We start from the raw sequence: 252945 nt of genomic DNA, 5'->3' as shown, positions 1-252945 counted from the left end.
GGGCCATGTCAGGCAGAGTGGTCTCAAGTTCTTGATTAAAACGTTTTGTTTGATGTAGTCCTATTCATTATCTTTGATTTTGGTTGAGATGGAGATGTGAATCTAACATATCAATGATTAATTAACTGGAATTAAAGCCAAACTAAGTCAGTGGCACAAAAGATATTGCCTTCAAATGTTGATATTTTGTTACATTGCATTAACAACCAAACACAAATCGATATTGCTTTTGTAGTACAGTAAATAGCCCAAACTTAAGCCTGTAATGTATTAGTTTTTAAACCAATTTAAGATGAGGAATACACCGTTGGCCACATTTTTAGGAAACTCTAACTATAAATGTCTTCTTATGTAATCATAGAAAGGGTGCATGTTCAACAGATCATTCAAAGGTCACAGGTCTGTGGAGATCTTCACAATTGCAATAAAAATCTGCACAGAATATCGAACAGCATTGATCAGTTGCACTTTGCACTTTTAATGTAATCTCAACTGCAATCCAGGTCATTCGGTTGTGCTATTTGATGAAACACAGTGATAACACATTAAGCTGTTGTTGTATAAATACAGAATATCTGACATTGTATTCCCATTTTAACTTGGTTGTGCTTTTAAACGGTTGACAGTGGAATGGGAATTCAACAAACTTCTGGCTGTCCTTTTTGTGTAGGTAAATAGGCACAGGTTGAAATCTCAAACAAATATTACCCACATTTCCACATTGAAATGATGTGGTGTGACCAGTGTGTTGTTAATGGCGTGACATGTAAATCAGCTAGGCTGCAACTAGCATTAGCTTAAATGTAGCATCCGTGTGAAGAAAGATGGAATCAATGCACTATACTTTCCATGTTCGGCCGCTACATGACATTTTATTGTTAATCAGCAATGCTACAACTAGCATTAAATGTAGCATGTGTGCAGAGCCCGAATGCTTGGACAAAATGGTGTAAATTTCTTAAGCAAAAAAATAGGTACTTTTTAAGTCATTTTTGGGGGTATATGTACTTTACTTTACTATTTATATTTTTGACAACTTTTAATTTTACTTCACTACAGTCCCTTTAAGAAAATATTGTACTTTTAACTCCATACATTTTCCCTGACACCCAAAAGTATTTGTTACATTTTGAATGCTTAGTACAACAGGAAAATGGTCAAATTCACACACTTATCAAGAGAATATCCCTGCTCCTCCCTACTGCCTCTGATCTAGCGGACTCACTAAACACAAATGCTTTGTTTGTAAATTATGTCTGAGTGTTGGAGTGTACAACCTGGTCCGTCAAAAAAAAAAGACATTTTGCCATCTGGTTTGCTTAATATAAGGAATTTTAAATGTTTTATTCTTTTAATTTCAATACTTATGTATATTTGAGCAATTCCATTTACTTTTGAAACTTAATTATATTTAAAACCAAATATTTTTAGACTTTTACTCAAATATTTTACTGAGTGACTTTCACTTGAATCATTTTCTATTAAGGTGTCTTTACTTTTACTCAAGTATGACAATTGGGTACTTTTTCCCCCACTGCTTGGACGCTGCAGTGTGGAAGAAAGACTAGTATTTACATCGCTAGCACTTGCCAGCTCCCTTCCTGTGAGCACTGTACATCCTCCCTGGTTCAGCCTAGTGGTTAGAGTGTTGGACTAGTAATGGAAATGTTGCAAAATCAAATCCCTGAGTTGACAAAGTAAACATCTGTCATTCTGCCCCTGAACAATGTAGTTAACCCACTGTTCCTAGGCTGTCATTGAAAAAATTAATTTGTTCTTAACTGACTTGCCTAGTTCAATAAAGGTAAAACAAAAAAAGATATTGGCTGGCAAGTGTGCCTCTTTGCTCCGCTCTGAAGTGGGTTTATTTGGTTTGATACGTTGGTGCGCTGCTTGTATTTTCACAGGTTTCCGTGTTATTGAACCTCGAGCCTGGCTCCTGCTTTCCCTGGCACACACAAGGCCCACAGTTGTCCAGGACTTCCTCTGGTGAAAGGGGACTTTCTGGTCCGTCAGGAAACTTTCCCTTTAAAAATGTCATCTCCCTCTCTTCGGGCCTCCAGTCTGGTCCTCCATTATTTGAATACATTATTGCGTTTATAAATCAAGGACTGAATGTGTTTATTGTCATTGCGAGAAATATTTGATGTCGAGTTTGACTACCTCTTCCTCCGTACTTCTGTTTAGACTTAGCTTTGATTGGCATACAGTACTTTCTCAGGGTCAGGGTTCGAACGATTAAGTCCATAACTTGCCATAGAAAATTGCCTATGCTCTTATTACCTGGACATGTGAACTGGCTGTTTTTAACACTACATCAGCATTTTTGGATATCACAGTCCCATGTCCAATGTTGGCTCAGTGGCTGGATAAACTGACAGGCCTGGAGCACCAGGCCCCGAGCCAAGTCATGTCTGCTGTTCAGCCCCAGGTTGTTTGGGTTGGTGTGGGTTCGCTGAGAAGAGTCTTACTTCTGGAATGGAGCTCTGACTGAATGCAGTGGTCTTCCTATGGTGGTGAAGGAAGGTGGGAGGAAGTTGCCCCTAGCCACTGATCTAAGGACAGTTTTGCAATTTTCCATCCCTAGTGGTTTAGGTTAGGGTAAGCCGATCCTAGGTATGTGCCACATCTTCTAGCCAAAGTGGGGTTTGAGGGGGAAGTTTGTACAGTGTTCCAAGAGAGGCTATACTGAGTGGAGCGTCGGCAGTACCGTAGGAATCCTCCAAGAAGATGGAACAACTCCCCTCTTTATCTGTGTGGGTCTCTGTCAACACGGTGCCCCCGTATTTCCTCCATCTCACCTGCCTGTCGCACGGACAAAGCTCATCATCCTGATCCTCCCTTGTGATGCGTACTGTACAGGAGAGCCTGGGAATCTCAGAGCCAGAGGCTCCATATGGAAGAGTTGCTCCTGTCTGTGTGGTCATCCATGATCCAGGCCTGCTTCCAGAATCCCAGACAGACACACAACTGGTATGGTCTCAGAAGAGCATCAGATGAGATATCAGTCTGGTCTCAAGCTCAGGCCCTGAACAAGGAACCTGAAACGGCACAGGTCTTATTATATATGTTCTCTCTCTCTCTCTCTCTCTCTCTCTCTCTCTCGTCGGAGTGCATGCTGGGAGTGAGTCGCCATGCAGGAGTGATTGTGAGAGCGAATGGAATTTCTTTTCACTCTATTGGGTTTTGGTATGTATATATATTGATTAGTTTAGTTGTTTTAAGGGTATATTGTTTAACTATCACTAAGCACGTATAGGGGTGGTGGGATCTTTGAGGTTGGTTTTTCGTGAGGGCACAACCAGCGGGTGGGGCTGGTTGCAATGGCCACACGCGGAAATGTAGAGTTTGAAAAACTTAGTCGGAGGCATGGAGTAAAGATTCCTGCTGCGGCCGGGTGTTCAGTGGAAGAATGTAGCTTGGCTGTGGGTGCGATCATTGGGTATGATAGCATCAAATCAGCCTCAAGGATGAATAGCGCTGTATTGATATTCTTAGATTCAATTGAAAAGGTGAATAAGATAGTTGAGAGGGGTGTTGTGTTGAGGGAGACACAGATGCCGGTATTTCCGCTTATGAATCCGGCGAAGAAAGTTATACTTTCTAACGTGCCACCATTTGTTAGAGATGAAGTGTTGGAGCGAGAGTTATCTCGCCATGGTCAAATCGTATCTACAATAAAGAAGGTTATTTTTGGATGCAAATCTCCGTTATTGAAACATGTCGTGTCTCATAGGAGACAAGTGCATATGATTTTAAAAAAGGACGGAGATGAACTGAATTTAGCGTTCAGTTTTAAGATTGATGGATTTGATTATGTCTTCTATGCATCTACTGAATCAATTAAATGCTTTGGCTGTGGAAGAGAGGGGCATTTGGTGCGTAGTTGTCCCGAGAATGAGCGCGCTGAGCCTGGTAGTAGCTCTAGTGCTGGTGCAACTAACGCACCACCGCGAAGGGATGAACATGCTAAGGGTGCAGGGGAAGAGAGAAGGTGGGCAGATGTGGTTGGAAAAGTAGGAGAGGAAGGCATTGTGGATACGGGGGCAATTGTGGTAGATCAGAACAAAGAGGGAGGGGAAACAGTAGGTGAGATTGCGACTGCCGTCGCTGAGGTGGTGCTGGAAAATGAAATTGGAAGTCAAGAGGAGATTGAAATAACGGAAAAGGAAGCGGATGTTTTCAAAATACCGAGGAGTAAAAGGAAGAATTTAAAACCTGTTAAGCCTCCCCCCTACTTTTTCGGAAATTCTGTTAAAAATCGCGCAACATTTTGGCGTCCTGCTACTCAGGCCAGGAATATAGTATATGCATATGATTAGTATGTGTGGATAGAAAACACTCAGACGTTTCCAAAACTGTTTAAATCACGGCTGTGACTATAACAGAACGTCTGTTTCATCGAAAAGCGCAGGAAAATCTGATCACTGGAGATGGAAAAAAATATCCATGCGCCACTTCAACCAATTGTTAAAGGTGAACCGTATTAAATGAGGCCGAGCTTGCAGTACCTACAGCTTCCACAGGATGTGTAGAGTCTTCTCATTTGATTCTGATTTGATTCTTGGTAGATCCGACCAAAGGGAACCGATTCCCTCCGACCACCAACCTGAGGCATTGTCTCTGTGTTTTTCCGGACATTTTTCCACACGACCAACTATCGAATTTACATCGCCTCCTGATGATTTTTATAGCTTATTAACGTGTAGTAATACCTAAAGTTGCATTAGAAAGGTATTTCGAAGTGTTTTGTGAAAGTTTATCGTCGACTTTTTAACTTTTAAAAAATGACGTTACGTTATGAAACGCTATTTTTTTCCGTTTATCACACAGTCTTCATAGATCGATATCTAGGCTATATATGGACCGATTTAATCCCAAAAAAGACCCAGTATTGATTATGGGACATCAAGGTGTGCCAAGAAAGAAGATGGTCAAAGGTAATTAATGTTTTATATTTTATTGTGCGGTTTGTGTAGCGCCGACTATGCTAATTCTTTTGTTTACATCCCCTACGGGTCTTTTGGGGTGTTGCATGCTATCAGATAATAGCTTCTCATGCTTTCGCCGAAAAGCATTTTAAAAATCTGACTCGGTGGCTAGATTCACAACGACTGTAGCTTTATTTCAATACCAAGCATGTGTATTTTAATGAACGTTTGCGTTTTAACTAATACTATTAGCGTGTAGCGTAGCGCATTTGCATTTCCAGAGCTCTAGGTGGGACGTCTGCGTCTCAAGTAGGATCAAGAGGTTATTAAGGGGTGGTGAAGGGTCTAATTCTAAGAGAAAGGTAGAGAGTGATAAATCAGTTGAAGATGAACAAGTTGTAGAGATGGTGGAGTATTCTTCTGGGGAGGATAGCGAGAGTGAGTCATCTGACGCGTCACAACAATATAGTGAGATAAATGGGGTGGAAGGGAGGTATGGGATTGAGAAGATACGTCAATTTCTGAAGTTGACAAAAGGGAAGAAATATATGCAGGATTACAATGTAACTGATTTTTCCCTGAACGTGAATTGTTTATTGAATCAGCAAAGTTTCTGATGTCAAAAATTACAGGGGGAAGTTTGAAAAGCCCTGAAATTGCTAGACTCAAGAAAGTGGTCACGAGAGTGATAAGTGATGTAAATTCTAAAGAAAATGAAAGAGTTCAGTTGCAGTTTTAACTCTGTAAAGAGATGTGGTGGCTGTATCTTCCTCTGTATTTTTTTTTTTCATCCATGAGCAGTTAAGATTTCTTCTTTAAACGTAAATGGGGCAAGAGATGGTAAAAAAAGAGCCATGGTGTATGAGTTAATTAGGGGAAAGGGAAATGACATACATTTTCTACAAGAAACGCATAGTAATTTGGAAAATTAAGTTATGTGGCAACAGGAGTGGGGGGGACAGTGGTGTGTAGTCATAAAAACTCAAAAAGTGGGGGTGTGGTTATCTTGTTCTCAAAAGGGTTTTTGCCTTTGTCATATGAGGTTGAAGAGGTAGTTGAGGGGAGGTTATTAAAAGTTAGAGCAAGGTATGAAAACATAACTATGTGTCTGATAAATGTATATGCCCCAGTGGTGACAGTTGAGAGGGTATGTTTTTTAGAGACATTATCAAATACCATTGAGAAATGTAACAAAGAAGATTATTTATTTATTGCTGGGGAATTTAACTGCACAGTTAGCGATTTAGATAGAAATCACCAAGAACCTCATATAGCCTCAAGGACTTTTTAAAAACGCCTCATTGTAACACATGAACTGTGTGATATTTGGCGGAGTCAACATGGAGGAACAAGGCAGTACACCTGGGCGCATGTGAGAGAGAACATCATCTCTATGGCCAGGTTAGATAGGTTTTATGTTTTTGAGCATCAATCTCAGGTCTGTAAATCAAGTGTGATAACCCCAGTGGGATTTTCTGATCATTGTTTAATAACAGAGGTGGTGTTCATTAACGATGTAAAACCCAAAAGCGCATACTGGCATTTTAATATAACTTTATTCAGTGATGCTCACTTCAGGAACTGTTTCAGTTTTTTCTGGGAGAGGTGGAGGTCTCAAAAGGCCAGTTTTGTATCCCTTCAACAGTGGTGGGATATAGGGAAAATCCAGATTCAACAATTTTGTAAACAATACACGAGGAATGTCACCAAGGATATCACCAGATCAATGAAAGCCCTAGAGTTTGAAATAGTGGAACTCATGACGTTGGTTGAGACCACAGGAGATCGAGGCCATACTCAGGCCCTCAAGAGGAGAAAAGCTGCATTGGCAGACCTGCTGGGTATCAGAGCACAGGGGGCATTGGTGAGAAGTAAGTTTCAGGGAATATCTGAAATGGATGCCTCATCCAAATTTTTCTTTGGTTTAGAGAAAAATAATGGAAAAAGAAAAATGATTCATTGTCTCAAATCAGCTGTTGGACAAGAGCTCACTAGCCCTAGTGAAATTAGAAAGAGGGCAGTAGAGTTCTATGCTGAGCTCTACAAGTGTGAGTACAAAGAGGATAAAACAGTGACACAGCAGTTCTTTGATGGGCTCCCAAAGGTGGCTGCAGAAGCTCAGGTTGAGCTTGAGCAACCATTGTCTTTGCAGGATTTATACACTGCATTAAAAGGCATGGAAAATGGAAGGGCACCAGGCATTGATGGGCTTCCCGTTGACTTTTTAAAGTCTTTTTGGGCTATGTTGGGAGAGGATTGGTTAGAAGTAGTTAATGATAGTTTAACCGGAGGGTTACTACCAATAAGCTGCAGAAGGGCTGTCCTCACCCTACTGCCCAAAAAGGGTGACCCGAGGGAGGTGAAGAACTGGACGTCTCTAGGGCTATTGGGTTGGATGCTGGTCTAATTTCAATTGATCAGGAAAAGGCATTTGACCGAGTTGAACATCAATATTTATGGAACACGTTTGAGGCGTTTGGGTTCAGCTCTGGTTTTATTGCCATGATAAAGGTGATATATGGTGACATTGAAAGTGTATTGAAAGTTAACGGTGGTTTGAGTGCTCCTTTTAAAGTGTGTAGAGGTATTAGGCAGGGATGTTCTTTGTCAGGAATGTTATATGCCATTGCTATAGAGCCACTACTAAATAGCATTAGAAGTCGCATTGCAGGGGTGTACTTTTCAGAGGATATTCCTCCTATTCGTCTCTCAGCCTATGCTGATGATGTAGTTGTGTTAGTGAAAAATCAAGCGGAGGTGGATAGCTTGAGTCTAATGGTTGATCGTTTTAGGGGAATATCCTCTGCAAAGGTAAATTGGGAAAAGAGTTGTGCTTTACAGATTGGAGAATGGTCTGGAGGGATCATGGCTTTGCCAGGGGGGGCTAGAATGGTGTAAGGGAGGTTTTAAGTATCTTGGAGTGTACCTAGGAGATGACGGGACTATGGAAAAAAATTGGAGTGGGGTGGTTGAAATGGTGGAAGGGAGGATGAGGAGATGGCATTGGTTATTATCTCGTATGTCATATAGGGGCGCACTATTATAGTTAACAATGTGATTGCCTCTGCACTGTGGCATCGGTTGTCAGTTTTAGAACCACCATCTGGCCTTCTGGCTAAGATACAGGCAATTATTGTGGATTTCTTTTGGGATAAATATCACTGGGTTCCACAAAGTGTTTTGTATTTGTCAAAAGAGGAGGGGGGACAAGGTCTTGTACATCCTGCTAGTAGGGCTGCTGCTTTCCGGTTTCAGTTTATTTAAAGGTTGCTTTATGGACCGGAAAATGTGGTGTGGAGAGGGGTGGCAGGTCTTGTATTACAGCGGGTTGGAGGATTAGGTTTAAAGAAGGCTTTATTTCTGGTTGATAGTAGCCAGATTTCTAGGGAGGGAGTACCTCCGTTTCACAGAGGCCTTCTCAGAGTGTGGAGCATAATGAAGGTGTCCAGACGAACTTCAGCGGAGTCAGTGCATTGGCTGTTGGAGGAACCTCTGGTGTATGGGGCAAGACTGGATTGTACAACTGCAGCTGTTCCACATTTCTCCAAGATTCTGGTGAAGGGGAAAATCATCACCTTAAAACAGTTAATGGCCGTGGATGGGCCCGCCTTAATGGATGGAAGACGGGTGGCAGAACATTTGGGGATGAGGTCGGAAAGGATTGTCGGACAAATCCTCCGGAGCTGCAGGAAGGCTCTGTCAGCGGAAGAATGGGGTATGCTTAGTAGCCACAAGAAGAAGGTACAAGATGAAGACGTCTCATTTCCAAGACTAGGGATTACACCAAATATCCCAGAGTCAGAAAGAAAGGCGTTATTGCTGGATTTGAGAGGGTTGGAGGAGGTGGGTTTGGATGAGGTGAATGTGAAGGACTTGTATAGGGGGTGTGTCAAGGTGTTGAATAAAGATAAATTGAAAAATAGAAAAGACACTCCATGGAGGGTAAAATTGGGCATTGATGACAAGGTAAAGCCAGCATGGAGAGCACTGTACAAGCCACCGTTACAAAAGGGTACTGGTGATATGCAATGGAGGGTTTTACATGGCATCATTGCAGTTAATGCTTTTGTATCTGTTATTAACTCAGATGTTAGAGATGGATGTCCTTTTTGTAATATAAGAGAAACCATTTTTCACTGTTTTTTGGAGTGTGAGAGGATAAAACCTCTATTGGAAATGCTGGAATCTTTGTTTAAAGCTGTAGGGGAGTTTTTCAATAACACTGTTTTTATTTTGGGGTTTCAATATAGTAAACAACAGAAAAGAAAATGTCAAATGTTAAATTTTATTTTGGGACAAGATAAGATGTCAATTTTTCTGAGTAGGAAACATAAGATAGAAACGGGATATGGGCAGGATGTAAGATGTGTTTTTAAAGGATTAGTGAAAGCAAGAATAAAAGTAGATTTTTAGTTCTTTTCAGCTGTAAAAGATCTCCTATTATTTGAGGAGAAGTGGGCCTACGAAGGAGCGCTTTGTTCTGTAGAGGAGGGGAAATTATTTTTTGCTGATGAAATAAGTTGAATGTATATGTTATGTATTTATTTTTGTTTAGGAATTACATTTGTTGTTTCATTTCTGAAAAGGCAGTGTGTCATTATTTATGTTAACACTTGAGTAAAAAATAAAGGTTTTATAAAAACTCAATCTCTCTCTCTCTCTCTCTCTCTCTCTCTCTCTCTCTCTACTAGGTAATTAAGGTAGATATGTACATATAGGTAAGGCTAAAGTGACTAAAGTGACACTCTTGATCTGTATTTTTCAACCATATTTTCTTGACCTTCTTTTCTTTTCCCCTTTGCCCTTCTCCCTCTCTCACACCCCCCCACACTCTCTCTCTCACTCTCTCTCTCTCGCTCTCTTTCTTACTCTCTCCCCCTCTCTCTCTCTACAGATAAGTGAGCATCCCTCACCTTTCACATGACATCACATGGTAGCAATCAGAGGGGGCATTGGCAGACAAATTAGCCTGGTTAATATGGACCGGAGATCAGCACAGGGGTGGGAGAGCTGTCGCTAAACGCCAACAGATGGGAGCATAGCATATCAGAGCATAGAAATGGAGGCGGGGTGTTAATGTAAATAGTCCGGTGACCATTTGATTAATTGTTTAGCAGTCTTATGGCTTGGGGGTAGAAGAAATTAAGGAGCCTTTTGAACTTAGACTTGGCACTCCTGGAATTATATATCATATTTCAAATGATTTAGAGCAAGAGTGCATTTGAAAAAAAAGGAAGAAGGACTAAGAATATAAAATCAGAAGAAGAAAATACATCAGAAAACAACTTTTATCCTTATAACTCAATTGGATAGCTAACAAGCTAACAGTTGTTTACATGTTTCTAGGGATTTGCTAAGAGAGTTTCTAGCAACTGGCTACCTGCTGTTAGCTAAAAAACCTAGTTAACAAATAATTAAAAACAACAATAAAAAATTATAAAGGAGAGGGCAAAAGAGAGGAAAGCAAGTACCTAAACTTACACAAGCAAGAGGAAACAATTCAGACAGCCCCTACCAACATGTCCGAGCTAGACCCAGACACGCTCAACAGTGCCAGAACCAACCCAGCTCAGCAGTACCAGTACCAGCTCAGCCCAGTAGTGCCAGAACCAACCCAGCTCAGCCCAGCCCAGCAGTACCAGTACCAAACCAGCTCAGCCCAGTAGTGCCAGAACCAACCCAGCTCAGCCCAGTGGTGCCAGACACAGCTCAGCCCAACACATCCATTCACAGCACTGGACTGTACTCTAAGATAAGACAAATAGTGGCCAACAGGAGGGTAGCTCAACCCAGACCATAACTCAGCCTCACTACCGCCCACATATGCAGAGGCAGCCTCCGGTAAGTGACATATAGACCCTTCAGTCATCGGAAAGGTGCGTCAAATCGAATCACATTTTATTGGTCACATGCGCCTAATACAACAGGTACAGACTTTACAGTGACTCTGACGTTTCCAAAACTGCAAAGATATTGTCTGTGAGATATTGTCTGTGACAGAACTGATGTTACAGGCGAAAACCAGATAAAAATCCAATCAGGAAGTGCCGCATTTTTTGAAACCGCCTCATGCCAATGACTCCTTATATGGCTGTGAATGAGCTACGAATTAGCTTACATTTTCCACACATTCCCCAAGGTGTCTACAGCATAGTGACGTCTTTTTAGGCATTTCCATTGAAGAATGGCCGTAAGGGACCATATATAGCTTGTGGTCACATGGTGTCTCCCGCAGAAAATCTCGCGTAAAATACTGAGTTAGCCATTTTTCCAATCGCTTCTTATGAGAAACCAATTGCCTGGACGGATATATTATCGAATATATATGTTAAAAACACCTTGAGGATGGATCCTAAACAACGTTTGCCGTGTTTCTGTCGATATTATGGAGCAAATTTAGAAAAAGGTTTGGCGTTATAGTTGCAGCATTTTCCGGTCGATTTCTCAGCCAAGCATGATGAAGAAACGGAAGCTATTTCGCCTACAAAAATAATATTTTTGGAAAAAAGAAACATTTGCTGTCTAACTGGGAGTCTCCTGAGTGAAAGCATCCGAAGTTCTTCAAAGGTAAATTATTTAATTTGGTTGATTTTCTTATTTTCGTGAAAATGTTGCCTGCTGCCAGCAGAGCCTAGCATAGCATTATGCCATGATAAACTTACACAAATGCTTGTCTAGCGTTGGCTGTAACGCATATTTTGAAAATCTGAGATGACAGTGTTGTTAACAAAAGGCTAAGCTTGTGTTTGAATATATTTATTTCATTTCATTTGCGATTTTCATGAATAGGAAAAGTTTCTAGGGGTATTTATGTCCGCTGCGTTATGCTAATACATTTGAGGCTATGATTACGATACTGGATCCGGGTTTGCTCGACGCAAGAGGTTAAGGAGAAGTGTATCTAAAGTTCCATGCATAACACTTGTATTTTCATCAACATTTATTATGAGTATTTCTGTAAATTGATGTGGCTCTCTGCAAAATCACTGTTTTTGGAACTACTGAACATAACGCGCCAATGTATACTGAGACTTTTTTTTATATAAATATGAACTTTTTCGAACAAAACATACATGTATTGTGTAACATGAAGTCCTATGAGTGTCATCTGATGAAGATCATCAAAGGTTAGTGATTCATTTTCTCTCTATTTCTGATTTTTGTGACCTCTTTGGCTGGAAAAATGGCTGTGTTTTTCTGTGACTTGGCTCTGACCTAACATAATCGTTTGTGGTACTTTCGCCGTAATGCCTATTTGAAATTGGACACTGTGGTGGGATTAACAAGAAGTGTATCTTTAAAATTGTGTGAAATACTTCTATGTTTGAGGAATTTTAATTATGGGATTTCTGTTGTTTTGAATTTGGCACCCTGCACTTTCACTGTTGTCATATCGATCCCGTTAGCGGAAGACCCAGCCACGACCCATCCATCCTCACCTCAATACGGTGCAGTCGTCCTGTCCCCTTTGCAGAAAAGCATCCCCAAAGAATGATGTTTCCACCTCCATGCTTCACTGTTGGGATGGTGTTCTTGGGGTTGTACTCATCCTTCTTCCTCCAAACATGGCGAGTGGAGTTTAGACCAAAAAGCTCTATTTTTGTCTCGGTAGACCACATGACATTCTCCCATTCATCCTCTGGATCATCCAGATGGTCATTGGCAAACTTCAGACGGGCCTGGACATGCGCTGGCTTGAGCAGGGTGACCTTGCGTGCGCTGCAGGATTTTAATCGATGTAGTGTGTTACTAATGGTTTCCTTTAAGACTGTGGTCCCAGCTCTCTTCAGGTCATTGACCAGGACCTGCCGTGTAGTTCTGGGCTGATCCCTCACCTTCCTCATGATCATTGATGCCCCACGAGGTGAGATCTTGCATGGAGCCCCAGACCGAGGGTGATTGACCGTCATCTTGAACTTCTTCCATTTTCTAGTAATTGTGCCAACAGTTGTTGCCTTCTCACCAAGCTGCTTGCCTATTGTCCTGTAGCCCATCCCAGCCGTGTGCAGGTCTACAATTTTAGCCCAGATGTCCTTACAAAGCTCTCTGGTCTTGGCCATTGTGGAGAGGTTGGATTTTGTTTGATTGATTGTGTGGACAGGTGTCTTTTATACAGGTAATGAGTTCAAACAGGTGCAGGTAATACAGGTAATGAGTGGAGAACAGGAGGGCTTCTTAAAGAAAAACTAACAGGTCTGTGAGAGACGGAATTCTTACTGGTTGGTAGGTGATCAAATACTTATGTCATGCAATACAATTCAAATGAATTACTTAAAAATCATACAATGTGATTTTCTGGATTTTCGTTTTAGATTCTGTCTCTCACAGTTGATGTGTACCTATGATAAAAATTACAGACCTCTACATGCTTTGTAAGTAGGAAAACCTGCAAAATCGGCAGTGTTTCAAATACTTGTTCTCCCCACTGTATATGGATGGACACTCAATCCTCATGGTACATTTTAATGGTTTACAAACATATATTACGCGGAAGGGGTCTGAGTACTTTCCGGATGCATTTTATCTACAGTACATGTAATTTCAGAATGTGAAACTCATTTATCTTTTCGCTTATAGAATTCAGGTGCTATATACAGTTGAAGTAGGAAGTTTATATGCACCTTAGCCAAATACATTTAAACTCAGTTTTTCATGATTCCTGACATTTCATCCTAGTAGAAATTTCCTGTCTTAGGTCAGTTAGGATCACCACTTTATTTAAAGAATGTGAAACGTCAGAATAATAGTAGAGAGAATGATTTATTTATTTTTTGACATTCCCAGTGGGTCAGACGTTTCAATACACGCAATGAGAATTTGGTAGCATTGCCTTTAAATTGTTTAACTTTGGTCAAATGTTTCGGGTAGCCTTCCACAAGCTTCCCACAATAAGTTGGGAGAATTTTGGCCCATTCCTCCTGACAGAGCTGGTGTAACTGAGTCAGGTTGGTAGGCCTCCTTGCTCGCATACAGTTTTTCAGTTCCTGCCCACAAATGGTCTATTGGATCGAGGTCAGGGCTTTGCGATGGCCACTCCAATACTTTGACTTTGTTGTCCTTAAGCCATTTTGCCACAACTTTGGAAGTATGCTTGGGGTCATTGTCCATTTGGAAGTCCCATTTGCGACCAAGCTTTAACTTATGTCTTGAGATGTTGCTTCAATATATCCACATAACTTTCTATCCTCATGGTGCCATCTATTTTGTGAAGTGCACCAGTCCCTCCTGCAGCAAAGAACCCCCACAACATGATGCTGGCACACCCATGCTTCACGTTTGGGATGGTGCTCCTCGGCTTGCATGCCTCCCCGGTTTTTGGAGCAGTGGCTTCTTCCTTGCTGAGCGCCCTTTCAGGTTATGTCGATATAGGACTCGTTTTACTGTGGATATCGATACTTTTGTATCTGCTTCCTCCAGCATCTTCACAAGGTCCTTCGCTGTTGTTCTGGGATTGATTTGCACTTTTCGCACCAAAGTACGTTCATCTCCAGGAGACAGAACGTGTCTTCTACCTGAGCTGGTTGATGGCTGCGTAGTCCCATGGTGTTTATATACTTGCGTACTATTGTTTGTGCACATTAACCGTGGTACCTTCAGGCATTTCGAAATTGCTCCCAAGGATCAAGCAGACTTGTGGAGGTCTACAATTTTGTTCTCTGAGGTCTTGGCTGATTTCTTTTGATTTTCCCATGATGTCAAGCAAAGAGGCACTGAGTTTGAAGGTAGGCCTTGAAATACATCCACAGGTACACCTCCAATTGACTCAAATAATTTAAATTAGCCTATCAGAATCTTCTAAAGCCATTACATCATTTTCTGGAATTTTCCAAGCTGTTTAAATGGCACAGTCAACTTAGTGTATGTAATCTTCTGACCCACTGTGTCACGCCCTGGTCTTAGTATTTTGAGTTTTCTTTCTTTATTTGGTCAGGCCAGGGTGTGACATGGGTTTATTTTGTGGTGTGTTTGTGTATTGGGGTTTTTCGTAGGTTTTGGGATTGTGGCTTAGTGGGGTGTTCTAGCAAAGTCTATGGTTGCCTGAGGCGGTTCTCAATCAGAGGCAGGTGATTCTCGTTGTCTCTGATTGGGAACCATATTTAGGCAGCCATATTCTGAGTGTTTAACACACTGGAATTGTTATACAGTGAATTAATCTGTGAAATAAATAATCTGTCTGTAAACAATTGTTGGAAAAATTCCTTGTGTCATGCACAAGGTACATGTCCTAAACGACTTACCAAAAGTATAGTTTGTTAACAAGAAATTTGTGGAGTGGTTGAAAAACCAACCTAAGTGTATGTAAACTTCCGACTTATGCCAGATTTATATATATATATCTTAATTTATTTCCACAATTACCGAATAATATGCATAATAATGTTGTCACTTCATACGAAGGATTGTTACCTACAACCAGGAACGGCATAAAAAAAATGACATTGTGATTCATCCTGTACTGTCCCTAACATCATTACCCCATAGCAACAGATGTGGGACATATACACACACTCTCCTCACCCTTCCTCCACATACAACCAAAACTCAGATTTTCAACAGTTGTTACATCGATGATCCCAATTCAAGAGAAGACTTGATCTGCGAATACATATACAGTTGTAGCTGTTTGAGAAGGCATGAAACATTTTGCAAGAACGGGGAGATTTGGCTAACCAATGTAAAGTCCTATCTGATGGAGCCCAGATACAGTCCTTTCCCCTGAAACACACACACGCTGGTCCCCTGTTGTGACCATTTCCAAAGCATCTCTACGCCATCAGACCTTTTGATTATTTTGTACCGCCAGGGCCACAATAATTTACCCCCTCTCTGATTGTCCGCTTGTGATCCCCTCCCCATGGGTTACTGCAGCTAGTGTTGCCAGCACTGTCGCTACCTGGGTGGGGGTACTCCACCAGAATTCCCACCAGCTAGGTACAAGGTTGTCAAGGTTCTCATTAGTAGCTTTGACAAATTCCTTGTAAATTATGCTCAACCACCCGGGGGCATTGGCTTTGTTGGACCAACCCTGACAGGCACGCTCAGACTCTTGAGGGGCCGGTGCTACTTTAGTGGGTCTCTGATCTAAATCTCTCTCTGTCACAACTCCTGCTTGCAGACACACATGGGCTCTGGCATTTGCAATAATTTTCCTTTTTCCTGTAGTGGAAAATTTAACCTGTAGTGACACCCCATCCCGTGAACGGGACCGTTGTCATCATCTGACACTAATTAGCATAACACAACGGACATAAATCTTCCTAGAAAATATTCCTATTCATGAAAATCACAAGTGAAATATACTGGAACACAGCTTAGCCTTTTGTTAACAGTGAACGGGACCGTTGTCATCATCTGACACTAATTAGCATAACGCAACGGACATAAATCTTCCTAGAAAATATTCCTATTCATGAAAATCACAAGTGAAATATACCGGAACACAGTTTAGCCTTTTGTTAATCACCCTGTCATCTCAGATTTTCAAAACATGCTTTACAGCCAACGCTAGACAAGCATTTGTGTAAGTTTATCATAGCCTAGCATAGCATTATGCCTTGCTAGCAGCAGGCAACCTTGTCACGGAAATCAGAAAAGCAAATCAAATTAAATCGTTTACCTTTGATGAACTTCGGATGTTTTCACTCACGAGACTCTCAGGTAGACAGCCAAAGTTCATTTTTTCCCAAAAGATTATTTTTTGTTGGCGAAATAGCTCTGTTTGTACTTCACGTTTGGCTGAGAAATCGCCCGGGAAATTGCGGACACCACAACGCCGAAAAATATTCCAAATTAGCTCCATAATATCGACAGAAACATGGCAAACGTTGTTTAGAATCCATCCTCAAGGTGTTTTTATAATATCTATTCGATAATATATCAGTCGGGACAATTCGTTTTTCACTTGGACCGATTGGAGTAATGGCTACCTCTGTATTTTACGTGAGAATCTCTCTCGGAGCCACCATGTGACCACTTATGCAATGTGGCCGCCTACGGCTATTCTTCAACAGAAATGTTTAAAACTACGTCACAATGCTCTAGACACCTTGGGGAATACGTAGAAAGCGTATGCTCGTTGATGGTACATTCACAGCTGAATAGGGAGTCATTGGAATGCAGCGCTTTCAAAACCTGGGGCACTTCCAGATTGGATTTGTCTCAGGCTTTCGCCTGCAACATCAGTTCTGTTATACTCACAGACAATATCTTTACAGTTTTGGAAACGTTAGAGTGTTTTCTATCCAAAGCTGTCAATTATATGCATATTCTAGCATCTTTTCCTTACAAAATATCCCGTTTATAACGGGAACGTTTTTTTTCCAAAAATGAAAATACTGCCCCCTAACACCAAGAGGTTTTAACTCACCATCTTTCATCACAACCACACTCCCCCCACATATGCACCAGCACATACTCACCTACCGTGCCTTCCTTGTCCTCTGTTTGCTGTGTTTTTATCTCTACTATGTTGATTCCTACCTAATTTCGGGCTTTTGTGTTCTAGTTCCTTATATTTGAAGATTTATTATTTTAATAATTGTACTTTCTTAAAATTCTGTATTTTATCTATTTATAAATACTGTAAATAGAACGTTGAATGCTAATTATTTTACCACATTCCATATCATGAATGGTATAGTGTATTTGCAGTTCATTTCTTTATCAATTGTTTTATTTGATTGTTTTTCTGTTTTTTATTAAAATCCCCGCCATGGATAGTATTGGGAGTTCCATTGTTCGACTCCTCTATGGGAACTTCATACTGTATTATTTAGAATAGCCATGGATAGTTATTGGGAGTTCCATTATTCCACTCCTCTATGGGAACTTTATACTGTATTATTTAGAATAGCCATGGATAGTATTGGGAGTTCCATTATTCGACTCCTCTATGGGAACTTTATACTGTATTAATTAGAATAGCCATGGATAGTATTGGGAGTTCCATTATTCCACTCCTCTATGGGAACTTTATACTGTATTATTTAGAATAGTGTAACGGTTTTCTAGTGGTGATGAAGGGTCGGACCAAACTGCAGTGTGTCGATTGCGATCCATGTTTATTTAAACAAACGTAAACACGACTAAACACGAACACTACAAACAATAAACGAAACGAAAACCGAAAACAGCCTATACTTGTGTCAACTAACATCAAACAAGGACATCAAGACACTAAGGACAATCACCCACGACAAACTCAAAGAATATGGCTGCCTAAATATGGTTCCCAGTCAGAGACAACGATAAGCACCTGCCTCTGATTGAGAACCACTCCAGACAGCCATAGACCTTGCTAGACAACCCACTAAACTACAATCCCAATACCACCACCAAAACCCCAAGACAAACACACCACAATTACAAAAACCCCATGCCACACCCTGGCCTGGCCAAATACATAAAGATAAACACAAAATACTTTGACCAGGGCGTGACAGAACCCCCCCCTTAAGGTGCGGACTCCCGAACGCACCTCAAAACAATAGGGAGGGTCCGGGTTGGCGTCTGTCCATGGTGGCGGCTCCGGCGCGGGACGTGGACCCCACTCCTTTAATGTCTTAGTCCCCTCTCCCTTCGTCCCTGGATAGTCCACCCTCGCCGCCGACCATGGCCTAGTAGTCCTCACCCAGAACCCCACTGGACTGAGGAGCAGATCGGGACTGAAGGACAGCTCGGGACCGAGGCAGCTCGGGACTGAGGGGAAGCTCGGGAGTGAGAGAAAGCTCAGGAGTGAGAGGAAGCTCAGGAGTGAGAGGAAGCTCAGGAGTGAGAGGAAGCTCAGGAGTGAGAGGAAGCTCAGGAGTGAGAGGAAGCTCAGGAGTGAGAGGAAGCTCAGGCAGGTAGATAGATCTACCAGCTCCTGGCTGGCTGGTGGTTTCAGCAGATCCTGGCTGACTGGCAGATCCTGGCTGACTGGCAGATCCTGGCTGACTGGCAGATCTGGAAGAGTCTGGTTGACTGGCAGATCTGGAAGAGTCTGGAAGAGTCTGGTTGACTGGCAGATCTGGAGGAGTCTGGTTGACTGGCAGATCTGGAAGAGTCTGGTTGACTGGCAGATCTGGAAGAGTCTGGTTGACTGGCAGATCTGGAAGAGTCTGGTTGACTGGCAGATCTGGAAGAGTCTGGTTGACTGGCAGATCTGGAAGAGTCTGGCTGACTGGCAGATCTGGAAGAGTCTGGCTGACTGGCAGATCTGGAAGAGTCTGGCTGACTGGCAGATCTGGAAGAGTCTGGTTGACTGGCAGATCTGGAAGAGTCTGGTTGACTGGCAGATCTGGAAAAGTCAGGTTGACTGGCAGATCTGGAAGAGTCTGGTTGACTAGCAGATCTGGAAGAGTCTGGCTGACTGGCAGATCTGGAAGAGTCTGGCTGACTGGCAGATCTGGCGGCGCTGGGCAGACTGGCGGCGCTGGGCAGACTGGCGGCGCTGGGCAGACTGGCGATGCTGGGCAGACTGGCGGCGCTGGGCAGACTGGCGGCGCTGGGCAGACTGACGGCGCTGGGCAGACTGGCGGCGCTGGGCAGACTGGCGGCGCTGGGCAGACTGGCGGCGCTGGGCAGACTGGCGATGCTGGGCAGACTGGCGGCGCTGGGCAGACTGGCGGCACTAGCTGCTCCATATAGGCTGACAGCTCTGGCGGCTTCTTACAGACTGACCGCTCTGGCGGCTCCGTGCTGACTGGCAGCTCCTTGCAGACTGGCAGCTCCTTACAGACTGACAGCTCCGTGCAGACTGACAGCTCCGTGCAGACTGACAGCTCCTTGCAGACTGGCAGCTCCATGCAGACTGGCAGCTCCATGCAGACTGGCAGCTCCATGCAGACTGGCTGCTCTATGCAGACTGACAGCTCTGGCTGCTTCATGCAGACTGACATCTATGGCTGCTCCATGTAGACTGGCTGCTTCATGCAGACTGGCAGCTCGGGCTGCCTCATGTAGACTGACAGCTCTGGCTGCTCCATGCGGACTGACAGCTCTGGCTGCTCCATATAGACTGACTGCTTCATGCAGACTGGCAGCTCGGGCTGCTTCATGTAGACTGACAGCTCTGGCTGCTCCATGCAGACTGACAGCTCTGACTGTTCCATGCAGACTGACAGCTCTGGCTGCTCCATGCAGACTGACAGCTCTGACTGTTCCATGCAGACTGACAGCTCTGGCTGCTTCATGCAGACTGGCAGCTCTGGCTGCTCCATGTAGACTGGCTGCTTCATGCAGACTGACAGCTCGGGCTGCTTCATGTAGACTGACAGCTCTGGCTGCTCCATGGGGACTGACAGCTCTGGCTGCTCCATGTAGACTGGCTGCTTCATGCAGACTGGCAGCTCGGGCTGCTTCATGTAGACTGACAGCTCTGGCTGCTCCATGTAGACTGACAGCTCTGGCTGCTCCATGCAGACTGACAGCTCTGACTGCTCCATGCAGACTGACAGCTCTGGCTGCTTCATGCAGACTGGCAGCTCTGGCTGCGCTGAACAGGCGGGAGACTCCTGCAGCGCTGTGTCGGAGGAAGGCTCTGGCTGCGCTAAACAGGCGGGAGACTCCGGCAGCGCTGGAGATGAGGAAAGCTCTAACAGCGCTAGATAGGCGGGAGACTCCGGCAGCGCAGGAGAGGAGAAAGGCTCTGGCTGCGCTAAACAGGCGGGAGGCTCCGGCAGCGCTGTAGAGGAGAAAGGCTCTGGCTGCGCTAAACAGGCGGGAGACTCCAGCAGCGCAGGAGAGGAGAAAAGCGCTGGCTGCGCTGAACATGCGAGGCACACTGAAGGCCTGGTGCGTGGTGCTGGAACTGGTGGTACTGGATCGAGGACACGCACAGGAAGCCTGGTGCGGGGAGCTGCTACCGGAGGGCTGGGGTGTGGAGGTGGTACTGGATAGACCGGACCGTGCAGGCGCACTGGAGCTCTTGAGCACCGAGCCTGCCCAACCTTACCTGGCTCGATGCCCACTCTAGCCCGGCCGATACGAGGAGCTGGAATATACCGAACCGGGTTGTGCACCGCACTGGAGACACCGTGCGCTCCACAGCATAACACGGTGCCTGCCCGGTCTCTCCAGCCCCCGGTAAGCACAGGGAGTTTGCGCAGGTCTCCTACCTGGCATAGCCATACTCCCTGTGAGCCCCCCCCCAAGAATTTTTTGGGGCTGACTCTCGGGCTTCCATCCGCTCTGCCGTGCTAGCTCCTCATAATGCCGCCTCTCTGCTTTTGCTGCCTCCAGCTCGGCTTTGGGGCGACAATAATCTCCAGGCTCATTCCAGGGTCCTTTACCGTCCAATTCCTCCTCCCATGTCCATATCTCCAGGTGGTGCAACCTCTCCCACTGTAGCTGCTGCTGCTCCTGCTGCTGCTGCCTCTGTTGCCTCTTCTCCTGTTGCTCCTTTGGGCGGCTACACTCCCCTGGTTTAGCCCAGGGTCCTCTCCCGTCGAGGATTTCCTCCCATGTCCAGAAATCCTTATTTAACATCTCCTTTTTCGGCTTCTCCTGCCTGTTGACACGCCGCTTGGTCCGTTGGTGGTGGGTGATTCTGTAACGGTTTTCTAGTGGTGATGAAGGGTCGGACCAAACTGCAGCGTGTCGATTGCGATCCATGTTTATTTAAACAAACGTAAACACGACTAAACACGAACACTACAAACAATAAACGAAACGAAAACCGAAAACAGCCTATACTTGTGTCAACTAACATCAAACAAGGACATCAAGACACTAAGGACAATCACCCACGACAAACTCAAAGAATATGGCTGCCTAAATATGGTTCCCAATCAGAGACAACGATAAGCACCTGCCTCTGATTGAGAACCACTCCAGACAGCCATAGACCTTGCTAGACAACCCACTAAACTACAATCCCAATACCACCACCAAAACCCCAAGACAAACACACCACAATTACAAAAACCCCATGCCACACCCTGGCCTGGCCAAATACATAAAGATAAACACAAAATACTTTGACCAGGGCGTGACAAATAGCCATGGATAGTATTGGGAGTTCCATTATTCAACTCCTCTATGGGAACTTTATACTGTATTATTTAGAATAGCCATGGATAGTATTGGGAGTTCCATTATTCGACTCCTCTATGGGAACTTTATACTCTATTAATTAGAATAGCCATGGATAGTATTGGGAGTTCCATTATTCCACTCCTCTATGGGAACTTTATACTGTATTATTTAGAATAGCCATGGATAGTATTGGGAGTTCCATTATTCAACTCCTCTATGGGAACTTTATACTGTATTATTTAGAATAGCCATGGATAGTATTGGGCGTTCCATTATTCCACTCCTCTATGGGAACTTTATACTGTATTATTTAGAATAGCCATGGATAGTATTGGGAGTTCCATTATTCCACTCCTCTATGGGAACTTTATACTGTATTATTTAGAATAGCCATGGATAGTATTGGGAGTTCCATTATTCCACTCCTCTATGGGAACTTTATACTGTATTATTTAGAATAGCCATGGATAGTATTGGGAGTTCCATTATTCCACTCCTCTATGGGAACTTTATACTGTATTATTTAGAATAGCCATGGATAGTATTGGGAGTTCCATTATTCCACTCCTCTATGGGAACTTTATACTGTATTATTTAGAATAGCCATGGATAGTATTGGGAGTTCTATTATTCCACTCCTCTATGGGAACTTTATACTATACTATTTAGAATAGCCATGGAGTGATCTTGGTGTCTCGGAACAGTTGGTTATCAATCCAGATTATCTACTGCGAGAGCTACACGTTTCCCTTTTAGTCTATTCTCTTTGAATTTCCTTAGGGAACTGTTCATTCATGCCTATTTTTGTGCCAGCGAATCTTTTGCCCAGGCTTTTAACCATTATTTTATCTTTAAAGAATGCATCCATTAGTTTTGGTTTTCCTCTGTATAAAATTGTTCGAAGTGCCAAGTCACTTTTAACCCTTGACACCTGCTCTGACGTTCAGCTTTACTGCGGAAAAAGTCAGGGATCAGTTACTTCTCTTATTCTCATTCGATCTCTCTCTTCTGGTCCAAACCACCTTATGTTTAGGAGAGTGTGAGTGAGTGGAGTGTTTGGCTTCGTTTGTTCCACTCTCTATCCAGAGTGTGAGTGATTGAAGTCTGCCTGGTTTAGTTTGTGCCTCTCTTTATCCAAAGGCTGGTAAAAACAAAACCAGTTCCACTATCTGATCCGGACTCAAGTCTTTACCCAAAACAAGATGGCCGCTTAAGCGCTCTCCCAGGGACGTCACCAGGAACAGGCTTTAGGGATTTTGGGCCAGCCCCAAATCCTTTGAGCTGCTGCGATGGTGTAAAAAAAAAATGTAGTCAACTGAATGCGCCACTTTGTCCATAGAGCCGTGGTTATGTGCAACTCCCAAAGTCACCCAACTGTCATAATAAAAGTAAAACAATGGCTGTGTGTGGTCGAGTAGATGGTAATTTCAGCAGTGTTTTGACGGGGACAGTGCCATTGTGCTGCTTTGAGACAACCATTGGAGCTCGTTTTGATAAATCAACTTCTGATTTTTTTCCATTGAATCTCTGTTTGGATATTTGGTTACAATTAGGCTGGGAAATGTTAACTAAATTGACGGGAGTGCTCATGTTAGTCTAGCAAATAAAAGCAATGCAGCTCTTCTCTACACAGACAATTAGGCCTATATAGGCTAACTGATGAGCTTCCTTGACGTTTTCGTGAAATTTCCAATACATTTCTGATGCGTTTCAATCACTTAGCTTACCGATGCAGATACACACACTTTTCCCATAAGCTTTTCAATACATTTGACAGAACATAGAAACTGTTCTACAACGGTTAAAAAAGGGAATGTAGGTCTACACCGTTTCTATAACAGTATAACAGTATAGCTGAAACCACTTGGCTAAACAGCGAAAACAAGTGATTAGATAGAAACACTTGTTCATTGACTTAGTGAATTTATTCTACAGGCTACATGCTGAAAGATTATTCTAAATATTATTGTAACAATAGGCCTACCTACGCAATAACCTCCTACGGTGTTACTGAGTGTTGATTATCTGGCCTTAGGGAGAGCACAGCGCAGAGCCGCTGGAAAATGTGTGGTGAGAGCATTTGCACCAGTACTTTTCAATCTGGTGTGGCGCCGCCAGACCTCTTTCAAAGCAGGAGCACGTTTACCAGATATATCAATTAGTTCAGGTCATAGAATGTATAAAAATGTATAAAAACGTTTTGCAACGGGTAAAAAAGCAGATGTTTCTTATTGGACAAGTTGACATAGTACCTGCTTGCTGCGATAGGTGGATTCACTTATCGGTCACTATGGTGTCCTAATCACAGCCTACAGAGCCTCATCAACCAAGCCGGTCATCTACTATAGTTGGGTTGCACCAGCACCTCCTTGTTTGACTCTGCATTCGGTTTCTTTCTTTGCTGAAGCTCTTCTCCTGCCTGCCCTTTTGCCTGCTTCATGAGAGAGCCAACACATGTTCATGGAAAACAAGGTGGGTTAATAAAAGCAGTCTAGTCGTCCTCTGAAATGATATAGAATGATCCAATCTATAGCCAACAATTACTAACGTTATCTTTAGTAGCCTTGCTAGACAGCTAGCTAGCGAACATTAGCTAGCTAGGATGATGCAATCATGCAGCCAGCACATAACGTTAATAATTTAGTCTCACTGAATAAATGTTTGACACAGGATAAAGAGGATGAAATGATATGCTGCTGCAACCCAACGCCAAGGGATATTAAAGTTCCTGAAAGGGTTAGTCAGACAGTTTGTAGTCCAGTAATGTTGGCATGTTATTTTATTTCCACTGCTGGTGATTATTCACACACACACACATGCATCCACACACAGCTCACACACATAAACCACACACACACACATCTAAATGCTAAAGGCTTTAAAGAGGAAAACCCATCCCCATTTTCAACAGAACCCAATCAAACACAAAGCTGAGGACCGGACTAGGATGCAGCCAGCCACTCGTACACAATGCTCTTATCAAAGCCCTCGCAGGACCACACCAGTATTAAATAACTCACATTTCTCCTCACATTCAGTCACTCAATAAATAGCCCAATAAGATTTGTTTCTACAATTGTCACGACTTCTACCGATGGTAACTCCTCTCCCTGTTCGGGCGGCGCTTTGCAGTCGGCGTCGCCGGTTTACTAGCCGCCACCGATCCCTTTTTCTTTTTCTGTTGGTTTTGTCTGTGATTCTTTCCACACCTGGTTTCATGTGCGTTTATTTCTGTGTGTATATAGGGTACCTGTTGCCTGCCTTAGTTTGTGCGGGATTAGACTTGTGTGTATTGCGGTCGATTGTACTTGATATTTGCACGAGTTTCTGAGTATTTTCGTCTGTGCCATTTTTGTATTGGTGGACTATATGAATAAACACGCTTCTCAGACGTCCCTGCTCTCCTGCGCCTGACTCCTACACCTGTCACGTTCTGACCATAGTTCTTTGTGTTTTCCTTGTTTTAGTGTTGGTCAGGACGTGAGCTGGGTGGGCATTCTATGTTGTGTGTCTAGTTTGTCTGTTTCTATGTATGGCCTGATATGGTTTTCAACCAGAGGCAGGTGTTAATCATTGTGTCTGATTGGGAACCATATTTAGGGAGCTTGTTTTTGTGTTGGGTTTTGTGGGTGGTTGTCTTCTGTTTTTGTGTCATTGCACCAGATAGGACTGTTTCGGGTTTTGGCACGTTTGTTATTTTGTATTTGTGTAGTTGTTCACGTTATCATCTTTTATTAAACATGTTGAACATGAACTACGCTGCATTTTGGTCCTCCTCTCCTTCCACGGAAGAAAACCGTTACAACACCGAAACGCACTTTATCAGAACAATAAATGAACTCAGCAAAGGAACACAGACTCAATCTATGTACTGAGTCACCTTCATGCGACAAACATTATTCAGTTGTGTAGGATAAATGAACTTAGAGTATTGCCGTTATTAGTATGGCACGTAAGCCTGTAAGGACAGGGTTGGTTCACCTGTGAGGGATGACAGGGTTGAAGGGGTGCCTCTGAGATAAAAATGCATAGAATGTTTTTCAAGGTTTTTAAAATGGAAAGATGGAAATATTGAAGGAGGACAGATGTGTGAACAGAGGTGCGGTTATCGTCACGCATGTTGTCAGTTCAGAGAGAACCAGGGTGTCTTCAATGGACAACAGCTGTTTTTACTCAGGAAAGAAGGAAGAGATGAGAGAGAGAGAGAGACACTGAATATTTATGACTTTGGTCCATACAGGCTTCTCACCACATTTCTGTGGTTTCCAGGGGGCTAATATTAGGTGACCAGCTAAAATAATTGAAGACATACATGCATGTGCTTTCAGAAAGTATTCACACCTCTTGACTTTTTCCCCATGTTGTTGTGTTATAGCCAGAATTTAAAATGTGTCTCTGGCCTACACACAATAGCTCATAATGTCAAATTTGACAAATTCATTAAAAATCAAAAGCTTAAATGTCTTGAGTCAATAAGTATTCAACCCCTTTGTTATGACAAACCTATATAAGTTCAGTAGAAAAAATGTGCTTAACAAGTCATAATAAGTTGCATGGATTAATAGCAATAACAATATTTAACATGATTAACATGATTTTTGAATGGCTACCTTATCTATGTACCTCACACATACAATTATCTATAAGGTCGAGCAGTGAATTTAAACACCGTTTCAACCACAAAGACAGGAAAGTTTTCCAATTGCTCGAAAGAAGGGCACCTATTGGTAGATGTGTAAAAATTAAAAAGCAGACATTGAATATTCCTTTGAGCATTATGAAGTTATTAATTACACTTTGGATGGAGTATCAATACACCCAGTCACTACAAAGATACATGCGTCCTTCCTAACTCAGTGGCTGGAGAGGAAGGAAACTGTTCAGGGATTTCACCATGAGGCCAATAGTGACTTTAACGCTAGAGTCGATGGCTGTGCCCCCGTAGAAATTGAATTAGCATAATAAAAAAGGAGTGCGTTTTATTTACAAACATAGATCACAAAGCTCCTTACATTGTAAGCAACCAATTAACATGACATCATGAACGGAGAGCAAAATAAAAGAAGAAGCAAGATCCTGAAAAAAAAGATCATGTTTTTCTATCACCTCCATAACTCTCCCTGTAACCTACCCCCACGCAGGGCTGAGCCCCCCAAATCACAATGACTCCCATATTCTTACCATTACATAAAATTGAGGGGAAGACTATAGCCATATGTTCAATCATCTTGTTGGAGCGTTTGCTCCAGGTAAGCCAGGTGAAATGGTACGGCCCTGATGTCAACACATACTGTTGCTTTCGAGGGCAGCGGTTTGGACCCCGGGAGCTATTGGGGGTTTTAGCCTTCGACCAATCAGAGGCTGTGAGTATCCCAAAGGTCCGGCCTCAAGAAGCCATGCCAGAGCTGAGCGATGAGGTAAGATTGACATGGCTGGAGTCCTTAATGATATTAGTAATGCATTTAGGAGAACCCATTATTCAACGCGTGTGCACTAGTACTAAACAATTAATAAACCGTGGACTATTACCATTTCTATTAAGGGATGCTTCAGGATAATGTCTAAGTTATACTGTAAAACAGTTTCTGTTAAAAAAGGGGGAGGGGACTGTCTTTTAGCAGCCAAGTTAGTTTCTATAAATCAATGTATTTATTTTGGGTACTGTATTTTATTGTAAAAAAAAATTGGGTACTGTTTTTGATAAACACCCCAGTCCCACCTTGAGAGTGACAGCAGAGCTCCCTGGCCCTTGCCTTCAGCCCCTGTTTTCAATCAGTCTGTCTAGCCCGCCGGTAAACAGAGAGGCCAACCAGGGCCCGATGGCGCGTGTCTGAGATGTCACGTAAGGCAAGTACTTCCTGTATGGCGGGGCAAGGCTTCAGCACGTCATTTGTCACCCCTATATGGGAGGCAGCAAAGGGCTGAGCCCGAGTCCAAGTCTAGCCAAGTCTGCCAACCCCTGGGAAAGCGGCAAGAGAGGGGAGAGGGGTCCTCGTACTCTAGAAGAAGAGGTCCAGTCCAACCGTTCATTCTGCGAGTAATAGGGGCTGGAGGCTGATAGGCCAGGCCACAGGGTAAGGTGGGATTGACACGTCTGTCACAGATGGAGATGTGCTGCAGTGTACCAGACCGTCACAGCCTCTGTCAGTCTTCGTCTCAGATCTGAGACGTATTTCTGGTCGAGGGAGAGAGAGAGTGATGATAAATTACTGCTTTCTTGTAATTAACCGAAATGATGGAGGTGGCTTGTTTGGTTAGAGGGTGGAGAGAGGAGAGGAGGCTGGGGGAGGAGGGGAGAGAAGGAAGGGCGAGGATTGGGGAGTTTCCTGCCATGGCCCAGGTGAGGTGTAGCTGGGCCGGTCTGGACTGAGATGGAGGTGGGGGGTGGGGAGGGGGTGCTGCCACTGTTTATTTTCAAAGCTTCAGCTCTAGCTGTGCATTGGATGGGGAGCCACCCAGCCTCTCCCGACTACATCCCTCCCTAGTCTTGCCTTTTTCTGTAGTCCGACCCTTCTTTCTACATTTTGAGTAAAAACACCAGAGCAGGATGCAGGGGCAGACTCTCACCCTCATGGTCAGCCCCGTGCAGCACCCAAAATCAGAAAGGAATTAGTCATCAGTATAAGAGCACATGCACCACACACGGGAATGCATACACACACAGACTGTTGGGTCCCGGCCGAAATTACAGCAATTGCGTTTACCTCGGCTACACAAAGACAGACAATGTAAATATTGAATTAACTAATAATTTATTTGTCATTTACTATTTAAAGTCAGTGGTCATTGCATCAGAGGAAAATGTAAAAGGAAGACTTCATAATAACACAAGTGAAGAAAGGGGGGTGCATGGGGCGGAAGGCAACACCCCAAGGCAGATGGACAATGTCTGTGTGAGTAGTGCACCATACGTTAACTCTGTGGCCAGAACGTCATGAGGAGGAAAGGGGAGGCAGCATTTCTCTGAATGACCCTGAGCAAGATTTCACATATTTCATAAGTAGTCTTATGGTTCGAGCCCTGAATGCTGAATGGCTGACAGACCGTACCAGACCGTATACCACGGGTATGACGTAACATTTCTTTGTACTGCTGTAATTACGTTGGTAACCAGTTCATAATAGCAATAAGGCACCTTGGGAGCTTTGTGGTATATGGCCAATATACCACGGTTAAGGTCTGTATCCAGGCACTCCGCGTTGTGTCGTGCGAAGAACAGCCCTTAGCTGTGGTATATTGGCCATATACCACACCCCCTAATGCCTTATTGCTTAAATAACACCTGGTGGCTGTAGGTCTACTGTTGTGGTCACAATCATTTTGGGCTTGGATATGTACCTAAATGTTGCATGTATAATCATTTAGTTTGTCTCTCTGGCTTGGTAGGTCAGGAATTGAGCAAAGACAATGACAGAAAAAGTATGGGCAGTTCAGTACGTATTTACATATTATACTCAATGGACAAACGCTCTCCTACAACCTTTTTAACCTTAACTCACTTTTCCTCACTTTCCATGTGTGTGTATATCTCTGTTTTAAAAGGTACTAACGAAGGTATTATTAACGAACACATTCATTCACAAACACACTTTCTCTCGCTCTCCCTTCAAGCTCTCACACACACCCTCGCTCTCTTTCACTCTCACACACACCCTCGCTCTCCCTTCAAGCTCTCACACACACCCTCGCTCTCTTTCACTCTCACACACACACACACACCTACCTGTGGACATTATAAATACTGCTCAAGGAAAACAAAGACAAAACCAAAACAAACAGCTTGGTAGTGGACCCCGGTTCCACTACCAAGCTGTTGGGCTTGTTAACGTAAAACAACGGGGTGACTCACCCTATGAAGACTGCAAAATGGCTTTCACGAGGGGCACATTTCAATTTCTAAACATCGGCAGGGTTTAATGAAGATTGTTACAGTATCTCTAGTCCAATATTCAGGGTGGCACAGATCAAAGAGGAAGAAAATGGAAACTGAGTGTAGTGATGTTTGCAATGCTGGATATGATTTATAGCCTGGTCCCAGATCTGTTTGTGGGGTCTTGCCAACTCCTATGGCAACTTACCATAGGAGTTGGCAAGACAGCACAAACAGATCAGGGACCAGGCTATATGATGAAGTGTTGAAGTTCATACTTGAGCAGCTAGGCACTGTAGACAGTGCAGTATAACCCTGTGAGGAAGCAGGTTAGTTACGGGTGGAGTCTGAGAGGGGTTCTGGACATCCATCAAACCTGCCAACGCTATCCCCATATATCAGGCCAAGAAATAGTGGCTACTGTAGCAACACCTGTTAGACAGCTTGTCATGGACGGAAATACATGAATAATCAGATGATTTGGTTCTGCATTTTTGTGAAACTCCATCTCTGGGAATTCCTTTACTTCTACTTGGAAATGTCAGTGGTTCTGTCTGACCTCATTACTGTTCTAAGAAATACAGTGACATATTACACCAACATTTACGGAAAACAACCTAGTTCACTTTGGTTATGGATAGGTTTTGGATAGGTTTTCAGAGCACTGTGCTACACAAATGTTGAACTAACATCGTAGGACGCAAACATTGATACATACACTACATGACCAATAGAATGTGGACACCTGCTTGTCAAACATCTCATTACAAAATCATGGGCATTAATATGAAGTTGGTTCCCCTTTGCTGCTATAACAGCCTCCACTATTCTGGGAAGGCTTTCCACTAGATGTTGGAACATTGCTGTGGGGACTTGCTTCCATTCAGCTAAAGAGTATTAGTGAGGTCCCTGATGTTGGGCGATTATGCCTTGCTTGCAGTCAATGGTCCAATTCATCCCAAAGGTGTTTGATGGGGTTGAGGTCAGGACTCTGTGCAGGCCCGGTCAAGTTCTTCCACACCCATCTTGACAAACCATTTCTGTATGGGCATCGCTTTGTGCACGGGGCATTGTCATGCTGAAATAGGAAAAGGCCTTCCCCAAATTGTTGTCACAAAGTTAGAAGCACAGAATCGTCTAAAATGTCATTGTAGCGTTAGGATTTCCCTTCACTGGAACTAAGGGGCCTAGCCCGAACCATGAAAAACAGACCATTATTCCTACTCCACCAAACTTTATCGTTGGCACTACGCATTGGGACAGGTAGCATTCTCCTGGCATCCGCCATACCCAGATTCGTCCGTCGAACTGCCTTTTAGTGAAGTGCAATTCATCGCTCCAGAGAACGTTTTTCCACTGCTCCAGAGTCCAATGGCGGCTAGCTTTATACCACTCCAGCCGACACTTGGCATTCCGCATGGTGATCTTAGGCTTGTGTGCAGCTGCTCGGCCAGCCATGGAAACCCATTTCATGAAGCTTCCGAAGAACAGCTCTTGTGCTGACGTGGATTTGGAACTCGGTAGTGAGTGTTGCAACCCAGGACAGACAAGTTTTACGCGTTACATGCTTCCGCACTCGGCTGTCCCGTTCGGTGAGCAGGTGGGGCCTACCACTTTCGGCTGAGCCATTGTTGCTCCTAGACGTTTCCACTTCACAATAACAGCACTTACAGTTGACCGGGGCAGCTCTAGTAGGGCAGAAATTTGATTAACTGACTTGTTGGAAAGGTGGTATCCTATCATGGTGCAATGTTGACAGTCACTGAGCTCTTCATTAAGGCCCTTTTGTCTATGGAGATTGCATGGCTGTGTGCTCAATTTTATACACTTGTCAGCACTGGATGTGGCTGAAATAGCCAAATCCACTAATTTGAAGGGGTGTCCACATACCTTTGTATATATAGTGTATGAAGGAGGACCCACAACCATTACCCATAAAACTTAGTCTAGACAGACACAATTTGTGTGAACAAATTCTAAATCCATTCAGTTGTTTTGGACTGACAATATTTAGTAAACATTCTTCGCTGCAACAACATGATCTCAGAAGAAAGTACAATCATACCATGTGTCTGTATGTAGTTTTTACAGTTGGCATCGTCTCATTTATAGACACTGAGTGTACAAAACATTAGGAACATATTTTTGATATTGAGTTGCACCCCCTTTTGCTCTCAAAACAGCCTCAATTCGTCGGGGCACGGACTCTATTCGTCAAAAGCGTTCCACAAGGATGCTCGCCCATTTTGACTCCAATGCTTCCCACAGTTGTATGAAGTTGGCTGGATGTCCTTGGAGTGGTCGACCGTTCTTGACACACGTAAACAGGTGCGTCTATCACCTATTACCATAACCTGTTCAAAGGCACTGAAATATTCACTCTCAATGGCACACAATCCGTCTCAATTATCTCAGGGCCTCAAAATCCTTCTTGATCCTTTCTACACTGATTGAAGTGTATTGAACAAATGACATCAATAAGGGAGCATAGCTTTCACCTGCATGGCAAGAGCCTGCATGTTTGTACACTCAGTGTGGAAAACTCAAAATGGAAACAGGACCTACACCACTTAATAAGGACTGCAGCTGACTTCTGTCACTTATCTAAGACACAGAAACACACGTTACAGAACAGAAAGGAACAGAGGCCTGACAAGGAGAGAGGGAGAGACACTTCTGAGGGGCTTGAAAATGTGACAAACCAAACATAGCACTGCGGCCCACCAACCACTAGCATTACATTACTGCTCGCTAGAATGACCCCTTAACAATGTCTTTACGTTGTACGCTCTTTTTAAATAAATGAAGTAAGGTCAAAGACAAACATCAGCATTAAGAGCAAACAGACGTTCCTTTGTGGTTTTGTTTCTGGCCTGATTTTCTCCTTTTCTTGATTAAATGTAGGAACAGCCCGATGCATCATTGGCAACAGAAGAGAGGGGTCAGGTGTCGGCAAGATGACGAAGGGTGTTTCCTCTGGATTGTGATGTTAACATTTGTTAATTCCTTGCTCTGCTTATTGTAACTTTTTTCTTTGCATCGGACAGACCAGCAAAACCACAAACATGCAAATGTACAAAAAACATGTAGCCTAGAAGTTTCCGGACTCTTTTGTCAATAAGCTACAGTTGAAAAGGTAGAGCTAAACCTTTTTCTGTTCTTCGTGAAATGGCACTCTTTGTTTTGAGCTCTTCTCTTGGCAAGCGATCACTAGTCCGTCATTGGACACATCGTCAAAAGTGGTAGAAAAAGAGAAAGACAGAAATAATGAACATATTGGTCACACAATGACATGTGACCTTTTTATCAACAAACACAGGAAGACATTATGCATAATATCCTCCTGAAGTTTGGAGTATTGGCTGTTGTTCTGTTCTGAAGCGGGCTACTTTCCACTCTGCTGGAGTCTCTCTCTCTCCCTCTCTAAAAAAAAAAATATATATATATTTAGTCAGATAATGATGCATGGTTCAATTTCCTGCTCTTGGTGTGAGGGCTGGCAGGGGGGGGGTGCATGGGTTCTGGGACTTCACTTAGATAGTGAGACAGTGGGTCAGTAGGAGTATAGGAATCTGAGAACAGAATTACGTGAATATAGAATAAAGGAGAAACATTATTAGAGTTTAAAGTTAGTCCGTCTCTAAGCAGTGTCACTGTCTGTCTATGACTGGATCTGTAGAACCAGTGAGTGAGTGGTGGGGTCATTGTCAACAGCTGTAGCGTGTAGACTAGAGTGTAGCAGGTGCCTCTGTCTGAAGTTATGTATATACTGCAATGGCAGTGGTGGTAAAAGTGAGGTTTGGAGGTGGAGAAGGCCCCTGTGGGGACAGCCCTTGTTGTGGTGACGATCCTCTGTGGACGAGGATGCAGCCGCTGTGGGGTCTGGTCCAGAGATGCTACTGCAGAGTTGATGTGTACATATCTTAACATATGGAATAAGAGTACAAGGCAAAATGGCCTCTCTAGGCTAGTAATCTCAGTTGCGTAGAACAAGGTGGGGGTTTAGAGACAGTGAAACAGTGGTGGAGTAGGCAGACGAGCTGAGGTTGTGCTGCTTTTCTTTTCATTGGTTGCAGCCTGCATGAGGGCCTTTGCTACAACAACAAAAAATCAGTCTCTCTCTCTTCGAGAGAGAGCTTCATCCGAGCTTCATAAATACTCCTGGTACAAGAACGGAAATGTGAACTCTGATAGTTTCAAACACTAAAACATGGTGACAGGAGGGGGGACTAAAGCAGTCTGTAGGGGGGGTGGGGGGGTTGTGAGTGGGGCAAGAGTGGACATTTTTGCTGTCGTTGTCATTTCGTAACCTTTTTAATGGTCCCTTTTTAAGGCAGACCAATAGATAAGAGTCCCATGATTAAAGCACAAAATAAAAATGAAGTAGTTATATAATATACACAAAGTGGTCCTTAAACAGGCAAAATACATGCAGTCTCTGTAATGTGCAGTGTCCCCGCTTTGGGGTTCAGGGTTTTTAGGAAGTCGGGGGTGGGGTTGTGTTTGTGAACTAGCTGAGAGCTAGGACAGGGTCATGGGGGGTAGGAGTATGGGTGGGGGTGGTGTTGGATGGGATGTGCTGCTCTCTCTCCCATCATGCTTTGTTGCACTTGCCGTTCTTCTCTTTGCGCTGGAACTTACGGAGGCGCCGTGTCCAAATGTCTCTCCATTGGATGACCAGGCTGTTCTTATCAGCCAGGAGCCCTATTCGCTCTGCTCCTGCAGTGGCCCCTATGGCCCCTGGTCCAGCTCTGGGACCCCCAGACACAGAACCCCCAGGCCCGGTCTCGCTAGTGCCCATAACCAGGAAGCGCTTGCTCATCTGGATTTTTGGACACTTGCAAGCCAGGTCCTTCATGTGAATCCACAGGACGTTGTCGCCCCGTTTGAGTGGCTCGCCACGGCTCTTGTAGACAGACACCACGCTGACAGAGAACTTGGCCCAGTCGCCCACCGTCTCCATGTCCAGCACGTTGACTTGCACCGCTGACGAGACACACAGACAAACCAACCATTACAACTGATGCAGGTACAGTACTAACAAAAATGAAAAACTAATTGAAAATACTATTCAAAAGCCAGTAATAACATACAAATCATGTTTTGGAGTGCTGGGTTTATAATTCACTGTTATAAGTCACATATCCAATATGGGTACATTTTTTTTTCACCATATTCACCAATCATGTTTGATAAATAAATAGGCTGTATTCGTCTGTTCACTCACTCACCATAGTCTTTCTTGCAGTATTTCTTCATGTTGATTTTCAGATTCCCTTTCACTGGTTTGCAATATGACTCACAATCTGCTGATAAAAGAAAGAGTACCTTTTACACACACAAATAGGCAGTCTCACGTCTGGAAGTCCGGTCTCACGTCTGGACTTCCGGTCTCACGTCTGGAAGTCCGGTCTCACGTCTCGAAGTCCAGTCTCACGTCTCGAAGTCCAGTCTCACGTCTCGAAGTCCGGTCTCACGTCTCGAAGTCCGGTCTCACGTCTCGAAGTCCGGTCTCACGTCTCGAAGTCCCGAAGTCCGGTCTCACGTCTCGAAGTCCGGTCTCACGTCTCGAAGTCCGGTCTCACGTCTAGACTTCCGGTCTCACGTCTCGAAGTCCGGTCTCACGTCTAGAAGTCTGGTCTCACGTCTGGACTTCCGGTCTCACGTCTCGAAGTCCGGTCTCACGTCTAGAAGTCCGGTCTCACGTCTAGAAGTCCGATCTCACGTCTAGAAGTCCGGTCTCACGTCTAGAAGTCCGGTCTCACGTCTAGAAGTCCGGTCTCACGTCTGGAAGTCCGGTCTCACGTCTGGAAGTCCAGTCTCACGTCTGGAAGTCCAGTCTCACGTCTGGAAGTCCAGTCTCACGTCTGCAAGTCCAGTCTCACGTCTGCAAGTCCAGTCTCACGTCTGCAAGTCCAGTCTCACGTCTGCAAGTCCAGTCTCACGTCTGCAAGTCCAGTCTCACGTCTGCAAGTCCAGTCTCACGTCTGCAAGTCCTTTCTCACGTCTGCAAGTCCAGTCTCACGTCTGCAAGTCCAGTCTCACGTCTAGAATTCCAGTCTCACATCTGCAAGTCTAACTTGCTGGGGATAGTTACACACTTACACACAAAACAGGACATTGACAGATATAGGGACTATTACGCACATAACAAGACAATAGTTACACACTGGAGATGATAAAAAAGTGAAGATGGTGACATGGTTACATTTTCAGAACTATTACACACTTAAGACTGTTTCACATTAGAAGTTGGAATATACATTAGGAATCATTACACGCAGCAGGCTTTTGCACACTGAAAACACACACCAAGAGTGTTTTCAATTAAATGCACATATCACACGCACGTAGCACACACACATACACACCAAGAGACACAAACATACACACGCACCCACACACAGGCCCGCAAACACACACACACACACACGCAATCACACAAACGGCCGCATGCGCACACGCACACACACACCACATGTGCTGGGGTTCTGAGACAGGCGCCTGGATAGAGGAAATGTTAGGTTTGGTCGGGTTAGTTGGAGTAAAATACGACCTTAGACAAATCACATGTAAGCCCCTGCAATAACCGGTGGGGGAGTCGCAACCAGTGAAATATTACAGAGGGGGGGAAAGTGTTCCGTTTGACAAGTCTTCCTGCCTTTCTGGGGCCCAGAGAATAGACAGCGTGTATGGAAGTGGTCATGGTTGGATGGCTGGGAGGCCACGACCAGAAAGAGACCACAAAGCTGACCACTGTACATGTACGGAGGAAGAAGCTGCCCTGTGGTCGATGTGTTTCTCTTGACCATGTTTAGTGGGGGTTGCATCATAGGTGTGTAAACTAGAGAGGTTGAACAACTTTTGCAGTTGATCGACTCCATACATACTGCAGTACGGATTTGATTAAATTGAACCCATAGAGATCTATATAGGACATCAGAAAACACATGACTATTAAAATGGCCTATTGGCTTTGATGTTACTGCAGTGGGAGTTGTGACAAAAGGACAAAGGGTCAAGCATGTTCATTAAACCACCTCTACAGTACTAGTTTTGTCTACAGTTTGTGATTATAAAAGGATGGTGTACTTTAAAAGGTCACAGAGGGACACAGAGTTGCTGACCTGACTTCTAGTGAGCAAGCCAGGGAGCTTGGTGATCTCATTTTATTCAGGCTTTTGAAAGGGACACACGGAAAAGTCCAGAAGACACCAGGTTGCATTTACAGCTAGCGTAAAAATCGCAAAGACACTGAGCCCGGGTATCTGCGAACTCCTTGGTCTCCCTCTCTAGCTGCCTTCAAAGTGAAAACATTCAGAAGTTGTGAAGGGAAGCGGTCTCGCCCTCCAAAACCAAACTAAATAAAAGTGATTGCTTGCAGGAATGTGGCCCAAGAAACGGTTTCTGGGTAAGTCGCATACGCTCGTTTTGCTGAGGGTTTGGAGAGAGCCAGAACAGACTAGGGCAGGAGGAGGAGGGGGAGGAGGACGAGAGAGGAGGCCGAGGAGCCAGTAAAAATGTCAGGGAGGCTTGGCCCATATATATCAGAGTGATGGACCTTTTATAAGTGACAAGCAGAGAGAGAGGCCAGAGCAGCTGCCTAGTGCCTATACCTCTCACTCACAGCAGCTTTCAATAAACCACAGTTAAACAAACCTGGGTTAATGTGTGTGTGAGTACGTGAAAGAGAGAGAGGATTTGGTATGAGTGCGTGGGTGCGTGAGTTGTGGAAGGGGCGCATTGAATGAATTGATGAAGTAGGCCACACTGAATCTGTCATGGGGAGAGCTGAATAAATCTGTTGAATGTCGAACTATAGGAGTGGAGAGAAAACACACTTAGTGATGTAGGAGAGCAGTTCAACCGGCCAGTCAAGTAGAAAAGGAAGGTTCAACCTGCTCCCTGGCTTTTAACCATAGGGGCTCTAAAGTGTTGTTTGTGTACATATATGCTTGCGCGTGTGTATGTACGGTATGTATATAAGGTCTTATTTTTCTTAAAACTGCATTGTTGGTTAAGGGCTTGTATGTAAGCATTTCACTGTAAGGTACCTTTTGTATTCGGTGTATGTGACAAATAACATTTGATTTGATAGACACTATATATAGAACAAGGTATGTGGACACAACTTCAAATGAGTGGATTCCGTTATTTCAGCCATACCCGTTGCTGACAGGTGTATAAAATCGAGCACACAGCCATGCAATCTCCATAGACAAACATTGTCAGTAGAATGGCCTTACTGAAGAGCTCAGTGTCAATAACTTCTGGTCCGCTATGTCTAATAATAAAGTCTCTAGGTACTGCTCACCTGAGGTAGAATACCTCATGATAAGCTGTAGACCACACTATCTAAATCAAATCAAATCAAATCAAATTTTATTTGTCACATACACATGGTTAGCAGATGTTAATGCGAGTGTAGCGAAATGCTTGTGCTTCTAGTTCCGACATTGCAGTAATAACGAGCAAGTAATCTAACTAACAATTCCAAAAAAAACTACTGTCATACACAGTGTAAGGGGATAAAGAATATGTACATAAGGATATATGAATGAGTGATGGTACAGAGCAGCATAGGCAAGATACAGTAGATGATATCGAGTACAGTATATACATATGAGATAAGTATGTAAACCAAGTGGCATAGTTAAAGTGGCTAGTGATACATGTATTACATAAGGATGCAGTCGATGATATAGAGTACAGTATCAACGTATGCATATGAGATGAACAATGTAGGGTAAGTAACATTATATAAGGTAGCATTGTTTAAAGTGGCTAGTGATATATTTACATCATTTCCCATCGATTCCCATGATTAAAGTGGCTGGAGTAGAGTCAGTGTCATTGACAGTGTGTTGGCAGTAGCCACTCAATGTTAGTGGTGGCTGTTTAACAGTCTGATGGCCTTGAGATAGAAGCTGTTTTTCAGTCTCTCGGTCCCAGCTTTGATGCACCTGTACTGACCTCGCCTTCTGGATGGCAGCGGGGTGAACAGGCAGTGGCTCGGGTGGTTGATGTCCTTGATGATCTTTATGGCCTTCCTGTAGCATCGGGTGGTGTAGGTGTCCTGGAGGGCAGGTAGTTTGCCCCCGGTGATGCGTTGTGCAGACCTCACTACCCTCTGGAGAGCCTTACGGTTGAGGGCGGTGCAGTTGCCATACCAGGCGGTGATACAGCCCGCCAGGATGCTCTCGATTGTGCATCTGTAGAAGTTTGTGAGTGCTTTTGGTGACAAGCCGAATTTCTTCAGCCTCCTGAGGTTGAAGAGGCGCTGCTGCGCCTTCCTCACGATGCTGTCTGTGTGAGTGGACCAATTCAGTTTGTCTGTGATGTGTATGCCGAGGAACTTAAAACTTGCTACCCTCTCCACTACTGTTCCATCGATGTGGATGGGGGTGTTCCCTCTGCTGTTTCCTGAAGTCCACAATCATCTCCTTAGTTTTGTTGACGTTGAGTGTGAGGTTATTTTCCTGACACCACACTCCGAGGGCCCTCACCTCCTCCCTGTAGGCCGTCTCGTCGTTGTTGGTAATCAAGCCTACCACTGTTGTGTCGTCCGCAAACTTGATGATTGAGTTGGAGGCGTGCATGGCCACGCAGTCGTGGGTGAACAGGGAGTACAGGAGAGGGCTCAGAACGCACCCTTGTGGGGCCCCAGTGTTGAGGATCAGCGGGGAGGAGATGTTGTTGCCTACCCTCACCACCTGGGGCGGCCCGTCAGGAAGTCCAGTACCCAGTTGCACAGGGCGGGGTCGAGACCCAGGGTCTCGAGCTTGATGACGAGCTTGGAGGGTACTATGGTGTTGAATGCCGAGCTGTAGTCGATGAACAGCATTCTCACATAGGTATTCCTCTTGTCCAGATGGGTTAGGGCAGTGTGCAGTGTGGTTGAGATTGCATCGTCTGTGGACCTATTTGGGCGGTAAGCAAATTGGAGTGGGTCAAGGGTGTCAGGTAGGGTGGAGGTGATATGGTCCTTGACTAGTCTCTCAAAGCACTTCATGATGACGGATGTGAGTGCTACGGGGCGGTAGTCGTTTAGCTCAGTTTAGCTCAGCTCTACCAAGAGAGTTCACATCTATATAATTCGTAGCTGTCTATTTACCACCACAAACCGATGCTGGCACTAAGACCGCACTCAGCGAGCTGTATAAGGGCATAAACGAACAAGAAAATCCTCATCCAGAAATGAAGCTCCTAGTGGCCAGGGACTTTAATGCAGGCAAATTTAAATCCATTTGATCTAATTTAATTTATTATTATAATTATTTTTTACTTTTACCCCTTTTTCTCTCCAATTTCGTGGTATCCAATTCCAGTCTTGTCTCATCGCTGCAACTCCCGTACAGACTCAGAAGAGGCGAAGGTCGAGAGCCGTGCAAACTCCAAAACACAACCCATCCAAGCAGCACTGCTTCTTGACACAATGCCCACTTAACCCGGAAGCCAGCCGCACCAATGTGTCAGTGGAAACATCGTGCACCTGGAGACCATGTCAGTGTGCACTGCGCCCGGCCTGCCACAGGAGTCGCTAGTGCGAGATGGGATAAGGACATCCCTGCTGGCCAATCCCTCCCCTATCCCAGATGATGCTCGGCCAATTGTGCACCGCCCCATGGGTTTCCCGGTCGTGGCCGGCTGTGACAGAGCCTGGACTCAAACCCAGATTCTCGACTGGCACTGCTAGCACTGCGGTGCAGTGCCTTCGACCACTGCGCCTTAGGCCACTGTGCCACTCAGGAGCCCGGTTTTACCTCATTTCTACCAGCATGTTACATGTGCAACCAGAAGGGGAAAACTCTAGACCGCCTTTACTCCATTACAGGCAGCATCTGCACCGAACTAAAGGTTAGAGCTTCCGCTTTCAAGGAGGGGGACACTAATCCGGATGCTTATAAGAAATCCCGCTATGCCCTCAGATGAACCATCAAACAGGCAAAGCGTCCATACAGGACTCAGATTGAAGCCTACTACACCGGCTCTGAAGCTTGTCGGCCACGAGCTGCCCAGTAACGCGAGCCGACCTGACAAGCTAAATGCCTTTTATGCTTGCTTTGAGGCAAGCAACACTAAAGCATGCATGAGAGCACTAGCTGTTCGGGACGACTGTGTGATCACGTAGCCAATGTGAGCAAGACCTTTAAACAGGTCAACATTCACAAAGCTGCGAGGCCGAAGAGATGACCAGGTCGTGTACTCAAAGCATGCGTGGACCAACTGGCAAGTGTCTTCAATTACATTTTAAACCTCTCCCTGTAAGTCTGTAATATTTAAACAGACCACAAAATGTCCTGTTCCCAAGATAGCGAAGGTAACCTGCCTAAATTATTATCACCCCGTAGCACTCACGTATGTAGCCATGAAGTGCTTTCAATGGCTGGTCATGGCTCACATCAACACTATCATGCCAGAAACCCTATGGCACGTTGTCCAATGGCACATTGTGTTAGCTAATCCAAATATATAATTTTAAAAGGCTAACTGATAATTAGAAAACCCTTTTGAAAACTGTTATTCTGATAAAAGAAGCAATAAAACTGGCCTTCGTTAGAATATCTGGAGTTGAGAATCTGGAGTGTCAGCATTTGTGGGTTCGATTACAGGCTCAAAATGGCCAGAAACAAAGAACTTCTTTCTGAAACTCGTCAGTCTATTCTTGTTCTGAGAAATGAAGGCTATTCCATGCGAGAAATTGCCAATAAACTGAAGATCTCGTATAATGCAGTGTACTACTCCCTTCACAGAAAAACGCAGGAGGCCCCGGTGCACAACTGAGCAAGAAGACAAGTACATTAGAGTGTCTAGTTTGAGAAACAGACGCCTCACAAGTCCTCAACTGGCAGCTTCATTAAATAGTACCAGCAAAACACCAGTCTCAACGTCAACAGTGAAGAGGAGACTCTGGGATGCTGGCCTTCTAGGCAGAGTTGCAAAGAAAAAGCCATATCTCAGACTGACCAATAAAAATAAAAGATTAAGATGGGAAAAAGAACACAGACACTGGACAGAGGAACTCTGCCTAGAAGGCCAGCATCCCGGAGGTGCCTCTTCACTGTTGACATTGAGACTGGTGTTTATATATATCGTTGAGGTCGGAAGTTTACATACACCTTAGCCAAATACATTTAGGCAATGATACCAAATACTAATTGAGTGTATGTAAACTTATGACCCACTGGGAATGTGATGAAAGATATTAAAGCTGAAATAAATCATTCTCTCTACTATTATTCTGACATTTCACATACTTAAAATAAAGTGGTGATCCTAACTGACCTAAGACAGGGAATGTTTACTAGGATTAAATGTCAGGAATTGTGAAAAACTGAGTTTAAATGTATTTGGCTAAGGAGTATGTAAACTTCCGACTTCAACTGTATATGCACATCTGTGTGTGTGTGCCTGCATGTGTGTGCTTGGTACCCTGGTACAGTGGCCAGCTGTGCAGCCCATGATATCAGTGGTGAAACTCTGGCTCAGGGCCAGTGTGTGTTTTCCCATGAAGAGTCACTTACTGATGGGCATTCACCTGGAAACCCCCATGAATCGCCCATTGACCCAGAAGAGCCGCGGCTGAAAACACACAATCACATGCATTGGCGGCTCTGGTTACTCTTGTTCCCCTGTCCCTATTCACAGCGCGATGACAGGGACAAATTGCAACTACCACCCCCTTGAACACACACACACACTTTCAGGTTTTGGGTTTCTGAGGGCCTTATGAAGGAGGAGAGGTATGTCCGTCTATGGTGGGCTGGGCGGGAGGAGAGAGAGAGAGGGATGGATGGGACATTTGCCTGTATGTTGCCCACTTCTGCAGAGATGAATTGTTTGTCACAGTGGAAAAACACTTTCCCAGGGAAGCAGAGACACAGTGTATTGTGTGTGTGTAAGGGTTACAAGCCCAAGCAGAGATTGGGTTGGTGTAAGCAATGTGGTGAAAATTCCACCTAGCCTAGAGGGCAAGGTGGAACTGCTAAGCCTATCGGTGGGCTAGCTGTGGTCTGGCAGTTGGGCTGATGAGATGACACCACAACTGTCACGGCCGAGCTAGACATTGAAGTTATTGTAAGTTCCCTCCTATTGCAATTCCTTCAAGTTGAGACCAATTCTGTCTTTGGCTCACTGTAGTGTTTTTTTGGGGGACTAAAACACTACAGTGAATACTACAGTAAAGTGTGAAAAAACACTACAGTAATATTATAGTATTTATACCATAGTATACAATAGTATTTGTTCATGTGGGTTGTGAGAACTTCCAGGCCTTGCAGCACATATCTTCTGCCCTGGGCCTTGCAAAGTGGACCGTATCTCAACCCAACTGTGAAAGCTGAGGAGGGGTTGATGTAGTTGTGGGAGGTATATCTGTGGTCGCTGCAGCGTTGAGTTATGTCGTTAAAGCCGGTGATGAATCACAGGGATGTGATTCCACGAGGCAAAGGCGTTAAAAAACGGGAGGGGGGATAATTGACCCAAACTGTTGGTCGCCAACACTCAATCCCCCCCCCCAGGTTTTAAGACAATGGAACATCTCACTTGGATTAAGAGCAGTCATGGAACATCAACATAGAAACACAGTTAGAAAGGGATGCCAGAAATCTTAAAAAGCGTGCTTCTTTTTTCCTACACAGGTGTCAGGTGTGAAATGAGCCTGGGGGAGTAACTGACCTGCCGGTTCCTCTGTGCTGCTGCTGACCATGGCTGTAGGGTTCACCACTGGGATCTCTGAAACACATACACAGAACAACAGAGTTTTAACAAGAGCTTTATGGAAAAAAATGTATGTCCATATAGTTGATGTAGACAGACATTGCTTTGGCCATATGCCTACTGTTTGCATATGTGGTCAAGCAGATTCGGTATGCCTGAATTCAATCACAGTTATTTGACATACGAGGAAGACAGGAAGGAGGGTGTAGGTTGAAAATATCTACGTAAATACACAGGGATAAAGATAGTGATATTGGCACACGCACACACGCTTTGTGGAAATATACTTTGAATCGAATTCTCTTCCTCTGAGAACTGTAGCACCAAACAAACATATTGTGCAAGATATCAATGTATTTTAAAATGGAAATATCAGACAGATGGCAAAGGAGAGAGCCACCTATAGTAGTAACATCTTTAGACAGATGCAAACTCCCTCAATACGCCTGATTAGCTCAACCAAAACCCTTCGCCGGTCTCGACCACAGTCAAAACAATCCAATCCTTAAGGAATTCCCTCCAAAACAAGGGTCATTCTTCAATACAAATGCTAATACAACTAAAAAAAAAATGCTAATGCTAACAACAAATCCACTCTGTCAATGATATCAACAGGCTAATTGGACGCTGGCTTAGCATTGTTAGCGTGCACCCAGAGGGACTTGCCTTTCGACTGGGGAGTTAGAGGGACGATGAACCGGATTGGAGTCAAACAAACAGACAGGGGGCTTCCTTGGAAAGAGTTTTTTGAGAGGCAAGTGGCAGTTGTCTCGCTTTGAAATTATGGACACCCCCACAAAGAAAAAGAAATAGGGCATTGAGCTTTGGAGTGCAGGGAGGAGAGAAGAGCAGCTGGTCAGAGGCACGGTAAAGCTGTGGGCGTGTCCTTTGAAGGTGAAGAGTTGAGGGGTAGATATTCAGATGAAAAAGGGATATTGAGATGAGGGGCAGTGGTATCATACTAATTGGGCGTTAGCAGTCCTGGTCTCTGTGTCTTGCTGTGTTAGGAGGCAGAAGGGCTTGACCGGGGACGGATGGATAGTACTAACAAAATGGAGGGCGTTTTGGGAAGAGATGCCTTCTTACATGCACGAGCTGACAGACACACACACTGAGGCCAATAAACACACTCTCCTCATTGGGTGTCTTCAGTGGCCCTGGAAAGTGTATGGTTGGTTAGTTGGCCGTGAGCGCCATTGTTTTCTCCTTTTTGCCCTCCACCATCTGCTCTGTAACACCAATGTGAAAGCAAGAACACAGCACCATGTGGCACGGCGTGGTATAGCGTAGCAGGGTACGGCATAGCTTGGCATGGCACAGCGTGGTACGGCATGGTCTGTTGTGGCTTGTTCAGGGTTACACAAGTTTGGTGTGTGTGTGTGTGTGTCTGGGTCATTGTGCCAAACCACATGGCAGAGCACGATGGCAAGCTACCCTCTATTCCCCCAGCCCGCAGGTGGTGGACAAGTGGTCCGATTCATACATACAAACACACACTCACTCACTCACAGAGCACGTGCACGCAACACACAAACACACACGTGACTGTACTAAAGCCTGAACGGTAAACAAGTACTGGGGTTTCAGAGTAGCACTGATCTACACCAGAACAAACCAGACCACCATGATGTGTGACTGATGCCAGATTGGAACCTATCTATCCCTACCTTGCTTTCACCAGGGCAGGTTAACTGAGAACACATTCTATTTTACAACCTGGCCAAAGAGTGAGCAAATGTTTCTGGGGTTATTGACAAATTTTTTTTTTTTAAACAATTGCATGCGAAAGGCATCGAAAACTCGCACTTTCTCTTTCAAACACAGGCAATGGTGTTATCTGGCTATAGAAATGAGACCGGGAATGAAACAGGTGTACCTGCCATATTACATGTGTGGATCTAAACATGGGCATCATACATGGTTCATGGTTTCTCCAGTATCGTACATGGGTCATGGTTTCTCCAGTATCGTACATGGTTTCTCCAGTATCGTACATGGTTCAAGGTTTCTCCAGTATCTTACATGGGTCATGGTTTCTCCAGTATCGTACATGGGTCATGGTTTCTCCAGTATCGTACATGGTTCATGGTTTCTCCAGTATCGTACATTGGTCATGGTTTCTCCAGTATCGTACATGGGTCATGGTTTCTCCAGTATCGTACATGTTTTCTCCAGTATCGTACATGGTTCATGGTTTCTCCAGTATCGTACATGGTTTCTCCAGTATCGTACATGGTTCAAGGTTTCTCCAGTATCTTACATGGGTATGGTTTCTCCAGTATCGTACATGGGTCATGGTTTCTCCAGTATCGTACATGGGTCATGGTTTCTCCAGTATCGTACATGGTTCATGGTTTCTCCAGTATCGTACATGGGTCATGGTTTCTCAGGTATCGTACATGGTTCATGATTTCTCCAGTATCATACATGGTTCATGGTTTCTCCAGTATCATACATGGGTATGGTTTCTCCAGTATCGTACATGGTTTCTCCAGTATCTTACATGGGTATGGTTTCTCCAGTATCGTACATGGTTTCTCCAGTATCTTACATGGGTCATGGTTTCTCCAGTATCGTACATGGGTCATGGTTTCTCCAGTATCGTACATGGGTCATGGTTTCTCCAGTATCGTACATGGGTCATGGTTTCTCCAGTATCGTACATGGTTCATGGTTTCTCCAGTATCGTACATGGGTCATGGTTTCTCAGTTATCGTACATGGTTCATGATTTCTCCAGTATCATACATGGTTCATGGTTTCTCCAGTATCATACATGGGTATGGTTTCTCCAGTATTGTACATGGGCATGGTTTCTCCAGTATCGTACATGGGTATGGTTTCTCCAATATCGAACATGGGTATGGTTTCTCCAATATCGAACATGGGTATGGTTTCTCCAGTATCGTACATGGGTCATGGTTTCTCCAGTATCGTTCATGGGTCATGGTTTCTCCAGTATCGTACATGGGTCATGGTTTCTCCAGTATCGTACATGGGTCATGGTTTCTCCAGTATCTTACAAGGGTCATGGTTTCTCCAGTATCGTACATGGGTCATGGTTTCTCCAGTATCGTTCATGGGTCATCGTTTCTCCAGTATCGTACATGGTTCATGGTTTCTCCAGTATCGTACATGGTTCATGGTTTCTCCAGTATCGTACATGGTTCATGGTTTCTCCAGTATCGTACATGGTTCATGGTTTCTCCAGTATCGTACATGGGTATGGTTTCTCCAGTATCGTACATGGGCATGGTTTCTCCAGTATCGTACATGGGTATGGTTTCTCCAATATCGAACATGGTTCATGGTTTCTCCAGTATCGTACATGGTTCATGGTTTCTCCAGTATCGTACATGGTTTCTCCAGTATCGTACATGGGTCATGGTTTCTCCAGTATCGTACATGGATCATGGTTTCTCCAGTATCTTACATGGTTCATGGTTTCTCCAGTATTGTACATGGTTCATGGTTTCTCCAGTATCGTACATGGTTCATGGTTTCTCCAGTATCATACATGGGTATGGTTTCTCCAGTATCGTACATGGTTCATGGTTTCTCCAGTATCGTACATGGTTCATGGTTTCTCCAGTATCGTACATGGTTCATGGTTTCTCCAGTATCGTACATGGTTCATGGTTTCTCCAGTATCGTACATGGTTTCTCCAGTATCGTACATGGGTATGGTTTCTCCAGTATCGTACATGGTTTCTCCAGTATCTTACATGGTTCATGGTTTCTCCAGTATCGTACATGGTTCATGGTTTCTCCAGTTTCGTACATGGGTCATGGTTTCTCCAGTATCGTACATGGGTCATGGTTTCTCCAGTATCGTACATGGTTCATGGTTTCTCATGTATCGAACATGGGTATGGTTTCTCCAGTATCGTAAATGGTTTCTCCAGTATCGTACATGGGTATGGTTTCTCCAGTATCGTACATGGGTCATGGTTTCTCCAGTATCGTACATGGTTTCTCCAGTATCGTACATGGGTCATGGTTTCTCCAGTATCGTACATGGGTCATGGTTTCTCCAGTATCATACATGGTTCATGGTTTCTCCAGTATCGTACATGGTTCATGGTTTCTCCAGTATCGTACATGGGTCATGGTTTCTCCAGTATCGTACATGGGTCATGGTTTCTCCAGTATCTTACATGGTTCATGGTTTCTCCAGTATCGTACATGGTTCATGGTTTCTCCAGTATCGTACATGGTTCCTCCAGTATCGTACATGGGTCATGGTTTCTCCAGTATCGTACATGGGTCATGGTTTCTCCAGTATCGTACATGGTTCATGGTTTCTCCAGTATCGTACATGGGTCATGGTTTCTCCAGTATCGTTCATGGGTCATGGTTTCTCCAGTATCGTACATGGGTCATGGTTTCTCCAGTATCGTACATGGGTCATGGTTTCTCCAGTATCTTACAAGAGTCATGGTTTCTCCAGTATCGTACATGGGTCATGGTTTCTCCAGTATCGTACATGGTTCATGGTTTCTCCAGTATCATACATGGGTATGGTTTCTCCAGTATCGTACATGGGCATGGTTTCTCCAGTATCGTACCTGGGTATGGTTTCTCCAATATCGAACATGGTTCATGGTTTCTCCAGTATCGTACATTTTCATGGTTTCTCCAGTATCGTACATGGGTCATGGTTTCTCCAGTATCGTACATGGTTCATGGTTTCTCCAGTATCGTACATGGTTCATGGTTTCTCCAGTATCGTACATGGTTTCTCCAGTATCGTACATGGGTCATGGTTTCTCCAGTATCGTACATGGATCATGGTTTCTCCAGTATCTTACATGGTTCATGGTTTCTCCAGTATCGTACATGGTTCATGGTTTCTCCAGTATCGTACATGGGTCATGGTTTCTCCAGTATCGTACATGGTTCATGGTTTCTCCAGTATCGTACATGGTTTCTCCAGTATCGTACATGGGTCATGGTTTCTCCAGTATCGTACATGGTTCATGGTTTCTCCAGTATTGTACATGGGTATGGTTTCTCCAGTATCGTACATGGTTCATGGTTTCTCCAGTATCGTACATGGTTCCTCCAGTATCGTACATGGGTCATGGTTTCTCCAGTATCGTACATGGGTCATGGTTTCTCCAGTATCTTACATGGTTCATGGTTTCTCCAGTATCGTACATGGTTCATGGTTTCTCCAGTATCGTACATGGTTCCTCCAGTATCGTACATGGGTCATGGTTTCTCCAGTATCGTACATGGGTCATGGTTTCTCCAGTATCGTACATAGTTCATGGTTTCTCCAGTATCGTACATGGGTCATGGTTTCTCCAGTATCGTTCATGGGTCATGGTTTCTCCAGTATCGTACATGGGTCATGGTTTCTCCAGTATCGTACATGGGTCATGGTTTCTCCAGTATCTTACATGGGTATGGTTTCTCCAGTATCGTACATGGGTATGGTTTCTCCAGTATCGTACATGGGTCATGGTTTCTCCAGTATCGTACATGGGTCATGGTTTCTCCAGTATCGTACATGGTTCATGGTTTCTCCAGTATCGTACATGGGTCATGGTTTCTCCAGTATCGTTCATGGGTCATGGTTTCTCCAGTATCGTACATGGGTCATGGTTTCTCCAGTATCGTACATGGGTCATGGTTTCTCCAGTATCGTACATGGTTCATGGTTTCTCCAGTATCGTACATGGGTCATGGTTTCTCCAGTATCGTACATGGGTCATGGTTTCTCCAGTATCGTACATGGGTCATGGTTTCTCCAGTATCTTACATGGGTCATGGTTTCTCCAGTATCGTACATGGTTCATGGTTTCTCCAGTATCGTACATGGTTCATGGTTTTCTCCAGTATCGTACATGGTTCATGGTTTCTCCAGTATCGTACATGGGTCATGGTTTCTCCAGTATCGTACATGGGTCATGGTTTCTCCAGTATCGTACATGGGTCATGGTTTCTCCAGTATCGTACATGGGTCATGGTTTCTCCAGTATCGTACATGGTTCATGGTTTCTCCAGTATCGTACATGGTTCATGGTTTCTCCAGTATCGTACATGGTTCATGGTTTCTCCAGTATCGTACATGGTTTCTCCAGTATCGTACATGGGTCATGGTTTCTCCAGTATCGTACATGGTTCATGGTTTCTCCAGTATCGTACATGGTTCATGGTTTCTCCAGTATCATACATGGGTATGGTTTCTCCAGTATCGTACATGGGCATGTTTTCTCCAGTATCGTACATGGGTCATGGTTTCTCCAGTATCGTACATGGTTCATGGTTTCTCCAGTATCGTACATGGGTCATGGTTTCTCCAGTATCGTTCATGGGTCATGGTTTCTCCAGTATCGTACATGGGTCATGGTTTCTCCAGTATCGTACATGGGTCATGGTTTCTCCAGTATCTTACAAGGGTCATGGTTTCTCCAGTATCGTACATGGGTCATGGTTTCTCCAGTATCGTTCATGGGTCATCGTTTCTCCAGTATCGTACATGGGTCATGGTTTCTCCAGTATCGTACATGGTTCATGGTTTCTCCAGTATCGTACATGGTTCATGGTTTCTCCAGTATCGTACATGGTTCATGGTTTCTCCAGTATCGTACATGGGTATGGTTTCTCCAGTATCGTACATGGGCATGGTTTCTCCAGTATCGTACATGGGTATGGTTTCTCCAGTATCGTACATGGTTCATGGTTTCTCCAGTATCGTACATGGTTCCTCCAGTATCGTACATGGGTCATGGTTTCTCCAGTATCGTACATGGATCATGGTTTCTCCAGTATCTTACATGGTTCATGGTTTCTCCAGTATTGTACATGGTTCATGGTTTCTCCAGTATCGTACATGGTTCATGGTTTCTCCAGTATCATACATGGGTATGGTTTCTCCAGTATCGTACATGGTTCATGGTTTCTCCAGTATCGTACATGGGTCATGGTTTCTCCAGTATCGTACATGGTTCATGGTTTCTCCAGTATCGTACATGGTTCATGGTTTCTCCAGTATCGTACATGGTTCCTCCAGTATCGTACATGGGTCATGGTTTCTCCAGTATCGTACATGGGTCATGGTTTCTCCAGTATCTTACATGGGTCATGGTTTCTCCAGTATCGTACATGGGTATGGTTTCTCCAGTATCGTACATGGGTCATGGTTTCTCCAGTATCGTACATGGGTCACGGTTTCTCCAGTATCGTACATGGTTCATGGTTTCTCCAGTATCGTACATGGGTATGGTTTCTCCAGTATCGTACATGGTTTCTCCAGTATCGTACATGGGTATGGTTTCCAGTATCGTACATGGGTCATGGTTTCTCCAGTATCGTACATGGGTCATGGTTTCTCCAGTATCGTACATGGTTCATGGTTTCTCCAGTATCGTACATGGGTCATGGTTTCTCCAGTATCGTACATGGTTCATGGTTTCTCCAGTATCGTACATGGTTCCTCCAGTATCGTACATGGGTCATGGTTTCTCCAGTATCGTACATGGGTCATGGTTTCTCCAGTATCTTACATGGTTCATGGTTTCTCCAGTATCGTACATGGTTCATGGTTTCTCCAGTATCGTACATGGGTCATGGTTTCTCCAGTATCGTACATGGGTCATGGTTTCTCCAGTATCGTACATGGGTCATGGTTTCTCCAGTATCGTACATAGTTCATGGTTTCTCCAGTATCGTACATGGGTCATGGTTTCTCCAGTATCGTTCATGGGTCATGGTTTCTCCAGTATCGTACATGGGTCATGGTTTCTCCAGTATCGTACATGGGTCATGGTTTCTCCAGTATCTTACAAGGTCATGGTTTCTCCAGTATCGTACATGGGTCATGGTTTCTCCAGTATCGTACATGGTTCATGGTTTCTCCAGTATCATACATGGGTATGGTTTCTCCAGTATCGTACATGGGCATGGTTTCTCCAGTATCGTACCTGGGTATGGTTTCTCCAGTATCGAACATGGTTCATGGTTTCTCCAGTATCGTACATTTTCATGGTTTCTCCAGTATCGTACATGGGTCATGGTTTCTCCAGTATCGTACATGGTTCATGGTTTCTCCAGTATCGTACATGGTTCATGGTTTCTCCAGTACATGGTTTCTCCAGTATCGTACATGGGTCATGGTTTCTCCAGTATCGTACATGGATCATGGTTTCTCCAGTATCTTACATGGTTCATGGTTTCTCCAGTATCGTACATGGTTCATGGTTTCTCCAGTATCGTACATGGGTCATGGTTTCTCCAGTATCGTACATGGTTCATGGTTTCTCCAGTATCGTACATGGTTCCTCCAGTATCGTACATGGGTCATGGTTTCTCCAGTATCGTACATGGTTCATGGTTTCTCCAGTATCGTACATGGGTCATGGTTTCTCCAGTATCGTACATGGTTCATGGTTTCTCCAGTATCGTACATGGTTCCTCCAGTATCGTACATGGGTCATGGTTTCTCCAGTATCGTACATGGGTCATGGTTTCTCCAGTATCTTACATGGTTCATGGTTTCTCCAGTATCGTACATGGTTCATGGTTTCTCCAGTATCGTACATGGTTCCTCCAGTATCGTACATGGGTCATGGTTTCTCCAGTATCGTACATGGGTCATGGTTTCTCCAGTATCGTACATGGTTCATGGTTTCTCCAGTATCGTACATGGGTCATGGTTTCTCCAGTATCGTTCATGGGTCATGGTTTCTCCAGTATCGTACATGGGTCATGGTTTCTCCAGTATCGTACATGGGTCATGGTTTCTCCAGTATCTTACATGGGTATGGTTTCTCCAGTATCGTACATGGGTATGGTTTCTCCAGTATCGTACATGGGTCATGGTTTCTCCAGTATCGTACATGGGTCATGGTTTCTCCAGTAGTACATGGTTCATGGTTTCTCCAGTATCGTACATGGGTCATGGTTTCTCCAGTATCGTACATGGGTCATGGTTTCTCCAGTATCGTACATGGGTCATGGTTTCTCCAGTATCGTACATGGGTCATGGTTTCTCCAGTATCGTACATGGGTTCATGGTTTCTCCAGTATCGTACATGGGTCATGGTTTCTCCAGTATCGTACATGGGTCATGGTTTCTCCAGTATCGTTCATGGGTCATGGTTTCTCCAGTATCGTACATGGGTCATGGTTTCTCCAGTATCGTACATGGTTCATGGTTTCTCCAGTATCGTACATGGTTCATGGTTTCTCCAGTATCGTACATGGTTCATGGTTTCTCCAGTATCGTACATGGTTCATGGTTTCTCCAGTATCATACATGGGTATGGTTTCTCCAGTATCGTACATGGGCATGGTTTCTCCAGTATCGTACATGGGTCATGGTTTCTCCAGTATCGTACATGGTTCATGGTTTCTCCAGTATCATACATGGTTCATGGTTTCTCCAGTATCGTACATGGTTCATGGTTTCTCCAGTATCGTACATGGTTCATGGTTTCTCCAGGTACATTTCTCCAGTATCGTACATGGGTCATGGTTTCTCCAGTATCGTACATGGTTCATGGTTTCTCCAGTATCGTACATGGTTCATGGTTTCTCCAGTATCATACATGGGTATGGTTTCTCCAGTATCGTACATGGGCATGTTTTCTCCAGTATCGTACATGGGTATGGTTTCTCCAATATCGATCATGGGTATGGTTTCTCCAGTATCGTACATGGGTCATGGTTTCTCCAGTATCGTACATGGGTCATGGTTTCTCCAGTATCGTACATGGGTCATGGTTTCTCCAGTATCGTACATGGGTCATCGTTTCTCCAGTATCGTACAAGGGTCATGGTTTCTCCAGTATCTTACATGGGTCATCGTTTCTCCAGTATCGTACATGGTTCATGGTTTCTCCAGTATCGTACATGGTTCCTCCAGTATCGTACATGGGTCATGGTTTCTCCAGTATCGTACATGGATCATGGTTTCTCCAGTATCGTACATGGTCATGGTTTCTCCAGTATCGTACATGGTTCATGGTTTCTCCAGTATCGTACATGGGTCATGGTTTCTCCAGTATCGTACATGGGTCATGGTTTCTCCAGTATCGTACATGGTTCATGGTTTCTCCAGTATCGTACATGGTTTCTCCAGTATCGTACATGGGTCATGGTTTCTCCAGTATCGTACATGGGTCATGGTTTCTCCAGTATCGTACATGGGTCATGGTTTCTCCAGTATCGTACATACATGGTTCATGGTTTCTCCAGTATCGTACATGGTTCATGGTTTCTCCAGTATCGTACATGGGTCATGGTTTCTCCAGTATCGTACATGGGTTCATGGTTTCTCCAGTATCGTACATGGTTCATGGTTTCTCCAGTATCGTACATGGTTCATGGTTTCTCCAGTATCGTACATGGGTATGGTTTCTCCAGTATCGTACATGGTTCATGGTTTCTCCAGTATCGTACATGGTTCATGGTTTCTCCAGTATCGTACATGGGGTTTCTCATGGTTTCTCCAGTATCGTACATGGGTCATGGTTTCTCCAGTATCGTACATGGGTCATGGTTTCTCCAGTATGGTTTACATGGGTCATGGTTTCTCCAGTATCGTACATGGGTATGGTTTCTCCAGTATCGTACATGGGTCATGGTTTCTCCAGTATCGTACATGGGTCATGGTTTCTCCAGTATCGTACATGGGTCATGGTTTCTCCAGTATCGTACATGGGTCATGGTTTCTCCAGTATCGTACATGGGTCATGGTTTCTCCAGTATCGTACATGGTTTCTCCAGGTACATGGGTCATGGTTTCTCCAGTATCGTACATGGGTCATGGTTTCTCCAGTATGTACATGGTTCATGGTTTCTCCAGTATCGTACATGGGTCATGGTTTCTCCAGTATCGTACATGGTTCATGGTTTCTCCAGTATCGTACATGGGTATGGTTTCTCCAGTATCGTACATGGTTTCTCCAGTATCGTACATGGGTCATGGTTTCTCCAGTATCGTACATGGGTCATGGTTTCTCCAGTATCGTACATGGGTATGGTTTCTCCAGTATCGTACATGGTTTCTCCAGTATCGTACATGGGTATGTTTTCTCCAGTATCGTACATGGTTTCTCCAGTATCGTACATGGGTATGGTTTCTCCAGTATCGTACATGGGTCATGGTTTCTCCAGTATCGTACATGGTTCATGGTTTCTCCAGTATCGTACATGGGTCATGGTTTCTCCAGTATCGTACATGGTTCATGGTTTCTCCAGTATCGTACATGGTTCATGGTTTCTCCAGTATCGTACATGGGTATGGTTTCTCCAGTATCGTACATGGGCATGGTTTCTCCAGTATCGTACATGGGTATGGTTTCTCCAATATCGAACATGGGTATGGTTTCTCCAGTATCGTACATGGTTTCTCCAGTATCTTACATGGGTATGGTTTCTCCAGTATCGTACATGGGTATGGTTTCTCCAGTATCGTACATGGGTCATGGTTTCTCCAGTATCGTACATGGGTCATGGTTTCTCCAGTATCGTACATGGGTCATGGTTTCTCCAGTATCGTACATGGGTCATGGTTTCTCCAGTATCGTACATGGGTCATGGTTTCTCCAGTATCGTACATACATGGTTTCTCCAGTATCGTACATGGGTCATGGTTTCTCCAGTATCGTACATGGGTCATGGTTTCTCCAGTATCGTACATGGGTCATGGTTTCTCCAGTATCGTACATGGGTCATGGTTTCTCCAGTATCGTACATGGGTCATGGTTTCTCCAGTATCGTACATGGGTCATGGTTTCTCCAGTATCGTACATGGGTCATGGTTTCTCCAGTATCGTACATGGGTCATGGTTTCTCCAGTATCGTACATGGTTCATGGTTTCTCCAGTATCGTACATGGGTCATGGTTTCTCCAGTATCGTACATGGGTCATGGTTTCTCCAGTATCGTACATGGGTCATGGTTTCTCCAGTATCGTACATGGGTCATGGTTTCTCCAGTATCGTACATGGGTCATGGTTTCTCCAGTATCGTACATGGGTTCATGGTTTCTCCAGTATCGTACATGGGTCATGGTTTCTCCAGTATCGTACATGGGTCATGGTTTCTCCAGTATCGTACATGGTTCATGGTTTCTCCAGTATCGTACATGGGTATGGTTTCTCCAGTATCGTACATGGTTCATGGTTTCTCCAGTATCGTACATGGGTCATGGTTTCTCCAGTATCGTACATGGGTCATGGTTTCTCCAGTATCGTACATGGTTCATGGTTTCTCCAGTATCGTACATGGTCATGGTTTCTCCAGTATGGTTTCTCCAGTATCGTACATCCAGTACATGGGTCATGGTTTCTCCAGTATCGTACATATCATGGTTTCTCCAGTATCGTACATGGGTCATGGTTTCTCCAGTATCGTACATGGTTCATGGTTTCTCCAGTATCGTACATGGTTCATGGTTTCTCCAGTATCGTACATGGGTCATGGTTTCTCCAGTATCGTACATGGGTCATGGTTTCTCCAGTATCGTACATGGGTCATGGTTTCTCCAGTATCATGGGTCATGGTTTCTCCAGTATCGTACATGGGTTCATGGTTTCTCCAGTATCGTACATGGTTCATGGTTTCTCCAGTATCGTACATGGGTCATGGTTTCTCCAGTATCGTACATGGGTCATGGTTTCTCCAGTATCGTACATGGGTATGGTTTCTCCAGTATCGTACATGGGTATGGTTTCTCCAGTATCGTACATGGTTTCTCCAGTACATGGTTTCTCCAGTATCGTACATGGGTCATGGTTTCTCCAGTATCGTACATGGGTCATGGTTTCTCCAGTATCGTACATGGGTCATGGTTTCTCCAGTATCGTACATGGGTCATGGTTTCTCCAGTATCTTACATGGGTCATGGTTTCTCCAGTATCGTACATGGTTCATGGTTTCTCCAGTATCGTACATGGTTTCTCCAGTATCGTACATGGGTCATGGTTTCTCCAGTATCGTACATGGGTCATGGTTTCTCCAGTATCGTACATGGTTCATGGTTTCTCCAGTATCGTACATGGTTCATGGTTTCTCCAGTATCGTACATGGGTCATGGTTTCTCCAGTATCGTACATGGGTCATGGTTTCTCCAGTATCGTACATGGTCATGGTTTCTCCAGTATCGTACATGGGTCATGGTTTCTCCAGTATCGTACATGGGTCATGGTTTCTCCAGTATCGTACATGGGTCATGGTTTCTCCAGTATCGTACATGGTTTCTCCAGTATCGTACATGGGTCATGGGTCATTTTCTCCAGTATCGTACATGGGTCATGGTTTCTCCAGTATGGGTCATGGTTTCTCCAGTATCGTACATGGGTATGGTTTCTCCAGTATCGTACATGGGTCATGGTTTCTCCAGTATCGTACATGGGTCATGGTTTCTCCAGTATCGTACATGGGTCATGGTTTCTCCAGTATCGTACATGGGTCATGGTTTCTCCAGTATCGTACATGGGTCATGGTTTCTCCAGTATCGTACATGGGTCATGGTTTCTCCAGTATCGTACATGGGTCATGGTTTCTCCAGTATCGTACATGGGTCATGGTTTCTCCAGTATCGTACATGGGTCATGGTTTCTCCAGTATCGTACATGGGTCATGGTTTCTCCAGTATCGTACATGGGTCATGGTTTCTCCAGTATCGTACATGGGTCATGGTTTCTCCAGTATCGTACATGGGTATGGTTTCTCCAGTATCGTACATGGGTCATGGTTTCTCCAGTATCGTACATGGGTATGGTTTCTCCAGTAGTACATGGTTTCTCCAGTATCGTACACATGGTTTCTCCAGTATCGTACATGGGTCATGGTTTCTCCAGTATCGTACATGGGTCATGGTTTCTCCAGTATCGTACATGGGTCATGGTTTCTCCAGTATCGTACATGGGTCATGGTTTCTCCAGTATCGTACATGGGTCATGGTTTCTCCAGTATCGTACATGGGTCATGGTTTCTCCAGTATCGTACATGGTTTCTCCAGTATCGTACATGGGTATGGTTTCTCCAGTATCGTACATGGGTCATGGTTTCTCCAGTATCGTACATGGGTCATGGTTTCTCCAGTATCGTACATGGTTTCTCCAGTATCGTACATGGGTATGGTTTCTCCAGTATCGTACATGGGTATGGTTTCTCCAGTATCGTACATGGGTATGGTTTCTCCAGTATCGTACATGGTTCATGGTTTCTCCAGTATCGTACATGGGTCATGGTTTCTCCAGTATCGTACATGGGTCATGGTTTCTCCAGTATCGTACATGGGTCATGGTTTCTCCAGTATCGTACATGGTTCATGGTTTCTCCAGTATCGTACATGGGTATGGTTTCTCCAGTATCGTACATGGGTCATGGTTTCTCCAGTATCGTACATGGGTATGGTTTCTCCAGTATCGTACATGGGTATGGTTTCTCCAGTATACATGGGTCATGGTTTCTCCAGTATCGTACATGGGTATGGTTTCTCCAGTATCGTACATGGGTCATGGTTTCTCCAGTATCGTACATGGGTCATGGTTTCTCCAGTATCGTACATGGGTCATGGTTTCTCCAGTATCGTACATGGGTCATGGTTTCTCCAGTATCGTACATGGGTCATGGTTTCTCCAGTATCGTACATGGGTCATGGTTTCTCCAGTATCGTACATGGGTCATGGTTTCTCCAGTATCGTACATGGGTCATGGTTTCTCCAGTATCGTACATGGGTCATGGTTTCTCCAGTATCGTACATGGGTCATGGTTTCTCCAGTATCGTACATGGGTCATGGTTTCTCCAGTATCGTACATGGGTCATGGTTTCTCCAGTATCGTACATGGTTCATGGTTTCTCCAGTATCGTACATGGTTCATGGTTTCTCCAGTATCGTACATGGTTCATGGTTTCTCCAGTATCATACATGGGTCATGGTTTCTCCAGTATCGTACATGGGCATGGTTTCTCCAGTATCGTACATGGGTATGGTTTCTCCAGTATCGTACATGGTTCATGGTTTCTCCAGTATCGTACATGGGTCATGGTTTCTCCAGTATCGTTCATGGTTTCTCCAGTATCGTACATGGTTCATGGTTTCTCCAGTATCGTACATGGGTCATGGTTTCTCCAGTATCGTTCATGGTTTCTCCAGTATCGTACATGGGTATGGTTTCTCCAGTATCGTACATGGTTTCTCCAGTATCGTACATGGTTCATGGTTTCTCCAGTATCGTACATGGTTCATGGTTTCTCCAGTATCGTACATGGTTCATGGTTTCTCCAGTATCGTACATGGGTATGGTTTCTCCAGTATCGTACATGGTTCATGGTTTCTCCAGTATCGTACATGGGTCATGGTTTCTCCAGTATCGTACATGGGTCATGGTTTCTCCAGTATCGTACATGGGTCATGGTTTCTCCAGTATCGTACATGGTTTCTCCAGTATCGTACATGGGTCATGGTTTCTCCAGTTTCGTACATGGGTCATGGTTTCTCCAGTATCGTACATGGGTCATGGTTTCTCCAGTATCGTACATGGTTTCTCCAGTATCGTACATGGGTCATGGTTTCTCCAGTATCTTACATGGGTCATGGTTTCTCCAGTATCGTACATGGTTCATGGTTTCTCCAGTATCGTACATGGGTATGGTTTCTCCAGTATCGTACATGGTTTCTCCAGTATCGTACATGGGTATGGTTTCTCCAGTATCGTACATGGGTCATGGTTTCTCCAGTATCGTACATGGGTCATGGTTTCTCCAGTATCGTACATGGTTCATGGTTTCTCCAGTATCGTACATGGGTCATGGTTTCTCCAGTATCGTACATGGGTCATGGTTTCTCCAGTATCGTACATGGTTTCTCCAGTATCTACATGGGTCATGGTTTCTCCAGTATCTTACATGGGTCATGGTTTCTCCAGTATCGTACATGGTTCATGGTTTCTCATGTATCGTACATGGGTATGGTTTCTCCAGTATCGTACATGGTTTCTCCAGTATCGTACATGGGTCATGGTTTCTCCAGTATCGTACATGGGTCATGGTTTCTCCAGTTTCGTACATGGGTCATGGTTTCTCCAGTATCGTACATGGGTCATGGTTTCTCCAGTATCGTCATGGGTCATGGTTTCTCCAGTATCGTACATGGGTCATGGTTTCTCCAGTATCGTACATGGGTCATGGTTTCTCCAGTATCGTACACATGGGTCATGGTTTCTCCAGTATCGTACATGGGTCATGGTTTCTCCAGTATCGTACATGGTTCATGGTTTCTCCAGTATCGTACATGGGTATGGTTTCTCCAGTATCGTACATGGGCATGGTTTCTCCAGTATCGTACCTGGGTATGGTTTCTCCAGTATCGTACATGGTTCATGGTTTCTCCAGTATCGTACATTTTCATGGTTTCTCCAGTATCGTACATGGGTCATGGTTTCTCCAGTATCGTACATGGGTCATGGTTTCTCCAGTATCGTACATGGTTCATGGTTTCTCCAGTATCGTACATGGTTTCTCCAGTATCGTACATGGGTCATGGTTTCTCCAGTATCGTACATGGATCATGGTTTCTCCAGTATCGTACATGGTTCATGGTTTCTCCAGTATCGTACATGGGTCATGGTTTCTCCAGTATCGTACATGGGTCATGGTTTCTCCAGTATATACATGGGTATGGTTTCTCCAGTATCGTACATGGTTCATGGTTTCTCCAGTATCGTACATGGGTCATGGTTTCTCCAGTATCGTACATGGGTCATGGTTTCTCCAGTATCGTACATGGTTTCTCCAGTATCGTACATGGGTCATGGTTTCTCCAGTATCGTACATGGGTCATGGTTTCTCCAGTATCGTACATGGGTCATGGTTTCTCCAGTATCCATGGGTATGGTTTCTCCAGTATCGTACATGGTCATGGTTTCTCCAGTATCGTACATGGGTCATGGTTTCTCCAGTATCGTACATGGGTCATGGTTTCTCCAGTACATGGTTCATGGTTTCTCCATGGGTACATGGTTCATGGTTTCTCCAGTATCGTACATGGGTCATGGTTTCTCCAGTATCGTACATGGGTCATGGTTTCTCCAGTATCGTACATGGTTCATGGTTTCTCCAGTATCGTACATGGGTCATGGTTTCTCCAGTATCGTCATGGGTCATGGTTTCTCCAGTATCGTACATGGGTCATGGTTTCTCCAGTATCGTACATGGGTCATGGTTTCTCCAGTATCGTACATGGGTATGGTTTCTCCAGTATCGTACATGGGTATGGTTTCTCCAGTATCGTACATGGGTCATGGTTTCTCCAGTTTCGTACATGGGTCATGGTATCTCCAGTATCGTACATGGGTCATGGTTTCTCCAGTATCGTACATGGGTCATGGTTTCTCCAGTATCTTACATGGGTCATGGTTTCTCCAGTATCGTACATGGTTCATGGTTTCTCCAGTTTCGTACATGGGTCATGGTTTCTCCAGTATCGTACATGGGTCATGGTTTCTCCAGTATCGTACATGGGTATGGTTTCTCCAGTATCGTACATGGGCATGGTTTCTCCAGTATCGTACATGGGTCATGGTTTCTCCAGTATCGTACATGGGTTCATGGTTTCTCCAGTATCGTACATGGGTCATGGTTTCTCCAGTATCGTACATGGGTCATGGTTTCTCCAGTATCGTACATGGGTCATGGTTTCTCCAGTATCGTACATGGTTTCTCCAGTATCGTACATGGGTCGGTTTCCAGTATCGTACATGGGTCATGGTTTCTCCAGTATCGTACATGGGTCATGGTTTCTCCAGTATCGTACATGGGTATGGTTTCTCCAGTATCGTACATGGTTTCTCCAGTATCGTACATGGGTATGGTTTCTCCAGTATCGTACATGGGTATGGTTTCTCCAGTATCGTACATGGGTCATGGTTTCTCCAGTTTCGTACATGGGTCATGGTATCTCCAGTATCGTACATGGGTCATGGTTTCTCTAGTATCGTACATGGTTTCTCCAGTATCGTACATGGTTCATGGTTTCTCCAGTTTCGTACATGGGTCATGGTTTCTCCAGTATCGTACATGGGTCATGGTTTCTCCAGTATCGTACATGGTTTCTCCAGTATCTACATGGGTCATGGTTTCTCCAGTATCGTACATGGGTCATGGTTTCTCCAGTATCGTACATGGGTTCATGGTTTCTCCAGTATCGTACATGGGTTCATGGTTTCTCCAGTATCGTACATGGTCATGGTTTCTCCAGTATCGTACATGGGTATGGTTTCTCCAGTATCGTACATGGGTCATGGTTTCTCCAGTATCGTACATGGGTATGGTTTCTCCAGTATCGTACATGGGTCATGGTTTCTCCAGTATCGTACATGGGTCATGGTTTCTCCAGTATCGTACATGGGTCATGGTTTCTCCAGTATCGTACATGGTTATGGTTTCTCCAGTATCGTACATGGTTGGTTTCTCCAGTATCGTACATGGTTTCTCCAGTATCGTACATGGGTCATGGTTTCTCCAGTATCGTACATGGGTCATGGTTTCTCCAGTATCGTACATGGGTCATGGTTTCTCCAGTATCGTACATGGGTCATGGTTTCTCCAGTATCGTACATGGGTCATGGTTTCTCCAGTATCGTACATGGGTATGGTTTCTCCAGTATCGTACATGGTTTCTCCAGTATCGTACATGGGTCATGGTTTCTCCAGTATCGTACATGGTTCATGGTTTCTCCAGTATACATGGTACATGGTTTCTCCATGGTTTCTCCAGTATGGTTTCTCCAGTATCGTACATGGGTATGGTTTCTCCAGTATCGTACATGGGTCATGGTTTCTCCAGTATCGTACATGGGTCATGGTTTCTCCAGTATCGTACATGGGTCATGGTTTCTCCAGTATCGTACATGGGTCATGGTTTCTCCAGTATCGTACATGGGTCATGGTTTCTCCAGTATCGTACATGGGTATGGTTTCTCCAGTATCGTACACATGGTTTCTCCAGTATCGTACATGGGTATGGTTTCTCCAGTTTCTCCAGTATCGTACATGGTTTCTCCAGTACATGGTTTCTCCAGTATCGTACATGGGTATGGTTTCTCCAGTATCGTACATGGGTCATGGTTTCTCCAGTATCGTACATGGGTCATGGTTTCTCCAGTATCGTACATGGGTATGGTTTCTCCAGTATCGTACATGGTTTCTCCAGTATCGATGGTTTCTCCAGTATCGTACATGGGTATGGTTTCTCCAGTATCGTACATGGTTTCTCCAGTATACATGGGTATGGTTTCTCCAGTATCGTACATGGTTTCTCCAGTATCGTACATGGTTTCTCCAGGTACATGGGTATGGTTTCTCCAGTATCGTACATGGGTCATGGTTTCTCCAGTATCGTACATGGGTATGGTTTCTCCAGTATCGTACATGGGTCATGGTTTCTCCAGTATCGTACATGGGTCATGGTTTCTCCAGTATCGTACATGGTTTCTCCAGTATCGTACATGGGTATGGTTTCTCCAGTATCGTACATACATGGTTTCTCCAGTATCGTACATGGGTCATGGTTTCTCCAGTATCGTACATGGGTCATGGTTTCTCCAGTATCGTACATGGGTATGGTTTCTCCAGTATCATACATGGTTTCTCCAGTATCGTACATGGGTATGGTTTCTCCAGTATCGTACATGGTTTCTCCAGTATCGTACATGGGTATGGTTTCTCCAGTACATGGTTTCTCCAGTATCCATGGGTATGGTTTCTCCAGTATCGTACATGGGTATGGTTTCTCCAGTATCGTACATGGGTCATGGTTTCTCCAGTATCGTACATGGGTCATGGTTTCTCCAGTATCGTACATGGGTCATGGTTTCTCCAGTATCGTACATGGGTCATGGTTTCTCCAGTATCGTACATGGGTATGGTTTCTCCAGTATCGTACATGGTTTCTCCAGTATCGTACATGGGTATGGTTTCTCCAGTATCGTACATGGTTTCTCCAGTATCGTACATGGGTATGGTTTCTCCAGTATCGTACATGGGTATGGTTTCTCCAGTATCGTACATGGGTATGGTTTCTCCAGTATCGTACATGGGTCATGGTTTCTCCAGTATCGTACATGGGTCATGGTTTCTCCAGTATCGTACATGGTTTCTCCAGTATCGTACATGGGTATGGTTTCTCCAGTATCGTACATGGTTTCTCCAGTATCGTACATGGGTATGGTTTCTCCAGTATCATACATGGTTTCTCCAGTATCGTACATGGGTATGGTTTCTCCAGTATCGTACATGGGTCATGGTTTCTCCAGTATCGTACATGGTTTCTCCAGTATCGTACATGGGTATGGTTTCTCCAGTATCGTACATGGTTTCTCCAGTATCGTACATGGGTATGGTTTCTCCAGTATCGTACATGGTTTCTCCAGTATCGTACATGGGTATGGTTTCTCCAGTATCGTACATGGTTTCTCCAGTATCGTACATGGGTATGGTTTCTCCAGTATCGTACATGGTTTCTCCAGTATCGTACATGGGTATGGTTTCTCCAGTATCGTACATGGGTATGGTTTCTCCAGTATCGTACATGGGTCATGGTTTCTCCAGTATCGTACATGGGTCATGGTTTCTCCAGTATCGTACATGGTTTCTCCAGTATCGTACATGGGTATGGTTTCTCCAGTATCGTACATGGGTCATGGTTTCTCCAGTATCGTACATGGGTCATGGTTTCTCCAGTATCGTACATGGGTATGGTTTCTCCAGTATCGTACATGGTTTCTCCAGTATCGTACATGGGTCATGGTTTCTCCAGTTTCGTACATGGGTCATGGTATCTCCAGTATCGTACATGGGTCATGGTTTCTCCAGTATCGTACATGGTTTCTCCAGTATCGTACATGGGTCATGGTTTCTCCAGTATCTTACATGGGTCATGGTTTCTCCAGTATCGTACATGGTTCATGGTTTCTCCAGTATCGTACATGGGTATGGTTTCTCCAGTATCGTACATGGTTTCTCCAGTATCGTACATGGGTCATGGTTTCTCCAGTATTGTACATGGTTTCTCCAGTATCGTACATGGGTCATGGTTTCTCCAGTATCGTACATGGGTATGGTTTCTCCAGTATCGTACATGGTTTCTCCAGTATCGTACATGGGTATGTTTTCTCCAGTATCGTACATGGTTTCTCCAGTATCGTACATGGGTATGGTTTCTCCAGTATCGTACATGGTTTCTCCAGTATCGTACATGGGTATGGTTTCTCCAGTATCGTACATGGGTCATGGTTTCTCCAGTATCGTACATGGGTCATGGTTTCTCCAGTATCGTACATGGGTCATGGTTTCTCCAGTATCGTACATGGTTTCTCCAGTATCGTACATGGGTATGGTTTCTCCAGTATCGTACATGGGTCATGGTTTCTCCAGTATCGTACATGGTTTCTCCAGTATCGTACATGGGTCATGGTTTCTCCAGTATCGTACATGGGTATGGTTTCTCCAGTATCGTACATGGTTTCTCCAGTATCGTACATGGGTATGGTTTCTCCAGTATCGTTTCTACATGGTACATCATGGTTTCTCCAGTATCGTACATGGGTCATGGTTTCTCCAGTATCGTACATGGGTATGGTTTCTCCAGTATCGTACATGGTTTCTCCAGTATCGTACATGGGTATGGTTTCTCCAGTATCGTACATGGGTCATGGTTTCTCCAGTATCGTACATGGGTCATGGTTTCTCCAGTATCGTACATGGGTCATGGTTTCTCCAGTATCGTACATGGTTTCTCCAGTATCGTACATGGTTTCTCCAGTAGTATGGTTTCTCCAGTATCGTACATGGGTATGGTTTCTCCAGTATCGTACATGGGTATGGTTTCTCCAGTATCGTACATGGGTCATGGTTTCTCCAGTATCGTACATGTACATGGTTTCTCCAGGTACACATGGTTTCTCCAGTATCGTACATGGGTATGGTTTCTCCAGTATCGTACATGGTTTCTCCAGTATCGTACATGGGTATGGTTTCTCCAGTATCGTACATGGGTCATGGTTTCTCCAGTATCGTACATGGGTCATGGTTTCTCCAGTATCGTACATGGGTATGGTTTCTCCAGTATCGTACATGGTTTCTCCAGTATCGTACATGGGTATGTTTTCTCCAGTATCGTACATGGTTTCTCCAGTATCGTACATGGGTATGGTTTCTCCAGTATCGTACATGGTTTCTCCAGTATCGTACATGGTTTCTCCAGTATCGTACATGGGTATGGTTTCTCCAGTATCGTACATGGTTTCTCCAGTATCGTACATGGGTCATGTTTTCTCCAGTATCGTACATGGGTCATGGTTTCTCCAGTATCGTACATGGGTCATGGTTTCTCCAGTATCGTACATGGGTCATGGTTTCTCCAGTATCGTACATTGTTCATGGTTTCTCCAGTATCGTACATGGGTCATGGTTTCTCCAGTATCGTACATGGGTCATGGTTTCCCCAGTATCGTACATGGTTTCTCCAGTATCGTACATGGGTCATGGTTTCTCCAGTTTCGTACATGGGTCATGGTTTCTCCAGTATCGTACATGGGTCATGGTTTCTCCAGTATCGTACATGGTTTCTCCAGTATCGTACATATGGTTTCTCCAGTATCGTACATGGGTCATGGTTTCTCCAGTATCGTACATGGGTCATGGTTTCTCCAGTATCGTACACATGGTTTCTCCAGTATCGTACATGGGTATGGTTTCTCCAGTATCGTACATGGGTCATGGTTTCTCCAGTATCGTACATGGGTCATGGTTTCTCCAGTATCGTACATGGGTCATGGTTTCTCCAGTATCGTACATGGTTTCTCCAGGTACATGGTTTCTCCAGTATGGGTACATGGTTTCTCCAGTATCGTACATGGTTTCTCCAGGTACATGGTTTCTCCAGTATCGTACATGGGTCATGGTTTCTCCAGTATCGTACATGGGTATGGTTTCTCCAGTATCGTACATGGTTTCTCCAGTATCGTACATGGGTATGGTTTCTCCAGTATCATACATGGTTTCTCCAGTATCGTACATGGGTATGGTTTCTCCAGTATCGTACATGGTTTCTCCAGTATCGTACATGGGTATGGTTTCTCCAGTATCGTACATGGTTCATGGTTTCTCCAGTATCGTACATGGGTCATGGTTTCTCCAGTATCGTACATGGGTATGGTTTCTCCAGTATCGTACATGGGTCATGGTTTCTCCAGTATCGTACAAGGGTATGGTTTCTCCAGTATCGTACATGGTTTCTCCAGTATCGTACATGGGTTTGTTTTCTCCAGTATCGTACATGGTTTCTCCAGTATCGTACATGGTTTCTCCAGTATCGTACATGGGTATGGTTTCTCCAGTATCGTACATGGTTTCTCCAGTATCGTACATGGGTCATGGTTTCTCCAGTATCGTACATGGGTCATGGTTTCTCCAGTATCGTACATGGGTCATGGTTTCTCCAGTATCGTACATGGGTCATGGTTTGGGTACATGGTTTCTCCAGTATCGTACATGGGTCATGGTTTCTCCAGTATCGTACATGGGTCATGGTTTCTCCAGTATCGTACATGGGTCATGTTTCTCCAGTATCGTACATGGGTCATGGTTTCTCCAGTATCGTACATGGGTCATGGTTTCTCCAGTATCGTACATGGTTTCTCCAGTATCGTACATGGGTCATGGTTTCTCCAGTATCGTACATGGGTCATGGTTTCTCCAGTATCGTACATGGGTCATGGTTTCTCCAGTATCGTACATGGTTTCTCCAGTATCGTACATGGGTATGGTTTCTCCAGTATCGTACATGGGTCATGGTTTCTCCAGTATCGTACATGGGTCATGGTTTCTCCAGTATGGGTACATGGTTTCTCCAGTATCGTACATCATGGTTTCTCCAGTATCGTACATGGGTCATGGTTTCTCCAGTATCGTACATGGGTCATGGTTTCTCCAGTATCGTACATGGGTCATGGTTTCTCCAGTATCGTACATGGTTTCTCCAGTATCGTACATGGGTATGGTTTCTCCAGTATCGTACATGGTTTCTCCAGTATCGTACATGGGTATGGTTTCTCCAGTATCAGTACATGGTGGTTTCTCCAGTATCGTACATGGGTATGGTTTCTCCAGTATCGTACATGGGTCATGGTTTCTCCAGTATCGTACATGGGTATGGTTTCTCCAGTATCGTACATGGGTCATGGTTTCTCCAGTATCGTACATGGGTCATGGTTTCTCCAGTATCGTACATGGGTCATGGTTTCTCCAGTATCGTACATGGGTCATGGTTTCTCCAGTATCGTACATGGTTTCTCCAGTATCGTACATGGGGTTTCTCCAGTATCGTATGGTATGGTTTCTCCAGTATCGTACATGGGTATGGTTTCTCCAGTATCGTACATGGGTACATGGTTTCTCCAGTATCGTACATGGGTATGGTTTCTCCAGTATCGTACATGGTTTCTCCAGTATCGTACATGGGTCATGGTTTCTCCAGTATCGTACATGGGTCATGGTTTCTCCAGTATCGTACATGGGTCATGGTTTCTCCAGTATCGTATGGTTTCTCCAGTATCGTACATGGGTATGGTTTCTCCAGTATCGTACATGGTTTCTCCAGTATCGTACATGGGTATGGTTTCTCCAGTATCGTACATGGTTTCTCCAGTATCGTACATGGGTATGGTTTCTCAGTATCGTACATGGTTTCTCCAGTATCGTACATGGGTCATGGTTTCTCCAGTATCGTACACATGGTTTCTCCAGGTGGGTCATGGTTTCTCCAGTATCGTACATGGGTCATGGTTTCTCCAGTATCGTACATGGGTCATGGTTTCTCCAGTATCGTACACATGGTTTCTCCAGTATCGTACATGGGTATGGTTTCTCCAGTATCGTACATGGGTCATGGTTTCTCCAGTATCGTACATGGGTCATGGTTTCTCCAGTATCGTACATGGGTATGGTTTCTCCAGTATAGTACATGGTTTCTCCAGTATCGTACATGGGTATGGTTTCTCCAGTATCGTACATGGGTCATGGTTTCTCCAGTATCGTACATGGGTCATGGTTTCGTACATGGGTCATGGTTTCTCCAGTATCGTACATGGGTATGGTTTCTCCAGTATCGTACATGGTTTCTCCAGTATCGTACATGGGTATGGTTTCTCCAGTATCGTACATGGGTATGGTTTCTCCAGTATCGTACATGGGTCATGGTTTCTCCAGTATCGTACACATGGTTTCTCCAGTATCGTACATGGGTCATGGTTTCTCCAGTATCGTACATGGGTATGGTTTCTCCAGTATCGTACATGGTTTCTCCAGGTACATGGTTTCTCCAGTATCGTACATGGTTTCTCCAGTATCGTACATGGGTATGGTTTCTCCAGGTACATGGTTTCTCCAGTATCGTACATGGGTATGGTTTCTCCAGTATCGTACATGGGTCATGGTTTCTCCAGTATCGTACATGGGTCATGGTTTCTCCAGTATCGTACATGGGTCATGGTTTCTCCAGTATCGTACATGGTTTCTCCAGTATCGTACATGGGTATGGTTTCTCCAGTATCAGTATCGTACATGGTTTCTCCAGTATCGTACATGGGTATGGTTTCTCCAGTATCGTACATGGGTACATGGTTTCTCCAGTATCGTACATGGGTATGGTTTCTCCAGTATCGTACATGGGTCATGGTTTCTCCAGTATCGTACATGGGTCATGGTTTCTCCAGTATCGTACATGGGTCATGGTTTCTCCAGTATCGTACATGGGTCATGGTTTCTCCAGTATCGTACATGGGTCATGGTTTCTCCAGTATCGTACATGGGTCATGGTTTCTCCAGTATCGTACATGGGTCATGGTTTCTCCAGTATCGTACATGGTTTCTCCAGTATCGTCATGGTTTCTCCAGTATCGTACATGGTCATGGTTTCTCCAGTATCGTACATGGGTCATGGTTTCTCAGTATCGTACATGGGTCATGGTTTCTCCAGTATCGTACATGGTTTCTCCAGTATCGTACATGGGTATGGTTTCTCCAGTATCGTACATGGGTCATGGTTTCTCCAGTATCGTACATGGGTCATGGTTTCTCCAGGGTACATGGTTTCTCCAGTATCGTACATGGGTATGGTTTCTCCAGTATCGTACATGGTTCATGGTTTCTCCAGTATCGTACATGGGTCATGGTTTCTCCAGTATCGTACATGGGTCATGGTTTCTCCAGTATCGTACACATGGTTTCTCCAGTATCGTACATGGGTATGGTTTCTCCAGTATCGTACATGGTTTCTCCAGTATCGTACATGGGTATGGTTTCTCCAGTATGTACATGGGTCATGGTTTCTCCAGTATCGTACATACATGGTTTCTCCAGTATCGTATGGTTTCTCCATGGTACATGGTTTCTCCAGTATCGTACATGTTTTCTCCAGGTACATGGTTTCTCCAGTATCGTACATGGGTATGGTTTCTCCAGTATCGTACATGGTTTCTCCAGTATCGTACATGGGTATGGTTTCTCCAGTATTGTACATGGTTCATGGTTTCTCCAGTATCGTACATGGGTCATGGTTTCTCCAGTATCGTACATGGGTCATGGTTTCTCCAGTATCGTACATGGTTTCTCCAGTATCGTACATGGGAATGTTTTCTCCAGTATCGTACATGGTTTCTCCAGTATCGTACATGGGTATGGTTTCTCCAGTATTGTACAAGGTTTCTCCAGTATTGTCATGGTTTCTCCAGTATCGTACATGGGTATGGTTTCTCCAGTATCGTACATGGTTTCTCCAGTATCGTACATGGGTCATGGTTTCTCCAGTATCGTACATGGGTCATGGTTTCTCCAGTATCGTACATGGGTCATGGTTTCTCCAGTATCGTACATGGGTCATGGTTTCTCCAGTATCGTACATGGTTTCTCCAGTATCGTACATGGGTCATGGTTTCTCCAGTATCGTACATGGGTCATGGTTTCTCCAGTATCGTACATGGGTCATGGTTTCTCCAGTATCGTACATGGGTCATGGTTTCTCCAGTATCGTACATGGGTCATGGTTTCCCCAGTATCGTACATGGTTTCTCCAGTATCGTACATGGGTCATGGTTTCTCCAGTTTCGTACATGGGTCATGGTATCTCCAGTATTGTACATGGGTCATGGTTTCTCCAGTATCGTACATGGTTTCTCCAGTATCGTACATGGGTATGGTTTCTCCAGTATCGTACATGGGTCATGGTTTCTCCAGTATCGTACATGGGTCATGGTTTCTCCAGTATCGTACATGGTTTCTCCAGTATCGTACATGGGTATGGTTTCTCCAGTATCGTACATGGTCATGGTTTCTCCAGTATTCATGGTTTCTCCAGTATCGTACATGGGTCATGGTTTCTCCAGTATCGTACATGGGTCATGGTTTCTCCAGTATCGTACATGGTTTCTCCAGTATCGTACATGGGTATGGTTTCTCCAGTATCGTACATGGTTTCTCCAGTATCGTACATGGGTATGGTTTCTCCAGTATCACATGGTTTCTCCAGTATCGTACATGGGTCATGGTTTCTCCAGTATCGTACATGGGTCATGGTTTCTCCAGTATCGTACATGGGTATGGTTTCTCCAGTATCGTACATGGGTCATGGTTTCTCCAGTATCGTACATGGGTCATGGTTTCTCCAGTATCGTACATGGGTCATGGTTTCTCCAGTATCGTACATGGGTCATGGTTTCTCCAGTATCGTACATGGTTTCTCCAGTATCGTACATGGTTTCTCCAGTATTACATGGTTTCTCCAGTATCGTACATGGGTATGGTTTCTCCAGGTACATGGGTATGGTTTCTCCAGTATCGTACACATGGTTTCTCCAGTATCGTACATGGGTATGGTTTCTCCAGTATCGTACATGGGTCATGGTATCTCCAGTATTGTACATGGGTCATGGTTTCTCCAGTATCTTACATGGGTCATGGTTTCTCCAGTATCGTACATGGTTCATGGTTTCTCCAGTATCGTACATGGGTATGGTTTCTCCAGTATCGTACATGGTTTCTCCAGTATCGTACATGGGTATGGTTTCTCCAGTATCGTACATGGGTCATGGTTTCTCCAGTATCGTACATGGGTCATGGTTTCTCCAGTATCGTACATGGGTCATGGTTTCTCCAGTATCGTACATGGGTCATGGTTTCTCCAGTATCGTACATGGTTTCTCCAGTATCGTACCTGGGTATGGTTTCTCCAGTATCATACATGGTTTCTCCAGTATCGTACATGGGTATGGTTTCTCCAGTATCGTACATGGTTTCTCCAGTATCGTACATGGGTATGGTTTCTCCAGTATCGTACATGGGTCATGGTTTCTCCAGTATCGTACATGGGTCATGGTTTCTCCAGTATAGTACATGGTTTCTCCAGTATCGTACATGGGTATGGTTTCTCCAGTATCGTACATGGTTCATGGTTTCTCCAGTATCGTACATGGGTCATGGTTTCTCCAGTATCGTACATGGTTTCTCCAGTATCGTACATGGGTATGGTTTCTCCAGTATCGTACATGGTTTCTCCAGTATCGTACATGGGTATGGTTTCTCCAGTATCGTACATGGTTTCTCCAGTATCGTACATGGGTCATGGTTTCTCCAGTATCGTACATGGGTCATGGTTTCTCCAGTATCGTACATGGGTCATGGTTTCTCCAGTATCGTACATGGGTCATGGTTTCTCCAGTATCGTACATGGGTCATGGTTTCTCCAGTATCGTACATGGGTCATGGTTTCTCCAGTATCGTACATGGGTCATGGTTTCTCCAGTATCGTACATGGGTCATGGTTTCTCCAGTATCGTACATGGGTCATGGTTTCTCCAGTATCGTACATGGGTCATGGTTTCTCCAGTATCGTACATGGGTCATGGTTTCTCCAGTATCGTACATGGGTCATGGTTTCTCCAGTATCGTACATGGGTCATGGTTTCTCCAGTATCGTACATGGGTCATGGTTTCTCCAGTATCGTACATGGGTCGGTTTCTCCAGTATCCATGGTTTCTCCAGTATCGTACATGGGCATGGTTTCTCCAGTATCGTACATGGGTATGGTTTCTCCAGTATCGTACATGGGTCATGGTTTCTCCAGTATCGTACATGGGTCATGGTTTCTCCAGTATCGTACATGGGTCATGGTTTCTCCAGTATCGTACATGGGTTTCATGGTTTCTCCAGTATCGTACATGGTCATGGTTTCTCCAGGTCATGGTTTCTCCAGTATCGTACATGGGTCATGGTTTCTCCAGTATCGTACATGGGTCATGGTTTCTCCAGTATCTTACATGGTTCATGGTTTCTCCAGTATCGTACATGGGTCATGGTTTCTCCAGTATCGTACATGGTTCATGGTTTCTCCAGTATCGTACATGGGTATGGTTTCTCCAGTATCGTACATGGTTCATGGTTTCTCCAGTATCGTACATGGGTCATGGTTTCTCCAGTATCGTACATGGTTCATGGTTTCTCCAGTATCGTACATGGGTCATGGTTTCTCCAGTATCGTACATGGTTTCTCCAGTATCGTACATGGGTCATGGTTTCTCCAGTATCGTACATGGGTATGGTTTCTCCAGTATCGTACATGGTTTCTCCAGTATCGTACATGGGTATGGTTTCTCCAGTATCGTACATGGGTCATGGTTTCTCCAGTATCGTACAAGGGTCATGGTTTCTCCAGTATCGTACATGGGTATGGTTTCTCCAGTATCGTACATGGGTATTTTTTCTCCAGTATCGTACATGGTTTCTCCAGTATCGTACATGGGTATGGTTTCTCCAGTATCGTACATGGGTCATGGTTTCTCCAGTATCGTACATGGGTCATGGTTTCTCCAGTATCGTACATGGGTCATGGTTTCTCCAGTATCGTACATGGGTCATGGTTTCTCCAGTATCGTACATGGGTCATGGTTTCTCCAGTATCGTACATGGTTTCTCCAGTATCGTACATGGGTCATGGTTTCTCCAGTATCGTACATGGGTCATGGTTTCTCCAGTATCTTACATGGTTCATGGTTTCTCCAGTATCGTACATGGGTCATGGTTTCTCCAGTATCGTACATGGTTTCTCCAGTATCGTACATGGGTCATGGTTTCTCCAGTATCGTACATGGGTCATGGTTTCTCCAGTATCGTACATGGGTCATGGTTTCTCCAGTATCGTACATGGGTCATGGTTTCTCCAGTATCGTACATGGGTCATGGTTTCTCCAGTATCGTACATGGGTCATGGTTTCTCCAGTATCGTACATGGTTCATGGTTTCTCCAGTATCGTACATGGGTCATGGTTTCTCCAGTATCATACATGGTTCATGGTTTCTCCAGTATTGTACATGGTTCATGGTTTCTCCAGTATCATACATGGGTATGGTTTCTCCAGTATCGTACATGGGCATGGTTTCTCCAGTATCGTACATGGGTATGGTTTCTCCAATATCGAACATGGTTCATGGTTTCTCCAGTATCGTACATTTTCATGGTTTCTCCAGTATCGTACATGGGTATGGTTTCTCCAGTATCGTACATGGTTCATGGTTTCTCCAGTATCGTACATGGGTCATGGTTTCTCCAGTATCGTACATGGTTTCTCCAGTATCGTACATGGGTCATGGTTTCTCCAGTATCGTACATGGGTCATGGTTTCTCCAGTATCGTACATGGGTCATGGTTTCTCCAGTATCGTACATGGTTCATGGTTTCTCCAGTTCTACATGGGTCATGGTTTCTCCAGTATCGTACATGGGTATGGTTTCTCCAGTATCATACATGGTTTCTCCAGTATCGTACATGGGTATGGTTTCTCCAGTATCGTACATGGTTTCTCCAGTTTCGTACATGGGTCATGGTATCTCCAGTATTGTACATCGGTCATGGTTTCTCCAGTATCGTACATGGTTTCTCCAGTATCGTACATGGGTCATGGTTTCTCCAGTATCTTACATGGGTCATGGTTTCTCCAGTATCGTACATGGTTCATGGTTTCTCCAGTATCGTACATGGGTCATGGTTTCTCCAGTATCGTACATGGGTCATGGTTTCTCCAGTATCGTACATGGGTCATGGTTTCTCCAGTATCTACATGGGTCATGGTTTCTCCAGTATCGTACATGGGTCATGGTTTCTCCAGTATCGTACATGGGTATGGTTTCTCCAGTATCGTACATGGGTCATGGTTTCTCCAGTATCGTACATGGTTTCTCCAGTATCGTACATGGGTCATGGTTTCTCCAGTATCGTACATGGGTCATGGTTTCTCCAGTATCGTACATGGGTATGGTTTCTCCAGTATCGTACATGGTTTCTCCAGTATCGTACATGGGTATGGTTTCTCCAGTATCGTACATGGTTTCTCCAGTATCGTACATGGGTATGGTTTCTCCAGTATCGTACATGGTTTCTCCAGTATCGTACATGGGTATGGTTTCTCCAGTATCGTACATGGGTCATGGTTTCTCCAGTATCGTACATGGGTCATGGTTTCTCCAGTATCGTACATGGGTATGGTTTCTCCAGTATCGTACATGGGTATTTTTTCTCCAGTATCGTACATGGTTTCTCCAGTATCGTACATGGGTCATGGTTTCTCCAGTATCGTACATGGGTCATGGTTTCTCCAGTATCGTACATGGGTACATGGTTTCTCCAGTATCGTACATGGGTATGGTTTCTCCAGTACATGGTTTCTCCAGTATCGTACATGGGTCATGGTTTCTCCAGTATCGTACATGGGTCATGGTTTCTCCAGTATCGTACATGGGTCATGGTTTCTCCAGTATCGTACATGGGTCATGGTTTCTCCAGTATCGTACATGGGTCATGGTTTCTCCAGTATCGTACATGGGTCATGGTTTCTCCAGTATCGTACATGGGTCATGGTTTCTCCAGTATCGTACATGGGTCATGGTTTCTCCAGTATCATATGGGTCATGGTTTCTCCAGTATCGTACATGGGTCATGGTTTCTCCAGTATCGTACATGGTTTCTCCAGTATCGTACATGGGTCATGGTTTCTCCAGTATCGTACATGGGTCATGGTTTCTCCAGTATCGTACATGGGTCATGGTTTCTCCAGTATCGTACATGGTTTCTCCAGTATCGTACATGGGTATGGTTTCTCCAGTATCCATGGTTTCTCCAGTATCGTACATGGGTCATGGTTTCTCCAGTACATGGTTTCTCCAGTATCGTACATGGGTCATGGTTTCTCCAGTATCGTACATGGGTCATGGTTTCTCCAGTATCGTACATGGGTCATGGTTTCTCCAGTATCGTACATGGGTCATGGTTTTCTCCAGTTTCTCCAGTATCGTACATGGGTATGGTTTCTCCAGTATCGTACATGGTTTCTCCAGTATCGTACATGGGTATGGTTTCTCCAGTATTGTACATGGTCTCCAGTATCGTACATGGGTCATGGTTTCTCCAGTATCGTACATGGGTCATGGTTTCTCCAGTATCGTACATGGGTCATGGTTTCTCCAGTATCGTACATGGGTCATGGTTTCTCCAGTATCGTACATGGGTCATGGTTTCTCCAGTATCGTACATGGGTCATGGTTTCTCCAGTATCGTACATGGGTCATGGTTTCTCCAGTATCGTACACAAGGGTCATGGTTTCTCCAGTATCGTACATGGGTCATGGTTTCTCCAGTATCGTACATGGGTCATGGTTTCTCCAGTATCGTACATGGGTCATGGTTTCTCAGTATCGTACATGGTCATGGTTTCTCCAGTATCGTACATGGTTCATGGTTTCTCCAGTATCGTACATGGTTCATGGTTTCTCCAGTATCGTACATGGTTCATGGTTTCTCCAGTATCGTACATGGGTATGGTTTCTCCAGTATCGTACATGGGCATGGTTTCTCCAGTATCGTACATGGGTATGGTTTCTCCAGTATCGTACATGGTTCATGGTTTCTCCAGTATCGTACATGGTTCATGGTTTCTCCAGTATCGTACATGGGTCATGGTTTCTCCAGTATCGTACATGGTTCATGGTTTCTCCAGTATCGTACATGGTTCATGGTTTCTCCAGTATCATGGTTTCTCCAGTATCGTACATGGGTCATGGTTTCTCCAGTATCGTACATGGATCATGGTTTCTCCAGTATCGTACATGGTTCATGGTTTCTCCAGTATCGTACATGGGTTCATGGTTTCTCCAGTATCGTACATGGTTCATGGTTTCTCCAGTATCATACATGGGTATGGTTTCTCCAGTATCGTACATGGGTCATGGTTTCTCCAGTATCGTACATGGGTCATGGTTTCTCCAGTATCGTACATGGTTCATGGTTTCTCCAGTATCGTACATGGGTCATGGTTTCTCCAGTATCGTACATGGTTTCTCCAGTATCGTACATGGGTCATGGTTTCTCCAGTATCGTACATGGGTCATGGTTTCTCCAGTACATGGGTCATGGTTTCTCCAGTATCGTACATGGGTCATGGTTTCTCCAGTATCGTACATGGGTCATGGTTTCTCCAGTATCGTACATGGGTCATGGTTTCTCCAGTATCGTACATGGGTATGGTTTCTCCAGTATCGTACATGGGTATGGTTTCTCCAGTATCGTACATGGGTATGGTTTCTCCAGTATCGTACATGGGTCATGGTTTCTCCAGTATCGTACATGGGTCATGGTTTCTCCAGTATCGTACATGGGTCATGGTTTCTCCAGTATCGTACATGGGTCATGGTTTCTCCAGTATCGTACATGGTCATGGTTTCTCCAGTATCGTATGGTTTCTCCAGTATCGTACATGGGTCATGGTTTCTCCAGTATCGTACATGGGTCATGGTTTCTCCAGTATCTTACATGGTTCATGGTTTCTCCAGTATCGTACATGGTTCATGGTTTCTCCAGTATCGTACATGGTTCCTCCAGTATCGTACATGGGTCATGGTTTCTCCAGTATCGTACATGGGTCATGGTTTCTCCAGTATCGTACATGGTTCATGGTTTCTCCAGTATCGTACATGGGTCATGGTTTCTCCAGTATCGTACATGGGTCATGGTTTCTCCAGTATCGTACATGGGTCATGGTTTCTCCAGTATCGTACATGGGTCATGGTTTCTCCAGTATCTTACAAGGGTCATGGTTTCTCCAGTATCGTACATGGGTCATGGTTTCTCCAGTATCGTACATGGTTCATGGTTTCTCCAGTATCATACATGGGTATGGTTTCTCCAGTATCGTACATGGGCATGGTTTCTCCAGTATCGTACATGGGTATGGTTTCTCCAGTATCGTACATGGGTCATGGTTTCTCCAGTATCGTACATGGGTCATGGTTTCTCCAGTATCGTACATGGGTTCATGGTTTCTCCAGTATCGTACATGGGTCATGGTTTCTCCAGTATCGTACATGGTTTCTCCAGTATCGTACATGGGTCATGGTTTCTCCAGTATCGTACATGGATCATGGTTTCTCCAGTATCGTACATGGTTCATGGTTTCTCCAGTATCGTACATGGTTCATGGTTTCTCCAGTATCGTACATGGTTTCTCCAGTATCGTACATGGGTATGGTTTCTCCAGTATCGTACATGGGTCATGGTTTCTCCAGTATCGTACAAGGGTCATGGTTTCTCCAGTATCGTACATGGGTATGGTTTCTCCAGTATCATACATGGTTTCTCCAGTATCGTACATGGGTATGGTTTCTCCAGTATCGTACATGGTTTCTCCAGTTTCGTACATGGGTCATGGTATCTCCAGTATTGTACATCGGTCATGGTTTCTCCAGTATCGTACATGGTTTCTCCAGTATCGTACATGGGTCATGGTTTCTCCAGTATCTTACATGGGTCATGGTTTCTCCAGTATCGTACATGGTTCATGGTTTCTCCAGTATCGTACTGGGTATGGGTCATGGTTTCTCCAGTATACATGGTTTCTCCAGTATCGTACATGGGTCATGGTTTCTCCAGTATCGTACATGGGTCATGGTTTCTCCAGTATCGTACATGGGTCATGGTTTCTCCAGTATCGTACATGGGTCATGGTTTCTCCAGTATCGTACATGGGTCATGGTTTCTCCAGTATCGTACATGGGTATGGTTTCTCCAGTATCGTACATGGTTTCTCCAGTATCTACATGGGTCATGGTTTCTCCAGTATCGTACATGGGTATGGTTTCTCCAGTATCGTACATGGGTCATGGTTTCTCCAGTATCGTACATGGGTCATGGTTTCTCCAGTATCGTACATGGGTCATGGTTTCTCCAGTATCGTACATGGGTCATGGTTTCTCCAGTATCGTACATGGGTCATGGTTTCTCCAGTATCGTACATGGGTCATGGTTTCTCCAGTATCGTACATGGGTCATGGTTTCTCCAGTATCTTACATGGTCATGGTTTCTCCAGTATCGTACATGGGTCATGGTTTCTCCAGTATCGTACATGGGGTCATGGTTTCTCCAGTATCGTACATGGGTCATGGTTTCTCCAGTATCGTACATGGGTCATGGTTTCTCCAGTATCGTACATGGGTCATGGTTTCTCCAGTATCGTACATGGGCATGGTTTCTCCAGTATCGTACATGGGTCATGGTTTCTCCAGTATCGTACATGGTTCATGGTTTCTCCAGTATCGTACATGGGTCATGGTTTCTCCAGTATCGTACATGGTTCATGGTTTCTCCAGTATCGTACATGGGTTCATGGTTTCTCCAGTATCGTCATGGTTTCTCCAGTATCGTACATGGGTCATGGTTTCTCCAGTATCGTACATGGTTCATGGTTTCTCCAGTATCGTACATGGTTCATGGTTTCTCCAGTATCGTACATGGGTATGGTTTCTCCAGTATCGTACATGGGCATGGTTTCTCCAGTATCGTACATGGGTATGGTTTCTCCAGTATCGATACATGGGTATGGTTTCTCCAGTATCGTACATGGGTCATGGTTTCTCCAGTATCGTACATGGGTCATGGTTTCTCCAGTATCGTACATGGGTCATGGTTTCTCCAGTATCGTACATGGGTCATGGTTTCTCCAGTATCGTACATGGGTCATGGTTTCTCCAGTATCGTACATGGGTCATGGTTTCTCCAGTATCGTACATGGGTCATGGTTTCTCCAGTATCGTACATGGGTCATGGTTTCTCCAGTATCGTACATGGGTCATGGTTTCTCCAGTATCGTACATGGGTCATGGTTTCTCCAGTATCGTACATGGGTCATGGTTTCTCCAGTATCGTACATGGGTCATGGTTTCTCCAGTATCGTACATGGGTTCATGGTTTCTCCAGTATCGTACATGGGTCATGGTTTCTCCAGTATCGTACATGGGTATGGTTTCTCCAGTATCGTACATGGTTCATGGTTTCTCCAGTATCGTACATTTTCATGGTTTCTCCAGTATCGTACATGGGTCATGGTTTCTCCAGTATCGTACATGGTCATGGTTTCTCCAGTATCGTACATGGGTCATGGTTTCTCCAGTATCGTACATGGGTATTTTTTCTCCAGTATCGTACATGGTTTCTCCAGTATCGTACATGGGTATGGTTTCTCCTGTATCGTACATGGGTCATGGTTTCTCCAGTATCGTACATGGATCATGGTTTCTCCAGTATCGTACATGGGTCATGGTTTCTCCAGTATCGTACATGGGTCATGGTTTCTCCAGTATCGTACATGGTTCATGGTTTCTCCAGTATCGTACATGGGTATGGTTTCTCCAGTATCGTACATGGTTTCTCCAGTATCGTACATGGGTCATGGTTTCTCCAGTATCGTACATGGGTCATGGTTTCTCCAGTATCGTACATGGGTTCATGGTTTCTCCAGTATCGTACATGGGTATGGTTTCTCCAGTATCGTACATGGTCATGGTTTCTCCAGTATCGTACATGGGTCATGGTTTCTCCAGTATCGTACATGGGTCATGGTTTCTCCAGTATCGTACATGGGTCATGGTTTCTCCAGTATCGTACATGGGTCATGGTTTCTCCAGTATCGTACATGGGTCATGGTTTCTCCAGTATCGTACATGGGTCATGGTTTCTCCAGTATCGTACATGGTTTCTCCAGTATCGTACATGGGTCATGGTTTCTCCAGTAGTACATGGTTCATGGTTTCTCCAGTATCGTACATGGGTCATGGTTTCTCCAGTATCGTACATGGGTCATGGTTTCTCCAGTATCGTACATGGTCATTTTCCAGTATCGTACATGGGTCATGGTTTCTCCAGTATCGTACATGGGTCATGGTTTCTCCAGTATCGTACATGGGTCATGGTTTCTCCAGTATCGTACATGGGTCATGGTTTCTCCAGTATCGTACATGGTTGGTTTCTCCAGTATCGTACATGGGTCATGGTTTCTCCAGTATCGTACATGGGTCATGGTTTCTCCAGTATCGTACATGGGTCATGGTTTCTCCAGTATCGTACATGGGTATGGTTTCTCCAGTATCGTACATGGGTCATGGTTTCTCCAGTATCGTACATGGTCATGGTTTCTCCAGTCATGGTTTCTCCAGTATCGTACATGGGTCATGGTTTCTCCAGTATCGTACATGGGTATGGTTTCTCCAGTATCGTACATGGGTCATGGTTTCTCCAGTATCGTACATGGGTCATGGTTTCTCCAGTATCGTACATGGGTCATGGTTTCTCCAGTATCGTACATGGGTCATGGTTTCTCCAGTATCGTACATGGTTTGGTTTCTCCAGTATCGTACATGGTTCATGGTTTCTCCAGTATCGTACATGGGTATGGTTTCTCCAGTATCGTACATGGGCATGGTTTCTCCAGTATCGTACATGGGTCATGGTTTCTCCAGTATCGTACATGGGTCATGGTTTCTCCAGTATCGTACATGGGTCATGGTTTCTCCAGTATCGTACATGGGTCATGGTTTCTCCAGTATCGTACATGGGTATGGTTTCTCCAGTATCGTACATGGGTCATGGTTTCTCCAGTATCGTACATGGGTCATGGTTTCTCCAGTATCGTACATGGGTCATGGTTTCTCCAGTATCGTACATGGGTCATGGTTTCTCCAGTATCGTACATGGTCATGGTTTCTCCAGTATCGTACATGGGTCATGGTTTCTCCAGTATCGTACATGGGTCATGGTTTCTCCAGTATCGTACATGGTTTCTCCAGTATCGTACATGGGTCATGGTTTCTCCAGTATCGTACATGGGTCATGGTTTCTCCAGTATCGTACATGGTCATGGTTTCTCCAGTATCGTACATGGTTCATGGTTTCTTACATGGTTTCTCCAGTATCGTACATGGGTCATGGTTTCTCCAGTATCGTACATGGGTCATGGTTTCTCCAGTATCGTACATGGTTCATGGTTTCTCCAGTATCGTACATGGGTATGGTTTCTCCAGTATCGTACACATGGTTTCTCCAGTATCGTACATGGGTATGGTTTCTCCAGTATCGTACATGGGTATGGTTTCTCCAGTATCGTACATGGGTCATGGTTTCTCCAGTATCGTACATGGGTCATGGTTTCTCCAGTATCGTACATGGGTCATGGTTTCTCCAGTATCGTACATGGGGTTTCTCCAGTATCGTACATGGGTCATGGTTTCTCCAGTATCAGTACATGGGTCATGGTTTCTCCAGTATCGTACATGGGTCATGGTTTCTCCAGTATCGTACATGGTTTCTCCAGTATCGTACATGGGTCATGGTTTCTCCAGTATCGTACATGGGTCATGGTTTCTCCAGTATCGTACATGGGTCATGGTTTCTCCAGTATCGTACATGGGTCATGGTTTCTCCAGTATCGTACATGGGTCATGGTTTCTCCAGTATCGTACATGGGTCATGGTTTCTCCAGTATCGTACATGGGTCATGGTTTCTCCAGTATCGTACATGGGTCATGGTTTCTCCAGTATCGTACATGGTTCATGGTTTCTCATGTATCGTACATGGGTATGGTTTCTCCAGTATCGTACATGGTTTCTCCAGTATCGTACATGGGTCATGGTTTCTCCAGTTTCGTACATGGGTCATGGTTTCTCCAGTATCGTACATGGTTTCTCCAGTATCGTACATGGGTATGGTTTCTCCAGTATCGTACATGGGTCATGGTTTCTCCAGTATCGTACATGGTTTCTCCAGTATCGTACATGGGTCATGGTTTCTCCAGTATCGTACATGGGTCATGGTTTCTCATGTATCGTACATGGGTATGGTTTCTCCAGTATCGTACATGGTTTCTCCAGTATCGTACATGGGTCATGGTTTCTCCAGTTTCGTACATGGGTCATGGTTTCTCCAGTATCGTACATGGTTTCTCCAGTATCGTACATGGGTCATGGTTTCTCCAGTATCTTACATGGGTCATGGTTTCTCCAGTATCGTACATGGTTCATGGTTTCTCCAGTATCGTACATGGGTATGGTTTCTCCAGTATCGTACATGGGTCATGGTTTCTCCAGTATCGTACATGGGTCATGGTTTCTCCAGTATCGTACATGGGTCATGGTTTCTCCAGTATCGTACATGGGTATGGTTTCTCCAGTATCGTACATCGTACATGGTTTCTCCAGTATCGTACATGGGTCATGGTTTCTCCAGTATCGTAGTATGGGTCATGGTTTCTCCAGTATCGTACATGGTCATGGTTTCTCCAGTATCGTACATGGGTCATGGTTTCTCCAGTATCGTACATGGGTCATGGTTTCTCCAGTATCGTACATGGGTCATGGTTTCTCCAGTATCGTACACATGGTTTCTCCAGTATCGTACATGGGTCATGGTTTCTCCAGTATCGTACATGGTCATGGTTTCTCCAGTATCGTACATGGGTACATGGGGTACATGGTTTCTCCAGTATCGTACATGGTTTCTCCAGTATCGTACATGGGTCATGGTTTCTCCAGTATCGTACATGGGTCATGGTTTCTCCAGTATCGTACATGGGTCATGGTTTCTCCAGTATCGTACATGGGTCATGGTTTCTCCAGTATCGTACATGGGTCATGGTTTCTCCAGTATCGTACATGGGTCATGGTTTCTCCAGTATCGTACATGGGTCATGGTTTCTCCAGTATCGTACATGGTTTCTCCAGTATCGTACATGGGTCATGGTTTCTCCAGTATCGTACATGGTTTCTCCAGTATCGTACATGGGTATGGTTTCTCCAGTATCGTACATGGTTTTCATGGTTTCTCCAGTATCGTACATGGGTATGGTTTCTCCAGTATCGTACACATGGTTTCTCCAGTATCGTACATGGGTCATGGTTTCTCCAGTATCGTACATGGGTATGGTTTCTCCAGTATCGTACATGGGTCATGGTTTCTCCAGTATCGTACATGGGTATGGTTTCTCCAGTATCGTACATGGGTCATGGTTTCTCCAGTATCGTACATGGGTCATGGTTTCTCCAGTATCGTACATGGTTTCATGGGTATGGTTTCTCCAGTATCGTACATGGGTACATGGTTTCTCCAGTATCGTACATGGGTCATGGTTTCTCCAGTATCGTACATGGTTCATGGTTTCTCCAGTATCGTACATGGGTCATGGTTTCTCCAGTATCGTACATGGGTCATGGTTTCTCCAGTATCGTACATGGGTCATGGTTTCTCCAGTATCGTACATGGGTATGGTTTCTCCAGTATCGTACATGGTTTCTCCAGTATCGTACATGGGTATGGTTTCTCCAGTATCGTACATGGGTATGGTTTCTCCAGTATCGTACATGGGTATTTTTTCTCCAGTATCGTACATGGTTTCTCCAGTATCGTACATGGGTATGGTTTCTCCAGTATCGTACATGGGTCATGGTTTCTCCAGTATCGTACAAGGGTCATGGTTTCTCCAGTATCGTACACATGGTTTCTCCAGTATCGTACATGGGTCATGGTTTCTCCAGTATCGTACATGGGTCATGGTTTCCCCAGTATCGTACATGGTTTCTCCAGTATCGTACACAGGTCATGGTTTCTCCAGTTTCGTACATGGGTCATGGTATCTCCAGTATTGTACATGGGTCATGGTTTCTCCAGTATCTTACATGGGTCATGGTTTCTCCAGTATCGTACATGGTTGATGGTTTCTCCAGTATCGTACATGGGTATGGTTTCTCCAGTATCGTACATGGTTTCTCCAGTATCGTACATGGGTATGGTTTCTCCAGTATCGTACATGGGTATGGTTTCTCCAGTATCGTACATGGGTCATGGTTTCTCCAGTATCGTACATGGGTCATGGTTTCTCCAGTATCGTACATGGGTCATGGTTTCTCCAGTATCGTACATGGGTCATGGTTTCTCCAGTATCGTACATGGGTATGGTTTCTCCAGTATCGTACATGGTTTCTCCAGTATCGTACATGGGTATGGTTTCTCCAGTATCGTACATGGGTATGGTTTCTCCAGTATCGTACATGGGTCATGGTTTCTCCAGTATCGTACATGGGTCATGGTTTCTCCAGTATCGTACATGGTTTCTCCAGTATCGTACATGGGTCATGGTTTCTCCAGTATCGTACATGGGTATGGTTTCTCCAGTATCGTACATACATGGTTTCTCCAGTATCGTACATGGGTATGGTTTCTCCAGTATCGTACATGGGTCATGGTTTCTCCAGTATCGTACATGGGTCATGGTTTCTCCAGTATCGTACATGGGTCATGGTTTCTCCAGTATCGTACATGGGTCATGGTTTCTCCAGTATCGTACATGGGTATGGTTTCTCAGGTACATGGTTTCTCCAGTATCGTACATGGGTCATGGTTTCTCCAGTATCGTACATGGTTCATGGTTTCTCCAGTATCGTACATGGGTATGGGTACATGGTTTCTCCAGTATCGTACATGGTTTCTCCAGTATCGTACATGGGTATGGTTTCTCCAGTATCGTACATGGGTCATGGTTTCTCCAGTATCGTACATGGGTATGGTTTCTCCAGTATCGTACATGGGTCATGGTTTCTCCAGTATCGTACATGGGTCATGGTTTCTCCAGTATCGTACATGGGTTTATGGTTTCTCCAGTATCGTACATGGGTCATGGTTTCTCCAGTATCGTACATGGGTATGGTTTCTCCAGTATCGTACATGGTTTCTCCAGTATCGTACATGGGTCATGGTTTCTCCAGTATCGTACATGGGTCATGGTTTCTCCAGTATCGTACATGGGTATGGTTTCTCCAGTATCGTACATGGGTCATGGTTTCTCCAGTATCGTACATGGTTTCTCCAGTATGGTTTCTCAGTATCGTACATGGGTCCATGGTTTCTCCAGTATCGTACATGGTTTCTCCAGTATCGTACATGGGTCATGGTTTCTCCAGTATCGTACATGGGTATGGTTTCTCCAGTATCGTACATGGGTCAAGGTTTCTCCAGTATCGTACATGGGTCATGGTTTCTCCAGTATCGTACATGGGTCATGGTTTCTCCAGTATCGTACATGGGTCATGGTTTCTCCAGTATCGTACATGGGTCATGGTTTCTCCAGTATCGTACATGGTTTCTCCAGTATCGTACATGGGTCATGGTTTCTCCAGTATCGTACATGGGTCATGGTTTCTCCAGTATCGTACATGGGTCATGGTTTCTCCAGTATCGTACATGGGTCATGGTTTCTCCAGTATCGTACATGGGTCATGGTTTCTCCAGTATCGTACATGGGTCATGGTTTCTCCAGTATCGTACATGGGTTCATGGTTTCTCCAGTATCGTACATGGGTCATGGTTTCTCCAGTATCGTACATGGGTCATGGTTTCTCCAGTATCGTACATGGTTTCTCCAGTATCGTACATGGGTCATGGTTTCTCCAGTATCGTACATGGTTTCTCCAGTATCGTACATGGGTCATGGTTTCTCCAGTATCGTACATGGGTCATGGTTTCTCCAGTATCGTACATGGGTCATGGTTTCTCCAGTATCGTACATGGGTATGGTTTCTCCAGTATCGTACATGGGTCATGGTTTCTCCAGTATCGTACATGGGTACATGGTTTCTCCAGTTTCTCCATGGTTTCTCCAGTATCGTACATGGGTATGGTTTCTCCAGTATCGTACATGGGTATGGTTTCTCCAGTATCGTACATGGGTCATGGTTTCTCCAGTATCGTACATGGGTCATGGTTTCTCCAGTATGGGTCATGGTTTCTCCAGTATCGTACATGGGTATGGTTTCTCCAGTATCGTACATGGTTTCTCCAGTATCGTACATGGGTATGGTTTCTCCAGTATCGTACATGTTTCTCCAGGTCATGGTTTCTCCAGTATCGTACATGGTTTCTCCAGTATCGTACATGGGTATGGTTTCTCCAGTATCGTACATGGTTTCTCCAGTACATGGTTTCTCCAGTATCGTACATGGTTTCTCCAGTATCGTACATGGGTCATGGTTTCTCCAGTATCGTACATGGGTCATGGTTTCTCCAGTATCGTACATGGGTCATGGTTTCTCCAGTATCGTACATGGTCATTTTCTCCAGTATCGTACATGGGTCATGGTTTCTCCAGTATCGTACATGGGTCATGGTTTCTCCAGTATCGTACATGGGTCATGGTTTCTCCAGTATCGTACATGGGTCATGGTTTCTCCAGTATCGTACATGGTTTCTCCAGTATCGTACATGGGTCATGGTTTCTCCAGTATCGTACATGGGTCATGGTTTCTCCAGTATCGTACATGGGTATGGTTTCTCCAGTATCGTACATGGTTTCCAGTATCATGGTTTCTCCAGTATCGTACATGGGTCATGGTTTCTCCAGTATCGTACATGGTTCATGGTTTCTCATGTATCGAACATGGGTATGGTTTCTCCAGTATCGTAAATGGTTTCTCCAGTATCGTACATGGGTATGGTTTCTCCAGTATCGTACATGGGTCATGGTTTCTCCAGTATCGTACAAGGGTCATGGTTTCTCCAGTATCGTACATGGGTATGGTTTCTCCAGTATCATACATGGTTTCTCCAGTATCGTACATGGGTATGGTTTCTCCAGTATCGTACATGGTTTCTCCAGTATCGTACATGGGTATGGTTTCTCCAGTATCGTACAAGGGTCATGGTTTCTCCAGTATCGTACATGGGTATGGTTTCTCCAGTATCATACATGGTTTCTCCAGTATCGTACATGGTTTCTCCAGTATCGTACATGGGTCATGGTTTCTCCAGTATCTTACATGGGTCATGGTTTCTCCAGTATCGTACATGGTTCATGGTTTCTCCAGTATCGTACATGGTTTCTCCAGTATCGTACATGGGTCATGGTTTCTCCAGTATCGTACATGGGTCATGGTTTCTCCAGTATCGTACATGGTTTCTCCAGTATCGTACATGTACATGGTTTCTCCAGTATCGTACATGGGTCCATGGTTTCTCCAGTATCGTACATGGGTCATGGTTTCTCCAGTATCGTACATGGGTATGGTTTCTCCAGTATCGTACATGGGGGTACATGGTTTCTCCAGTATCGTACATGGGTATGGTTTCTCCAGTATCGTACATGGGTCATGGTTTCTCCAGTATCGTACATGGGTATGGTTTCTCCAGTATCGTACATGGGTATGGTTTCTCCAGTATCGTACATGGGTCATGGTTTCTCCAGTATCGTACATGGTTTCTCCAGTATCGTACATGGGTATGGTTTCTCCAGTATCGTACATGGTTTCTCCAGTATCGTACATGGGTATGGTTTCTCCAGTATCGTACATGGTTTCTCCAGTATCGTACATGGGTATGGTTTCTCCAGTATCGTACATGGTTTCTCCAGTATCGTACATGGGTATGGTTTCTCCAGTATCGTACATGGTTTCTCCAGTATCGTACATGGGTATGGTTTCTCCAGTATCGTACATGGGTCATGGTTTCTCCAGTATCGTACATGGGTCATGGTTTCTCCAGTATCGTACATGGTTTCTCCAGGTACATGGTTTCTCCAGTATCGTACATGGTTTCTCCAGTATCGTACATGGGTATGGTTTCTCCAGTATCGTACATGGTTTCTCCAGTATCGTACATGGGTATGGTTTCTCCAGTATCGTACATGGTTTCTCCAGTACATGGTTTCTCCAGTATCGTACATGGGTATGGTTTCTCCAGTATCGTACATGGGTATGGTTTCTCCAGTATCGTACATGGGTCATGGTTTCTCCAGTATCGTACATGGTTTCTCCAGTATCGTACATGGTTTCTCCAGTATCGTACATGGGTCATGGTTTCTCCAGTATCGTACATGGTTTCTCCAGTATCGTACATGGGTCATGGTTTCTCCAGTATCGTACATGGGTCATGGTTTCTCCAGTATCGTACATGGGTCATGGTTTCTCCAGTATCGTACATGGTTTCTCCAGTATCGTACATACATGGTTTCTCCAGTATCGTACATGGGTATGGTTTCTCCAGTATCGTATGGTTTCTCCAGTATCGTACATGGTTTCTCCAGTATCGTACATGGATCATGGTTTCTCCAGTATCGTACATGGGTCATGGTTTCTCCAGTATCGTACATGGGTCATGGTTTCTCCAGTATCGTACATGGGTCATGGTTTCTCCAGTATCGTACATGGTTTCTCCAGTATCGTACATGGTTTCTCCAGTATCGTACATGGGTATGGTTTCTCCAGTATCGTACATGGTTTCTCCAGTATCGTACATGGGTCATGGTTTCTCCAGTATCGTACATGGGTATGGTTTCTCCAGTATCATACATGGTTTCTCCAGTATCGTACATGGGTATGGTTTCTCCAGTATCGTACATGGTTTCTCCAGTATCGTACATGGGTATGGTTTCTCCAGTATCGTACATGGTTTCTCCAGTATCGTACATGGGTATGGTTTCTCCAGTATCGTACATGGGTATGGTTTCTCCAGTATCGTACATGGGTCATGGTTTCTCCAGTATCGTACATGGGTCATGGTTTCTCCAGTATCGTACATGGTTTCTCCAGTATCGTACATGGGTATGGTTTCTCCAGTATCGTACATGGTTTCTCCAGTATCGTACATGGGTATGGTTTCTCCAGTATCGTACATGGTTTCTCCAGTATCGTACATGGGTATGGTTTCTCCAGTATCGTACATGGGTCATGGTTTCTCCAGTATCGTACATGGGTCATGGTTTCTCCAGTATCGTACATGGTTTCTCCAGTATCGTACATGGGTATGGTTTCTCCAGTATCGTACATGGTTTCTCCAGTATCGTACATGGGTATGGTTTCTCCAGTATCGTACATGGTATGGTTTCTCCAGTTTCATGGTTTCTCCAGTATCGTACATGGGTATGGTTTCTCCAGTATCGTACATGGGTCATGGTTTCTCCAGTATCGTACATGGGTCATGGTTTCTCCAGTATCGTACATGGGTCATGGTTTCTCCAGTATGGTTTCTCGTACATGGGGGTCATGGTTTCTCCAGTATCGTACATGGGTATGGTTTCTCCAGTATCATGGTTTCTCCAGTATCGTACATGGGTCATGGTTTCTCCAGTATCCAGTATCGTACATGGGTATGGTTTCTCCAGTATCGTACATGGTTTCTCCAGTATCGTACATGGGTATGGTTTCTCCAGTATCGTACATGGGTCATGGTTTCTCCAGTATCGTACATGGGTCATGGTTTCTCCAGTATCGTACATGGGTATGGTTTCTCCAGTATCGTACATGGTTTCTCCAGTATCGTACATGGTTTCTCCAGTATCGTACATGGGTATGGTTTCTCCAGTATCGTACATGGTTTCTCCAGTATCGTACATGGGTATGGTTTCTCCAGTATCGTACATGGGTCATGGTTTCTCCAGTATCGTACATGGGTCATGGTTTCTCCAGTATGGTTTCGTACATGGGTCATGGTTTCTCCAGTATCGTACATGGGTCATGGTTTCTCCAGTATCGTACATGGGTCATGGTTTCTCCAGTATCGTACATGGGTATGGTTTCTCCAGTATCGTACATGGTTTCTCCAGTATCGTACATGGGTATGGTTTCTCCAGTATCGTACATGGGTCATGGTTTCTCCAGTATCGTACATGGGTCATGGTTTCTCCAGTATCGTACATGGTTTCTCCAGTATCGTACATGGGTATGGTTTCTCCAGTATCGTACATGGGTATGGTTTCTCCAGTATCGTACATGGGTACATGGTTTCTCCAGTATCGTACATGGTTTCTCCAGTACATGGTTTCTCCAGTATCGTACATGGGTATGGTTTCTCCAGTATCGTACATGGGTCATGGTTTCTCCAGTATCGTACATGGGTATGGTTTCTCCAGTATCGTACATGGTTTCTCCAGTATCGTACATGGGTATGGTTTCTCCAGTATCGTACATGGGTATTTTTTCTCCAGTATCGTACATGGTTTCTCCAGTATCGTACATGGGTATGGTTTCTCCAGTATCGTACATGGGTCATGGTTTCTCCAGTATCGTACATGGGTCATGGTTTCTCCAGTATCGTACATGGGTCATGGTTTCTCCAGTATCGTACATGGGTCATGGTTTCTCCAGTATCGTACATGGTTTCTCCAGTATCGTACATGGGTATGGTTTCTCCAGTATCGTACATGGGTCATTTCTCCAGTATCGTACATGGGTATGGTTTCTCCAGTATCGTACACATGGTTTCTCCAGTATCGTACATGGGTATGGTTTCTCCAGTATTTACATGGGTCATGGTTTCTCCAGTATCGTACATGGTTTCTTATCCAGTATCGTACATGGGTATGGTTTCTCCAGTATCGTACATGGTTTCTCCAGTATCGTACATGTTTTCTCCAGTATCGTACATGGGTATGGTTTCTCCAGTATCGTACATGGTTTCTCCAGTATCGTACATGGGTCATGGTTTCTCCAGTATCGTACATGGTTATGGTTTCTCCAGTATCTTACATGGGTTATGGTTTCTCCAGTATCTTACATGGGTTATGGTTTCTCCAGTATCTTACATGGGTTATGGTTTCTCCAGTATCTTACATGGGTTATGGTTTCTCCAGTATCTTACATGGGTATGGTTTCTCCAGTATCGTACATGGTTCATGGTTTCTCCAGTTTCGTACATGGTTCATGGTTTCTCCAGTATCGTACATGGGTCATGGTTTCTCCAGTATCGTACATGGGTCATGGTTTCTCCAGTATCGTACATGGGTATGGTTTCCCTAGTATCGTACATGGGTATGGTTTCCCCATTATGTTACACACACAGAGCCACTCACAACAATCATGCACACCATGATGGATGTTTTTGAAAGATCGTTCATCAATACATGACGCTTCCCTCATGAGAATGTGTTCCTGCTTTGGGGCCTCCCCTGTGTCATAAAGTCATTGACATGCACTTAACAGAAGCACATATTTATTTCAGTCATCAGTGGAAGTACTGTTTTTGCAATCAGTGGCCCTGTGTGTTTGTGGCTATGAGTATATGCAAGCAGTTTGTTTGAGCGTGACTTGTGAGTGTGACCCATAATTGTGAAACCTATGTGTCTGCTTGTGTGTGTAGGTATGTGTGAGCTACGAGAGCTATAAGTGAATATGTGACCTGCGAGTGTGCGTGAGGGTGACCTGCAAGCTATGAGTGTGTGTGTATGTGATCTACTCACTGATGCAGGGGGCCACGGGCGAGCGGCTCTGCTGGTAGCCCTTGGCACAGCGGTTGCAGGCGATGCCCGTCACGCCGTCCTTACAGGGGCACTGGCCCGTCGTCTGGTTACATGTCTTCCCTGCCGCACCCACCGGGTGGCAGTCACAGGCTGGAGAGAGGGAGGGAGAAGGCAAGGGGGGGTTAGATGTGGCATTTTGAGAAACAATCAATAGTTTGTCACACAGATGTTCAGTGTCACTTTTAAGGTTTATTTGTGACTTGACTCAAACACGATGGCATTTTGAACCCTTTCATGAATAGGCTCCGTATTACAACACATCCTAGTTAATCATCATCTGCCTTAGTATTCCACAGTTTTCCAGATGCAACGGGACTGAGGGTTCCTCTAGTCTATTGCCTCTATCCTCCAGACTGTAGGTCTGAGATTACTTCTGCTCACTTGGGCTACACTGCCACTGTCGCCTCCAGGTTTTAGGACCTGGCAATACCCTGCAAAGGTGTGTTTGTTTGTGCGTGCAAGTGCATACATGTATTTGTGTGTGTTTGCATATGTTTGTGTTGACAGGGAAGAAAAGCCTCCCTTTGTCTAGTCTCTCAAGTGCTACGCTGGTGCCTGTGTGTGTGTGACACACTAACACACACACACCCACTCTGCCGTTTCATCGCTTCCCGAAAATCCGCCCGCCGAGTGCCAACAGAAATACGCCAGCCAGAAAGAGTCCCAGTCCCTCTGTCCTTCATGGTATGCTCTGGCTGTCCAAACGTACATTGAGCAATAGAGGGCTTTTTATGTCTAAAAAGCTGCAGAATACAAGACTCTGCTTGTCGGTCAACTCTTCTCTTCCAAGAGCTCTTTACAAGGTGACAGAGAGGAGACAGAGGCGAAGAGAGATAGAGAGAAGCAGAACAGGGGAGAGGGACAAATACAGAGAAAGTGGAAAGAGTGTGTGAGAGAGAGAAAGAGAAAAATGGTGTGTTAAAATTGAGAGCAAGAGAAGAGATTGAAAGAGAGAGACACAGAGGGGAAGAACAGTGAAAGGGAGAGGGTGAGAGATAACATGGTCCAAACTTTGCCTCTGGTGTGCTCATCATCATCATCAACAATACTAAATCTCACTCACCTCACCTTGGCTCAACCCAGCTCAACAGTTTAAACAGAAATGTGAATGTGTTTAAGAAACCACACACACACGCACACATACTATCGGAAGATAAACCTCTCCATCCACACACTATCAAGTATCACCATTACACTTTAGACTGGTCCGATTCGACAGACGTGACCCATCCTGACACATAAAAACACAAACTTTAATATCCCTTTAACATTCTGCTTTAAAGGGTGTGATTAAATGATTTGGCTTGAAACTGCAGTTCCTCTATCCAGAGTCAATAAAAAACCATGCTTTCAAAAAAAAAAAAAAAAAAAAAAACTCATGATTTAATAATGAAATGGTACATTTTATCTTGTCGATCAGTTCTGGCATCGAGAATAGCTTTTGGCCAAAAAACCTTGAAAAGATAGGGGAGGACGCCTCTTTTCCCCTACTTAATTAGAAAACACATTCGCTGAGTTGCAAAATGGCCAAAGCAAACTGCCTTACTTAAAGGGATACTTTGGGATTTTGGCAATGAGGTCCTTTATCTACTTCCCCAGAGTCAGAACTAGTGGATACTATTTTTATGTCTGGGCGTGCAGTTTGAAGGAAGTTGCTAACTAGCGTTAGCTAGCATGCTACCAACTAACTTCTACCATACTGGACACAGAGACATAAAAATGGTATCCACAAGTTCATCACACTCTGGGGAGGTAGTTAACGGGCATCATTGCAACAATCCTGAAGTATCCCTGCAACTGCAATGTGATAGCTGGTAATTGTCCTCTCGCTTTCATAAAAACAACAAGAAATGGCGAAACAAGCATTTGGGGAAAACCCAGTAACCAAATAGTCTCTGATAGGGCCTGCCAAGGAATGGCAGCTGCTAACAGGAGTTTTCTTCAGGGCCTTGCTTTGTTGTTCCCCTTATTATGAACCGGTTTATTTTATTTTTTAAATGTTGTGGACTTATCAGCTGTGTTTCATTAACACGTCTAAAGGGGCACCAATCCCAGGGATGCCCAAAATTCCCAAAAAGAGATGGAGGCCCCGTCCGCGCTGCACCTAGGCACAGGAACAAGTTAGGAGCGTTTGGCAGTAGAGAAGTCAGATGGTAGACATGGAACAAAACAGGAACTAAGTCGTACCAGAAGTACCTTGAGTCCGGACCCACATTTGACTTTCAACCTCCCCGTGCGTCACCCCACTCAATACAGACTAACACTCTACTACAAACGCTGCCCAACCACAGCCAATCAAAGCCTTCCATAAGTTTGGAGCCGGGTCAGGTGGTGGGGATTTTGCACGGAATGTGAGCTGTCAGATTTACGAAGCAAACGAACAGATGCATTTTGACACCCCAGCCGGACGGAACAGCCACATGTGTGTCTGAAGAACAGAGCACTAACCCCCCACCCGACCACACCCTCCCTCATTACCAGCTCACATGGTACTGACTCCCTCAGTTCGTTTTGTTTTGTCAAACCTACCAGCATTTGTTCCCCTGATCCGGTCTGTTCTTGCACCTGTTTTTAGTCCTTCCCGGTTTTGAGGTCCTGTCTGCCCTGACCCTGACCCTGACCCTGAGCCTGCCTGCCGTTCTATACCTTTCCCCACCTCTCTGGATTACTGACCTCTGCCTGACCCTGACCCTGAGCCTGCCTGCCGTTCTATACCTTTCCCCACCTCTCTGGATTACTGACCTCTGCCTGACCCTGACCCTGACCCTGAGCCTGCCGTTCTATACCTTTCCCCACCTCACTGGATTACTGACCTCTGCCTGCCTTGACCCTGACCCTGACCCTGAGCCTGCCGTTCTATACCTTTCCCCACCTCACTGGATTACTGACCTCTGCCTGCCCTGACCCTGACCCTGAGCCTGCTGTTCTATACCTTTCCCCACCTCACTGGATTTACTGACCTCTGCCTGACTCTGACCCTGACCCTGAGCCTGCCTGCCGTTCTATACCTTTCCCCACCTCACTGGATTTACTGACCTCTGCCTGCCCTGACCCTGACCCTGAGCCTGCCTGCCATTCTATATCTTTCCCCACCTCACTGGATTACTGACCTCTGCCTGCCGTGACCCTGAGCCTGCTTGCTGTTCTATAACTTTCCCCACCTCACTGGATTACTGACCTCTGCCTGACCCTGACACTGAGCCTGCTGTTCTATACCTTTCCCCACCTCACTGGATTACTGACCTCTGCCTGACCCTGACCCTGACCCTGACCCTGAGCCTGCTGTTCTATAACTTTCCCCACCTCACTGGATTACTGACCTCTGCCTGACCCTGACCCTGACCCTGAGCCTGCCTGCCGTTCTATAACTTTCCCCACCTCTCTGGATTACTGACCTCTGCCTGCCCCGACCCTGGCCCTGACCCTGAGCCTGCTGTTCTGTACCTTTCCCCACCTCACTGGATTACTGACCTCTGCCTGCCCTGACCCTGACCCTGAGCCTGCCGTTCTATACCTTTCCCCACCTCACTGGATTACTGACCTCTGCCTGCCTTGACCCTGACCCTGACCCTGAGCCTGCCGTTCTATACCTTTCCCCACCTCACTGGATTACTGACCTCTGCCTGCCTTGACCCTGACCCTGAGCCTGCTGTTCTATACCTTTCCCCACCTCACTGGATTACTGACCTCTGCCTGCCCTGACCCTGAGCCTGCCGTTCTATACCTTTCCCCACCTCACTGGATTACTGACCTCTGCCTGACCCTGACCCTGGCCCTGACCCTGAGCCTGCCGTTCAATACCTTTCCCCACCTCACTGGATTACTGACCTCTGCCTGACCCTGACCCTGGCCCTGACCCTGAGCCTGCCGTTCTATACCTTTCCCCACCTCACTGGATTACTGACCTCTGCCTGCCCTGACCCTGAGCCTGCCTGCCGTTCTATACCTTTCCCCACCTCTCTGGATTACTGACCTCTGCCTGCCTTTGACCTGTCGTTTGCCTGCCCTTGTATTAGAAATGCACTTTTGTTTCTTTCGACACGGTCTGCATCTGGGTCATACCTGAAACCTGATAGGCATGGGCATTTTGGTATTGGAGTGACTCATCTTGGATTTCTTAATTCCCTTTCTATAAAGTTATTCTATAAAAATGATTTACCTCCACTTCAGAAGCTACTTGGAGGTGTCAATACATTCAGTATTGAGTCGATTTGTGGCATTCTGTTGGAAAGTGCTGCTGACCCACTCAACGGTCTGAATTTGAAATCCATTCATTCTAGTCAACATAGATGCCAACATTACAACATGTTAGGAGGCACATAAAGGGCTGACATTGAAGACCTCATAGGTAAGACTGGTTACAGTCGCACCGGTGATGGCCTGCAAGTTTCTTTAATTTGCTGGCTGTTTTTATGCACGTAGCAGCATAAAGCCGTGGATTGAGAGTGGCAGCGGCCGCTGCCCCGGCGTGCAGGAGCTGGGAACCCCACGGAGAGGCACTGCGGATGGGGGGTGGAGGGGGGTTGGGACCTGTGTGTGTGTTACCTAAGCACCAGGGTGTAACTGGGAGCAGATGGGAGAGACGCTGCCACTTGACCCTCCCTCCACCTGTCCATTAAACTGGCAATCCTTAAAGAGTGTGTGTTGGACACTCACTCAAGCACGCGGACACACATTAGCACAGTCACACACATACACACACACTGCAGGTCCGACATGGACACTCGTCCACAAAGGAGGTCTGATTGGAAGCAGGCAGACATTCCGCCCCCCCCAACCCTCAAGACCTACCCGCCCATTCCTCACTTCCTTTAAACATAGTGGTGGCAGTTAGCCTAGTGGTTAGTGTGTTGGGCCAGTAACCGAAAGGTTGCTAGATTGAATCCTCCAGCTTTCAAGGTAGAAATCTGTTGTTCTGCTCCTGAACAAGGCAGTTAACCCACTGTTCCTGGGCTGTTATTGTAAATACGAATTTGTTCTTAACTGACTTGCCTAGTTAAATAAAATCAAATATATTTTTTAAAACACCTGTTTTTTATTGCCGTTCCTCGACTTCAGACATGACACCGATCATATTTGAACCCCTGACCATTATCCTGGCCCTGTCACATGGACAAATATAATGAACACTGCGACAGAGAAAAGCTAGAACAAATCAGAGGATCAGAGTGAAGTAGAGAATAGATGAGAAGAGAGCTTGGTCCTCGCGAGAGGGAGAGAATGTGAGAGAGGGAGGGGGGGGGAATGGAAAGAGACAGGTCCTAAAAGGGTCTGGGATTGGTCTGATCAATCATGGTACCAGCCGCCCAGGTTGAGGGTCGTTTCCACAGGAACTTTAATTTCCGTCACATCTGGCCTCCCGAGGGGAGGGAGATAAAGTTTTTACCGCTGAGCGGGTCTGACCTGCTGCGCACTGCTCCGCTTTGAGAAAAACAGATCGCCTCCAGGGCCCGAGCACTGCAGCACTCCCAGGCACGGGTTGCGTGTGTGTGATGTGTCTTGCATTGGCAACAAGGACATACGTTTCGTTACAGTCATAGCTACCTATAATTATACTGTATGTTACTTGTCATTTGTAAAGGCCAAAAAACAATTGCTAAAGTCAATTACTGTCTCACAGTGCATGTTGTGCTATGGTCAATTGCTCTGTGAGTGGACAAGTGGCATGGGTGTGCCTCCCCCCTCAAAAAAAAATCACTGTTGTACTGTACAGTATAATGAAAATGTATTTAATATTGATATAATATGGACAATAGTAATGTGCCATCACACCATTGGGAACTCCTTTTCGTTTATAGTTACTTGAGTCATGCCCTCAGGTTTGGGTCGGCCCGGAGTGGAAAACTGACCAGGAGCCAATGAGGGGAGATTCCCACCATGGAATCTCCAACAAAAGACCTTCACAGCTAAGAGTGTTGCTAGTTCTCAACATCCATGTTGTTTTGAGTTCTCTGTAAGTAAATCCCTTAACTTCTCACTATAATCTACAGAATCAAGAAAAAAATGGCAGCTCCCTCTTCTATTGATTTTCACATTTCCCCAAGCAACAAGGGCAGGAAACTGCTGTTGTTCTTGAAATGATAAAAATCTCTCAGTGTATAAATTTGCCAGAAAAATATTCACTGCAAATTCTAAACATTCCACAATTCAAACACCACTTTTTCCACGAGAAATAACTCAATCGGCTGCTAATTTAATGTGGCTTGTGGTCCAATGTAATATTTTTCATGTGGGTTTTCAGGAGAACAGCTTCTGTGACGGATTCAAATTATTTACTTAATTAAGGAGGCTTGGTATTAATTTGTTTTTATCCTAGGAGGGTGGAAAGAGCCAAATAGTTGGAAGTGAGATTTCCAGCCTACTTCTTAGAATAGTTTTACTAATCCTGTTATAACTGTGATACATCAGTTGATGTAAATAAATACCCAGTATGAATAAAACATGTAAATTAATCTCCTGAATCGACTGAATTGAAAAGGACCAATTACGCTATAAACCCTGTTCTGAGAGATGGAGTATTCTCCATACCTTTGCAGGCGCGGCGGTGTGTGATGGGCTTGGCCATATCCCGGTAGAAGCCTTCCTTGCAGTAGTGGCAGTGGCGTCCAGCCGTGTTGTGGCGACAGTTCATGCACACGCCTCCACTCTTTCTCCCTGACAGCTTGTACAGCTCCATGTTGAAGCGGCAGCGCCGGGCGTGCAGGTTACAGTTACACGCTACGAGAGGGAGGAATGAGGGAAGGGGAAAAGAGAGAGGCAAAAAGAAAGTTTAGATGTCTTGTATGTTCAGTGAGAATAGCTTTACTTCTTCATATATCAAAACATGTCCAAGGTACTTAAAAACCAGTAATAGTTGAAAAGCATTTGGTGAACTGGCATCGCCACAGGTTGAAATCAAAGTACAACAATCAGCATTATGGGTATAGTCTGGGTAGACACCATAAATCACACTATTTCAAAGCACATTTTCAAAACACTCATTCAGATATATGATTGTAGCTTGCTCAGTAGATGTAGGCCTCTTGTAAGGCAGCGTCGCCTATGAGCACAAACCCACCGTCACTGGACCAGACAGGACTGGCAAAAAGTGCTCTTCACTGACGAGTCGCGGTTTTGTCTCACCAGGGGTGATGGTCGGATTCACGTTTATCGTCGAAGGAATGAGCGTTACACCGAGGCCTCTACTCTGGAGTGGGATCGATTTGGAGGTGGAGGGTCTGTCATGGTCTGGGGCGGTGTTTCACAGCATCATCGGACTGTGCTTGTTGTCATTGCAGGAAATCTCAACGCTGAGCGTTACAGGGAAGACATCCTCCTCCCTCATGTGGTACCCTTCCTGCAGGCTCATCCTGACATGACACTCCAGCATGACAATGCCACCTGCCATACTGTTCGTTCTGTGTGTGATTTCCTGCAAGACAGGAATGTCAGTGTTCTGCCATGGCCAGCGAAGAGCCCGGATCTCAATCCCATTGAGTACGTCTGGGACCTGTTGGATCAGAGTGTGAGGGCTAGGGCCATTACCCCCTGAAATGCCCGGGAACTTGCAGGTGCCTCGTACACTCCAGCAGCACTACTCCAGTACGCTCCAGCAGCACTACACCGGTACGCTCCAGCAGCACTACACCGATACGCTCCAGCAGCACTACTCCTGTACGCTCCAGCAGCACTACTACGGTACGCTCCAGCAGCACTACACCGGTACACTCCAGCAGCACCGCTGCACCAAAGAAGCTAATTGAATTGCACCTATCCTACTCTTTTGCCTGGCGAGTAACTGTTTTATGAAAATCTGGGTATCTTTGTCCAAGGAAACATTTCTGTTTGGTCTCAGAACGTGAAACAGTTAGCAAATATGTAGGATGAGCAACGAATGAGCCTAGAGAGCCTCACAAGTTTGACAAAATTACTTTATTTCTTTCAGTCTAATATGGCTATTTACTTATGCCTACTTCTGTAGCTCTTCGTCAGAAGCACACTTTTTGTAAGAAGATCTAGTTAGTCGTAACTGTCCCCTCCAAGTTTAGCTGGAATTTAACCTGAAACGGTTTGAGAAATGCCATTGGTTAATGATAGGTCTACCTCTCCTCTTGGGCGGTGCAGAATATCATACGTCATTAACGTCACCAGTGATTAACGTCACCAGTACCACATCTTTATGATATTTATCTTGTCTTAATCGCAAAGTGACTCCAAGAGACAGGCTGGAATGTCTGACTCAAATATGGGACAATTCAACTATTTCTTCTAAATGACTGTTGTTCAAATGCGGAACAAAGGGCCATAATGCGGGACTGTCCAGCACAATCTGGGACATTTGGTAACTCTAGTCTGGACTGAATGAGAGCATGGTGCCATGAAGTGTTGCCAATCACAGTGTGTGGTAGACAGATAGACTGACTGTGACAGACTTCTTTGTTCTAGCCAAGAACAGTGTTATAACCACATCCAGTACAGAGATTGCCACCACGTCAAGCTTGGCTTTGAATTTGATAACAAAATTACCTTTGATGGGACCATGAGATACTTGAACGAAAAATCTCAAGGCCATATCAATAATAATGGGAATTTTAAACCAGCCGACAGTGGAATTCTGTTTCTCAAATGCTACTTCCCTCGGAAGAGGAATGCCTGGCACAGGGAGATGGGAACGAAGATCTTTCTCCACCCAGTTTTACAGGGTCGCAGGCCCCAGGAACAGAGCACATTCTCAGACTCCTTCCCTCAATTCCATCTGCCAGTTATTATGCAGCCAATTTCCATGGAATTCTACATTTAATGAAATACTAGTTGGATTTGAATCCCCCTTGGACATGTCCTGTTTCTGAAGCTTTAGCTTTAGGGGTGTGTTCTGGGAGGCTGGTGGCATGGGGTCTGGGTTTGACCCTTGACCTCAAGCCATTTTAACAGAAGGGTTTGGACCATACACATGACATCATTGGTCTGGACACATGGATGGATGTTATTGAGCAACTGGGACGGTTGACACCCACAGTAGGTTTAATAAAAACACTTACCATCATTTTTTTTTAAATGTGGAAAAATACAGGTAGTCTGAAAATGTCCATTGACTATATCTATTGTTCCCTGGACAGCAGAAAGATGGCAGTATAGCGCAGCTGTTGAACAGAAAGGCCGAAATAGAATGTTTGGCGAAATAGAACTGCTCAGCTACAGCAAACGAGACATATCAGTTTGCTATTAGCTAATTTAGCAGTCTGGTCGACATGGATCAATTTACTGTAAAAAAAAATTGTAAATCTATTAACAATGAAAATGAGGGGGATGAGCTGGAGAACAACGTGACATCTATGAACGAACAACCACCGGAGAGCCAGGAAAATCCGGAAGATGGCGGCTGGGAAATGCAGCTAGCTAACGTGGCTAACGTGGCTCCAGTGGCTAAGAGAAGGATACGGTTGATTCAAGAAGAACACTGAAAATTCCAAGAGAAATGGACAGACAAGTATATTTTTGTACGGCATGATGGGACTAGTTCACTGTGTCTTATTTGACAGAAGGCAGTCAATTGTTTTAAACAAGAAAATGTAGAGTGACATTTCCAGTCACACCATGCCCACTTTGACAAAACATTTCCACCACAAAGCAACCTCAGAAACAACAAAATAATGCAACTCAAAAGGACAGCTCAAAGGACAACAACAAATGGTGGACAGATCTAGCACTGTGGCAGAGAAAACGACAGAGGCAACATATGAGATTGCTTGGATTCTCGCGAGAAACAAACCTTCACAGACAGGGAGATTGTCAAAGAATGTTTTAGGCCTCAGCCTGAAATATTGTATGCCGATTTCACAAACAAGGAAGCGATTTTAAAGCAAATTAAGGGACTGCAACTCTCAGACTTGACCATAACGAGATGAATAGACAACATCAGCGAGGCCATCGGTAAGCAACTGATTACTGACATATACGTGACGCCGTGTTTTAGTATTGCGCTTGGCGAAAGCACTGATGTCAGTGACATTGCCCAATTATGCGTTTGGGTCCGCTTCCCTCAAAACGAAAAAAAAATGTTCAGAGAGAAACATTTCTGTTTACTGCCCCTTCAGGGACAAACACGAGGAGAGGGTATCTTGATAGTCCTTGTTAGATTTTCTGCTGATAATAATATTGACTGGTCAAATCTGGCATCTGTATCCACTGACGGCAACCCAAGCATGCGAGGGAAGGAGAAGGGACTCATAGGCCTGATGAGAAAGAGAGGATATTCCCGAATTTGTTACGTTTCAGTGTATCATTTGTCAGGAAGCACTTGTGACTATACTCACAGACTGACTTACAGAATGTGATTCAGCAAGTTGTGCGCGTGGGGAACATTATTATTGCGAGGGCACTGAATCACCGGCAATTCCCGGAGTTGCTGGAGGAATACCAGACAGAATACAGCAAGATTTGAAAAGATTTCTCTCTCCTCCCTCAAATCCGTGAATTTGTTGCAAACAAGGGGAGAGAGGAGCCAGAGTTGGATGATCCAAAGTGGATATTAAGGCTTTTTTAACTGACATCACCTGCCACCTGAACACAGTGAATCTCCAGCTCCAAGGGAAAGCTCCAACTCCGGGCAAAATGCTGCGTGTGGTCACAGCGTTTCAAAATAAAATCACCAGGCAGTTTTCATACCTGACAAACAGTTTGTTAATTTCCCCAAACTCAGAGCAGTCGCCAGATCCAACCCAGACATACAGCAATATTTTAGCTATGATGTATTTGTGCATGTGTTGGAAGAGTTGAAGTTGGAGTTTGAGTCAAGATTCAAGGATATGATGGAGTACAAGGAGTTTTTCAACTTCATTGAGAACCCCTTTCATGTGCCAGTGTCATCTCTGACCCCCCAGTCATCACAGCCCTCTGTCCTGACCGTGCTGGAATAGAGAGTGAGATAGTGGAGCTGCAGGCAAATGACACATTGCAAGGTGAACTAACATCAGGTGTTACCCATTTCTGGAGCCTTGTGTCATACACAGAGTATCCACTTCTGAAGCAATGTGTGCAAAAGGTGACATTTTTTGTCAGAACTTATTCATGTGAAGCTACATTTTCAACAATGAACATTGTGAAGCAGGATAGCAGGTAGCAGAATCACTGACACTCGTTTTTTTCCAGCCTAAATCCTATACTGCCATACGTCCCTCCTTCACATGGAGGAATTCAATGTTCAATTCAATATTAGGATTTTTCTACACAAAACGGACAAATCATTTGGATCAACAGATTGTCTAAACTGCCATTGTGAATAGGAATAAACTGGACAATAAAAAAAGTCCAGTTTTAGAGCTCTAGAGTTCCAATGTAAGAGGAAATCTCAAATGCTGGATTAGACCTGTTGAGAAAGGGAGAGCGTGTTTATGTGTTGTGAGTCAGTTGCTTGCACTACAGCTGGACCTGATACTTTAAACAAGACGTTCCCATTATTCCTCTCGCTCTCTTTAAAAAAAGCTTGGGAAGAGGGAAAGGAAGAGAAATGAGAAAGAGGAATCTAGAGAGAGGTGGGGGGGGGTGTTAACTTCACCTCAGTGCCTGCTCGAGGATTTGCTGCGGCACTTGGAATGTTTATGGGTTTGTTTTGAAGTGCTTTGTGCACAGCTACTAGGACTCACACAACACACGCACACACATATGCACATGCACACGCACACAGACACCAGACAAACTCACTCTAATTAGGCTCAGCAGGGATAACTGAACACCAGAGAGGGCTATTTTTCAATTCATTAACACATCAAAGCTCCACCGGAGGTCGGGGCTCCAGATACCATATGAACACGTCAAAAGCAATATACACTGCTCAAAAAAATAAAGGGGACACTAAAATAACACATCTTAGATCTGAATGAATTAAATATTCTTATTAAATACTTTTTACTTTACATAGTTGAATGTGCTGACAACAAAATCACACAAAGAATTATCAATGGAAATCAAATTTATCAACCCATGGAGGTCTGGATTTGGAGTGACACTCAAAATTTAAGTGGAAAACCACACTACAGGCTGATCCAACTTTGATGTAATGTCCTTAAAACAAGTCAAAATGAGGCTCAGTAGTGTGTGTGGCCTCCACGTGCCTGTATGACCGCCCTACAACGCCTGGGCATGCTCCTGATGGTCTCCTGAGGGATCTCCTCCCAGACCTGGACTAAAGCATCCGCCAACTCCTGGACAGTCTATAGTGCAGTCTGTTGGTGGATGGAGCGAGACATGATGTCCCAGATGTGCTCAATTGGATTCAGGTCTGGGGAACGGGCAGGCCAGTCCATATCATCAATGCCTTCCTCTTGCAGGAACTGCTGACACACTCCAGCAACATGAGGTCTAGCATTGTCTTGCATTAGGAGGAACCCAGGGCCAACCGCACCAGCATATGGTCTCACAAGGGGTCTGAGGATCTCATCTCGGTACCTAATGGCAGTCAGGCTAGCTCTGGCGAGCACATGGAGGGCTGTGCGGCCCCCCAAAGAAATGCCACCCCACACCATGACTGACCCACCGCCAAACCGGTCATGCTGGAGGATGTTGCAGGCAGCAGAACGTTCTCCACGGCGTCTCCAGACTGTCAGGTCTGTCACATGTGCTCAGTGTGAACCTGCTTTCATCTGTGAAGAGCACAGGGCGCCAGTGGCGAATTTGCCAATCTTGGTGTTCTCTGGCAAATGCCAAACGTCCTGCACGGTGTTGGGCTGTAAGCTCAACCCCCACCTGTGGACGTCGGGCCCTCATACCACCCTCATAGAGTCTGTTTCTGACCGTTTAAGCAGACACATGCACATTTGTGGCCTGCTGGAGGTCATTTGGCAGGGCTCTGGCAGTGCTCCTCCTGCTCCTCCTTGCACAAAGGCGGAGGTAGCGGTCCTGCTGCTGGGTTGTTGCCCTCCTACGGCTTCCTCCACGTCTCCTGATGTACTGGCCTGTCTCCTGGTAGCGCCTCCATGCTCTGGACACTACGCTGACAGACACAGCACACCTTCTTGCCACAGCTCGCATTGATGTGCCATCCTGGATGAGCTGCACTACCTGAGCCACTTGTGTGGGTTGTAGACTCCGTCTCATGCTACCACTAGAGTGAAAGCACCGCCAGCATTCAAAAGTGATCAAAACATGAGCCAGGAAGCATAGGCTGCAGAACCACTCCTTTATTGGGGGTGTCTTGCTAATTTCCTATAATTTCCACCTGTTTTCTATTCCATTTGCACAACAGTATGTGCAATTTATTGTCAATCAGTGTTGCTTCCGAAGTGGACAGTTTGATTTCACAGAAGTGTGATTGACTTGGAGTTACATTGTGTTGTTTAAGTGTTCCCTTTAGTTTTTTGAGCAGTGTATTTAATTTGCTGAAAAAACTGACATTTTCTCTCAGGCAAAATGTGTAGAATAGCAGGAAATAGCTCACAGAAACTGTATTTTATAGTTGACTCAAAATATTTTTTGGAATTATTTGATCTTAAAATGTACAGTACCAGTCAAAAGTTTGGACACACCTACTCGTTCAAGGGTTTTTCTTTATTTTGACTATTTTCTACATTGTAGAATAATAGTGAAGACATCAAAACTATGAAATAAAACATAGAATCATGTAGAATCCCAAAAAGTGTTCAAAATGTAAAAAAAGTAACCCCCCTTCTCCTTGATGACAGCATTGCACACACTTGGCATTCTCTCAACCAGCTTCACCAGGAAGGCTTTTCCAACAGTTATGAAGGAGTTCCCACATATACTGAGCACTCGTTTGCTGTTTTTCTTCACTCTGCGGTAAAACTCATCCCAAACCATCTCAATTGGGTTGAGGTCATGTGATTGTGGAGGCCAGGTCATCTGATGCAACACTCCATCACTCTCCTTCTTTGTCAAATAGCCCTTACACAGCCTGGAGGTGTGTTGGGTCATTGTCCTGTTGAAAAACAAATGATAGTCCCACTAAGCGCAAACCAGATGGGATGGCGTTTTGCTGCAGAATTCTGTGGTAGCCATGCTGGATAAGTGTGCCTTGAATTCTAAATAAAATCACTGACAGTGTCACCGGAAAAGCACCCCAACACCATCACACCTCCTCCTCCATGCTTCACGGTGGGAACAACACATGCGGAGATCATCCGTTCACTTACACTGCGTCTCACAAAGACACGGCGGGTTGGAACCAAAAATATCAAATTTGGACTCAGACCAAAGGACATATTTCCACTGGTCTAATGTCAATTGCTCGTGCTTTTTGGCCTAAGCAAGTCTCTTCTTCTTATTGGTGTTCTTTAGTAGTTTGTTTTGCCGTTGCAGCAATTCGACCATGGAAGCCTGATTTACGCAGTCTCCTCTGAATAGTTGATGTTGAGATGTGTTTGGTACTTATTTATTTGGGCTGCAATTTCTGAGGCTGGTAACTCTAATGATCTTATCCTCTGCAGCAGAGGTAACGCTGGGTCTTCCTTTCCTGTGGCGGAACTCATGAGCCAATTTCATCAAAGCGCTTGATGGTTGTTGCGACTGCACTTGAAGAAACTTCAAAAGTTCTTCACATTTTCCGGATTGACTGACCTTCATGTCTTAAACTGCCTTTTCTCTTTGCTTATTTGATACAGAAATATCTAATTTACATACATATTCACACCCTTGAGTCAATACTTTGTAGAAGCACCTTTGGTGGTGATAACAGTTGTGAGTCTTTCTGAGTAAGTCTCCAAGAGCTTTGCGCACCTGGATGATACAATATTTGCCCATTATTCTTTTTTAATTTCTTCAAGCTGTCAAGTTGATTGTTGATCATTGCTAGACAGACATCTTCAAGTCTTACCATATATTTTCAAGTCAAAACTATAAGTTCACAATCTTCTTGGTTGTCACGTTCTGACCTTTATTTCCTGTGTTTTGTGTTTAGTTAGTATGGTCAGGGCATGAGTTGGGTGGGCAGTCTATGTTTGATTTTCTATGATTTGGGGTTTTCTATGTTTCGGCCTAGTATGGTTCTCAATCAGAGGCAGGTGTCATTAGTTGTCTCTGATTGAGAATCATACTTAGGTAGCCTGGGTTTCACTGTGTGTTTGTGGGTGATTGTTCCTGTCTTTGTGTTTTGCACCAGATGGGACTGTTTTGAGTTTTCACATTTCTTGTTTTTGTTAGTTTGTTCATGTAAAGGGATTCATTAAAACATGAATCAAAACAACCACGCTGCGCTTTGGTCCGCCTCTCGTTCAGATGAAGAAAACCATTACATTGGTAAGCAACTCCAGCATAGATTTGGCCTTGTGTTTTAGATTATTATCCTGCTGAAAGGTGAATTTGTCTCCCAGTGTCGGGTGGAAAGACGACTGAACCAGGTTTTCCTCTAGAATTGTGCTTATAGCTGTATTCTGTTTATTTTCATCAAACTCCCTAGTCCTTGCTTACTTCCTTGCTTACTTACTTAACCTTTATTTAACTAGGCAAGTCAGTTAAAAACATATTCTTACTTACAATGAAGGCCAGTGGTTTAATTGCCTTGTTCAGGAGCAGAATGACAGATTTTTACCTTGTCAGCTCGAGGATTTGATCTAGCATCCTTTCAGTTACTAGTCAAACGCTCTTACCACTAGGCTACCTGCTGCCTCAAGTATGCCCAAAACAAGTTGCAGCCACCACCGTGCTTGAAAATATCAAGTTTGGTACTCAGTGACGTGTTTCATTGCATTTGCCCAAAGCATAATGGTTTGTATTTAGGACAAAAAGTTCATTTCTTTGCCCGATTTTTTTTTTTTTTTTTTTTTTTTTTTTTTTTTTTTTTGCAGTATTACTCTAATGCCTTATTGCAAACAGGATGCAAATATTTGTATTCTGTACAGGCTTCCACTCTGTCATTTAGGTTAGTATTGTGGTGTAACTACAATATTGTTGATCTATCCTCAGGTTTCTCCTATCACAACCATTAAACTCCATTTTAAAATCACCATTGGCCTAATTGTGATATTCCTGAGCAGTTTCCTTCCTCTCTGGCAACTGAGTTAGCAAGGATGCCTGTATCTTTGTAGTAACTGGGTGTATTGATTCACCATCCAAAGTGTGACTAACTTCACCATGATCAATGGGATGTTCAGTGTCAGTTTATTTTTTACATATCTACCAATCAGTGCCCTTTAAGAGGCATTGGAAAACCTCCCTGGTCTTTGTTATTGAATCTGTGCTTGAAATTCTCTACTTGATTGAGGGACCATACAGATAATTGTATGTGTGGGGTACAGAGATGGGGTAGTCATAAAAAAATGATGTTAACAACTATTATTACGTACAGAGTCCATGCAACTTGTGACTTGTTAAGGAAATGTTTACTCCTGAATGTATTTAGGCTTGCCATAACATACAGTAATAATAAGATAGGAAGGAAACTGCTCCAGGATTTCACCATGAGGCCAGTGGTGATTTTAAAACAGTTACAGAGTTATGTCTGTGATAGGAAAAACTGAGGCTGGATCAACACCATTGTAGTTACTCCACCCTACTATCCTTAATGACAGAGTGAGGAAGTGTGTACAGTATACAAATATTCCTGTTTGCCTTAAGACACTAAAGTAAAACTGCAAAAAACGTGGCAAAATAATTAAAGTTTTGTCCTGAATATTATGTTTGGGGCAAATCCAACAAGTGTTACGTTCCCCAGTTTCTGTGTTGTTGTACTTACTTACGGACTTTATTGTCCCCATGGGGAAGTTTTGTTGCAGTGTCATGTACACATTTAAAGTGGCATTTAAATACAAAACAAGATTGACAATACAACTTTCATAACAGTTACACACCAATAAAAATAATAGTAAGAAATATTATTTTAAAGAAGAAAAGACTAGCCTGCTGGTCTTACTGGGTCAATGGGAACATTCGCCCAAGCTATTCAGGAGGGATATCACACCTGGCACAAATGATTGTCTCGTTCTGCTTTTCCTGCTGAGGGGTGCCCTATACCTGCGCTCAGAGGGGAGTAATTCACAGTCCAGGTACAGGGGGTGGCTTGGGTCTTAAATGATTTTGTGAGCCTTACAGAGGGCCCTGATCTTAAAGATCTCATCCAGGCCTGCCTGTTTGACTCCCAAGTACCTTGCTTGCTGTGAAAATAATCCTTCTCAGCATGTTTCTCTGGCTGACGACAGTGGCATTGCCAAACCAACAAACAAAGGAAAGGATTTGTAAAACAGAGTCAGTATAGTAGTCTATATTAAAAGGATTTGTAAAACAGAGTCAGTATAGTACAGTCTATATTAAAAGAACCCAACTTTTTTTGTAGATCAGGTCTGTACATTTACTCCACTGAAGCTTATTGTCCAAAAGGACACCCAGGTATTTATATTCCTCTACAACCTCTATATTCTGACCTCTGGTAGATGTTGCAGAGGCAGGTGTTGTACGCTTCCTGAAGTCCATGCACATCTCTTTGGTCTTGTTGGTATTGAGGACCAAGTGTGATTCGTAACCCCATTCTACAAAGTCATCTAGGACCGGGCCATGATGTTCCTCACACCATTCTACAAAGTCATCTAGGACCAGGCCATGATGTTCCTCGCCATCATGCAACAGGCTGATCAAGGCAGTGTCATCAGTGAACTTAACGAGGTGTCTGTCAGTATGGGAACTAGTACAACTATTAGTGTACAAGATGTACAGAAGTGGGGACAAAACACATCCCTGAGGAGAGCCTGTGTTGGTATTGCGTATATCTGACACGTGGGGACCTATTTTGACACGCTGTGATAGTTGGCTCAGGAAGTCCAACAGCCGCAAAACCAGCCCCCCATCTAAGGAGAAGTCCTGAATGAGTCTCTGTGCCAGAATGTAGGGCTGGATTGTGTTGAAGGCAGAAGAAAAGTCAACAAACAGAACCCTAACATGGGATTTGGCTCTAGATGTCTGTAGACCATGTTAATACCCCCTCTAGATGTCTATAGACCATGTTAATACCCCCTCTAGATGTCTGTAGACCATGTTAATACCCCCTCTAGATGTCTGTAGACCATGTTAATACCCCCTCTAGATGTCTGTAGACCATGTTAATACCCCCTCTAGATGTCTATAGACCATGTTAATACCCCCTCTAGATGTCTATAGACCATGTTAATACCCCCTCTAGATGTCTGTAGACCATGTTAATACCCCCTCTAGATGTCTGTAGACCATGTTAATACACCCTCTAGATGTCTGTAGACCATGTTAATACACCCTCTAGATGTCTGTAGACCATGTTAATACCCCCTCTAGATGTCTATAGACCATGTTAATACCCCCTCTAGATGTCTGTAGACCATGTTAATACCCCCTCTAGATGTCTGTAGACCATGTTAACTCCTCTGCTGGGCTGATAGGCAAACTGAAATGGGTCAAGGAGCTTCTGGGTGACACTGAGAATATGACTTTTCACAATTTTCTCAAGGCATTTCATTACTAAGGATGTCAAGGCGACAGGGTGGTAGTCATTCAGCACAGTGGGATTAGATGCTTTAGGAATGGGTATAATTATTGAGTTTGTCCACAATACTGGCACGTGTTGCTGGTGGAGTGAGGATTGGAAAATGTCTGTAAAAACACCAGCCAGTTGTTCAGCACAGTGCTTTAACACATGTCCACTTATTTTGTCTGGGCTTTTGTGTGTGTTACATCCTCTGAACAACTTCAGAACATCAGACTGTTGAACAACAACTCTCTCCAACATTTGTAATGATGAATCCATTTGTTTTACCTCCGACACCAAGTTGTCTGATTCAAATCTTGAGAAGAAAACATTCAGTTCATTAGCCATGTTCTGGCCCTCATATCCCCCAAGGTCAGCACTGGTTTCCCCTGCCTATATGGGGGGCACTAGCCATGGATTTAATCCCTTGCCAGGCCACCCTTGCGTTTCCTGAGGAGAGGGTCCTCTACACCCTTTGCTTGTATGCCTCCTTGTCCACCACTATCTGTCTTTTGATCTCACGTTGTACATCTATCACCCTCAGCATAAACTGCCTTCTTCCTATCAAGTAGTGATTTTAGATGTTTTGGTACCCAAGGCTTGTTGTTAGGGAAGATTTTACAGGTCTTAGCAGGCACAACTGACTCAACACAGAAGTTTACATAGTCTGAAATAACCTCTGTGAGTTCATCCATATCAGAGCTGCTGTCCTCATACCTCCCACATTGTACAGTCAAACCACCCCTGGGGACAAGTGATACTGTTGTCATTCCAGATCTGGACAGTTTTAACTGGGTTTCTCCCTCTCCAGGAGCTGAGAGTAGGTTGGCCTGAGGTGGACCACATTGTGGTCTGATGTCCCCAGAGGAGGTCTGGTGGTGGCAGAGAAGGCCTTTTGTTATTGTCCCATAACACAAATCAAGAGTCCTATTTTTCCTAGTAAGACATTTCACATACTGATGGTATGTTCGCAAGACTTTGTGCAATGTACAGTTCTTAAAATCCCCTAAAATAAATGTGGGTGCGTCGGGGAGATGGATTCCAGTTTCTGCGACAGATTATAAATAATCTCTGATGCCTTTGTTATATTAGCTTTAGGTTGAATGTACACAACGGTAACAAACAATTGAGGGAACTCACGGGGCAGATAGTAAGGTCTCAGTGACACAGAAAGCAGTTCAATGTCGGGGGTACAGAGTCTCTCTCTTACCAGGATCGATTTACACCACTGGTCCCTGACAAGCAGGCCGTGAAGTTTCCCTGTGACTGTCAGATCACGGTCTGCTCTGACCAGAGTGAAGTCGGCCGGCTCCACTTCTCTGTCCAGGACTCTGACATCCAGCCAAGTCTCAGTAAATGCCAGCAAACAGGCCTCCCGATATTCGTGTTGGAAGTGCAGATTCACTGACAACTCATCCGCTTTCCCCCTCAGTGACTCGCATTCATCAGCAAGGTTGTGGGTTTGTATGTGTGTATGTGTGTATTTCAGGAAATGGCTTCCTGAAGTCCAAAGCAGCTGATTGGTGTTCTGATCCCGCCCTCTCGTTAGGGGATACAGCTGTCGGCAATTACCGACTCCTTCATAGCTTTAAAATCCAATGTTCCTTTGTAGGAAGAGAGCTTCTTGGATGTCCTGTGTTGGTTGTTGCTCAGAGACAGGTTTTGTTAGGTATTTTGTAGCCGCTATTTCTGAGGTATGTGTGTGTGTGCGCGCCAATAGGACGCAATGTTTTTGATTAGTGAAATTGTTCACTTTGAATTATTCTGTTTTTGTTCCCAGGGGGGAAGGCACCTTGGGAGTTCTTAGGCAAGAGGCCTGCAGGCACACATATACCCATAGTATTTACTATGTCTATGCACACTAGGTAAGACCTGGGCAGACCATCCCCTGTATTTTGGTTAACGCACCATGTGGTGCTAAGATGCGTAGGAGAGGGGGCTCTTAAACTTTTACTTTCTTTGCTTTGGTTCCACCCAGCCCCTTTTCCCCAAATGACTGTGTGAAGGAAATAAATTCCCTGTTAAAGGTCAAATTCTCTGCCTCTGTCATCCTTACCCGCACCTGCAATCCCATACATCTTTCACTCCACGGGGAGTTGAGTTGTAGCAGGGTGTTGCGTTCCCTCCAAGAGGTGTGCGTAACACATCACTGAGTATAATATTTTCAGGCATGGTTTTGGCTGCATTATGTTCGTCATCGACAAAGGGATCTTTTTTGTTGATAAAAAGAAACGGAATAGAGCTAAGCACAGGGAAAATTCTAGAGGAAAACCTGGTTCAGTCTGCTTTCCAACAGACTGGGAGACACATTCACCTTTCAGCAGGACAATAACCTAAAAAGTCAAATATACATTTAATATTCCTGAGTGGCCTTGTTACAGTTTCGACTTAAATAACCTTGAAATATTTATTTTTTTACTGTTTCCTCCACTGACAGAGTATTGAGTAAATTGTAAAAAAAAAAAGATTTTAATCCCAATTTGTAACACAAAAAGGAAGGTGAATCATTTCTGAGGGCAACGTATTTCTCCAGTGGTTAAATAATTGTATTTTTTTTAGCTGGTATTACAGTTTAAAGTTTACATACACCTTAGCCAAATACATTTAAACTCAGTTTTTACAATTCCTGCCATTTACTCTGAGTAAAAATCCCTGTCTAGGTCAGTTAGGATCACCACTTTATTTTTTTAAGAATGTGAAATGTCAGAATAATAGTAGAGTGATTTATTTCAGCTTTTATTTCTTTCATCACATTCCCAGTTAGTCAGGAGTTTACATACACTCAATTAGTACTTGGTAGCACTGCCTTTAAATTGTTTAACTTGCGTCAAACATTTCGGGTAGCCTTCCACAAGCTTCCCATTCCTCCTGACAGAGCTTGTGTAACTGGGTCAGGTTTGTAGGCCTCCTTGGTTGCACACGCTTTTTCAGTTCTGCCCACAAATGTTCTATAGGATTGAGTTCAGGGGTTCTGTGATGGCCACTCCAATACCTTGACTTTGTTGTCCTTAAGCCATTTTGCCACAACTTTGGAAGTATGCTCAGGGCAATTGTCCATTTGGAAGACCCATTTGCGACCAAGCTTTAACTTCCTGACTGATGTCTTGAGATGTTGCTTCTATATATCCACGTAATTTTCCAACCTCATGATGCCATCTATTTTTTTGAAGTGCACAAGGCCCTCCTGCAGCAAAGCACCCCCACAACATGATGCTGCCACCCCCGTGCTTCCCTGTTGGTATGGTGTTCTTCGGCTTGAAAGCCTCCCCCTTTTTCCTCCAAACATAACGATGGTCCTTATGGCCAAACAGTTCTATTTTTGTTTCATCAGACCAGAGGACATTTCTCCAAAAAGTACAATCTTTGTCCCCATGTGCAGTTGCAAACCGTAGTCTGGCTTTCTTTTGTTGATATAGATCCTTTTGTACCTGTTTCCTCCAGCATCTTCACAGGGTCCTTTGCTGTTGTTCTGGGATTGATTTGCACTTTTTGCACCAAAGTACATTCATCTCTAGGAGACAGAACGCCCCCTCTTCATGAGCGGTATGATGGCTGAGTGGTCCCATGGTGTTCATACTTGCGTACTATTGTTTGTGCAGATGAACGTGGTACCTTCAGGCATTTGGAAATTGCTCCCAAGGATGAACCAGACTTGTGGAGGTCTTGGCTGATTTCTTTTGATTTTCCCATGATGTCAAGCAAAGAGGCACTGAGTTTGAAGGTAGGCCTTGAAATACATCCACAGGTACATCTCCAATTGACTCAAATGATGTCAATTAGCCTATCAGAAGCTTCTAAAGCCATGACATAATTTTCTGGAATTTTCCAAGCAGTTTAAAGGCACAGTCAACTTAGTGTATGTTAACTTCTGACGCACTAGAATTCTATTACAGTGAATTATAAGTGAAATAATAAACTGTATGTAAACAATTGTTGGAAAAATGACTTGTGTCATGCACAAAGTAGATGTATAGTTTGTTAACAAGACATTTGTGGAGTGGTTGAAAAATGACTTTTAATGACTCCAACCTAAGTGTATGTAAACTTCCAACTTCAACTGTATATGCTTTTAAATAGCACTCCTGGTTTGAACGGGAATACAGGGTTGCCCAGCCATTTCTTGCAATTTTTTTTGTAGGAAAAATTGGTAGATTCTCTGTAAAATATTAAACCCACGCAAGCACAGTGCTTATTCTGAAATATAAGTGTGCAAAGTAACGTGCATTGTACTCCCCCGGTCTGCTAGTAGTACTCTGGTGTCCAATAAATTAGATGATACGTTTGCTGAAGAATGAAGAAATGGCATGAAGAACAGAGGAGAGAGAGAGAGAAATAAAAATGAAGTCAAAAAGTGATTGAATAGATAAAGTACAACCCAGAAAAGAAAGGTGCAGAGGGAGTAAGATGAGAGAGGGCTAAAGAGAACATTTATTTTTCTTTTGAGATCTTCATCCCCCTCGCTCTAGGGAGAACAGCTGCCTCCATCATTTTCTCACAGTGGGTCCTAATTGGTTCCACTCATTCCAAATGCTTTATATCAGTCTGTCATTATTTCAGTCTGATTACCATATCAAATACCACATATCACTATTTTTTTCTCCAACCACACTTAGCAGTCTTGTAACACACCTTTATAGCCTTGTTAATGTGTCTCGTTAATGTGCAAAGTACACAAACTACAGAGTTTTAGAGAACATCCTTAGCTGTACACAAAATAGGTAAGGTGGAACTGTGGCATGGTTTCGTAATGGCAGACGTTCATTGACAAATGTTACGCTCGCTCGCTGGAGCTGAACTAGCAGGTGTCTAAACAAACTGTTTCAGCCTATGAATGAGTTTGTCAAGCGTCCTATGATAAATTGCCTCGTAAAATAGTGCTATCCAAATAAAACTCAATTGCATCGAGTGTGCAACGTCTCAACTCCAGCCCCATATGTTTGTGATAAATATAACCTCATTTGTCCTTCGCCCAGCCTGAGCCCCAAGCCATGGATGCTTGTACAAACCCAAATCCCATTGCTAAAATTGGTCCTTGAAAATAGGAGTCCCCCCCCCTCCTTGCTATGTGGGAACCTGCCATCCTCTGTGAGTGTGCTTCTGTGTGTGTGTGTGTGTGTGTGTGTGCAACCATTTACTGGTGGGGTAATATTGAATATGTGTATATTATATTTACCCCACCTGCAACCAGTGATAAGATGCAATTGTATTTATTTTACTTAACCTTTATTTAACTAGGCAAGTCAGTTAAAGAACAAATGTTTATTTACAGTGACGGCCTAACCCGGCCAAACCCTAACCCAGACGTCACTGGGCCAATTGTACGCCGCCTTATGGGATTCACAATCACAGCCAGTTGGGATACAGCCTGTGTCACGTTCGTGGGTCCATCTCCTGGGTCCATCTCTCCATTAAGCGCTGTTCCTCCCAATCACGCTGCTTGGTCCTTTTAAGGTGGGTCGTTCTGTCACGTTCGTCGTGGAGACCAAGGTGCAGCGTAAGATGAATAAATACTTTTAATAAAGACGAAGAACACTTAACAAACTATACAAAAACAACAAACCGACCGTGACGCTATAATAATACTAGTACAGGCAACTAGACATAGACAATAACCCACGAAATACCCAAAGAAGATGGTTGCCTAAATATGGTTCCCAATCAGAGACAACGATACACACCTGCCTCTAATTGGGAACCAATCTAGGCAACCATAGACATATATAAACACCTAGATAGTAACCAACCCCAAAAACCTACAAAACCCATAGACAGTACAAAAAACACATACATCACCCATGATACACCCTGACCTAACCAAAACAATAAAGAAAACAAAGTATACTCAGATCAGGACGTGACAGCCTGGAATCAAGCCAGAGTCTGTGATGACACCTTTAGCACTGAGATGCAGTGGCTTAGACCACTGCACCACTTTGGAGCCCCAATTAGCCTATTAAAATGTTTACCATAAATAGCAATATGCAACAGAATGTATAATTGAGTTACAGTAACAAGAAATGTCTGAGAATGGAATTCTAATACAAGTCTATTTAATTACTTGGTCAAATGAATGGATTCACATGCAAGGCATGAAGCTGAAGTTACGTAGCATTAACAAGCATTACAAGGCATTATCATAAGCATGATCACAGAGGGGTATAGAGAGAAAAAGGAACCTGTGCCATGGACCATAGCTCATGGGAGAGGGAGAATGAAAGAAAGAGTGAGTATCTCACCAGCGCAGATCAGGAACAAAAAAGAGAGAACAATGAATCTAAGACCCTTTTGTAACCGTTGTTTGGATTGAAAATCGGATTTGTTGACCAATGGTATTACTGTAAAGTTAACCTCCAATCAGATATCGGACCTCCAGACCTGTAAAGACAACAGAACCTATACTTGTTAGAAGTGTGACATTGGGGGATGGCAAGATAACACAGAGAATGCTTGCATATAGTGTAAAGATTCACATTGGGGGCTGCCCTACACCTGCATGTCCGTGTGCCAGGCTGCAGGCAGGTCCATAATCCCCTGTCCGGGGTATGGCCACAGCCCCTGCTGGGTATGGGCTCTGTTCCGCCTGGTCTGGTCCAGCCACCTGCTCCAGAGCTCTGGAGGAGCCAGGTTACTTATCTTCTCATTAGGGCCAGGTCCAGTGTACACACACACACATACGGAAACACAAATGCACACACACACAGACCAAAACTAATGACCACACACTGAAGACCACAGCTAAACACCAGAAAGCAGAGAGACATAAGACCATATCAGACAACCACAATGACCAGAAACTAAAGATGGAAGACTAGATTATGTGAGTGTAGACTAAGGCTAGACACCTGACACTACTAGGGCCTAAAGCCCTGGGGAAACAACAGACCTCTTAAAGGATTCTCAACAGCCCCATATCTATCATTTATCTAAGAGAGACTCTTCTGGCCCAGTAGCACAAGGAGGGGTGGGAGGCGCACACACACACACACACACCTGGCACGTCTCAGGGTCTCCCTTCCATCCTCTTGACTCTCCCTCCATCCATTTTGCGGTTAGCCACACAGCATCGGCTTAAGAGCCAGTTCTCGGGAGTCCTTTTGAATTGGGAGTCCCTTAATTCCTTCCTCCTCCCTCCCTCTCTCCCTCCATCCCTCCTTCTACAGTATCCCTTTATTTCATACATCCTACTCTCTCTTTCTCTCTTTACATCCTACTTTATCCCTCACTTTCCCTTTTCCTCCCTCCTTCTGGATGGCACCAACAGGGCGAAGAGTTTAGCAAGATAAGGCTGGAGGGTTGCCAAATTGGGTCATGTTGCCAGTGGGAGTCTGCTAAGCTCTGGTCTTTCTAGTCCACTTCACCTCACCACGTATAAACATTGTTATCTCTATCCCATCTCTCTCTCTATTTCTTTCCACTGGAAAGAACCAGTGATCCGCAGACAGGCAGGGAACCTATTACACAATCATGTTCGCTCCATGTAGGACTGATACAATGAGATGAGAAAGATAACTGTTTTGGAACAGCATCCCCAATGAGAATTAAGACAGCATGTAAGCAACTCTGGGTGTCATTAGTATTCACTCCCCTTGGAGTTTTTCACATTTTGTTGTGGGATTGAAATGGATTAATTTTTTTGTCATTGATCTACACAAAATATCCCAGAATGTCAAAGTGAAAATACTGAAATATTAACGCGTTTTGTTAAGGCAAGCCTACATGAGATCAGGAGTCAAATTTGGCTTAACAAAACACATAATAAGTTACATGGACTCTGTGTGAAATAATTGGGGTTGACATGGTTTTTGAATGACTACCCCTTCCTTTGTCCCCCATAGATACAACATCTAAGGTCCCTCAGTCAAGTATTACATTTCAAGTACAGATTCAACTACAAAGACCAGCGAGCTTTTTGAAAGCCTTATAAAGGAGGGCTTAGATTGGTAGATGGGTACCAGTAACAAATCATACATTGACTCTCTCATTGACTCTCTAATAATTATGATGTGGATTATGTATTAAACCACGCAGACACAACAAAGAGAGTCATCCACTCATCCTTCTGAACTGAGGTACAATAATGACCTAAATGACAGCGTCAAAGGAACAACACAGATGTACAGAATAAAGATATTCCAAAACAGGCATCCTGTATGCAACAAGGCACTAAAGTAATGCTTTTTAGCCTAAATGCAAAGCCTTATCTTTGGGAAAATACAGCGCAACACATCACTGAGTAACTGCCTCCTTTTTTCAAGCATTGTGGTGGCTGCATCACGGCATGGGTATGCTTGACATTGACAAAGACTGGGAAGTTTTTCAGGATAAAAAGTTATAGGATGGAGCTAAGCACAGACAAAATCCTAGAGGAAGACCTGCTTCAGTCTGCTTTCCACCAGACACTGGAAGAATAATTCCCCTTTCAGCAGGACAATAACCTATTAAAAGGCTAAATCTACACTGGAGTTTTATACCAAGAAGACAGTGAATGTTCCTGAGTGGACAAGTTCGAGTTTAGACTTAAATGTGCTTGAAAATCTATGGCAAGACTTGAAAATTGCTGTCTAGCCATCATCACCAACACCTTGACAGAGCTTGAAGAATTTTGAAAAGAATAATGGGCAAATATTGCACAATCCAGGTGTGGAAACTCTTAGAGACTCACCACACCAACTCACAGCTGCAATATACTGCCAAAGGTGTTTCCAACATGCATTGACTCAGGGGGGTAAATACTTATAACATAAAAATCCAAGCCGGGTGAATACTTATGATACCCACTGCATTAGAGGACAAATGGAATGCTAAGGCTTTAGGTGATACTGGAAATTGTTTAGGAAAGATGGATCATATTCATGAGACATTAACTGTAAGCTGTGGGTCAGGTGAAGAAGTGAAGGGTTAAAGTGTTAAGGCAAATGGTAAAGGTAAGTTGTCAAGTAATAGTGACATGAGGGGTTATATGTTGCAGTGAACAGAAAGTGGGACTATTAAGGATTGAGATATTCTAATGAGGAGAGAGAAAAAAAAAGAGTGAAAGATAAGAGAGAAAAATATGGGGGCTGAAAAAGAGTGGGAGAAATAGAATAATGGTGTGTGGAAACAGGGAGAGAGAATGAGAGAAAGAGATGGGGAGAGAAAAAGATAGCAAAAAAGACAGAGACAAGACTGGTGTGTTGAAATTGAAATTGAGAGAGAGAAAGAGAGAGGGGGAGGGGAGAGAGAGAGGGGGAAGAGAGAGAGAGAGAGAGAGAGAGGGGGGAGAGAGAGAGAGAGAGAGAGACAGACAGAGAGGAGACAGAGAGGGGGAGGGGAGGGGAGAGAGAGAGAGGGCGGAAGAGAGAGAAAGAGAGAGAGAGAGAGAGAGATAGGGGGAGAGGGGAAAGAGAGAGGGAGAGCGGGGGAGAGAGAGAAAGGGGAAAGAGAGAGAGAGAGAGAGGAGAGAGAGAGAGTGGGGGGGAGAAGTTAGAAGAAAGAGAGACACAGACAGCCACATGTGGCGATGTGGTGGCCAGACCACCATGACCTCAAACAAGCAGATCGCCTGGCCAGATGGCACGAGGAAGAAAGGTGGTAAGGGGATAAAAAACTGAGAAACAGAAGAAAATTACAGATATATATTTTTTTAAATCTGGTAATCAGAATGTGTTGTTAGGTGTCAAGTTATATGGCTACAATTTGATGAACAATTTGATTGACCTCAGGGTTGCCTAGTGGTTGCTGCGCTGGCTCAGTAACTGAAAGGTTGCTGGTTTGATGTGCCCTTGAGCAAGGCACTTAACCCTAATTGCTCTTGTAAATCACGCTGAATAAGAACATCTGCTAGAATGTAAATGTCATTAATGTTTAAAGTGTTATTTTATGATTGCTTACTAAAAAGCTATTGTTTAAAAAACCCTAAAGCTCTTGTTTACCTTTTATATTTCTAAATAGATCATGTCTATTTTCGGCCCGCAGATCACCACACACCAGACGTGGATGTCGATTAAGGCAACCAACCGCACCTCTCTGATTCAGAGGGGTTGGGTTAAATGCAAAAGACACATTTCAGTTGAAGGCATTCAGTTGTACAACCGACTAGATATCCCCCCCTTTCCGAATTGAACCCCCTATGGGCAGACCAACACCCTCCCTCCTCTCTCCACCATCTGGGTGGCATTGGAGCGACATATGTTCACAACACCTGGAGAACAGAAAACTGAAATTAACATTCTGGATGGGATCAGGTAATATCTCCTCTGTTTCAAAACTCATTCTGTATTGTACTGAACTTGACCCTGGTTTGATCTTTTCACAGCCAGTCTTCATCAATCCATCATCTCACCTCAACAGCTAAAGAGAGATGTACCCCTACTCCCTTTGTGACATTCTGAGCCTTGAATATGCCCGTGTCTGTCCATCCCCTTTCACCTACCAACCGTTTTTTCATAGAGACATAGAAAGCCCTGTAGTAGAGAGAAGAGGCTGACAGTTTTGCACAGCAAACTGAAAAAGCAGAACTAGGTTTAAGCGTCCCAGTGGAGCTGTTCCATAAGGAGGGGAAAAGAATAGGGAAGGGATGAGTCTTTAGCCTGAAACCTTCAGTGCTCCACATTTAAAAACCAGTCTGCAAATATCTGCATCTGTCAGGTCAGACACGACAGACACAGACACACATCTCAAAGATACTGTATACACCTTTATAGATACTATAGATCAAGTATTCTAGAGTTAACTATCGACAGAGAGTATGTACAAACATACACAGAGACCAGAGAGGTATACTACAAAGCAGGATCTACACGTTAGCCAGCTGACATTGATAAACAACCAGAAATAACTATTGATTTTCTGGTTCATTAAGAAAGAGCAACTTTGTATTTTTGGTTGTTGAGTCAATTAGACCATTCCATGCCCATTACAAGCTAGTCCTTCTAAAGAAAATTAAATTAATTTCAGAACATTAAGGCAAGTTAGCTGGCTAACTCATTGATCCTGCTTTGTAGTATACCGCTCAGCTATAAGAATAGACTATGGACACAGCAATCCAAAACACGGATGACACAGCCTTGACAGCACAGGTAGACAGATCTACGTTCTTCAGACAGATATATTCTGCTCTCCATAGACCCACAGATTCTCCTGCCATGATGAACAATGGCTAGGAGCCCAAACCCACATATTTTAACAGGAACGCTTTAAAAGGAATACTCCACAGAGACCTCAAACAGAAAAAAGTCCTAAACTGAAACATATTAGAAATATAGTACATTTTATGATATTAAGATGATAAAAAAATATATATATATACATATTCAGTATAAAATAGTATACCCAATCCTTAAAAAACTTAACTCTCATAGAGTAAATTTAACGCTGGGGGAGGTCACAGACTTTGACAAGATTCAATTACGGCTCAGATCACCCCAATGTTGGGCAGCTATGGTCGTGATTGCAAACATCTGTGGAACAGAGTGGGATGGGGGCATGGGAGTTTGGGCGGGTGGGCACGCTAGCTGGAGCCCCAGCCCAGCAGCTTGCCTTGGCACAGGGATGAAACAGCACATCTCAGATCACACTCCCAGATTATACAGTATGTGGCTCACACAGACCCATACATACACAAAATGCATGTACGCACACGCAAACACCACACACACACACACCCCGCTGCCAGCATTCACAGAAGGTTCCTAGGGTTCCAACATTACTCTGCTGATGCTGTGGATATGACTGTCTTAAAATATTGTTTTTAGTGTTGGAGTGTCTTTTCTTGCTGCCATAAAACCAAATAATGGCTTAATAGAAAAATAAACACCAACTAAACCTCGACAAACCACTCAAATGAATCAGACACATCCAATCAACAAAGTCAAACGATCCCAAAAGGAAAACTACTAAACGACCAAACCTACCACCAATAATAAGGGAAACCTCTACTGCACCCTTACCTTATGCCCCACTCAGACACACACAAAGGCACTGTCAGCGTCGCCATACATGCCCCCGACAGTGGCTCAGGCTAACCACCCAAAAGGCACCATTTCATAGAGCTGCTGATTTTGGAGCAACATTCCTCACCCGTGTGATTATTTGAAGGCAGAGGAGGTATCCCCACCCCACTACCCTCTCTCAACCCAGCCTAATTCATTTGGCCGTCACGCTGTAAGTAAATGAAGTGTCCCAGCGAGTCCCGGGCGACAGCAGAGGTGAAAGCGGGAACATGGCAACATGCATGTGACAACAACACAGGCACTCAGACAAAGCCAAAGGTGTCTGTCTGACACATGGACACTCACGGACACACCAGTGCCCTCTAGGGCCCAACATCAGAACTGACACCTATGGGTCTCCCTCCAAAAGTGGAAATATGTAGACATACACACACATACATCTCATGCCTAGAAGTGACTATAAGTTATTACATTCTAACGTGCTATGTTTTTAAGATTCCATGTGCCCTTGCAACCTGAACCGATGTGTTTGTGTGTGAAAATTAAGTAATCATGATCTGGTGTCTCAATGTCTTGTGATGAATATGTGGTGGAGTGGAAGAGGAGAGATGACCAGGAGAGAGAGAGAGAAAGAGAGAAGGAAGTTTTGGCGTTTGGGGCTCTTTCAGAGTTTCCAGAGTACAACACAGATATGTTTGCTTAGCACTTATTGCTCTGTCCCAGGGGATGTGTCTGTGCTGGGTCTGGGTCTGACATAAGTAGAGCCCAACCAGACACACACACCCTCCTGGACCGCCCTGCTCTCTCCTGCAGCCCATCTGTCACATCCCCCTAATTCCAGCTAATAGTTTACAAAAAAACAGAGGCCCACCAAAAATACTGAGCCCCCTTTGAAGACAGAAAGATTTTGTCAATAAAACGTCAAAAATCACTACAAAGTCTTTCTCCTCCAAAATTCCCCCCCCCTCAAAAAAAATAATATATATATATAGAACACCTATTTCCAAGTCAAGCTTGCCTCAATATTGCTCTAGTGTATCCTGAGTAAACAATACATGAAGATCACCTGCTCTTTCCATGACATAGACTGACCACGTGAATTCAGGTGAAATTTATGATCCCTTATTGATGTCACTTGGAGACAGGTTAAAGAAGGATTTTTAAGCCTTGTGACAATTGAGACATGGATTGTGTACGTGTGTCATTCAGAGGGTGAATGGGCAAGACAAAATATTTAAGTGCCCTCAATTCAATATTAGGAAGGAATCAGAGCTGGGCGATTTGGACAAAATCCATATTGTGATAAATGGACATTTTTTTGAGTTAATAATACATCTGCGATAAATTATGAAAAAACAAATTGTGGGGAGGTGCTAGAATTGGGCAATATGGACAAAAAGTCATATTGTGATAAATGTAACCATTTTGTTGGATAACAAGAAATACTATGATATACAGTTGAAGTCGGAAGTTTACATACACTTATGCTGGAGTCATTAAAACAGTTTTTCAACCACTCCACAAATGTATTGTTAACAAACTATAGTTTTGGCAAGTTGGTTAGGACATCTACTTTGTGCATGACACAAGTCATTTTTCCAACAATTGTTTACAGACAGATCACTTCACTTATAATTCACTGTATCACAATTCCAGTGGGTCAGAAGTTTACATAGACTAAGATTGTGCCTTTAAACAGCTTGGAAAATTTCAGGAAATTATGTCATGGCTTTAGAAGCTTCTGATAGGCTAATTGACATAATTTGAGTCAATTGGAGGTGTACCTGTGGATGCATTTCAAGGCCTACCTTCAAACTCAGTGCCTATTTGCTTGAGATCATGGGGAAATCAAAAGAAATCAGCCAAGACCTCAGAAAAAAATTGTAAACCTCCACAAGTCTGGTTCATCCGTGCGAGCAATTTCCAAACGCCTAAAGGTACCACGTTCATCTGTACAAACAATAGTATGCAAGTATAAACACCATGGGACCACGCAGCCGTCATACTGCTCAGGAAGGAGACGTTCAGGAAGGAGACGTTCGGGAAGGAGACATTCTGTCTCCTAGAAATGAACGTACTTTGGTGCAAAAAGTGCAAAACAATACCAGAACAGCAGCAAAGGACCGTGTGAAGATGCTGGAGGAAACAGGTACACAAGTGTCTATATCCACAGTAAAACGATTCCTATCGACATAACCTGAAAGGCCACTCAGCAAGGAAGAAGCCACTGCTCTAAAACCGCCATAAAAAAAGCCAGACTGCTGTTTAAAATAGAACTGTTTGACAGTAATGAGCATTGTTATGTTTGGAGGCAAAAGTGGAAGGCTTGCAAGCCGAAGAATACCATCCCAACCGTGAAGCACAGGGGTGGCAGCATCATGTTGTGGGGGTGCTTTGCTGCAGGAGGGACTGGTGCACTTCACAAAATAGATGGCATCATGAGGGAGGAAAAGTATGTGGATATATCGAAGCAACATCTCAAGACATCAGTCAGGAGGTTTGGTCGCAAATGGGTCTTCCAAATGGACAATGACCCCAAGCACACTTCCAAAGTTGTGGCAAAATGGCTTAAGGACAACGATGGCAAGGTATTGGAGTCGCCATCACAAAGCCCTGACCTCAATCCTATAGAACATTTGTGAGCAGAAATGAAAATGTGTGTGCGAGCAAGGAGGTCTACAAACCTGACACCAAAATCCACCCAACTTATTGTGGGAAGCTTGTGGAAGGCTACCCGTAACGTTTGACCCAAGTTTTACAATTTAAAGGCAATGCTACCAAATACTAATTGAGTGTATGTAAACTTCTGACCCACTGGGATTGTGATGAATGAAATAAAAGCTGAAATAAATCATTCTCTCCTATTATTCTGACATATCACAATCTTAAAATAAAGTGGTGATCCTAACTGACCTAAGACAGGGATTTTTTTACTAGGATTAAATGTCAAGAATTGTGAAAAAATGAGTTGAAATGTAATTGGCTAAGGTGTATGTAAACTTCTGACTTCAACTGTATATATCTTTTTGGGGGGATAGTTACTTTACATCACCGGCAGTGCTCTAGACACATTTTTATGACCTGCTTTCAGACAAATGCTAGGCATATTTTAGAAGTAATGTGCTCCATGCTTGGTTCGTGTGCTTCATCCCCCGAGTGTCTGGTCATGTCCTGTCTGTTTCCATTAGATCTGGTGGGGTCTGACCTGTACTGTTATTCCCAGTGTGGACATCTGGTTTACAGAGGGTCGAACCTAGCACAACCCAGGCATGGAGTGTAGACTATCGTCTACACCAGTGGTCACCAACCTTTTCTGAGTCCAGATCACTTTCGAAGTCGAAATGCAAGCCGAGATCTACTGCTCAGATCCTTTTTGCAACATTAACCAATTAAACATAGTTATGTAGCAATGAGGTTTGTGCAGTAGACTATAGGCTCACTTTATATTGGCTATGCTTGAATTGCCTTGTTGTTCTTCTCAAACCATTTTGAAATGATATGAAAAACCTTTAGGTATAGTCACGCTGGTAATAAATAATTTGTTGTATGACTTGTGAGGCACAGCTGAGTGAGCATAATACTGTTTTGTTCTTACTGGACTGATGGCCTACATCTGATGGTCAGTCTGAGGGGAGGGAGGGAGCTGCCTGTCACCTGACTCACCGTCCCTCCGCTGAGAGAAAGGACACGGTCTTCCAACAGGATATTCAAGTCACACTGCATTATTTCTGCCGCATGCACCAATTCATGTAGTTACTCCTATGACCAGAGAAAGTTCAATATTCCTTTATATTAAAAAAGACAGCTGCTAATAATAACAACAACAACAACAAAAGCTTATTGGAACACTTTGAATTTTAGTCATTCATTGCAGCTGCAGTGCTGGTGGAAGTAGGAAGAATGCACATTTTTTGATACTTTATAAAAGTGTTGCACAAAGTGTTGAAAGTAAGAACTTAAGCATGAACTTACTCATATAAACAGCAGCTCGTTGCTGTATTCATTGAGTCTCTCTAGTCAGGGTTTTAAAAGTTTTGAAATCTCACAGTATCAACTTTCCTGTCCGTTCGAGGCCTCTTTTTACAGCCTATGGCTCGAGGGAACTGGTCAGACACAGTGATGTGAGCTATCTGATTGGCTAGCAGTAGGCCTATAGGTGAACTTGATTTGCTTTCTGGGCCTGCTGGGTAGGCGGAGTTCTACCTTCAGACACATGAAATAGTTCAAAATGGGAACGCTTTGCCTTCCCGGTACTAGGGCTGCTGAATCAAGTTCACCTACTGCAACACAAAAGTAATACAAAAAATAGGAGCGTAAGGCTTTATCGTTGTTTTTTTTTATAGAAATGTTTGCTGATCGACTGGGAATGCCTGGCTCACAGTCGGCGTTCCAATTCATCCCGATCGCCCGGTTGGAGACCACCGGTCAACACTAATGATTAGGAATAGCAAGAGGGAAGAGCAAAAGGACTGGCTGGGGAAAGAGCTAACCTGGGCAGGGCAGGGCAGGGTAGGGGTGAGCAGAGCTATCACAGGTAGAGAGCCAGGACTGGAGGGCTACAATGTCATAGAATAAATAGTTACGGTCAGAGATTCAACAGTCAAAGTCCGTTTTTTTTCTTCAAAGTTAATATTAAACAGTGACCTTCAAGTTGTTGCATCACACTGTCATACCATGACCTCTCATACCACCATATCATCTTGGTAATACATCTTTGTAACTCTGTACTACCAGCATGCCATAGCCATAACAGCATCATCACTGTCACACTAATGCCCACTCACCATCCCTATCACTGTAAGTAAACTAACACTTGGCTCACACCACAGAACAAATTCTTGATTCAGTTCAGAACTAGAAGGTGGATTAAAAGTATATTTTAATAACCTTAAAGAGGTTTTAAACGCTATGGGGCACGATGTATGTGTCACAAAAACGAAAGGCGCGCTTTCTCTTCAGCAACATAGTAGTGCTGGTTTCCAATGGTATCAATGGCAAAAAAAAGTTTGGTTTGAATATAATAAAACACATTTACTTCATGGTAGTCAGTAAGGGGGGGGGGGGGTGGAATGTTCTGTTGGTCAGTCTCTCTTTCTGTCCACCTGCTCCTGACACCCCATTCTCCTTCTTGAACTCCCCTTTAAACCCAGCATCCCCCGGGGCATCTCCCCATCAGCTTAACCTTGTCATCACCCCACAGAGGATCATGACCTCAGCGCGCCCCCCCCAAACACATCCCTAGCCCCACGGCCAGAGGAGGGCTCCGGTGATACCTGGGGGACCCCGTCTTCCTAAAGATTTGGCAATCTCACACCTTCTCCCAGACTAAACAAACACACACACCTTGGCCAGCACCACAGACGGCTGCTGCTACCCAGACGGTGGTGTCCCACAGGGGTTGTTGCTCGTCCCACTGCTTTCTGCAGCGCTATGAAGAAAATAAGGGGAGGAGGCGCTAAGAATGAGCTTTAGTGTGCCGTGGGGACCTTTTTAACACTGAGGTGGAGACATTCTAGAATGAACCCTAAAGGGCCTTTTGGAACAATGGAATTAGGGACATGTTGGAATGAAACGGGGGTTTGGTGTCCCCACTGTTCTGTGATCAGGTATAGCATGCAAGTGTTTGCTGGAGCACACAGGAATTCAGTCTGAGAGTAATGGACAAAGGTGACATATCAACCCAGGCATAACGTTTCCTAAAGAGGGGTGGTGGGGGTGGGGAGAGGAGAACAGTGAGGGAGTTAGTGTTATGGGATAGAGTCGCGTGTGGTGGTAGAGGGTTGAGAGTAAGTAAGAGTGTAGTAAAAAGAGCTGGACAACAGGGAGCAGAGAGGGTGAGACAGTGACAGTGAGGAAGAGGGGTGCAGATGTGGGGAAGTTAGAGGGAAAGGGGGTGCTGGGCTGGGGGTGTTCCCTATGAGACACAACAGAGAGCTTTGGGTATGAAGTGGGTGTGAGAGGACAGGGTTGAGGGTCTGGGGGGGGGATGTCAGGGGACAGAGTAGGGTGGAAATAGAAAAATACACGTTTCTTGGTCCAGCACTGCAATGGCCCGACTCTGTTCCCCTGGCCCTGTCACTCTCTCTCCCCTTAATAAGCAGATCTGGCACTGCTCAATATGATTTCAGGCCAGCAGTGCTATCACCACTGGCATACTGTAACATAATTACTTGTAGAATGCTCGTGAAATACTCTACTTGACCAAAAGTATGTGGACATCTGCCAGTCGAACATCTCATTCCAAAATCATTAGGAATTCATTGCTGCTATAACAGCCTCCACTCTTCTGGGAAGGCTTTCCACTAGATGTTGGAATATTGCTGCAGGGACTTGCTTCAATTCAGCCACAAGAGGATTAGTGAGGTCACTGATGTTGGGCGAATAGACCTGGCTCACAGTCGGCGTTCCAATTCATCCCAAAAGTGTTCGATGGGGTTGACGTCATGGCTCTTTGCAGGCCAGTCAAGTTATTCCACACCGATCTCAACAAACCATTTCTGTATGGACCTCGTTTTGTGCACGGGGGCATTCTCATGCTGAAACAGGAAAGGGCTTTCCCCAAACTGTTGCCACAAAGTTGGAAGCGCAGAATCGTCTAGAATGTCATTGTATGGGTTCGATCCCAGGCTGTGTAACATTCGGCCGTGACCGGGAGACTCATGAGGCGGCGCATAATTGCCCCAGCATTGTCTGGGTTAAGGGATGTTTGGCCAGTCAGGACTCCCTTGTCCCATCGCGCTCTATCGACTCCTTGTGGCTGGCCGGGTGCCTGCAAGCTGACTTCGGTCACCAGTTGGACGATGCTTCCTCCGACACATTGGTGCGGCTGGCTTCCGGGTTCATCGAGCAGTGTGTCAAGAAGCAGTGCTGCTTGGCAGGGTTGTGTTTCCGAGGACGCATGGCTCTCGACCTTCACCTCCCCTGAGTCCTTAGGGGAGTTGCAGCGATGGGACAAAACTGTAATTACCAAATGGGTATCATGAAATTGTGGAGAAAAAGGGGTAACATTTTTTAAAAGAATGTCATTGTATGCTGTAGCGCTAAGGTTTCCCTTCACTGGGCCTAGCCCGAACCATGAAAAACAGCCCCAGACCATTATTCCTCCTCCACCAAACTTTATAGTTGGCACTATGGATTTAGGCAGGTAAAGTTCTCCTGGCATCTGCCAAACCCAGATTCATCCGTCAGACTGCCAGATGGTGAAGCGTGATTCATCACTCCAGAGAATGCGTTTCCACTGCTCTATGGTCTAATGGCGGCAAGCTTTACACCACTCTAGCCGACGCTTGGCATTGCACATGATGAACTTAGGCTTGTGTGCAGCTGCTCGGCCATGGAATCCCCTTTTCATGAAGCTCCCGATGTACAGTTATTGTGCGGACGTTGCTTCCAGAGGCAGTTTGGAACTCGGTAGTGAGTGTCACAACCGAAGACAGATCATTTTTACTCTCTACGTGCTTCAGCACTCGGCGGTCCTGTTCTGTGACCAACCACTTCATTGCTCCTAGATGTTTCCACTTCACAATAGCAACACTTACAGTTGACCAGGACAGCTCTAACAGGGCAGATATTTGACGAACTGACTTGTTGGAAAGGTGGCATCCTATGACGGTGCCACGTTGAAAGTCACTGACCTCTTCAGTAAGGCCATTCTCCTGCCAATATTTGTCTATGGAGATTGCATGGCTGTGTGCTCAATGTTATACACCTGTCAGCAATGGGTGTGGCTGAAATTGCCAAATCCACTCATTTGAAACGGTGTCCACATACTTTTAATGATGTAATGTCCCTTTGAAGAGAAATGCTGATTATTTTTTTGACATATCAAAAATCCACATTCACTTGATCAAATGACACAGTAATCCCATAGAATGTAATCTGTTAACATGAACAAGGTCACAAAAATGACTACAATTTGACTTGGTAAGCTTTCAGTGTCTAGATGGTGTTTTTTTTAATGCGTCTTGAGGTAAGGGCAATCACTGCCAAATGACATTCTTGGAGCTGTTGTCATTCACTGTTAAGACATTCATTATTCATAGGGGAGTGCAGAAAACATCATGTTGGGTTGAGTGTGGAGGAGTCCTGCGTATAGAGCTAATGAAACAGAAATCACAAATATTGCTGCTGCAGTAAGATGGTGCCAAAGAGGATGGTTGCCATTTCATGGGCTCTTAACCAACCGTGCTATTATGTTTTTTTTAATTTTATTTGTTGAAACTTATTTTGTACATGATGTGGCTGCTACCGTCTCTTATGACAGAAAAGAGCTTCTGGACATCAGAACAGCAATTACTCAACTTGAACTGGACGAAGAATTTCTCTTTAACGAGTCGGACGAGAGGGATTTACTCCAGACACCCGGTCGCGGAAAGAGATTGGGGTGTCTTGTGAGGATCCGCCAACGAGTGGCTAATCTGCCCTTGCCATCCGTACTACTGGCCAACGTATAATCGCTGGAAAATAAATTGGATGAGCTAAAAGCACAAATATCCAACGAACGAGACATTAAAAACTGTAATGTCTTATGTTTCACCGAGTCGTGGCTGAACAACGACATGATTAACATACAGCTGGCGGGTTACACACTGCATCGGAAGGATAGAACAGCAGCCTCTGGTAAGACAAGGGGTGGCGGTCTATGTATATTTGTAAACAACAGCTGGTGGGTTACACACTGCATCGGCAGGATAGAACAGCAGCCTCTGGTAAGACAAGGGGTGGCGGTCTATGTATATGTGTAAACAACAGCTGGTGGGTTACACACTGCATCGGCAGGATAGAACAGCAGCCTCTGGTAAGACAAGAGGTGGCGGTCTATGTATATGTGTAAACAACAGCTGGTGGGTTACACACTGCATCGGCAGGATAGAACAGCAGCCTCTGGTAAGACAAGGGGTGGCGGTCTATGTATATTTGTAAACAACAGCTGGTGGGTTATACACTGTATCTGCAGGATAGAACAGCAGCCTCTGGTAAGACAAGGGGTGGCGGTCTATGTATATTTGTAAACAACAGCTGGTGGGTTACACACTGCATCGGCAGGATAGAACAGCAGCCTCTGGTAAGACAAGGGGTGGCGGTCTATGTATATGTGTAAACAACAGCTGGTGGGTTACACACTGCATCGGCAGGATAGAACAGCAGCCTCTGGTAAGACAAGGGGTGGCGGTCTATGTATATTTGTAAACAACAGCTGGTGGGTTATACACTGTATCTGCAGGATAGAACAGCAGCCTCTGGTAAGACAAGGGGTGGCGGTCTATGTATATTTGTAAACAACAGCTGGTGGGTTACACACTGTATCTGCAGGATAGAACAGCAGCCTCTGGTAAGACAAGGGGTGGCGGTCTATGTATATTTGTAAACAACAGCTGGTGGGTTACACACTGCATCGGCAGGATAGAACAGCAGCCTCTGGTAAGACAAGGGGTGCCGGTCTATGTATATTTGTAAACAACAGCTGGTGGGTTACACACTGCATCGGCAGGATAGAACAGCAGCCTGTGGTAAGACAAGGGGTAGGGGTCTGTGTATATTTGTAAACAACAGCTGGTGCACGATATCTAAGGAAGTCTCAAGGTTTTGCTCGCCTGAGGTAGAGTATCTCATGATAAGCTGTAGACCACAGTGTATACCTAGAGAGTTTATCTGTATTTTTCGTAGCTGTCTACATAGCACCACAGACCGATGCTGGCACTAAGACTGCACTCAATGAGCTGAATACCGCCTTAAGCAAACAGGAAAATGCTTATCCAGAGGCGGTGCTCCTAGTGGCCGGGGACTTTAATGAAGGGAAACTTAAATCTGTTTTACCTCATTTCTATCAACATGTCAAATGTGCAACCAGAGGGAAAAACATTCAAGACCTCCTTTACTCCACACACAGAGATGCATACAAAGCTCTCCCCTGACCTCCATTTGGCAAATCTGACCACAATTCTATCCTCCTGATTCCGACAAGCCAAAATTTAAGGTGGAAGCACCAGTGACTCGGTCAATAAAAAAGTGATAAGATGAAGCAGATGCTAAGCTACAGGACTGTTTTGCTAGAACAGATTGGAATATGTCCCGGGATTCTTCCGATGGCATTGAGGAGTAGACCACATCAGTCACTGGCATCATCAATAAGTGCATCGATGAAGTCATCCCCACAGTGACTGTACGTACATACCCAACCAGAAGCCATGGATTACAGGCAACATCCGCACTGAGCTGAAGAGTTGAGCTGCTGCTATCAAGGAGCGGGACTCTAACCCGGAAGCTTATAAGAAATCCCGCAATGCCCTCTGACGAACCATCAAACAGGCAAAGCATCAATACAGGACTAAGATTGAATCATATTACACCGGCTCCGACGCTCGGTGAATGTGGCAGGGACTGCAAACTATTACAGACTACAAAGGGAAACACTGCCGATAGCTGCCCAGTGACATGAGCCTACCAGATGAGCTAAATGACTTTTCGAGGCAAGTAACACTGAAAGATGCATGAGAGCACCAGCTGTTCCGGAAGTCTGTGTGATCACACTCTTCGCAGCCGATGTGAGTAAGACCTTTAAACAGGTCAACATTCACAAGGCCGCAGGGCCAGACGGATTACCAGGCCATGTACTCAGAGCATGCGCTGATCAAATGGCAAGTGTCTTCACTGACATTTTCAACCTCTCCCTGTCCGAGTCTGTAATACCAACACGTTTCAAGCAGATCACACTGCCCTTTCACACCTGGACAAAAGGAACACCTATGTGAGAATGCTATTCATTAACCTCTAGCGTCGAGCAATCCCGTATCCGGGAGCGGAATTATAGCCTCACGCAACGTTAACTATTCATGAAAATCGCAAATGAAATGAAAGAAATATATTCACTCACAAGCTTAGCCTTTTGTTAACAACACTGTCATCTCAGATTTTCAAAATATGCTTTTCAACCATAGCTACACAAGCATTTGTGTAAGAGTATTGATAGCTAGCATAGCATTAAGCCTTGCATTCAACAGGCAACATTTTCACAAAAACAAGAAAAGCATTCAAATAAAATCATTTACCTTTGAAGAACTTCAGATGTTTTCAATGAGGAGACTCTCAGTTAGATAGCAAATGTTCATTTTTTCCAAAAAGATTATTTGTGTAGGAGAAATCGCTCCGTTTTGTTCATCACGTTTGGCTAAGAAAAAATCTGAAAATGCAGTCTCTACAACGCCGAACTTTTTACCAAATTAACTCCATAATATCGACAGAAACATGGCAAACGTTGTTTAGAATCAACCCTCAAGGTGTTTTTCACATATCTATTCGATGATAAATCATTCGTGGCAGCTGTGTTTCTCCTGAAGCAAACAAAAAATACACGGAGCTGGAGATTACGCAATAATTGCAACGGAGGACACCAAGCGGTCACCTGGTAGATGAAGTCTCTTAAGGTCAATCTTCCAATGATTTGCCTACAAATACGTCTCAATGCTGTCGACACCTTGGGGAAACGACAGAAAGTCTAAGCTCATTCGTGACCCATACACAGCCATATAAGGAGACATTGGAACACAGCGCATTCAAAATCTGGGGCACTTCCTGTATGAAATTTCATCTTGGTTTCACCTGTAGCATTATTTCTGTGGCACTCACAGACAATATGTTTGCAGTTTTGGAAACGTCAGAGTGTTTTCTTTCCAAAGCTGTCAATTATATGCATAGTCGAGCATCTTTTCGTGAAAATATATCTTGTTTAAAACGGGAACGTTTTTTTAATCATATATCTTGTTTAAAACGGGAACGTTTTTTTATCCATAAATTAAAAGAGCGCCCCCTATATCCAAGAAGTTAACTACAGCTCAGCGTTAAACCCCATAGTGCCATCAAAGCTCATCACTAAGCTAAGGACCCTGGGACTAAACATCTCCCTCTGCAACTGGATTCTGGACATCCTGATAAGCGTAGGTAACAACACATCCGCCAACCTAATCCTTAACATGGGGGCCCCTCAGGGGTGCGTGCTCAGTCCCCTCCTGTACTTCCTGTTCACTCATGACTGCACGGCCAGGCATGACTCCAACACCATCATTAAGTTTGCCGATGACAAAACAGTGGTAGGCCTGATCACCGACAACGACAAGACAGCATATAATGAGGAGGTCAGAGACCTGGCTGTGTGGTGGTGCCAGGACAACAACCTCTCCCTCAATGTGATCATGACAAAGGAGATAATTGTGGACTACAGGAAAAGGAGGACCGAGCACACCCCCATTCTCATCGACGGGGCTGTAGTAGAACAGTTTGAGAGCTTCAAGTTCCTCGGTGTCCACTTCACCAACAAACTAACATGGTCCGAGCACACCAAGACAGTCGTAAAGAGGGTACCACAAAATATATTCCCCCTCAGGAGACTGAAAAGATTTGGCATGGGTCCTCAGATCTTCAAAGTTTCTACAGCTGCACCATCGAGAGCATCCTGACTGGTTGCATCACCGCCACGTATGGCAACTGCTCGGCCTCCGACCGCAAGGCACTACAGAGAATAGTGCATACGATCCAGTACATCACTGGGGCCAAGCTTCCTGCCATCAAGAATCTCTATACCAGGCGGTGTCAGAGGAAGGCCCTAAAAATGGTCAAAGATTCGAGCCACCCCAGTCAAAGACTATTCTCTCTGCTACCGCACGGCAAGCAGTACCGGAGAGGCAAGTCTAGGTCCAAGAGGCTTCTAAACAGCTTCCACCCACAAGCCATAAGACTACTGAACATCTCATCAAATGGATACCCAGACTACTTGCATTGCTCCCCCTCACGCCTGTTAAAGATAGGGGTGATTGGGTGCCCATAGTAAACAGAAAAAAAATCTGTCAAAAATTGCTAATATATGCATATAAAAATTATTATTGACTAGAAAACACTCTAAAGCTTCTAAAACCGTTTAAATTATGTCTCTATGTAAAGCAGAACTCTCAGGGCACTCATTCTCCCAAACTCTCTCTTGTCATCATAAAAGTTGGCCCAACTTTGACGTCATCGCCCCCACCCTTCCCAAGCACTTACAGTCCTGGGAACAGTTTCTATCTCTTCAGCGCGATGTCTGCTTTCAATGTCTGCTTTCACAATTCTCATTGTGAGAATCACACGCTCACAAGGGTTTTGGCGGGCCGAAACCTTTCGGTCACGCGAGAAAACAGGCTACTCTCATGCGCGCTCTGCTCGGGTGATGTCTTTGTTCCAAGATTGATTAAACGACTCGTGTGTTTCTCTTCATCCTGAGAATTGCTGTGAAGCTAGATAACATGCTAACGCTGTGTTCTGAACATAGTTTGACAAGTTTAGTCGACATATAATATGTAATTTCGACGTTTTGGTGCGCACCCACTTGACTTTTTGGCTGCATTTCAACCGAAATGTGTCATGTTTGATCACCGAAAGACACAGACTTCCAAACTAAAGCTGTTTTTGGTAAGTATAAACCCTTCCAGGTCTACTGATGGAAGAACAGCAAAGGTAAGGGAATATTTATGTGTTTATTATGGGTTTCTGTGGACTCCGAAGTAGAGGAGCCAAAATGCTAATTCCTGAGCGCCGACTCAAATGAGGATTCAGCCGAGATGAGATCAACATCCGACGTGCTTCTCCTTCACGTCTCTATGGATTAAAATGACAATTTTTTTAAATGACAATTTTTTGCCTAGTGAACGAAATCTGTAACGTTAAAAATAAAAGTAACACAGCGATTGCATTTAGAAGAAGTGTATCTTTCTATACATATGTAGAACATGCATATTTAGTCTAAATTTATGTTGTGTATTCCATGTTAGCTGACGGCATATGCTGGAGCTATCGTCATTTCTCCGGACATTTGAGTAGCATTTTTTTGAACATGCCGTCATTGTAAACAGATTTATGGATATATATAGCATATTATTGAAAAAAACATAAATGTACTGTGTAACATGTTATATTACTGTCATCTGATGAAGATTTCAAAAGGTTAGTGAAATTATTTTTACTTTAATCCTGCGTTTGGTGATTGCATATTTTGTGGAATTTGGCTATGGAAATTAGCTTGGTCTTTGGTGTGTCTTCGGTGGTGGTTTGACATAAATATGTGCTATGTTTTCGCCGTAAAACATTTTAGAAATCTGACTTGCTGGCTAGATAAACAAGTTGTTTATCTTTCATTTGAGCTATTGGACTTGTTAATGTGTGGAGGTTAAATATTTTTATTAAGAATATTTTTTGCGTTCCATGCGCCACATTCCAGCTGACGGTGGGAGGGCTGGTTCCCAATTGGGACTCAAGATCCTCAACAGGTTTTAAGCTACTGCTACTCTCTGTTATTATCTATGCTTAAGTCCCTTTAATAACTACCAAAATGTTTACAATACCATTCAAAAGTTTGGGGTCATTTCGAAATGTCATTGTTTTTAAAAGAAAAGCAATTTTTTGCCCATTAAAATAACATCAAATTGATCAGAAATACAGTGTAGACATTGTTAATGTTGTAAATGACTATTGATAGCTGGTAATGGCTGATTTGTTATGGAATATCTACTGTACATAGGCGTACATAAATCCCTTTATCAACAACCATCACTCCTGGGTTCCAATGGCACGTTGTGTTAGCTAATCAAAGTTTATCATTTTAAAAGGCTAATTGATCATTAGAAAATAATTTTGCAATTATGTTAGCACAGCTGAACACTGTTGTGCTGATTAAAGAATCAATAAAACTGGCCTTTAGACTAGTTGAGTATCTGGAGAATCAGCGTTTGTGGATTCGACTACAGGCCCAAAATGGCCAGAAACAAAGAACTTTCTTCTGAAACTCATCAGTCTATTCTTGTTCTGAGAAATGAAGGCTATTCCATGCAAGAAATGACCAAGAAACTGAAGATCTCCTACTACTCTGTGTAGTACTCCCTTCACAGAACAGCACAAACTGTCTCTAACCAGAAATAGAATAGAAAGAGGAGTGGGAGGCCCCGGTGCACAACTGACAAGCACATTAGAGTGTCTAGTTTGAGAAACAGATGCCTCACATGTCCTCAACTGGAAGCTTCAATAAATAGTACCAGCAAAAAAACACCAGTCTCAAAGTCAACAGTGAAGAGGTGACTCCGGGATACTATCCTTCTAGGCAGAGTTGCAAAAAAAAGCCATATCTCAAACTGGCCAATAACAAGAAAAGATTAAGATGGGCAAAAGACCACAGACACTGGACAGAGGAAGAAAAACTGAAAAGATTCTGGAGGAGTGCTTGACGCCACCTGTCAAGCATGGTGGAGGCAATGTGATGGTCTGGGGATGCTTTTGTGATGGTAAAGTGGGAGATTTGTACAGGGTAAAAGGGATCTTGAAGAAGGAAGGCTATCACTCCATTTTGCAACGCCATGCCATATCGCGTGAACTGCGCATAATTGGAGTCAATTTCCTCCTACAACAGGAAAATGGCCCGAAGCACAGCTCCAAACTATGCAATAACTATTTAGGAAAGAAGCAGTCAGCTGATATTCTGTCTGAAATGGAGTGGCCAGCACAGTCACCGGATCTCAACCCTATTGAGCTGTTGTGGGAACAGCTTGACCGTATGGTACGTAAGAAGTGCCCATCAAGCCAATCCAACTTGTGGGAGGTGCTTCAGAAAGCATGGGGTGAAATCTCTTTAGATTACCTCAACAAATTGACAACTAGAATGCCAAAGGTCTGCAAGGATTTTTGCTGCAAATGGAGGCTTTGACGAAAGCAAAGTTTGAAGGACACAATTATTATTTCAATTAAAAATCATTATTTACAGTATAATCTTGTCAACGTCTTGACTATAGTTCCTATTAATTTTGCAACTAAGTGACCCCAAACTTTTGAACGGTAGTGTATATTACCTCAATTACTTCGACTAACCGGTGCCCCCCCACATTGACTCTGTACCGGTACCCCCAGTATATAGCCTCGCTACTTTTATTTTACTGCTGCTCTTTAATTATTGAATTTCTTATTTGTTTAGGTATTTTTCTTAACTTCATTGTTGGATAAGGGCTTGCATGTAAGCATTTCACTGTGACAAATACAATTTTATTGAATGTTTTATTTGATTTGAGTTTCAGTGCACTGTAAAGTCTGTTGAGCAATGTAGGGTTGGGGATGGGTTGCATTTGGCATTATGTAACTCCACAAGAACATTTCACCCTCATCTTCACTTGTGTAAGCAGAAAGTCATCTGGTGTATTCAGGCAGCACACACATCTAGCCTTAATGTAGTCAAATCTCATTTTAACTCTCTCTTTCTCCATCTGAAATGCTGAGAACATTACAGCAACTTCGGAGAGAACACAGATTAAGAATGAATCAAAGGAACTTTTTAAGATAGCATTAGGGAAAGATTTGTTGAAAATGGGAGAAAATGTCCTCACTTGGGGGATTAGGGCTTGCGGAAAATGACTAATACGGAAAATGACTAATCCATGTGTTGCTTTCAAATGTTTTGTCCATAAATAAATAGAAAATATTGTTATGCTACTTGTCAAAAAGAGACCCAGAATGGTGAAGAGAGGGAGAGAGCAAGACAGGATGAGAGAGAGAGAGAGAGAGCAAGACAGGATGAGAGAGAGAGAGACCTAGAATGGTGAAGAGAGGGAGAGAGCGAGACAGGATGAGAGAGAGAGAGAGCAAGACAGGATGAGAGAGAGAGAGAGAGCAAGACAGGATGAGAGAGAGAGAGAGAGAGAGAGAGAGACCTAGAATGGTGAAGAGAGGGAGAGAGCGAGACAGGATGAGAGAGAGAGAGCAAGACAGGATGAGAGAGAGAGAGAGAGAGAGAGAGAGAGAGAGAGAGAGAGAGAAAGAGACCCAGAATGGTGAAGAGAGGGAGAGAGCGAGACAGGATGAGAGAGAGAGACTCAATTTGGCATGAGGGTCTGCTATACAAACTGATGGAAAGTGGTGCTGGGGGTAAAACATACGACATTATAAAATCTATGTACACAAACAACAAGTGTGCGGTTAAAATTGGCAAAAAACACACACATTTCTTCACACAGGGTCGTGGGGTGAGACAGGGATGCAGCTTAAGCTCCACCCTCTTCAACATATATATCAACGAATTGGCGCGGGCACTAGAAAAGTCTGCAGCACCCGGCCTCACCCTACTAGAATCCGAAGTCAAATGTCTGCTGTTTGCTGATGATCTGGTGCTTTTGTCACCAACCAAGGAGGGCCTACAGCAGCACCTAGATCTTATCCACAGATTCTGTCAGACCTGGGCCCTGACAGTAAATCTCAGTAAGACCAAAATAATGGTGTTCCAAAAAAGGTCCAGTCACCAGGACCACAAATACAAATTCCATCTAGACACTGTTGCCCTAGAGCACACAAAAAACTATACATACCTTGGCCTAAATATCAGCGCCACAGGTAACTTCCACAAAGCTGTGAACGATCTGAGAGACAAGGCAAGAAGGGCATTCTATGCCATCAAAAGGAACATAAATTTCAACATACCAATTAGGATTTGGCTAAAAATATTTGAATCAGTCATAGAGCCCATTGCCCTTTATGGTTGTGAGGTCTGGCGTCCACTCACCAACCAAGACTTCACAAAATGGGACAAACACCAAATTGAGACTCTGCACGCAGAATTCTGCAAAAATATCCTCCGTGTACAACGTAGAACACCAAATAATGCATGCAGAGCAGAATTAGGCCGATACCCACTAATTATCAAAATCCAGAAAAGAGCCATTAAATTCTATAACCACCTAAAAGGAAGCGATTCCCAAACCTTCCATAACAAAGCCATCACCTACAGAGAGATGAACCTGGAGAAGAGTCCCCTTAGCAAGCTGGTCCTGGGGCTCTGTTCACAAACACAAACACACCCTACAGAGCCCCAGGACAGCAGCACAATTAGACCCAACCAAATCATGAGAAAACAAAAAGAGAATTACTTGACACATTGGAAAGAATTAACAAAAAAACAGAGCAAACTAGAATGCTATTTGGCCCTACACAGAGAGTACACAGCGGCAGAATACCTGACCACTGTGACTGACCCAAAATTAAGGAAAGCTTTGACTATGTACAGACTCAGTGAGCATAGCCTTGCTATTGAGAAAGGCCGCCGTAGGCAGACATGGCTCTCAAGAGAAGACAGGCTATGTGCTCACTGCCCACAAAATGAGGTGGAAACTGAGCTGCACTTCCTAACCTCCTGCCCAATGTATGACCATATTAGAGAGACATATTTCCCTCAGATTACACAGATCCACAAAGAATTTGAAAACAAATCCAATTTTGATAAACTCCCATATCTACTGGGTGAAATTCCACAGTGTGCCATCACAGCAGCAAGATTTGTGACCTGTTGCCACGAGAAAAGGGCAACCAGTGAAGAACACACACCATTGTAAATACAACCCATATTTATGCTTATTTATTTTATCTTGTGTCCTTTAACCATTTGTACATTGTTAAAACACTGTATATATATAATATGACATTTGTAATGTCTTTATTGTTTTGAAACTTCTGTATGTGTAATGTTTACTGTTAATTTTTATTGTTTATTTCACTTTATATGTTCACTTTATATATTATCTACCTCACTTGCTTTGGCAATGTTAACACATGTTTCCCATGCCAATAAAGCCCCTTGAATTGAATTGGATTGAATTGAGAGAGCAAGACAGGATGAGAGAGAGAGAGAGAGCAAGAGAAAGAGACCCAGAATGGTGAAGAGAGGGAGAGAGCGAGACAGGATGAGAGAGGGAGAGAGCGAGAGAGAGAGAGAGAGAGAGAGAGAGACCCAGAATTGTGATGAGAGGGAGAGAGTGAGACAGGATGACAAGGAGAGAGAGAGAAATAGGTCTGGATATACACAGTGTACAAAACATTAGGAACACCTTGTTAATGAGTTGCACCCCTTTTGCCCTCAGAACAGCCTCCATTCGTCTACAAGGTGTCGAAAGTGTTCCACAGGGATTCTGGCCCATGTTGACGCCAATGCTTCGCACAGTTGTGTCAAGTTGGCTGGATGTCCTTTGGGTGGTGGACCATTCTTGATGCGCATAGGAAACTGTTGAATGTGAAAAACCCAGCAGCGTTGCTGTTCTTCACACACTCTGACCGTTGCGCCTGGCTCCTTCTACCATACCCCATTCAAAGGCACTTACATTTTGTGTCTTGCCTATTTAAACTCTTAATGGCACACATACACAATGCATGTCTCAATTGTCTCAAGGCCTAAAAATACTTCTTTAACCTGTCTCCTCCCCTTCACCTACACTGATTGAAGTGGGTTTAACAGTTGTCATCAATAAGGGATCATAACTTTCAACTGGTCAGTCTATGTCATGGAAAGTGCAGTTGTTCCTAATGTTTTGGACACTCAGTGTAGAACGATAATGAAGAGAGTAGACCCCACTCTCAGTCGCATTAAATTTGCACGGTCCTTCCAACATGATGACAATTGAATGATGAGTATTCGCACAGACCAGACAATTGAATGATGTTTCTATAATAATTTGTACAAAGTTGCAAGATTCCAATGTATGGTATCCAATCAATACACAAAAGTTCTTCTTTTAAAACTGAGTACTGAAGAATTCCCATCCATGCTTACACTGTCATTGTAAGTATATGTATGGGTGTGTATAAATTGTATAATAAATATAATATATAATACATTTCTAGTTATTGGGGGGGGAGTTCTCCATTAACTTTATTCTTTAATAATGATTTTTTGTCTTTCTTTAGTTTCCTCCCCTTTTGTGCGTATTCATATACCTTACTGTCAAGGGATAATATACAAAATGATGTTGACACTAGCACACACAGTGCATTTGAAAAGTATTCAGATCCTTTTTCCACATTTTGTTACATTACAACCATATTCTAAAATGGATTAAAATGTATATTTTCCTTATCAATCTACACACAATATCCCATAAAGACAAAAAAACAGATTTATAGGCATTTTTGAAATGTATAAAAAATATAAATATATATAAATATAAATATAAATATAACATTAACATAAGTATTCAGACTGTTTACTCAATACTTTGTGGAAGCACCTTTGGCAGTGATTACAGCCTCAGGTCTTTTGGGGTATGACGCTACAAGCTTGGCACACCTGTATTTGGGGAGATTCTCCCATTCTTCTCTGCAGATCCTCTCAAGCTCTGTCAGGTTGGATGGGGAGCGTTGCTGCACAGCTATATTCAGGTTTCTCCAGAGATGTTCGATCGGGTTCAAGTCCGGGATCTGGCTGTGCCACTCAAGGATATTCAGAGACTTGTCGCGAAGCCACTCCTGCATTGTCTTGGCTGTGTGTTTAGGACCGTTGTCCTGTTGGAAGGTGAACCTTCACCCCAGTCTGGATGTGCTCTGGAACACGTTTTCATCAGGACCTCTCTGTACTTTGCTCCATTCATCTTTCCCTCCATCCTGACTAGTCTCCCATTCCCTGCCGATGAAAAACATCCCCACAGCATGATGCTGCCACCACCATGCTTCACTGTAGGGATTGTGCCAGGTTTCCTCCAGCCGTGACGGTTGGCATTCAGGCTTCCACGTTCAATCTTGGTTTCACCAGACCAGAGAATCTTGTTTCTCATGGTCTGAGAGTCTTTAGGTGCATTTTGGCAAACTCCAAGGGGGGCCTTTTACTGACGAGTAGCTTCTGTCTGGCCACTACCATAAAGGCCTGATTGGTGGAGTGCTGTAGAGATGGTTGTCCTTCTGGAAGGTTATCCCATCTCCACAGAGGAACTCTAGAGCTCTGTCAGAGTGACCATTGGGTTTTTGATCACTTCTCTGGCCAAGCCCCTTCTCCCCCGATTGCTCAGTTTGCCGGGCGGCCAGCTCTAGGGAGAGTCTTGGTGGTTCCAAACGTTTTCCATTTAAGAATGATGGAGGCCACTTTGTTATTGGTGACCTTCAATGATGCAGAAATGTTTTGGTAACCTTCCCCAGATCTGTGCCCCGACACAATCCTGTCTCGGAGCTCTACGGACAATTATTTCTCATGGCTATCTCATGGCTTGGTTTTTGCTCTGACATGCACTGTCAATTGTGGTACCTTATATAGACAGGTGTGTGCCTTTCCAAATCATGTCCAATCAATTGAATTTACTACAGGTGGACTCCAATCAAGTTGTAGAAACATCTCAAGGATGATCAATGGAAACAGGATACACCTGAGTTCAATTTCAAGTCTAATAGCAAAGGGTCTGAATACTTATGCAAATAAGTTTGTCATTTGCAAAAATGTCTAAAAACCTGTTTTTGCTTTTTCATTGTGGAGTATTGTGTGTAGATTGCTGAGGAAAATGTTTTATTTAATCAATTTTAAAAGAAGGCTGTAACTTAACAAACTGTGGAAAAAGTCAAGGGGTCTGAATACTTTCCGAAGGCACTGTATAAGCATGTTGATGTCATTGGCTTTGAGATACCGAGTTAGATCTGCCCATGTCACTGATTTAAGTGGGCAAAGCTGATGGCATCTCTTTGTAAAACCATACTAACATTATGAATGCTACTATATTAGGAATTACTATGTCTATTTACTGTGCACATACCTGCTAACCAACAAGGCTCAACAATAAAGAATTGATCCCAAAAATAAATAATGGAAAATAAGAGAGTGAAAAGAGTGGAAAAGCGCAGAATCTCAAAGAAGAATCAAAACAGATAGAAAATGCTGAATAGACCTGGGACTCACGTAAACACTCGTTGGCCTCACGGGCGCTGGCCCTCTGCCATGGCCGGTCGCAGTGGAAGGGCTTACAGTGGTCGCACTCGGGCCCCTCCGTGTTGTGTTTACAGTCGCACACCAGCTTGCCCTCCTTGTCCTTGAGGCAGCGTGAGGCGTGCCCGTTGCACTTACACCTCCCGCCCACCTGGAAGTCCCCCACCGCGTAGAAGTACCCCGGCAGAGACGTGGACGGTACCATTGGGTCCTCGTCCGGCTGGCCTCCCCCGCCTATCCCCCCCCCTTCTCCTGCCCCTATTTCGCGGGGCAGCTGGGGCCGGCTGAAGACCACACGGATGTCGGTGACTGATACCCAGTCCTGGAGCACAGGGCTGTTGTCAAAGTCTTTCCCGGAGGGCCGCCCGTCCAGAGTGCTGAAGGCAATGAGCCCTCCGGAAAGTGGGTAGAGGTCAGTGTGGCCATCGGTACAAAGGGCCTCCTGCTCATTCTGCTTTGTGATGGCCGCCTTGTTAGGCCGGTTGTACATGCGCCGGCACTGGGACGAATAGTACTGGTAAGGCGTCCAGCTCTTGCCGTAGTCCATGCTCTTGTAGATTGCCAATGACTCTGGGCGGGGCGAGCAGAACTGCAAGCTGACGTAGGTGATCTCAAACTTCTTTCCCAGCGACAGGGTGAGGTTGACGTTGTTTGGCGAGGTGTGCAGATTCTCCGACTGCCAGCAGGTGAGGTTGTGGGCCGAGTTGAGGTCGGTGAGGTAGGAGGGCGGGCGGGCACGCCATGGGTCCGCTGCGTCGCAGATCTGGCAGGTGCGCACTGAAGGCCGCTCCTCACCGTGCTCCACCATGCTACAAGAGCGCGACGACGTCGGCCAGCCGCACACGCTGGACACGGCCACCTCCTTGCCAAAGGCGGCGTTGATGAACTCGGGGATGCAGCGGCGGGCGGTGCCTGTGTCATCGTAGCAGGGATCTGGGGGTATCTGTTGCCCAGGGGCAAGGTTGGGGGCACCGTGAGGGGAGGCGGGGGAGGCAGAGCGTGCCAGGAGGCACAGTCCCAGCAAGCACCTCCAGGCTTCCCTCATTCTGCAGAGTGTCTATGCGAGGGAGTGTGTGTGTGTGTGGGGGAGTGGAAGGAGAGAATCCCAGCTCACAGACCCTTCCTTTAGGGTGACCGTGACCACCGCAATCTGTGCCAAGAGAGAGAAAATCAAGAAAAAGATCAGTGCCATCGTGGCCATAAAAGGATTCAAAGCAACAAGCAACATTTTTGACACGCTTATTGATGAAAATATTCACAGTTCCGTAATGTAGTTATTCTCATGTCATTGTTGACACGTCCATTTGTCCCAAACACATCCAGTCATCCTATTGTCGTCAATTCAAACCTACTATATGCGCAAGCTTACTCATATCAGCTAAACATCACTAAAACACCTCAGAAACTTATGAAGAGTGTTTTCATTAACTAAAACCTTGCAAAAGAGAGAAAGAGAGAGAGAAGAGAGATAGGAGAAGGAGGAGAGAGAGAGGGAGACAAGGAAAGAGAAGAGAGAGATGGGGGAAGAGAGAGTAAGAGAAGGAGAAAGAGAATAACCATATAAAGAGAGACGTTAGGGGCCGGATTGGAGCGACTGTGCCCTGAATTTCAATGGCGCCACTCTTTCAGCACCTCCATTCAGTTCGTGGCAAGGCATTCTGGTCATGCTTCAGTGGTGCACGCGTCAGAAGTCACCCAATAATCCCCGCCGTTCAAAATATGCAGGCAGAGCCATCAGCCGCACGTGACCTTAGCCAATAACCAATTCAATAGTTAATAAAAACTTTGACCTAAAAGGTAACTAAATAGGCCAAGTAATGTGCCTTCCTTTGGAGGTATTAACCACTTATCATTCTCAATCCATCTTTACAGAGTAGGAATAACTAGCTGCACACAGTGTTAAACACAATATAGTATTTATTTCCCCACTTGGCAATTGCAAAGTTATATGCCTATTGAACATATTCCATGGTAGCTGCTATATGTAGGCTACGATGGCGCCAATGTGTTCTTTACAGACTCCATTGGCAGAGCTTGCTGTAACAAAGCCATTGGTTTGGACTGAAGGTTCTCTATAAATCTCAGCGTTTACATGCACACTAATAATTCAATGTGAAACTGATTACGGCAGTAGTCAGAGTATAGAAATAGTCATGTAAACGCCTTACTCTGCTCGTCTTAAATCGAAGTAAGGTCAAAATTCGAAATAAGCATATGCCGATTAAAACACCTGGTTTTCTGAGCAATAGAATTATTAGGACGTGTAAACAGCTTAATAAAATGTAGTTCCAGTGGGGTATTTGATCTGGGCAAGCCGCCCTCTTATACACGAGTAAAGTGAATTCGGAAAAACTGAAGGTATGCATCTTCAAAATAGTTTTCACATACAAGCTTTATTTCCAACATGGTCACTGTTATAGAAAGTCCCTTATGGTGGCAATTTTCTGCATATATCAAAAGTCCCATCAGCCTGATTTCAGATGTGTGAGAGAGAGCAGAGATGTGGGGCAGAGAGAGAAATGGAGGGAGAAAATCCATGGATAAAATTTCCAAATTGAAATGTTCCCAATGAGATATCAACCTTTATTCACCCACTCAAAAAGTCAGCCAGAAGTTCATTGAATTCCCAATGTTTTCAACGATCTAACAGAGCAACCAAACTCCAATGGAAAACAATGTCTGTTTTTTGGTTTAGCTGACACCTAAATGTGTTATCACTCCGCTTTCAACCACTTAAAAGCACAACAAAGTTCTGATAGGAATACAGAGTCAGATATTTTGTATTTATAGAACAACTTAATGTGTTACCACTGTGATTTATTCAATAGCAACACCAAATGACCTGGATTGCAGTTGATATTACATTAAAAGTACATAGTGCAAGTGATCAATGCTGTTCGAGATTCTGCACTGATTATTATAGCAATTGTAAAGATCTCCACAGACCTGTGCCCTTGGCATGCTTTCTTGAACATGCAAAGCATCTAAACAATGTTTTGTACTGATGGGAAATAAAGGGCTTCACAACTTTGTTCCTCAAGTTCACATTTTATTGTAATGAACACGAGGGAGACAGAGAGCTGGTTTCAAGTGCAGAGTGCAGCAGGTGTTTAATGAAAGGGACCATAGGGGGAGGCAGGTAGCTGGGTCCAGGGGCAGGCAGAAGGTCATACACAGTAGGTCCAAAAATGGTAACAGTACAGGCAGGGAATAGGCAAAAGGCATTGTGAGTGAGGCAGGCAAAAACTATCATACACGGGAGGAGAGAAGGATGGGGAAAAACAGAGCTCTGAAAGTGTGTCTCAAAACAAACAATACCTCACAGTGATGGGGTGCAAGGAACTGAACTGAATAGTGTGGGATGATGACATGCAGGTGTCTGAACAGGCGATTAGAATTCCGGCGATTGGGATCTGGAGAGTGAGCTGGAAAGTGGGCTGCGTCTTGGGGATCTAAGTGTTTGGGAGTGTGATTTGGACGCAGACGTTACATTTATTGTAAAATATAAATGCCATCTTCATCATCCAAGCATCACATGGAACACATCCACAGCCAAACTCATTCCATAAACCAGTCCAAATATCAGGTTGCGCGGACAAAAAAAAATAAACAGAAGTTAGTGACCAAACAGCTAGACTTGTTTACAATGTACCACATCTCTGGTGAGCACAAGGGACTAATGTAATGTTGTTTAGAAAAGAGATGCGGGTCAGCTAAGCTAACAGCAGCTAAATTCTTCACGATGGTAGCCATGTTTGTTTATGTTTGACTTCCCGAAAACTCCCAAATCCCAGAATGCCATTTTAAAACGCAAATGAACTAAATCAAAGATGGCTGCGCCCATTGTCCAAAAAATATTAACTTAGTTTAGCAACTTTTAAGCATATTACAAACCTTCAATGTACTTGTTACAGTGTCTACAAGAACCAGAGCACATGACTTGACAAAGCAAACAAAACGTTATCACCTCACAGATCATCACACCAAATACAAGCCTACTGCCTAGCCGTAGCACGAAAGCTAAACAGGGATGAAACCATTTTAGGTGGTTTTGTGGGGGGGTTCAAGTCCATGGGGTAGAAATGGGAAAGGTATCGTGGGGGGGATATGATGCAGGAAATATTACTTTGATGGGGAGGGGTATCAATAAATGGGGGGCAAACACTGGAGTTTATACGCTAAATAAAAATAAAACCCTTGGAAAGGGTTTACAATCTGATGCCGCGTTCAAAACAACTGGGAACTCAGAAATCTCTGACTTCTGACTACAGTGTATTCAAGACAACTGGGAATTCAAGAAAACTAGCTCCGACTGGGATATTTTTTTTTAATGGTCATTCACCTTGGGAACTCGGGCCTCTTTCTAGAGCTTCAACTTTCCAACCTGTAGATCACTGAGGTCATAGTTTGACCTAGTATTTTTCAGAGATCACAGTTGTCTTCAAAGCACTATAAGTCAGTCGATTGAACTATCCCTTATTATAACATCTTTTGTCTGACAGACGCTTACGTGACAACCAGAATGCATTGTATGATGTCAACAAACATGGCGCCACACACAGACAGCAAAAAGCTTAGCATTAGCTCATCATAATCAGTACAACCTTAAAAAAGTATTTTACACACATCATGTGTCCATTACAATCTATTGGAATGCATGATTTGTCACCAGTACTTGAAAACATTAAATGCATTATGATCCATACAGAGAAATGGTGTGAAAAAGTAAAAACAAAAACGCAATATACAGAAAATTAGCCACTTACTGTGATAGGAATGCATACATGTCCAAAGTCCAATTTGTAAGGAAAACAATGAAGGCAATGCAGGTTCCAGACAAAAAAAATATGCTGTGGGGAAAAGTCTGTACAAGGCCGGTTCTGACAAGATATGCACAATGTCTTCATACTTGATCTGGGGAAACACTAGGGAAGTGATTGGGCTCTTGAAGGCTCAGTAAAGCCTCAAACATAAATTGTCACATGTTAAGGTTAGCCTACTGTAACTACAAATGTGTTCTTATGTATGAGGGTTAACTGTCCTATTGCATAACAATCACATTTTGGAACAGTGAGTGTGTTCTGACATCACAAGCATCAAAGAAAACTCCTGCTGGGGCAACTGTTAGAGATATTTGGAACTCACGAGTGAAAAGGTTAAAAAGGGACAGGCGGCTATTTGATTTATTTGAAGTTATGGTACATAAGACATTTATAGTTACAGTAGATATAAGGGCACAAGGCCCAGATGCAGACACAAGAGGCAGATGGTTTGAGTCTTTGATATTCATTACATCCAAAAGGGGTAGGCAAGAGAATGGTCATGGACAGGCAAAAGGTCAAAACCAGTTAAGAGTGCAGGAGGTACAGTGTGGTAGGCAGGCTCGAGGTCAGGCAGGTGGGTACAGAGTTCAGAAAACAGGCAAGGGTCAAACCAGGAGGACTAGTAAAAGAGAATAGAAAAGGCAGGAGCATGGGAAAAACACGCTGGTTGACTTGGAACATACAAGATGAACTGGCACAGAGAGACAGGAAACAGGGATATATACATCAGGGATAACAAACAACACCTGGAGGGGGTGGAGACAATCACAAGGACAGGTGAAACTGATCAGGGCGTGACAGTAGACTAACCTTAACATGTGGCCATGGATGTGTTAGTCATTTTAAAATGTTACATTAGCTTGTAAGATAACTTTAAGCTATTTTCTGTATTACAAAAGTAATATTGAATTGTGTTTGGTTTTCAATGCAACCAAATATCATTTAAATGATATCTAATGCTTGGATAGTTTAATCTGAGCAACTGGATAAATCCTATTCTTTAAAACTTCTTCAGGATCGGTGACCCATCCACGGGATGGTTGAGCTAACATAGGCTAATGTGATTAGCATGAAGTTGTAAGAAACAAAAATATTGCCAGGACGTAGACATATCTGATATGGGCAGAAAGCTTAAATTCTTGTTAATCTAACTGCACTATCTAATTTACAGTAGCTATTACAGTGAAAGAATACCATGCTATTGATTGATGAGAGTGTACAATTATTAACTTGAAAATGTATGAATAAAACAATTAGGTACATGTGGGCAGTCTTGATACAAGATATTGTATAGATACGCAGGATTTCGCTGGATCACTCTAAAACGTTTCACATACAGTGCTGCCATCTAGTGGCCAAAGTCTAAATTGTGCCTGGGCTATAAAAATCATTATGCCCTTTACTTACATTTCAAAGATGACGGTTCAAAAAAAATACAAAACAAATGTGTTTTTTTTCTCTTTGTATTATCTTTAACCAGATCTAATGTGTTATATTCTCCTACATTCCTTTCACATTTCAAATCAAAATGTTATTAGTCACATGCGCCGAATACAACATTCACCTTACAGTGAAATGCTTAATTACAAGCCCCTAACCAACAATGCAGTTTAAAAAAATATAAGAGTAAGAAATAAAAGTAACAAGTAACTGAAGAGCAGCAGTAAAATAACAATAGCGAGACTACATACAGAGGGGTTACCGGCACAGAGCCAATGTGCGGGAGCACCGTTTAGTTGAAGTATTACATACACGTAGATAGTTATTAAAGTGACTATATGTAGATGATAACAATAGAGAGTAGCAGAGGTGTAAAAGAGGGGGGGCAATGCAAATGCCTGGTTATTTAAAAAAAAGCCTTCCTAACCATCTTAAATAAGCATGCCCCATTCAAGAAATGTAGAACCAGGAACAGATATAGCCCTTGGTTCTCCCCAGACCTGACTGCCCTTAAAACAAACACAAAAACATCCTATGGCATTCTGCATTAGCATCGAACAGCCCCCGTGATATGCAGCTTTTCAGGGAAGCTAGAAACAAATATACAAAGGCAGTTAGAAAAGCCAAGGTTAGCTTTTTCAAGCAGAAATTTGCTTCCTGCAACACTAACTCAAAAAGGTTCTGGGACACTGTAAAGTCCATGGAGAATAAGAACACCTCCTCCCAGCTGCCCACTGCACTGAAGATAGGAAACACTGTCACCACCGATAAATCCACTATAATTGAGAATTTCAATAAGCTTTTTCTACGGCTGGCCATGCTTTCCACCTGGCTACCCCTACCCCGGTCAACAGCACTGCACCCCCCACAGCAACTCGCCCAAGCCCTCCCCATTTCTCCTTCTCCCAAATTCAGTCAGCTGATGTTCTGAAAGAGCTGCAAAATCTGGACCTCTACAAATCAGCCGGGCTGGACAATCTAGACCCTTTCTTTCTAAAATAATCTGCCGAAATTGTTGCCACCCCTATTACAAGCCTGTTCAACCTCTCTTTCGTGTCGTCTGAGATTCCCAAAGACTGGAAAGCAGCTTCGGTCATCCCCCTCTTCAAAGGGGGGGGACACTCTTGACCCAAACTGCTACAGACCTATATCTATCCTACCCTGCCTTTCTAAGGTCTCCATTTTGTTTTGTCACCAAAGCCCCATATACTACCCACCATTTAGACCTGTACGCTCTCGTTGGCTGGCCCTCGCTTCATACACATCGCCAAACCCACTGGCTCCATGTCATCTACAAGACCCTGCTAGGTAAAGTTCCCCCTTATCTCAGCTCACTGGTCACCATAGCATCACCCACCTGTAGCACGCGCTCCAGCAGGTATATCTCTCTGGTCACCCCCAAAACCAATTCTTTCTTTGGCCGCCTCTCCTTCCAGTTCTCTGCTGCCAATGACTGGAACGAACTACAAAAATCTCTGAAACTGGAAACACTTATCTCCCTCACTAGCTTTAAGCACCAGCTGTCAGAGCAGCTCACAGATTACTGCACCTGTACATAGCCCACCTATAATTTAGCCCAAACAACTATCTCTTTCCCTACTGTATTTTTTTAATTTTATTTATTTATTTTGCTCCTTTGCACCCCATTATTTTTATTTCTACTTTGCACACACATTCTTCCACTGCAAATCTACCATTCCAGTGTCTTACTTGCTATATTGTATTTACTTTGCCACCATGGCCTTTTTTTGCATTTACCTCCCTTAACTCACCTCATTTGCTCACATCATATATCGACTTGTTTATACTGTATTATTGACTGTATGTTTGTTTTACTCCATGTGTAACTCTGTGTTGTTGTATGTGTCGAACTGCTATGCTTTATCTTGGCCAGGTCGCAATTGTAAATGAGGACTTGTTCTCAACTTGCCTACCTGGTTAAATAAAGGTGAAATCAAAATTAAAAAAGAGGTCCTGGATGGCAGGAAGCTTGGCCCCAGTGATGTACTGGGCCGTTTGCACTACCCTCTGTAGTGCCTTGCGCTCGGAAGCCAGGCGGTTGCCATACCAGGCGGTTGCCATACTAGGCGGTTACCATACCAGGCGGTTGCCATACCAGGCGGTTGCCATACCAGGCGGTTGCCATACCAGGCGGTTGCCATACCAGGCGGTTGCCATACCAGGCGGTTGCCATACCAGGCGGTTGCCATACCAGGCGGTTGCCATACCAGGCGGTCATGCAACCAATCAGGATGCTCTCGATGGTGCAGCTATGGAACCTTTTGAGGACCCATGCCAAATCTTTTCAGTCTCCTGGGGGGGAATTTGTTATGTCGTGCCCTCTTCACGACTATCTTGGTGTGCTTGGACCATGTTAGTTTGTTGGTGATGTGGACTCCAAGGAACTTGAAGCTCTCAACCTGCTCCACTGCAGCCACGTCGATGAAAACGGGGGAGTGCTCGGTCCTTCTTTTTCCATAGTCCACAATCATCTCCTTTGTCTTGATCACGTTGAGGGAGAGGTTTGTGTCCTGGCACCACAAGGCCAGGTCTCTGACCTCCTCCCTATATGCTGTCTCATCGTTGTCAGTGATCAGGCCTACCTCTGTTGTGCCATTGGCAAACGTATTAATGGTGTTGGTCGTGCCTAGCCATGCAGTCATGAGTGAACAGTGAGTACAGGGGGGGACTGAGCACGCACCCCTGAGAGGCTCCTGTATTGAAGATCAGCGTGGCGGATGTGTTGTTACCTACCCTTACCACCTGGGGGCGGCCCATCAGGAAGTTCAGGATCCAGTTGCAGAGGGAGATGTTTAGTCCCAGGGTCCTTAGCTTATTGATGAGCTTTAAGGTGTACTATACGGATGAACACTGAGCTGTAGTCAATTAATAGCATTCTCACATAGGCGTTCCTTTCGTCCAGGTGTGAAAGGGCAGTGTAGAGTGCAATAGATATTGCATCATCTGTGGATCTGTTGAGTTCGGTATAAAAATTGGAGTGGGTCTAGGTTTTCTGGGATAATGGTGTTGATGTGAGCCATGACCAGCCTTTCAAAGCACTTCATGGCTACAGACGTGAGTGTTACGGGTCAGTATTCAATTAAGCAGTTTACCTTGGTGTTCATGGGCACAGGGACTTTTGTGGTCTGCTTAAAACATGTTGGTATTACAGACTCGGACAGGGAGAGGTTGAAAATGTCAATGAAGACATTTGACAGTTGGTCAGCGCATGCTAGTAGCACACGTCCTGGTAATTAATCTGGCCCTGCAGCCTTGTGAATGTTGAACTGTTTAAAGGTATTACTCACATCAGCTGTGGAGAGCGTGATCACACAGTCTTCTGGGACAGCTGGTGCTCTCATGCATGTTTCAGTGTTATTTTCCTCAAAGCGAACAAAGTAGTTTAGCTCGTCTGGTAGGCTTGTGTCACTGGGCAGCTCTCGGCTATGCTTCCCTTTGTAGTCTGTAATGGGTTGCATGCCATGCCATGTCCGACCAGCATCAGAGCCGGTGTAGTACGATTTGATCTTATTCCTGTATTGACGCTTTGCCTGTTTGATTGTTCATCGGAGGGCATAACGGTATTTCTTATAAACTTTTGGGTTAGAGACCCGCTCCTTGAAAGCGGATGTTGCCTGTAATCCATGGCTTCTGGTTGGGGTATGTACGTATGGTCACTCTGGGGACGACGTCATCGATGCACTTATTGATGAAGCCAGTGACTGATGTGATGTACTCCTCAGTGCCATCGGAGGAATCCTGGAACGTATTCCAGTCTGTGCTCGCAAAACAGTCCTGTAGCTTAGCATCTGCTTCACCTGACTACTTTTTTATAGATCTAGCCACTGGTGCGAGGGAGAGCTATGTATGCATCTCTGTGTGTGGAGTAAAGGTGGTCCAGAAATGTGTTTCCTCTGGTTGCACATTTAACATGCTGATAAAAATGTGTTAAAACGGATTGAAGTTTCCCTACAAGTCCCTGGCTCCTTTTCTTGTTTGCATATGGCAGAATACAGCTCATTCAATGCTCTCTTAGTGCCAGCCTCTGACTGTGGTGGTATGTAAACAGCTACGAAAAATACAGATGAAAACTCTCTAGGTAGGTAGTGTGGTCTACAGCTTATCATGAGATACTCTTCCTCAGGTGAGCAACAGCTCGAGACTTCCTTAGATATCATGCACCAGCTGTTGTTTACAAAAATACATCATCCGCCGCCCCTTGTCTTACCAGACGCCTCTGTTCTATCCTGCCGGCACAGTGTATATAACCAGCCAGCTATATGTTGACTTCGTCGTCGTTCAGCCACAACTCCGTGAAGCGTAAGATATTACAGTTTTGAATGTCCTGGTAGTAGTTTAATCTTGCAGTAAGTCATCGATTTTATTCTCAAAAGATTGCACATTTGCTAGCAGAATGGAAGGAAGTGTTGTTGTTTTTTCGATCGCCCACGAATTCTCAGAAGGCAGCCCGCCCTCTGACCCCTTTTTCTCCACCTCCTCTTCACGCAAATCACGGAGATCTGGGCATGTTCCCGAGAAAACATTATATCGTTTGCGTCGGGCTCATCAGACTCGTTAAATGAAAAAAGGATTCAGCCAGTCTGTGGTGAGTAATCGCAGTCCTGATGTCCAGAAGATATTTTTGGTCATAAGAGACGGTAGCGGCAACATTATGCAAAAAATAAGTAAAAAAATAACTTATAAACAATGCAAATAAAAACACAATCGGATGGGGACATGTAAAACGTCTGCCTTCTTCTCCGGCACCATTTACACAAACGTCATTGTGCTTCCTTTCAAATCTTATCAAGAATATCCATATCCTTGCTTTAGGTCCTGAGCTACAGGCAGTTAGATTTGGGTGTCATTGTAGGTGAAAATTGAAAAAAAGGGATGGATCCTTAAAAGAAGTTTTAACTTTAGTTTTTGGTTTGGTTGGAGATGTGAATCAAACGTATAATTTAGCAACTTGGCAACAAGTTAATAGGCTATTTATTTACATTATTGAATTTGAAAGTGATATGGAAAGACAACCTAATATCAACATTTGAAGGAGATTAATCATTTGTGCCACTGACTTAGTTCAGTTTGTCTACAAATGAATAATTGACATGTTAGATTCACGTCTCCATCTCAAACAAGAATTCAAGTTAATAAAGACTAGGACTAAATCAAATCAAATGATGTTTTTTTGAGATGGAAATGTTAATCCAACATATTAATGATTAACTTGAAGATTACATTTGAAATCAACCAATGCTATAGGCCTACATCTATTGTCTATTTTTAATTGAACCTTGAGTTGAATTGAAACAATAACTGTTGATCACTTTGCAAATACTATATATGTCTAAATAGTATAATTTATGATATGACTTATAAAGTATGTTTCATTTGCTCTGTTAAACTTACCCTTTTGAATGATTTCAACAGCAACTGTGACTATATTTAGTTATTAAGAGATCTCTCAATAGTCAGTGACAAATATCAAAGCTGGGCTTGGTTAAAACCCTGGATGGGAGAACAAAGGATTGCTGTAGATAGATCAACACCCCAGTCGGAGAAGCTGCACAGCGTACTGTTTTCTTTCTGGTAGTGGATATAACGTTGAAGATCTGATGTTGTTTCAATGGTACAAGTTCAACATATTTTATACAAGGTTTGTATACGTTGAAAATTCGTTACAATTACGGAATCCTGTAGTTGAAATTCCACCCTCACAACAATATTGATGACGTTTTTCAAATCCAATGTATTTTCCACGTAGATTCCACATCACAATAGTTTAGAAAATGTAGTTGAAACAACGTTGATTCAACCAGTTTGTGCCCAGTGGGAAGATATGTACTGTATATGGCCAGGGGCCTTTCCTCCCTAATCAAAACAAAAGCCTGCTTCTACCTTGCACTACCTTGAACTTCAGTCGAGGAGGAAGGCAGACGGAGCAAGTTCAAATTAGTCGAAAAAGTCATGTTCTGTACCTTTTCGTTTTGAGAGGGTCCACAGCTAGCAACTCTCAGAACACTGGAGAAAGAGGGGCACTCTTTTCTGCTCAAGTGCTTAAGCCTTGACCATTTGGCCTCTCTTCTGACTGGAGGACTGTGTGTGGGTGCATGTGGTAAGAACGGAAAGAGGTGTTGAAGGACTCATCTTCATTTTAAGATTATTACCAGGAAAGTTAGAAAACAATTTTAATTTCTGTATTCTGACAGCTTTGTCTACGATTTATTTAGAATTTGCTCGCAAAAAAATGCATTCTTGTGAAAATATAAGAAAGTGGTTTACCTTTAATTCCCTTACAATGTTGTAGTTCTTTAAAACACCAAGCATTCAGATATAGAATTTCTATAGGCACTGCTAGTTTGTCCCCTTAGTTAGAATCACCCACTTTCTTAGCCAATCACATTTGAGCTAATCCCGCACCTCATTGCCCCTCCCCCTTTCTAGTCAGAGTGAGAATGTCTACAGTTTAGGAGAGTGTCCCTAATTTTTCCTACAGCTTGACTTGTTGAGTTTGCATTTCAAATACCAAACCACACACTACTGTATCTCCAGTTATTCATTAAGGAACCATTATATGCGGAATAAACCTGTTCTGAAGACATCTGTACCGGACAGACTTGTGGCGGCTGAACCATATCCATTGGCACTTACAGTACTGCCTGTTATTCATGATCCTCCCAGATCAAACCTTAGTATTTTTCATGGTCCGTTGAGCTAGATATCATCAGCTACCACAGCTCAAGATGTTACAGTGTCCAGGTATTGGTCACCACCCAACTCATCCCAGTCTTCTCTCCTTTGACGAAGACGAGCAGACAAGTCTCAAGACACAAAATGACACTTTCCTGATCATGGTGACCAGTTGGCAGAAGACTGGTTGCATCCTATCAGCGAGAGGTCTGAAGAACTCCGCCTCAGCACAGCTCTCATCTTTGACCTGATGCTACTTGAGGCCAAGCAGAAGCTCAAACAGATGGAGCAGTTCAAGGCTACACTTGCCAAACCACCCCACAGCCAGCTGAACCTCTAGTGCCACAGGCTCGTCCCAGCACATCCCGGAGGGCCAATGAAAATATACATGAAATGGATCTACCACGAGGAGAAGATCACCACCATTGGTCACCAAAGGGACGCCCATCCCGACCAAGTGGAGTCTGACCAGTCCTCACGTCCCCTTTCTCAAGCACCTTCTTGTTCATTGCCAGCTGTTGTGGCTCACCATCAGGGGGATGCTGCAGATTTACACCCTGCAGCATCACTCCACTCTCGCCAGCCTAAAGCACCTTCATCAGCATGAGCCCCTGACAACGCCCTCACCATCAGCATCAGAGTCGCCAGCCGCCCTGGTCTCTACTAACAAAGCTTACCCTGGGGGGAGCACCCCATAACCACCCCATAACTGTGCTCCACCCGACCCCAGCCATTCAGATCCAGTCTGCTCCGAGCATGGAGCTCAAGTTAGTAGTGGATCCTATTACACCTGCTCCTGGCATGGAGCCTCCGCCTTCTCCAGGGACAGAGGAGTTACCAGAGCCTGGTGTTCAAACCTACTTCAGCCATGTGTAACGCAGGTCAACTAATGTTGAATACTAATCGTTATTAGTGAGATTCTAGTAACCAATCATATTATACTATATTGCTGTATAATGTATGAGACTATAACACAATTGATATGGTAGGAGAAAATCCAAAGAAAAACCAACCGGAATTCTTTTTTTTGAGACCCCATGCTTTAACAATGGAACGCTATGGGTCCTATGCAATTCCACCTCCCAGATTGCAAATCCTATGGCTTCCACTAGAGGTCAACTGTCTTTGTTCAATGTCTCAGGCTTGTTTCTTCCAAAACGAGGAAGAAGTTTGAGTTTTGGTACTGGGAGTCACAGAGTTGGAAATCAGTCTGTAGGTGCGCGACGAAGAGGACGCGCACTAGCTAATTTTACTTTTCTATTGAACATACTACTTTCCGTATGCAATATTATAGTTTAATTACATTTTAGGTTACCTGAGGATTTAATAGAAACGTAGTTTGACTTGTTTAAACAAAGTTTAGCCGTAGCTTTTTGGATTCCTTTGTCTGCATGTTGAATTCAAATCGATGGCGCCAACTAAACAGACTTTTTGGATATAAAGAAGGATTTTATCTAACCAAACGACCATGCATGTTGTAGCTTGGACCCTTGGATTGCAAATCAGAGGAAGATTTTCAAAAAGTAAGTGATTATTTAATGGCTATTTGTGATTTTATGAAGTCTGTGCTGGTAGAAAAATATGTTGATGTGGCGTGCCATCCTCAAACAATCGCATGGCATGCTTTCGCTGTAAAGCCTATTGTAAATCGGACAATGCAGTTAGATTAACAAGACTTGAAGCTTTTAACCAATTTAAGACACTTGTATGTACCTAGATGTTAATATCCATAATTTGTACGATTATTTATTTGAATTGCGCGTCCTCCAATTTCATCAGAAATTGTCGACAGGTGTCCCGTTGGCGTGACGCATAGCCTTAAGTTGACAGCTATTACAAATCAGCTGTCAGAAGCTGCATGACGAGCAGGTTATTTTGAGCCAATCAAACTCAATATTCTCTTAGTCCCTCTCCTAACCTCACGTTATACACCAGTTGGCGCCAACATGCAAAAAAAAGAGAGCAAGAATGGAACGTGAAGAGGTACTGCCATTCCATGGAAGAAAAACTACGTTTCAAATCGTTGAGAAAAAGAGAGTATTGAATATTAACACTCAACTTATCTATACAAACGTGTTGTGAAGGGATTGAGGGAAAGATTGAAGCCAGGATTTTTTCTTTTTCTGTGAGTAAGGATTCAGTTTCCACCAAGGATGGCAAGCTGCCCAAACCCAGGACATCAATAAGAACATTTGCATGCAAAGATTTCTTATTCTTATCTCCAGTATTTATGCTGCAGTAGTTTATGTGTCGGGGGGCTAGGGTCAGTCTGTTATATTTGGAGTATTTCTCCTGTCTTATGAGGCACCTCACTCTGCCCTACTATGTCTTCAGTCTATAGCCACAGTATGCCCAGAGCATCTTAGCTATCAGTTCCCTGATCTCCTAGAGTCTTTACAGTCTCCTGCTATGCTAGGACCCCAGTTGTCTTTCCCAGTAGGCCCAGAACCTTCTTGAAGGGGTGGCCAGATGCCTATACTCTACGTTTCTGACAGGGTGGCCAGATACACTCAAGGACTGGGGTTTCCCTTGTCTGGCTCCTTTACACCTATGCCTCTCTGCCCTGGTAGATGAACACACACTAGTAGTCTTATGTCATCCCCTTGAAGTCTAGTGTTTTGTTTAGAGTTCATATTTACCCAGTATAAATGGGGGTGGCTTTTAATGAATAACTGGAGATAGAGTGTGTGTGTGTGTGGTTTGGTATTTGAAATACACACGCAACACGTCAAGCTGAGGTAAAACTTAGGGACACTCTTGTCAGCTGTACACATTCTCATGAGGCGATCTGACTCACTCTGACTAGAAAGGGGGAGAGGCACTGAGATACGGGAATAGCTAAGCCATGATAGGCTGAGATAATGTTTGAGTCTAGTTAATGGGACAAGCTAGGGGTGCATAGAGACGTTCTATATTGGAATGTATGGCCGTTTTTAATAAGGACCCATTATATCTGGAATAAACCTGTCTTAAAGACATCTGGATTTGTTCTTGCCGGACAGACCTGTGATGGCTGAACCACATCCACTGGCACTTACTGTCCGTTATTTATGCTGCTCACGGATCAGTTCTTAGGATTTTTCAGTTGGGAAATAAAGTAAAATATGATTTGCCTTTCTCGTGAACAGTGTTTGGATCAAGAAAGGCAACACAGAAATAAATAAACCTGTCACGACTTCCGCCAAAGTCGGTCCCTCTCCTTGTTCGGGCGGCGTCCGGTGGTCGACGTCACCGGCCTAGAAATCGTCGATCCACTTTTCATTTTCCATTTGTGTTGTCTTTGTTTTACACACCTGGTTTCAATTCCCCAATTACATGTTCATTCTTTAACCCTCTGTTTTCCCCATGGTTTTTGTGTGTGTTTGTTTTATGTATTTCAGTCCTTTTGTGTGGGCTTGGACTACTACATGTATTTGGTAATTTTGAGTAAAGTTACTTTTATTACTCATCTCTGCTGTCCTGAGCCTGACTCCTATGCACCAGCACACCCAGACATTTTACAAAACCAACTCTTTCACTTCCCAAACATTAAACAGTACTGAAGGCCAAATTGAAGTACGGAATGGAATCCTCTCAACTAGCCATCCAAGCATCTTCCAAAAGTCTTTAAAAAACCTGTAGACCTCACGTAAAAAAAAATACAATTCCATGTTATGAAAAATAGAGAGTAGGAATGGAACCAAGGTGGTTCATAAGTTATTTGGAGGGAGGGCCGGACGGAAACGTTGATCAATGGGACATGTCAGAGGGGGAAGTCTAAAGTGGGCACGCAGGTGGAAGTATTGGAGGCAACATCAAAGTCTGGCTGGCAGACCAGGCAGCCAGGGCAGGCCCAGAGGAGGAGAACTCTGATGGAATTATCATCTCATTAGTGTCTTTGTCCAGCTTCCCTCAGCACTGAGTCCATCAGAGAGAGGGAGAGGTAAGAGATAGGGTGAGAATAGAGAGAGGGCTGCAGTGACCATTACAGGGACAGACAGTGTGAGAGAGAGAGAGAGAGAGAGAGAGAGAGAGAGGGCAGAAAGGCAAAGGGGTACAAAGTGGGGTGCAAAGTGTCAGAATGATGGAGCAAAATAAATAACTGAAAGAGACAGAGAGGAGAATGATATGAGGGGGAAGTAAAGGAGATTAAATGAGGAAGTAGAGGGAGGGAGAGAAAAAAGGAGGGAGACCAATTCAGATGGAGGAGGACAGTATTGGTCTGGTGGCCTGTGAATGACTAAATATGGTGCAGTCAAAACACAGCTCTGCCGGGAGATTCTTACAGGGGTTTGATGCTCTCAAGCACGTCTGGCAAACAGAGACGGAACAGGCATGTCGCTGGTCTAATTCCACATCTACAGCTCCCTGAAAAGCACACTTAAAACCTCTTGAAACTAGGGGGCACTAATTTTCATTTTTGGAAAAATAACGTTTCCAAAGTAAACAGGCTATTTTGTCAGGACAAGATGCTAGAATATGCACATAATTGACAGCTTAGGATAGAAAACACTCTAAAGTTTCCAAAACAGTAAAAATATTGTCCGTGAGTATAACAGAACTGATATTGCAGGCGAAACCCAGATAAAAATCCAACCAGGAAGTGCCGCATTTTTTAAAACCACCTCATGCCAATGACTCCTTATATGGCTGTGAATGAGCTACGAATGAGCTTACGTTTTCCACGTTTTCCCGAAGGTGTCTACAGCATTGTGACGTCTTTTTAGGCATTTCCCTTGAAGAATGGCTGTAAGGGACGTATATGGCATGTGGTCACATGGCGTCTCCCGCAGAAAACCTTGCGTAAAATACTGAGGTAGCCATTTTTCCAATCGCTTCTTATGAGAAACCAACTGCCTCGACGGATATATTATCGAATATATTTGTTAAAAACACCTTGAGGATGGATCCTAAACAACGTTTGCCGTGTTTCTGTCGATATTATGTAGCTAATTTTGAAAAAAGTTTGCCGTTATAGTTGTAGCATTTTTCGGTCGATTTCTCAGCCAAGCATGGTGAAGAAACGGGAGCTTTTTCACCTACAAAAATAATATTTTTGGAAAAAAGGAACATTTGCTATCTAACTGGGAGTCTCCTGAGTGAAAGTATCCGAAGTTCTTCAAAGGTAAATGATTTCATTTGGTTGCTTTTCTTATTTTTGTGAAAATGTTGCCTGCTGCCAGCAGAGCCTAGCATAGCATTATGCCATGATAAACTTACACAAATGCTTGTCTAGCATTGGCTGTAACGCATATTTTGAAAATCTGAGATGACAGTGTGATTAACAAAAGGCTAAGCTTGTCTTTGAATATATTTCATTTGCGATATTCATGAATAGGAAAAGTTTCTAGGGGTATTTATGTCCGTTGCGTTATGCTAATGCGTTTGAAGCTATGATTACGCTCCCAGATACGGGTTTGCTCGTCGCAACTTTAAACACATAAACTGAACACTCCATACAAAAACAATAAACATAACGTGAATAACCGAAACCGAAAACAGTACCTTGTGGTGAAAAACACAGATACAGAAACAATCACCCACAAACAAACAGTGAATCCCAGGCTACCTAAGTATGACTCTCAATCAGAGACAACTAACGACACCTGCCTCTGATTGTGAACCATACTAGGCCGAACACAGAAAACTAACCTAGAAACACAAAACATAGAATGCCCACCCAACTCACGTCCTGACCAATTCAAACAAACAAATAACACAAATACTAGGCTCAGAACGTGACAGTACCCCCCTCCCAAGGTGCGGACTCCGGCCGCAAAACCTGAATCTATAAGGGAGGGTCTGGGTGGGCATCTGTCCGCGGTGGCGGCTCTGGCGCTGGACGTGGACCCCACTCCACCATAGTCTTACTCCGCCTCTGTTGTCTCCTAGGAACGGCGACCCTTGCCCCCGACCCTGACCTGGGAACCCTAAACAACAGGCCCACCGGACTGAGGGACACCTCTGGACTTAAGGGGTAGCTCAGGACTGTGGGGTAGCTCAGGACTGAGAGGTAACTCAGGACTGAGGGGTAGCTCAGGACTGATAGGTAGCTCAGGACTAAGGGGTAACTCAGGACTGAGGGGTAGCTCAGGACTGAGAGATAACTCAGGACTGAGGGGTAGCTCAGGACTGAGAGGCAGCTCAAGCTGGTTGATGACTCTGGCAGCTCCTGGCTGGCTGGCTGATGGCTCTGGCAGCTCCTGGCTAGCTGACGGCTCTGGCAGCTCCTGGCTGGCTGACGGCTCTGGCAGCTCCTGGCTGGCTGACGGCTCTGGCAGCTCCTGGCTGGCTGACGGCTCTGGCAGCTCCTGGCTGGCTGACGGCTCTGGCAGCTCCTGGCTGGCTGACGGCGCTGGCAGCTCCTGGCTGGCTGACGGCGCTGGCAGCTCCTGGCTGACTGACGGCTCTGGCAGCTCCTGGCTGGCTGACGGCTCTGGCAGCTCCTGGCTGGCGGGCGGCTCTGGCAGCTCCTGACTGGCGGGCTCTGGCAGCTCCTAACTTGATGGCGCTGGGCAGACGGGCGGTTTTAATAGTCACCGTGGGTACAACATTGGTTTACTTGCTAGTAAACTAGCTCACAGAATCAGCGTATACATCAATGTTGTTATCTGAGGCTATCCAGAACATATCCCAAACCACTGCTTTTAATCATGGCAAGGCGACCAGAAACATGATCGAATACAAACAGTGTAGCTATTCCCTCCGCAAGGCAATCAAACAAGCTAAGCATCAGTATAGAGACAAAGTAGAGTCACAATTCAACGGCTCAGACACGAGACGTTTGTGGCAGGGTCTACAGTCAATCACAGATTACAAAAAGAAAACCAGCCCCATAGCGGACACCGATGTCTTGCTCCCAGACAAACTAAACAACTTCTTTGCTCGCTTTGAGGACAATACAGTGCCACTGACACGGTGTTAACCCTCGCAAGGCTGCCAGCCCAGATGGCATCCCTAGCCGCATCCTAAGAGCATGCGCAGACCAGCTGGCTGGTGTGTTTACGGACATATTCAATCAATCCCTATCCCAGTTTGCTGTTCCCACAGGCTTCAAGAGGGCCACCATTGTTCCTGTTCCGAAGAAAGCTAAGGTAACTGAGCTAAACGACTATCACCCCGTAGCACTCACTTCCATCATCATGAAGTGCTTTTGAGAGACTAGTCAAGGATCATATCACCTCCACCCTACCTGACACCCTAGAGCCACTCCAATTTGCTTACCACCCCAATAGGCCCACAGACGACACCATCACACTGCACACTGGCCTAACCCATCTGGACAAGAGGAATACCTATGTTAGAATGCTGTTCACCGATTACAGCTCAGCATTTAGCACCATAGTACCCTCCAAACTCGTCATTAAGCTCGATACCCTGGGTCTCGACCCCGCCCTGTGCAACTGGATCCTGGACTTTGAGGGGCCGCCCCCAGGTTGTGAGGGTAGGAAACAACATCTCCACCCCGCTGATCCTCAACACTGGGGCCCCACAAGGGTGCGTTCTCAACCCTCTCCTGAACTACCTGTTCACCCATGACTGCGTGGCCATGCACTTCTCCAACTCAATCATCATGTTTGCAGACGACTCTACAGCGGTAGGCTTGATTAACAACAATGAAGAGACAGCCTACAGGGAGGAGGTGAGGGCCCTCTGAGTGTGGTGTCAGGAAATAACCTCACACTCAACGTCAACTAAACAAAGGAGATGATCGTGGACTTCAAGAAACAGCAGAGGGAACACCCCCCCATCCACATCGATGGAACAGTAGTGGAGACGGTTGAAAGTTTTAAGTTCCTCGGCGTACACATCACAGACAAACTGAAATGGTCCACCCACACAGACAGCGTGGTGAAGAAGGCGCAATAGCGTCTCTTCAACCTCAGGAGGCTGAAGATATTTGGCTTGTCACCACAAACACAGATGCACAATCGAGAGCATCCTGTCTGGCTGTATCACCGCCTGGTACGGCAACTGCTCCGCCCACAAACGTAAGGCTTTCCAGAATGTAGTGAGGTCTGCACAACACATCATCAGGGGCAAACTACCTGCCCTCCAGGACACTTACAGCACTCGATGTCACAGGAAGGCCAAAAAGATCATCAAGCCACTGCCTGTTAACCACGCTATCATCCAGAAGGCGAGGTCAGTACAGGTGCATCAAAGTGGGGACTGAGAGACAGAAAAACAGCTTCTATCTCAAGGCCATCAGACTGTTAAACAGCCATCACTAACATTGAGTGGCTGCTGCCAACATACTCACTCAAATCTCTTGCCTCTTTAATAATTAAAAATTGGATGTAATAAATGTATCACTAGTCACTTTAAACAAAGCCACTTTATATAATGTTTACATACCCTACATTACTCATCTCATGTGTATATACTGTACTCTATACCATCTACTGCATCTTGCCTATGCCGTTCGGCCATCACTCATCCATATATTTATATGTACATATTCTTATTTATTCCTTTACACTTGTGTGTATAAGGTAGCTGTTGTGAAATTGTTAGATTACTTGTTAGATATTACTGCACGGTCAGAACTAGAAGCACAAGCATTTCACTACACTCGCATTAACATCTGCTAACCAAATTTGTTTTTATGTCCTTGAGTGGCCCAGCCAGAGCCCAGACATGAACCCGATCAAACATCGCTGGAGAGACCTGAAAATAGCTGTGCAGCAACGCTCCCCATCCACCCTTATAGAGCTTGAGAGCATCTGTAGAGTAGAATGGGAGAAACTCCCCAAATACAGGTGTGCCAAGCTTGTAGCGTCATACCCAAATGACTCAATGCCGTTATCGCTGCCAAAGGTGCTTCAACAAAGTACTAAGGTAAGGGTCTGAATACTTATGCAAATGTATATATATATATATATATATGTTTTATTTATATATAAGCAAAAATGTTTGGGGTATACCTCATTGTGGGGTATTGTGTAGATTGGTGAGAAAAAAATGATTTAATCCATTTTAGAATAAGCCTGTAATGTGACAAAATGTGGAAAAAGTCACGGTGTCTGAATACTTTCAGAATGCACTGTACTGTAAATATATTTTAAACTCAGGTTCCCTTTATCTAATATCAGGTTTTGGTTGAAGATATGATAACATTCAGTTTAAAAAAGAAAGGGGGAAAACACTTTTCACAGCACTGTAGGTATCTGCCTCCTTGTACCTGTGCACATCGACTCGGCACTGGTACCCCTGTATATAGACTCATTTACCTTGTACCTGTGCACATCGACTCGGCACTGGTACCCCTGTATATAGATACATTTTCATTACTGTGTATTTATTATTGCATGTTTTTCTTTCTCTGTTATTTCAACATGTTCTTTCTCTGTGCATTGTTGGGAAGGACCCGTAAGTAAGCATTTCACTGTTAGTCTACACTTGTTTACGAAGCATGTGACTAATAACATTTGATTTGGTTTAAGTGAGCGAGGAATATGGTGGTCCCGGTTGAGAGATTACGGGGAAAGTTTTTTTCAGCTCTGCCATTTTACCATGAGATCATCCCATGTTGAGTTGTATCTCTTTCAAGCTTGGCTACCCTGGCAGACTACACGGATTAGGAAAATGAGAGGTGCTGAGAGGCTTAATTTGGCTTGGGCGTAATGGACCGGGGAAGGAGAACTAGAGGGACAGCTGAGCCACCTCGTAGCCAGTCAGAGGCTCCCATGCTGGGGCAGTGTGCTGGGAAGGTGGCCCCCTCACCATGAGGCTGAATGGAGCTCCTTGGGGATCCTCCACTCAGATGACCCTGGGAGGAGGACCTGTGCCCCACTGGCTATCTGTCACAGTGCCCAGTGTACAGTAATCCCTGATTGGTCTGTTAGAAGTTGTGGCAACTGTGGAGGACTTTTAAATTGGTGAACAAGAGGGCTCTGTGCACCGTCTATCATGGTTCAGAGTCATCACCCCACAAACACACACACACACACACACACACACTGGGTAACAAAACGTGACTGACAGTCCACAAGTAAAAGGGTACTAGTGGCAGAAACCAGATCCAATAATGGAGGGGTGTGTAACCTAGTGGTTAGAGCATTGGGCCGGTAACCGAAAGTTGCTGGATCGAATCCCTGAGCTGACAAGGTGAAATCTGTCGTTCTGCCCCTGAAAAAGGCAGTTAACTCACTGTTCCCCGGCAGGCCTTCATTGTAAATAAGAATTTGTTCTGAACTGACTTGCCTAGTTAAATAAAGGTTAAATAAAGAAAGAAAATGAGGGGGTCTCAGTGTGGCTCTCTGGTATTCATTAGCAGTGAATGAGAGCGAGAGGGGGAGGCAAAAGGGGTCAACTCTCACAGCGAGGGTATCATTAGCAGGGGCATCACTGACAAATTCAGAAAAGCCTTGAGTCTGCTCTGAATCTGAGGGACCCCCCCTCCCCACTGTCCCCCAGCCCTGGACTACAGCTCAGACACACAATGTGCCACTGAAGGTGGGTTTCAGGGGCAGCGATCCGTTTCTTTCTTTCTCGCCGTCCTTCTCATCATTCTGAGAGAGCAAGAACGCCCAGGAGAGGAATGCAGCCACTGCGGCCCAGCCTGCTCTCCAGGCCAGCAGTTGTAAAACAACAGAACCTGATCCAGAACTACTAAGAGGAGAGAGGAAAGGAGAGGAGGCAGAACCTCAGGTCAGGCCACTTCTCATAGATCCAGACAGGAAGCTGTACTAAACTTAGGGTTCTCTGTGTTACACGCCACTACAAAGGGAGGCAAAACTGCTGATATCACATGTTTGGGGTATTTTCTGTTCATTAGATATTTCTGTAAATTCAGTGTTTTTGGTCTGTGAGTAACAGTCTGTGGAGTGCAGGAGGAGGGTTTGAAGGGGAAGGGGAAGGATATGAGACCGCGAGTGTGGCACAATGTCAACTCACGTGTCAAACATTAGGGGGCAAAGAGGGGGAGGTTGGGTTAGACAACACAACTGACCTTAGATCAGTGTCAGGGAAATGTCATCCTACTCTCAACAGACTCCCACCAACACACACTAGTCTAAAGTGGTTACCTCCTTGGAGCTTATTGAGATTGGATGAGTGAGTGGGTGAGTGATAGGGAGAGTTAGAGAGAGAGGGAGAGAGAGAGAGAGAGATAGAGCGTGAGAGAGAGCGTGAGGGAGAGAGAGAGAGAGCGTGAGGGAGAGAGAGAGAGCATGAGGGAGAGCGAGAGAGAGCGTGAGAGAGAGAGTGAGAGTGTGAGAGAGAGAGAGAGAGAGAGAGAGAGAGAGAGAGAGAGAGAGAGAGAGAGAGAGAGAGAGAGAGAATGAGAGAGAGAATGAGAGAGAGAATGAGAGAGAGAGAGAGAGAGAGAATAAGAGAGAGAGAATAAGAGAGAGAGAGAGAGAGAGAGAAAGAGAGAGAATGAGAGAGAGAGAGAGAGAGAGAGAGAAAGAGAGAGAGAGAGAGAATTGAATATTGCCAGTCCAAACTTAAAAATGTTGCCAATAGGCCTACAAATCCCCCCCATCTGGGTTTGAGGACATGCAGATTTCAACATGGAGTCTGGGCAAGAACAAGGGCTTAAGCTCATCCCTGAGTTTCATAGAACACATACCTTTATGCTTTATACGGGAATCCTGGAGAAATGTTCCTTCGTTAATGAGGAGATAGAGGCTTGTTCATTTCATAACGTAGTGGCGGTTTAGACTTTGCCAAAATAAATTATAGCCAGTGTCAAAGTGTGATCCACTTTTATATAAAGTTAACATACTGTATTTCCAGTGAAGTCAAGTACTTAAGTAAAAAATACTTTAAAGTACTACTTAAGTCGTTTTTTGGGGTATCTGTACTTTACTTTACTATTTCTATTTTGTGCTACTTTTACTTCACTACATTCCGAAATAAAATAATGTATTTTTTACTCCATAAATTTTCCCTGACACCCAAAAGTACATTTTGAATTCTTAGCAAGACTAGAAAATGTTCCAATTCAAGCACTTCTCAAGAGAACATCCCTGGTTATCCTTACTGCCTCTGATCTGGCGGACTCACTAAACACAAATGCTTCATTTGTAAATGATGTCTGAGCGTTGGTGTGCCCCTGGCTTTTCATTTAAAAAAAGAAAATGGCGCCATCTGGTTTCCTTAATATAAGGAATTTGAAATGATTTGTACTTTTCCTTTTGATACTTAAGTATATTTGAACAATTACATTTACTTTTGATACTTAAGTATAAAATCAAATACTTTTAGACTTCACTTCAGTAGTATTTTACTGGGTGACTCACTTTTACTTGAGACATTTTCTATTAAGGTATCTTTACTTTTACTCAAGTAGTATTTTGCTGGGTGACACTTTGACTTCAGACGTTTTCTATTAAGGTATCATAAATTTAGTATGACAATTGGGTACTTTTTTCATTACTGTGTATTTCCCCCTATATGTGTACTCAATTGGGACTGATGACACCCACTGCTGTGTGAGACTTCAGAGAGAAGACAAAATACTTCCCGTCTGGATCTTCTAAATGAAGATCTCACAATATCGAGACATCAGTGACGACTTAATGTAAGGCATATAGGCCTATTCCAGAGAGGGGTGTCGAGGTGTGTGCTTCAAAGCCCTTTGATGCCTGGCTCTGTGGTAGGCAGGCTTGCGGTTTCTCCCCGAGCCCTCCGACAGGAAAACTGCTTTTCCATTGCACAAGAGACTTCTCACAGCCAGAAGCTAGCTGGGCCACTTTGAACTGTCGGGGGGAAACCACAAATCATTTTTATTAAGAGTTCAAAATGCTATTAGCGTTCGCACACATGTACACGCACAAACACATAGGCTCACCACACCCAATCACACGAACACATGCGCTCTCACTCACACACATGGAGACCCATACATTATCAGGGGTACCAGGGCTTTAGAAGGCGAGGGCTGAATCATCGGACAACCCAGCCTTCCCCTTGTCTCTTCTCCTCCCTCTCCACCTCCTGCTCCTCGTCCCAATTTCTCCCTCCCTTTCCTCACAAGGCTCGATGGTGAAGTCCATTTTTCAGGCTGGAGCAGGGTAATGGTACACTGCAGAGCATGGCTGGGAGGCGAAAGAGTGGCCCTAGGGCCTCCCAGTCCATCAAGCTGGTCTGCTCCATGTTACCATGGCAGCCCCCAGGGCCAGAGGAGAAGAGAAGATATGAGGGAAGTATTGGATTAATTCGGATAGAACTAAAACACCTGCATGTGTACACTAGTGGCATTTCCTTTATCGATAGTTGAGATAAAACAACTGTTAAACCTTAAAATGGTTTAGATAGCACCCTGAGAACAAACACACACATGCACAGACCTCACACACACACATCCTTCTGCATCTGGAGGAAATGTGTGCGGTTGACAAATGCGGACTTGGCAGGGCATGGGGAGTGATGGGATGGCGCTTTGCTATCTCGGCATCATCCCAAGGGAAAGGGCGCGCGAGTTGTCACACTGACGAATAATTGAGCTTTGGAATCTTGGCCCGGGATCATCCTATGGGATGGGGAGCGAGGCTTCACACTGACGAGCAGAAGTTAAAACAGGGAAATCCAGCTGGCACTGACACACACCCCTCCAGACTGAAAAGCAGGGCTGTGACGTAATGGGACGTGTAACGGGCGGTTATGGATGAAGACCGTCATTTTTCTTTAGGATATAAATACGCTGCATTCGGAAAGTTCTCAGACCCCTTGACTTTTCCCACATTTTGTTACGTTACAGCCTTATTCTAAGATGGATTCAATATTTTTTTTTCTTCATCAATCTACACACAATACCCCACAATGACAAAGCGAAAACAGTTTTTTATTTATTTTTGAAAATGTATTACAAATGAAAAACAGAAATATCTTATTTCCATAAGTATTCCAACCCTTTGCTATGAGACTCTAAATGTAGGCTCACGTGCATCCTGTTTCCATTGATCATGCTTGAGATTGTTCTACAACTTGATTGGAGTCCACCTGTGGTTCAATTGATTGGACATGGCACACACCTGTCTATATAAGGTCCCATAGTTGACAGTGCATGTCAGAGCAAAAAAGAAAGACATGAGGTTGAAAGAATTGTCATTAGAGCTCAGATACAGGATTGTGTCGATACACAGATCTGGGAAAAGGTACAAAAACATGTCTGCAACATCGAAGGTCCCCAAGAACACGGTGGCCTAGATCAGAAGAAGAAGAAGTTTGGAACCATCAAGACTCCACCTACAGCTGGCCCATCGGCCAAACTGAGCAATCAGGGGAGAAGGGTCAGGGAGGTGACCAAGAACCCAATGGTCACTTTGACAGATGTCCAGAGTTCGTCTGTAGAGATGGGAGAACCTTACAGAAGGACAACCATCTCTGCAGCACTCCACCAATCAAGCCTTTATGTTACAGTGGCCAGACAGAAGCCAGTCCTCAGTAAAAGGCACATGACAGCCCACTTGGAGTTTGCCAAAAGGCACCTAAAGACTCTCAGACCATGAGAAACAAGATTCTCTGGTCTGATGAAACTGAGATTGAACTCTTTGGCCTGAATGCCAGGCGTCACGTCGGGAGGAAACCTGGCACCATCCATATGGTGAAGCAGGTTGGTGGCTGCATCATGCTGTGGGGGTGTTTTTCAGCGGCAGGGACTGGGAGACGAGTCAGAATCGAGGGAAAGATGAACGGAGCAAAGTACAGAGAGATCCTTGATGAAAACCTGCTCCAAAGCGCTCAGGACTTCAGACTGGGGAGAAAGTTCACCATCCAACAGGACAACTACCCTAAACACACAGCCAAGACAATGCTCATGTTTCTTGGCACAGGCAAGCCTCTTCTTCATATTGGTATCCTTTAGTAGTGGGTTCTTTGCATCAATTCAACCATGAATACCTGATTCATGCAGTCTCCTCTGAACAGTTGATGTTGACATGTGTCTGTTACTTGACCTCTTTGAAGTATTTATTTGGGCTTCAATTTCTGAGGCTGGTAACTTTATTGAACTTCTCCTCTGCAGCAGAGGTAACTCTGGGTCTTTCCTTCCTGTGGTGGGCCTCATGAGAGCCAGTTTCATCATAGTGCGTGATGGTTTTCGCAACTGCACTTTAAGAATCTTTCAAAGTTCTTGAAATGTTCTTCATTGACTGACTTTCATATCTTAAAGTAATGATGGCCTGTGATTTCTCTTTGCTTATTGGAGCTGTTCTTGCCATAATATGGACTTGGTCTTTTACCAAAGAGGGCTATCTTCTGTATGACCCCTCTACCTTGTCACAACACAACTGATTTCTTCAAACGCATTAAGAAGGAAAGAAATTCCACAAATAAACCTTTAACAAGGCACACCTGTTAATTGAAATGCATTCCAGTTGACTACCTCATGAAGCTGGTTGAGAGAATGCCAAGTGTGGGCAAAGCTGTCATCAAGATAAAGAATGGCTACTTTGAAGAATCTCAAATATAAAATATATTTTGATTTGTTACTTTTTTGGTTGCTATATGATTCCATATGTGTTATTTCATAGTTTTGATGTCTTCGCAGTTATTCTACAATGTAGAAAATAGTAAAAATAAAGAAACCCTGGAATGAGTAGGTGTGCCCAAACTTTTGACTGGTACTGTATATTTCCATTCATTTTTCAACTGTTACCATGGGACCTTCAGACGAATCATGTTGGCTTCCTAGAGCAAAACAACCGATATGATCGTGTTCGTGAGAGCCTCATCGGTTCATAGAGGGGTCATAATGGTTTATAGGCCAAACCGTTCGTACGCTACAGATGATTTTGAGAGAAACCCCCTTTTTGGGATATCTCATGGTCTGACAAACACCACTCTGTCACTTTTCACCGCAGATGCAGAAGTTCAACATAGGCGGATGCTGCGGATGAGACTCATCCAAATAAATAAAGAATCATACCTCTAGCTTAAACTGACAGATTTTTATGGGGATTTTTTGATTATGCTAATTAGATTTCCGAGGGTGCTCGGAATTTCGGATTAAGAAGCATATCCATTTAAAAAAAGAGTACAAATAGAATTGGGACCTCCCCTTTTTGACCCCCCCTCCTTCTGAGGCCTAGTGAAACGCTACTTTTGAAGGCCTATGTCAAACCATTAGGTAGCCATAGCATAAAAACACTGCAGTAGATTTGAGAACGACATTGGCATTCAAATCAAATCAAATATGTTTGGTCACATACACATATTTAGCAGATGTTATTGCAGGGGCAGCGAAATGATTGTGTTCCTAGCTCCATCAGTGCAGTAGTATCTAACAATGCAGTAATATCTAACAATGATTCACAACAATACACAGACATCTAAAAGTAAAACAATGTAATTAAGAAATATATAAATATTAGATCGAGCAATGTCGGAGTGGCATTGACTAAAACACAGTGGAATAGAATACAGTATATTCATATGAAATTAGTAAAACAGTATGTAAACATTATTTAAACATTATTAAAGTGACTCATGTTCCATTATTAAAGCGGCAAGTGATTCCAAAGTCTATGTATATAGATACAGTGTTGCTACCCGGGTGGAAGCCGGCTAGTGTTGGCTATTTAACAGTATGATAGACTTAATAGCCTTAACATAGAAGCTGTTTATATTGGTAAGGCCATAATTGATTCATGAATGAAAATGTTCAGATATGAATCAAATGAATCTGCGATACTGTTCTTCCATAGAAGGTCAAAGTTCAGTCCAGTGTGTGGGACTCAGTTTAACACTCCAATCAGCTTGTTTAATTTGTTAAGGATTACAAATATGTATTTCTGCAAACCAACAGCTGTCTCAGGCCCACCGAAATAAGAGAAAAACAAGAGGGGAAAAAGAACCAGCAGCACTCCTTTCCCCCTGTTCAAACCAGAGAAGAAAAATATATTGGACGTGTTGATTTTACTCGTTCAGGTGGACGGAGCCAAGAGTCCCGAGGAATCCTGCCTTTCAAAGCAAAGAGAAAATGATCTGCTTACGTTACGGCAACACACACACACACTCCCAGAAGATACGGCCACACACACACACCACCAGAAGGAGTTTATAAACCTGCTGGAGTAAGTTCCTGTGGATTAGTTTACACAACCGTGTGCCTGAGCCCTGGTGGCTCCTGGCGCAGTCTTTGGCTGTGTGTTATTGATGGATCATAACATGATGCAATTAAAAGACCGTGGTTAATTTATAAACCGATGAAATTACGGATATTCTCTGTGAATAAGTGCTGATGTTGCATTCGACAAAGAAAATCTAGGTAATAATTGTACCACATTTAAAACCATAGCAATGTTTTCTTGATCTGAGTGAACAAATAAAGGTTGCATCAACAACATCATCTTTCAGGACAGCTTCCAGCAACATTCCAGGAGAATGAGGATAAGTGGGTGAAGTGGTTGACACTAATCTCTAATAGAGGCACACTTTAGCTCAATTCAAGCATTTAATATAAGGAATCTATTGCAGTTGTGGTGTACCTTTCTCCCAGCAGCTTGTCTGCGTTTTACTACTAATCCGTCATATGCAGGCTATATGATTTGTGCATTGATAAAAAGTTAGGCCTCCGAATTATAATTGCAAGGTGATTTTGTTTCATAGGACTCATGCTCAGTGCCATATCAGCCAAATAAAGCTTGTCAAGACAAGACAACTTGCCAAGTAATTTCCTGATTATTTTTTAATATGCATTACTATTTTCTAAGATACTTGGATTCATATATATATATATATAATAATCTCATAAGCAATCTTCAATTCTGACTTGATCTCAACCAGAAGCGGGAACAAATCAATATTATCCTTCAATTCCTTTCACTAGCATTCGGATCGGGTTTACACTTGTTGGTATCAGCATTTAGATTTGAAAATATAACTTCCCAATCTTTCATAGGCTTAAATGCGTTTGTCTATACCTACGCAGTGTTGTAAAGGGAAAACATCAGAATTGACAAACGCATTGGGAGACTTGGCATATGGTGTACAGTCGAATGCGGGATCCGAGAAGTGCTGCTTGGTTTGGCATCTCTACTTGGCCTACATCGGAGAGCTATTAAAACACATGGACTCCATAGCCTACTTATTGTAACCTATATTGCTTAGGCTGCTTTTCTTGCTCTTTCCTCGGACCCACCCGGCAGCTGTAAACCGAGGAGAGTTCACACGGCGCGCTAGATCGCCCGCATCCACGTTCTTTCCTCGCCCACCTGTCCTCCGTGCCTTTCCATTTCAGTGCGTCCAGAGGTTCTCTCAGAGAATGTAATATTACTACACTATACTATTATGACTATAAACAACAATAATATTAACAGTAATCCGTTTTTATCTGAACAAATTATAGGCTGGCTGTTGCGCCATCATTTCAAGCTAATAACGATACCTTAATAATAACTAGAAATCGTACTGCAAGAATGAAATAATGTTACTTGAATTCACTCAATACTTGAGTTCTTATAAATATTATGTCGCCAACTGCGTAATTAACAGTGCTTTACGCATAGTGACTCAGCCTTATAATATATCAGAAGAAAGAAAAAATCCCAAAGCGAGCTAAATAATAGAGCATGTGAAGACAGACAAACATTATGGTTACTGGAAATGACTGAAATTGACTTCATAAACTCACCTGTTAAATGCGTAAAATTGACACTATCAAACTTACCGAAGACCGGTGTATTGGCGAATCTTAAAACGACAACACGGTGCACTGATTGAGGTCCAAAACAATATAAAAAAAATGCGCATCTGTTGGAAGAAAATATAAACTTCCCAAACACAATTGACGAGTCCGGTCTGCCCAGTCTCGAGCGTTCTGCGGAGGTAGGCTACATTATAGAAAGCCGTTAAGAAACAGAGGCTCTTCTCTACTGTCCAAATAGCGAGCGACAGATATAATGAGCAAGTACACAGTACAGGGGTGCGACACTGCACTCGCCCGCGCCGTTCAGACAAAGTGAAAAGAGACCAATGCACCCATAGTGTTAGGCTACTCCCCATTAAAATCAATTGCAGATTTTCTCACCCTTGCGCGCAAGAGCGTCTGGCGACCACAAAGAGCGAGAGAGAGAGAGAGAGTAAATCATTTTGAAATAATAAGGCAACTTGTTCTTTGCCTCAACATAACGTGTAGTGGGCTAAATAACACAACGAAGAGCTATATCTAAACGAAACAACGTGTATAGTTTTACAACCAGCAAATACTGCAGGTCTACCTCAGATGCTTTACTAGTTGTGCTACTGTGAGGATGCTAAAAGGAACGCCAACACAGCCACATAATAGGACATGAGTATTATGACATTCAAGGGAACAGGGAACCTTATTAAATAAACGGGTATTATATATTGTTTTCTGCGACGGTCTTTGGTTGATGATCCAAGAACAGACCTATTGTGAAAACTTTCAGATATTAGAGGCATTTTCTATAGGCCTATTCCAGATCGGTCCCTTCAGGCCCACAATGTCTCACTATGACTAGGGGTAAGAATAACTGCAATCCATCAATAAAGACCCCCTCTAGGTCATCCATTACTCCTCGTGGTTAATGTGTTAATAGGCCATATATTATGTGGCATAAACTTTGTCAGCGAGAGTACGCGTTCATTATTTCATTAAAAACCGGGTTGGTTTTAACCGCGCACAATTGCGTGTTTGGTTTCATTCTAAACCGTTCATTTTCACCGCACACATAATATTCCGCCAGGTGTGTTATTGCAGGTGTACTGTAGCAATGAATAATTACACACACCGTTATTTTGTGGGCCTGCACCCCATGTGGTTCGTTCGAATCCTTAGCGTGTCCTAACTCCATTGTAAAAGGATCAACATTCCTACTGTATTTAATGTACCATCCACTGGGTGTAACAGTATTAGGTATACCACTGATCCATTTGTTCCTTTTTAACTAATTGAACTGAAAAATCTTTTAATTTTCTTAACCCAGAAAAAAATCGTACATTATAAACGTTTGAACATGAGTTAAAGAGATAGCTCTGTGTATCTGTGTGTGGTGTGTATCCATCAGTCTGTTTGTCTGTCTGGTGTAAAGGGTTAAATCAGAGAGTGGAATCCATGAATCCTTGATCCATAATACACCTGCCACCCACTTCTGATGTATGAGCCTTAGGTCTACCTCTAGACAGCTTCTCACACAGAGAGGAGAAGCTCAATGGGCAACAGAAAATATTCACCTTGATAGTAAAGAACACAGAGAGAGAATTATGTTCACACTTTTGTCCTGAATGACACAAAAACAGTGGAATAGAGTACAGTGGGCAGGTTGAGAGGGGTGGAGGAGAAGTAAATAAATAAATACAGAGGGCAGAAAAAGTGTATCTTCTTTCCTGTTTTTCTTGCCCCACAGAGACGTTTAAACCAGTCTCATCTCCCTCCCTTCCCCTGCTCTCCTGAGCCCTATCTTTTCTTCTCGGGGTGAGAGGCTCATAGTTAACAACTATAGGTGAATGCATGAATAACCTCCATTCTATTTAAGCAATATTGACCATAAACCACAACCCCTTGGGGTGCCTTATTACTATTATAAACAGGCTACCAACATAAATAGAACAGGAAACAAGTATATTTACGTCATACCCATCGTGCATTGTTTGATTTTCACATGGCTGAAATGCTGTTTCAGCCAATCAACATCCAGGACTATTGTAGGGCTGGGCGATATATCAAATTGACTTGATTAATTAAAATGTATGTTTTAGCGCAATATTCCAAATGCTTAAATGCAATAATCTTTTTTTTTTTAATTATTAGTGTTTACAGTAAATCCGCTTGTTCTCATGTTGTCTTTTTGGTCTCGTCTCCTTCACTCCTTCTGTGCTGTGTACACCTTCCCATTTACACATGGCCAAGCCCCTCCCCTGCCACTCAAAACAACAAAGATGAGAGATCACTTCTTCCTTTCTGACAAGTGGTTTCAACTCGCTATTTCAGGTTTGGTCCGGCAGAATCGGTCATATGGACACCGAAAACACAATTATTTTACTGTAATAGAAGAGAAATGAACTTTTCTGACGATACCCTTTTCATGTCTCAACTCCTCACATTACGTGCAGAGCAGACACTACTAAAAGGGAGTAGTCCTATCAATGAACATTGATTCTGGGAAATGTATGCTCTACTCAGTTTGTCGAGCGTGTCTATGTACCACATACCGCTAGCAGCATTTTAACCAAAGACGGATTATACTAGGCGTCTAGTCTGTGTTTTATAAATGTGCAATAACCATAAAACACAATTCTAAAAGGAATTGGCAACTCATTCTCATTCTGAGAAATAACGTAGGCCACTTGATTTCTATATCTGAACAAAGTGGACAGGCTAGCATGCTGTTCAATCAGTAGGAGATGGACAGAAGGGTGTGTTCAAAACAATGACTCTGTTAGCTAGCAAATACATCCAAGTTGGCTAAACGTGGAATATAAAGATTAACTGGTTAACTCAGTAGCACCTGGGCTTGTGCTTGAGAGATTGTTTATGAGACCTGTGTTAATTTTCTACAATGCCTGCTACAAGATGTTAGTGATTATTAGTCCATGTGAATTATGCATGCTTCTGGTTAAATTTGTATCAAAAATGGCATTTTCAATGATAGTCTTGAAAGTCAGATCAGTGATTATTGACAAAAGGCAGATTAAGCTATTTTGGTCAGGCCTCCTGAATGGTGCAGCAGTCTAAGGCACTGCATTGCAAAGATGCATTGTCACTACAACCTGGGGTTTGATCCCAGGGCTGTGTCACAACCGGACGTGACTGGGGGACCCATATGGTGGCTTCAGTTGTCAGTTGAACGTTTTTTCCTCGGACACATTGGTGCAGCTGGCTTCCAGGTTAAGCGAGCGGGTGTTAAGAAGCGTGGCTTTGCGGGTCATGTTTCGGAGGACGCATGACTCAACTTTTGCCTGTCCTGAGCCCGTTGGGGAGTTGCAGCGATGAGACAAGATTGTAATTGGGGAGAAGAAGGGGGTAAAATTATAAGCTTAGACTTTACCTTGGTATGATTTCACAAGCATTGATTATTTCTGACTGTTTGAAATGCAGTGTATTTGTCCTTTTATTGTGCATCAAAGCTTAATTACAGAAACATAGAATCAAGATATATATCATGAATCGACCATGAATTTGAAAAAATGAAAATAGGATTTTTAGGCCATATCACCCAACCCTATCTATGACCCAAACTACCCGGTTTATAATGTTTTATAACTTATGGCTGGGGGGCAGTATTTAGTAGCTTGGATGAATAAGGTGCCCAGAGTAAACTGCCTGCTACTAAGGCCCAGAAGCTAAGATATGCATGTTATTAGTAGATTTGGATAGAAAACATTCTGAAGTTTCTACAATTGTTTGAATTATGTCTGTGAGTATAACAGAACTCATATGGCAGGCAAAAACCTGAGAAAAAATCCAACCAGGAAGTGGGAAATCTGAGGTTTGTAGGGTTTCAACTCTTTGCCTATCCAAGATACAGTGTAAATTTGGTCCGATTGCACTTCCTACAGCTTCCACTAGATGTCAACAGTCTTTAGAACCTGGTTTCCGGCTTCTACTGTGAAGGGGGAGCGAATAAGAGCTGTTCGACTAAGGGGTCTGGCAGAAAGTCATGAGCTAAGTCATGCGCGAGAGCGAGCTGTGTTCCCTTTCATTTCTTAAGACAAAGGAATTGTCCGGTTGGAATATTATTGAAGATTTATGATAAAAACATCCTAAAGAATGATTCTATACATCGTTTGACATGTTTCTACAAACTGTAATGGAACTGTTTTGACTTTTCGTCTAGAGTAAGTTCCTGCGCCTTCTGAATTTGGATTTGTGAACTAAACGCGCAAACAAAAAGGAGGTATTTGGACGTACATTATGGACTTTATCGAACAAAACAAACATTTATTGTGGAACTGGGATTCCTGGGAGTGCATTCTGATGAAGACCATCAAAGGTAAGTGAATATTTATAATGCTATTTCTGACTTCTGTTGACTCCACAACATGGAGAGTATCTGTATGGCTTGTTTTGGTCTCTGAGCGCAGATTATTCCATGGTGTGCTTTCGCTGTAAAGCATTTTTGAAATCTGACACAGCGGTTGCATTAAGGAGAAGTGTATCTTTAATTCCACGCATAACAGTTGTATTTTCATCAACATTTATGATAAGTATTTCTGTAAATTGATGTGGCTCTCTACAAAACTGCTGAACGTAACGAGCCAATGTAAACTGAAATGTTTGGATATAAATATGAACTGTATCAAACAAAACATACATGTATTGTGTAACATGAAGTCCTATGAGTGTCATCTGATGAAGATCATCAAAGGGTAGTGATTAATTTTATCTCTATTTCTGCTTTTTGTGACTCCTCTCTTTGGCTGGAGAAATGGCTGTGTTTTTCTGTGACTAGGCGCTGACCTAACATAATCGCATGGTATGCTTTCATCATAAAGCCTTTTTGAAAATCGGACACTGTGGTGCTATTAACAACAAGTCTATCTTTAAAATGGTGTAAAATACTTGTATGTTAGAGGAATTTTAATTATGAGATTTCTGTTGTTTGAATTTGGCGGCCTGCACTTTCACTGGCTGTTGTCAAATCGATCCCTTTAACGGGATTTCAGCCGTATGAAGATAAACAATTGCTATATAATGTGACACTATTTCAGATGATCTGTTCCATTCTTTCCATGTTTTCACCCTTTAATTGCTCCTCATTCCTCTTCCACTCCACGAAGGCCCCTTTGCTATTCATCTCCTCTTTTCAGTAGTCCCTCTCCCTTCTGCTTTTGCTTTCTTTGCTTCACTCTACAATTCCTTCACATTTGCCTCTCTTTTATCACTCCGCTCGTCTCCTTTTTGTCAGTTAACTAATCTAAATACGTTCCCTCTCATCATAATGTAAAACTTGATAAATGATACATTTAAAGCTGTATATTTGTTATATAGGCCCTTAATCTCTAAGTTTGATCGATATTTTGTTTTAAATACACACATCTACAAAACCATGATCAAGAAAAAGGCCCATCAACTTTTTGCACTTACTAATTTGACCTTATCTCTGTCATAATAATATGATATCTTGCAGTGTATTTGTGAAGGAATAGATGGCTTACAAGGATTTACAACCTTGTTGAGGTTGTTATTGTAAAAAATAATGTAGTTTTAAATCTGCTTAGTTTGTTAATTACATCTGTATAGGGCTGTAATCATTTGAAAGCACCTTAACACTAAACTCCTGACCCATCAATCTGTCCACCCCAATCATTACCTGATGATGGAACAACAATTTAATGACATGGGAGATCATGCCAATGATTTAAACCAAGCAGTCATACGCTGAATAGGAATTTGACTACTAAACAGTGTGCCATGATGTAGTTTAGCCTGGTCTCCATGCAGTAAACATTTAACAAGCAGTAACATTTAATACTGTAGATAAGTAGGCCTATGAACCGATGCATGCTGACAGCATGAAACATGCACCACTCAAACATCTCCACCCCATTGTAACTGTCCCCTTTGTCCAGGACAATGTAACTTAAACTAGGCAGGCACTAATCTAGGTAGATTTTCACTCTAATTACAAGTAGGGACCGATTAGGCTGCATTAAAGGAGGAATGAAAGAAAGAGTAAGAACAGGCAACACACACTCACTTGCTGTCAAAGGGAATCCAAGCGGGGGACGCTCTGCAGTCCTTTGTGTTGCTGCACTTGGATTACTGAATGTGTCTCAAAAACAATCTCCAGGGACTTTTCCAAAGCTTCGTTGTCCAGCGTTGGGTTCCCTGCAGCGGACACCTTTAAGAAAATGTCAGCCTCCGGCTTTTGCCTCACTTCATTTTTGGCACCTTCCTCTGAGTGAAGTTCCACAACTGCATGCACGTGGGTAGAGTGCGCCCTCTTCTGACCAAGCTTCGCACTTGCAACAGTAGGCCATTCAATAACAAACCTTCCTTAATAATGTAACTAATTAAACAAACTCAAAAGTAAACAAAATAGGCTACAAACAACGCAAAATACACAGACAAATTGGTGACCTAAGACCCACCTAACTGACTCTGTCAAGAAACTGTGAAAGAATAGCAAAACTTGTCCTGCATCAAATGTAATAGGTGATTTGATTTGTGGAAACCACTGATGATATGTGGCGTGCTCATAATAGAGCTGGAAAATAATTTGTAGGCTCGTCAGTCTGTAGGTAGTAAGGCAAAATAAGATTGCAATTAATCTACTGGACAGCTGATAACATTAGGCCTATGAAATCTTCAAACATAAACTAGGCCTAATCCTAGTGAGATTCTCGTTTGGGCAAAAGATGTCTTCGTAACCCGGATACTGATAAGTGGTCAAGTGGTCGAGGATTCTGTCAATCAATGATTTATATATTTATTTATGCTGCTTATCCTCCGGAAATGCAGCAATTCATTTTTGTCCTCTCTAGTGGACATCAGTTCTTCGTCCATATCTCTGAGGTCAATTATCCTTTTTCGTGAGTTTGATATTCAAATTGTTTGGGGGGGGTGGAGTTTTTTTGTTTCTAGGAAGTTAATATCTCAAATAAAATCAAATTGTATTAGTCACATGCGCCGAATACAACAGCATTTAATCTTACAGTGAAATGCTTATTAACGAGCCCCCAACCAACAATGCAGTTTAAAAAAATACGGACAAGAATAAGAGATAAAAGTAACAAGTAATTAAAGAGCAGCAGTAAAACAACAATAGCAAGACTATATACAGGGGATACCGGTACAAAGCCAATGTGCGGGGCCACCGGTTAGTTGAGGTAGTATGTACATGTAGGTACAGGTATTGAAGTGAGTATGCATAGATGACAACAACAGAGAGTAGCAGTGTTGTAAAGCGGTTTAGGGCAATGCAAATAGTCTGGGTAGCCATTTGATTTGATGTTCAGGAGTCTTATGGCTTGGGGGTAGAAGCAGTTTAGACTTAGGACTTAGACTTGGCGCTCTGGTACCGCTTGCCGTGCGATAGCAGAAAGAACAGTCTATGACTATGGTGGCTGGAGTCATTGACCATTTTTAGAGCCTCCCTCTGACACCGCCTGGAATAGAGGTCCTGGATGGCAGGAAGCTTGGCCCCATTATGTACTGGGCCATTCACACTACCCTCTGTAGTGCCTTTCAGTTGGAGGCTGAGCAGCTGCCAGTGATGAGACCAGTCAGTATTTTTTGAACCTTTATTGAACTGGGCAAGTCAGTTAAGAACAAATTCTTATTTACAATGACAGCCTAGGAGGAGTGGGTTAACTGCCTTGTTCAGTGGGAGAAAAACAGATTTTACCTTGTCAGCTCAGGGATTTGATCTAGCAACCTTTTGGTTACTGGCCCAACGCTCTAACTACCCCATCTCTCGATGGTGCAGCTGTAGACCTTTTGAGGATCTAATTTGTTGGTAATGTGGACACCAGGGAACTTGAAGCTCTCAATCTGCTCCACTGCAGCCAAAGCGAGGAAAATGGGGGCGTGTTCGGTCCCCTTTTTCCTGTAGTCCACTATCATCTCCTTTGTCTTGATCACGTTGTGGGAGAGGTTGTTGTCTTTGCACCACACGGCAAGGAATAGTTAAGGAATAGTTCAAGAATTTATAGTTAAAGAAGAGTTAAAGGAAAACCTCCAAAAACAATCTTTTGGTATTTGTTTCGTTAGTTATTTGTTGATATAGTCCCACAATGTTTTGCATGTCAGCAAACATCAAGTTTTCAAGATATCCTTTTTGGGATAGTGGGCAGCATTTTCACTTTTGGATGAATAGCGTGCCCAGACTGAACTGTCTCCTACTCTGTCCCAGATGCTAATATCTGCATATTATTATTAGTATTGGATAGAAAACACTCTGAAGTTTCTAAAACTGTTTGAATGATGACTGTGAGTATAACAGAACTCATATGACAGGCAAACACCTGAGAAGAAATCCAAACAGGAAGTAAGAAATGGATTTTCAAAACTGTGCCTATAGAAATCCCATTGAGATATGGATGAGGTTGCACTTCCTAGGGCTTCCGCTAGATGTCCCCGTCTTTTAGAAACTGGTTTGAGGATTCTACTATAAAGGAGGGACTCATAATAGCTCTTTGAGTGCGTGGTCTAGCAGAGAGCCTAGGTATCATGACGCGCGCTCCCGACAGCGTTTGCTCTCGTTCCAATGCTTTTCTTCAGACAAGATTGATTGCATACATCCTTTGACTTGTTTCTACAGACTGTAATGGAACAGTTTGAGTTTTTGTCTGGAGGAAGTGCTCGCACCTTAATAAAAATAGATTACTGGGCTGAACACGCCAACAACAAGTGGCTAAATGATGGGCTTTATGAAACTTTATGGAACAAATCAGTCATTTATTGTGGAACTGGGATTCCTGGGAGTGCCTCCCGATGAAGATCATCAAAGGTAAGTGAATATTTATAGTGTTTTTTTCTAGCTTCTGATGACGCCAAAATGGCAGCTATTTCTTTGGCTGGATTGTGCTCTGAGCGCCTTTCTCAGATTTGGCATTTTCCGTAAAGTTTTTTTGAAATCTGACACAGCGGTTGCATAGAGGATAAGTCTATCTTAATTCTGTGAATAACACTTGCATCTTTTATCAATGTTTATTATGAGTATTTCTGCAAAATCACAGGATGTTTTGGAATCAAAACATTACTGCACGTAAGGCGCCAATGTAAACTGAGATTTTTGGATAATAATATGCACATTGTCGAACAAAACATACATGTATTGTGTAACATGATGTCCTATGAGTGTCATCTGATGAAGATCATCAAAGGTTATTGATTAATTTTATCTATATTTCTGCTTTTTGTGACTCCTATCTTTCGCTGGAAAAACGGCTGTGTTTTTTTGACTTGGCTCAGACCTAACATAATCGTATGTTGTGCTTTCACTGTAAATCATTTTTGAAATCAGACACCATTGGTAGATTATCTTTAATTTGCTGTATTGGACTTGTTAATGTGTGAAAGTAACATTTTTTAAAAATATTTTTGAATTTCACGTGCTGTCTTATCAGCGGAATGTTGTCGTGGGGTTTCGCTAGCGGAACGCCTGCCCTAGAAAGGATGTAACTTTCAGAATACAGAAATTTGCATTACACGGGCCAGATTACTGTATTTTTAATGTTACATATATTGAAAACTGTATTGCTGACATGCAAAACATCTTGGGACTATATCAACACTTGAGTAATTAAACAAATACCAAAAGATAGTTTTTGGGCTGACTTTTCCTTTAATTGAGTTGGCAGGACTGTGTAATAATTGTTTCACATTAAATAAGCTTTAAATAAGAGCTTATCAAGAAATGTCCTCTGTCGTGGACACCCAGATGTCGCAACTATGTTTTTCACCTACTGTACCCATTGGCTGTAATGTTTATGTTTTCATATTTACGTCCTAATGACCACTACAGAGGACAATTTTTCATTTACAATAAAAGATAAATAACGATATTCTTTGAAAAAAAATTGTGGTAACAAACATTTATGTTATGTGTATATTCTCCCGGGTCTCAGGAGGAATATACACTAGATGACTGATAAGGGTCTCTGTTGAAGCCACCGAGCCTCCATATTGACACTCCTACACAATTGTTGAAATGATTTGGGAAGCTATAGAAATGCATGTATTAATGTCTACTTTCATTTCTGCCACATTTATTATATTACAGACACCTCTACTTTTAAATTACATTATGTGAGCTAAAAATTTAAAAAAATGTAACTCATCACCTGGATTTGGTATTGTGTAGCAAAATTTGAAATGTTTTTTTTTTTTAAATATTGGATAATAGACTCAGAACTACAAATGGTATATCCTACACTGCATTTTTGAAGAACAATGGGAAAGTAATTCTGCTTTGAAAGATGATACATTTGTAAACTCACTTTTGAGATATTTTCCGGATTGACTGATCTTCATGTCTTAAAGTTAAAGTAATGATGGACTGTTGTTTCTCTTTGCCTATTTGAGCTGTACTTGCCTTAATTAGCATTAAGTCTGGCTATCTTCTGTATACCTTGTCACAACAAAACTGTTTGTGAAATAAATTCCACAAATTAGCATTTAACAAGGCACACCTGTTAATTGAAATGCATTCCAGTTGACTACCTCATTAAACTGGTTGAGAGAAAAACAAGAGTGTGCAAAGCTGTCATCAAGGCAAAGGGTAGCTACTTTGAAGAATCCAAAACATAAAATATATTTTGATTTGATTGATGGCTTCACTATTATTCTACAATGTAGAAAATAGTAAAATAAGATTTATCCAAACTTTTGACTGGAACTGTATATATATATATATATAAATATATATAAATATTTTTCTTAAATATATATATTTTTAGATTACTAATGTTACTGTCACCACAATAAAAATACTTAAATACATGTTATTTTGTCCTTAAAACATTTAATTCAAATACTATAGAATTTCATTTATTCTTACGGAGGACCGCTCCTACTGGGGTGCCAATATGCTTCAAAGCCTCTCAATGGCCAGCATCAGCAATCCAGTGTTTATGTACAATACATCATTTTTGTTAATTCCAGTGGTGTAAAGTACTTAAGTAAAAATACTTTAAAGTACTACTTAAGTAGTTTTGGGGGGTATCTGTACTTTAGTTTACTACTTATATTTTGGACAACTTTTACTTCACTACTTTTCCCTGACACCCAAAAGTACTCTTTTCATTTTGAATGCTGAGAAGCACAGGAACATTTCCCAATTCACACGCTTCTCAAGAGAACATCCCTGGTAATCCTTACTGCCTCTGATCTGGCAGACTCACTAAACACACATGGTTTGTTTGTAAATGATGTCTGAGCATTGGTGTGACTTTTCAAAAAAAAACATTTAAAAAAATTAAATGGCGCCATCTGGTTTGCTTAATATAAGGAATTTGAAATTATTTGTACTTTTAATTTTGATACATAAGTATATTTTAACAATTACATTTACTTTTGATAATTAAGTATATTTACAACTAAATACTTTTAGACTTTTACTCAAGTAGTATTTTACTGGGTGACTCACTTTTACTTGAGTAATTTTCTATTAAGGTATCTTTACTTTTACTCAAGTATGACAATTGGGTACTTTTTCCACAACTGGTCATTTCCTTAGTAGGCAAACGGTAGTGTCCTCCCCTGCTCGATAGTGGCCTTTCATCAAGGATATTCATGTATATCCTACTGCAGAATAATTTTGAAATCTGCCAAACCCCTTTGAATCAGCTTTTATTTTGTCAGAGGAAAAAAACATGCAAAAGTTTAAAAACATTCTACTTGCAAACAAACACAGAGACAGGAACAATCACCCACGAAACACTCAAAGAATATGGCTGCCTAAATATGGTTCCCAATCAGAGACAACGATAAACACCTGCCTCTGATTGAGAACCACTCTAGGCAACCATAGACAACTCTACTATACCACAATCCCATAACCTACAAAAGCCCCAAGACAAAACACACCACATAAAATAACCCATGTCACACCCTGGCCTGAATGAAAATAATAAAGAAAACACAAAATACTAAGACCAGGGCGTGACAGAACCCCCCCCCCGCAAGGTGCGGACTCCCGGCCGCACACCTAAACCCATGGGCGTCTGTCCACGGTGGCGGCTCCGGCTCGGGACGTGGACCCCACTCCAACCAAGTCTTAGTCCCCTTGTAACGAGTCCTTTGATTGGCGACCCTCGCCGCCGACCTTGGCCTAATAACCCTCACCAAGGGCCCCACTGGACTGAGGGGCAGCTCGGGACTGAGGGGTAGCTCGGGACTGAGGGGTAGCTCGGGACTGAGGGGTAGCTCGGGACTGAGGGGTAACTCGGGACTGAGGGGTAGCTCGGGACTGAGGGGAAGCTCAGGACTGAGGGGAAGTTCAGGACTGAGGGGGCTCAGGACTGAGGGGAAGCTCAGGACTGAGAGGAAGCTCAGGACTGAGAGGAAGCTCAGGCAGGTTGATGGCTTTGGCAGATCCTGGCTGGCTGGTGGTTCTGGCAGATCCTGGCTGACTGGTGGATCTGGAAGATCCTGGCTGACTGGCGGATCCTGGCAGACTGGCGGCTCTGGCTGCTCCATGCAGACTGGCGGCTCTGGCGGCTCCTTGCAGACTGGCAGCTCTGGCGGCTCCTTGCAGACTGGCAGCTCTGGCGGCTCCTTGCAGACTGGCAGCTCTGGCAGCTCCTTGCAGACTGGCAGCTCCTTGCAGCTTCTTGCAGATTGGCAGCTCTGGCAGCTCCTTGCAGACTGGCAGCTCCTTGTAGACTGACAGCTCCTTGCAGACTGACAGCTCCTTGCAGACTGACAGCTCCTTGCAGACTGACAGCTCCTTGCAGACTGACAGCTCTGGCAGTGCTGAACAGGCGGGAGACTCCGGCAGAGAGTCTCAGTCTCTCTAGCCCCCCGGTAAGCACAGGAAGTTGGCGCAGGTCTCCTACCTGGCTTCGCCATACTCCCTGTGTGCCACCCCAATACATTTTTGGGGCTGACTCTCGGGCTTCCATCCGCATCACTGTGCTGCCTCCTCATACCAGCGCCTCTCCGCCTTCGCCGCCTCCAGGTCTTCTTTGGAGTGGCGATATTCTCCAGGCTGAGCCCAGGGTCCTTTACCATCCAAGATTTCCTCCCATGTCCAGAAATCTGGATTACACTGCTCCTGCTGCCGCTGCCTGTCACCACGCCGCTTGGTCCTGTTGTGGTGGGGGATTCTGTTAAGGTTTTCTTCTTCCTCTTCCTCTGAAGAGGAGGTGTAGCAGGGATCGGACCAAAATGCAGCATGGTTTTCTTCATACATCTTTAATAAAGATAATGACGAATAATACAAAAAACAATAAACGTAACGTGAAAACCCCAAACAAACACAGAGTCAGGAACAATCACCCACGAATCTCAAAGAATATGGCTGCCTAAATATGGTTCCCAATCAGAGACAACGATAAACAGCTGCCTCTGATTGAGAACCACTCTAGGCAACCATAGAATTACCTAGACAACTCTACTATACCACAATCCCATAACCTTCAAAAACCCCAGGACAAAACACACCACATAAAATAACCCATGTCACACCCTGGCCTGAACCAAAATAATAAAGAAAACAGAAAACACTAAGACCAGGGCGTGACAGCAGCAGCCTCTCCATATTAGTGATGGCTGTTTAACAGTCTGATGGCCTTGAGATAGAAGCTGTTTTTCAGTCTCTTGGTCCCAGCTTTGATGCACATGTACTGACCTCGCCTTCTAGATGATAGCGGGGTGAACAGGCAGTGGCTCGGGTGGTTGTTGTCCTTGATGATCTTTTTGGCCTTCCTGTGACATTGGGTGGTGTAGGTGTCCTGGAGGGCAGGTTGTTTGCCCCCGGTGATGCGTTGTGCAGACCCTCAAGAGAGCCTCACGAGAGCCTTGCGGTTGAGGGCGGTGCAGTTGCCGTACCAGGCGGTGATAAAGCCAGACAGGATGCTCTCGATTGTGCATCTGTAAAAGTTTGTGAGTGTTATAGGTGACAAGCAAAATATCTTCAGCCTTCTGAGGTTGAAGAGGCACTGTCTGTGTGGGTGGACCATTTCAGTTTGTCCCGTGATGTGTACGCCAAGGAACTTAGAACTTTCCACCTTCCCCACTACTGTCCCGTCGATGTGGATGGGGGGGTGCTCCCTCTGCTGTTTCCTGAAGTCCACGATCATCTCCTTTGTTTAGTTGACGTTGAATGAGAGGTTATTCTCCTGACACTACATTCACCTCCTCCCTGCAGGCCGTCTCATCGTTGTTAGTAATCAAGCCTTCCACTGAAGTGTCGTCTGCAAACTTGATGATTGAGTTGGAGGCATGCATGGCCATGCAGTCGTGGGTGAACAGGGAGTACAGGAGAGGGCTGAGAACGCTCCCTTGTGGGGCCCCAGTGTTGAGGATCAGCAAGGTGGAGGTGTTGTTTCCTACCTTCACCACCTGGGGGCTGCCCGTAGGAAAGTCCAGGACCCAGTTGCACAGGGCGGGGTCGAGACCGAGGGTCTCGAGCTTAATGACAAGTTTGGAGGGTACTATGGTGTTAAATGCTGAGCTGTAGTCAATGAACAGCATTCTTACATAGGTATTCCTCTTGTCCAGATGGGATAGTGCAGTGTGATGGCGTTTGCATTGTCTGTGGACCTATTGGGGCGGTAAGCAAATTGGAGTGGGTCTAGAGTTTCAGGTAGGGTGGAGGTGATATGATCCTTTACTAGTCTCTCAAAGCACTCCATGATGAAAGAAGTGAGTGCTACGGGGAGATTGTCATTTAGCTCAGTTCCCTTAGCTTTCTTGGGAACAGGAACAATGGTGGCCATCTTGAAGTTTGTGGGGACAGCAGACTGGGGTAGGGATTGATTGAATATGTCCGTAAACACACCAGCCAGCTTGTTTGCTCATTCTCTGAGGACGCGGCTAGGAATGCAGTCTGGACCGACAGCCTTGTAGGGGTTAACACTAGAGGTCGACCGATTAATCTGAATGGCCGATTAATTAGGGCCGATTTCAAGTTTTCATAACAATCGGAAATCGGTATTTTTGGACTCCGATTTCTTTTTTTCTTCTTTTTTTTACTCCTTTATTTAACTAGCAGATGCACAGTGTCCCCGGTGCGCAGGCATAGCCCGGTGCGTTACATAGCAGAGCCTTGTATCGGCCGGGCTAGAGTGGGCATCAAGCCAGGTGCCATGAAGCCGGCTCATTGAATCTGGTCTCCAGTGCGTCGCCTCGGGCCGGGGTACATGGCACCAGCCCTACGCAGGGTTTCCCCGGTTCACCAGCACAGCCCGTAGCCAGGCCAGGACGGTGAGGTGGAATAGACCGCACTGGCCTGGCTACGGGGAATATCCAGCCAGGTAGGTTTGTGCGGGCTCGGTGCTCGAGACCTCCAGTGCGCCTCCACGGTCCGGTCTATCCGGTGCCGCCTCCATGTACCAGGCCTCCGGTGGCAGCCCCCCGCACCAGGCTGTCTCTCCATCTCCTCCCTACAGGTGCTCCCACCTGCTCAGCGCTGTCAGAGTCTCCCGTCTGTCCTGAGCTGCCAGAGTCTCCCGTCTGTCCTGAGCTGCCAGAGTCTGCCGTCTGTCCTGAGCTGCCAGAGTCACCCGTCTGTCAGGAGCTGCCAGAGACGCCCATCAGTCAGGAGCTGCCAGAGCCATCCGTTAGTCCGGTGCTGCCGGAATCGCCCTTCACTCCAGCGCTGCCGGAATCGCCTGTCACTCCGGCTCTGCCGGAGTCTCCGGCATGTCTGGTGCTGCCGGAATCTCCCACCAGTCCGAGGTCGGCGGCGAGGGTCGCCGCTCTAAAGAGGCCACGGAGGCGGGTTAAGAGGCGGACAAAGACTATGGTGGAGTGGGGTCCACGTCCCGCGCCCACCCAGCCCTACGCCACTACGCCACCGCGGACAGACGCCCACCCAGACCCTCTGCTATAGGTTCAGGTTTTGCGTCCGGAGTCCGCACCTTGGGGAGGGGGGAGTACTGTCCTGTTCTGACCTTAGTTCCTTTGTGATGTCTTTGTTTTAGTGTGGTCAGGGCGTGAGTTGGGTGGGCAGTCTATGTTCTTTTTTCTATGATTGGGATTTCTGTGTTTGGCCTGGTATGGTTCTCAATCAGAGGCAGCTGTCAATCGTTGTCCCTGATTGAGAACCATACATAGATGTTTTGTGTATTCACCGTACAGGACTGTTTCGTTTCGTTCGTTGTCGCTTTATTGTTTTGTTTCAGTGTTCGATTGTTCTATTAAATCAATATGGACACTTACCACGCTGCGCATTGGTCCTTCTCTTCTTATAACACCAACAACGGCCTTTATAGCCTGCCTGTTACGCGTAGAAGCCAAGGTAAGTTGCTAGCTAGCATGAAACTTATCTTATACAAAACAATCAATCAATCATAATCACTAGTTAACTACACATGGTTGATGATATTCCTCATTTATCTAGCGTGTTCTGCGTTGCATATAATCGATGCAACGCTGGGGGATAATTTAACAAATGCGCATTTGCAAAAAAAGCACAATTGTTGCACGAATGTACCTAACCATAAACACCAATGCCTTTCTTAAAATCAATACACAGGAGTATATATTTTTAAACCTGCATATTTAGCTAAACATTGAAGGTTGTACAATGTAACAAAAATATTTAGACTTCGGGATGCCACCCGTTAGATAAAATACCGAACGGTTCCTTATTTCACAAAAAAAATAAGCGTTTTGTTTTCGAAATTATAGTTTCCGGATTCGACCATATTAATAACCAAAGGCTCGTATTTCTGTGTGTTATTATGTTATAATTAAGTCTATGATTTGATATTTGACAGAGCAGTCTGACTGAGCGATGGTAGGCAGCAGCAGGCTCGTAAACATTCATTCAAACAGCACTTTTGTTACGTTTTGCCAACAGCTCTTCGCAAGCACAGCTCTGTTTATGACTTCAAGCCTATAAGCCTAATGGCTGGTGTAACCGATGTGAAATGGCTAGCTAGTTAGTGGGGTGCGCGCTAATAGCGTTTCAAACGTCACTCTCTCTGAGACTTGGAGTAGTTATTCCCCTTGCTCTGCAAGGGCCGTGGATTTTGTGGAGCGTGTATAACGCTACTTCTAGTGTGGCTGTTGTCGATGTGTTCCTGGTTAGAGCCCAGGTAGGGGCGAGGAGAGGGACGGAAGCTATACTGTTACACTGGCAATACTAAAGTGCCTATAAGAACATCCAATAGTCAAAGGTATATGAAATACAAATGGTATAGAGAGAAATAGTCCTATAAATATTATATTAACTACAACCTAAAACCTCTTACCTTGGAATATTGAAGTCTCATGTTAAAAGGAACCACCAGCTTTCATATGTTCTCATGTTCTGAGCCAGGAACTCAAACGTTAGCTTTCTTACATGGCACATATTGCACTTTTACTTCTCCAACACTTTGTTTTTGCATTATTTAAACCAAATTGAGCGTGTTTCACTATTTATTTGAGGCTAAATTGATTTTTATTGATGTATTATATAAAGTTAAAATAAATGTTCATTCAGTATTGTTGTAATTGTCATTATTACAAATAAATAAATAAAAATCGTCTGATTAATCGGTATCGGTATCGGTGTTGAAAAATCATAAGCGGTCGACCTCTAGTTAACATGTTTAAATGTTTTACTCACGTTGGCCACGGAGAACGAGAGCCCACAGGCTTTGGTAGCTGGCCATGTCAGTGGCACTGTATTGTCCTCAAAGCGAGCACAGAAGTTGTTTAATTTGTCTGGGAGCAAGACGTCAATGTCCGCGACGTGGCTGGTTTTCTTTTTGTAATCTGTTATTGACTGTAGACCCTGCCATATACGTCTCGTATTTGAGCCATTGAATTGTGACTTTACTTTGTCTTAAAAGCGATGGTTCGCGCTTTCAGTTTTGCGCATATTCTGCCATCAATCCACGGTTTCTGGTTAGGGAAGGTTTTAATAGTCACAGTGGGTACAACATCTCTGATGCGTATACGTCAATGTTATTGTCTGAGGCTTCCCGGAACATATCTTAGTCCACGTGATCGAAGCAATCTTGATGTGTGGAATCCGATTGGTCAGACCAGCCTTGGATAGACCTGAGCATGGGCATTTCCTGTTTTAGTTTCTGACTTTAGGATGGGAGCAACAAAATGGAGTCATGGTCAGATTTGCCAAAGGGAGGGCAGGGGAGGGCTTTGTGTGCATCGCGGCAGTTAGAGTAGCAATGGTCCAGAATGCTACCAGCTCGTGTCACGCATTTGATATGTTGATAAAATTTAGGAAGCCTTGTTCTCAGATTAGCTTTGTTAAAATCCCCAGCTACAATAAATGCAGCCTCAGGATATATGGTTTCCAGTTTACGTAGAGTCCAGTGAAGTTCTTTCAGGGCCGTCGAGGTATCTGATTGGGGGGGATATACACATCTGTTACTATAATCAAAAATAATTATCTTGGGAGATAATGCCATCGGCATGTGATTGTAAGGAATTCTGTCAGGTGAATAAAAGGATTTGAGATCCCGTATGTTGTTATGTTTACACCATAAGTCGTTAATCATAAGTCATACACCCCCGCCCTTCTTCTTACCAGAGAGATGTTCTGTCGGCACGATGAATGAAGAAACCAGGTGGCTGTACCGACTCTGACATATCCCTAGTGAGCCATGTTTCCGTGAATGAAACAATCTCTGATGTCTCTCTGGAAGGCAACTCGTGCCCTAATTTCGTCCACCTTGTTGTCTAGAGATTGGACATTGGTGAGTAATATGCTCGGAAGCGGTAGATGGTGTGCTCGCCTTCTAATTCTGACCAGTAGGCCGCTCCGTTTGCCTCTCCTGTGGCGACCGCGTTGTTTTGGGACGGCCTCTGGGATTAGATTCCATGTCCAGGGTGGAGGTCCGAACAAAGGACCCGCTTCAGGAATGTTGTATTCCTGGTCATAATGTTGGTAAGATAACGCTTTTACATCCAATAGTTCTTCCCGGCTGTATGCAATAACATTTGAGATTTTCTGGGCTAACAAACTGAACGCACACATTTATTTTGGGATCCACCCCTGTAAACGTCCTTTGCCTAAAGACGCACGAGTGGAGAAGGACCGTTTAATTTGAAGCAAGTGCATTTACATCCACGTTCACTCTCCTCGCCAACTATCCTCGATTAATTTGGACCTTTTTCAAAAGTAAGCGAGAGTGGACTGAGGAGGACGCAGGAGGTTTCTTTTCACTGTGGGTTTGTTCAGTTTGACTAAAAGTTTGCTATGTTTCATGACGGTTTGTACCCTTACCCTTACCTACTGTAACCCTAACCCTAACCTTTACCATAACCATCAACTTCAATGGGGTAAGGATGTCCCAAGGATTCCGGATAGCATGGACTCTTTTAGGTACGTTTGCTCAGTTTGGTAGGTGTAGCGGGTTGTGGCTTGAAGAAATGAAAGGGCAGAGGAGCGTTCCCCAACCCACAATCCAACCCCTCCCCGTTTTTCAACTGGTCGTTCAGAACAGCAATGTTTCAGTTTAATTCACGAAAAATTTTTGAACTGAACACAGCCCAGGTTTCAAGGTTAGGGAATGTAGGAGGCCTTGGCCTATGCCATTTATATAATCATGTGTCACTTGTACATCTAAAAAAAGATTAATAGGCTACTATTCAAGTCTATATTAGGCTATTGCTAAAACAAAAACAAGCAAACTTCATAATTAAAATACTTTTACCCTACTAAATTTCAACATGCAAATAGCTAGGCATATATTTACTGTAGGTCTACACATGGAGGTGAAAGAGAAATGCCAAACTGCATCTAAAACATTTAAGTAGTGTGAGTATTCTGTGTGACTAAGAGACTAATCAATTTCTAAAGGAACTAGGGGCCCGTTTCCATCCTCTGGAAATCATTATGCAGCATTATGAATGTCATCCATCAGGCGTATGCAGGAAGAGCCAGCACCAGAGAGTGATCCCATTTTAATTGTGTTACTCATGTTTGTTTGGCCCAGAGTGCCCGAGCATCATCAGATCCGGAGTTTATCCACTCACAGACAATTCCCAACCCGTAACGTTCCTCACATCCTTGACGGCTGCCAGCTATTTTCCGTCCCTGGGTGGAGAAATTAGGAAAACCTCTCCCCATATCTCTTCCTACCCATCACTTTGATGGGTACTCATCACTGGGTGAGTATGAACAGCAGAGGTGGGCTTAATTGCATTTCAATACCACCAACCTACAAATTCCAGACTTGGAACCTTGTTGTAGAAAGATGAGCTCTGAGTTTCCCACTTGGAAGTGTCAGTATCAACCAATAGGAATCTCTACACAACCTAAGCAGTTTTTAACTCCGAGGATCAGAGTTTTCTTGAAAGCACCATTACACTTACTCCTCTTTGCTTCCTGTTGGAGCATAAGGTCGTAACAAGTCCACACCATGGCAGCCAGCCCTTTGCAAAGTAGACCTACTTCGTCCTGTTAATTAAAAGAGTAACACAGTGACAAGTCATGGTTTACAAAGTAATGCTAATATTTCTGGACTAGAGCTATTTCATTTCAAGTTTAAAATTAAAATGTAGCTTGCAGGTGAGGGCAATATTGAATGGAAGCTAACAGGTTTAGGCTAAAATATGCTATTTCCATATGCGTCCACGTATGCATTCTAAAGAGAAAGGAGGGTGAAATTAAGAAACAAAGAAGTCTAATAAAGTCCAACATGGTGATATTGGGGGCTGTTGGCAAAGATCAACCAGACCGCAAAGCACATCAAACACCATAGAGGTCCATTAAAAAATAAACACCCTTCTCAACACATCTACTGTTTATATCCAAGCCTCTCTGGGAGCCGACCCTGTTTACTTTCCCCGCTTGACTCATCTTAAGTCAAGGTGGCACGCTGGCATTTTTGAATACATCCTCTCACATACTCACTCACTCATGGGAAAAAGAGGCCCAGTTCAAAGGATTGCCGACGTGGTGAGAGCAAGACAGTTATTAATAATGATAATGGTGATAAGGCACGTGTGCACACACACACACACACACACACACACACACACACACACACACACACACACACACACACACACACACACACACACACACACACACACACACACACACACACACACACACACACCCCATGGAGAGAGAAATAGGAGATTTTCCACACACAATCAGTGCCACAATCAGTATCACTTAAGTATGCTCTTACATGTGTTATTGTCTCTCTGGTGTTTGCAGACTCTTAATAAGCTGAAGTGGTCATTCGTATGCCTTCACAAGCCAGTCAGATGAGTGAGACGGATTTAGAGTTAGGATGCCTGCTCGTGCTCTTTTGTGTAGGGTGTAGACCAACAGGAGGTTAAAGCTAACCCAGCTACCACACAACGTTCTGAGGACCATGGGTTTCTTCCAGCTCGGTGAGAGCGTCGTCGTCCATATGGTTATTCTGCATACAACCTTCCCACAACTTCCTGGGAATGGTGCAGGATAGTTGCTTGTCATTTGAACATTCTCAGCACATTTAAGGAACTTGACAAAAATACTTTATTTTCTTGGTATTTCATTACTTTAACAGAACGTTTCCTAAAAGTTCAAACTTGGTGACTTCTAATTTCAAATTTGGTACTTTTCTAGGAATGTTCTCCGATTGGTTTGACATTGGGAATGTTCAAATAGTTAAGAGAACGTTAAGAAACAATTTCCTTCTGTGGGAATTTCAGTACTACAGCATCAAATAAAATTGTATTTGTCACATGCGCCGAATACAATCTGGATACTATCTGGATGGAAAATGACTGTGGATAATAGCAGACGATATTGCCACTCCTATTTGCCACATCTTCAATTTAAGCCTACAAGAGAGTGTGTGTCCTCAGGCCTGGAAGGAAGCTAAAGTCATTCCGCTACCCAAGAATAGTAAAGCCCCCTTTACTGGCTCAAATAGCCTACCATTCAGCCTGTTACCAACCCTTAGTAAACTTCTGGAAAAAAATGTGTTTGACCAGATACAATGCTATTTCCCAGTAAACAAATTGACAACAGAATTTCAGCATGCTTATAGGGATGGACACTCAACACGTACAGCACTTACACAAATGACTGATAATTGTCTGAGAATAAAATTATTGTGGGGGATGTCTTGTTAGACTTCAGTTCAGCTTTTGACATTATCGATCATAGTCTGCTGCTGGAAAAACAGATGTGTTATGGCTTTACACCCCCTGCTATAATGTGGATAAAGAGTTACTTGTTTAACATAACATAGAGGGTGTTCTTTAATGGAAGCCTCTCAAATTTACTCCAATTAGAATCAGGAATTCCCCAGGATAGTTGTTTCTGCCCCTTGCTTTTTTAATTTTTACTAACGACATGCCACTGACTTTGAGTAAAGCCAGAGTGTCTATGTATGCGGATGACTCAACACTACACACGTCAGCTACCACAGCGACTGAAATTACTGCAACACTCAATAAAGAGCTGCAGTTAGTTTCAGAGTTGGTGGCAAGGAATAAGTTATCCCTAAATATTTCTCAAACTTAAACCACTGTATTTGGAACAAAACACTCACTAAACCCTGAACCTCAACTAAATATTGTAATAAATAATGTGGAAATTGAGCAAGTTGATATGTTGAATGCACCAAGCTGTCTGTGCACCAAACTACTGGCACACAGATCGGACACCCATGCATACCCCACAAGACATGCCACAAGAGGTCTCTCCACAGTCCCCAAGTCCAGAACAGAGTATGGGAGTCACACAGTACTACATAGAGCCATGACTACATGGAACTCTATTCCACATCAAGTAACTGACGCAAGTAATACAATTTTATTTAAAAAACAGATAAAAAACCACATTATGGAACAGCGGGGACTGTGAAGCAAAACAAACATTGGCACAGACACATGCACACACACACACACACACTATAACATATGCACTATACAAACACATGGATTTAGCACTGTAGATACTGTATGTGGTAGTGGTGCAGTATGTGAAATGTTGTGTTGTGAAATCTGTGAATGTATTGTAATGTTTTAAAATTGTATAAACTGCCTTCATATTGCTGGACCCCAGGAAGAGTAGCTGCTCCTTTGGCAGCAGGTAGTGGGGATCCATAATAAATACAAACACAAATACAGTGAAATGCCCTTACTCCCTTCACAGAACAGCGGAAACACATTTTAGAGTGGCCTTTTATCTCCAGCACAAGGTGCACCTGTGTAATGATCATGCTGTTTCATCAGCTTCTTGATATGCCACACCTGTCAGGTGGCTGGATTATCTTGGCAAAAGAAAAATGCTCACTAACAGGGATGTAAACACATTTGTGAACAAAATTAGGCTTTTTGTGGGTATGGAACATTTCTGGGATCTCTTATTTCAGCTCATGACACACTTTACATGCTGTGTTCATATTTTTGTTCAGTATAATTATCTCGTCGCTGAGGGCCAAGGTCATTTCATGTTGCCTTCACTCATCAAACTTGAGCATACTCTGTTTTTTCATCGCTTTGGTACTGTTTTCACAAGCTTGTGATAAAATTTCACAAAAGTCTTAGTACAAAACTCAAAACAGATCATCATAAAGGCTGTTTTTGCAAAAATGTAAGCATATTTTCAATTGCTTAGGTACAACACACAATCGTGCAGTAAATGTTTTACCAAACCTTCTCAGTGTTTCATGTAGAGCATGTGCCTTTCACAATGCAATGCTCACAATACTTTAATGCGATTCTCTTCTCATTTGTTAAATTACAATTTTATAAGGGCCCAGATACAGACACAGGAGGCAGAGGGCTCAAATCTCTGATATATATTAGTATCCAAGGGGCAGGCAAGAGAAAGGTTGTGGACAGGAAAAAGATCATAACAAGGTCAGAGTCCAGGAGGTACAGAGTGACAGGCAGGCTCGAGGTCAGGGCAGGCAGTATGGTCAGGCAGGTGGGTTCAGAGTCACGGTAGGCAAGGGTCAAAATTAGGAGGAGTAGCAAAAGAGAGATAAGAAAAACCAGGAGCACAGAAAAACAAAATTGACAAGACAAACGGGGACCACTGGAATAAATACCCAGGGACTAATGGGGAAAACGGGTGACACCTGGAGGTGGGTGGAGACAATCACAAACACAGGTGAAACAGATCAGGGTGTGACAATTTTACCATCACTGCTTTTAATAGTTAATCACTTAACTGTTTGGTAAACCTATTTTTTTTAAACAATTATTTATTTATATATCAATAATTTTTTAGCATGTAAATCTTGGTGGGGCAAACTCCACCATTTTTTTAAATGCATGCCAGCAAAGCCACTACACAACACAAACGGTGCCCTCAATCTATTAGGGCCAAACATAAAGCTGTCCCAACAGCAGAGCTTTCTTTTCAGCACCATGGAGTGAATCCTTACCTCTGGCTGTCAGCAGAGCCTTGTCTGGCAGCGAAACAGTTCATTCAGCCTCATTTACTGCCTTTAAAAAAACATAGCTGTTATGGCTGACTTGCAAATTTGGTTTCTACTGAAAATTGAGATGTACAAACTATGACATAATGGTTCGACAATCGGATAAGAGGCAATCAGTCATTTCGATTAAGACATTAAGATCGAGCTAGGATGGATGCAGTCCATTTTTTTCAGCACTTTTGAAATGTACAGCAACAGAATTCAGAACATGGGCCGTTCTTACAATATTCTCCCTGTACACCAAGTCAGAACCGTAGGATAAATAAAGGGGGCATATAAGCAGACAATGAAGCTCTTACAACATTCAGTGATTACATTTCTCTAAAACAGGCTATAGGCCACATGTGCACCACCAAGTCAGAACAGTAGGCTAAGTTATGAGGGGAAAAGGGACCAAATTATTAGGGTGAGGCACATGGGCTACTAACAGCTTACTACATAACATACACTTAGGATTACTTTCTTAGCTAGAGTATACATATGTCCGTGGCACATTACATCATTTATGCAGCAGCATACAATATGTTTTTGGACTCACCTTGTTGTGCTGTGCTCACTTGGAACAAATGTCAACAAAGTCTGTCATTCTCTGGAGTTATAGTGCTTTCAAGACAACTGGGAACTCGGGGAACAAAACAAGGTCGAATCATGACGTCAGTGATCTTCATATCGGAGCTCTAGAAAAAGGTCCCGAGTTGGAATTCCGAGTGGGATGACGTATTTGAAAACGTATTTTCCCAGTCGGAGCTAGTGTTTTTTCAGAGTTGTCTTGAAGTCTGAGATTTCCCAGGTCTGAGTTTGCAGTTGTTTTGAACGCAGCAGAAGTCATGCTGGACAGCATGGCCAATGTATTCAAACTTTTCTGGCCCATGGTGTTGAATGTTTATCCTTTTAAGCTTGGAAAAGAGACACTTAAATCCATATTTGGACCACACACCCACTCATCTGAATAGCAGGCTAGTGATTGCTTTGCAATGCTTGCAGTTAGCCACTGATTCCTTCCAAACCACTTACTGTTGAATTTCCAACTGGTTGTGTAGTGTTTATGTCCAATAGCCGTTGTTAACCAATACGTTTTATCTATAATTTATCTTCAAATGACAAGGATTGAAAAGGATTTTTGCCAGTAGATTGTTGACATGATTCATGTGATGACTGCTTGTCTAGCATGCTAGCTAACATTTAGAAATCATGCTATGATCATGCTGATGCTATGATCAGTTCAATCAAAGCTACGGTAGATGTAACATGATTTGACGTAATTTAATCTCTGGCCAATGACCTGGTGCCTTCTTGGATGGGCACTCTGTGGCAGCACCCAAGGGGCTTGAATTTTCAAGCTCTCCCCGTAGATTCTGAAATGACGTAGTCTCCATGAGTAGCAGAACACTGAGCCAGTCACGACGCGACTAGAGAACATTGCCAATCCCGATGCTCTGTATTTTCTGCTGGCTGCCCTACCACCACAGAAAGCACTGAGCTAGAATGAAACACCTGCATTTTGGAGCTGCCTTATTCAAGAAAGAAAAAAAGAGATCATATTTGTCTGCGGAATTATTAACTCAATGATCTGTTGACAGTATACTCTGTTCTACCCTCAGAATTGACAGAACACCCCATGGTGACCGTGGCCGTGAGCTGACCGACCAGCAGGAGTGGGCCGTGGTGGAAACGGTGAGGCACAGGAATGACATACGGCCGTCCAAAATAAATCAGGCCATTTAGGAGAACGATGACACTTTTGCCCATGTGGCATTCATCAGTCTACCAACAATCGCCTGCCTTTTGAAGAGGCACCCGATTTTCTATAAAACACTTACCTGATGCCTTTTGAGAGAAACAACGGGCCGAGTATGTTTAGGTACTGTATTACTGTTACTATTTGATGCACATGCTACTTCACAATATCATATTGGAACTATACTGTAAAAATAACTAACCAAAATATATTTTTAGAGGGTGATGCTGCTGTGAACCACCGCAAGTATATCTTTGTTGATGAAGCGGGATTAAACCTGGCCAAAATGCGGTGCTATGGGCGGAACCTCATCGGCAAACGGCGACAATCAAAGTGCCTGGAGAGGGGGGAAACATCTCCATGTGCTCTACTATCTCTGAAGAAGGTGTGGTAGGACGTAGGCCATTACTTGGATCCTACAATGCTTCACACCTCATTGTGTTTCTCAATGACATTGAGCAGGCCTGTCAAGGTGAAAGGGTCCTCCCCTATGTCATTGTGTGGGGTAATGTCAGGTTCCACAATTATGTTTTGTTTTGGTGACTAAACCAATGTTTTCATTACATTTCACAAAAAAACTTAACGGTTGAATCAATGGTTGTGTGGTGAGAGATGTTGAATGAATGCACAATGACAGGTTTTGAATGAAAGACTGGCTGCGTTACAAGTGTGTCCAGTTTTGCACTAAGAGTTGTGAACATGTACTACATACTTAAAAAAAATAGTAACAAAGCAATTCAAAAACTATATTGATTACTAAGGAAGGAGGAAAGAGAGGATGCACTGTAAAAAGATTGGATCAAAGCCCATTTGCAAGGCTAAAGCATCAGCAAATGGGCTTGTAGGGGAGGCTACAGTGAAGCCAGCAGTTTGAAGATCAAGATTTAGCTGGGTGTGTGCCTTTTGTGTGTGTGTGTGTGTATGGAGATGTGTGTGTGCACATGTTGTGTATTTGTATTTGCATACGTTTGTGTGTGTGTATGCAGGCGTGTGTGTACGCGTGTGTGTTGTGTGTTATTATTTGCATAACTTTGTGTGTGTGCACCCATACAGATACTGTAAGTGTGTGTGCGTGCATGCACGTGTAAACGTACGTGCGCGTGTCCACGCTGGAATAGACAGAGGAGAGGGCAGCATGCATGTTCACTCAGGTACCACTCCGGTGGTATTTAGCCCTCTTCATTTGTGTGGAATCCAGCGTATTACCCCCAAAGTGTTTCCATCTGGAAGTGCTTTGGAGTTCCCATTTGAACTCAATGTGTGTTCTGAGAGAGTGCTAGAAACTCTAACCAAAGCTCGTGTTCTGTTTCTAATTCTGCTTTGATATTCATGAGCTCTGAATTTGGAACAATCGTGATCAGTTGCCGGATGTATGGCAAGGAAAATGCCACCCAAGGCTTAAAATCCTCTGGAATACAGTAAGTTAGAAATGCTGCTCACTGATGATGGAATAGCTTGTGTGTTTGTGTCTGCTTCGGTTGGATACGATCTGTCTTTTGCAGTGTATATATTATGAACAAGATCTGGTTTGAAGTGGATGATGAGTTGTGCTTTATAATGCTACTACCACTACCACAGCATTAATCAAGACTGAAAGTACTGTGCACATTGTCACCAAAAATGTATTACCACGAGTTTGTTCAGCATGGGGCAACATTACAGAATGTTCAGATAATCTGTTGTACAACGTACACTACAGTTCAAAAGTTTGGGGTCACTTAGAAATGTCCTTGTTTTTGAAGGAAAAGCACATTTTTTGGTCCAGTAAAATAATATCAATTTGATCAGAAATACAGTACAAGACATGGTTAATGATGTAAACGACTATTGTAGCTGGAAAAAGCAGATTTTTATCAGCCCATTATCAGCAACCATCACTCCTGTGTTCCAGTGGCATGTTGTGTTAGCTAATCCAAGTTTATCATTTTAAACAGCTAATTTATCATTAGAAAACTATTTTGCCATGATGTTATTAGCACAGCTGAAAACGGTTGTTCTGATTAAATCATTAAATAGTACCCACAAAACACCAGTCTCAACAGTGAAGTGGCTGGCCTAGGCAGAACACTTTTTTTCCAATCTTCCACTGTCCAGTGTCTGTGTTCTTTTGCCCATCTTAATCTTTTTATTTTTTTTGGCCCGTCTGGGATATGGCTTTTTCTTTGCAACTCTGCTTAGAAGGCCAGCATCCCGGAGCCTGTTCACTGTTGACATTGAGACTGGTATTTTGCGGTTACTATTTAATGAAGCTGCCAGTTGAGAACTTACGAGTCATCTGTTTCTCAAACTAGACACTCTAATGTACTTGTCCTCTTGCTCAGTTGTGCACCGGGGCCTCCCACTCCTCTTTCTATTCTGGTTAGAGCCAGTTTGCGCTGTTCTGTGAAGGTAGTAGTACACAGCGTTGTATGAGATCTTCAGTTTATTGGTAATTTCTTGCATGGAATAGCCTTAATTTCTCAGAACAAGAACAGACTGACGACAAATGCTGATGCTCCAGATACTCAACTAGTCTAAATAAGGCCAGTTTTATTGCTTCTTTAATTAGGACAACAGTTTTTAGCTGTGCTAGCATCATTGCAAAAGGGTTTTCTAAGGACATTTCTAAGTGACCCCAAACTTTTGAACGGTAGTGTATATGATTCTTACACAATATGGAATCATTTCAGCTCTAACCTGTAGCGGATTTTGGTTGTACAATACATTGCATTCATTACATATCTGTAATGTTCTGACCATTTCATCTTACTGAACAAGCCCATGATTTATGATAATGTTGCCTTGGGTGGAAATTCACAGTAGAGTTAAGTGGAGTTCAACGATTTGTGAGTGAAGAAAAACCAAATATAGATGCATAATGCCAGTGGATATTACAGGGATATTGAGTAATTGAGTTGTCAGTTTCAATTATCATCAGTGAATAGTTCCTTTTTCCCTTAATAAAGGCTGATGTAAGGTTCGTTTTGCGCTACACTCCCTATGTTAGAATATGGGAAGCACAGGGAACAATGGAAGCGGTAGTGTTTGGACTTTTACGCCAGGGGGCACTGTCGCTCCAGGCAATTCAGCCGCTCATTGGTTTTCTGTATAATAGACTAACTTGGTAGGAAAATGAGGCTCAAAGCATCCGTCAGTTTTGCCACTCCAAACTCTATCCAAGGCTATGGGGTTGAAAGACCTAAGCACTGTACCTAGGTATGTGTATGTGTATATATGTATATATGTGTATGTATGTGCTTATGGTATATTTTCTAGCTCTGTCACCTGTAGCATTGCTCATTCTTTTGAGCCCAGGGTTCAACACAAGGCAATGATTCAACTTCCACTGTCATAAAAAACACGTACAGTCTCTCTTGTAAAATATGTTATCCCAATAACAACCTTTATAAAGGTTGAATGAAAAATGTATGATATAGACATTGATATTTATCCTCTGTTCAATTCAAATGTTCAGTTTGCTTTAAATATTGGGAATTTGGAGTCCGCGACATCATGAAAGTCTTGAACACGTCAATCAACCAGTTGTAAGCCTTATGGATGCTTCCTCATAACTACTAGTGTTGTCTATTGACAGAAGGGGAGTCCAACCTTGCTATACAATGAGTGGCCGTGTTAAAGGTTAAGGGTGAGTCTGTAATTACAGTGGAATTCAATATCCTCTCCAAATATTAAATGGATGTTGCTTCTATTGAACTTGAGAATTAAACTTCTAATTGGTAGTAGGTGTTACAAGGCTTATACAGTGCCTTCGGAAAGAACTCCAACCCGCTGACTTTTATCACATTTTGTTACGTTACAGGGTTATTCTAAAATGGATTCAATCATTTTTTACCCTTATCAATCTACACACAATACCCCATAATGACAAAGTAAAAACAGTTTTTTAGAAATGTTTGCTAATTTATTAAAAACGAAAAAATGAAATGTTACATTTGACTAGTCTCCCAGTCTCTGCCTAATTGGTAGAGCGCTGCAGAGATGGTTGTCTTTCTGGAAGGTTCTCCCATCTCCACAGAGGAACTCTAGAGCTCTGTCAGTGATCATCGAGTTCTTATTCACCTTCCTGACCAAGGCCCTTCTCCCCAGATTGCTCAGTTTGACCAGGCGGCCAGCTCTAGGAATAGTCTTGGTGGTTCCAAACTTCCATTTAAGAATGATGGAGGCCAAGGTGTTCTTGGGGACCTTCAATGCTGCAGAAATGTTTTGGTACCCTTCCCCAGAACCGTGCCTCGACACAATCCTGTCTCAGAGCTCTACGGACAATTCCTTCGACCTCATGGCTTGGTTTTTGATCGGACATGCACCGTCAATTGTGGGACCTTATATAGACAGGTGTGTGTGCCTTTCCAAATAATGTCCAATCAATTGAATTTACCACAGGTGGACTCCAATCAAGTTGTAGAATGATCTCAAGGATGATCAATGGAAACAAGATGCACCTGAGCTCAATTTCGAGTCTCATAGCAAAAAACTTTGTTCACTTTGTCATTATGGGGTGTTGTGTGTAGATTGCTGAGTTATTTTTTTCATCCATTTTAGAATAAGGCTGTAACGTAACAAAATGTAGAAAGAGTAAAAGGGTCTGAATACTTTCAAAAGGCACTGTATATATGAGATACGTTTTCTAAGTCAACCTTGTGGCTTTTATGTGGCTTACCCTTCCAATCACACAAACACGGACACTCTGTGAAAGTGTATGGTTGCTAAAGTTCCATCATATAATTCATATTGTTTTTCTCTTTTTTCTCTTTTTTTGAGGATGTAAATACCAGACACACTAGTTCATTGGACCACAATTAACAAGAAGCATCAATAGCATATAGGATAACCTGGGGCAGTGCTTTTTCCGCATAAGACATCCCTATTGCCTTACATTGTCTTGATATGTGTCTCTTTCTCAATGTAACGTGATACCTAAATGAGTTCTAATGCACACATACACAAACAGGTTCATAGCAATGTTCCCATGGGGTCAAACTGTGCACTTTGAGTTGAAAAGCATCCCCTTTGGGTCACCCTTGACACATCCATTCTATTCGCTATTCACACACACACACACACACACGCACACACACACACACAGACACACACACACACACACACACACACACACACACACACACACACACACGCACACACACATCCTCCCCCTTCCTCCCACTCCGAACCCCTGTGGCCCTATATACCCATCTCCTAATTGGTTCATTCTTCCCAGGGAGAGAGGGACGGGTGTGTGTGTGTGTGTGCGCGTGTGGATGTGTCTCTCTCCCGCCCAAGGCAAACAAGGAGTCTCAATTCAGTCCCTGTCCCAACGCCGGCGGGGGAAGTTGGGGTAAGGGGGGGACAAAAGGGGGCACGGGGGCCCTTTCTCAGCGGGTCCGTTGACACCAATAAATCCCTGCCACTTCCTCTCCGGTGTGCCGGGGTTATGTTAGGAATGTCCTGGCCCTATTGTGCGCCGGCTCACTCTGATTTTGGTAAACCATCACTAGGCATTCTCCAGCCCCTGTGTTCAGCCTATTGCCCCTCGTCCTCACACATTGGAATAAACACACACACACACTTTCTCATATACACACACCCACACATTAGAATAAACACACACACTTTCTCGTGTCCTTGCACAGATTGGAATAAACACATCAGTCCATGAACGGACCCAGCATGCTCACATGAACGGACCCAGCATGCTCACGTGAACGGACCCAGCATGCTCACGTGAACGGACCCAGCATGCTCACGTGAACGGACCCAGCATGCTCACGTGAACGGACCCAGCATGCTCACGTGAACGGACCCAGCATGCTCACGTGAACGGACCCAGCATGCTCACGTGAACGGACCCAGCATGCTCACGTGAACGGACCCAGCATGCTCACGTGAACGGACCCAGCATGCTCACGTGAACGGACCCAGCATGCTCACGTGAACGGACCCAGCATGCTCACGTGAACGGACCCAGCATGCTCACGTGAACGGACCCAGCATGCTCACGTGAACGGACCCAGCATGCTCACGTGAACGGACCCAGCATGCATGAACGGACCCAGCATGCTCGTGAACGGACCCAGCATGCTCACGTGAACGGACCCAGCATGCTCACATGAACGGACCCAGCATGCTCACGTGAACGGACCCAGTATGTACACATTCTAACACCTGCCTTCTTCTAGGGTGTTATTTACCTTTTCATACAGTCAGAAGTGTGTCATGAATCATTCTATCGTGAAATATGTGGTGCATACACAGTCTCACATACTTGGTGCGCAGACACACACACAGACACACACACAGACACACACACACACACACACACACACACACACACAGACACACACACACACACACACACACACACACACACACACAGACACACACACAGACACACACACAGACACACACACAGACACACACACAGACACACACACAGACACACACACACACACACAAGCAAGAGGTTTGATTTGTTGTTTGGGGGGTGTACACATGTTTCGGAGCGAGGCGCCATCATGGCCTAAAAAACTATTAGGCTCTGTAAATACACACTGTGGCGAAGGTAAACATTCTCGTCATGCCAACCATGCACACAGAGGGGCACTGGGAGACAGCCGCAGTATGGAGAGGGCGTAGGGAGGGGAGGACTGGACGACTTCACTTAACTGCAATCAGGAGCCGAGAGAAGGATATGTAACATATACAATCTAATGGAGGAAAACGTCTAATGTAGCCTATATCTATCTGCCCACAGCCTGAAGCAGTCTTGTTGGACTTGAGTGGGCTGGTAAACAACTTAGACGGTGGTTTCCAAAGTACCTGTGTTTGTCGTTAGAATTATGGGAGGTGATTAAATTGAATCCTGAGGAACACAGAAAAACACCTTACGTGTGTTATTGTGTGCTGGTGGTAAGTGTTAATGTTGAGATGATGAGGTTGTCAAACATCAGACGTTGTGTGTGTGTCCATACATACAGTGGGGCAAAAAAGTATTTGGTCAGCCACCAATTGTGCAAGCTCTCCCACTTAAAAAGATGAGAGAGGCCTGTAATTTTCATCACAGCTACACTTAAACTATGACAGACAAAATGAGAAAAAAATCCAGAAAATCACATTGTATGATTTTTTATGAATTTATTTGCAAATTATGGTGGAAAATAAGTATTTGGTCACCCACAAACAAGCAAGATTTCTGGCTCTCACAGAACTGTAACTTCTACTATAAGAGGCTCCTCTGTCCTCCACTCGTTACCTGTATTAACGGCACCTGTTTGAACTTGTTATCAGTATAAAAGACACCTGTCCACAACCTCAAACAGTCACACTCCAAACTCCACAATGGCCAAGACCAAAGAGCTGTCAAAGGACACCAGAAACAAAATTGTAAACCTGCACCAGGCTGGGAAGACTGAATCTGCAATAGGTAAGCAGCTTGGTTTGAAGAAATCAACTGTGGGAGCAATTATTAGGGAATGGAAGACATACAAGACCACTGATAATCTCCCTCGATCTGGGGCTCCATGCAAGATCTCACCCCATGGGGTCAAAATGATCACAGGAACGGTGAGCAAAAATCCCAGAACCACACGGGGGGACCTAGTGAATGACCTGCAGAGAGCTGGGACCAAAGTAACAAAGCCTACCATCAGTAACACACTATGCCGCCAGAGACTCAAATCCTGCAGTGCCAGACGTGTCCCCCTGCTTAAGCCAGTACATGTCCAGGCCCGTCTGAAGTTTGCTAGAGAGCATTTGGATGATCCAGAAGAAGATTGGGAGAATGTCATATGGTCAGATGAAACCAAAATCAAACTTTTTGTTAAAAACTCAACTCGTTGTGTTTGGAGGACAAAGAATGCTGAGTTGCATCCAAAGAACACCATACCTACTGTGAAGCATGGGGGTAGAAACATCATGCTTTGGGGCTGTTGTTCTACAAAGGGACCAGGACGACTGATCCGTGTAAAGGAAAGAATGAATGGGGCCATGTATCGTGAGATTTTGAGTGAAAACCTCCTTCCATCAGCAAGGGCATTGAAGATAAAACGTGGCTGGGTCTTTCAGCATGACAATGATCCCAACACACCGCCTGGGCAACGAAGGAGTGGCTTCGTAAGAAGCATTTCAAGGTCCTGGAGTGGCCTAGCCAGTCTCCAGATCTCAACCCCATAGAAAATCTTTGGAGGGAGTTGAAAGTCCATGTTGCCCAGCAACAGCCCCAAAACATCACTGCTCTAGAGGAGATCTGCATGGAGGAATGGGCCAAAATTCCAGCAACAGTGTGTGAAAACCTTGTGAAGACTTACAGAAAACGTTTGACCTCTGTCATTGCCAACAAAGGGTATATAACAAAGTATTGAGAAACTTTTGTTATTGAACAAATACTTATTTTCCACCATAATTTGCAAATAAAATGTATTAAAAATCCCCCCCCCCAAAAAAATCCTAATTCCTGAAAATTACAGGCTTCTCTCATCTTTTTAAGTGGGAGAACTTGCACAATTGGTGGCTGACTAAATACTTTTTTGCCCCACTGTATGTGTGGTTGCGTGCATGCTTGCTTGCGGGCCTATTTGACAGGTCCCACATCGTCTGTTGCTTCACAGTTCAAAAACCTCAGATGCCATTTTTAGACCGTGTAAACGTTTGTGTGATTTGATGGGGAACCAAATGTCCCTTTTTTGGTTACTTGAGGCAACAGAGGGGATGCCTATAGTGGTAAAGTGCCTATACATTTACAACTTAGATACCAGACTGTCGTAGTGGGTACGAGTCAAACACCAGACAGCCACTAGGTTCACTAGACACTCACAGCTCCATTAACTTTTATACTGGAGAAAACATGATAAAGGCAAAATGTTGACGTTTTCTATGTTCTGGCAGCATTGAAAGCTAAAGGAAAAGCCATTTACTCCTGGATATGAAAAAGAAGGGAGTAACCGTGGAAACAGAGCATGGTGTATGCCCTATTCCCAGGCAGAAAGCCACTTCACACGGCTCCAGACACAACGGCTATTTTTAGCCCTTTCCTTTTGGCTTACGCTATCTGTTACATCTAACAAGAGTTTAAATAGAGAAGTCACTGAGCGTGACTGAGGAAACCTGACTCTGGCTCTAAGTATCTGATAAAAATGTATATAAGATCAACATGTGAAAAGCAGCTCACGTCTGATTTTTTGATGGAACCTCCTCGACTAGGCATCAGTGGTTTGGTAATGTAAGAGAAGTGTGCACTTTGAGCTTTGAGGACATGAGAATACAGGGTGTCCCCCCCCCCCCTTTTCCCTTTATAGTGTACAACTTTTGACCAGGACCCATATGCCCCCGTTCAAAAGTAGTGCAATATATAGGGAATAGGGTGCTGTTTGGGACAAATACACAGAGATATTATAGTGTTTTCTACAGTCTTAGTCAAGAGATGGCTATTTGCAAATAGTTAGTATAGAAGACATATCAGGTTGGTACACATGAGATACACAAAGTAGTCCTACTTTTACTGTACGCATGGTCCCACTGCTCATTTTCCACGTCTTGACTCAACCAATGTGTGCCAAGAGTGGAGCTGTGTGTTCATTGAAGTCATGGTGTGCTACTCAACTGGCTTTAGAAAGACCAACATGCATGTTGTTATGAGTAGAACCTGAACTTTTTCCTACCAAAGTGACTCGGGAAATCTTTCCTGAGTACCAACTGGAGGTATACAGTAACAATGTGAACGTGAAGAGAGGACAACATGTTTAAAAAAACAGCCTTACAACACATACAACAACACATTTCAACTCTGTGAGTGAATGCCATCATTTGATGGTTGGGGTCTCAACTGAACGGCATATGGTGGCTCAGAGACAGGAACCTCATCCAAAGACCACCAGGAAGGCAGTTCTAGATCTGGAAAACCTGCACATCCAGACATAAACACACACACATGCAGTCACACTACACACACGCACCTATACCCAGATCTCATATACACATATTGCGCCAGCACTACTTTTGAACAGGGCCGTATGGGTACTGGGTACGGTTTCCTGGTCAGGGCGGAATTCCGCTCAAACCCTCAGACGGCGGAAGTGGTGCATTCGGTATCAGCATCTCCTCATCCTTTCCCATCATCTTCCCTCTGTATTTCTTCCCTCTTTTCTCCATCTAATACCCTGGCATCATCAATAACCTCAGGAATGCTGACTCACAAGCTTCTACACCCATGGTTTTGGGGGGTTACAGGCTTTGTCTCTGTGTCTCTCTCCCTGTCTCCAGCCAAAGCCACACTAGAGACTAGGGAGTGTGTGTGTGAGTGTCAGGTAGGAGTGTCAGTGGCTGCAGGCCCTCAGTTCTTTGGAGTCTCTGGAGATGGACCAGGATGTCCAGAGCGCTCCACACCTCCTCCTACAGGACCTACGCAGTGCTGCCAAGGACCTCATGACCCACATGAGCATCCCCGTCAGCCAGGTCAGCATCCATCCATCCATCAACTATTGCTTATTATCACTGGATAAGCATTGTAGATCCTGAGCCTTCCAAAAAATACATGTGTGTGTGTGTGTATGTGTGTGGTGTGAACCAGCATCAACACATCCCCATCACTCACGACTGCAGCTATAAGTTATCTTGATAATTTAGTTAATCTGATGATGGGCCTCATAATTTAGCTCTCCTTATCATTATTGTGTCAACTCCACTCATAGTTAACTTAACAATCCCCAAGCCGAAATGATTAAATTGCCTGTATGTGGATTATGAGCGAGAGAGAGAGCGAGAGAGAGAGAGAGAGAGAGAGAGAGAGAGAGAGAAAGAGAGACTGAGAAATGTTTTACAGTCGTATTAATCTCAGGCATAAAATCAGTTTTGCCCTTTAGATAAGGGTTTCCCAACCCTCTCCTTGGGGCCTCTCAGACATTTCACATTTTAGTTTTAACCCTAAACTGGCACACCTGGTTCAATTAGTCAAAGGCTTGATGATTAGTTGACTAATTGAACCAGGTGTGTCAGTTTAGGATTAAAGCAAAAAAATGTGAGGGGCTCCCGAGTGGCGCAGCTGTCTAAGGAACTGCATCGCAGTGCTAGAGGCGTCAATACAGACCCTGGTTTGCTCCTGGGCTGTATCACAACCGGCCGTGATCGGGAGTCCCATAGGGCAGCTCACAATTGGCCCAGTGTCGTCCGGGTTAGGGGAGGGTTTGGCTGAGGGGGCTATACTTGGCTCACCGTGCTCTACCGACACCTTGTGGCATGCCGGGCGCCTGCAGGCTGACCTCGGTTGTCAGGTGAACGGTGTTTTCTCCGACACATTGGTGTAGCTGGCTTCCGCGTAAAGCGAAGGGTTGTTAAGAAGCTCATTTTGGCGGGTCATGTTTCGGAGGACGCTTGACTCGACCTTCGCCTCCCGAGCCCGTTGGGAAGTTGCAGCGATGAGACAAGATCAAAATTGGGGAGAATAAAGGGGTGGAATACAAGAATAAAAAGTTCAACATCTCGAGGGACCCAATGAAAGGAAACCCTGTATTAGGAGTGACGTGACCCTAGATCGGCACTCTGAGATGCTTTATGAATACGGGTTCTGGATATTTATGGGACGGTTTCCTGGACTAAAAACCTAGATGGTTTCCTACTGCTGGGACTCTTCATTGACCGTGCTTTTGAGTCCATTGAAACTAGACTTTTTCTGGGTCTGGGAAAGTGGCCCTATAAAACACCAACATCTCAGGCAGAATTCAATATGATGGAGAAACTGTACCGTTGATCAACAGTGACTGTAGAGTGGTAAAAAAACTGATACTTACCAAGGAACGTGTTTCATTCATGAACTTTCATGGTGATGAGACCGATAGCTGACTTCCAAAACCTAGGTCTAAATGGTATCAAAACACTGACATCGCTATGCTCCTACGACAGGTATGGTCGTTTACAAATGCAGAACTAGTGAATGACTCAAACAAATCCTTCAGCCTATCAATAGCCTACTGCCCTAATCCATTGACATGTCACTAGTGCACATGAACAGGCATACTTTAAATGTTGTCGGGGACCCCTTTCACTTTCATGCCTCACCACTGTAACTGTCAATCATGTCAAGTTCCTCCTGTCAGCCCTTAGGATTTCCATTGAACTTGACAAAAGATGTTCATGTCTTGTTATAGAGTGTTATTTAAAATAACATACTTCATGGGTAGCCTACAGGTCATTTAGGTGTGTGGGTGTTGAGCCATTGACATAGTATGGCATTCCACTAGACTAGGCATATACAGAACCTGTCTATACTCAGCCAGATGCATTGTTAACTCCAGTGCACTATCTGTCTTGGTGATGTAGTTTAGGCAAGGCCCAATGTAAGGTGCCCATTGAGGTTTGAAGCAAAGGGTTCAGAACCCCTGTGTTGTTCGTGGTTGGCTAGCACGTTTTCCCCACATACAGGCGTCATACCTTCCATGGTCTCAATTCGTTCCATCGTGCGCAATTTGATAGGGAAACAGGGGGGGCCAATGTACTGTATCCCTTGGTGAAAATAAAAAAATGACACTCAGATCCAACTGTTTTCTATAATTATTGGAATAGCACTTTTTATGACTGAATACCAAGATTTCAGACATAAAGTAGTTAATAACACAAAATCCCTGCATAATCTGTGTTTTTAACATGAACACGTGTGTAATTTCTGTTTTTCATATGAACTCCAAGTTTATTGCATATGATCTGTCTTCCGGGGGCATACTTTTCTAGAGGATGCACACCTTACATTTGGGGAGGTATATACATTCTACATATCAATTATATGAAATAACAAGGGAACTGGAGTCATGGCACAGACGAATCCAAACGAACAGCTCCAGAATGCCAGACAGAGCTAGTTGCGCACCTAGCTCGACGGAGTCATTGCGGCGTATTACCTTTCACACGCTTCTAAAATATACTCCGGGCAGAGCCTGAAAGGGTTACTGTTTCCCAAAGTGCTTCATTCTGCACAGTCGAGAGGGGGCGGCTGAGTGGCGCCGCCGAGTCAGAGACGCAGTTTCCAAAACCCCGAGACATCATCAAGAAAGAAGCTGACAGTAAGGAAAGCAGCCCCCCTCTTCCGCTGGCATATTGCCGCTCTCCTCTCCTTACAAAATCCCTTCAGTATATCTGTCACAATAACCGTGTGGCATGTGTCAAATCCATCTCAGCCCGCGAAGACACAAATCACTTAAAGGCGCACAATATTGTGTTTTCCCGGAGTTATACAGCTCCAGTTTTGGAACATTTGGTCATGTTCGAAACACTGGCTAATGGCGACTGTTTAAGTCGTTGGTTGTATTTAAAGAATAATATAAACACCATAAAATCCCTACATGGAGTAAATGAGTCGTTGCTTGATTTCATGGAGTAATTCCATGCGTGTCTCGGGCGCTTTAATTGACCATATCTCTTTAACTTGCAGACAGCTCAGCCGCTCTCAAATTAATAGTCTGGTAACGTCAAAAACAGTTGACCATTGTTTAATGGTCTTTGTTTTTTTCGAATGCTGTCATAGGGCTTGAATAGGCGCCTGTCTGCTCTACCTCAACACAACCCCCCGTAGAACTGTGTGTAGCAGAGCTTCCAGTGAATAGCACAGACACAGACGCCACTGGCTTGCCGTATACCCCGCCATTTCATCATCGGACACCGTCTGAAATGTCTGAATCATATTTTACATTTCTATTAATTAACACCTTGGATCCGAGAAATGAGCATTTGCATGAGAGAGGGGATAGATATGCAATGGCTCTCTTCTCCGCTGGCTCAAACAATGAATGCCAGTTCTGTCGAGGCGTTTTAGGTGTGTTGCGCATTAGTTACACAACATAGTAAATCACCCGTTTCTAAAATCACAGTGACAGCGTGGAGCGTTTGTAACGTCCCCCTCCCGGTTCATTTCAGCTCGGACTTACTGTGCATTTAGCAACTCCATTCCTCTCCACCACCATACACGCCCCCTTGGACAGGGACACACTTTAGAAGCAACTTGCTCGACATTAATACATGTTGAAAATATTGACTTTATTGCTAAAACGTGTAACCATAACATTTACACTGATATGTTAACTTTTTATTTTTAAAAATTGAAATATTCAAGTAGACATCTCCCATAATTTCTGGTATACTCTGCTATTTTCTCTGCTTATGTTCTATACTCACAATCGTTAAAGTAATAAATAAACCGTACAGATTTGTTTTTTCTACAATATTCCAAAAGCTGAGTTCACGCCTTTATATATATATATATATATATATATATATATATATATATATATATATATATATATATTATATATATATATATATATTTATATATATATATCCTCAACTTTCATTTGAATTATTATTGATATTAATATCATACAAAAACTCTAGGCAGCATTGCAGTGAAATAACAGTCAGCATCAATGTTCAGTTGAAAAAAGTGAACTTCTTGGAGAAGTTATATGCGTTCCATCTTACATTTTTCATAAAAAATAAAAGCTCTTCTTTCTGAAGTACTTGGGTTCATCCAAAAACACGTTTCAGGGATGAAATAAAATATGGTCCTGTTCATTAACAAAAAAATAGCTGCATCTTTCTTAAATATGTACAATGTTGGCATTTTAATTCAAATGCGATATAAAAAAATAGATTCGCTATGGTGCCCACCTCTGTTCAGAGTTTACAGTGCAATAGAAACCGCATATTTCCAATCCACTTCCCAACCCTTCTACTTCCATTGAAACTCAGCAAGAGCACTTGCACTCTGAGATGATTGGGTATTGCACCGGTATCCACGTACAATATTTCTGTCTTAAAAACCCTTGACAATACCACCGGAGAAAAGTCTTGGTGATTGACTTGGTAGGTTTGCAAAACATCCCCTCGGGGAAGGAACAAGATCGCTCATTGAAGCAGTTTCCCTCCTTGATGTAGCGTGGCCAGAACCTCACGCCCAAATCCTTCCAGGTATACACCACCGGACAGTGCGTATACGTCCACAACCACTGCAGAAATTTCCTGCGGGCTTTCTTTCCCAATTTTACCCGCTTCCCGTAGGGGGACTCTGAGATATCCAGTTTTTTAATCTCGTTTGGCATGGGTCCTTGCAGTTTCATCTGGGTGTCTTGTACGGAGAGATTCACCAGCATGGGATAGCTGATGGACATAAAGTTGGGATCAAAGTTGCTGCCAAGCTTTTTCCGCAGAGTCCTCTCGGCCAAGTCCTGTTCCCGGGGGTCGTATTCCGGGTCGGGGTCCTCCTTGAGGACTGGCACGGGAAGATGCTCGCTGGGCGAGGGGCGCAGGCGTAGATAATGTTGCGAATCTCCAAAGTGAATGGATACCAGTACATAAACTAGTAGCGTCTTTGAGAAGGCCATATTTATATTGTTCGCGTAAAGGCTATTCTGGTGTATTAGCCTAAATATTTATTGATTTTCACAGCTACTGTGCTCTTTGACATGAGTAGCCGGGGGCTTCATAAATAGTTGAAGTAGACGAGCAAGATGATACTTTTAATAGACCACGTCGGGTTTGAATGAAGTTTCTTTTTTTAGGGATCCTTAGCAATATGCCTCTTACGTTTGCTTGCTGATGCAATATTGTAGAACGCAAAGGGTGTCTCTTTGTAAAAAATAAATAAGAACAAATTTTCGGCTCAACCAAAACAGCACAAAACAAAACGGGAAAACTAAATTCACCCACTCTCCCGTGTCACTATTTTCCCCACATGCACTTTGGGTTGATTGTGGTTGTCATGGTCACGCCAGGGACACTCAAAGCGACGGCGAATTGTCTAGACTGGATGACAGTGGCTGAGGCGAGAGTCACATGGAATGATGATTTTATAAAGATCCGCTTTCCCAGAGAAAAAATAGATCCAGAGCGCCCCGATAGAGAGGGGTGCACAAAAGAGTAGGCTACCTCACCAACTTTTACATTTCACCGTTCCGGCAATGACGGTAGTCTTGGCCAATGTTATTTTTACGCATGACTTTTATAAACGTGGCTTCTTTCAACTTTGCTTGGCGCGCTCAGGTTTGAGAAAGTCCAAACGCAAGCGCAGAATCCATGGAGTGAGAGGTGTCCTGTGACTCCAGTGCGATATTCCAACCTTCTGCTTGGAGTCTTGGGACCTTGCTGAAATTGTCCATGCGTATTCAGATGTCTTCTCTTTGGCAAAACGCACCACTGTAGTCTCCCACACCTATGCAAGCTGAACCATTTATCGGTCCTGTTGAAAAGGTCTATCCAAACCAAAATGCAGATTTACCTCTAAAAAACTAAATTATACTCCTCCAGGACGCAGTTTTTTTTTTGCGTACAAAAAGTAACAAAAAAAGTCACATCTTAATTTAAACTGACGCGAATAAAATGCATATCAAACGCAAAAGGTAACAAGCCAGTTTAAGTTCACTTCAATTTGATGTTTCTTTTCACCTCGATGACATCGGTGATTTCTCTACGGATATCAAAAAGAGCCACCGCCGTTGCATGGTTGAATCAGTCCGAGTTCTGCCTTCTTTTGCACGGTCAGTGTTTGCGGTAATTCCTGGGGGAGAATCTTTACTCCTTTGAAAACTGGTACAGTTCTCCTACTTACTCGCTCCTACTTTAGGAGGTCTGAGACTTGGCGCTGAGCGTCTCTTTGCTTAGGCACACTGTGTGTGAGTGTGCCTGTTGCGAGCGGTGCTCAATCCCAAATTAAATATCCCCCTCCGACAGTACAAAGTGTCAGCGGGTCCTGCCCACCACTGCCACTTTCCCTATGATTGACAGCACCCCTCGGCCCCCTCTCCTCACAGAACGCGAAAAATATCGGCCACAATCAGACTATCCACAGGGTCCTAAAGAAACGGATTTATCATCGAGAGACACAATATATCCTAAACTGTGATGTAGCCACATATTTTGCTTTCTCCCCCAAATAAAATAGTAATAAGCAGTCTCCTCACATTGCAATCTGCATGTCTCTCCTCATATTTCGGGAACTTGTGCGCAATGACTATCTTGCTGCAACGCTCTCGAGTTAAATGGTCAATACGCTGTCAATATTTAATTGAAGTACTGAAGTGTTTCCCAGTTTATAACATTGACGAGAGAAGGATGGGAAACGTTTAGTAGCATGTATGAGGGGTCTAACTGAAAACGAGCGTCACATTCCACCTTTGTTCATGAGGACCTCTGTCTGCACACAGGAATTCGCTGTTATGAACTTTGGGGTCACAAAATAAGCGCGCAATTAAAGCTTTAAATGGTCATGGATAGCCTTACTCAACGTAACCTTTATCATGCTGACTAACCGCAGTGATTAGAGTATCATGGATGCTTGAGCCTCAAACGTTGGTTTCAGTTGAATATATGTAGCTGTCAATAATGCAACTAATATGGGGAAACTGATGTAATTTGTAGGCCTAATGATGCGTAATCAGGCCTTTTATAAACGAATGTTGATGCCACTGACATTATCTTACTATCAACACAGTCACTTGTCATTAATACCTAATTAGCAGTTTTTAGATGCGCTTTATGCTTGGTCAATCAAATGTAACATATTTCGGAATAGTGTTCAATACTTCACCTTTTGACGCATACACTCATAATACAATATTTTGTGTTGTGGCTATTTGATAAGTATCATTTGTATTGTCTTTTGTCATTTCCAAACTTAGATTGTTGTAACTATGGTCTGTATACAGTGGATAGACAGACTGATTTGTGTTTGTGATAGGGTACTTGCTCTTATAGTGGTCACTAGGGGGCGTCGATCCAGCGTGCAGGAATCCCAGGATTGTTTGCCTCATTCTTATCAATCCATCACATATGTCATGACAATGTGATAACAAGTCTTTGTTTACTGACCTCCATCTTTGTAGCGTCTTCTCCATCTAAAGAAAATTGGTTAGAGAATTTGATTCAAAGCATACTTTGATTCATGTTTTTTTCGTTTGTGCCAATTAACCCTAATTATCTTGTCAATGATTGTTTCTGTGTTAGAGATATGGATATACATTGAGGTAAAGCATGGAGCTTCTAAGAAAGTAACACTTTTTATTCTAAACCAAGATTAAAGAAGAAAAAATGTATTTGAAATTATGTTATTATTAAGAGTGTTATGGGGAGTTGTGTAAGAACTCACAGCAGTATAATTTACCCTCTAGCGCTAAACCCTGTAACCTCTCTAGTTATCATGCAGTAGCTGTCTAGCTTGCTAATGACTAGGAACCAGTTAGCAGTAGGGGACCTGGGCTGACCTGGGCTGGCTACTGTAGACCCTGCTATTGTCCAGCGGCAGCCCCCCCTGACAGGGAGCAGGGAGTCCAGGGGAGGACAGGGGAACCCAGCGAACACAGCTTCCCATCTTCTCATCTTCCCATCCCCTTTATGCCGGCCAGACCAGCGCCAAGCCCTCCGGCTAATTACCTAGGATAAAGAGAGGACCGGAGAGGACTGGGGGACTGGTGGGGGGGGCAGTCAGGAGAGGGAAAGGAGGAGGGTTGTAGTGGGGGATTGGGGAGAGGCAGGAGGAGGGAGGAGGGCGGCAGCAAGCAACAGGGGGACACGGCGGTAGCAGTTTGCTGTGGAATGGCTAATTAAATGATGTGATAAAGGGCCGGGCTCGCTTTAACGAAGCCCTCCAAGCCTGACAAGGGGGGTCGAGTGTGTGAGAGAGGCGTGGGGGGCACACTGAGGGAGGAGTGGAGGGGTGTGGTCAGTGCTGAAAATTGGCCTTGTATAACAAGGAGACTTAGCTCTTTGGTTTTGGCAGCAATTTTTCACGCTTCCTTAGGCCTCAATAGTGCGCACGGCAAGAGTGCATTAGGGGGTCGGCCCCAGCACAGATTGAGAGCCCCCTTCCCCTTGGCTGCGAGCGCAGGGCCCCCTGCTCCATACAAACAGGCTGCTTCCCAAGGAAGGCCCACTGGGAGCTTAACCAGCACAGGCACCACCAAGGGTAGCCCCAGCCAGACTGGCTGACTAGGGTCCTAGGGTCCTAGGGACCTCAGGGAACTGCTAGAATGGTACAGAAGACAGAGGGGGTAGGAGCCAGAGGGGAAAATAAAGGAGAGGAGAGAAAGGGACAGGGAAAAGGGGGGGCATCACTACTTTACTAAGACAAAGAGCATCACCAGAGGTAGCTGTGTTGACAAAGTTTTTTATTTTTACTTCCCAATCTTTTCGGTTGCCCCGAGGGACTAGAGAGAAAGGCTATTTTAGATTATACAGAGAATTGAGGAATTTGACGTGCCTGTTGGAAATACACTTCTACAGATAACATTGTAGCTAGTACTCCCCCCTACACACACATACCCACACACATACACACCTCCTCATCCTCCTCCTCATCCCAAAACAACCGAGGGGTTTGAAAGACACAATACATTTCCCCACTGTCCTCTGTCAATATTACACCCCTATACAGCCCCCACCGCCACCCCTCACTCTCACTCCTCCAGCTCAATAACCCTAACTTGAAGCAGATGGGTCGGGAAGCATGACAAAAATCTGTGTCCCGTTAACAGGATACTTTTGAAGCTTTCTCTTTTTATTCTTTATGAAGTTTTTTTTGCAAAACTAGTAAACAGCATCAAAGTACAATTTTTCTGCCTGATGACAACAAAAAATAAATCATAAATTGCTGCTAAGCTCTTTATGAAATTGGTCCCCCTCGTTATTAAGAAGGCCTGCTCTCCGTCAACGAAAGACCTAGGTTCAAATATTACTTTAAATCACGTAAAATACTTGATCTGCTAGATTGAGTAAGCCTGCCTGACCAATAAAATAGCTCCCAAACTCTAAAGCCCACCCAACTGAGACTCCAAGCAGGGTGGAGTAAAAGCTCAAAGTATTTGAAAGATTTCAAGTGGTATTTGAACCAAGTTCTGGTCGATGGCAATCTGAAGTCAATCTGAACGTCGGACAAGTTCCCGGTTTCTATATGACATTCCAGTCGGGATGAAGAAACACAGCGCTTTATCACATGCTATGATTAATCGTGATAGTATCGTGAATGGCTTGATGCGCTTGTGATGTGACTGCTGGAGTTGACTTTGAACTAGGCCTCTAAGGGATTCTTGGGGACTCTGCACTCATGCGACTAAAAGTGGAAACATCCTAGCTAATACTCACACATGCTTGTGTTTATATACTGTATTCATACACACACTCATATTTAGGCACTTATAGTCAGAGTCACATCCACGCTCACGTATACAAGAATACACACACACACACACACACACACACACACACACACACACACACACACACACACACACACACACACACACACACACACACACACACACACACACACACACACACACACACACACACACACACACACTCTCTGAATGGAGAAAGTGGTGGGGTGTGAGAGGTCATCCTCTGTGGGCATGATGACCCTGGACATCCTTAGACAACGGCTCCCTGGAGAAGCAGGGTCTTAGTGGTGGATCTACACACTCTCTATGACGGTCTGTCCATCTGTCCAGTGGGCACAGTGGGCGCCCTGACAGACACAGACAATGTTCTTGGAAAGGAGGGGCGGAGCAATGACGGGAGGGTTCCTAAGGGCTCCCTTTACTCTGAGTTGTGAAGCAACGGATTGGAGGGTGGTTGCTGGGTGCTGGAGGGGATAGTTTCTGTAAACCATTCCCTTTTTTTTGCTCTGAATCGCCACCATTCTTCCGTAATCATCCAGACAACTTTTAATTGGGGAAGTAGAGTGACCTCATTGCATTCCAGCATGATTACCCTCATTCATGTCTCTGAAAATTAAAATAAAAGAGAACGAATCCCAACAGCCTCAACAGTCTTAGCCCCTCTCCTCTGCTTTTTCTGTGTTTTTATTTGGTGCGTGCCCCAGCCCGTTTCGGGAACGAGCGATAGAAGCACCCCGTCGTCTTTCAAATTCTCTCCCTCTCTTTTTTTCACCCATCGGAGAAGGAGTGATAAGGGTGGAATTAAAGTGATCGCTCCCTTCCGGAAAACAACAGGAAAGAACAGCACATTCCAAGCGCCAGGAGGGCGTTCTCCCTGGTCTTCCCTACGGCGCGGTGACATCATTGGAGGCCTGCCCATTTCCCACCTCTCACAATAGGGTCGCTGTTACTTTCTTCACGGTGGCACCTCAGCCAAGAGAGAGAAAAAACCCGTCCAGCAGTGTTGAGACCTGCAAGCCCTGCTCGTGCTTCACTACAATCTAACCATGCTCAGTGTTTCAGCTCCTCACTCTACTGGGTGTGTGAGAAGTCTTAAAGCCTTCATTAGGCTGTCGTAGGACTGTCCTAGACATGGCTTTACAGGTGTCATGAGAAAATGTACCAAGAATAATATGTCACATAATGCAGAGTTTCTTGGAGGATAGTTAAACAGCTGAAATGTGTCATGGAGTTGGTGCATTTCAGCTTCAGTGTCGTTTAACAGACTGAAATGTGTCATGGAGTTGGTGCATTTCAGCTTCAGTGTCGTTTAACAGACTGAAATGTAATTCATAATCATGAAACTTCCTTAATTTCTTTCAGTTTCATATTCAATATTTCACTGACACAACTAAGGTGAATGTCTCCGCAGCAGTGCCAGTACGAACCATAGCCATTCTAGTAAGGAACAGATTCCCCTAACCTAACCACTAAGTCATTGTGTTGCCCCCAATACAAAACCACTTGCCCACAACCACACACTGAAGGATGACCACAACAGATGTTCCCTCTGCTTTTGCTCCCCCATAGCATATGTGTCCCGTTGAGTTTCCATGTCTAACTGGGTAGTTCCATAGTCACTCATCATAGCTGAAGCACACTGGGGTAATTTTGAGCCCGAATGGCAAACGTCGCAACTCAAACTACCCGAACAACCCAAATCCTGGGCTGTGCATGTCGACAAACAGCCAATGTTGGCTCAACGTGCCCTTTGCCCCCTGGTATGTTTGGAGAACATGCCGGAGGGTAAGAGGGTGATGGTCCCCAAAGACACCAGGAGGGATGAGAAGGCTTTGGGAAATGTCTCGCTGGGGTGCTAGTGCGAACGGTCCCCCCGCCTCGGGAAGCCTGTCTGCCTGGGAACGGGACAGGATGGTGTGTGTATATGTGTGTGAGTATGTATATGTGTATGTGTCGAAGGGGGGTGATTGTCCAGAGGATGTACCAACTGTTGACTTGCACTGGTTTGCTAATCGAGAGCTACAAGCCCCTGGAGCCATGAGTAAATACCAGCGTCTGCCTCGCTCTGTCAGACTGGGGAAAGAGAGAGAGTGATGGAAAGAGAAAGAAAAATGGAAAGAGAGAGAGGGGAGTGTATAGAGTAGGAAGACAAAGGAATAAAGATGGATATGGTATATGTGTAATTAGACCACAGATATTATGGAAGAGTTGGAAAGAATTGGAGCGAGAGTGAGAAAGAAAGGAAGAAAGAAAGAGAAGGGGAGCAGGGAGACTTTGAGCCAACGTCACTCAGCTCAAAATCAAGGATTGGGCTGGTGTCCAGAACCAGGCACAACAACCATACACTGCTCAGACAGACAGACAGACAGACAGACAGACAGACAGACAGACAGACAGACAGACAGACAGACAGACAGACAGACAGACAGACAGACAGACAGACAGACAGACAGACAGACAGACAGACAGACAGACAGACAGACAGACAGACAGACAGACAGACAGACAGACAGACAGACAGACAGACAGACAGACAGACAGACAGACAGACAGACAGACAGACAGACAGACAGACAGACAGACAGACAGACAGACAGACAGACAGACAGACAGACAGACAGACAGACAGACAGACAGACAGACAGACAGACAGACAGACAGACAGACAGACAGACAGACAGACAGACAGACAGACAGACAGACAGACAGACAGACAGACAGACAGAGACAGACAGACAGACAGACAGACAGACAGACAGACAGACAGACAGACAGACAGACAGACAGACAGACAGACAGACAGACAGACAGACAGACAGACAGACAGACAGACAGACAGACAGACAGACAGACAGACAGACAGACAGACAGACAGACAGACAGACAGACAGACAGACAGACAGACAGACAGACAGACAGACAGACAGACAGACAGACAGACAGACAGACAGACAGACAGACAGACAGACAGACAGACAGACAGACAGACAGACAGACAGACAGACAGACAGACAGACAGACAGACAGACAGACAGACAGACAGACAGACAGACAGACAGACAGACAGACAGACAGACAGACAGACAGACAGACAGACAGACAGACAGACAGACAGACAGACAGACAGACAGACAGACAGGTAGGTAGGTAGGTAGGTAGGTAGGTAGGTAGGTAGGTAGGTAGGTAGGTAGGTAGGTAGGTAGGTAGGCAGGCAAGTAAACGGACAGGTAGGTAGGTAGGTAGGTAGGTAGGCAAGTAAACGGACAGACAGGTAGGTAGGTAGGGAAGCAAACGGACAGTCTACTACCTATAGAGTAGAAGACACTAGCAGCCGGAGACGGCAATCAATGGGCAGCAACGACAGACAGCAGAAGACAACAGACAGCAGTAATCAAGGACAGAAGAGAGGACAGACCAACACTAACAATGATGACCAATAACCCCAAACCTGACTAGCAAAGCAGAGACTATGAAGTCTATTCACACTTCAATAACCTTCACAAGGAGTAGACAGCCAGGAGAAAGAGAGCCCCGGTCAGTCAAGCCAAGTTGATCAACAAGGGGCTATTGGTTACAGTGATCCTGGTTGTGTTACCAAAAGAGTAACGTTGTTAACCTGATATAACCTTAGATTTTGGTGGCAGGGGTTACCTCGGGTAACCTAGCAAACTGTATCCTTTCACATACAGTATATCATAGACAGAAGGTGCTCACTTTTGAGAGAAAGTCAACAAGTTATCCTTACCATTCCCCAATGATTTTTTTTATAGGCCAGTCCCGATAATATAAACGTTTATTAGTTTATGACAGAGAAGTGGGAATATCAAAGTTAGTTAGATCCAGTGCCGTGAAAAAGTATTTTTTCACATTCTGATTCTCTTTATTTCTGCATGTGTTTGATACTGCATGGTATCAGATCTTCAACCAAACCTAATATTTGAGAAAAAGGAATCTGAGTTTACAAATAAGAAAACAAATGGATACTTATTTTATGTATTTAATTAACAAAGTTATGCAACACTAAATTCCTCTGTGTGAAAAGTAATTCCCCTTACACCTAATAACTGGTTGTGCCACTTTTAGCTGCAATGACTGCAACCAAACACTTCCTGTAGTTGTTGATCAGTCCACCTTTAGCTGCAATGACTGCAACCAAACACTTCCTGTAGTTGTTGATCAGTCCACCTTTAGCTGCAATGACTGCAACCAAACACTTCCTGTAGTTGTTGATCAGTCCACCTTTAGCTGCAATGACTCCAACCAAACACTTCCTGTAGTTGTTGATCAGTCCACCTTTAGCTGCAATGACTGCAACCAAACACTTCCTGTAGTTGTTGATCAGTCCACCTTTAGCTGCAATGACTGCAACCAAACACTTCCTGTAGTTGTTGATCAGTCCACCTTTAGCTGCAATGACTGCAACCAAACACTTCCTGTAGTTGTTGATCAGTCCACCTTTAGCTGCAATGACTGCAACCAAACACTTCCTGTAGTTGTTGATCAGTCCACCTTTAGCTGCAATGACAGCAACCAAACACTTCCTGTAGTTGTTGATCAGTCTACCTTTAGCTGCAATGAACGCAACCAAACACTTCCTGTAGTTGTTGATCAGTCCACCTTTAGCTGCAATGACAGCAACCAAACACTTCCTGTAGTTGATGATCAGTCCACCTTTAGCTGCAATGACTGCAACCAAAGGGGCTTCCTGTAGTTGTTGATCAGTCCACCTTTAGCTGCAATGACTGCAACCAAACACTTCCTGTAGTTGTTGATCAGTAACCTTTAGCTGCAATAACTGCAACCAAACACTTCCTGTAGTTGTTGATCAGTCCACCTTTAGCTGCAATGACTGCAACCAAACACTTCCTGTAGTTGTTGATCAGTCCACCTTTAGCTGCAATGACTGCAACCAAACACTTCCTGTAGTTGTTGATCAGTCCACCTTTAGCTGCAATGACTGCAACCAAACACTTCCTGTAGTTGTTGATCAGTCCACCTTTAGCTGCAATGACAGCAATCAAACACTTCCTGTAGTTGTTGATCAGTCCATCTTTAGCTGCAATGACTGCAACCAAACACTTCCTGTAGTTGTTGATCAGTCCACCTTTAGCTGCAATGACAGCAACCAAACACTTCCTGTACTTTTTCAGTCCATCTTTAGCTGCAATGACTGCAACCAAACACTTCCTGTAGTTGTTTCATTTAGCTGCAATGACTGCAACCAAACACTTCCTGTAGTTGTTGATCAGTCCACCTGAGCTCTGACTCAACCAAACACTTAATAGTTTTGATCAGTCCACCTTTAGCTGCAATGACAGCAACCAAACACTTCCTGTAGTTGTTGATCAGTCTACCTTTAGCTGCAATGAACGCAACAAAAACACTTCCTGTAGTTGTTGATCAGTCCACCTTTAGCTGCAATGACTGCAACCAAACACTTCCTGTAGTTGATGATCAGTCCACCTTTAGCTGCAATGACTGCAACCAAACACTTCCTGTAGTTGTTGATCAGTCCACCTTTAGCTGCAATGACTGCAACCAAACACTTCCTGTAGTTGTTGATCAGTCCACCTTTAGCTGCAATGACTGCAACCAAACACTTCCTGTAGTTGTTGATCAGTCCACCTTTAGCTGCAATGACTGCAACCAAACACTTCCTGTAGTTGTTGATCAGTCCACCTTTAGCTGCAATGACTGCAACCAAACACTTCCTGTAGTTGTTGATCAGTCCACCTTTAGCTGCAATGACTGCAACCAAACACTTCCTGTAGTTGTTGATCAGTCCACCTTTAGCTGCAATGACAGCAATCAAACACTTCCTGTAGTTGTTGATCAGTCCATCTTTAGCTGCAATGACTGCAACCAAACACTTCCTGTGTTGTTGATCAGTCCACCTTTAGCTGCAATGACAGCAACCAAACACTTCCTGTACTTGTTGATCAGTCCATCTTTAGCTGCAATGACAGCAACCAAACACTTCCTGTAGTTGTTGATCAGTCCACCTTTAGCTGCAATGACAGCAACCAAACACTTCCTGTAGTTGTTGATCAGTCTACCTTTAGCTGCAATGAACGCAACCAAACACTTCCTGTAGTTGTTGATCAGTCCACCTTTAGCTGCAATGACAGCAACCAAACACTTCCTGTAGTTGATGATCAGTCCACCTTTAGCTGCAATGACAGCAACCAAATGCTTCCTGTACTTGTTGATCAGTCCATCTTTAGCTGCAATGACAGCAATCAAACACTTCCTGTAGTTGTTGATCAGTCCACGTTTAGCTGCAATGAACGCAACCAAACACTTCCTGTAGTTGTTGATCAGTCCACCTTTAGCTGCAATGACAGCAACCAAACACTTCCTGTAGTTGATGATCAGTCCACCTTTAGCTGCAATGACAGCAACCAAATGCTTCCTGTAGTTGTTGATCAGTCCATCTTTAGCTGCAATGACAGCAACCAAACACTTCCTGTAGTTGTTGATCAGTCCACCTTTAGCTGCAATGACAGCAACCAACCACTTCCTGTAGTTGTTGATCAGTCTCTCACATCACTGTGGAGGAATTTTGGCCCACTCTTACATTCAGTACTGCTTTAACTCAGTGGCATTTGTGGGTTTTCAAGCATGACCTGCTCATGCTTGTCCTGTCACAACATCTTAATTGGGATTAGGTCTGGACTTTGACAAAACCATTCCAAAGCTTCAACAGTGTTGCTTTTTATCCATCTTCATACAGACTTTATTGTGTGTTTTGGATCATTGTCTTGCTGCATGACCCAGCTGCGCTTTAGCTTCAGCTCACAAATGGATGGCCTAACATTCTCCTGTAGTATTATCTGATACAGAGCAGTATTCATGGTTCATTCTATTAACCCTCCTATCATGTTGCGGGTCAATTTGACTCATTTCCACTTTTGAGTTATCTAAAATACTAGTTAACCTCTCTTTTTCTCCATGAAATTAAATTAACTTTCCTCATTTAGGGTTATGACCTAACTTCATAATGTGGACACACTGATGTGTTGTGGAAAGTCTGTGTAGATTTTGTATACAAACATGAGTCTTTGTTGTATTTTGTTTTGACTGGTTCTGGTTGCACTTTTATCATTCTGTTTGTGTGAAAAGGAGCTTTCCCAAACTTCTCCTTCTCAGTGTGAGAGCAGCAGATCTCTGACACAGACACTCATAATGTGCTCCAAACAGAAAACGCTTGTTTGTGAGAAAGGAAAAATGTTTATCAAATAGTTCTTAAAAATACAGTTTTTGAAATCAAATGTTCTTGTAATTCTTCTTTCTGAAAGGTCTGACAAGACAAAATAAAGTTTTGGTTGTTTTTACTTGATTATTTGAACGTCTTGAGTGTGTTTAAACTGTCTGACACATACCACAATGGACGTAATTTTTTTCCAGCAAAGCACCAGGGTTAAGGCAAGTCGTCCAGGTACTGAGGCAGCAAAGCATCCCCAGACCATCACACTACCACCACCATGCTTGACCGTTGGTATGAGGTTCTTGCTGTGGAATGCAGTGTTTGGTTTCTACAGACATAATGGGACCCATCTCATCCAAAAAGTAGACTCAAGATTTGACCAAAAATCACCTGGAAGCACCTGGATGATCATCACGACTTTGGGAAGAATGCTCTATGGACAGATGTAAAGTATACGGTTCTAGACAACATGGGTTCTATTATGCCAGGTGAAAACCAGATATTAGGTTTTGAACAACATGGATCCTATTATGCCAGGCGAAAACCAGATATTAGGTTTTGAACAACATGGATCCTATTATGCCTGGTGAAAACCAGATATTAGGATTTTGACAACATGGGTCTTCTTATGCCTGGTGAAAACCAGATATTAGGTTTTGGATAACATTGGTCCTATTATGCCTGGCGAAAACCAGATATTAGGTTTTGGACAACATGGGTTCTATTATGCCTGGTGAAAACCAGATATTAGGTTTTGAACAACATGGGTTCTATTATGCCTGGTGAAAACCAGATATTAGGTTTTGAACAACATGGATCCTATTATGCCTGGTGAAAACCAGATATTAGGTTTTGGACAACATGGGTTCTATTATGCCTGGTGAAAACCAGATATTAGGTTTTGAACAACATGGATCCTATTATGCCTGGTGAAAACCAGATATTAGGTTTTGAACAACATGGATCCTATTATGCCTGGTGAAAACCAGATATTAGGTTTTGAACAACATGGATCCTATTATGCCTGGTGAAAACCAGATATTAGGTTTTGAACAACATGGATCCTATTATGCCTGGTGAAAACCAGATATTAGGTTTTGAACAACATGGATCCTATTATGCCTGGTGAAAACCAGATATTAGGTTTTGAACAACATGGGTCCTATTATGCCTGGTGAAAACCAGATATTAGGTTTTGAACAACATGGATCCTATTATGCCTGGTGAAAACCAGATATTAGGTTTTGAACAACATGGATCCTATTATGCCTGGTGAAAACCAGATATTAGGTTTTGGACAACATGGGTTCTATTATGCCTGGTGAAAACCAGATATTAGGTTTTGAACAACATGGATCCTATTATGCCTGGTGAAAACCAGATATTAGGTTTTGAACAACATGGATCCTATTATGCCAGGCGAAAACCAGATATTAGGTTTTGAACAACATGGGTCCTATTATGCCTGGTGAAAACCAGATATTAGGTTTTGAACAACATGGATCCTATTATGCCTGGTGAAAACCAGATATTAGGTTTTGAACAACATGGATCCTATTATGCCTGGTGAAAACCAGATATTAGGTTTTGAACAACATGGATCCTATTATGCCTGGTGAAAACCAGATATTAGGTTTTGGACAACATGGGTTCTATTATGCCTGGTGAAAACCAGATATTAGGTTTTTGAACAACATGGATCCTATTATGCCTGGTGAAAACCAGATATTAGGTTTTGAACAACATGGATCCTATTATGCCTGGTGAAAACCAGATATTAGGTTTTGAACAACATGGATCCTATTATGCCTGGTGAAAACCAGATATTAGGTTTTGAACAACATGGATCCTATTATGCCTGGTGAAAACCAGATATTAGGTTTTGAACAACATGGATCCTATTATGCCTGGTGAAAACCAGATATTAGGTTTTGAACAACATGGGTCCTATTATGCCTGGTGAAAACCAGATATTAGGTTTTGAACAACATGGATCCTATTATGCCTGGTGAAAACCAGATATTAGGTTTTGAACAACACTATTATGCCTGGTGAAAACCAGATATTAGGTTTTGACAACATGGGTTCTATTATGCCTGGTGAAAACCAGATATTAGGTTTTGAACAACATGGATCCTATTATGCCTGGTGAAAACCAGATATTAGGTTTTGAACAACATGGATCCTATTATGCCAGGCGAAAACCAGATATTAGGTTTTGAACAACATGGGTCCTATTATGCCTGGTGAAAACCAGATATTAGGTTTTGAACAACATGGATCCTATTATGCCTGGTGAAAACCAGATATTAGGTTTTGGAAAACATGGGTCCTATTATGCCTGGTGAAAACCAGATATTAGGTTTTGAACAACATGGATCCTATTATGCCAGGCGAAAACCAGATATTAGGTTTTGAACAACATGGGTCCTATTATGCCTGGTGAAAACCAGATATTAGGATTTTGACAACATGGGTCTTCTTATGCCTGGTGAAAACCAGATATTAGGTTTTGGATAACATTGGTCCTATTATGCCTGGCGAAAACCAGATATTAGGTTTTGGAAAACATTGGTCCTATTATGCCTGGCGAAAACCAGATATTAGGTTTTGAACAACATGGGTCCTATTATGCCTGGTGAAAACCAGATATTAGGATTTTGACAACATGGGTCTTCTTATGCCTGGTGAAAACCAGATATTAGGTTTTTGACAAAATTGGTTGTATTGTGCCATGCGAAAACCAGAATATAGGTTTTGAACAACATGGATCCTATTATGCCTGGCGAAAACCATATATTAGGTTTTGGACAACATGACTGGCGAAAACCAAATATTAGGTTTTGGACAACATGGTTCCTATTATGCTGACGAAAACCAGATATTAGGTTTTGGACAACATGGGTCCTATTATGCCTGGCGAAAACCAGATATTAGGTTTTGGAAAACATTGGTCCTATTATGCCTGATGAAAACCAGATATTAGGTTTTAGACAACATGGGTCTTATTATGCCTGGCGAAAACCAGATTTTAGATTTTGGATAACATGGGTCCTATTATGCCTGTCGAAAACCAGATATTAGGTTTTTGACAACATGGGTTGTGTTATACCATGCGAAAACCAGAATATAGGTTTTGAACAACATGGATCCTATTATGCCTGGCAAAAACCGTATATTAGGTTTTGGACAACATGGGTCCTCTTATGACTGGCGAAAACCAAATATTAGGTTTTGGACAACATGGGTCCTATTATGCCTGACAAAAAACAGATATTAGGTTTTGGACAACATGGATCCTATTTTACCTGGCCAAAACCAGAATATAGGTTTTGAACAACATGGATCCTATTATGCCTGGAGAAAACCATATATTAGGTTTTTTACAACATGACTGGCGAAAACCAAATGTTAGGTTTTGGACAACATGGGTCCTATTATGCCTGACGAAAACCAGATACTAGGTTTTTGACAACATGGGTCCTCTTATGACTGGCGAAAACCAGATATTAGGTTTTGGAAAACATTGGTCCTATTATGCCTGACGAAAACAAGATATTAAGTTTTTGACAGCATGGGTTCTATTATGCCAGGTTAAAACCAGATATTAGGTTTTGAACATCATGGATCCTATTATGCCTGGCGAAAACCAGATATTAGGTTTTTGACAACATGGGTCCTATCGTGCCTGGCGAAAACCAGATATTAGGTTTATTTATTACATTTATTGGATATTTCAAACTTTTCTAACAAATCAAAAACTGAAAAATTGGGCGTGCAAAATGATTCAGCCCCCTTAAGTTAATACTTTGTAGCGCCACCTTTTGCTGCGATTACAGCTGTAAGTCGCTTGGGGTATGTCTCTATCAGTTTTGCACATCGAGAGACTGAAATTTTTTCCCATTCCTCCTTGCATAACAGCTCGAGCTCAGTGAGGTTGAATGGAGAGCATTTGTGAACAGCAGTTTTCAGTTCTTTCCACAGATTCTCGATTGGATTCAGGTCTGGACTTTGACTTGGCCATTCTAACACCTGGATATGTTTATTTTTGAACCATTCCATTGTAGATTTTGCTTTATATTTTGGATCATTGTCTTGTTGGAAGACAAATCTCCGTCCCAGTCTCAGGTCTTTTGCAGACTCCATCAGGTTTTCTTCCAGAATGGTCCTGTATTTGGCTCCATCCATCTTCCCATCAATTTTAACCATCTTCCCTGTCCCTGCTGAAGAAAAGCAGGCCCAAACCATGATGCTGCCACCACCATGTTTGACAGTGGGGATGGTGTGTTCAGGGTGATGAGCTGTGTTGCTTTTACGCCAAACATAACGTTTTGCATTGTTGCCAAAAAGTTCAATTTTGGTTTCATCTGACCAGAGCACCTTCTTCCACATGTTTGGTGTGTCTCCCAGGTAGCTTGTGGCAAACTTTAAACGACACTTTTTATGGATATCTTTAAGAAATGTCTTTCTTCTTTCCACTCTTCCATAAAGGCCAGATTTGTGCAATATACGACTGATTGTTGTCCTATGGACAGAGTCTCCCACCTCAGCTGTAGATCTCTGCAGTTCATCCAGAGTGATCATGGGCCTCTTGGCTGCATCTCTGATCAGTCTTCTCCTTGTATGAGCTGAAAGTTTAGAGGGACGGCCAGGTCTTGGTAGATTTGCAGTGGTCTGATACTCCTTCCATTTCAATATTATCGCTTGCACAGTGCTCCTTGGGATGTTTAAAGCTTGGGAAATCTTTTTGTATCCAAATCCAGCTTTACACTTCTTCACAACAGTATCTCGGACCTGCCTGGTGTGTTCCTTGTTCTTCATGATGCTCTCTGCGCTTTTAACGGACCTCTGAGACTATCACAGTGCAGGTGCATTTATACGGAGACTTGATTACACACAGGTGGATTGTATTTATCATCATTAGTCATTTAGGTCAACATTGGATCATTCAGAGATCCTCACTGAACTTCTGGAGAGAGTTTGCTGCACTGAAAATAAAGGGGCTGAATAATTTTGCACGCCCAATTTTTCAGTTTTTGATTTGTTAAAAAAGTTTGAAATATCCAATAAATGTCGTTCCACTTCATGATTGTGTCCCACTTGTTGTTGATTCTTCACAAAAAAATACAGTTTTATATCTTTATGTTTGAAGCCTGAAATGTGGCAAAAGGTCACAAAGTTCAAGGGGGCCGAATACTTTCGCAAGGCACTGTAATTCCCTTTTTATGCACATTTCTCTCTACACGTACAGTATTCTGCCCTTGAACTGAAGCATGAGAATAGCATCCTATTCACCCGCTATTCGTTTGGGGTGGAGATCAAGGAAATGTTTGTGACTAGGGGCAGTATTTTCATTTTTGGAAAAATAACGTGCCCATAGTAAACGGGATATTTTGTCAGGACAAGATGCCAGAATATGCATATAATTGACAGCTTAGGATAGAAAACACTCTAAAGTTTCCAAAACTGTAAAACTATTGTCTGTGAGTATAACAGAACTGATGTTGCAGGCGAAAGCCTGAGAAAAATCCAATCCGGAAGTGCCTCATGTTTTGAAAGCGCTGCATTCCAATGCGTCCCTATTGACCAGTGAATGGGCTATCAACCAGATTACTTTTTCTCCGTATTCCCCAAGAGGTCTACAGCTTTGTGACCTAGTTTTACGCATTTATGTTGAAGAATACCCGTAAGCGGCTACATTGCGCAAGTGGTCACCTGATGCTCCCAGAGAGATTTCTTGCGTAAAATACAGAGGTAGCCATTATTCCAATCGGTCCTACTGAAAAACGAATTGTCCCGGTGGATATATTATTGAATAGATATTTGAAAAACACCTTGAGGATTGATTATAAACAACGTTTGCCATGTTTCTGTATATATTATGGAGCTAATTTGGAATATTTTTCGGAGTTTTCGTGACTGCAATTTCCGGTCGATTTCTCAGCCAAATGTGAAGAACAAACGGAGCTATTTTTGGAAAAAAGGAACATTGGCTATCTAACTGGGAGTCTCGTGAGTGAAAACATCCAAAGCTCATCAAAGGTAAACAATTTAATTTGATTGCTTTTCTGATTTCCGTGACCAAGTTACCTGCTGCTAGCTGGACAAAATGCTATGCTAGGCTATCGACAAACTTACACAAATGCTTGTCTAGCTTTGGCTGTAAAGCATATTTTGAAAATCTGAGATGACAGGGTGATTAACAAAAGGCTAAGCTGTGTCTCAATATATTTCACTTGTGATTTTCATGAATAGGAATATTTTCTAGGAATATTTATGTCCGTTGCGTTATGCTACTTGGTGTCAGTCGATGATTACGCTCCCTCATACGGGATGGGGAGTCACCAGAGGTTTTAAGTGTGGCGGGGGTGTGTCTACAGATACGCCGTATTCTGACCTTGACTGAATTCCCTCATAACTTTATGCACAATGAAACGATAAGGTTGAGCAACCTGTCGGTTCCAAGTGGAACAACATCTACCTGTTTTTTTCCAATATAAATAACGCCATTCTCCGTGCACTGTAATTTACAAATTTATAAGAGCTATTGATAAGAGCAAGGTAAATGAGTAAGTCATTTGGATAAATGGATTGTAAATATATATGAGAATCTATTTTACCTTGTGATCTTGAAAGCAATCATATGGCAGCAAACAGAAGCATTTCAACAACATGTCACCTTTTCCACAGTGAAGTTTGTAAAATGCAGGCCTTATAACTGAAATTTGGAGACCTAAGCTATACACTCGATCACCTATTCTGCCTTCCTCTTGTAAGGATTTTGTTGATAACTTTAACCTTTTCACGTGTGAGTTCCAAATATCTCCAACGGTCACCCCAGCGTGAGTTTATTTATGCACGTGATGTCAGAATGTTCCAAAATGTGATTAAGCAACGGTATAGTTGACCGTGCTGCCCTCAAACCAAGACAAACTGCCTGCTAATTATCTATAGGATGTTTCAACTTCTATAGGATGTGTCAATTTCAAATAGTTTTCAATTTTTTTAAATTTTCTAACAAGAGTTTGAATTGAGGTGTGTTCCACCTCATTAATTCACATAGGAGTAGCCCATTTCACTGTTGCGGACAATTTACTTTGAGGATTTACTGAACTGGACAAACTTCTCTCTTCAACGAGAGCACAAGTACTTCCAGTGTTTCCCCAGATCATGTATGCAGACATTTTGTCAGGGTTGCACAAACCTTTTCCCCCTGGCACATTTTCTGGCTGGCACTCGCATAGATTTCATTGTTGTGTGCGTTCCTATCAACGTAAGTACCTCATTTTCTGTATATCGTTGTCACGGATCCCTCCGGAACTGTGTCATTACGCACACCTGGTCCCCTATTTCCCTGATTGTAATTGTATAAATGTGCCCTTTGGTTTGCATTGGGCGGTTCATTATTGTTCCAATGACCGTTGGTCGTTGTGCTGTGTTGGCTTTTGTGCCGCTTGTGTGTGTTGTGCAGATGATTACGGGTTTCGTCCGTTGTAGTATCATTGTGCGCCCCGTGTTTATTTATTCGAGGTACTCCTCACTCATTTGTTTGGGTTTCAACCCTGTGTTTTGTATAGGTGTTTGTCTGGTCTTCGTCCCTGTGCCCCATGGCACGCTGTAATTTGGTTTAATAAAAAAAAACTATTACGCATTCCTGCACCTGTCTCCCGATCCCTTTAAACCAACGTGACAATCGTGTTGTCGTTTCTACTGTAGTACCGTATGTATGGATGTAACGGTTTTCTTCCGCTGAAGGAGAGGAGGACAAAAATGCAGCATGGTTAGTGTTGAACATCTTTAATATAGACGATTAACGAGAACACTACAAAATACAAAACAGCAAATGTGAAAACCGAAACAGTCCTATCTGGTGCAATGACACAAAGACAGGAAACAATCACCCACAAAATACCCAAAGAACATGGCTGCCTAAATATGGTTCCCAATCAGAAACAACAATCAGAAATTGCCTCTAATTGAGAACCAATCTAGGCAACCATAGACTTACATAAACACCTAGTCCAGTAAACACCCCATAAACATACAAAACCCCTAGACCAGACAAAACACATAAATCCCCCATGTCACACCCTGACCTAACCAAAATAATAAAGAAAACAAAGATAACTAAGGCCAGGGCGTGATAATGGAGCATAACGTATTTACTGTTTTATTCAAGTTTTCAAGTACTGGTGACATGAATTCCGATTCTTATATAGATTGTATGATGTGTGTAAAATAACCTTTTGAAGGTCATACTGATTATGATGAGCTAATGCTAAGCTATTTCCTAGCTATGTTTGGCGCCATGTTTGTTGACAATGTACAATGCATTCTGGGTGTCACATTAACATCTGTCAGACCAAATATGTTATTACAAAATTAGGTGAAGGGATGTTTCACTCCTCTTTCGAGTAAACTTCCCGAAGTGAACGAAGGGAAGTGAATGATGGTAGATGACACACCACCTTCAAAATGCATACTGCAAACAGATCGAACTCATCTTGTCTCATCTTATCTTTGGTTGACAGAAGAAGAAATTAAACATGGCGGCGCACCCATCATCGGATTACGATTATTTTTTAAGTGTTTTACGGTGGATATACATTCCCTGGTTGACAGACATTCTCATTAAAGTCATATCACAACTTAAGCCTTCTATCTACCTTCTCAATCCAATCCCCAACACCTTTAAACAAATTTGTATTGCATATCTGAAGAAGTGTAAGCTATTGTTAATCACTCTCTGTTCACAGGCAGTTTCACTACTGCATTAAACTGCTATGGTGAAACCCCTTCTGAAGAAATGTAATCTAGACTCTTTAGCTCTTAGGAATTATCTGCCAATTTCTTATCAAAATTCTGGAGAAATTCGTTTTCAAACAGCTAAATTATTTTTTAAGTGACAACTGTATTTAAAAAAAATTCCAATCTGGTTTTCAAGCCTGTCATGCCAAATAGTGTCCCCATGACAAAAAGTGTCACCCTCTGCGTCACAATGAGATTCATGAGTTCTAGCTTTTGTTGCTAGGGCTGTTGCTAGAACATGCAAAATTCTGACCAGCCTACGTAATGAGCCAAAGTGTCCGTTGCTATGCTGGTTGCTTGGCTCTATTTTACCTCGTAGCGGTCGCGTAGGATGGAAGACACGGGCAGTTCTAGTTCTATTTCACCTCAAGTGCTCGCTGAGTCCGCGTAAATGTATTACCTCTGAATTTCTCTCCGGGGACAGTGTTTTTGACGGTGACTACCTGCTGACTACCTACTGCTTCAGAGGACTGGAAAGACTGGAAAGAGACCACTCTTCCTTTACCATTATATTTGTCTTTATATAAGAAAATACTGTTGAATTGAAATAAATAATTTAAGGTGTTTTTAGATTGATACTGCTACCTACTGTAACGTTACTTATTTACCTCAGCCTGCCTAGCCAGCTAGCTAGCTAGAAAGCCAGACAGTTTTATTTAGATAATGTTAGCTAGCTAACTGTTATTGAATGTTCTGTTCATATTTAGCTTGCACTTCAATGGCATCCCTTGAGGAGATGTGATTTCATCTTTGCAACCAGGCGAAGTAGTAGGAAGGCACCGCTGATGTGGACAAGAGGTGCAACATTCGTAGGGGGCAGACAAATTCACAATTCAGTGTAATGTTAAGCAGTTAACTTCTATTAGATAACTGAACGGCTTTAGCTATATACAACCATTTTTCAACAACCATTTTCCATCTAGCTACTTATTCTTCTACATGTTGCTAGCTACACATATAGATAGTTACAGTTGGAGTCATTAAAACTCGTTTCTCAACCACTCCACAAATGCCTTGTTAACAAACCATAGTTTTGGCAAGTCAGTTAGGACATCTACTTTGTGCATGACACAAGTCATTTTTCCAACAATTGTTTACAGACTGTTTATTTCACTTATAATACACTGTATCAAAATTCCAGTGGGACAGAAGTGGGTCAATAAAAGAAGTTTACATACACTAAGTTGACTGTGCCTTTAAATAGCTTGGAAAATTCCAGAAAATGATGTCATGGCTTTAGAAGATTCTGATTGACTAAAATTACGTCAATTAGCCTATTGGAGGTGTACCTGTGGATGTATTTCAAACTTCAAACCTTCAAACTCAATGCCTCTTTGCTTGACATCATGGGAAAATGTAAAGAAATCAGCCAAGAGCTCAGAAAAAAATGTGTAAACCTCCACAAGTCTGGTTCATCCTTGGGAGCAATTTACAAATGCCTGAAGGTACCACATTCACCTGTACAAACAATAGTAAGCAAGTATAAACACCATGGGACCATGCAGCCGTCATGCCACTCAGGAAGGAGACACATTCTGTCTCCTGGAGATTAACGTACTTTGGTGCGAAAAGTGCAAATCAATCCCAGAACAACAACAAAGGTCCTTGTGAAGATGCTGGAGGAAATGGGTACAAAAGTATCTATGTCCACAGTAAAACGAGTCCTATATCAACATAACCTGAAAGGCCACTCAGCAAGGAAGAAGCCACTGCTAAAAAACGTCCATAAAAAAGCCTGACTACTGTTTGCAACTGCACATTGGGACAAATATGGTACTTTTTGGAGAAATGTCCTCTGGTCTGATGAAACAAAAATAGAACTGTTTGGCCATAATGACCATCATTATGTTTGCAGGAAAAAGGGGGAGGCTTGCAAGCTGAAGAACATCATCCCAACAGTGAAGCACGGGGGTGGCAGCATCATGTTGTGGGGGTGCTTTCCTGCAGGAGGGACTGGTGCACTTCACAAAATAGATGGCATCATGAGGGGGTTAAATTATGTGGATATATCAGTCAGGAAGTTAAAGCTTGGTCGCAAATGGGTCTTCCAAATGGACAATTACCCCAAGAATACTTCCAAAGTTGTGGCAAAATGGCTTAAGGACAACAAAGTCAAGGTATTGGAGTGGCCATCACAAAGCCCTGACCTCAATCCTATAGAAAATGTTTGGGCAGAACTGAAAAAGTGTTTGCGAGCAAGGAGGCCTACAAACCTGACTCAGTTACACCAGCTATGTCAGGAGGAATGGGACAACATTCACCCAACTTATTGTGGGAAGCTTGTGGAAGGCTGCCCAAAACGTTTGACCCAAGTTAAACAATTTAAAGGCAATGCTACCAAATACTAATTGAGTGTATGTAAACTTCTGACACACTGGGAATGTGATGAAAGAAATAAAAGCTGAAATAAATCTTCTCTCTACTATTATTCTGATATTTCACGTTCTTAAAATAAAGTGCCGATCCTAACTGACCAAAGACAGGGAATTTTTACTCTGATTAAATGTCAGGAATTGTCAAAAACTGAGTTGAAATGTATTTGACTAAGGTGTATGTAAACTTCCGACTTCAACTGTATATACTTTATTAACTATCAGCCTCTTTGCTATGAGACTCGAAATTGAGCTCAGGTGCATCCCGTTTCCACTGATCATCCTTGTGTTGTTTCTACAACTTGATTGGAGTCCACCTGTGGTAAATTCAATTGATTAGACATGATTTGAAAAGGCACACACCTGTTTATGTTAGGTCCCAGAGTTACATGAATGCCAGAGCAAAATGCAAGCCATGAGTGCGAAGGAATTGTCCGTAGAGCTCCGAGACGGATTATGTCAAGGCACAGATCTCGGGAAGGGTACCAAGAAATGTCTGCAGCGTTGAAGGTCCCCAAGAATACAGTGGCCTCCATCATTCTTAAATTAAAGAAGTTTGGAACCACCAAGTCTCTTCCTAGGGCTGGCCGCCAGGCCAAACTGAGCAATCCGGGGAGAAGGGCCATGGTCAGAGAGGTGACCAAGAACAAGATGGTCACTCTGACAGAGCTCCAGAGGTTCTCTGTGGAGATGGGATAACCTTCCAGAAGACAACCATCTCTGCAGCACTCCACCAATCAGGTGTTTATGGTAGAGTGGCCAGACGGAAGCCACTCCTCAGTAAAAGGCACGACAGTCTGCTTGGAGTTTGCCAAAAGGCACCTAAAGGACTCTCAGACCATGAGTAACAAGATTCTCTGGTTTGATGAAACTAAGATTGAACTCTTTGGCCTGAATGCCAAATGTCATGTCTGGAGTAAATTTGCTACCATCCCTATGGTGAAGCGTGGTGGTGACAGCATCACGCTGTAGGGATGTTTGTTGGTGGCAGGGACTGGGAAACTAGTTAGGCTTGAGGGACAGATGAACAGAGAAAAGTACAAAGAGATCCTTAATGAAAAACCGCTCCAGAGCATTCGGGACCTCAGACTGGGGCAAAGGTTCCCCTTCCAACAGGACAATGACACTAAGCACACAGCCAATACAATGCAAGAGTGGCTCTAGGACAAGTCTCTGAATATCCTTGAGTGGCCCAGCCAGAGCCCAGACTTGAACCCGTTCTAACATCTCTGGAGAGACCTGAAAATAGCTGTGCAGCAACGCTCTCCATCCAACCTGACAGAGCTAGAGAGGATCTGCAGAGAAGAAAGGGAGAAACTCCCCAAATAAAGGTTTGCCAAGCATGTAGCGTCATACCCAAGAAGACTCGAGGCTGTAACTGCTGGCAAAGATGCTTCAACAAAGTACTGAGTAAAGGGTCGGAATATTTATGTAAATGTGATATTTAAGTTTTTTTTTTTATCAATTTGGGAAACTTTCTAAAAACCTGTGTTTTCTTTGTCATTATAGGGTATTTTGTGTAGATTGATGCAGGGGGGAAAATGATTTAATCCATTGTAGAAAAGGCTGTAGCGTAACAAAACGTGGAAAAAGTCAACGGGTCTGAATACTTTCCGAATGCACTGTACCTATGGGGGAAAGATGACCAGCCACACAGGAGGGTGATTTTTACTCAGGAGGAGAAAGAGGCTGTACTGACCGAGATTCATGCTGGCCATTTCGAAGAGAAGCATATGATTGCCAAAATCAACCTACACTTCTTCTGGAATTGTCAAGTGTGTGGACAGCTGGGCAAGTAAAATACACTTTTTTTTCAATCACATTCTATTATATCTTAAATTATTATTTCAATGAATATGATATCAATGTTTCAACTTGTCAATTTGTTTTTAAAGATTAGTACCCTGCCTAGCCTGCCAGAAGTTTGAGAGGGTGAAGACTGTGGCGCCGGACTTGAAGCCCAATCAAAGTTGTTTCACCATGGCACATGATCGGTAAGTGTCCCAATTCAAATTTTGTCCAGATAAGTTGTTTTGTAATGGTTGCTTTATTTGACCACAGCAGAGTTCAATACTATAGAATATCTGTGTGTGTCTGTATTTTACAAATATGAAAATCTGCATACTGTACGACACAGAAACGGGTAAGAATATATTAATCTTCTCTCTAACACTTTAAATGTAAGGGGTGGACCTCATCGGAGCCTTCACGAAATCCAGAAATGGCAACAGCTGGTGTCTGCCGGTGACCGATCACTTTACCAAGTGGGTGGAGGCCATACCCATCAAGGTCAGTGAAGGAAGAGAATGTGCTCAACTCTAAATTCCCTTCTGTAACCCAATAAAAACGGTGCTTGGAACCCAACAAAAAGATGTTCCTTTTGTCGGGACAACCAACAAGGATGAGACTGGCCATGGCCACCTCCCAGGCGATGATGGACTTCTTCAACACCCACGGTTCTTCTGAGGTCATCTTGAGTGACCGAGGTTGGGAACGCTGGAACAAGGTACGGATGTTATAGATTATAATCTGCAACCAATGGTTTGTTTAAAAAAGAAAGAAAATCATGGTATATAATCAGAAATATTTCAATATATTACACTGTCAATAGGTATCCCTTTCCTACCCCCTCTTCCAGATTTGGATGATCGTCCCAACCAGACCCTCAAGACCCCCATGGGCAAATCCCTTGACAGGTACCAGGAATGGTGGGAGGACAACCAGAAGGTAATTATCTTTGCACACAACAGCAGCATCCAGGCCTCCACTGAGTACTCGCCCTGTTGCCTGCTATACGGATGGTAGCCTTCGAGGACCACATTCAGGCACAGGCTGAGAAGGATGTAGAGGTAAAAATTGTCCACTGTTAATTTATTTTCTGGCCCTCCAAGAGATATGTAAGACGTGTATTTGTAATATGAAATAAAATTGCATTTATTCCTGTTATCAATCAAGGTGAAACTGAACATTGACAAGGCGCAGGAGAAACAGAAGGAGAGCTACCAAAGGAGAATTTACAAGGGGACCAAGTGCTTCGACATCTGGGCGAATGACTTGGTTTGGAAAAAGGATGAAATGAAGGCTAGACCTGGGAAACCTTGCTGCTCTTTCACTCCTAGCTGGTGTCACTATTTGTTAAGGTGAATATATAAAGGTGAATATATAAATCTCTAACTATTTGCATTTGCATACAAAAAACCTGGAGCTAGTTTTAGTTTCCTTAACACTGATATTTTTTTTCTTTGTCTTCCTAGGGTTACCTCGGTGGAAGCCAACGATCTTCTCCAGTTGGTGCAGTTGGATGGTCGACCACTGACAGCCCTGAGTATGTTAAGCTTTGGTTGACATTTGAGAGAGCAAGAAATGGTAGTTATGCTGAGCTTATAAAAATGTACCTCTTCAATTTACTGTACCTCTACAAATTACTTTAGCACCATCGACTGTCCGAGCCCCCCAGGAGGTATCCGATCCATCAGAGCGAGTGAGTTCAGATCCGTCTGATTCTCTGTGATCTGAGTCTGAGGCACAGCTTGAGGCAGGCTATAAAGTACATATCTCCCATGTATAACTCTGCACTAACCCATAACATTGTCTCACAGTAATGTGTAACCTGTGTGCTTTCTTGTTTTACGTCTCTGTCCCCTACCCTGTTCTCTTTAACTCTGCTCCTGTTCTCCAGGACCTAGGGGTTCTGCCCAACACCCAGATGTGGATCCACCTGATGTCCTCCATATCCTGTTCTACAGGACCTAGGGGTTCTGCCCAACACCCAGATGTGGATCCACCTGATGTCCTCCATATCTTGTTCTCCAGGACCTAGGGGTTTGACCCAACACTCAGACATGGATCCACCTGATGTCCTCCATTACCAACCACCTTCCAAATTGTAATTACATCATCCATAGCTACTGTTACTGTCATGTTGTCATTATCTGCTAAAAAAGTGTTCTTTCTCTATCATATTGGGCACAGAATATATGAGATACACCTATTAAGTAAAAACACTAGCGCTGCAAACACTCAGAACAAAGAGAGCAGCAGTGCCTGTACTTTGCAGTCTCCCTCTTCAAGTCTCCCTTCCCGAGACCCACCTCCTCTATATTCCAGATACCAGAATTCAACATTTTTGTCTATGATTGCCATGTGAGTGTACAACAAATCTGAAAATAAATTAATGACGCAACTGTACCAAAAAATATAAACTTTTATATATTCAAATCTTAACTATTGCCAGGTTGGTTTTCACAGCTGTTTCACAGGGTGTTCATTATTGTAAATTATATGGTATTCCTTGATGGTATTTTTTAGTTCCACATTATTAATTGTTGTACGCTAGGACCTAAAATAGATACATAAATATATTCAACCACAAGGGTGTACTAATGAGCTATGAGAGATAGAAAAAAACATGTATCAAAGTAGAGGACTACTGAAATAATAGTACTTCAGTGTAGATAAGGGAAGGGCAGGTTAAAATATAAACATGACAGCCAGACATGCCAGTGTATGAATCAAAATGATTTGCATATGAATGGAGTGAAAATTAGTTGACTGTGATCTGTAAGTGTCAATGTGTCCAGTAGATTACACGTGTTCTTTGCTATTTCCAAAACGTAACAACGTTTAAGCCATGGATTTCATATAGTATTGTTAACATGGTACCCAAAAGTAGTTTGAAGTAATATTTTCATCTTATTAGCTAAACAAAACTTGTTTAAACAGCTCAATTGTCGCAGAAATCAGCCTTGTTTGCGTAGTGGGAATGAAAAGAACATCATTTAGGTTGCAATGATCTCTAAAATTTGAATCACTAGGTCATCACACCATTAGGTCATCACTCATTGATATAGCAATGGACGCTAATTGTTTATCAAATCCCATTGTGACGCAGGGGGGGCACTTTTGCTGTGGTACATTATTTGGCATGTCAGGCCCACCACAGCACAGAGACCGCCTTAGTTAAAGTGATAAATGATCTTACAGCCAACACAGATGCCAAACAGCTCTCTCTCCTTGTACACTTGGATTTAAGTGCTGCATTTGACACTGTTGATCATGATGCCCTTCTAGACAGACTGGAGAGGTGGGCTGGCCTCTTCGGTCCACTTCTAAATTGGTTTAGGACCTATGAGAGTTTTTTGTCACCCTTGGTAAACATAACTCGGAGAAAATGCACATCGCGTGATGTTCCACAAGGTTAAATTATGGGACTGGTACTGTTCAGTTTATATATGCAGCACTATCAGAATGTGCAGCATTGATTTTCAATGCTACGCAGACAATATACTCCTTCACATTTCCGTGTCACCTGAGGATTTTAGCTCCACAGGTAAATCATTAGACTGTATTGGTGATTTACAGTTGAAGTCGGAAGTTTACATACACCTTATCCAAATACATTTAAACTCAGTTGTTCACAATTCCTGGCATTTAATCCTAGTAAAAATGCCTTGTCTTAGGTCATTTAGGATCAGCACTTTATTTTAAGAATGTAAAATGTCAGAATAATAGAGAGAATTATTTATTTCAGCTTTTATTTCTTGAATCACATTCCCACACATTTAACTTGGGTCAAACGTTTCGAGTAGCTTTCCACAAGCTTCCCACAATAAATTGGGTGAATTTTGGCCCATTCGTCCTGACAAAGGTTTGTAGGCCTCCTTCCTCCCACATGCTTTTTCAGTTCTGCCCACACATTTTCTATAGGATTGAGGTCAGGGCTTTGTGATGGCCACTCCAATACATTGACTTTGTTGTCCTTAAGCCATTTTGCCACAACTTTGGAAGTATGCTTGGGGTAATTGTCCATTTGGAAAACCCATTTGCGACCAAGCTTGAGATGTTGCTTCAATATATCCACATAATTGTTATGCTCATGATGCCATCTATTTTTTGAAGTGCACCAGTCCCTCCAGCAGCAAAGCACCCCCACAACATGATCCTGCCACCCCGGGTGCTTCACGGTTGGGATGGTGTTCTTCGGCTTGCAAGCCTCCCCCTTTTTCCTGCAAACATAATGATGGTCATTATGGCCAAACAGTTCTATTTTTGTTTCATCAGACCAGAGGACATTATTCCAAAAAGTAACATATTTGTTCCCATTTGCAGTTGCAAACCGTAGTCTGGCTTTTTTATGGCGGTTTTGGAGCAGTGGCTTCTTCCTTGCTGAGCGGCCTTTCAGGTTATGTCGATATAGGACTCGTTTTACTGTGGATATAGATACCTTTGTACCAGTTTCCTCCAGCATCTTCACAAGGTCCTTTGTTGTTGTTCTGGGATTGATTTGCACGTTTCGCACCAAAGTACGTTCATCTCTAGGAGACAGATTGCATCTCCTTCATGAGTGGTATGACAGCTGCGTGGTCCCGTGGTGTTTATACTTACGTGCTATTGTTTGTGCAGATGAACGTGGTACCTTCAGGCATTTGGAAATTGCTCCCAAGGATTATCCAGACTTGTGGAGGTCTACAATTATTTTTCTGAGGACTTGACAGATTTCGTTTGATTTTCCCATGATGTCAAGCAAAGAGGCACTGAGTTTGAAGGTAGGCCTTGAAATACATCCACAGGTACACCTCCAATTGACTCAAATTATGTCAATTAGCCTATCAGAATCTTCTAAAGCCATGACATCATTTTCTGGAATTTTCCAAGCTGTTTAAAGGCACAGTCAACTTAGTGTATGTAAACTTCTGACCCACTGGAATTGCGATACAGTGAATTACAAGTTAAATAATCTGTCTGTAAACAATTGTTGGAAAAATTACTTGTCATGCACAAAGTAGATGTCCTAACCGACTTGCCAAAACTATAGTTTGTTAACAAAACATTTGTGGAGTGGTTGAAAAACTATTTTTAATGACTCCAACCTAAGTGTATGTTAACTTCCGACTTCACTAAATACTTGGAAGCATCACAACATCCTCCAGCTAAATCAAGACAAGACTAACATACATATTGTTGGAGTCAATGCACAGAGAATCTGTCAAAAAATAATAATAATTCACAGGCAATAAAGATAAAACACCAGGTAAAAAATCTAGATGTTATTTTAGATTCTGAACTCAATTTTGAATAGCTTTTTTACCACCTGGGGAACAAAGTGCGGCTGTTTCTCTCTCAGGCTGATACAGACTAATCCAATGCTTCTATTACAAGCAGGCATGACTACTGTAATTCTCTCTTGTCAGGTCTACCCAAGAAAGCCATTGGTCAACTGCAAAACATACAGAATGCTGCAGCACGGGTACTGATTAAGACCAGACAGGGAGCACACATTACACTGATTTTAAGGTCTCTGCACTGTCTGCCTGTGAGTTTTTGAATTCATTTTAAGATTCTTCTATTAGTTTTGAAATCTATCCACGTATGTGCACACCAATAAATGTCAGACATGCTTTTAAGTTAAGTACCCAGTAGGTTGCTCAGGTCCTATGGCACTGGCTTTTAACTATCCCAAAGCCTAGGACCAAGAGGCAGGGAGAGGCAGCCTTTAGAAACTATGCTCCCAGTTTCTGGAATAGCATGCCAGAGAACCCGAGGGGGACCAAAACTGTGGACATATTTGGACCCTTTTTTTTAATCGCCTAAAACAACGTACCCAAATCTAACTGCCTGTAGCTCAAGACCTGAAGCATATTGTTGATATCATTTAAAAGCAAACACTTTGACGTTTGCGGAAATGTTAAATTCATGTTGGAGAATATAACACATTAGATCTGTTAAAAGATAATACAAAGAAATTAAAACATGCAGTTTTCCCCCCCATCATCTTTGAAATGCAAGAGAAAGATCACAATGTATTATTCCAGGTTAGGTGCAATTTTGATTTTGGCCACTGATGCCAGCAGCATTGTATGTGCAAAATTGTAGACTGATCCAAAGAACCATTGTATTTCTGTTCAAAATGTTATATCTGTTATAAGTCTGCCCAAATGTGCCTAATTGGTTTATTTATACATTTTCAAGTTCATAACTGTGCACTCTCCTCAAACAATAGCATTGTATTATTTCACTGTAATAGCTACTGTAAATTGGACAGTGCAGTTAGATTAACAAGAATTTAAGCTTTCTGCCCACACCAGATATGTCTATGTCCTGGGAAATGTTCTTGATACTTACAACCTCATGCTAATCACATTAGCCAATGTTAGCTCCTATCCTTTAGAGGTTTTAAAAGAGATCTAAAAATCTCTTAGGGTGATTTTTTTTATTTGTCCAGTTTTTATTGTTATTCTTTAGTTTTTTTATCGTCTTATGTTTGTTGTGTAGTAAATATTTAAGTTTTTACAAGTTTTTTCCTGTGAAGCACATTGTGTTGCATTCCATGTCTGAAATGTGCTGTACAAATAAAGCTTGATTGGATTTGTTATGCTTCTGTAGGCATGCACGAATGACAGTATAGCGCCAAACCCACCGAGTTAATTTATGATTTCTAGAATGCATTAATTATATGTGTCACGAATTCCGCAGCAGTAGGCTCCTCTCCTTGTTCAGGCGGCGTTCGGCGGTCGACGTCACCGGCTTTCTAGCCATCGTCGCTCCATTTTTCATGTATCCATTTGTTTTGTCTTGTTTCCTTCACATCTGGTTTTTATTCCCCAATCACACTGCATGTATTTATTCCTCTGTTCCCCATCATGTCTTTGTGTAAGATTGTTTGTGTTACGTATTTGTTGTTGACGCGCCAGAATGGTTTGTTTTTTCGTGGGATTTCACAAAGATGTTTATTGTTAAACATATTTCTTGTGACTGTTTCGCACTTTTGCCTCAATAAAGAGTGTGCCTGTTCACAAATCTCTGCTCTCCTGCACCTGACTTCGCTACCAGTACGCACACACCTGACAATATGTCCAGACTTTTCACTGTATTTTTTTAAATGTACTATCGTGTTGAATATTAGCCGCTATCGGTAGCCAGCGTAAGTTATACCCACATACATTTATAACTGACACTTTAGTTTCCTTACATTTTGCATCATTCCATTACATCATTAGTGTACCTTTCTTTCCTCTGTCACGTCCCTGTAGTTGTTCCTGAGGATCGCGAGCTATAGTGGATCATATTAAGCTAATGTTATGGAACACAGGCCATTATGTATCAGTTTAAACCTGGACCCTGGCGCATGGTTCAGAACGACTGGACCTTAGTCATCACAGTTTCATGATTAGTGAGGATTATTAAGGTAGATTTATAGGACTACTGTTCCACCCCTATTGTACACTTTTCTCACCTTCCAATATTTCATGGATTGAACAATTGAATATGGTAACTTTCAGAATGAATCAAACCACTGTATTTTTGATTCACCAATATTTTTTGTGCATAAAGGCTCTCCAAACCTATTTTTTTAATATTCCAAAATACTTTCTTAACCTTAAATCAGAATATTTTTTTATCTACAAATTGGTGCTGAAAAAGAGAAAAATATGCATTTTTACATGGCTTTCTTTCATTGATCCCTAATATTCTGAACTATTATATCTGTATATTATAGTGTCTGTTGAGAAAATTCAAATTAAAAGTACACCAAATTTAAAAGGATGGCTTTAAATAAATGTACTGAAAACCCTATTGAATGAGAACTTTACGAGAAAATCTGTTGGCCAGCAAGTGGGAGGGTTTTCAGCAGATGAATAAAATCTATTCAGCATGCACAAGGGAACCATGACTTTGTTTTTCATCATGAATCTTGCTGAGGAGGCAGCTCTGCAGAGTGGTCACTAGCTGGCACAGCCACAAAGGCATAACATCTGAATTTATTAAACATATCGCTAACCGTAACCCTAAACTCAACTCTTAGGCTATAATTTCCACACCACGCGGAAACCCAATTAACACAATAAAAAAATCCCCATAACAACATGTCTGTTTAAACTGTTTTTTTTGCATGCGCTGCATCTCAATCCACTCCATCCACCGATATCGCCGTTCCACATCTGCGGCAGACCATGAGACATCCCGAAAAGCGCTCTCGCAAAAATGTCTGTAGCATCCGAAAGGTTTGGCCTATTGAAAGATGAGACTCTCACGAACACGATGGTTCTCCGTGTTGTTCTAGGGTGCCCACAAGCCTCACAAGACTCTTCTGAAGGTCCCCAGTACCAGTTTAAAAAATGTATGGAAGTATATAGGGAGATAGTTTAGTACCTAAAATAATGGGTTAAAAAAAGGTTTCCTGATCTTTCTTATATCTCTCAGATATAGGACAGGCACTTCAGAAAAAGCTTAATTTAGATTTTTTTTTTGGAGGGGGGGGGGCTCTGTTGTTCCATGTAGTGGATCTGTTATTCAATGTGTTTCTATTGGCTAATAGCAGTAATGACAAATTCAATGTTTCATCCAATATTTTCTTTATATATATTTTTTCCATACCTTAAGTGGTCTTAAAATTTAAAAAAAAACGAATTGCTAAATTATCCTTGATATGACCATCTTAAAACAATTCCATATGTTAGCTTAGAACCCCCCGGCTTAGACAGGGTTTAGACTCGGGTTAACCACATTGTTAACCCTAATGCCTAGCCCAACCTTAAATTATGTCCAAAAATCACATTTAATTTTTCATACATTTTTACAATATAGCCAATTTTGACTTGGCAGCTGGGAAATACATGACAATAAACATCAACCTGCGTTACGCACCTGCATAAGGCAAATACCAATTACTGAGAAGTGCATGTGAGTGTGTGTGTGTGTGTGTGTGTGTGTGTGTGTGTGTGTGTGTGTGTGTGTGTGTGTGTCTTCAGAAACAATCACAGTCACAGGAGCAGTGTTTTGTCACTCACCCGTCAGCTCCACTGAAATAATTACCATATATGTATGTGTGGAGCAGCCCTCCAAAAGGCTGCCCTTGTTTGGCCACTCAAAATATTTGCCCAGATTTAAAAGGGGGACCTCGCGTCTTGGACATAAGCAGACTGACTAGGGGCCAAACTGGTCTCAGAGGACAACACAGGTAACATAGGATCACAACGTTGAGCGTAAATATTCACAGTGTCTCGAGACATTCCTGACTGGATAATCAGCACTTGACTTGGGTAGGAGCTCACTGGAGCTGAGTACCGGTATACTAAATGTTCTACTGCTTGACCTCCTGCACCTCTTATAGAATATTAAATCAAAAGTATTGTAGAGCTCCTGCACCTAAATGTAAACAGTACCGGCACCCAAAATGAGTACCGCCAAATGTTTCAGTTCAAGTCAAGCAATGACACACAAACACACACAAATAGCCCTGGCCCATGTATCAAACCAGACATTCTCTGCATTTTCAGCAGATGCCATAGACCCATCCCAGCTGTGTACCTCAGCCACACAGGATTTTTGTCAGACCCCACTGCTTAGGGCGCTGTGTGTATGTGTTCATTCTTGCATGCGTGTGTGTGCGTTCTGCAGGGAGGGGAGGTATAAGGGCCACAGGGGGCTGGCCCCAGCGTGGAGACAGAGGGGTTAGCAGATACAGACAGATAGGTGAGGTAAATGGACTCCTTAGCCAGGAGAAGATGAGAGGATTATGGATATATGCACTCTCAGCACACATCCACAGTGTCAGACCCCCACCCCCCCCACCCCCCTACACACACACACACAGTAATGTGACTCACTGACTCACAGCATCAATTTATTAGACACACACTCGGGCTTATAAGGCCTATGCAAAGACATTGACTGAAACATGGAAATGCTGGCTTGCATATCACCTCATTAATGCAGACACTAGGTATGTTGTTCACTAATGAACACACACACAAACAAACACTCACACTCATGGAAACAGCCACACACATACACACACACAGAGAAAGAGAGCGAGCAGAGACAGCTTTCCTGTTAACACCTGTGTGTGAGCAGGACGGGCCGGGCACGGTGTCTCAGAGAGAGAGAGACACGGAGAAAGAGGAGCGAGAGGAGAGGGAAGGTCACCGCATGCCAGAGACAGAGTGACGATACTTAAACTGGGCTCCTCGCCTGTGACCTGGGTGTAATTACAGCACACACACACACATACATATACCCTGTAACCAGACGGTCTCTCTGTCCTCTCTTTTGAAAGGTTCTCTGGTTCTTTCTCTGTCACTTGTCTGGTTTAGTACTGTCCACGGCTGTGTGGTCATTTCACTGGTCAGTTTGGATGTTGTTGTGTAGCACACACAGTGAAAGACAGTAATATAACAGCAATGTACAGTGTTGTGAAAAGTATTTGCCCCCTTTCTGATTTTCTTTCATATTAAAATGTTTTCATACTGAATGTTATCAAATGTTCAACCAAAACCTAATATCTGGTTTTCGCCAGGCATAATAAGACCCATGTTGTCTAAAACCTAATATCTGTTATTCGCCTGGCGTAATAGAACCATGTTGTTCAAAACCTAATATCTGGTTTTCGCCAGGCATAATTGGAACAATGTTTTCCAAAACCTAATATCTGGTTTTCGCCAGGCATAATGGGACTCATTTTGTCCAAAACCTAATATCTGGTTTTCGCCAGGCATAATAGGACCCATGTTGTCCAAAACCTAATATCTGGTTTTCAAC

At 43.6% G+C, this 252945-nt stretch overlaps 2 protein-coding genes across 3 annotated transcripts; both read right to left on the bottom strand.

Annotated features, from left to right (window-relative positions):
• Positions 1–31666: 31666 nt before the first annotated feature.
• Positions 31667–176093, bottom strand: LOC112224078 (netrin-3). Of its 2 annotated transcripts, none has more exons than XM_024387372.2 (7): positions 175826–176093; positions 144245–145421; positions 98731–98919; positions 92143–92292; positions 43495–43551; positions 35049–35126; positions 31667–34803 (listed from the first exon to the last, which is right to left on the bottom strand). In XM_024387372.2, exons 2-7 carry the CDS (start codon positions 145314–145316, stop codon positions 34412–34414), a joined length of 1938 nt encoding a protein of 645 aa, XP_024243140.1. In that variant the 5' UTR covers positions 145317–145421; positions 175826–176093; the 3' UTR covers positions 31667–34411. The 2 variants fall into 2 exon arrangements, with proteins under 2 accessions (XP_024243140.1, XP_024243141.1); XM_024387373.2 differs by having other exon boundaries at positions 35049–35123.
• Positions 176094–216174: 40081 nt separating this feature from the next.
• LOC112224077 (noggin-2) lies at positions 216175–218617 on the bottom strand. Its single transcript, XM_024387371.2, has one exon. It carries the CDS (start codon positions 217234–217236, stop codon positions 216601–216603), a length of 636 nt encoding a protein of 211 aa, XP_024243139.1. The 5' UTR covers positions 217237–218617; the 3' UTR covers positions 216175–216600.
• Between the last annotated feature and the right edge of the window lie 34328 nt (positions 218618–252945).

This window comes from Oncorhynchus tshawytscha, linkage group LG25 (assembly GCF_018296145.1).
Source record: "Oncorhynchus tshawytscha isolate Ot180627B linkage group LG25, Otsh_v2.0, whole genome shotgun sequence".
Classification (NCBI taxonomy): Eukaryota; Metazoa; Chordata; class Actinopteri; order Salmoniformes; family Salmonidae; genus Oncorhynchus; species Oncorhynchus tshawytscha.
This window is presented reverse-complemented; position numbering and strand designations above follow the sequence as displayed.

What these genes read in the sequence shown, in the direction of transcription:
- LOC112224078 (XM_024387372.2), bottom strand. Translation starts at nt 145,316, where the DNA reads ATGAGGGAAGCCTGGAGGTGCTTGCTGGGACTGTGCCTCCTGGCACGC. An exon ending in TGAGGCCAACGAGTGTTTAC is followed by an intron (nt 98,920 to 144,244) that starts GTGAGTCCCAGG and finishes TCCCTCTCGTAG; the next exon opens with CGTGTAACTGTAACCTGCAC. An exon ending in GCCCGTGGCCCCCTGCATCA is followed by an intron (nt 43,552 to 92,142) that starts GTGAGTAGATCA and finishes TATGTGTTTCAG; the next exon opens with AGATCCCAGTGGTGAACCCT.
- LOC112224077 (XM_024387371.2), bottom strand. Translation starts at nt 217,236, where the DNA reads ATGGCCTTCTCAAAGACGCTACTAGTTTATGTACTGGTATCCATTCAC.